The sequence below is a fragment of the Periplaneta americana genome, chromosome 14 (genome assembly GCF_040183065.1).
Source record: "Periplaneta americana isolate PAMFEO1 chromosome 14, P.americana_PAMFEO1_priV1, whole genome shotgun sequence".
NCBI classification, from domain to species: domain Eukaryota; kingdom Metazoa; phylum Arthropoda; class Insecta; order Blattodea; family Blattidae; genus Periplaneta; species Periplaneta americana.
This window is the reverse complement of record NC_091130.1, coordinates 18,334,925-18,623,282: the sequence shown is the minus strand read 5'-3', so window position 1 is coordinate 18,623,282 and position 288,358 is coordinate 18,334,925.

Sequence of the window (288,358 nt, the reverse complement as noted above, 5' to 3'; positions counted from 1 at the left end):
CTTTTCTTTATGACTCTTTATACGTCTTTGTTCTTTTGTTTATTTTCTGTTTTCATAAATCTGCATTTTATTCATAATTATTTCATTTTTAGTTTTCTAATTATTTTAATCGTTTCTTTGTTTCCCTCCCTCCACACACTTTTGTTCTAGTTGTTGCCATCGCTACCGATCGTTACATTTGCATTGCATCGCTATGCTACATGTTTTTGTTTTTAATTAGTACGAACGTTCAGTGGGAGGGACGCGTCGAGACGGGTTGCATTGTTCTTTCTTCCCACTTAGACAAATTAGAGGTTATGGTACCACATGGGGGGGCTCCAAATGTTAGGGACACGGGCCCGGCCCCCACAAATGCAGTTCTTATTGTTTCTCATTTGTCTGTCTTGATGGTGCGTGGGAGAGAAGTCAGCAGGCTCCTGAATGTCGAGTTAAGACCCATCGTGGTTATGAATCACGCAGAAATCATGAATGTTAGTCTGTTTTCCTTCATCAATCTAGAACAGAAGTGACGAGAATGTACTCGCGAGACATTGTGTCTCGCAATGATAGCTATGCATTTCTCTTGCTTCTAACCTCCCCCAACCCCCACCTTGTCACTCACTGGAGTCAAACTCCGTTCCATTTGTATTTGTCTCTGACCTGCGAGTGGCGTATCGTCGCAATGTCTCTCTGCAAACCATGTACCTCTACAAAAATGAAAGTTTCAAGTAGGATGGGAGGACGCATTTTTTTGCTGTCAATATGATGAGAATATTAAATGTATGATTTGTTCACAAGTATTACGAGGAAAACTGTTGTATAACATAAAACTGCATTATACTACATGAAACATTAAAATTTTAAGTGTTGTTATTATTATTATTATTATTATTATTATTATTATTATTATTATTATTATCATCATCATCATCATCATCATCATCATCATCTCTGTACGTCGACCCTTTTTCAGCAGATGTACGAATAATGCGGTTAGCTCTTCAATTTGAACTCACTGATTTACTATGTGATGTCAAATGAAAGCTAGATGTAAGGACTTGACAAATGTTGAACTTTCAAATCTTTGCCAAAAAATAAATATCCGAAGCTTCGTTCTTTCGCTTGCTCTGTTGAAACCATGTTCGCTACAACTTACGTTCGTGAAAAATTATTTTCAATAGTAAAAACCAAATTTAGATCACGACTGACAGACAAATACCTTCGTGATCAACTACGACTGGCAGTAAGTGACATAATTCCTGATTTTGAAACTTTGTCGCAGAGACATTCTGAAGACAGTTAATTTTAGGTTGTGATATTGTTCATTTCTTTCTTCGTTACACGTACTAAACATTAGTTTGTAGCCTTGTACTGTATAAAATTATATTTAAGTGCTTGACGTAAGGAAAATGAAAATCCATTAATAAGTCAGACAGTTGCTTCACTTCCCCTTCGGGTGTCCGCCTCTCTCCATAGGTGCTATGCACGTTGCAGGTTACACAGTGGCTCGGCGCACGATTACATTTTCGCCACGGCTGATCTAGAAGCATCAATTTTTTTTCTTTTACTTTCTTATTGTATGAAATATAGAAAAAAAGTGTTGAAAAGTTACAAAAATATTGATATTAAAATTTTTACGGAAATGTATCACATTTTTAGCAGTCTCAATATTCACAATGTGGTGTTGGACATATCTGTCTGCCAGCGAAAAAAAAATCGATTTCTCCTAAACTATTGGACATATTTTGTTAAGATTCAGTATCTATTGTGCAGTTTTTTATCCTATTAACGCCTGAGTTTCGAAGCGTTTTGAAGCTTCACAAATTTTCACGACTACTTTTTTAAGGTTGAAGGTTCGGGATGATTTTTTCGTCTTTTTTTTCTTTCCGTAGCCTTAGGCTTATTGTGCAAGCACTTTATAATGGGATGATTTTGAAGTCCTTAGGACCGCTTTTCAAGCACGTGTTTCACTGCTTGGTGCCATATTATCGATTCAGTCACAGCAGCCAGTTTTGACAGAAGTCCACACCTCGGTCTCCCTGTGTAGCCTCCTCAGGTCGATATCATACCTGTATTCTATTTGGGCGTGAAAATGAGTGGTCATCATTTTCTTATGAGGTCTGTCAAACATTTTGATAGAGAAGCCAAGAAACATCAGAGTTAAAGAAGACATCTTCAGGATGAAGAGAGTTTATTCTTGTTAGGTAGTGGAAGAACTGAATATGCAATTTCTGAAGGACCAAGCTTCAAGCTATCAAACACTAAAACTGTGAAACAAAACAGATTTGTAATTGAGAGATTTATCGAAATTGTTTGCTTCTTAGGTAAGCAAGAGCATGAAGATGAAAGTTCCGACAACAAAGAAGAGAATTATCTTGAATTATTAATGAAACTCCTCTCCAGATGAGAACACTTTATACATGATTATTTCCAGTGCTTCTCCGGCTTTAAAGATACGTCAAGTGCAAATGAGTGTACAAACGGAAACGCGTTTTGGAAATGTTGAAAAGATAAAATGTGTTTTGTATTGTATTGTATTTATTAACATTCCATGGTATTCATACATGCTTACAGCTAGAATATGGAACAAGTCAAAAACTTAATACTATTATAAAGTCTTAATTTATAGTCACAGTCTAGATGAAATATATACAGACGAGATTTACAATATAGTCTACTAGTACAACACATAGTTTTAGTATCAATTTCATGAAGTGTTATTGAATGTCATGAATTCACCTACAGAATAGAATGCGTGAGAAATTAGGTACTTCTTTAATTTGGGACTAAATAATTTTATGTTTTGAGTTTAATTTTTTATATCGATAGGGGGGCTATTAAAAATTTTTACTGCCATATAACGCACTCCTTTTTGATAGCACGATAGACTTGCCGATGGAGTATGAAAGTCATTTTTTGACGTGTATTTATGCTATGAACTGTTGAATTAGCTACAAAGTTTTCATGATTACATACGAGGAAGACTATTAATGAAAAGATATACTGACAAGCCATGTTGAATCGCTAGATCAAAAAAACTCTGTGGGATGCAACTTAACTCAATTTTATAGTATGAAATTAAGTAACCTTCTGTCTACATATCCATTTCTCAACAATGAACGATTAGAAAATTAATTAAAGACCTCTTGCAGATCTCTTGAAATTTATAATTAGCAATGCAGCCTTTCCAGGAAAACTGGGAATTCCAATACAAAAGTATTTTTTAAAAATATTTATTTATTATTAGTATAAGACATAGATAAGACTCTAAATTAACATTTTCTATTATAGTTATTTCCATAAAATAACAATAGTTCACTTGATTATTTTATTTCTTAATTTTTTTATCTTCTTTACATTTAAGGTCTTTTTTCGTCTTGATAGCTTTTCACAACCTCATCAGTAGAAATAATTAAGAGAAGTTTTTACTCTGGCTGTTTCATTTTGAAAAGTAAAATATTTTACAAGCTTTATGGGCATTGAATCTAAGTGGTTAATAATGAAATAATAGAACAAGTGACAGATTTTGTATATTTAGGAAGTCATATTTCTTTGTATAATTATCAAAAATATATAAATAAAAATATATTGAAATATAATCAATTAAATGGTATCTTGAGAAGGAACTTTGGAAAACAAATGCGAAAAGAGGTCCAAATCCGATTTCACAACATAATATCAAAACCAGCTCTGTTATATGGCAGTGAATGTTGGACATTGCGGCAAAAGGAAATGAATAGAATCGACGCATCACAAATGAGATTTCTACGATCACTGTCAGGAGTTACCTTGCGGGACCGCATTAGGAGCGAAGACATAAGAAATCAGTGGGGAGTTGAGGAGATGACCGCAGACGTCCAACATTATCAACGTGAATGGAGAAACCACCTGCTTAGGATGCCTGAAAATCGTTTACCAAAGAGACTTTTGTATTGCCATCCACGAGGACGAAGAGATTTAGGCAGACCTCACCTACGTTGGACGGACGAACAACCCAAAACTGTGTATTGGCAGAAGAAGAAGAAGAAAAAGAAGAAGAAGAAGAATCTAAGTGGTCTTGGCTGGGTAATAGGTACTTTTTGTTTCCCTAAAGTTTGCAGCACTTACTCATAGAGAGATCAGCTGTTAATGTTTGTTTTTCAAGGAGCTATTGTTGAAGAAATATTTATAGAGCCTGCACTGTTAATTCCAGAGGTCCAGGATCAAGAAACTTTTTACTAGGCCTATATTCTTTCTGTCATTTATTTTCAGTAGTTTGGGTTAATAACAATTAGCAATCTTACAGTTCAAGTCAATATTTTGACTTAGAAGTGTCACAATTGTTTTGAAAATGTAAAAATGGTCATTAACTCATCTGTAACATCCGTGACAAAATGTGTGTAACATCCGTGACATGCAAGAAACAGCTGTAAAATATTTATGGCCGTATTCATAGACATTCTTAGCGCAGGTTTCCGGTGGATGATCAGCAAACTAACGTTTTTCGTATTCATAAACCAGTGTTAGCGATATGATATTTATTTATTTATTTATTTATTTATTTATTTATTTATTTATTTATTTATTTATTTATTTATTTATTTATTTATTTATTTATTTATTTATTTATTTATTTATTTATTTATTTATTTATTTATTTATTTATTTATTTATTTATTTATTTATTTATTTATTTATTTATTTATTATTTTGCTAATAATCGTGACATAAAATATAATATATACAGAAAAACTTTAGCTCGCCCCTGAAAGAGCAGAACTCGTGCAAGGCGGATTCCTGAATTGAAATTAATAATTATACAATACAATTTGTCTTATGTCTACTGTGCAATTATAGTATATAAATTTAAATTTACAATTTTTCAATGTTTATAAAATCCATACATAACTTTTTAAATTTAATACTAGAACAAATCGGCATTTAACACGAAAAATTATTGCAGTGGCCGTAGTAAGCACGCATCTTCCTCCATGTTTTTATCACCAGTAACCGAAGAAGAAATTTATAATATTGTTAAATCCTTAAAAAATAATGTCTCACCGGGAATCGACAAAATTACAAATAACACATTAAAGATTATCATTAAACATATATTAAAACCGCTTGTTTATGTATTCAATCTATGTCTCACCCAAGGAGTTTTCCCAGAATCTCTGAAAAATGCTGTAGTTGTACCGGTCCATAAGTCAGGAGAAAGAAAAAGTCTGAATAACTATAGACCTATATCCTTGCTCTCTAGCTTCTCAAAGATATTAGAAAAATGTTTAAAAAACAGATTAGTAAATTACTTAGAGAAAAATGAAATTCTCTCCAAACATCAGTATGGCTTCAGAAATAAATTATCTACGGATGACACAATTATTGAAGTCACTGGTAAAATTATGCAGGAGTTGGATAACGGTTCTAAATGTTTAGGGATTTTCTTAGATTTAAGGAAAGCTTTTGACACGTGAACCATCGTTTACTTCTGGACAAATTATTTGATATAGGAGTCAGGGGTATTGCGCATAAGTTATTTCAATCATACTTAAACAAAAGAACTCAGGTAACCAAAATTGATGATAATATCAGTGAAAATGTAAATATTGATATAGGTGTCCCTCAGGGAACAATTTTAGGTCCTATTCTATTTTTAATATATATTAATGATTTATTAAACATTGATTTGAAAGTACATAATGGCTCCTGTTATTCTTACGCTGATGATACGGTGGTGATTTTCAGTGGTTTAACTTGGGAGGACACTTATAAACATGCCAATGTAGGTATAAATTTGATCAAAAACTGGCTTGATGCAAATTTGCTATCTCTAAATATAACTAAAACTACTTTGGTGCCATTTTCTTTAACAGTCTCTGGATTGAAATCACTTTCTCATTTAAAATTAATAATCCACAACTCATTTTGTAAACTCTCTACAACCTGTAAATGCCCTTGCCTGAAAGAATCTGTAGATGTGAAATACCTGGGAATTATTGTTGATCAGCACTTGAAATGGGATAGACAAATCACCTTTTTATGTAACAGGATACGTAAAACAATTTACAAATTTGTAAACCTTCGCCATTACTTGCCTACTCATGTATTACGTTCGGTTTATTTGGCTCTAGTTGAATCTGTTATCCAATATGGTATAATTGGATGGGGAGGCATTACAAAAACTGCTCTTTTTCCTCTAATTATGTTGCAAAAACGTATAATCAAAATTTGTTTGAAAAGGCGACTGGATTATCCAACAAATTTGATCCATTCTGAATTGAATGTTTTTAGAATTGACCAAATTTATAAATACTCTTTAATGAAATTCTATCATAAAAATAGAACGAAATTTGTAGCTCAGCCACATGCTCATAATACGAGACGAAATGAAATTCTTAAATTAGTTGAACCTAAATGTTTCACATCTGCTGCTTTACTACGCAGTACAAATTATGGTCCACGGCTATATAATTCGATAATAAAATTTCATCCAGAATTGACTACTTTAAGCAATGAAATTTTCAGATCCAGAATTAAGAAATTTATATGACAGACTTCCCTGTATATATATTATGTACCATGTATTGTAAAACAAGTTTATTTCTATCCTAAGTGTATTTTTCTATTTTATCTTGGTTACTATATCAACATGACCTACACTAATTATACTACTAATAATAATTTAATATTAATCCATCAATCTAAACATCGTCCCTTTTTCACTCAGTTATTATTAGTATTATTATTTACTAATTTTATTACAATCTTTATGTGAGCTTTTTTCTTAAGTATTTTGTCTACAAAGTATGTGTATCTATGTAACGGAACTGTCCCCGAACACGAGCTTTGCTCTTTCGGGGTATTTTAATGTAACGTTTTTATGTATATGTTATTAGTAAATAAATAAATAAAATAAAAAAAAATTAGAATTGACAAGATCAGGATATTTAAATATAAATTTGTTATATATTCTTGGGCCTAAATTACTACTGTGATTAAATACAGTTAACAGTGTTGCATTTTGGTTCAAACAATCTTAAAGAATTCATACCTTTTGTTTCATAACTATGAGAAAACAATTCAAAATTATTTCGATTTTTATGTATGAATTTTATTAATACAACATAATAAATTTGTCTTACGTGATATGATATGATTTTTTTCTTTCAGTAGGTTATTTTACGACGCTTTATCAACATCTTAGGTTATTTAGCATTTGAATGAGATAAAGATGACAATGCCGGTGAAATGAGTCCGGGGTCCAGCACCGATAGTTACCCAGCATTTGCTCATATTGGGTTGAGGGGAAACCCCGGAAAAAACCTCAACCAGGTAACTTGCCGCAACCGGGAATCGAACCCGGGCCATCTGGTTTCGCGGCCAGACGCACTAACCGTTACTCCACAGGTGTGGACGATATATGATATGATATGATATGATATGATATGATATGATATGAATCCTGTACAAGTAACCAGTCGATAGTCGGGGCTAGTTTAGCACGCTCGTAGCGCGGGCTAGCGGAATGTCTATGAATAGCACCGATGTGAACTAATTGGATACCAAGAGATCTGCATAGCTTTCACATGGACACTGTGAGAATGAATCTTTTTTTGCTTGAGGCAGAGATCTGAGTTTTACACTTTTTGTTAATAAGGTGTGATGTGAGTTCACAAATCTTTATTTTCTGCAATAATAATAAACTTTATTCAACGACTTTTTTCTGTAAAATGATACTGATCATCTAAATTGATTCTAATAATAAAAGCTGACAAAAGTCATTTCATTTTAATATATATAGAGTTTGAAAATAGTAAAAATGTAACATCCGTGACAACTGGAATGATTGAATTATTTTCAAACTATCTTTAAAGAGATAACACGACGTATCTAGTTGGTCTTGGCATTCGCCTTTGCTGCAGCTTCCTCCGAAAGAAGTATGAGTACATTGAAAAGAACTAAAACAATCTTCGTAATTCTATGGAAAATGAAAGATTAAGTTCTCCCTGTACAATCGTCATTGAAGAGAAACTTGTTAAAGAACTTGCAATTATTGATCAGAGTTTCTAGGAACGAGTAATTGATATTTTGTAACCAAGAAGAATCTACGCCTGGACCTACTGTATAAAAATATAAGATAAGGATGTTTCTTTTCAGCATACCCACCATTTACACTTCAACTTCGCCACTGCTTGCTACCACCATGAATTGTGCCATTTAGTGACTGGAGTCACTTCCAAAGCTAACCCAGAAGAGTAGGAAAATCTTTCAAGTGACAATGTGATTGCTAATATTCAGTCACGCCAAAGCAGAGATAATTCTCGTGAGAATGGATGGAGGTGGCATTCACTCAACCGTATTTGTGAACATTTGTGACGTCATGCAATCTGAGTATTGTATTGTATTTATTAACATTCCAGGGTATTCGTACATTGCTTCACAGCTAGAATATGGAACAAGTCAAAAAACTTAATACTATTATAAAGTCTTAATTTGTAGTTACAGTCTAGTTGAAATATATACAGAAGAGATTTACAATATAGTATACTAGTACAATACAACATTTTAGTATTAATTTTATGAATCATTGTTCAATGCCATGAATTCGCCTACAGAATAGAAGGCGTGAGAAATTAGGTACTTCTTTAATTTGGCCCTAAATAATTTATGTTTTGAGTTTCATTTTTTATATCGATAGGGAGGCTATTAAAATGTTTACTGCCATATAACGCACTCCTTTTTGATAGCACGATAGACTTGCCGATGGAGTATGAAAGTCATTTTTTGACGGGTATTAATGCTGTGAAGTGTTGAATTAGTTACAAAGTTTTCACGATTACATACGAGGAAGATTATTTGTGGTTTTTTAAAAATAGACCTACACAATTCCCTACATTTGGCACTCACTATTATTCTAATTACTCTTTTTTGTAGTAGGAATATACTATTACTATCTGTAAAATTTCCTCAGAATATTATTAAAAAATTCATTACCGAGTGGAAGCATGCAAAGTGTATTGTTTTTAAGGTACTATCTTTTGCATAGATCTAGTAGCAAAACAAACTGAATTTATTATTACTATTTAATACGAGAAAAATTCGTACCGGCACCGGGAATCGAACCCAGGACCTCTCAGCTCTGCGCGCTGAGCGCTCTTTCCAACTGAGCTATGCCGGGACACGATCTACGGCGCCGGCCGAACCCCTCTCGTAATGCTTTTACGGCCTTACTACCTGCATTTGAGCAGGAGCGCATATTTAAATGACTTTGTGGCCAGAGCTGAGAGTTCCTGGGTTCGATTCCCGGTGCCGGTACGAATTTTTCTCGTATTAAATAGTAATAATACATATTGGCTGCTTTATAATAGTCGTGTAGTATTCAATGAGGTGGGCGAAACCCCGTACAAAATTAATATGTGATGTATAAACTGAATTTAGTTTGGAGGTAATTTCTTTAATATGATTTTTACAGTTCAACACATTATCGATTTTTAAGCCAAGAAATTTAGTTGTTGTTTCTAATAGGGATCTATTGTTAATTATTGCGCTTGAAATTTACGAGGTTGAATTTGGACAGGATTTATATTGAATTATGTTAGTTTTGTTACAATTTAATACTAATTTACTGACTGAGAACCAGTCACATATTTTGAAGATAATTTCCTCTGTTGAAGATTGGAATGTGTTGGAGTTATTGGCTGTAATTACTATAATTGTATCATCTGCAAATAATATGGGATGACATACATCTTTTATTAGATCATTTAGTCCACATCTGTGGAGTAACGGTTAGCGCGTCTAGCCGCGAAGCCAGACCCGGGTTCATTCCCGGTCGGGGCAAGTTATCTGGTTGAGGTTTTTTTCCGGGGTTTTTCCTCAACCCAATATGAGCAAATGCTGGGTAACTTTCGGTGTTGGACCCCGGACTCATTTCATCGGCATTATCACCTTCATCTCATTCAGACGCTAAATAACCTAAGCTGTTGATAAAGCGTCGTAAAATAACCTACTAAAAAATTAGATCATTTATGAACACTACAAAAAGTAGGGGACCTAATATTGATCCTTGAGGAATTCCATTATTAATAGTTCCCCATGTAGAGTTAGATTTCATAGTTGTATTGGTTTCGACTTGTATTCTCTCGAAACTCGTGAGAGAAAAATCTTTGCTATTTTTCAGTCACACATCACCCGTAGTTCTACGTCAGAATATCCAAACTTCATGTTCATGTAGACAACAAACGTAGGAGTTCGAACCCACGACTACTGTAGAGTCTGAACTTCACACGCAGCAACATCAGTTTCACCGCACTTCGCTCTGTGCCACTCTAGCACGCACTACAACATGATGCAATTGACAATTTTCTTGGTCGCTTGGTTACGCCGGCCGCTGTCTTGTACCCTTGATTTCTTCTCTTGTTTTTTAATCTTTAGTCCTTTCATTTGTAGATTTATTTGTTTATTTCTAGTCTTTATTATCAATATAAATGTCGTTAGTGGACGGCCTACACGTGTCCATAGCCTCGACCCCGGGCGTGGTGTCGCCACGCGCTGCCCATCAGGGGCTCCGCACATTTCGCTCGTCAATTGAGCCATTTGATACAGCGCAACCTCCTCTTAAAGCTATTTATTCAGTGTTCGCGTAGGATGAGTATTATGATCACAGCACAGTCTAGTATATACAGTCGCGAAGCTTGGGGTGATTTTTTGCATTTCTCGCGATAGTTGCTAGCCGCTTGGAGCGCTGTGTGTACTAGGAACAATAGACTGTGTCACTGGCATCGTGATCTAATACAGGCCGTAAGGCAGACCATGTGACTCGCTTAACCCGATCACGAAGAGCGGCGTTTCAACCATATAAATTAATTGGAATGCATAAACAGTAACATATATTTCTCTAAAATGTAGTGTAATTGCATTAATAAAATTTAAAACAATGATTAGGAGACACTTCAGATATAATTCCTTGCGAGTCAAGGTGCAATATTATTTTTGATGTGAAAATTACTTTGTTCGTATGTGTAATACCTGCCTTTATTTCGATTAAATATTGCGAAATTCTTGTACATTCATTTATACACGATTCAATAATTTTCAGTTGCACCGCACGAATATTTAGATATGTAGAAATTATAGGTTATGTTTACTGTACCAGTTGCCCCTTTCTGTCTAATTTTAGTGATCTGCAATGCCCTGCCATTCATATGGAAATATTATAAGTTATGTCTACTATACCGTATCTTATATTCCTAAATTCGCAATTATACATTATAATTAAGCATAATGTCATGTATAATACTCCGCACATTCAATTTGTCTGTATTTTAATACTACAATTGAGTATTGAATTATTGTATTTATCTACTACCTAAGAGACGAAGTAACAATCGTACGTACACTAATTTCATAAGAGTGGTATGATAAATTTTCTGTCTTTATCAAGGAAGGTAGATGTGCTATATTAAAATCACAATATAAATTCTTTTTTTTATGAAACCTCAAAATAGCTTCCATTCTAAACTTAAAATGTTGATGCGAAAAGGTTATGTTAACATGTAAAATTCTCTTCTCATTAAAATAACATAGTTTTGTAATTATTTCTGCAACATGTTATGCAACAAAAAGTAAAGGGAACTTATGGACACATTACACTAAATAAAACTTAGCTATGATACGCAATAAAGTTATAATATAATAATTCACTGAGCTCCATACAATGAAATAGAAAACCCGAACATACTGTATATTACGGCCTGGTCTAGATCGAAAAGGCATTGACTGTGCCGTATTTCGCATTGTTGTGAAAAGTTGTGTAAACTGTGAAATGTTCGTTATCGGTTGTAATAACTGTAAATGGCTAAAATACAATAATTTGAGTAATAATATGGGACAAGGAGACGTTTGTTGCACTATAAATTCTAAGAAAAAGAAGTTAGAGTTATCCTTCCGAAAGATCCAGGAAGGTGAGTTTATAAAATATAATATATACTTTATGAAAATAATAAATAAACCTTATGTATTTCGTATTTCAATAGTGGAAGGAAGGTGTTAATTTTTCAAAAGAACATGATATCAAAAGTACATTACATTTTATCGTCTGCTAGGGAGATCCTGGTGGCTAGCAACTATCTATGGATGCATATTTCAACTGTCTATGTTTGCATATTTAGTAAGTATTGAGCTTCGTAACTGTATATACTAAACTGTGACCACAGCTAAGGATAACTATGCTTCCTCTTTCGTGACTTCATTTTCTCCGCGTTTACATGAAGGGTCTCTCTCTCTCTCCTAACAACCTTTACCAGAACGCCCATCGTCAGGGCCCGCATTTTGTTGACCTATAAATGTTAAAAAAATAATCTACAGGGACATCATTTTATTTTTACTTCAATTTTATTGTACCTGAGTTTTTGAATGTACTTCACTCCCACCCCTTGTACTAATGAAGTTCAACCGTCCTCCACACAGATCCAAGACTGCATATACAGTCATAGTAGCCTTACGGTCATAGTAAACAGTACGTTCCAAAAATATGTTCGCGTTTTCCAGTGACGAAAGAGCTTTCAATATTGAATCATTTTCGCACAGGTACTGTCGTCCATTTGCCTACGTCGTATCCCGGTTTCCCCCACCAGCTTTTATTCGCCAGCTAGTGGCTGGGCTGTCTTAGCTCTTTTCTGAGATCATTAATTTCTGTTAGAAATTGGACGTCTATGTAATATTATACAACTGTTTAAATAACTTAAATAAAAGGGCTTCGTTAAGCAATTAACTGTCACGTGATTTCCTCCCTCTCTACGACCCTATGACATAACCACTTGGACGGACAGTAGATAGTATATCTGGGTAATTTTATCTTTTCGGATCGGGCAGAAGTGAAGATTGAATTTACAGTACGTAAGGTACTCTTTTATAGAGTAGGTACAGAATTATTTCAACTTGAGTTACTAGTACGAAGAACGAAACTGGTAATTGGGATTAGGTACAATAGTCTATAGTGAGATAATATGCGCATTAGAACTGAAGCCTGTATCGAAATGAACGGCCACCACTTAAAAAAAATGTGTTTAAATATCCATATTATGATTATTTTTCAATTTAACTTCATTCTCTATATTGTACGCTAATGTGCTGTAGACAGTATAATATACACTGCATAATGAATACGTCCACATGGACAGCTCAGTTCGTGAGTAAAAACACTCATTGTTAATACTGTACTGTATTTTGATTAAACAAAAACCTAATTGAAATGATCAAACTCAAAAGCGCAATATTTCCTAGTTTACGTAAATGGATGAACTACTTTTCTTCCCTCCTATACCTAGTAAAGTGATTTGTTTGTATATTACGCCAGTATCATCGAACTCCAGTCGTGGAAGGGGGTAGCAAACGGTGTGATCCAGAGGTATAGGCAAGTTAATATTAAGAATGTTAGTGAAAATAAAATTATGTCCCGGTATAAAATGACTGGAAAAACCCAATGGCTGGTCTGCAAAAAGTTGAAGTAAATTCCATTGCTAAGGTTTTCGTAATATACAGGGTAGAAGGTAAGGTAATACATTAATTTGTAGGATGTGATTCCTTAAAATATAACTAATAAAAAGTCTAATATCATTTTGCTCGTTTCTGCGAGGTTTTTGAAGAAATAATGCTTTTACGCCGACATTTGGATCGCGAATTTTACGAATACTGTTTAAAGTACGGTTTAATTTCTTGTATAACAACGAAGAGAACGTTTGTTATGTTCACGTTGAAGCAGTATTTTAATTAGAAAATTCACAGATTTCGAATTAATCGATTGAAGAAACATTGGAAACATTGAATGTCGATATAAATGTATAATAAGTTTTAATTGGCCACCTATGCTTATCTTTTGTACAATTGTGGTTCTAATTACATGAATTAGTTTATCGTATTAACGTTTTCGATACCTTATTTTGTATCATCATCAGATGCATATGCATTATAATAATCAAAATTAAAACCTAGCCAGTTGGTGTGTATGTTGTGAACTTCCATGATATGTTTGTGTTCATGTAATACTTGTTCATATTTTCCTATGATGGTATCTTATGTGCTATTAACTATTGACACTAAAACTTTTACATCTAAATCAATATCTAAAATACAATTTAAAACACTTGTTAAAATTCACAGTGGTTATATCACTATAGTTCATTTCTGTGATTTGCCATGTTGCGATGTTGAATGAGACGATGTTTTTAAATTTGTGAATTTTCACTATTCTCACTTAATTGCACTATATATTACTTTCACTTGAAAATTCTTTATCTATTATTTGGATTGTCACACATTAAAATTGAGATTGCTTAACATGAAGTTCGCTGGTGTACAGTTCTAGCGTATATAAACTCAGTCTTCTAACATATGTTACGATGTCGATTCCCGTGTTCTAGTAAAGCCGTTTTTAATTTTAATTATTACAATGCATATGCATCTGATGATGATACAAAATAAGGTGTCGAAAACGTTAATGCGATAAATTAATTCATGTAATTAGAACCACAATTGTACAGGGACATCACTTTATTTTTACTAACATTTTTAACATTAACCTGGCTATACTCGGAAACACTGTTACCCCCTTCCATTACAGGAGTTTGGAGTTGCTAGTGCAATATGTAAACAAATCATTTTACTAGCTATAGGAGGAGAGAAAATTAGCGTATCCATTTATGTTACAGGGAAATATAGTATTACGATTTTCAGTTTGGTCATTACTTTACAGTATTTTATCAAAAAACAGTAGAATAGTAACAATTTTTTTTACAAACTCAAGTCTTCAGGAGGTTATATACATTATATAATGCCTACTTTATTCAGCATATTACTAACCTAATTTATTCCTGAGAATTTTGTGAGCACTTCCGTAAGAAACCCCAATTTCTACAGCTAACTTCTTGACCGACTTATTACGACCTCGCTGCATCCTTTCTCTAGCATTTTCTACAGCATGTTCTGTCACCTTTGTTGGCCATCTTACACTTTTCTTCCTTTCTGTACACTGTGTTGCTTTAAATTTATCTACCAGATTAATGACATTTCTACGAAAATATTCCGTAATGATATTAAAAAAAAACAGTTGTTCACATTCGGTTACATTGTAATTCCAGTTTCCATCATCGTCCTTTATACCTACAAATAGTAAAACAAAACTCTTGTTTAAATAATGTTGTTAAGTGCCGTACCATATTATAGGGTACCGTACTTTCGGTAACTCTAATCTTCACTTGTGCTCAGTCCACACAGATAAATTCAGTTATTATGCTACACACCAAACCTGTGTGAAAATAAACTTCATTAATATAAGCTCTTTCTTCTATAGAAAACGCAACATATTTCTGAAACACACAGTACTTTGTACTGCTAGCAACAGCGGCCGTAAGTTTGTGTGACTGACGTTAGCAAGGACATTAGTGAAAGGGGTGGGAGTCAAGTAGTACATTCAGAAACGCAGGTACAATAAAAATTGAAGTAAAAATAAAATGATGTCCCTGTACAAAAGATAAGCATAGGTGGCCAATTAAAACTTATTATACATTTATATCATAGTAGCTTATCGGTAAATAAAACAAAAATGAAATTGATTGTCGAGTCACGTACAGAAGGTCTAAAAATCTGGCATCGCTGTCCGGACGACAGACAGTTGGCCTAGTACTCGCAACTGATCAGCTGCTGTGATGTTTACATTGCATTAGTGTGCAGTTGGACGTACAGCGTATGTTAGTAGTATTTTATTATACAGCGTAGTGTTCTCGAGTGTTTTCTGAAATGTACGGACGGGTAATAAAACTTTTTCTCGTGTGCAGCCGCTTTGTGAACAGAGCTTAGAGTTTAGCGTGGAGCTTATGTACAGCTCGTGTTCATCTCTCTTCCTGCTCCTGAGTGGAGAACGCTGATGTTTTCTCCATCACATGCTCATATTATCGGAACTCTTAGTCGTCATTTTCAAAATAGATTTCTCAACTTCAGCGTAATTTCAATAAATTGGTCGTAGCGTGTGAGGTTAAGAGAACACAAAACCTGCGCAAGTTGGAAAATTTACGGAAGTTGTCAAACGCAAAATTATAATCAAATGAGTTTGAATTGATATGACAAATGAAATGCGCTCAGCTTCCTTTGATGCTTAATTTAATGGATGGATGGCTGGATGGATAGATACATGGATAGATGGATCCATGGATACATACATGGATGAATGGATGGACGGACAGTTGGGTGGTTGATTGGATAGATGCATGGATACATGGATAGATGGGTGGATACAGGATGAATGAATGGATTGATGGATGGACGAGTGAGTGGTTGGATGGTTAGATACGTAGATAAATGGATGGATGGATCCATGGATACATGGATGGATGGATGGATGGATTGATGGATCTGTGGATGGATGGACTTTTTTTATTTTATTTTAGTAGGTAATTTTACGACACTTTATCAACATCTTTGGTTATTTAGCGTCTGAATGAGATGAAGGTGATAATGCCTGTGAAATGAGTCCGGGGTCCAGCACCGAAAGTTACCCAGCATTTACTCATATTGGGTTGAGAGAAAACTCCGGAAAAAACCCGAACCAAGTAACTTGCCCCGACCGGGAATCGAACCCGAGCCACCTGGTTTCGCGGCAGGACGCGCTAACTGTTACTCCACAGGTGTGGACTGGATGGATGGATGGATGGATGGATGGATGGATGGATGGATGGATGGATGGATAGATGGAAGGATGGATGGGTGGATGGATGGATGACTGGTTGGATGGATACATTGATAAATGGATGGATGGATGGATGGATTGATGGATCCATGGATAGATGGATGGATCCATGGATAGATGGATGTATGGATGTATTCATGGATGGATGGAAGGATGCACGGGTGGATTGATAGGTCCATGGATATATGGATGTATGAATTTATCCATGGATGGATTGAGGCACGGATGGATGGATGGAACTAGAATTAAGGAAGAGACTAGTGAAGTGCTTTGTGTGGAGTGTGACATTGTATGGGGGGAAAAACATGGATATTACGATGAAGTGAAGAGAAGCGACTGGAAGCATTTGAAATGTGGATATGGAAAAGAATGGAGCATGTAAACTGGACAGACAGAATAAGAAATGAAGCTGTGTTGGAAAGAGTGGGTGTAGAAAGAATGATGCTGAAACTTATCAGGAATAGAAAAACGTATTGATTGGGTCACTGGCTGAGAAGAAACTGCCTACTGAAGGATGCACTGGAAGGAATGGTGAACAGGAAAAATGATGACGATAGAAGAAGAGTGAGTGTAGAAAGAATGATACTGAAAATGATCAGGAATAGAAAAAGGCATTGGTTGGGTCACTGGCTGAGAAGAAACTGCCTACTTAAGGTTGCACTGGAAGGTATAGTGAACAGGAAAAATGATGATGGTAGAAGAAGATATCAGATGATAGACGACATTAAGATATAAGCCTATAGATAATATGCGGAGACTAAGAGGGAGACAGAAAATAGGAAAGATTGGAGAATGCTGGGTTTGCAGTGAAAGGTCCGCCAATTGGCAAAACACTATTTATGTATATGTATGTATGTATGTATGTATGTATGTATGTATGTATGTATGTATGTATGTATGTATGTACGTACGTATGTATGTATCGAAAAATATAAGCAACAATCTATCCCTGGAAATGGGGAGTACCAACATCAAACAAGCATAAAATCCTATTTATATAATATGAACCATGACAATAACCGAACAAGAAACACGGGCGCTAGAAAAAAGGCGAATGGTGATAAAAAGAGAAACCCAGAGTCAGGATGTGATAGAGAAGAAAGTAGTGAAAAGATTAAGGGTGCGAGTGTAAGTGGAAATCTAGGATGTGAAAGTGAAAGCGAGGGGGGGGGGAATGAAAGAGGAATAGAAGAAGAAATAAATAGAAAGAAAGACAAAGACAGAAATAAGGCAGAGACGAACAGTAAAGAAAGGTCAGAACCTGCGACAGCTGAGGATATAGCAGAGATATTTGATACGTTTAAAAAAAATGTGGATGTGATCAAAAAGTGCAAGTAAAGTGAAACTGGAAAAGATCGAGAAATATAGGGGAGAGAGAAAGTGTATAAGCAGATGTGTAGAATAAAATATAAGCATTTATAGGAAGTGAGAATAGTGACAATGGATGAGGTGTAAGCAGAATAGTGAGAAAGTGGAAGTGAGCGCAAATAGGAATGAGTGAAAATAGTGAGAAAGGGTTAAGAGAAGTGAACAAGTGACAGCATAAAATTAGTACTAACTTTTGAACGTTGGAACTTTAAATGAATATAAGAGAAAGATAGGAGAAAAGGTCAAAGAACAAATAGGACAAATAATTCAATATGATAATTTATAGAGAAAAAGTGAAATTGAGATTTTAGTGAATAGTAGTTAGAGGAAAAAAGGAGTTTGAAAGGAGTAGGCGTATATAATATTAGATTTATTAGGAATAATGAACAAATAAAGAATAGCAAATGAAATGTAGGAGAAATACTGAAGGGGAGTATAACCAAATAACAAAAAAGGTACATAGTGTAATTGGGAGTATTTGTGTAGACGTGTACTGCAAATAATGTGTTACTGTAATAATATGTTAATGGTGGCACCAGCGAATAGGGATTTTAAAGAATGGACACTGAGCGAATTTTCCTGTGTTTTGTTTCTCTGTGCGCCAGCGGCTAGTTCCACTTTCAAGCGCTAGAGGTAGTGTAATCGAGCATACGCTAAGATAACAATTTAGAATAGAATGAAGGCCATCTCGTAGGCACAGGATCCAAACATCGCCTACCTTATTGCATAATCCAGTAACGCTTTGCTTCAAATAAATTCAAGTTAACAGCTTTTCCTTATTTCTCAGTGACAAACTAGTTGTAATAATAATATTTTATATTTCAGATATCATAAATTATATTATAAAATAATATAATACATTATAAAATTAAGTATCGAATTCGTTTAATATTTGTATATAATATAATATAGATATATGGTTTTACTTATCGTAAGAGTTTTATTTTTCCATTTTCAGCGCTATAAAATCATTACATATTTTAATTGTTGTTGGGGTCAACGTCTGAACTCTCATTATAAAGGAACTCTAGAGTCTAGACATTACAGTTAATGAAGGATTTATTATTTTATGGATTCAATTTATTTTATTTGAGTACATAATGTACCTAGATGTATTAATTATATGTGTTATATTTCCGCTGTGTCGACTGCTAGCTGGTGTGATGTCAGCGCCAACTCTAGGGAGAAAGCAGAATCTGACGCTCTAGCTGGCTTGAAGGTCATTGAAATCGGTCCGGCTACATCAAAGGTACCGACGCGAAGTGTCCATTCTTTATAATCCCTATTCGCTGGTGGCACCGGATACAGAAATGTGAGATACACCATTACATGTAAAGAAGTGCTGTGACGAAATATATCATATATCATATCATATGAACCATGACTTAATAATACCAATGGTTTGATACTTATTCCCATTTGCCTTCTGACGCAAGATTGTCAGTTTAGTCGTAGCGATCTTCGAATAATAACATTATTCAGCGTTGGAAAAGGAAGCTAAAAACTCCTGTTGCAGACTTGACATTAGATACATCATGGTTAAATGGAAGTTTACTGTAGGGCAAGCAAGATGTATCCTACCCTGGGTACAAGTTGCGCTGTTCTTCGGCGCGGATGTATGAAGTGCCGAGCCTCTCGGGCTGCGAAGGGAGGACTTCTTGCCGGATGATGGATGAGGCAGCGCCGGGACACATCCATCACCTCCGCTGGGTTGGAAGACAGATATTGGGGCGCGCAAAAACTGATTAATTTATCTGGAATCAAAGCCCTACTCCACAGCCAAGTTTTTCATGCAGAGACAATAGCGGGACCGTAGCGCGATTCGTTTGTTAAAAAACGCCAGACGGAGCACAGTCAGCTGACGAATTGTCACTGAACAGTCCTGGGTTCAATACTTATCGGACTAGGTGAAGCGGTCCGCAGAAAAGGAGCGGAAAAGGGACGGGAGTTCTTTTCTTGGGAGATAAGAGATTTACGATAAGTTAAAATTTTTGGAATATAATTTTTTTTAACAACTCTAATATCGTGATAAATATAGCTTAATATTCTCCGCCATTTTCCTCATATTCATCATGGAATTTCTTCATATTCAGTACAGAGTTGTTATAAGTAACGAGTCAGTCGAAAAATCAACTATTTTGGATAATTTTTTGAAATTACGTTTTTCCTCAAGATAAAGAACTCTCCCTGGTGCCTAGAGTCGATTTGGAAACAAACACCCCCTCCTCTCGCGGCCAGAGCTATTAGGCCTAAATGAAAGAATGGTTAGTGTCTTAAACCTTTATTAAAATACACAAATGTAAAAACAATTTCAATTGTTGACAAATTATGGTGTACAATTTTCAAAATGTCTTCCGTTCTGCTGAATGCACAAATGTAAGAGACGTATCAACTCTTCATGGACTCTGGTGAGCATGTCAGGCGTAACATTTTTATCATGTGTTCAATTCTTTCCAATAATTCAGGAATGATGCGTGATTTAGTCGCATAGACATGATCCTTGATGAGTCCCCAGAAAAACAAGTACAGAGGAGTCAAATCAGGTGATCGTGGAGGCCAACGGATTGGACCTGTGAGACCGATCCACCTGCCTGGAAACTCTTTGTTTAGTAAGACTCGAACATCAAATCGACTGTACGGCACCGGGAAGGGTTATTTCTCGTGAGGATGAACATCATTTTAAACAATTATCCAAAATAGTTAATTTTTCGATAGACTCGTTACTTATGAAAGACCCTGTATATACTAATCTATTTATGCAGGAATGATATACAAAAGTATAGTAAACAGTAAATAGGCTAGTTTATTTTGTTAAGTTTATTTATACATGTTTTAATATGTTTGGTCAGACCAGCCTCATGGTCTAGTGGTCAGTGTTTCTGGCTATAGTTCATGAGGTTCCGAGTTCGATTACAGCACAGGAATTTTTCCTTAAAGGGGATTATTCCTGTGTTCGTTCATGGTCTGGAATTTAGGTTAAGTTTAGATTTAAGACCTCTCCTGGCACTACATAGTCATAATCATCCTATCATATCATCGGGGTAATGTAACTCCGCCTTCCAGGCGCCCCAACCTCAGAAGTGGGTTACAACTAAGTCAATACCAGGAGAGAAGATCAGAAATGTCGAAAAGACAACCTGGTGGCATTGGTTAAAAAAAATCTTTGGTCATATCGCGTGTTAGAATCTGTGGGTATACCAGTAGGCCGTGGTTACTTTTATTGAGTTCCTGTTTTCTGTTGTGTGTTGTAGATGGCTTCTGTTGATATAACTGATTTCAGATTTAATGTTCCTAATTATGTCGGATGAAGAATGCAATGCGTGCGGTTCTATAATATATTATTAAATGTAAATAAAAGTTCTTGTGTAGTATGGAAATTGTAACTGTCTATTCCAAAAATTAAAGTACAAAAGTTGTATAGTATTAGCACAGTCTAGTTATAGTCACGAAGCTTGAATTGTGAGGGTGCTAGGAACAATAGACTGTGCCGGTACTATTTCTCATTGTCTGTAATGAAGCGATATTAGCGATCCTAGTGGTTACCAAGTATCTTACTTACTTACTTACTTACAAATAGTTTTTAAGGAATCCGAAGGTTCATTGCCGCCTGACATAAGCCCGCCAGCGGTCCCTATCCTGTGCAAGATTAATCCAGTCTCTATCATCATACCCCACCTCCCTCAAACCCATTTTAATATTATCCTCCCATGTACGTCTCAGCCTCCCTAAAGGTCTTTTTCCCTCCGGTCTCCCAACTAACACTCTATATGCATTTCTGGATTCGCCCATACGTGCTACATGCCCTGCCCATCTCAAACGTCTGGATTTTATGTTCCTGATCATGTCAGGTCAAGAATACAATGCGTGCAGTTCTGTGTTGTGTAACTTTCTCCATTCTCCTGTAACTTCATCCCGCTTAGCCCCAAATATTTTCCTAAGCACCTTATTCTCAAACATCCTGAACCTATGTTCCTCTCTCAGAGTGAGAGTGCAAGTTTCACAACCATATAGAAGAACTATCTATGGATGCATATTTACTACGTATTGAGCTTCGTGACTGTATATACTAGACGGTGGTATTAGTAAAAATCTATAAGTGACGTCATAAAAGTATATGGCGGAGTAACAGCTGTTTGCCACACGATGCCATACCTTGAATTATGTTATGTCCACCTCTCAGCTAATAAATTCGCATTTCAGGATGCAATGAACGGATTACTATCATTTCTATATTTTTCTGAATTGTTTTATTAGAAATAATGACAATCTAAATGATTCATCATGTATTTATCAATATTCGTACATAATCTACGACATTGAGATGGCCATCGTAATTTTCCACGTGTCACATTACCAATTCAGTTCGGAGATTGTAAAAATATCGATTATTGCATATGGGCCCGATAATTTGTTTGTATTGTTTTGCAAACAAAGAGAATTCGTGAAAATGGTGTCACAAGAGACGATTTTTTAAGATATAATGACAAGAAAATAGACATTCTGTTTGGTGCATTTAGCGAAAGTCTTAAAAAACTAAAGGGCTGGACTGAAAATGCTTGTTATTTATAACTGCCATCACAGATTGAATATTGATCTACACTCTGAAAACTATCAAATTCCCTGCAGATCTGCTATGTCGTGGTATTGACTATCATTATCCAACCACTGAAGTGTATTTCGTAATTGATGCTAATCTCATAATGAATTAATTCGACTCGTTGGATGCTCTAATCCGTTTACAATGCCAGTGATAAGTCCGTCTACTTCTGTTGCACTTAACATGAAACATCCACTGACTGACTAATAATACTTAGGCCTAATACTTCTATGGAACAGAACAGTTAAAAGTCATCTGCATAGTTGTAACTATGGAGTAGTAAAGTACAAATGTGGAAGAAATATTTATGGAACACAGTTCTAATAATGACTATTAGTTACAAATCAGTACACTTGTAATGTATTAGACCATACTTTTGTGAAATAAGGTCCTGTTCGTCCTTGCTTGTATCGAGAAAATGTCCTGGAATTCTCCACTGCTGCATTCTCCCTCCTTGTAATAGTTAAACTTTGTCACATTAAAATCAGGCGCTGGTACAGTCCGCGTCACCGTTTTTGGCGTGTGAAATAAGTAATGGGAACGTTAAATACGAGTGTTTTACATTTGTCGCAATCAGTCTGACAACTGTGTTTGACAAATGGCTGATGTGACGTGTGTAGGAAGTGGTACCATTATCACCTACACTAGCAACATACTCACAAACTGGATCCAGGACACACGCCAAAAACGCTGGCCCAGCTTTATAGTTCAGTGCTAGAGTATTCGACTACAGTTCGAGAAATCCCCGATTCGAAACCGAGTGTGCCATAATTTGTATAAATACATTTAAATCTTAATATTGTTCCCTACAGTTATCAATAAGATAGCTGTTGAGGCTATTTAATTTTTATGCGTTTCTTAATAAAATAGTCAAATTTTTTTAAGTAGTTCTGCCATTGTTTCAGCCTAGATCGGTTACGATTTCAACCGTGTGATATCTGGTGTGAAACAATTGACAGTCGGCGCAAACAGTTGAAAGTGTTAAAAGTACTTTCGCACTAGTATTAATAGTAATCTACGTTACAAGAGCGGTATGTTGACGTTTTCATGTTCGAGGAAAAGATTGAAAAAGCGAAACGTAGTTGAGCTTTTTTAATTTCCGAGAACATGAAAACAAACATTCCGCTCGTGTATCGTACATTATTTTGTGCGAAGATCGTTTATTACATACCTGAAAGACGAATTTCTAATTAGTTGCAATGAAATCTCCATCTTAGTTTCTGTTTAATGACGGCAACTTTAGAAAACAAAAATGTCTATACTCCAGGAGGCCGTGATATACGTCTGTCTTTTTTTTCCCCCAGTCTATAAATGCGAACTTAAAACAAACGGTAATGTTATGTAATGATTTATTTTTTCATTTTAATATTTTAACAATATTATTTATATAACATATTGCAGTAATAACATCGGCATCTGGAATCTTGTTGATTTTTTCACGGCTTCCTTAATGTTACTTGTATCAGGAATGCAATAAGTTTCGTGGAGTAGTAGACTTTACTTAATTTTTGCAAATATTTAAAAACAAAAATTAACATTGCAATTTAGGTGATATTGCAGTGGTAAGTTTCCAATTTATAATTATTACTATGTTAAACGTCTCTAAAAATAATATGTTAAAAGCCTAAAGCAGTAAAATGAATGTCACGCTTAAGCGGTAAGAAGAGGGAAATTGTTATGTGTGTTAGGTTGGGAATACTGAATGTGGTATTTCACACTTACCGCGTATTGGTTCTGTGCGGAAAAGAAGCAAATACGCACGATCTCGCACAAATGTACTTTCCGCGTACATCTCGCTCCGCTCGCGTCCAAAACTGCACGATTGTCTGAATAGTCATTATATGGGATTTACATACGACTGTTTTTCTATGACCTGTGGTAAGGTTAGACAAACATTAATATATTCATTAAAAATTAAAATTATTTAATGTTTAGATACATACTTCTTTATATTGACAATATGGAAGTGTGAATATAGTTTTAGATAGTGGGGAAAGAAAACAGTGACGTTTCAGACAGTGGGAAACAAAAGAATGCAAGTCATTCTTATATTTTGCAGTTCCTATAGGTACGAAAATAAATAAATGAGATCACAGTTTTTTTTTTGTAAGTTTTAACCTTAATTGAAATATAAAATTATTCAATAATGTCTTATTAAAACAGGAAATGTGTACTTTTGTAGTTGTTTGCATTTTAATTGAGTTTACTACTAAATGAGTCGGAATTTAGTAGCGTTTAAAAGCAAACTTATTAAGCATTTTCTTACTGCGTAGAGTAGGTTTACTTTTTACTTAATTAAGAAACTTTTTTTTCTCTCTTCTTAACTTTTACAATAAACTGTCTAGCTATTATTAATCAGTTAATCTTTTAGGACTTTTATTTTTATTGTATTTCTAAATTTAATATTACTTGTAATTATAATTGTATTCTTAATATTGTAGTTGTAATCCCTTGGTAGAGGGGAAGTGAAGGCCTGATGGCCTTATCTCTACCAGCTTAAATAAATAAATTATACTTTTTCTACTACACTTTTTCAGTTTGATTAAAGCATTTATCATCTCGAAATCAATGGTATTTATTGAAATAAGAAATCTGTATCGAATTGACTTTCATTTCGATACAGATAATCATTGCATAATAACTTCATTTCAGTATGGTCGTAGAAAAAAGTACTTTTCGCAGTAGTGTTAAAAGAACTTTACGTACTAATGTTGAAACATTTTTCGCATTATTGTTGAAATGCTTTTCGCACTAGTGTTGACATTTTTCGCATTAGTGTTGAAATATTTTTCGCATTAGTGTTGAAATATCTTTCGCACTAGTATTAGAACTACTTTTCGCACGCAACTGTATAATAGTATATTTTAACATGGTTGCCTGAAGTGAAAAACCCCTATTTTTAGGTATGGCTGTGTAGAAAAAGAAAGAAACAAATAAACAAACAAAGGAAGAGCGAGAGAGAGAGAGAGAGAGAGAGAGCGAAATTCTGGGTCTTTATTTTAAATAAAAAAACACACAGTGGCGCTACACTTCAAGAATCGTCAGACGATTTCGGTCGATATCTTAGGTTATTTAGCGTCTGAATGAGATGAAAGTGATAATGTCGGTGAAATGAGTCCGAGGTTCAGCACCGGAAGTTACCCAGCATTTGCTCATATTGAGTTCAGGGAAAACCCCGGAAAAAACCTCGATAATTTATATTGTAACGCAAAATACATAAGATCTAACAATAAGTCTGGAATTTGTCTTAAACGAATTTAGCAGAAGACTAAAAAGATTCGGAACTATTGGTGTCTGATCACTAAGGAGCGGATTCCTATGTAATTAAATATTTTTTTGTGTGTGATAAAACACAATTAACAAAGTTAAAAATTCCGAACATGAAGTTTCAAGTTTAAAACCCGTATTTTATTTCACATAAATACACATATTTTCACAAAAAAATTATGTAAATACATATATTCAGGAAATCTATTATAAACACATAAATCTTGGAGTTTTTTTTACTTAAATACTTTTTTTACAAGAACTTTTAAATATTTTAAAATTAAATCAATTATATCACTCAAAGTACTTTATCTTTTTTTAAGAATTCTTGGTTGCTTCGTGTTTCTAAGCGCCGTGTGGTGTATCCGTGATCCATTTTCGTAATAGTATCGCCTCAAGTTCTGAGAACTGCTAGGCAGCATATCAGTGTTATTATTATAGAATAAATTAACATGGACAAGGAGAAGAGATCTTGCAACACATAATTAGGAATGTTTATTGTTGCTGAAGATGATTTCATTCCACGCTTTGATTGTGAAACACGACAGATAAGAGCTGGGTATGAACATTATTTAATTTAAACAAATCTCTCGCCTCTCGCTCATGTCTATCAAATAAGGCAATATATCTTGTTGTGATTCCCTGTTATCGGGCTTCGTTAGTCGATATCCTTCAAGTTACACTGAAAGATGGTTGTTTAAAAAACGATTTGGCTTTCCTATTAGCAAATTTAAGCTTTTTGTGTACACCATAAAAAAACTCGAAACATCCAAAAACCTGTTCTCTGAAACAGGGAGGTGCGTGCCGCGGAAATTAAACTAGACTCGCTACCAGGTTCAGAAGTACAATTACTAAGGAACAAATTCCAGAATGTGTTTGGGAAAAATAGTGGATATAAAAAAATGTGTAAAGTGGCTAAGTATTGGAGGATGTGCCTGTAGGTGAAATTGACGGTGTTTGTGTTTGTGACATTCCTCTCTTTAAATATATACACGTTTGACGTCCTGTAATGTGGAAAGATCGTTTTCACAGTATAAGTCGTTGTTCAGAGATAATCGGCATGCATTTGTGATGAAGAATTTGGAGATGACCTTTGTTGTTCACTGCAATTCTCGGCCAACTACTAGCTCTCAAGTGTGGTTGGTGAGTACTTACTAATATATATTTTTTTTCAAGCTAAGTGAGGTATTTTTGTCATATTAAAAAAATATATATATTTTTTTTTTATTTTTAGCAAATATTTTCGTACTTTTAAGCACATAAAAAGTAAATATATTTAAATTTTTTAGCACATAAAAATCCTAGCCCTACTGATCACCATTGTCTGCGGTATCGATGTCAACAAGACTATGCGACTTCCGCATACAACTGCGTGGGCAGATTTAATGATGCCGGGACGACTTCATGTCGTACATGTCTTTTTGGACTCTGCTCATATTAGTTCTGTCAGCCGTTCGTTTAACAGCGTATCTTGTTAACGCGATTTATAGCGATTTACTTCCTTTAAGAGACATGCAGGCAAAGTATCCAGATGACGCAAGACACTGCTTATAAGATTTAAGCCTAAGCACACGTTTTCAACACTTCTGATTCTAAGAAAAAGTAATTAGTTCGTAAGAATCTTTGTTATTTACTTCACCGCTTTATCTGTCCTTTTTTCATTCTCTCATAGTATATATCATCTTGTAATTTATTAACTTAATACGTTACATCTTTGATTGATTAATTTATTCAGTAATTCATTTTGACCTTTAATGATTCTCATTTCGTTTACTCGTATATTCTATATTTCGTTCAATATTTCATAATTTCTTTACTTACTTCTTTATTTTGATCATTTATTCGTTTATATTTTCTTTCATTCATCCATTACTTTTGTTTTTCTTCAGTCTCTTTTTTTTTTCCTTAAATATCTCCTCCTTTCCCTTACATCTTATTTCTTTCTTCTATTCGTTCATTTGTTATCTCTGTATAAATCCGTCCGCACCTGTGAAGTAATTGTTACTGCATCTAGCCGCGAAACCAGGTGGTCCGGGTTCGATTCCCGGTCGAGGCAAGTTACCTGGTTGAGGTTTTTTCCGGGGGTCCCCCCCCCCGTTGTTGGTAACTCTATAGCATCTATTAGACTCTTTATGGTCTACTTGTTACTTGTCAACAATGTGACTCTGAAACGTGTGTTCAGGTTACTGCCCAGCGACAGTCCTGATGTATTTTTATATTTGTGATGATTGGTTAATTAATATTAACCCGGCACACCCACAATCACACATGTGATGTGGTGCACTCGTAATGAGTGACTAGTTGGCCGGGATCCGACGGAATAATCGCCGTCTTAAAAAAAATGATATATATGATATGCGTAAATCACTTCGTGATTTAAGACGGCGCTTATTCCGTCGGATCCCGGCCAACTAGTCACTCATTACGAGTGCACCTCAGCACATGTGTGGACTTCGGTCCTAGGTTCATAGATATCTATGACGTAGTGCAGAGGGCGGCCACTAGAGGGAACCCAGGAGTTGGAACTTAAAACTAAGACGATTCTTCCGACGCCGGGGTGGAATCCGGTGTGGCTTAGTGGATAAAGCGTCAGCACGTAGAGCTGAAAACCCGGGTTCAAATCCCGGCGCCGGAGAGAATTTTTCTCAGTTCCATTACTCTTTCATCGTATGATGACGCAGAATATCTGCATTGAAATATCATATGTACTTCGGTACATTAAAATAATATATTCCCTTCTCTGTTAGTATTTCTTCTTTTGCTTATTTTCAAGTCCACTCTCTCCCTTCCTGCTTTCTTGGTAGATACTTGGAAATAGAAGCGTGGCAATGGGTCAGAGTTTTTCCAGTGTTTTAAATCAGCCATTCGTGGTAAAGTACCGTGATTTGCGATGGAGCATAAAAGTCACATTTTGTCCTGTGCTTGATGCTACCCACGGATCGAATACAGAAAATTGAAACAACAATAAAATGGCGGGGGAGGTGCTTAATGAGTGAAGATTAATTTACGAGTGGCGAGCTCGTCAATTAGTGTCCGCACTTACTGAGTTAACCCACAGAGTAGATTGTATCAAGTGTGATGTACTGTCGTTACGTCATCATGGCACCCATCAGTGTCCTCAAATTTATCGACGAGCTCTAATGATGTGTGCGGCCGAGCTTTCGGACAGATCGCGTTACATCATCCCCATCAGGCTTTGACCTGCTCCTTCGTCATTAATATGGGAATTATGAGCCGGCGACAGACAACGGACAGACTTATGATCATGTGGTCTGGCTGCATGGCCATTGAATTCAAAATAAATCGATGTCACTGAGATGACACTGTGCTATCTCATACATTCCGCTGGTTTCATAATAATTCAGTTCCTATACAGGGTGGACCGTAAGTAATGCCATTAATTTCAGGGGGTTATTCTCTGGGATATTTCAAACAAAACAGTTTAATAGAATCTTGATCGGTTTTTGCTTCCTTTTCGAGATGAAATTTATTTTATACGAAACATTTCATAGCGCGTTTTGAGAAAGCCATTGATTGAATTTCCAATATGTGTATGTATTTATTTATTGTACGAAATGGAAATATAAAAATTGGAAATTTATCTTTTGAAGAGATGGAGAAGTTCAAATATCTTAGAGGAACAGTAACAAATATAAATGATACTCAGGAGGAAATTAAACGCAGAATAAATATGGGAAATGCCTGTTATTATTCGGTTGAGAACCTTTTATCATCCAGTCTGCTGTCAAAAAATCTGAAAGTTAGAATTTATAAAACAGTTATATTACCGGTTGTTCTTTATGGTTGTGAAACTTGGAATCTCACTTTGAGAGAGGAACATAGGTCAAGGGTGTTTGAGAATAAAGTGCTTAGGAAAATATTTGGGGCTAAGAGGGATGAAATTACAGGAGAATGGAGAAAGTTACACAACACAGAACTGCACGCATTGTATTCTTCACGTGACATAATTAGGAACATTAAATCCAGACGTTTGAGATGGGCAGGGCATGTAGCACGTATGGGCGAATCCAGAAATGCATATAGAGTGTTAGTTGGGAGGCCGGAGGGAAAAAGACCTTTAGGGAGGCCGAGACGTAGATGGGAAACTAATATTAAAATGGATTTGAGGGAGGTGGGATATGATGATAGAGAATGGATTAATCTAGCTCAGGATAGGGACCAATGGCGGGCTTATGTGAGGGCGGCAATGAACCTCCGGATTCCTTAAAAGCCAATAAGTAATACGAGTATGTATTTATTTATTTACACTGCAAATGGGCAAGCTCCCGGTGGCAGTGGTGTACACAATATAAACACAGACTAAAATTACAGTACACAATACAATTATCCTACACAATAAAATAAGAATACACAATACAATTATACACAATAACTACAATTAATAATAATAATACATAAAATAACCTAATTAATAAGTGAACCTAATTTTACAATACAACCTACATATGTATAGGCCCTACATAAATTTCACATTGGTACTGATAATAATCTTTCACTTTACTCTCATCTTACTCACTGTACTGGCACTATGACACATTTCACTGAAACTTTAGGAGATATTTCACTGACACTATAGAACACATTTCACTGACACTATAAATTATCACTGATCGGAACTATTCACTGCACTGTAAAACCATAACTTCACTGATGCAACAGTTTCAATAAGACAAACAATTACATCCTTATTCATACTTATAAACATAACTACATTTAAACTAAGCATTTATAGACTAAGACCCTCTTAAACGCTATTTCCAAATAATTTACAATTCAAACCAAGGTTGTAATTCGTCAGGCTAAATAAATACATGTCACCTTAAAAATAAATATCACCTTAATTTTAATTTACACTTTATACTCACCTTTTTAAGTTATTCTTGAATCTCCTTAAGGAAGGACAGCCCTCAAAGGCCACTGCAAGTAGGTCATTCCAATCATTTATAGTTAGGGGAGAGTCGGGTAGTATCGGACATCGGGTAATATCGGACAGTGAGTTTCTTTCATCTACCACACGATGATAGTACCTGATTGACATGGTTACGTTTCTGTGATTTCGCATAGAGAAACGTAACCGTGTCATTCAGGTACTACCATCTGGTGGTAGATGAAAGAAACGCACTGTCCGATATTACCCGATGTCCGATACTTCCCGACTCTCCCCTATATTTAAAAATGAGAATTTACCTACATCCGTTTTCTGTTTCCTACATTTGATTTTGAAATCATGATCGTTCCTACCATAGTAGTATGCTCAGGTAATTTAAGGGAACAGTAGAGCATATTATGATGACCATTACACTTTTACTACGTCATACTACATTAGTCCAATAAAACGGTATGAAAGGACGTCTTTCAACCAATCATGACTGCTTATAGCACAATTTTTATCGCTTCCCTAGCATTTGTTTAATTTTATCGTTTCCTTATCATTTGTTTGTTTTTATCACTACTCTAGCATAAGTTTCTTTGTTTGCCAACATTTCAAACTCCAAATTCTTTAGGTACTATAAAACATGCTTTGCGATCGTAATTTGTTTGCCGCTTAGATAGTCGATTTAAAATGGCGGCTCCGTTCAAACATTTTGGTGAAGGTAACATTAGTGAAATAGAATTTTAGTTAGTCAATTAATATCTATTTCATTGTATTAGATTACTCCATTTCTTCTAATCTTTATATACTTTCTCCTGTTTTTATCACCTTCCTATCATTTGTTTCTTTGTTTGCCAATATTTCAAACTGAAAATTCTTTACGGTACTTTAAAACATGCTTATCGATCGTCATTTGTTTACAGCATAGACAATTAACTGAAAATGACGGCTCCGATGAAACGTTTTGGTGAAGCTAACATTAGATAAATAGAATTTCAGGAAGTCAATGAATATTTTATTGTATTAGAGTAATTTATTTCTTCCAATCTTTATATACTTTCTTCTAGTTGTCTAATAGTCAATTAAATCCCACTCGAGTTTTGATTTTCTCTAGGTAAATAAAAACCTCTAGCCCGATTACTGTTGATAAATTAGTGAAAGAATTCTAGTTTTGTCCTTTAAATGTGCAGAAATTTGATCCGAACAAATGTAACATTCTAAAATTCCTTTGCAGAACGAAAACTTACATTCATAGCAAAAAATAATGGATTTGCATCTAGAAATATTGGAATCATAACATTTCATATTAGGTTAAACGTACGATTTCAAATATTCTTCGATTTTGGAACACAAAATTGTGAACACACATAATATTTTATCACGAGCCGCCACTGCTTTGACTGCCTAGTGATCTTTAAGGATGTATCTCTGTAGGGATTCTTTTCACTTTCTCGCTTCCTCCTCAGGGATGTACGCACAATGTTTGAACCGTGGTCTTAGTATAAAAGGACCTACATCCGTATACAAACACAACACCGTCTTTGGCCATCACAAACTTCACTTGAAGTCACAGGTAGGTGCTTAAACCCGGGTCTCCGATGTAGGAAGTAATCTAAAAATGCACCGGAAAGTGCATATAAATCTGAATATGAACTTAAAATAGTTTGAGAAAGTTTGTTTGACATATAGGTACACGAGAATGCTAGGAAAAAAAGAAGGTCGAGCTCTCTTGCATCTCGTTTCTATAGCTACACTCACAATACGAGCTGAAATAAACCAAATGGAAACGCAAAAAGCTCTCTCCTCCCATTCTTAAATTTTATTCAGACCTAAATTATATCTCCTGCTACTACAACAGAGGAAGTTTGCTGTGAGGGAGGCAGAGGAAAGTAGTCTGGCAGACTAGATAGAGGAAACCCATTGGGGATAGATGTGGCAACATGACAACGCTGTGAAGATCCGGGCGTTCTAATTGGGCACTTGAGTTGCGTTCAAATCTTAAAGTACGGCAAAGTGATTTTCTAAGTTTTCCCCTCTCATCCCAGTGAGTCCCTCGCGAGGGGAGGTTCCCTACTTATGGAACCGATCCTTCAGATAATCCCCTTGTGACATAATTATTGGCAGCCCGTTCACAATCAGGGACGTCCAAAACCAACAAGAAATATTATATATTTATTGATAAAACTGAAAGAAAAAAAGAAGACAAAATAAAACAAAAATCGACAGCCGCATAGATTTACTTCGCTGTATATCTTGGGTAAAACTGCGTGTGGATGTGAACATCTGTTGACGAAAGGATCTCAAAACAGATAAAAATGCGAATACAGGGAGCATACAAGGAGTAAACGGGAATATAAGGAATACACTGGGAATATAAGGAATACACTGGGAATATGAGTACTTTGGGAATGCAAGGAATATAATGGGAATACAAGGAGTACACTGGAATATAAGGAATACACTGGGAATATAAGGAATACACTGGGAATATGAGTACTATGGGAATGCAAAGAATATAATGGGAATACAAAGACTACACTGGGAATATAAGGAATACACTGGGAATATGAGTACTATGGGAATGCAAAGAATATAATGGGAATACAAAGACTACACTGGGAATATAAGGAATACACTGGGAATATGAGTACTATGGTAATGCAAGGAATATAATGGGAATACAAGGAGTACTGGGAATATAAGGAATACACTGGGAATATGAGTACTATGGGAATGCAAGGAATATAATGGGAATACAAGGAGTACACTGGGAATATAAGGAATACACTGGGAATATGAGTACTATGGTAATGCAAGGAATATAATGGGAATACAAGGAGTACACTGGGAATATAAGGAATACACTGGGAATATGAGTACTATGGGAATGCAAGGAATATAATGGGAATGCAAGGAGTACACTGGGAATATAAGGAATACACTGGGAATATGAGTACTATGGTAATGCAAGGAATATAATGGGAATACAAGGAGTACACTGGGAATATAAGGAATACACTGGGAATATGAGTACTATGGGAATGCAAGGAATATAATGGGAATGCAAGGAGTACACTGGGAATATAAGGAATACACTGGGAATATGAGTACTATGGGAATGCAAAGAATATAATGGGAATACAAAGACTACACTGGGAATATAAGGAATACACTGAGAATATGAGTACTATGGGAATGCAAGGAATATAATGGGAATACAAAGACTACACTGGGAATATAAGGAATACACTGGGAATATGAGTACTATGGGAATGTAAGGAATATAATGGGAATACACAGACTACACTGTGAATATAAGGAATACACTGGGAATATGAGTACTATGGGAATGCAAGGAATATACTGGGAATACAAAGACTACACTGGGAATACAAGGAGTACACTGGGAATACAAGGAATACACTGGGAATATGAGGAATACACTGGGAATGTGAGTACTATGGGAATGTAAGTAATATACTGGGAACACAAAGACTACACTGGGAATACAAGGAGAACGAGGGGAATGCAACGGAAACAATAAGAATGCAAGGAGAACGAGGGGAATGAAAGAAGAATTCAAAGATAACAAGGGATATGGAAGGAGTACAATGGAAGAGGGAGAAATACTATGGGAAAGCAAAGGGAACAATGGGAATGCAAAGAGAACAAGAGGAATGCGAGAAGTACAATAGAAAAGCAAGAAGTGCTATGGGAAAGCAAGGGGAACAATGGGAATGCAAGGGGAACAAGGGGAATGCAAGAAGACATGGGGGAAAACGACGCAGAACAAGGAGAATGCAAGGAGAACAAGGGGAGTGCAAGGTGAACAAGGGAAATACAAGGAGAACAATGGGGGATGTAACGAGAAGAAAGGGCATACAAGGGTGAGAGGGATTGAATAAGGAGAAAAGGGGAAAACATGTAATTCTACGTAAATTACCCATATATAGTATAGTAAAGCTATACACCTGTCGATTTTTTTGGTCCGTTGTTTTTCTTTTATTTCAAGGTGACATTAATTGTCTTGACATCCAACCTGACGTAGTTCGTCAACCGCATGTTTCTTCAGATCGTGCAGGTACTTTACTATAGCCTTCTCTTAACAGGTACCTAATTGGTGTTTCGCAAGAAAAGCGCTCCGGTTTGTGTGGCAGTGGCACTGGTAGGAAAACAAACTGATAACGAATCTCAAGGTACTTCCATAACGGCCTCCCCCAGGGACGGGGTTGTAATTTCGCTAGGACAACATCCCACGAGTTAGGGGTTAATTTCGAACATGGAGGCAGCCCACTTATCACGTGTCTGCCAGGAGTCCACATTTCTTCAGTTAAGAGCCTCATAACGTTATGCAAATACATTTTAATATTCCGGCCAGAAGCTGGTACAGTTCACATTACCGTCCCCATGTCATTTCCCCTTCTAATAAGATAAGGGAAATTAAGCTCGCCCCCTTAATCCCTAAAGGGACGATCGTAGATGTTAGAAGTGGGAACTGAAAGAGAATAGTTCCATCAAACAGTCGAGAGATAGCACTAGTTGTCGAGCAAACCGACATTTGCAAGTGGTATATTTAGAAATGTGTCATGTGTTTATAATTTAATTCATTTTGGCCGTGAAATGACAAGTGTTTGCCATTAAGGTCGAGTTTGCTGTGATAAACTTTATTATTTCTGAGGTTGATTGTGTTTTGTTTTCTCGTAAAAAAGTTTAAATTGAATTGTATGTCATGAATCTTCTTGGAAGACAAAACAAAACAACTGCGGGTTTAGTTCTAGTCGTAACCGACAGGGAGCATGCATTCGCGTGCTGTGCTTTTCGTGTGTAATTTCGACAGTTGTGTGACTCCCCGCTCACAAAGACTGGACTAACGTGACCAGATTAAAATAAGATTTATGCTATAGGATCCCGAATGAAAGAAGCAGACGGCATCCTTTCCATGCTCACGAAAATTCGTTCTTTCTCTTTGTTTCTTAATTTTTAATTTATTTCTTCCTTATTAGCTATCTTCTGTTGTTCATTTTCTCTGTTCATTTTTTTTTTTTGTTTTTTTCTCCCGCACTTAATTTTAGTTTCTTTCTTTTCTTGCGTTCATTTCTTCCTATCTCTCTTAATTCTCTTTCCTTTTCCATATTTCTTTGCTCTTTTCTCGTTTTCTTCATTACTCCTTTTCTTCCTTCATTCCTAAATTTCCTTTCTTCATGCTTTCAGCTCTTTATCTTTCTCTCTTTCTTCGTTTCTCTTAGTCTCTTTTTCCTTTTTGTATTTTCATTTCTCTTCTATACCTTTCACCCTTCGTTTTTCTCTTCACCTTTAATTTATTAATTTCCTTCCTTTTATTCTTTGAGCGCTTTTTATTTCTTTCTTTCTTCGTGCTTCCCTTTCTTTCCTCCTTTCTTACTAAGCTTTCTTCCTTTATTTTCATAATCCTTTCTTGATCCGATTTTTCCTTTCCTTCTTCCTACTTATAACCTTCTTTCTTCCTTACTACCTTTTCCTTATTTAACTTTCTCTTTCTTCTTTTCTTCCCTTGACTTTTAATTCCTTCCTCCCTTTCTTTCTTTCTTTCTTTCTTCCAATCTTTCCCTTCCTTGATTTTCTATTTCTTTCTTTCCTCCTTTCTTCCTTCCTTGATTTCCCTTCCTTTCTTTCTTTCTTTCTTTCTGTTTTTCTTTCTTTCTTTCTTTCTTTCTATCTTTTCCTGCCTTGATTTTCCCTTTCTTTCTTTCTTCCTTTCTATCTTTCCCTTCCTTGATTATCCCTTTCTTTCTTTCTTTCCTCCTTTCTTCCTTCCTATCTTTTCCTTCCTTGATTTTCCCTTTCTTTCTTCCTTCCTTTCTTTCTTTCTTTCTTTCTTTCTTTCAATCTTTTCCTGCCTTGATTTTCCCTTTCTTTTTTTCTTCCTTTCTATCCTTTCCTTCCTTGATTTTCCCTTCCTTTCTTCCTTCCTTTCTTTCTTTCTATCTTTTCCTACCTTGATTTTTCCTTTCTTTCTTTCTTTCTTTCTATCTTTTCCTACCTTGATTTTTCCTTTCTTTCTTTCTATCTTTTCCTGCCTTGATTTTTCCTTTCTTTTTTTCTTCCTTTCTATCCTTTCCTTCCTTGATTTTCCCTTCCTTTCTTCCTTCCTTTCTTTCTTTCTATCTTTTCCTACCTTGATTTTTCCTTTCTTTCTTTCTTTCTTTCTTTCTATCTTTTCCTACCTTGATTTTTCCTTTCTTTCTTTCTATCTTTTCCTGCCTTGATTTTTCCTTTCTTTCTTTCTTTTTTCTTTCTTTCTTTCTTTTTTTCTTTCCTTCTTTCTTTCTTCCTTTCTATCTTTTCCTTCCTTGATTTTCCCTTTCTTTCTTTCTTTCTTTCTTTCTTTCTTTCTTTCTTTCCTTCAATCTTATTTCTTACTTGATTTTCCCTTTCTTTCTTTCTTTATTTCTTTCTTTCTTTCTTCCTTTCTATCTTTTCCTTCCTTGATTTTCCCTTTCTTTCTTTCTTTCTTTCTTTTTTTCAATCTTTTTTCTTCCTTGATTTTCCCTTTCTTTCTTTCTTTCTTTCTTTCTTTCTTTCTTTCTTTTCCTGCCTTGTTTTTCCCTTTCTTTCTTTCTTTCTTTCTTTCTTTCTTTCTTTATTTTCCTTCCTTGATTTTCCCTTTCTTTCTTTCTTTCTTCCTTTCTATCTTTTCCTTTCTTGATTTTCCCTTTCTTTCTTCTTTCTTTCTTTTATTATTTCAATCTTTTCCTTCCTTGATTATCCTTTCTTTCTTTCTTTCTTTCTTTCAGTCTTTTTCTTCCTTGATTTTTCCTTTCTTTCTTTCTTTCTTCCTTTCTATTTTTTCCTTCCTTGATTTTCACTTTCTTTCTTTCTTTCTTTCTTTATTTCAATTTTTCCTTCCTTGATTATCCCTTTCTTTCTTTCTTTCTTTCTTTCTTTCAATTTTTCCTTCCTTGATTATCCCTTTCTTTCTTTCTTTCTTTCTTTCTTTCTTTCAATCTTTTTCTTCCTTAATTTTCCCTTTCTTTTTTCCTTTCTTTCTATCTATCTTCCTTTCTATCTTTTCCGTCCTTGATTTTCCCTTTCTTTCTTTCTTTCAATCTTTTTCCTTCCTTGATTTTCCCTTTCTTTCTTTCTTTCTTTCTTTCTTTCTTTCTTTCTTTCTTTCTTTCAATCTTTTTCCTTCCTTGATTTTCCCTTTCTTCTTTCTTTCTTTCTTTCTTTCAATCTTTTCCTTCCTTGATTATCCCTTTCTTTCTTTCTTTCTTTCTTTCTTTCTATCTATCTTTTCCTGCCTTGATTTTCCCTTTCTTTCTTTCTTTCTTTCTTTCTTTCTTTCTTTCTTTCTTCCTTTCTATCTTTTCCTTCCTTGATTTTCCCTTTCTTCCTTCTTTCTTTCTTTCCTTCTTTCTTTCTTTATTCAATCTTTTCCTTCCTTGATTATCCCTTTCTTTCTTTCTTGCTTCCTTTCTATCTTTCCCTTCCTTGATTTTCCCTTTCTTTCTTTCTTCCTTTCTTTCTTTATTTCAATCTTTTCCTTCCTTGATTATCTCTTTCTTTCTTTATTTCAATCTTTTCCTTCCTTGATTATCCCTTTCTTTCTTTCTTTCTTTCTTTCTTCCTTGATTTTCCCTTTCTTTCTTTCTTTCGATCTTTTTCTTTCTTGATTTACCCTTTCTTTCTTCCTTTCTATTCATATATCCCTTCCTTCGTGTTTTCCTTTTTGTCTATTTTGAGTTTCGTTTTTTTTTTCTTTATTTGCCATTTCGTCTCCTTCCTCTATTCTTCCCTTAGTTTTTCCCATTCTTTCTTTTCACTTCATCTCATTTCCTTTTCATAATCTTCACTTACTTTTTTGTTCTTTCTGTTTTTCTCAATCTCACTTTTATTTTTCTTTCTTCCATTGTCTCTTTCTTATTGTTAAATTCATCCGTACTTTTTGCTTTTACTTTCTTCATTTTCTCTTATTTTACTTCTTATTGTTTCTCATTTTTTCATTATTTATCTTCCTTTCTTTCCTTGTTCTTGTTTTGTTTTCTTTCTTCCTTTATTTTACTCCATTCTCTTTGATTTCCATTCCTTTCATTAAAGCTCTTCTTTCCATTATGCTCTTAATTGTTTCCTATATTTTGTGATTTTTATTATCTTTTATTTTAACTTTTTCTCCCACTCTTATATTTCTTTCTTGTTTCTTTATCCTTATTTTTCTATTCATTTTTCTCTTTTTATCGATTCTATTTATGTATTGAACCATGCTTCAATTTTGTCGTTTTCCCGTCTTATCGAAGTTTCTTCCTGTCTTCTTCTTGTTTGTTACTTATATCTTTATCTGATTTTCTAACCATTTGTTTCTCATTCTTCATGTATTTATCTCTGCTCTTTATTAATGTTTTCTTGTTCCTTTGCTGTTTTTCTTGTCGTACTTCTGTTTTTATTCTCTTTCTCTGTGTCTTCATTGTTTCTTTTTTTCTGTCCATTTCTGTCCTATATTTTCCATTCTTTTTCGTATTTTCTTCGCTTTCTCTTTACGCTTTTTCCCCTCTTACGTTATGACTTCATTGAAGTTTTGAGGAACGCTAGACAATCGGCAGTAGCAAGTTGCTACTAGCAACAGCATTCCCTGACCATTGTTGCAAGGATACCACAAGAAAACAGATGCACACATAGTCACAATGTGCGTTTCTATGGCCTGAATGGAACCTGGACCTTGTACATTGATGATGATGATGATGATGATGATGATGATGATGATGATGATGATGATCGTTCTTCCTCTTGTCATGTTTGAGATAATACACAATAATCACTTCAGAATGATCATGATGTCTTTTGCAGTTCTTTAAATCTACATTTCTTGGAGTAATGGTTAGCGCGTCTGGCCGCGAAACCAGGTGGCCCGTGTTCGAATCCCGGTCGGGGCAAGTTACCTGGTTGAGGTTTTTTGCGGGGTTTTCCCTCAACCTAATACGAGCAAACGCAGGGTAAATTTCGGTGTTGGACCCCGGATTCATTTCACCGGAATTATCACCTTCATCTCATTCAGACGCTAAATAACCAGAGATGTTGATAAAGCGTCGTAAAATAACCTACTAAAATAAAAATCTACATTTCCGTTGGCGAGAGTCGAACTTGTTCACTATAACTCACAAACATTGACATAGAGGTTCTGTCGTTTTCATGTGTTTATCCATTGCTAGGTTTAATTATTGTATTGAGTATTTAGTTACGTCAAAAGGTGTCCCCACAAACGAATGTACCGCTCATTACTGCTTGTTAAAATACAGCATTACAGTTGGCAGCATTGTCTTTGAGGGGATCGTCATCACAACTGACGCTTTTATTATGGAACGTACACAGCGGCTGAAATATAAAAAAAAATGTTTGTTTTTTTATTTTTCCTGGGACGTGTATTGCTCTCCAGTTTTGGGGTATTCCATGCCCCGAGGAAACAGGTGGGAGTCTGTTTGTTTATAAAATCGAACATTCCCTCCGGCCGAAAGTATTGGAGTTGTACGTGTGTGTGCTTTTTATATAAATTCCTACCCTCTACCTCCAACCTTTCTGTTCTGAATTGTACGTCACTACAGAAATTAAATTCTCCGCTCGCAGCTATTCTCCCCATGACGTCACGCAGGGATCTCGTCAGTGGAGTAATTCGGAATTTTACAATAACAAAGATTGTACTTTCTACATGAGAAGCTGCGGTTTGCGTTCCTGCAACTTCATGCTGTTCCGTGGAAATTCTGTTTTCTAGATTAAATAAATTGTAAATGTAAAACAGGATTATTAATCCATCTCCGTGAAATGTTTTGAGCAAAGTAGCAATAATATGGGGAATATCGCATGCTGTCACGCAAAATAAAGCAGTAGTTCAAAGGTCACTGAAGATGGCACTACAATCTTTGGGGAATGAAATAGTATATTACGTATGGAGAATGCAGTTTGGGAAACCAGAAGGCCCGAGATTTCTAAGCATTCCAGATTAGATAAGTCGCTTACGGGCTATTCCATCTCAAATCGACCGAGATATAGAGAAAATTGACCTTGCAATTTTTAAATGCAATGAAACTTTTTCTGTCCGTAGACAACTATGATACAAACGTACCAGAAAGACCCCAGCCCCTTGGATGACGACTGAAATACGTAGCCTGATGTCCGAACGCGACTTAGCTTATAGAAAATACACCCGCAACAAAAACGACGAATATTTTAACTCCTATAAACACCTAAGAAATAGAACGACTCAACTAATAAGAAACGCTAAACTGAAATACTCCTACAAACTTATAGAACCCAACACAACCCCTTCCGAATTATGGAAAAATCTGAAGGTTATTGGACTTGGAAGGGCTAGTGAACAAGCAGACATTCCCATCCCACTTGACCGATTGAACGAACACTTTGTAAAGGACCCGACCTTAAACGACACAACGAAACAAGACACAGTTTTGCCTGACTCAGCTCCCCCAACTCGAGACAAATTCTATTTTACCGACGTCACTCCCATTGACGTAATGAAAGCCATCCGACGCATCAAGACAAAAGCCCAAGGGCCAGACAACATTAGCATATTACTCATACAGAAAATACAAGACATAGTAATACCTACAATTGCACACATATTCAATAGTTCCTTAATCACTTCAACTTTCCCTAAAATATGGAAGCAAGCTTTCGTTCTTCCTCTTCCAAAAGTCAAAGTTCCCACCGACCCGAACGACTATAGACCAATCAGTATCCTGCCAGCCATATCAAAAGCACTGGAAAGAATCGTACACAGACAAATTACTAACTACATGAACGAACACAAACTATTCGACAAGTATCAGTCAGGTTTCAGAGCTGGACACAACACAAGCACTGCTCTACTTAAAGTGACCGAAGACATTCGTGAAGCAATCGACTCTAATAAAGTAACAATACTAACACTTCTTGACCTTAGCAAAGCTTTCAACTCTGTAAATTTCGACCTGCTCACCCATAAATTGAGAAATCTGCATTTGTCAGAGACTGCTGTGAGTTGGTTCGAATCCTACTTACGGGAAAGACAACAATGTGTTGTATCCGGGAATCGAAGCTCTTCCTGGCTTAACATAACATCAGGTATACCACAGGGTTCGGTACTCGGACCATTGTTGTTCACAATATATGTCAGTGATATTACATCTCATGTAAGGCATTGTAACTATCACTTGTATGCTGACGACCTTCAATGCTACATCTCTTCCCGCTTAGATCGAATAAATGACGCTATAGATAAATTGAACAAAGACATTGACTCGATTGTGACATGGACAAAGAAATTCCATCTTAATATCAATCCTGGAAAGACACAAGCAATCATATTAGGACACAAACGGCAAACCGACGCTGTAAAGCACCTCGACATTTCCCCCGTTAAAGTAAGTACAGTGCATATCCCTTTCAGTTCTTCGGTAAAAAATCTTGGCATTCACATGGATAATAATCTCAACTGGGACATGCAAATCACAGAAACCTGCAGAAAAGTATATTCTATTATTCATGTGCTAAAAAGGATAAATGTTCATCTTCCCTCTTGCTTAAAAAAGTCCCTTGTGCAGACCCTTGTATTTCCCTATTTTGACTATGCTGACATTTTACTGACTGACCTTTCCAGCGACAACAAAATGAAACTTCAACGTGCTCATAATTTGTGTGTACGTTTTGTAAGCAATGTTCGTAAATATGATCATATTACCCCATCCCTGGAAGCAATAGGTTGGCTTAAACTAGATAAGAAAAGAAATTTACATTCACTTCTCTTTCTCTTCGAAATCTTGAACTCTTCTATTCCTTCGTACCTGTCGTCTCGCTTCACTTACCTTTCTTCCCACCACAATCTGAACACACGCTCTCGCCATGAAACAATACTAACAATACCATCCCATCGCACCTCTTCATACTCATCCTCTTTCACAATAGCCCTGCCAAGACTCTGGAACTCGCTACCTGCTAGCATCAGGGACTGTCGAAATAAAATTCAATTCAAACGCAAACTTACTAGGCACTTGGTCAGTAATTGAGACTCGTTCAGACATGGTTTCTTGTAAATAGTTCTTTTAATCTACCACAAAATATCTCAATATCCGGTAATTTCATCACTATAGAATTTTGTTATTGTTGGTTTAATTTGTAATTTAGTAAATACAAAAATATTCTTTGTTCTTAACTTCTATGATAAAATGTCTAGCTTTCATTAATCAGGTATTCTTGTCGTACTTTAATTTTTATTGTAATTGTAATTGTAAATTTAATATTAATTGTAATCTTATTGTTCATGTTATAGTTGTAATCCCCTGGTAGAGGGGCAGAGAAGGCCTGACGGCCTTATCTCTACCAGGTTAAATAAATAAATCTAATCTAAATCTAATCTAATACAATGCTTTGTGCAAAGTTTGAGGCATCAGAACTTAATAGTGTTTAAATTTAAAATATTTAAATTTATCGTATTTTCATAAAATTAGCAACTTTAAACTGTTGTGGCTCCGAAACCCTTTCACCCAATGATCAAAATCATGGTTTATTTTGATGCTGAGAAGTTAAAGTTTATATTGACATGTAAACAGTTTTTCTTACTTTTTATGGAAATGGAGAAATTTAGATTTTTCTTCATTAAGACGCCTTCGCCGACGAAAAACTATTTTTTAAATATATGGTTAGATTCCGCATTGAAAGTACAAATAAACACATATGTTTTACTGGTGCACCGTTGATAAGAAAGTATTGAAAAATGAAATAAAGAAAATAAATAGTACGCGCGTTAACAAACCAGCTGACTGTGAGACGGGAGCTAGCCGAGGCAAGCAAGGCCAGGAGACATAAACACGTTATGTTTCGTCTAGTAGCGCATAGCTGGACTAGCTTTATCACAGGTTTTCATAAACACAGGAGTAAAATGACGCCAAACGCTCGCTTATCTTCATCTCTCGGCCAGTGCGTGCGGTATTCCGCCGTTCAAGTCCAGACGTGTGAAAATAATTTATTTAATACCCTCGAAACTTATTGCCGAGCCACTAAGCAAATAATGCCGAATCGCTCTTAATAATGTAAGGTTTTTTCTCAATTTTTTTTTTTTACAGTTTTGCAAATGGGCAAAAAGCCTAAAAGTAAGTAAAATCACATTATCTCTCTCTGTATACAATAAAAATAAGGATTACTTCTTAACATAACCTACCAAATTTCAGCTTCAAAATGAGCTCCTATTCAATGTTCTGCAGTAAACGGTTCCAGAGTTCTGAACGCTGAAAGAGGCTTGCTTTTATAAAAGGCGCTAAATTTGTCGCTCAACAATAAGAAAACCGTTTGACTTTCGATAGTATATTTTTGCAAATGCACTTTCCTCAGCACCTTGTATAAATAGGGAAAAAAATTAGAGTATTAAAAAGTGCGAGGTTTTTTACTCATCGATTTCATGTGGAATAGCCCTCACTGTTTTCGGTTAGTGAATAACTTTTTGCAATAACTTGAAAAAATGTAAAAAGTAATAATAAAGCAAAATTGAATTTGTAACAGAAGATTGATAAATGGGCAACTTAATAGTGTTGTATATATATATATATATATATATATATATATATATATATATATAAGCTCGTGGGCTTACAGCTGTTTCGGTATATACACCATCTTCAGAGCCTACTGGATCATAGCGTCATCTTGATATCGCTGCCTGTTGTAAGGGTGCGTTTGTGTGTTGTAATGTGGAGTCAAATAGTGTGTGTGTTCTGAAATTGATCTGTGTGTTGAGAATTTGATTTGGGTGTGTTTTAGTGTGTCTGTATATTTCATATTGTTCTAGTTTGTTGAGTTTTTGGTTTTTGGGTTGTATGTGTAGGATTTCCATGTCCGCATTTATGTTATTGTATGTATGGTTAGCATTGGTTATGTGTTCGGCATATGTAGATGTATTGTGTCCTCTGGTTATTGCTTTAATGTGTTCTTTGTAGCGTGTTTCGAATGATCTGCCTGTCTGTCTAATGTAGAATTTGTCGCAACTCTTACATGTGAGTTTGTATACGGCTGTGTGGTTGTATTTATATGTTTGTGTGTTGAGATGTCTTTGTAGTGTGTTTTCTGTTCTGTATGCTATGTTGTATTTATGCTTTCTGGATGAGGATGCGATCTTGTCTGTGTTTTTGTTTTCATATGTTAGTATGTTGTATTTCTTGTGTTTGTGTTGTGTTTTTGTGTTTGTTAAGTTTTTGTTTTGTCTTCCTTATGATGTTGTCTCTTATGTTTGGGTTGTAACCATTTTCTCGTGCTATGTATTTGATTGTGTTCACTTCTTCATTGTAGTGTTGTTGGCTCATGGGTATGTTGAGTAATCTGTGTACCATTGTCCTGAATGCAGCATGTTTGTGTTGTGTGGGGTGGTTGGATGTGTTGTGTATGTGTGTGGTGGTTGGTTTTCTGTATATTTTGAAAGTGTATTTGTTGTCAGCTTTTGTTATGGTGATGTCTAGGAAATTTATGGAGTTGTTGTTTTCAAGTTACAGTGTCTATAGAAGTTTTGGGTGTATTTTGTTTATGTTTTGGTGTAGTTTGTGTATTTGTCGTTTGTTTCCTTTGTATAGTATGAGTATGCCTTCTACGTATCTGTGACAGTTTGCTTAAATATATAACACTAGTAAGTTGCCCATTTATCAATCTTCTTTAATAAAGTGTTAAAAGTAGTGTACGCAAGACTCAACATGAATTTGTAAATTTTGCAATAGATTCATTAAGGGGAGGCAGAGGTGAATATTTCAAAATCCACAAAATTTATCTGATTTGTTTGAAATTGATCATGGATACTAAGTATGTTATTAGTAATGGACATACCAAGTTTAAACTTTCTAAGTACAATAGTTCTGTAAATATTAATAATTTTATAAAGCTTTATATCGTTTGATATAAAATGCTCCATGCACCATATTGTAAGAAATTTTCAATATTTCTTTTTATTTATATGTTCAGAGAAGGTATATAATAGTACATTAGCCTATAATGAAGGTAATTAAGAAGCTCGTATGAAAATTATGAAACTCGCTTGCGATCGTTTGATAATTTTCATACGAGCTTCTTAATTACCATTATAGGCGAGTTTCATACGACTTTTTATGCTCGACCATATTTCTAACTTGATATTATTAATTTTTTAGCAATGTCCCGTATGTTGTGAGATGTGCGCAGACGCGAAAGTATTGATTTTTTCCGAGGAACAGATGTCCACATTGACCTTGCTAGGCCATAAGAACCTACAGAGATAACATTGAAATTAAATTAGACATTGAAAAACGAGATGACAAATTGAATTTATTTGAATATTATTTACAATTAACGCTAATTATTAAAGTAACAGAACATAACCTTCTGCGACAGTATTGGATTTCCAGCCTCCGTGACTTTTCGCTAATTGTCTTTCGATTGCATATCCGAGAATAATCGATACTTGCGGTTTTATAACGGTAGAAAGGTGACCTGTCATTGGCCGAACAGTTGTAACCTGAGTCGTCATTGGCTGAAAGACCTGACCTTTAATGAGTAGGTGTACTTTAATGACATGCATTAAAGGTCTGCTACCAGGTGTATAATTACTACATTTCGGCATGGTCGAGCATAAATAATGATAAGTATTAATTTATTATGGGAATAATACAGTAATACAGTTATCTTGGTTTTAATTTCATACTTTTAAGGGCACAAAATCAAAAACTAACATCGGAATATCAAAATAAAGATAATAAAATTGAAAAAAAAAAAAAACAAATTTTCATTTTTTCTTCACTTTTGTTCGAAAATTTCACCTCTGCCTCCCTTTAATTAAAGTAGCACATGACTTGGTTGCTATGTTACTTGTTTATGTATCGGAATTTAATGTGTGAATGGTTATTAGTTATAAAGCAGTAAAATTTGACTCAAATTTATATCTCCAGCAAGCTTATGGTGCGATTCTTCAATGTTACGATCAACTGTCTCTTCAAATTCAATCTGTCCTTAATGTTAACAACATGTTAAATTGCACATTTCACATTACAATCAATAAGTAATCAATGCATTTGTAAATTTTGCTTAAGATCCGTTAATTAAATTTTTTTTCAGATCCGACAGGCGGCTCTCGTGTCGAACTAGGACTCAATGGCGTAGTTTCGAGCCAATCTAGATGTCCCACTGTCAATTCGTACGTACGCGTACGTACGGAAGAGGAATTGGGGTGTATTTAAGCCTAGCCTACCCCTCAGTTATATTAATCCGTGGTATCGCAAGCTTTACATAAATAAGGGTGGGATTACTCTAGAAATCCATTCGTCTTTGCAGCCCGGGGAAAAATAAACAGATCACATCTGAAACACAAACTCGCATAAATTCAAACACGGCTCGGATGGCTCCTGCCGTAACGCTCGAGTCAATATTGTTTTTCATGTCGCTTTGGCGTCTTCATTGCGGTAACTAAATCTGCCTTAAGTTTGTCTTCCACGCTCCTAGGATTTGTTTTCATTGTTGTTTCCAAGGCCTTCTGGATCTAAGGCTGTGCTGTCATCTGCATTATATTTCACAAAATATTCAAGTATGCTTAGGTTAATGGCCATGATATCTGCATAGCCTACTCGTATTTTGATTAAGAATTTATTGCAGAATAATTCAAAACAAATACCAAGACCACGTGGTTTTGTCATGATGTCTTTTTCTTCGTGTCACTTCAGAGCCATCTACATAGAAAGCCGGAGCCTTGGGTAGGCAACACTGTAAATAACTGTCAAACGGAGGCCTACGATACAAAAGCACGAGTTTGTGTTAGTGTCGATTTTCAATATAAACTAGTGGCTTGTGCAGCAAATACTGCTGCAAACTAAGTTCGTTAGACGTTCAAATAAAAATTGTTCAGATTTATTTTCAATGAAGAATACTTGTCTTTTTGATAGTTATTTGCTTCCATAATAATGAAACATACTCCCTCTGAATGGATTTTTTAGGCCAAATGCTTTATCTTGAACCTATCCAACTTCAGTTTTTGAGCTTCAACGCGAAAACGCAAGTAACAATGTCAGGACGATAGCAGTAGCTATTTCGGGTCATTGTGGATTGTAGGCAAAAGTTTAAAAAAGTCAGGTTTGCTAAGCTTTCTAACAATAGCATTTTCGTATAGCTGCTGCATGTAGAACTTGAAATGTAGAGCGTAAAATCATTTTATTCTACTAAGAGATCTTGCTTAAATGACCTGGAGACTACAAAATTTTCTAGGCCTCTTATTTTATCAGTAAGTAATACCTTTTGGTCTTTCCTTAGGAACTGTAATTTTTGCGCTCTCTCGAGCCAATACTGAAGACAATGACACATATCAATATCTACACTACACCGCCATTAAGTATATGAAAAAGACCCAACCCCACTGGGCTAATAAGTATAAAAATATTTGATTTTTAATAACAATATTATTATCTTACTTAAGTTTTGTAGTTATATATAGCAGTCACTCAGTAAATTATAGAAATGAAGATCTAAATTAAGATATTCTCTACATTTACTTACATAACCTCAAAACGTTTCACTTTCATGTCATCAATATAGCATCAATATTATGTACAATTAATGAAAAATAGATGCATCATGATATTAACTATAATAATATTTAATTTCTAATGATAATAATGTCATCAAACCACCTCAAGTTTCGTAGATTTGAATATCCAATACACAGTTGTACTCAGAAAATTATTATACACTGCAGAATCAGTTTTTAATAACAAATTGAATTGAGCTCTAAATATGTCGGCAATCCTGCAGGTCATGGCCTTCGTGTAATAGCCTATTGTTTATTGTAGTTTGTGTTTTATTCTGAAAGTCAATCAAGTCGGCCGTGATTCGATAAAATTACTTCTCAAAACTGACAACAGATGGATTTTGGAAAATAGGAAAATTGTGTAGGAAAATTGACACTTCACTGAAAACTACTACTTTTCCGAAAAACTTTGGGTTCCAAGCTTCAAAATGAGGGGCCATTTATTAAAATCCGTTCAGCCGTTTTCCCGTAATTTCCATTACCAGTTCAAATTATATATATAGATTAATGTTATAAACTAAGAGTGTGTTGCGATCGTACCAAACGTACAGCAATTGTTGTGCTATTTGTCAACATATCCCCCACTGGAATTGAGTCATTTACCATGGGATCAATTTTTGTGTCGTAGAAGTCAGCCGCCTGAGATCGGAACCAGCGTTTGACTGCGTCTGCACCTCTCTCTCTGTCGATTCGAGGATATGAGTAATAATAATAATAATAATAATAATAATAATAATAATAATAATAATAATAATAATTTGTTTTAGCTGGCAGAGTTAAGGCCGTAAGGCCTTCTCTTCCATTCAACCAGTAAAAAGTATACATACATATTTATCAACTTACAAAGAATTCAACAATTTGATTTAGATAAGAAATGTCTCAATTCCGGTGGAAAATATGTTGAAAAATAGCTCAATAATAGCTGTGTCTGTTCCAATAAAGTTTTCCAATGGAATTGTGTTTTTTTCTGTTAACGGCCCCTGGCTAACTTATTTTTTTACGGCCCTCGTCATTGCGGTCGAGTGGCCAAAATTTGTATAGGCACCTCTTTTGACATTATGAATATGGTGAAAGAAAGAAATTTAACTCTTTTGTCTGGCCCCATCAGAACGTTTGCTTGTAAGACTTTCGTGATTCGAATCCTGCCTGGGAAGGAAACTTTTTTTGTTCCTTATTCAAATTTATTCCCAAAACTTCGATTGCTGGTAAAATTCATGTTCTGCAAATAATAAGTTAATTAAGTAGTAAAATATCGCTGCAATTGAAAAGTACTGGGAATAAATTTGAATAAGGAACAAAAAAAGTTTCCTTCCCAGGCAGGATTCGAACCACGAAAGTCTTAGTTACCAGTCTATCGTGCTCTGGAGTGAACAAGGCTCTGAAATCAGCTACGAGGGTCGGTCCGGTTTTTTTTTGCCACTGCTGTACATTGTTTATTCTTTTTATGTATTTCTTTTACCCTTTTTATGTACTGTATATCTTTTATCCTTCTTATGGACCTTTTATCCTTCTTGTGGCCCTCTTTTATCCTTCTTATCGATCTCTTTCTTTCCCTCTTACTGACCTCTTTTTTTACTCAATGAACTTTTTTCTCAGTTATCGACTTCCTTTTTTTCTTGTTATCGATATCCTACTTCCTCACTTTCACCTCTTTTTCCTTATCTTGACTTCTTTTTCCTTCTTCTCAACCTCATTCGCTCTTTTGTCGATTTCTCTTACCCTCTTTATCGATTTTATTCCCTCTTATCGACCTCTTTTCCCCTTATCGATTTATTTTTCATTCCTATCGACCTTTTTCTTCTCCTGTCGATATCTTTTTTTCCCCTCATATGACCTCTTTTTCCCTCCTGTTTATATATATATCTCGCCTTATCTATAGTGAGGGTCACATAAGAACAGTTCTTAAACAGCAAATATTGCCGTCTTGTCAGTGTTGCCAACTGTTACCAGATATCACACGATCCTACGTAATAAATGAGTTCTTTACTTACCGTACTTTATGTTGGAAGGTTATTCTAAATAATTCAGTAATTTGTAACATATTTTCGTACGCAAAATATACGAGAAAGGGATCAACATGTCAAGTATTTTGTCTGGTATTACGAAATTCATTGGTTTGACTAAACAACGGACTCACGAGACCTAACCCAAAAATGTATTTTGTTTGATCACATGAAATTATTAGTAGTAGCTCCGAAAACTTACCTGACTATAGTCTTGTCTTGAATTGTGCAACACATAAAATAACTATTATGTTTTAATATTAATACTGATATTAATTAATTATTAGTAGGTTCAAATTTCACTAGCTTCCAGTAACAGGCTCAGAAATCTAGTACAATTTTAATTTCATGGAACTCCAGTACCGACAAATATTGCCGATATTTGTCTCAGCTGCCAACATACGAGTTACAAAATCACTACCATTTGTAATATTTGTTAGTATCGAAATTCGAAACGAAGTTGGCAAAAGAAAATTCAACCTGCAAACTAGAAAATCATCACAATCCACTAGCATATGTAGTAATGGGGGGAAAAATGGTTAGGTTTGACCCTTAGGGTATGAAGTAAGCTGACTCTGACTATACATCTTTTCCCATTTTCATCCCTTTTTTTTCTTCCCTGTTTTCCTAATTTTATTCTTCTATGTTTCTTCTCCTATATTTTTAAGTCCTCACATGAGAGAATCGGAACTGCAGAAGGCCTAGTTCTAGCAATGAGATGATGATGATCAGTTATGAGCCTCATCTCGCTTATATTGTAGCGTGCTGTCTATGAACTCTTGTCGGTAACATCGACTGCTGTGTACTTGTTTCACACTTCACAGTGACGGGCGTGCTACAGTTCGCATGACAGCAGCCAATGATAGGCTGTGGCGTGGAATGTCAGCCTTCAAACACCAGACCACTAATTTAATATTCGCCATCATTATCCACAGCAGAGAGATCGTTCACGGCGGTCTAGTGGTTACAGTGCAGTGCTTGTCATTAGACAAGAGTTTCGCGGATCAAACTCGACTGATTGCGATGAAAATTTTGCATGGCCATCTCTCAACCACTTAAAATTTAGTGATAGCACAATGGACCTCACGTGAATGCGTGTGGGTTTGTGTGGTTCCACCACCAGAAGTGTATTTTCGGTGTGTATTTTTAGCTGTTTCTGTATTTACTGTAATTGTCTTGCTTCTGAGGGGAAAAGAGTAGGGAATGTAGGGGAAAGCGAAGGGAAAGAGGGGGGAAAAGAAAGAATTTGAGGAGTAAAAAGAAGAGATTTGAGGGGTAAACAAAAGGTAATGTTGTTTATCAGTCGGTGATAAGTTCACCGTCCCATTTTGAAGTGGTATATTCTTAAAAACAAAAGAAGAAATTAATTGAGCGATGATTCTTGGAATTAAGTTTCATTGTGCGTTCTTAATTTTGAAATGGGGACCTATGAATTTTTGTTTAATTTTAGTAGGTTATTTTACGACGATTTATCGACATCTTAGGTTATTTAGCGTCTGAATGAGATGAAGGTGATAATGCCGGTGAAATGAGTCCGGGATCCAGCACCGAAAGTTACTCAGCATTTGCTCATATTGGGTTGAGGGAAAACCCCGGACGAAACCTCAACCAGGTAAGTTTAACTTGCCCCGACCGGAAATCGAACCCGGGCCACCTGGTTTCGCGGCCACAGGTGTGGGTGGACCTATTAATGTTCATCGTTCCTATACAGGGTGATTCACGAGAATTTACCGTCCTTTACGGAGCTTATTTCCGAAGTCATTCTGAGCAAAAAAGTCATATAAACATAAGTCCTATTCTCAGTATTTACAGGTCGGCTACATTTAAACGTGTGCGTCTTGTGATTCGCTGATGAAGACGTTATGCATTTCCTAAGGCTCGATAAATACTTAATATAATCGCCCGCCATTTTGGCTCTTTCGTTGGCGTTCGCAGAAAGCACACGAGGACGTTATTTGCCGCTCAATTATTTGTTGAATTACAGTGCGTTTGATTTATTATCATAGGAGCTACGACATGATAATGTTTAACGGCGTGGCAAATAGATTCCTCGTATGGTAGCTCGGCAACGAAAGAACAAAAATGGCGAACGATACTACCTACCTAGACTTTATAGAGCCTTGACTTCCTAAGACGTAAGCAAAGAGGAGGAGTCACGCCGGGAATAACAGCGTCGCGACTATAGTTACGTAGCGCGAGAGTGCCGTTCACAAGCGAGTTTCGTAATTTTCATACGAGCGTCTTAATTACCATTATAGGCAAGTTTCATACGACTTTTTATGCTCGACCATATTTCTAACTTGAAATTATTCCTAAACATTCATGTTATTCTTATCTGACTGGGGAGCGGAACTGACCTTGTGCAATACCTCGTAAATTGTGAGATGTGCGCAGACGCGAAAGTATTGATTTTTTCCGAGAAACAAATGTCGACATTGACCTTGATATAATCTAGAGAGTAAAATAAACATTGATCTTGTTATAACCTTGAAATTGATTTAGACATTGAAAAACGAGATGACAAATTGAGTTTATTTGAATATTATTTACAATTAACGCTAATTATTATAGTAACAGAGCATAACCTTCTGCGACAGTATTAGATTTCCAGCCTCTGTGACGTTTCGTAAGTTGTCTTTCGATTGCATATCCGAGAATAATCGATAATTGCGCTTTCATATTGCTACAATGGTGTTTTCTGATTGGTGGAACACCTGAACTTTAATGAATAGGTGTACTTTAATGAGGTCCATTAAAGGGCTGCTACCAGGTGTAAAATTACTACATTTCGGCATGGTCGAGCATAAACGTATTTTAGAAACAACTTTAAATTAGTCTAACTCTGAAAATATTGAGAGTAGGAACTATGTCTTCATAAATAAGCTCCGTAAAGGACGGTAAATCCTCGTGAATAAATCCTGTATAAATTGATTATTTAACATCAACAAAATCTGTCCAAGAGTTTGGAGAAATTTGCTGTGCCTGGTCAGACAGACGGCACTTCGAGAATTAATATTTCCGGCGCGTGTTTCACGAAAATATCTGAATATATTTTTTTACAGCACAACATTATAGGCTTAATGAGAAGGTAAAAAAAGTTATAAAATATGCGCCGTCTGTTAAAGATAAATGAAGCACTCACTTTCACCATGGCAACCACAGACACGCTTGGAGTTCATTCATAGTTTTCACGTCTCTTGGAATGCTTTTCAATCAACCTTATCAAGCCCACCATCCTACATATTGCCTCTCAAATTACGGTTCTTCCGGCCACGCGTGATTAATGTTGCCCCATCCTTTCACCGGTAATCATGTGTCCGACATCGCATCAAGCGAATGAAGCAGTATGACCCCTAAAGAAACAGGCGACCGCTAGAATACTTGTTGAATAAGACAAACGTGGACTGTAGCGACCTAAAGCAGGGTTGTTTTATTTTCAGGCTCAGAAGGCCAGAGAAAAACCGCCTCTTTGAGACTCTTCTTCCGTCATCTTTTTCAGCAAACATTCTGATGGGGGCAGATAAAGTTTTTTTTTTCTTCCACCATGTTAATAATGTCAAAACAAGTGCTTGTACAGATTTTGGCCAATCGACCGCAATTACGAGGCCGTCCAGAAAGTGATTTTCCCTGGGGCCGTTTATAGAAAAAAGCACAATTGCTTGGAAAGATTTATTGAAACAGGTACAGAAATTCTTACGCTATTTGCCAGCATATCCTCCGCTGGAATTGAGACATTTGTCATACCATGGGATCAATTTTTGTATCCTTGTGTCTAGAAGTCAGCCGCCTGGGATCGGAACCAGCTTTTGACAGCCGTCTGCACTAGAGATGAATAACGATCGAGAACGCAAGACTAACAGCGCCCACAAAGCCGAAAACCCGCACGACAATGTTCTATACAGTCGTGTCGTTGACGTAAAGACTGCTTGTGAGTGTTTCGAGACGTCGAGATTGATCACTCCCGAAGTCCCGAACGTCAAGCAGCCTTGAATCGTTACAGTTGTTTATACCTGACTGAGCTTTTATCTACTTTGGCAACTGTTATGTATGTACAAACAATCAAGTAGCCTATTTGAAACATCATCTCTGCCTTTCAGTTTACAATAATCCGTCCCCCAGCTTTTATTTAATTACTAGGCCTTTATTTTTCTTTTCATATGTTTGAGATCAAGTGTGCAATCTCAAGTAAAAAGATATTAACGTTATGTTTTATGTTTCTTAGAAATGCAAATTTATTTGAGAATTGTTTTCTTTTTCTATTTATATAACCATAGGTAATATCATATAATAGAACCACAGCATTTTGACAACTAAGATACTGTTCTGTTTTGTCTTTTTGTCTCATTTAAACATTTATAATGTTATTTATTTCAATAATGTATGTTATTCAAAGTTACGAAATCTTTCTAAGCCGACCAAATGCTATTTCGAGAATGACGAGCGAGACTCGAATCGCACGAGAATAACGAGACGAGACTCGAAAGACAAATGCAACGAACATAGCGAGCGAGAGCGGCAGTTCTTTCATCTCGAGTCTCTCTGTCGATCCCATGATATTATGACAAATATCTCAGTTCCATGGGAAATATGTTGAAAAAGAGGTCAACAATTGTTGTGTCTGTTGCAATAAATTTTTGTCCAATGAAATTGTGTTTTCTTCCTGTTAACGGCCCCTGCCGAACTTATTTTTTTACGGCCCTCGTAATTGCTGTCGATTGGCCAAAATTTGCATAAGCACTTCTTTTGACGTTATTAACATGGTGAGAGAAAAAAAATAACCATTTTTTTCTGCCCCCATCAGAATCTTTGCTTGTTAGCCGTAGATCAGTATCAAGAAAGAAGTGGAGAGCTAGATTCTACGGTGCCAACCATGCGATAAATTATCGAGTTATGCGATATTTTTTTTACCTGATGCGATATGCGATAACATTATGCTCTTTATAATACTGATGCATTATAAATAGTCTTTGTCGTTAGTGAAAATCGTGCATATTTTGCCACATTATTGTATCAGAGCTGTAAAATATTACCGTGTCAACTAAAACGTCAAAGTTAACATTATGAAACGATTTGCCATACTATAATATTCAATACATCATTGTTGCCATAGCAACCTCTTTCTTCATAGACCCTGATAACGATAACAAGCTATCCATCACTACAAATCAGATGTTATTTCTTTATTAATGCTGTCGTACAATAATAACGTATGAAACACGTTTACAATGTTAGACCTATACGGTTATTGCGTTAGTTAAAATAGCGAAAGTCTTGTTTCGTAATATACTTTATGCTCGACCATGCCGAAATGTAGTAATTATACACCTGGTAGCAGCCCTTTAATGGATCTCATTAAAGTACACCTCTTCATTAAATTTCAAGTGTTCCACCAATCAGAAAACACCATTGTAGCAATATGAAAGCGCAAGTATCGATTATTCTCGGATATGCAATCGAAAGACAACTAGCGAAACGTCACGGAGGCTAGAAATCCAATACTGTCGCAGAAGGTTATGTTCTGTTACTATAATAATTAGCGTTAATTGTAAATAATATTCAAATAAATTCAATTTGTCATCTCGTTTTTCAATGTCTAAATCAATTTCAAGGTTATATCAAGATTAATGTTAATTTTACTCTCTAGATTATATCAAGGTCAGTGACATTTGTTTCTAGGAAAAAAAATCAATACTTTCGCGTCTGCGCACATCTCACAATTTACGAGATATTGCACAAGGTCAGTTCCACTCCCCAGTCATATAAGAATAACATGAATACTTATGAATAGTTTCAAGTTAGAAATATGGTCGAGCATAGAAAGTCGTATGAAACTTGACTATAATAGTAATTAAGACGCTCGTATGAAAATTATGAAACTCGCTTGCGCTCGTTTCATAAACATACTCGCGTCTTCATTACTACCATTATAGGCTCGTTGCATAATGTATTATTCTTTTACGACCATACTGAAATGACGTTATTATGCAATGGTCATCTGTATCGAAACGACATTCATTTCGATAGACTCGTAGGTTATCATTTCGATACAGATTTCTTATTTCTAAATGCCATTGATTTCGAGATGTTAAATGCTGTAATGAAATGTTTGATTTTGCAGGTAATAAAGTATTGCTCACTTTTACAACTTTCTCCATTATTTCCATTTCATCAAAATTGGTGGTGGTGGTGGTGGTAGTGGTGGTGGTGGTGGTGGTGGTGGTGGTGGTGGTGGTGGTGGTGGTGGTGGTGAATTAACAAATCAATATTGTGCCATTTTGGATTTTGTCGATAACTAATAACGAAAAAGGAAAACGCCCACACATCAGGAAAAGAAAACACGCAGTTTTAAGTTATACGTACTTCCGAGGACTTAAGACGAAAACTTTCCTCCCTCCCAAGGTAACGGAAGTTTCGTCTCAATAGAATCTGATAATAGCATTTCATGGCGATCTTTGGACCCTGTCGCGTCCAGGGACGCAAGGGAACGAAATCCGTAGAGATGGCTCGAAAGTTTGCCCAACAACACAACTCGAAATTGTTTGCGAGTTTTTCGATACAATCACACAGAGTTGGCTGCATCGTTCCGGCCGATAGCACAGAGGGTGGGGGGGGGGGGAGAGCCGCGCTATACCGGGTGTCCCACAAGTGTTATGCTTCGAGGAATTGTAGTTCATTCCGACGGATGTTACCAAAACCTTAATTCTTAGGAATATTTGTCCTTAAAATATACTAGGTTAAGTACGGGGCTTGGGATTTCGCAACGAACTATATTGTAACAATGATCTTGCTTTTGAGTGACGTAAAGGCTACATTATACGGAAAAGCAATTACAGAAAGGAATTTATGGTGTAATGTTATGTTAACCAGCTTCACCTTACAGCCATTATATTTGTTACACGTTAAAGAACTTTCTTTTTCAATTGTGTATTTCTTTCCTTCTCTCTAAAATTTGCATATTTTTCTTTCTTTCCTTCTTTGTTACTAAGATGTGAAGATGTGTATTTCTTTCCTCTTTCTAAAGTGCTCAATTCTTTATTTCTATAGTTGTGTTTCCGTCTCACTTTTTTCTTTCTATATTATGCATTTCTTTCTTACTTTTTTATTTCTGTAATGTGCATTTCTTTCTTACTTCCTTTTTTCTTTCTATAGCATGCGTTTCTTTCTTACTTCTTTCTTTCTATAGTGCGCATTTCTTTCTTACTTATTTTTTTTCTATAGTATGCATTTCTTTCTTTCTTACTTTTTTATTTCTGTAATGTGCATTTCTTTCTTACTTCCTATTTTCTTTCTTACTTACTTCTTTCTTTCTATAGTATACATTTCTTTCTTACTTGATTTCTTCTTTCTATAGTGTGCATTTCTTTCTTACTCATTTCTTTCTATATTGTGCATTTCTTTGTTGCTTATTTTTTCTTTCTATAATATGCATTTTTTTCTTTCTTACTTTTTTCTATAGTGTGCATTTCTTTCTTTCTTACTTATTTCTTTCTATAATGTGCATGTCTTTCTTACTTAGTCTTTCTTTCTATAGTATGCATTTCTTTCTTTCTTACTTTTTTCTATAGTGTGCATTTCTTTCTTACTTACTTATTTCTTTCTATAATGTGCATTTCTTTCTTATTCTTTCTTTCTATAGTATACATTTCTTTCTTTCTTACTTTTTTCTATAATGTGCATTTCTTTCTTACTTGCTTTTTTATTTCTATAGTGTGCATTTCTTTCTTACTTACTTTTTTATTTCTATAGTGTGCATTTCTTCCGTACTTATAATTTCCTTTGTATAGTGTGCATTTCTTTCTTACTTATTTTTTTCATTCTATAGTATGCATTTCTTACTTTTTTCTTTCTATAGTGTACATTCCTTTCTTCCTTACTTTTTACTTTCTGTTGTGTGCATTTCTTCCGTACTCACATTTTTCTTTCTATAATATTCATTTCTTTCTTACTTTCTTTTTTTCTTTCTATAGTGTGCATTCCTTTCTTGCTTACTTTTTTCTTTCTATTGTGTGCATTTCTTTCGTACTCACATTTTTCTTGCTATAGTGTGCATTTATTTGTTATTTTTTTCTTTCTATAGTAAGCATTTCTTTCTTACTTAGTTTTTTCTTTCTATAGTATGCATTTCTTTCTTACTAATTTTTTCTTTCTATAGTAAGCATTTCTTTCTTATTTTTTCTTTCTATAGTGTGCATTTCTTTCTTACTTATTTTTTCTTTCTATAGTATGCATTTCTTTCTTACTTACTTTTTTCTTTCTGTTGTGTGCATTTCTTTCGTACTCACATTTTTCTTGCTATAGTGTGCATTTATTTGTTATTTTTTTCTTTCTATAGTAAGCATTTCTTTCTTACTTAGCTTTTTCTTTCTATAGTGTGCATTTCTTTCTTACTAATTTTTTTCTTTCTATAGTAAGCATTTCTTTCTTACTTTTTCTTTCTATAGTGTGCATTTCTTTCTTACTTATTTTTTCTTTCTATAGTATGCATTTCTTTCTTACTTACTTTTTTCTTTCTATTGTGTGCATTTCTTCCGTACTCACATTTTTCTTTCTATAGTGTTCATTTCTTCCGTACTTACATTTTCTTTCTATAGTGTGCATTTCTTTCTTACTTTTTTTTCTTTCTATAGTATGCATTAATTCTTTCCTCCTTTCTGAAGTGTCTATTTATTTCCTTTTTTCTCGAAAGTGTGTATTTCTGTCTTTTCTTCTTTATTTTTGTATAACGTATACAGAGTTGTCAGAGTGCATCAGGTTTTAAAATCCCTTTGCAGAACTAAATCTTACATTTCTGCATATTTAAAGTACAAAACTAAAATTATTTCAATAATTTATTAGCCTAATACATTGCTCTCTTAAATTGGCTAAGTGCATCGGGATTTAATTCAATAGTCTTCCCAAAAGACGCTATGAAATGTTTCATATAAAATAATTTTTTTCTCTCGAAAAGAAAGTAAAAACGAGCAAACTTATATTAAACTTTTTTGTTTGAAATATCTCAAAGAATAACCGCCTTGAAATTAATGAAATTACTTACGGGTCACCCGGTATTCCGGAAGCTGCAGTACACGTTGTCATAAAAGAATCACGGCCGACATGATGGCTGCGTTGCCTGTGCGTGCAGAGGTCAGAAATTGGGGCTGACGTGCGCTATGGAAACGAGTTCTTGTGTTTGATTGGCACATGTATAATGAGGCAGAACCGGTGGCCGCTACCGCTCACATAAAAACACTAGTGATGAATACACGATTCTGTTGCCATGACGACTCCGATAAAACAAGCTAGCATCGCTCTATGTAAGAAGCCATTATGCTGGTCCTATTTCTGTTTCGTGCAGATGTTTTGTGACACAGAAATGTTTATGATATTGTATTCTCTGCCCATTTGTCATTCGATGAGTCTATGTGGGAGTGAAAGCAATAGCGACATCCTTAGCCAAGCAACCAGTGTTTTTCACGGAAGAGACTCTTGTTTGTGTCCTGTAGAAGCCAATTGAAGAGTAAATGGGTAAAAGGATGATTCTCACGTTGCTATTAAGGGTGATATAATGATCTGATTCAGTATATTACTGCAAAATTTATGTAAAAATTAGGGAAAGAATGAATATTCATGGTGATAATTCTATTTTTTACCAGATTTGCTAAGAACAACACTGAAGTTTGTAGCAATCTCTTGAATTAGGTACTGACATCATCATTAAGAACATTGTCACGCTCTTTTTTTTCCGTGTACTTTTCAAATGTATAATTCAAGTACTATCGTATTGTCACTACCTTCAGTTTACCACTACATATAACTTACTTACTTACTTAGTTACTTACTTACTGGCTTTTGAGGAACCCGGAGGTTCATTGCCGCCCTCACATAAGCCCGCCATTGGTCCCTATCCTGAGCAAGATTAATCCATTCTCTATCATCATATCCCACCTCCCTCAAATCCATTTTAATATTATCTTCCCACCTACGTCTCGGCCTCCCTAAAGGTCTTTTTCCCTCCGGTCTCCCAACTAACACTCTATATGCATTTCTGTATTCGCCCATACGTGCTACATGCCCTGCCCATCTCAAACGTCTGGATTTAATGTTCCTAATTACGTCAGGTGAAGAATACAATGCGTGCAGTTCTATGTTGTGTAACTTTCTCCATTCTCCTGTAACTTAATCCCTCTTAGCCCCAAATATTTTCCTAGCACCTTATTCTCAAACACCCTTAACCTATGTTCCTCTCTCAAAGTGAGAGTCCAAGTTTCACAACCATACAGAACAACCGGTAATATAACTGTTTTATAAATTAATAATACTACAAATAACTTATAATAATACTTACTTACTTACAAATGGCTTTTAAGGAACCCGAAGGTTCATTGCCGCCCTCACATAAGCCCGCCATCGGTAATAATAATAATAATAATAATAATAATAATAATAATAATAATGATATCATCGTCATAATTTTTATTTTATTTTATTGGGTTATTTTACGACGCTTTATCAACATCTATGTTATTTAGCGTCTGAATGAAATGAAGGTGATAATGCCGGTGAAATGAGTCCGGGGTCCAGCACCGAAAGTTACCCAGCATTTGCTCCTATTGTTTTGAGGGAAAACCCCGGAGAAACCTCAACCAGGTAACTTGCCCCGAGCGGGATTCGAACCCGGGCCACCTGGTTTCGCGGCCATACGCGCTGACCGTTACTCCACAGGTGTGGACTCATCGTCATAATCATCATCATCATCATCATAGCCACCATAGCTCAGTCGGCTAAGGTGCTTGCCTGCCGAACTGGAGTTGCTGTCGGGCACGAGTTCGAATCCCGCTTGGGCTGATACGTGGTTTTCCCCGACTGTAAGACAAATGTCAGGTAATCCATGGCGAATTCTCGGCCTCATTTCGGCAAATACTATCGTGTATTATATATTGCTATTTTCCAAAATTGATGTAATTCGTACTTTAAATTCTTGCAAAATTTCGTCATTTAGTTTGAAGTCTGACATATTGTATACTGCTGTTCTTCGCATAAATTTAATATTGGTGGATTTAAATCTGAATATGTCTTTGGTTTTTTTAAATTGTATTGTAATGTATCGTATTGTTTTGTAATTTCTTCTTCTTCTTCCCTTCAAGTATTAGGCCAAATGGCCTGTTGCGATCTCACAGTTGAATTTTCAATCCAGCGCTTCTTTGGTTGACCGAGAGATCTCTTCCCGTTTGGACGATAGTGGAGCATGACTTTTGGGATCTGCATGCGATGCAGATGATTTATCCAGTTGTTCCGATAATGTTTTACGTGATTAATTACAAGCTCTAGTTGTAATTCTTCCATTACATCTTCATTGCGTTTGTGATCCCATTTCGTATATATATCTCATAAATTTCATTACATTAGCCGCTATTCTGCTTTCGTCTTTCTTCCTCAATGTCCATGCCTCACTGCCGTAACAAAGTACAGGTCTCGCTAAGGTCTTGTATAGGCGAATTCTAGTATGCCTTTGTACTAGGGAAGGTTTCATAATGTTGTTAATTATTCCCATTGTTTTGGTGTATTTAGAAATTTTCTGTGAAATGTCTACTTCATCGTAAAAAGATAATGTGTATCCGAGATATGAAAATAATTTACTCTTTCTAATATTTTTTAATCTAAACATATTTTGCTAGGCACACGGTATTTTCCGCAGAAGGCCATAATTTTAGTTTTTTTCTTTATTGATTTTCATATCATATTTATTTCCAATTTTGTTAAAATTAAAAATTGAACGTTGTAATTCATCTTCTGAGGATGCCACCAGAGCTAAATCGTCTGCAAAAAGTAATGAATCTAGTTGTAAATGTCTATTGAGTTGTATACTGTATATCCATGAGGTAATCGTTTCCTTTCTCTAATTATTTGATTATTATAATAATAAACAGCAACGGTGAAAGGCCGCAACCTTGTCTTACTCCTATATGAATTTCTGTCTATTGCGATAATTTATTGTCACACCTTACTGCAATTAGATTTGTTTTATAGATATTATATTATATGTTTGCTATAAGTTGTGGAACATGGTCTGTGGCTAAAACATTTAATAATTTATTTCTGTTCACCCTATCGAATGTTTTTTCCAAATCAATGAAAGCAATATGTGTTTCTACGTTGAATTCTCTGTGTTTTTCCGTCAATAATTTTAATGTAAGATATCCATCGGAACATGATCTTCCCTTCCGGAAACCATTTTGTTCTTCTCCGAAAAGTGTTTCATAATGTTTATACAATTTATTTTATTTTATTTTTTTATTTTTTTATTGCTAGTAAGTTTGAAACGAATACAAATTAACAAATACAATGAAAGATAAACTAGCCCACTCCTGAATGAGTAAGACTCGTGCTCAGGAGGGGATTCCAATACAGACAAAAATAAAATTAAGATTGAAAGTGAATACAGATTAAATAGTGTTTAATATGTTTAAACCCAAACTATAAATCCAATACAATTTTTTTTAATTTTTTTTATTAATTTGGAAAGGATTCGTGGTTGAAATATTATTGGAATAAAATTTGTTTAATAATCTGGGGCCTTGACTCATGCTATGATAAAAGGCTGCATTGGTTTTACATTTTGGTTCAGATAAACACAGAGAATTCATATCTTTATTTCTATATATATGTATGTACCTTTCAAAGTTATTAAAATTTATATGAAAATATTTTAATAAAATAAAATAATACATTTTTTTAATGTTGAAAATTTTGAAATATTTAAACAACAATTCAGTTGCGTAATCTTTCTGCTTTTTTAAACAAATTTTTAATATGAGAAACATACAATATATATAACACAGTTGTATGAACACTTTTTAAAAATAAAATGAATTATTAAAATTGATAAAATTCAGACATGTTTCGAAGATTGCCTCTTCATCTTCAGTGACTCTACCATGTCTGAATTTTATCAATTTTAATAATTCATTTTATTTTTAAAAAGTGTTCATACAACTGTGTTATATATATTGTATGTTTCTCATCTAACCCATGAACACTGTTTAATTGACCTTATATGTGAGATTTGAAATTTTTAATACTTTTTTCTGTAGTAAAATTAACGGATAAAGGTTAGATTTATAAGTTCCACCCCAACCTATAATACCATACATAAATATAGATTGAAATAATGCTAAATAAATTACACGTAAACAGTTAATTGACAAAATATTTCTTAGAATATCAAAGTAACATAATGTTTTACGTAATTTATTACAAATATAATGAATATGATTATTCCATTTTAAATGATTATCAATAATTATACCTAAGTATTTAACCTCATTAACTTCATTAATAACTGAAAAATTGCAATTTATATCGGAACAATAAGAATTATGCATTTTAATTTGTAATATAGATGAAATTGGTTTATTACCTTTATTATTTAAAAATGGGATGGCTATTGTTTTATCTTTATTAATTACAAGTGAATTTAAATCGAACCATTTTTTGTATTAATTTTAAGCCGCAACTTGCATTATAATAAGCATCAGTCCAAGTTTTTCCACTAAAAAGTAAAACAGTATCATCAGCATACGAATATAAATCACCTTCACATTCTTTAAGGTCTATCATTAAAAGGTCATTAATATATATTAAAAATAAAATCGGTCCAAGGACTGTTCCTTGCGGAACACCTATTTTAATTTTAATAAATTCACTTAATACATTATGAATTTTAGTAGCTTGAACTCTATCATTTAAATAAGATTTTAATAAATTAAAAGCATTATTTTTTATTCCAACACAGTTTAATTTCTCTAATAACAAATGATGACTTGCAGTATCAAAAGCTTTTCTTATATCCAAAAATATACCAACACACTTAAAACCTTGATCAAGTACCTTAATAATTTTTGAGTAGTCTATCATTGAAAATAGCATTCTCTCATTGTTATTGATTATGCTGGTAAAAATTTTATATCCTATATTTTCAATAAGTGAATAGCAATGAACAATCGATCTACAGGGTGCGTAAGAAAGAACGGATCGATTTCAAACTATCGATACACAGCGAGGGGAGGGATAGAGTGAGGGGGACCACGACTGTTGGGTCAGCGAGAGAATGCAGTTTCAGTTGAGAACATGGTGTTGGTCTGGTGTACAACGTGCTTTCATCGCAGAGACATGTTTGAAAAATGAAGAGTCTGTGATCGCCACTCAGGACTCATTTCGACATCGGACGTCACGCTAGGATTCCAACTCGGAATACAATTTTTCGGTGGGTGGCTTCATTTCGTACCACATGTTCAACATTAAAGAAGAAATCACCTGGACGAACACAGAGCGCGTGTGGAGACAGACAGTAGGTTGTCCGGCCACCTCAACGATCAGCCCGCAAACATGCTATTGCACTGAGATTGTCCGAGGTTACGGTAAGATCTCGCGCCCTGCGAGTTCTTTCTTTGGGACCATTTGAAGGCGCAAGTAACCACATACACTGGACGAACTGAAGACGGCGATTCGTGAAGAAATCGCGGCAATCCCACCAACTATGACTGTGAAAGTGACGGCGAACTTCAGAAAACGTCTCGATGTCTGTATCGAAAGCCAAGGATATCATATGGATGATGTTGTATACCATAAATAAACTGCATTTGTTGGTGAGTCTGTTGATAACAATAAATTTTTGATTTGACTATTACACTCTTACTACGTCATACTACTTTTGACCAATAAAACGGTACGAAAGGACGTATTTCAACCAATCATGGCTGCTTATCGCACAATTTTATCGCGTCCCTAGCATTTGTTTAATTTTATCGCGTCCCTGGTATTTGTTTCTTTGTTTGCCAACATTTGAAACTGCGCTGGTCTGGACGTCAAAATATATATATATATATATATATATATATATATATATATATATATATATATAAAATTACAAACCACTCCAGTCGATGCACAGCAGTTTCAAATATGACTCGCATTGGCATTCAAGAACAAGAATTAATAAAAATCACTGATCATACCTATGCATCTTCTGAAATCCGATTTACAAATAAATGAAGAGCACCATTCGGAAATCCTGAATAGGTTGAATACACCATGTAGGCCTAAATCAACGAGTTCCACTTCTATTACACACACGTCCAATATAACATCAATTGAACCACCAACCACATTCAAATTTGAAAATTGTACATTTAATAATTATTCCTTTTAAAATTATTCATTCTGAAATCCTGAATAAGTTGAATACACCATGTAGGCCTAAATCAACGAGTTCCACTTCTATTACGCACACGTCCAATATAATATCAATTGAACCACCAACCACATTCAAATTTGAAAATTGTGCATTCAATAATTATTCCTTTTAAAATTATTCATGTTTATTTTTTATGTCGTCGTCGTCGTTAATTAAAACTTTTCTAACACTTGTGTATATTAGTTAGGTTATGTTATAGCTTCTGCTATATGATATTATGGATAGTCACGTATCAGAGATTGTTTAATATTAAGATTTATTGAAAATCATCTGTCAAGTGACTTTGATTACTGGGATTCGGATAATTGAAGTGGAATGCAACTGTCTTAATAGAAATGAAACTGAATCAACAAAGCCTTCTTGACTAGTAACCGTCTACAGAGTTCAATGAAGATTCCATAGTTGGCACAACTGCCATCTAGCGTAATGGTGCAATAATACATTTGAAGACAGGTTTATTTTCGTAAGTCAATTAATATTTTATTGTATTGGAGTACTTTGTTACTTATAATCTTTATATACTTTCTTCTAATCGTGTAATAGTCAATTAAATCCCACTCGAGTTTTGATTTTCTCTAGATAAATCAAAACCTCTAGTGAGATTACTGTTGATAAATCCTTACAATTTTCTTGCCCTGTGAAATTCATCCGTTCTTTCTGACGCACCCTATAGAGTGGTATACTGATATTCGAATTCAGGTACTCTTGTATATCATAAAATGGATTTACAAGCAACTACTCATATAAACAGGCTTGAAAAATTATTACGGTAAACACCAGCCATCTCCTCCTCGCCCCGTCCCGTGATCACTTGATCAAATCTCCGTCCCCCTCGCGTATGTGGTACCTAAGAGGTTACGTCCAATTTCGGCTTCCCCTTCAAAATTTTCTAGAGCTCCTTCAGGGGAGCAGCGTAACCCGGAGTGAGACTAGTGGCCAACAGGCTTGGAGCTCACATATTTAGTTTTGTACAGCCCCCAACCCCTTGCAAGGACGCGTTTTGCGTACCTTTTAAATTTTCCTCCCAATTCTCCTTCGATTTTTCGATATTTTTTTTGTTAATAAGCACAAATTCATGATCTTAATAAAATCAAACATGCGACAATAATAATCTTTGTCTACTTCTTTTTAAAATGTTAACAAAAACGGTATTAAACAAACAGGAAAGGTACCCCATATTAGGCTATTCTTCTGTAATGGTGACGGTAGTGGTAGTTTTTGAAAGAGGCGTCAAATAAAATAATTTCACACTGAGATTCATTCCAACATCCCAGTGCAGAATATATGGTCTTGTTACTCTTCCACCAAAGCAGAATTTGGTGAATAAATAATAGATAACAGGATAGTAACGGTGTGAACTGAGCTTATCTGTTCGCAGTTGCACGTATTTAGCTTGAAATGTGGTCAGCCAGAACAGAACAATGCTGGCATCTAGAAGCCACAACTCTTTTTTTTTTCTGACGTGTGTTTTCTTTTCCTTTCCAGGTAAGTACAGGTCAGCATAATTCAACAGAGGGGCCAGAACTCAGCGCAGAAGCGAGTCAAGTGCAGTAGCGTACGTCACATTTATATATCTAAAAACATAAGTTACTTTAAGTTAAAATTACTTCAGTTATTACACTTTTCTTCTCTACCTTCGTTCTTTCAACGTTCGTTCTGTAATGTTTTGTATAATAAAATTCCATCCATTTGGCTTTAGATTCTGTTAGTAGATCTATTGAATAGAGTAGTAATTGATCAGGTATCCATTTAAAGTAAAACTGCAACATAGATTCACTTTTTCTCAAAGTATGTCGCAACGTGTTCAAAGTCGTTATGTGGATTAAAATACTGGTTTTATACAGTGTGTTTTCTAATACTACCGACGTCCTCTCACGGAGGAGTTTGAAAGGAAATGTCTCAACGTTTCGACACAGTCTAGTATATACAGTCACGAAGCTCAGTACGTAGTAAATATGCATCCACAGATAGTTGCTAACCACTAGGATCGCTACTATCGCCTCATTACAGACAATGCGAAATAGTACCGGCACAGTCTATTGTTCCTAGCACCCTCACAACTCAAGCTTCGTGACTGTACGTATATACTAGACTGTGGTTTCGAGTTAAATCAGTGGTGGCAACAATATTAATTTTAAAAATCTCTTGAAGAGGAAGCATTAATAATGAATGTTACTTGTAAGGCCAGAGGAAAAATGACTTTTGGGGAGGCCGAGACGTAGATGGGATATAAAATATAAAATGGATTTCAGGGAGGTGGGTTATGATGGTAGAGATTGGATTGATCTTGCTAAGGATAGGGACCGATGGCGGGCTTATGTGAGGGCGGCAATGAACCTCCGGGTTCCTTAAAAGCAATTTGTAAGTAAGTAAGTTACTTTCTATAAAAAGTAAGTGACGAAATTGTGTTACGAACATGTTACGGAATTGATCATTCAATGACAAAGAATAACTTGTAGAATATACAATTTATTGTCTAAGTATTCAGTATCGGAAAGACCAACCATAAGTCAGTAAGGGAGACTTAGGGCCATATTCATAGACATTTTTAGCGCGGGCTTCCGGTGGATGATCAGCGTTTTTCGTATTCATAAACCAGTGTTAGCGATAGGATATGATTTGAATTCTGTACAAGTAACCAGTGGGTAGCCGGGGCTAGCTTAGTACGCTCGTAGCGCGTGCTGCGAAATAAATATGAATAGCACCCTAAGAGTATAAGAAATGTTATATTTTATTGTTATACTCTTAACTTTTCACAATTGAGATATGTGGATGGATATAGACTGATTCATTGCAAAACTATTTACAAAGTGGGGCATTTTTGGCGAAATATTTTTAATGTTGTATTACTAATTAACGAAGGTAATGGCAAAAAATGTAGGTTACAACAATAAATGATTCATAACTAATGAAGAGACTAGTGAAGTGCTTTGTGTGGGGTGTGGCATTGTATGGGGAAGAAACATGGGCATTACGAGTAAGTGAAGAGAAACGACTAAAAGCATTTGAAATATGGATATGGAGAAGAATGGAGCGTGTGAAATGAACAGACAGAATAACAAATGAAGCTGTGTTGGAAAGCGTGGGTGAAGAAAGGATAATTCTGAATCTGATCTAGAAGAGAAAAAGAAATTGGTTGGGTCACTGGTTGAGAAGAAACTGTCTATTGAAGGTATGACGAACCGAAGAAAAGTTCGTTGCTGGAAAAGATATCTGATGACAGACGACATTAAGATATATGGATCATATGCGGAGACTAGGAGGCTAGGAGGAAGGCAGATAATAGGAAAGATTGAAGAATTCTGGGTTTGCAGTGAAAGACCTGCCCTTGGTCAGAAAACTTTAAATGAATGAATTAATTAGTTAATGTTTTATTTGTTATTATTATTATTATTATTATTATTATTATTATTATTACTACTACTACTACTACTACTACTACTACTACTACTACTACTACTATTGTAACTACTAATATCATCACTACTACTACTACTACTACTACTACTACTACAATTTATTTATTGATATTTATGTGCTGGACACCAGCCATTGGCTAATAAAAGTTCAGCACAGTGATACAATTAATACATTAAAATGAATAACTATCGTACACATTAAATAACTGAGTTAGCAACAAAATGAAGAACAGAGGATTACAATGATTAATTTCCAAGAATTAATACTATAAAATTTTAGGGAAAGGAGTTGATTATTACAAAAGTATTACCAATTTGTGTATAAGGATTATGCAAATAATATTAGCAAAGACATTGTCATATTCTAATACTTCTATACATTGAATGGATCGAAATCGCCTACATGTAAGTTAGCATGTTTAATACATCTGGAGACCGGCGAGGAGGATTTAGAATTTCTAATATAGAAGAGTTTGTGACGTCTCATGTCCTTCATAGGAATAAGAAGGCTGACACTTTAAGAAAGATTGACAATTAATGTCACCTTTAAGGACCTTACATAAGAATAAGTAATCGAGATCATGACGTCTGGCATACAGGCTTCGACATTTAAAGTGCTCGCATTTTTTATCGTAGTTTTATCCAGAGTTATTAGGCAGAAATCTGTGCGAACATAATGAAATAACGATGATCGTATGATGACGCAGAATATCTGCATGGAAATATCATATGTACTTCGGTACATTGAAATAATATATGATATGCGTAAATCACTTCGTGATTTAAGACGGCGCTTATTCCGTCGGATCCCGGCCAACTAGTCACTTATTACGAGTGCACCTCAACACATGTGTGGACTTCTGTCCTAGGTTCATAGATATCTATGACGTAGTGCAGAGGGCGGCCACTAGAGGGAACCCAAGAGTTGGAACTTAAAACTGAGACGATTCTTCCGACGCCGGGGTGGAATCCGGTGTGGCTTAGTGGATAAAGCGTCAGCACGTAGAGCTGAAAACCCGGGTTCAAATCCCGGCGCCGGAGAGAATTTTTCTCCGTTCCATTACTCTTTCATCGTATGATGACGCAGAATATCTGCATGGAAATATCATATGTATTTCGGTACATTAGAATAATAATTAAATAAATTTCCTTTGAATATTTTCCAGTTTTGCCGAATCAGAACTAGTAATAGAGTTCCAAACTACAGATGCATATTCGAGTTTCGATATCACTAATGTATAGCATAGTATTAAAAGAGAGTCATGTGTTGAAAAAGAATAAGTAATTGACCGAATTATTCCTAACATTATTATTATTATTATTATTATTATTATTGTTATTATTATTATTGTTGTTGTTGTTGTTGTTGTTGTTGTTGTTGTACAAGAAGGAATAAAAATAAGTAGATTCATCTAAAAGTTTACGAACGTGGTAGCGTCAAGAAATTTAATAAAGTCAGGACGAATTTCAACACACTGAGGTGTGCTTGTCTCCCTTTGAGCCGGTTACAGCTCAGAAACAAAAGAATAACAACAAAGAATTAATCAGGTCACGTGTATTCGGAAGCAGAGGCTGATGTTACGCGGGTTGCGGTCCGCGCCCTAATCTATACTCTTGGCGGATGTTAAGTAAAACCTTCTCTGCGAATTAATATTTAACAGAGCATCTGCAGAGCCCACTGGTTTCCATTGTGAATACAGGCAGACTCGCATTTACTTTAATATATTCCCACAAACGGCGCTGGTGTGCTGCACATTAGTGAATGTAGACATGGAAATCAATCGTAAGTATGTAGCCGTCCCGTGACAGTCCCGATTTCTGTAATACATCCTTACAAGAATTGTGTATAATTCGTTATTTAGTTGGTATAGGTTGCTAAGCAACAGTAACGCGTTATTATATACAATTTTTCTTTGTACTATCTTGTAGGTGACTTTGAAAAAAAAAAAGACGACGTTAGAGGAAAGAGATCTGAATACATTTTTTTCTTTTGTTAGTTTTCAAGTACAGGTCTGTAATTTTTCTTCTTCACTTCGAAGATTGTCTCTTCAATTTTTTCTCTTATGAAATTAAACCTTTATATTATTTAGGCCTACTTTTGTCACTTCGAAGAGAAAGTTTGTTTATACTTTCTTCATAATATTCACTTCGAAGGGTTAGTCCACACCTTTGGAGTAACGATCAGCGCGTCTGGCCGCGAAACCAGGTGGCCCCGGTTCGAATCCCGGTCGGGGCAAGTTACCTGGTTGAGGTTTTTTCTGGGGTTTTCCCTCAACACACTACGAGCAAATGCTGGGTAACTTTCGGTGCTGGACCCCGGACTCATTTCACCGGCATTGTCACCTTCATTTCATTCAGACGCTAAATAACCTAGATGTTGATACAGCGTCGTAAAATAACCCAATAAAATTAAAATTAAATCGAAGGGTTAACCTACGTCTGTATTTTTCTTAATTTCTGAAATTTGTTATTTGGTTTATTTGTTTTCGTCATTTTGAAGACAGCATTTTAATGTTTCTTTGTTTCTGAAATTGGATCTTTATTTTATTGGCTTTTGTGACTTCAAAGTAAAAATTCGCAGCCTTCTTTCATATCTAAAATGCTATATTATTTCATCGTTTTCTTTATTTAAAAAATAGTCATTAGCAGTATAAGAGAGTGTAAAATTAGATATTATCCGTGTGTCCGAAGTTTAGCGCCCAAGATGAAGCCTAACTTCGATTCAAAACTTGGATCTGCATTTCCTTCTTTAGTTTTCTATATTTTGTTGCAAAATTTCGATCTGCATTTTCTTTTTAGTTTTGTATATCTTACTTCGTTTCAGATCTTCAACCTGTATTTCCTTCTTTCATTTTCTGTACATTGTTCCAAAACTTTTACCTGCATTTTCTTTATTATTTTTCTGTACCTCGTTCTAAAAGTTGGATGTGCATTTTTTTCTTAAACTTTCCATATGTACTGGATTTCAAAACTTGAATCTGCATGACTCTACATTTCCTTCATCTTTCTCTTCTTTTTTTAAACTTGCTCGTCTTTTTAGAACTTGTATCTGCATTTTATTTTCTTTTTCCTAAGTTCAGATCTGCATTTTTTCTTTTCTGTTTTATCTTTTGAAGCTACTTCTTCTTCCCAACATCCCCATGTATGTGTTGGTCAGATATAACGGCATCATTTTGCATATTTCATTTTCATTTATTGTGTTCCATAAACCTTACATCTGAATTTAAGCTTTAAGATGTCCTTATAATGAAACTTGCACAATGCAGTCCTTGGACGTGATAAGCGTAAACTCGGAATTTAATATCCAAAATTCTTCTGTATATATCTTCCTTTATTTTACAGGCATCTCTGATTTTTTAATGACGTCAATTCTAATTCCTATGGCGACGTTTGTAATTCAATATTTATAATCATTAGAGCTAGGATTTTGATGAAATTGTATCTTTTTTCTAGTAAGCCAGAAACATAGCTGCTTTAGTATTTATATGTTATGTGATAAACTGAGTGTTTTAAGACATATTTGCTAGGACATTTTTTGCATTTTTTTGCCTGTTTCAACTCATAAGAGCATCTTTTGTTTTAGTCGATCATTTTTAGGCATTTTCATTTAATTTTGGCCATAAATCCCCATTATTAATGTAAAATAATGTTTATTTTCTTTGATATTTTCTTTACATATTTTGTCCATTAATACCCATTATTTTGTATGATATTTTAATCGTTGTTCTACATAAATATTGTCATTTTAACGTAGTACACCCCATGTAATGTATCAGTCCCTTCAATATAAACTCCTCTATACCTGCTAATTCCGGATAAGAGTGGCCTTGTGGTAGACTGCATGAAAACTAAAAGTAAAGTAAATCCATGGCGCTACAGCCCATGAAGGGCCAAGACCGACCAGCTGACTGTTGATCTCACGTCTACATGCCAAAGCAGAGGTGAACGATCATACATGGAAACTACATCAGGTAAAATAATTAAAGTGTAGGCCTACTACTTTGAAAAAATGATGTAAAAATTAATTTAATTACTAGTCTAAATATTAAGTAGTAGAAAACCTCTTTCCCTACTAACGGTCTTACTAATAAAAACTCTATATACAGACGTTTAACTGTCTTATACTTATGCAATGAGTACCTCGTTTATAAATCGTGTGTAAATTCCTTACTAATAATCACTACACACGTCGTGTATAACTATTACACAGCTACGTCATAGTTTCGTCATTACTTCATTACGAAAGATAATAGAATATCTGAGGTTCTCTATTGCATCCGGTAGAGCGCTCTAGTGTGCCGTGTTAAGTATCGATAATACAACTGGCTGTGATCGATTACCACACCATATTTTGGTCAAAGAGTACAAGCTACAGCAATAATATTCTACTTATTCTGTGCTCTTTGGTGTGTTCTTCTGTGGTTACAAAGCATCCATCATCATAAAATGACAGTCGATACGAACAGCTGTTAGAGGGGCGGCCATTTTTTTCTCTATATACAACGCTTAAACAAGGGTTTCGTATATATAAAACTACTGCAAAGCAATTCCCAGTGTCTAGTTACAGACTGTTTATACGTCCATAGCTTATTCACGGTTTATTAGTAACGTTTTCTGTCTCAACTCTGCATAAGTCTCGTATAAAAACTATACACGGTTTATTAGGCCAATTATGTAACATCAAGTTTTAGGGCATTTTTAAAGGCACTTTTCAAAGATTTTTAGGTCATAAATGTATTGGTTTTAGGACATTTTTTCATGATTTATAGGTCATCAAAATCCTAGCACTAATAATCACTTTCGTGTGAAGATATGACTGTGTTTTAAAAGATCTCAGATTTCAACTTCTGAAGTATTAGGCCAGACTTTTGTAAAATAGACATCTCGAGTTAGCCAATAGCGTAGCTTAATGGTGGCGAGTGGCGTGGGTTTCAGTCCCTCTTGTGCTGATTGCCTTGTTGAGTTTTTCAGCAGAATTTCGTAACTGTAAGGCGAATGGCAGTTAATTCCATGGCTATCCTCCATTTCAGCCTGCCAAAATGTCATTTCGCTATCACCTATCACGAGTAGCACCGACGCCATCTGGTTTTGGATTAGGAGTTGCTGAAAATGTTTAATTATCTGTGTAGCACATGGCCTATCGTTTAAGGCGACGGAACAGACACTTATGGAACAGGTAGGCCTACTCTATTTCAGTGGTAAGAATATAAATCTGATTCTCCTTACCGAGAATCGAACCCGGACGAACTATTTGGTTTATATCGGAATACGTACCATTTGAATTTATAAGCTGGTACTTGCTATTTGGGAAAAGCATATTGTACCAGAACAATGGAAGGAGTCCATAATCGTACCTATCTTTAAGAAGGGGGACAAGACTGGCTCTAGTAACTTTCGAGAAATATCACTTTTGTTGACGTCGTACAAAATTTTGTCCATTATTCTTTTGAGAAGATTAACTCCATAATGTAGATGAAATTATTGGGGATCATCAGTATGGTTTTAGGAGAAATAGATCAGCTATTGACCAGATATTTTGTATTCAATAGATAATGGAGAAAAAATGGGAGTATAAGGGTACAGTGCATCAGTTATTCATAGATTTCAAAAAGGCATATGAGTCGGTTAAGAGAGAAGTTTTATATGATATTCTTATTGAATTTCGTATTCCCAAGAAACTAGTTAGATTAATTAAAATGTGTCTCAGTGAAACGTACAGCAGAGTTCTTATAGGTCAGTTTCTGCCACATGCGTTTCCAATTCACTGTGGGCTAAAGCAGGGAGATGCACTATCACCTTTACTTTTTAACTTTGCTCTAGAGTATGCCATTAGGAAAGTCCAGGATAACAGAGAGGGTTTGGAATTGAACGGGTTACATCAGCTGCTTGTCTATGCGGATGACGTGAATATGTTAGGAGAAAATCCACAAACGATTAGGAAAACACGAGAATTTTACTGGATGCAAGTAAAGAGATAGGTTTGGAAGTAAATCCCGAAAAGATAAAATATATGATTATTGTACGAAATGGAAATATAAAAATTGGAAATTTATCTTTTGAAGAGGTGGAGAAGTTCAAATATTTTGGAGCAACAGTAACAAATATAAATGATACTCGGGAGGAAATTAAACACAGAATAAATATGGAAAATGCCTGTTATTCGGTTGAGAAGCTTTTATCATCCAGTCTGCTGTCAAAAAATCTGAAAGTTAGATTTTATAAAACATGTATATTACCGGTTGTTCTTTATGGTTGTGAAACTTGGACTCTCACTTCGAGAGAGGAACATAGGTTAAGGGTGTTTGAGAATAAGGTGCTTAGGAAAATATTTGGGGCTAAGAGGGATGTAGTTACAGGAGAATGGAGAAAGTTACAAAACACAGAACTGCACGCATTGTATTCTTCACCTGACATAATTAGGAGCATTAAATACAGACGGTTGAGATGGGCAGGGCATGTAGCACGTATGGGCGAATCCAGAAATGCATATAGAGTGTTAGTTGGGAGGCCGGAGGGAAAAAGACCTTTGGGGAGACCAAGACGTAGATGGGAGGATAATATTAAAATGGATTTGAGGGAGGTGGGATATGATGATAGAGAATGGATTAATCTTGCTCAGGATAGGGACCAATGGCGGGCTTATGTGAGGGCGGCAATGAACCTCCGGGTTTCTTAAAAGCCAGTAAGTTAGTTTTAGTTTTTACGTACCATTTGAGACGCAATGGAATACAGCATATAGATGTAATACTGTAAAGTTCATTGGTTTTCGTCGAAAGTGGAATAGAAAGAGATTTTACACTTGGTTTGGATAGAGACCTTGATGCGGGATATTTTGCTTTTTTGGAGAGGGAAAAATTGTCATTGCGAATGCTGTTTAATAATGCATGTTTCTCCGACGGAGCGTTCAGCAAGTATGATGGCAGTAGAGTCGTGTCGATAATGCTTCCAAAGCCTTTCCGTTGGTATGGAAACAAAAAATGACAACTCTGTGCAAAACCGACGCACGTTCAAACGACCACCCACCCATAATTGTTAATGGAAACTGACATATGTCGCAACACCATAAAAAGTTGTCTGCTATTCCATCTGGATTGTATGTCAGCATCATTAATAATGCATCCCATAACGAAGTTAAAAAAAATTCGAATATAACTTCAGTAATAATAGTTACCTTTAATTGTGCTTTCGATCGGGACAGGGAAATTTCCCTGGGTTAAAAATGGCCGCCGGCGTCCCCCCTTTCATATTCATACTTCTCGCTTGCACTTTCATTAACTTTACACCTTTCCGCGCTAGCTGTGTTATATTGTCATTATTAATTCCATTAAACCAGCCGCGCTGTAGTCGCCAGCCTCCGGTTTTGTACATTTAGCCTAAACATTAATGACGTGTAGTGTTAAAAGTTGTCGGCAGAGTTCGCTGAGTGCCTCGGACCAGTGGCGCCACCGCGATGCTGCGTATGAAAGCTCTTCTTCGTGATTTCCAGGAGGCTTTGGAATATGCGTGGTACTGTCCTCCCATAACCCTCAAAGGTATAGGGGAAAGGTCGTGTTTAAAGTTTAAATACCGGCAGTGTTATGAATCGAGAAAAGTTTCATAACGCAAAAATACAATAAAAACTTCATCAGCGAAAACGACTGTACCGTGGTGTAAACAAATGAAGTGTAGGGACCTGTGGGAAATATGAAGATTTATTTTATTTTAGTAGGTTATTTTACGACGCTTTATCAACAGCTTAGGTTATTTAGCGTCTGAATGAGATGAAGGTGATAATGCCGGTGAAATGAATCCGGGGTCCAACACCGAAAGTTACCCAGCATTTGCTCATATTGGGTTGAGGGAAAACCCCGGAAAAAACCTCAACCAGGTAACTTGCCCCGACCGGGAATCGAACCCGGGCCACCTGGTTTCGCGGCCAGACGCGCTGATCGTTACTCCACAGGTGTGGGAAATATGAAGATAAAGGTGTGTGTAGTTCAGGCGTTTTCCTACACGCTAATTCAATGGCACACTCACAGAGGGAATTAATTCCCAGATTTGAATTTTACATTTTGTCAGATATTTATTTATTTATTTATTTATTTATTTATTTATTTATTTATTTATTTATTTATTTATTTATTTATTTATTCATTTATTTATTCATTCATTCATTTATTCATTTATTTATTCATTCATTCATTCATTTATTTATTTATTCATTCATTCATTTATTCATTTATTTATTCATTCATTTATTCATTTATTTATTTATTCATTCATTCATTTATTCATTTATTTATTCATTCATTCATTTATTCATTTATTTATTCATTCATTTATTCATTCATTCATTTATTCATTCATTCATTCATTTATTCATTTATTCATTCATTCATTTATTCATTTATTTGTTCATTCATTCATTTATTCATTTATTTATTCATTTATTTATTTATTTATTCATTTATTTATTCATTCATTTATTTATTCATTTATTTATTCATTCATTTATTTATTCATTCATTTATTTATTCATTCATTCATTTATTCATTTATTTATTCATTCATTTACTCATTTATTTATTCATTCATTTATTCATTTATTTATTCATTCATTCATTTATTCATTTATTTATTCATTCATTCATTTATTCATTCATTTATTCATTTATTTATTCATTCATTCATTTATTCATTTATTTATTCATTCATTCATTTATTCATTTATTTATTCATTCATTCATTTATTCATTTATTTATTCATTCATTCATTTATTCATTTATTTATTCATTCATTTATTTATTTCATCAATCTTAGTTCACGTCATAGCGGATTAGATGAATTTTGTCAGATATAAACAACTGGAATGGTATGGCCACCCAAGAAAAATGGCAGAGGATATGTCACTAAGAACAGTCGAAACCGTTTATAGCGACATCGCTTTTAGCGACGTATTGACTATAACAACGAAATCTAACGGTCCCGTCTAATTGCAATAACTCCTATATGCAAAATATGAAATTTTTCAGTAGGAAGAAATAACACATTTATTCTTCTACGACAGTAGTGCATAGGAGATTGTGAATTCTTACATTTTCGAAAGAAAGAAATATAATTACGTATAGGAGATTTTGTTATTTGCTGTATCACTAGGGCAGAGGATGGTATTTTTTTTAAGTTTTTCCTATTTGGTGTAAAATATTAATTTTTTGTATGTAGAGAGCTCATAGCTGTGGCAACTCAACCAAATAAAAATATTTCGAAAAAAAAATTGGGGGCCCAAATTTGAAAAAAAAAAATATACCCAATGCAGGACTGTACTAAAACCGATATATCTAAACCGTTTTTAAAGATAGATTCAAACAGTTTTTTGCAATGTATTTGCAAAAATATGTTCTACAAACTGTCTGTAACAGAATTTTGATATTAGTCCCTATGTTTGTAAAATAAACAATTAAAATTTAATAACAATTTTCTGATTTCCTTTCTTGCAAACAAACGGACGTATTTTTAAAATGAAATCAATTAACAAAATTCTGTTACAGAGGAAAGTTTCCTAATAGTCTAAACAATGTGTGTTCTAAATTTCATGCGTGTATCTTTAATAGTTCAGAAATTATATCCATTTTTGTCTGGCAATGTAGTAAAAAAATGAAGTTACTGGAAACCGATAAAAGCGGTCGTGTGATTTAAAAATCCATAGCGCAGGAAGTTTAAAAATGACGTCTCAACATCTAATAAGGGCACAAATACCCATAAAATGTTATGCAATGCATTCCACACATATCAAAGGGTATTTTAAAGAAAACATTTTTTTTAATTTAATTTACCGGAAACAACAAAAAAAAAGTGGGCGAGTGATTTAAAAATCCATAACACAGGAAGTTTAAAAATGGCGACTCAACATCCGATAAGGGCACAAATACCCACAAAATGTTATGCTATGCATTCCACACATATCACAGAGTTTTTGTTTTTTTTTTTTTTTTAATTTACTCACTTTTCACCAAAAAATACCATCCTCTCCCCTTTAGAGCAAAAATCTGAAAACCGATAAATATGTCACATAGGAGTTATTGCCGGCACAAGAACGATGTAAACGCTGTAGTTAAAAAAAATCACTTAGTGCGACATCGTTTATTACAACTTATGGTATAAAACGACGTATGCTGTCAAAAAATCTGAACGTTAGAATTTATAAAACAGTTATATTACCGGTTGTTCTGTATGGTTCTGAAACTCGGACTCTCACTTTGAGAGAGGAACATAGGTTAAGGGTGTTTGAGAATAAGGTTCTTAGGAAAATATTTGGGCTCAGAGGGATGAAGTTACAGGAGAATTAAAGAAAGTTACACAACGCAGAACTGCACGCATTGTATTCTTCACCTGACATAATTAGGAACATTAAATTGAGACTTTTGAGATGGACAGGGCATGTAGCACGTATGGACAAATCCAGAAATGCATATAGTGTGTTAGTTGGGAGGCCGGAGGGAAAAAGACCTTTGGGGAGGCCGAAACGTAGATGGGAGGATAATACTAAAATGGATTTGAGGGAGGTGGTATATGATAGTAGGGAGTAGATTAATCTTGCTCGAGATAGGGACCGATGGCGGGCTTATGTGAGGGCGGAAATGAACTTCCGGGTTCCTTAAAAGCCATAAATAAGTAATAAGTTACAGTCTTAAGTCTTTTTGTATGTGATTGTTGAGCAGGGAGGCATGCCTTCACTTGTTCAGGCAACACGAATGTAATACATTTTGATGTGGAGGTTCATTTGCCATACATTTATACTCTTAAGTATATTTTTTTTAGTAATTGTTGAGTACGTTGGCATTCTTTCTCGGGTTCAGGTTGCGGTTCAGGCCGAACGGATGGATACGTTTGCTGTTTAAAAGGCTGCTGTCTGATTTTCCCCACCAGCGCTCTCTTTATCCGACACCAGCGCTGCGAATCGACAGCTCCTGAAATGCGGGCCGACGCCCGACACGCGGTGTGATTTTAGCGAACTATTTTGGCGCCTGTCTTTTGTCCCGCGTCTCCAGGGCGCTGGCCGTTTGCAGTGTTGTGTTACCGCGCGGGGAATAGCGGCGAACATGATACGTGCGAACGAGTCCAATTGTCAGGCCTGCAGAGACCGGCTTGGCGCTGTTAAGCCGTACGTCCCATCTGCTTTATGAATAAAAAGCCTTTTTTGATCAGTCATCGCCATCAACATGGAACGTTCATAATTGATGGTTATTGCAGCATTATCATAGGCTTGTTTTTAGTATATTTCCTTTGTTTGTTTCCTGACTTACTTTACTCCACATTTTTTTAATGTTTTTTTTAATTCATATTTGGTCGTTCTTAATTGTCATTACTTTTTACTTCCTTTCTTTAACTTAATATTACCTTTCTTTCTCCATTATCTCCTTTATTTATTACATTCTTTACTTCCATTCCATTTTTTGTTCTCCTTCCTTTCTCTGTCGCAAGCTTTCTCTCTTCTTCCTTTTATCTCTCATCCATTCTTTCTATATCACACCTTTTCTCTCTCTCTCCTTCCCTTCTTTCTCTCCGCTCTTTCTTTTCACCCTTTCTCCTTTCCTTTCTTACTCTTTTCCTTTCTCGCTCTTCTTTCCTTTCTCTGTTTTTCTCATTACCTTTACTTTCTTTGCCTTTCTCTCCTCTCTTTTCCTCTCTCTCTCCTTACCTTTCCTTTCATTTCCCTCCTTTTCTTTTCTTTCTCTCTCTGCTTTCCTTTCTCTCACTCTCATTTCCTTCCTCTCTCTTTTCTTTTCTCGCTATCCTTTCCTTTCCTTTCCTTTATCTCCCCTTTCCTTTCCTTTTCTTTCCTTTCCTTCATCTCTCCTTTCCTTTCCTTTATCTCTCCTTTTCTTTCCTTTCTCCCTCTCCTTTCCTTTATCTCTCCTTTCCTTTCCTTTATCTCTCCTTTCCTTTCCTTTTCTTTCTTTTCCTTTATCTCTACTTTCGTTTCCTTTATCTCTCCTTTCCTTTTCTTTCCTTTATCTCTAATTTCCTTTCCTTTATCTCTCCTTTATTTTCTCTCACTTCTTTCCTTTCTCTCTTTTCTTTCCTTTCTTTCATTTCCTTTCTCTCTCCTTTTCTTTCTCTCCTTCCTTTCCTTTCTCGCTCTGCTTTCCTTTCTCTCCTTTCCTTTCTTTCTCCTATTTCCTTTCCAACTCTCCTTTCCTTTCCTTTATCTCTCTCCTTTCCTTTCTCTCGCTCCTTTCCTTTCTCTCTCTCTCTCCTTTCTTTTCTCTCCTTTCCTTTCTCGCTTTCCTTTCTTTTCCTTTCTCTCTTCTTTCTTTTTCTCCCACCCTCCCTCTCTTTCTCTGTGCTTTCTCACTCTTTCCTATCTTTCTCTTGTTCTTTTCTTCCTTTTTACTCTAGTTTCTTTCTTTCATTTACTCTCGTTCCTTTTTTATTCTCAGGCTCCTTTCTTTCTCCCCCTTCTTTCCTTTCTCTCTTTTCTTTCCTTTCTTTCATTTCCTTTCTCTCTCCTTTTCTTTCTCTCCTTCCTTTACATTCTCGCTTTGCTTTCCTTTCTCTCCTTTCCTTTCTTTCTCCTATTTCCTTTCCAACTCTCCTTTCCTTTCCTTTATCTCTCTCCTTTCCTTTCTCTCTGTCTCTCCTTTCCTTTCTCTCGCTCCTTTCCTTTCTCTCTCTCTCTCCTTTCTTTTCTCTCCTTTCCTTTCTCGCTTTCCTTTCTTTTCCTTTCTCTCTTCTTTCTTTTTCTCCCACCCTCCCTCTCTTTCTCTGTGCTTTCTCACTCTTTCCTATCTTTCTCTTGTTCTTTTCTTCCTTTTTACTCTAGTTTCTTTCTTTCATTTACTCTCGTTCCTTTTTTATTCTCAGGCTCCTTTCTTTCTCCCCCTTCTTTCCTTTCTCTCTTTTCTTTCCTTTCTTTCATTTCCTTTCTCTCTCCTTTTCTTTCTCTCCTTCCTTTACATTCTCGCTTTGCTTTCCTTTCTCTCCTTTCCTTTCTTTCTCCTATTTCCTTTCCAACTCTCCTTTCCTTTCCTTTATCTCTCTCCTTTCCTTTCTCTCTGTCTCTCCTTTCCTTTCCCTCGCTCCTTTCCTTTCTCTCTCTCTCTCTCCTTTCTTTTCTCTCCTTTCCTTTCTCGCTTTCCTTTCTTTTCCTTTCTCTCTTCTTTCTTTTTCTCCCACCCTCCCTCTCTTTCTCTGTGCTTTCTCACTCTTTCCTATCTTTCTCTTGTTCTTTTGTTCCTTTTTACTCTAGTTTCTTTCTTTCATTTACTCTCGTTCCTTTTTTATTCTCAGGCTCCTTTCTTTCTCCCCCTGCTTTCCATTCTCTCTCTGCTTTCCTTCCTTTCTTCCTTCCCTTTCCTTTCTTTCTCCGCTTTCCTTTCTCACTCTCCTTTCTTTTCTCTTATTTCTTTCCTCACTTTCCTTTCTTTACTTTCTCTTTTTTCCTTTCCTCTCTCCCTTCTTCCTTTTTCTCCCACTCTCCATCCTCTCTCTGTGCTTTCTCTCTTTCTCTTTCACTCTCTCCCTTTCCTTTTTTTCTCTTGTTCTTTTCTTCCCTTTTACTCTAGTTTCTTTTTTTTTCTTTTACTCTCTTTCCTTTTTTATTCTCAGTCTCCTTCCTTTCTTTCTCTCTCTTTCTCTCCTTCCTCTCTTTATCTTTCTTTCGATAACTTTCTTTTTGCGTTTTCCTTTTTGACATTGTCTTCATTTCCTTCTTCGCCGTTTCCTTTTCTTTCTCTCCAACTTAGCTCTTTACTTACGACATACGAGTAATTAATAATAATTATTTAATAACTGTTCATTAGTATATCAAATGTTAATTATAAGAAGTAACTGTGGGGAAGTATTTTCATGGAATTGTTTTGTGTAAATTCATATTTTTAGTTGATAATTCGATAAATAAACCTCCATTGGTAACAGGTGAATGAAGTAAATCACCACACTGCCACACTTTGTGACTTCTATCAGCTATCTCTCCATCCCCACCCCTCAAACGTAGACTGAAGTATTGCGGGCTGCATTCAGAAGTGATTCGGCGCTGCACATTGTTTTGGACACGCCTGCCCTAGTTTGTCCTTCATTGAGGGAATTTCGAATGTAAGGTGTCTGAAATTCAACTTCAGCGCGTCCTGTCGGCGCGGCACCGAGTCCAGCTTGAGGCTAATGAAATAGTTGAAACAAGAGACGCGCAACCTCTCTTTTTCCACACTGACTTCTTTGTATTACGACCGCGAGAAAAACGCTTGTGCACTTTATCTACGGGAGTCGCATACTCAGTGGCGGATGTTGCAGATGTTCCAAACTTTCTGCCAGTAAAGATATGTATTGTTTCAGTCATAATTATCGATAGTATCGATAGTACTATCGACTATCGCCCATCACTACTGCTTTGTCCATCACAAATTCCATGAAAACACTTGAGCTACCTTGCAGTACTTGTATTTTATAATTTAAACTTACTTACTTGCTGGCTTTTAAGGAACCCGGAGGTTCATTGCCGCCCTCACATAAGCCCGCCATTGGTCCCTATCCTGAGCAAGATGAATCCAGTCTTTACCATTATATCCCACCTCCCTCAAATCCATTTTAATATTATCTTCCCATCTACGTCTCGGCCTCCCCAAAGGTCTTTTCTCCTCTGGCCTCCCAACTAACACTCTATATGCATTTCTGGATTTGCCCATACGTGCTACATGCCCTACCCATCTCAAACGTCTGGATTTAATGTTCCTAATTATGTCAGGTGAAGGATATAATGCGTGCAGCTCTGCGTTGTGTAACTTTCTCCATTCTCCTGTAACTTCATCCCTCTTAGCCCCAAATATTTTCCTAATAACCTTATTCTAAAAACCCGTCAATCTCTGTTCCTCTCTCAAAGTGAGAGTCCAAGTTTCACAGCCATAAAGAACAACCGATAGTATAACTGTTTTATAAATTCTAACTTTCAGATTTTTGGACAGCAGACTGGATTATAAGAGCTTCTCAACCGAATAATAACACGCATTTCCCATATTTATTCTGTTTAATTTCCTCCCGAGTGTCATTTATGTTTGTTACTGTTACTCCAAGATATTTGAATTTTTCCACCTCTTCGAAGGATAAATCTCCTACTTTTATAGTTCCATTTCGTACAATATTCTGGTCACGAGACATAATCATATACTTAGTCTTTTCGGGATTTACTTCCAAACCTGTATCTTTACTTGCTTCAAGTAAAATTTCCGTGTTTTCCCTAATAGTTTGTGGATTTTCCCCTAACATATTCACGTCATCCGCATAGACAAGAAGCTGATGTAACCCGTTCAATTCCAAACCCTCTCTGTTATCCTGAACTTTCCTAATGGCATATTCTAGAGCGAAGTTAAAAAGTAAAGGTGATAGTGCATCTCCCTGTTTTAGTCCGCAGTGAATTGGAAAAGCATCAGATAGAAAGTGGCCTATACGGAATCTGCTGTAAAATGAAAAATTACAATTCATCAAAGGTATATAACATCATGACAATACATACTGGTTGTTTGTTTCAGAAACTCCACCAGATGGTAGAGTATAACTCATAAAAATACGAGCGTTCAGTTTTTATCAGGTCACAAATGAGCTATATGTTAGTGTATACCCATTTCATACGTGTTTATTGGTATTGAAATGGAGCGATACGTTGACAAGGTTTCATGTTGAAGCCATGATTTGATGGCATAGCCATACGTATAACTCTGTTTTACCTGTTTATTTACTTTTTGCTCTGCGATAGCTATTTCATAAGTCAGACCTAATATATCTGTGACATTCTCAAATTATTTATGACTTCAAATAATTTGATTTGTTTTGTTGTGAGCATCACAAAACAGTTTTGTCACGTCTGTTTTTGGACTTACATCAGATTTCATTTTTTCAAAATATTAAGTTCGTTATTTATTTGTGATATTCACAAATAAAGAACATGAAATTTATTTCTCTGTTAAAGTTGAAAATCAATTAAAAATGTTGCCTTCCTCACACAATTTTGCAATCTAATTTCGCCTTTGCTTACCTTATTTTATTTCTCTCCTAATTCTGTCTTATCTTACCTTATTTTATCTCTTCTAGTCCCGCCTTATCTTACCTTATTTTATCTCTCCTAATCCCGGCTTATCTTACCTTGTTTTATCTCTTCTAGTCCCGCCTTACCTTACCTTATTTTATCTCTCCTAATCCCGCCTTATCTTACCTTATTTTATCTCTTCTAGTCCCGCTTTACCTTACCTTAGTTTATCTCTCCTAATCCCGCCTTATCTTACCTTATTTTCTCTTCTAGTCCCGCCATACCTTACCTTATTTTATCTCTCCTAATCCCGCCTTATCTTACCTTATTTTATCTTTCTAGTCCCGCCTTACCTTACCTTAGTTTATCTCTCCTAATCCCGCCTTATCTTAACCTTATTTTCTCTTCTAGTCCCGCCTTACCATACCTTATTTTATTTCTCTTCTAGTCCCGCCTTACCTTACCTTAGTTTATCTCTCCTAATCCCGCCATATCTTACCTTATTTTCTCTTCTAGTCCCGCCTTACCATACCTTATTTTATTTCTCTCCTAATCCCGCCTTATCTTACCTTATTTTATCTCTGCTAATACCGCCTTATCTTACCTTATGTAATCTCTCCTAATCCCGCCTTATCTTACCTTATTTTATCTCTCCTAATCCCACCATATCATTCTTTATTTTATCTCTTCTAGCCCCGCCTTACCTTACCTTATTTTATTTCTCTCCTAATCTCGTCTTATCTTACCTTATTTTATCTCTTCTAATACCGCCTTATCTTACCTTATTTAATCTCTCCTAATCCCGCCTTATCTTACCTTATTTTATCTCGCCTAATCCCATCATATCATTCTTTATTTTATCTCTTCTAGTCCCGCCTTACCTTACCTTATTTCATCTCTCCTAATCCCGCCTTATCTTACCTTTATTTTATCTCTCCTAATCCCGCCTTATCTTACCTTATTTTATCTCTCCTAATCCCACCATATCATTCTTTATTTTATCTCTTCTAGTTCCGCCTTACCTTACTTTATTTTAGCTCTCGTAACCCTGCCTTTCCTTATCTTATTTTATCTATCATAATCCCACATCATATCCAACTCATTTCGCTTTATCTTACTTAATTTTTTCTCACGTCTTCCGTCCTTACCTTATCTTACCACGATTTCCTGCATAGAGCTGCGATTCATAATCTGTTACTTAAAGACAGCATATCAGCTGCTAGATTATGATGCACAAGGTTGGAACGTCTGTTCTTGCACTATGTTAAAGACATGCGAGAGCTGACCCAAGCTCGTAATTCCGTAAGTTGTTAAACACGTCATCTTGTGCAACAGACAACGGTGTCGCCTTCCCCTCTCCGTGTAGTCGCTCTGGCAATATTTCACACTTGACCAAACTATGTGGGCCTTGTTTCCGATAACGCAAGTTAAAACATTGCAGCAGGTGCAAATTAGACGTAGCATTTCGTGCCTTATCTACTTGGAAAGTCACTTTACATGTTTGAATTTTTTTTCGGTGTATGTAATTTATTGTAAGCCAGATCGTGGAGAAAAATATGTGCAACCCGGACCGGACCGCTCTGAAAACGCGTACTAAATATCAGAAAGAATATTTGATGGCTCGTTCGTTTTTGTTATCTGTATTCCAACGAAACATTCAGTTTTTTTTTTGTAGATTGCAGTCATATTTAAAATACGTTTTATTGCATGTATGGCATCCACTACGAATTTATAAAGCACAACCTAATTAAATAGTATTGTTTTTGTTGGAATTGTTTTGAGTAGAAGTGACTAAATGATTCGTCTTTGTATGTGGAGTTATTTTTCAATATTCTTTGGCCAGGTAAATACATCTGTGTATTGTTAATTCCATAATTTGAATAGCGAAAACAAAAATTCTTTCTAATCCATCATTTAATGAAGCTGTAACAAGTTCACTATATTTTAAGATGATGTAATTTTATAGCGAAATCAGCGTATAGGGAGTTACAAGTATAGACTCTAGCGTGTGCTCGATTACACTAACCTCTAGCGCTTGAAAGTGGAACTAAACGCCAACGGAGCTTATGCGCACAAAGAAAACAGAACAGGAAAATTCGCTCAGTGTTCATTCTATATAATCCCTATTCGCTTGCTAGCCCGGAGTACAGGAAGTTCTAAATATGAACACTGGGCGTCGGAGCCTTTGATGTAGCAGTAACTGATTTCAGTGACCTTCAAACCAGCTGAACCTCCTTGAGCGTCAGATTCTGCTTTTTCTCTAGAGTTGGCGCTGACATCCCACCAGCTAGCTGTCGACACAACGGAAATTATTTATTTATTTATTTATTTATTTATTTATTTATTTATTTATTTATTTATTTATTTATTTATTTATTTATTTATTTATTTATTTACTTATTTAAATCCGCCACCAACAGAAGCAGGCTTCCAATTACAGGTGGCTTACATAGATATATACCCAAAATACATAATAAGAGAAAAAAAAAACAACAAAACAAACAACACAAACGAAAGAAAGAAAATACATAATGGTAATAGATGCTAGAATATAATATTACAGTTATATATAGTGTCAAATGTCAATATAATGATACAAAATTATTTAAAAACTAGAGTAAAAACATTATAATACACTTCTTCATCATTTAAATATCTAAGGAAATACAATTATTTTTAATATTGTATCAAATTTTTCAATTGTTAAACTGAAATCCAATTGAGAATCATAGTGTAAAGACAGAGAGTTGTAAGTATTGCACATAACAAACAAAACAAACATACAATTAATACATCTAATGTACCTCAAATAAAATAAATTGCACAGATGAAATACTAAATCCACCATTATCCATAATGTCTAGACTCTAGAGTTCCTTTATAATGAGAGCTGTTACGTTGACCCCATCAACAATTAAAATATGTGATAATTTTATACCACTGAAAATTGAAAAACAATGAGAAGTAAAACCATACGCTTATACGTGTAACTTTAATAGTGGCAACACTGTTGTAAAAGCGAAACGAGACGCAGTTAATTATTGTCACTTCTATCACAGGTTTGTCTATGTCTGCCCCCCCCCCCCAAAAGGACTCTTCCGTCCGACTCACAGCGCATGCGCTGTGGAAAGTTGAAGTTAGTCTCCTGTTAGTTTTAGCTCTAAGAGCTTGTGTTTCGCCATGTTTACAAAGCAGGAACAGCGCAAAGACAGAATGTAAATGCACAGTATTCCCGTCATTTTTGGAGCACAATCTGAGACCAGCGTTGCAAAGAAAGCGCACACATGTTTTGCAGAACCCTTCCATCATTTTGCAGGATAACGCAAAGGCGCACACGGCACACTCTGTAGCTGATTTGTACCGTCGCTGGAGGTGGGAAGTGCTTTTCATTCATTCATTTATTTTATTCCATAGATCTTACATGAGCAATGAAGCTTTAAGATGTGGAACATGTCAACATTTTACAATATTACAATTACAATTTTTACAAATTTTTATAGTTTTACAATTTAGTAATTTTCTACAATTTTTACAATTTTGTACAATTTTTTTACATTTTTTTTTACATTTTTTTACATTTTGGCGAGATGTAGTGAGATGAGATGAGGTCCGAGGATTCGCCAAAATATTACCCGGCATTTGCCTTTTCGGTGGGGGAAACCTCGGAAAAACCCAACCAGGTAATCAAATCAAAGGGGTTGATGCCAAGGTCTCGCCATAGACCATCCGGTTTCAGTCCCACGGCTGGGGAAAACCTCCGAAGAAACCAAAGTCCAAAGGGGGATCCAACCCAAGCCCGAACGCAGCTCCGGATCAGCAGCCCAGCGAGTCTGTCGACTGAGCTACATCGATGGCTCTACTAAAAGTATACAATACATAGCCAATCAGATTATTAAATTTACAAACGCGAACGATCATTCACAAGTTGAGCTATATTATAATACAAAACAATTTCATTAAATTTAAGGCATAAACAATTCAACCAGTTGTGATATACAGAAATTGATAATACATATCATGCAAACTACTTCAAATTACAAACACAAACAATTTATCGGTAGAGCTATATAGATTACTATTCAATTTAAAGCATATACAATTCATTGGCCAAAACTATACAAATATATACAATACAAAGTAGCATACTTTCATTAAGCTATACAAATTTGTGCAATTAATATCAAGTAGATTAATTCAATTTATAATCATAAACAATTCATCAGTTGAGCTATACATATTACCATTCAATTTACAGGAGGTCTATATACAATTCATCAGTAGAGCTACACAGACTAGTAATCATTTTAAGAACATATACAATTCATCAGCCAAACTATACAAACATATACAATCAAATTAGTTCAATTTACAAACTTATTTTCGTTAAGCTATACAATTCATATGAAGTAGATTAATTCAATTTATAAGCTTAAACAATTCATCAGTTGACCTATACAGTATACTATTCAATTTACAGTACATACAATTCATCAGTTATGCTAAACAAAAAAATACAATACATAGTAAACAGATTAAGTCAATATAAAAACATATTTTAGTTGAGCTATATAAAATTGTACATGTCATTTAAGTAGAATAATTCAATTCACAAGCATAAACAATTCATCAATTGTGTAGATGGTATGAGTATGTAGAAATTTGGTTAATTCTTTTCTGAACCTTTTCTCGTTGTTCTTCAAATCTTTAAGATAATTAGGCAGTGCATTGAAGACTGTTATACATGAATAGCGAACTCCTTTTTTAAAACAGCTTAGACTAACAGAGGGTAGATGAAGATCTGACTTATGTCTTGTATTAAAATGATGAATGTCTTGATTAGTACTGAATTTATCTTGGTTCTTAATATACAGCATCATTAGGGAAAGAATGTATTCACAAGGTAAAGTCAAGATTTCTAAGTTTCGGAAAATATTTTTACATGAGGTCCTTTTATGCACACCGGCCATTATTCTTATAGCTTTCTTTTGTAAAACAAAAACGTGTTTAGCTTCAGACGAGTTACCCCAGAATATTAATCCATATTTCATTACAGAGTGAAAATATGCAAAGTATGACATTTTAAGTAAGTTTATATCACCAATAGTAGATAAGGATCTTAATGCATAACAGGCAGAGCTCAATTTACGAGTAAATCACATTCACCGGACTTAAGCCCCTGTGATTATGACTTAATCTCAAAGATGAAGGAACCACTTCGTGACGTTCGATTCCGGAAAGTTCCCGATATTCTGCAGGCAGTAGGGCGGTCCATCAGAACCATCAACAGAACAGGAGCTGCTACAGGGATACTACGACTTCCACATCGCTGGCAACGAGTTGTAGACAATGCTAGTTACTACATTGAATTTTTTTTTATATTTAATTTTATTAGGTTATTTTACGACGCTGTATCAACATCTAGGTTATTTAGCGTCTGAATGAAATGAAGGTGATAATGGCGGTGAAATGAGTCCGGTGTCCAACACCGAAAGTTACCCAGCATTTCCTCGTATTAGGTTGAGGGAAAACCCCAGAAAAAACCTCAACCAGGCAACGTCCCCCGACCGGGATTGGAACCCGGGCCACCTGGTTTCGCGGCCAGACGCGCTGACCGTTACTCCACAGGTGTGGACACTACATTGAAGGACTGTAGAAGTTTCACTTGTATATTCGTAATAAATAAATAGTTGTCATTATTAAAGTTACAACCTGTGTATGTTGTATACAAATACCAGTATTAAATTAATTTGATTTATAATTTTGTAAAGTATTTTAGTTTTTTATAATATAATTTATTAGATATACACCATAAAAATTATTATTATAGCTAGTTTATCACTGAGAAATAAGGAAAAGCTGTTAACTTAAATTTATTGGAAGCAAAACCGTTATTGGATTATGTAACAAGGTAGGCGATGTTTGGATCCTGTGTCTCAACTCTTATATTCAATTATTATCGAGGAATTCTAGCGTGTACTATACTAGCCTACACTAACTTCTAGCGCTTGAAAGTGAAACCACAGTCTAGTATATACAGTCACGAAGCTCAATACGTAGGGAATATGCATCCATAGATTAGTTGCTAACCACTAGGATCGCTACTACCGTCTCATCACAGACAATCCGAAATACTCGTACCATGATGAGTTCACGGTTGCTATGGTTACGGCTCCATGATTGGTTGATTGTGACTTGTTCTTTTCTGATTGACCATATGTAGTGGACTAAATTTTTTTTTAATAATCTTTACAATAAAAATTTAATGTAATAAAATTTATTTTGATCAATTTTAATGTGAACACATTGTAGGAAATACCAACTTAATGAAAAAAGTATCCTGAACTAAAATTTTTTGTGACTAAATTTGTTTTGAATAATTTCGAGGGAAAAATTGTTCCGGGGCCGGGTATCGAACCCGGGACCTTTGGTTAAACGTACCAACGCTCTCCCACTGAGCTACCCGGGAACTCTACCCGACACCGATCCAATTTTTCCCTCTATATCCACAGACCTCAAAGTGGGCTGACAACCGTCAAGCAACCAACATTTGAGTGCACACTAACTCTGTGTGACTTTAAATTGTGGTTTTTCTGTTACGTACAGTGACGTGTATTATACAAATTAAGTTTTCAGGAATAACTCCCTCCAAAGTTAATTTGAATAATTTCGAGGGAAATTGGTACGTTTAACCAAAGGTCCCGGGTTCGATACCCGGCCCCGGAACAATTTTTCCCTCGAAATTATTCAAATTAACTTTACAGGGAGTTATTCCTGAAAGCTTAATTTGTAAATTTGTTTTGTTCGTCATCTCCTCATATGTTCATCTTCATCATCTTTTACAGTATCCACCTCGGGTCAATGGAATTCCTTGTCACAAAGTATTAGGGGCTGCAAGACAATAGACACCTTTAAAAACAGCTTAAAAGATAACCTTATTAGCATTTCACTCCAATCATACTGATTTAAACTCTCACTGACTACATTGTTACTTCTTTCTTTAGACATTATCCTGATAGTGCTGTATTTTCAAAATTGTCTCATAACAATCTCTTTCTATTATCTAACATGTCTTGAAATATACTAACATTCTATGCATTTTAGCTTAATTCTGCTACACAGTTTATTTCAGTGTTTAATTAATAGTTCATAGTATTTTGTTGTTTAATTCGTAAATAACTCTTGTATACATGTAACTCTCATCTAAATCAAATTGTTGAATTCTTTGTAAGTTCATGCATATGTATATATACTTTTTGCTGGTTGAGTGGAAGAGAAGATCTTACGGCCTTAACTCTGCCAGCTAAAATAAATCATTATTATTATTATTATTATTATTATTATTATTATTATTATTATTATTATTATTATATGTAATGTTTTATGATGCTACATTACAAAAAATGTGCAAATCCAAACCTTCTCTAATATTTTACTTATATTCTCACTTATTTAAACGACTCTACTTTTAATATACCCTACTTCTTCAAGTAAAAAATTGTAAAGAATGTATTTCGAGATTTGAGGAACTAAACTTCCTTTTTTCTCTCTCCCTAAAAGCGGGCGCTCATACGTTGAAAGGGGTGGCTTCCCCCTGTTTCTGTTCCCTGAGGCAACCGAGAAGGGTAATATGTCCTATTTATTTTTAATCTCGATGCAAAGATGTTGCCCATATTATGATATTCGAGCTGGCAGATGCATTTTAATATGGGCCGGCGTTATTAAATTTCATGTAGTCCCCTTAAGCCAGGACCGAGATATTCATACGTCGAGACACGACAGCAGAACAGGGAGGGGGGGGGGGAAACCAGCAGCTTTGCGGTGATCAAACGCACCAACTTTTTCGTCTGCGTACAACCGTTCATTTGATAATTCAGAATGAAACTAATTGAGATGACATGTGAACTGCCGCGTTTTGCTTCAGGGAAAGGATATAGTGAGTCAAGTGTTAGCTACAGGTGAAAAACTGGGAGGAAGATAAACGTCATAAATGGGAAAATGGGAGAAAATGGAAAGAAAAAGGAGACACCGCAAGAGATGCACGAAGAAAAATTGAAATGAAAGAAGAACGAAAAAAAAAGAAATGAAAGAATTTTGCAGAAGAAAAAGAAAAAGAGAAATAAAAACGAATATATTTCTTTCTTTTATTCATTCATTCATTCATTCATTCATTCATTCATTCATTCATTCATTCATTCATTCATTCATTCATTCATTCATTCATTCATTTATTATATTCCATAGATCTTACATGAGCAATGAACCTTTAAGACATAGACGGGCATCGTGCCTCACTTGAGAAATAATGCCTCACTGACCTTCACAGAGCTTATCGCTCTGAGTGACATCATCTTCACAGTCCCCGTTTCTCCCTCACGCAGCTCCTAGGCGTGGGCAGGTTCTATATCAGTTTCATAAGCAATATCAGTGGTGGCATAATGATATTATCAAAGCAGTGTGTACGCGTTAGAAAACGATTATTTCATGAGAAATGGGAGGAAGAGTTTTTTTGCTGTTTAGAAGGGGAGAACATACGATGTATGTTATGATCGAAAATCCTATTAGGCATTAATAAATTTAATGTACAACGACATTACTCCTTTATGTCATAAAGAACATGCTCAATTAGAAGGTAAGACAAATTAAATGTCATTTTTCGTACTATTCCGAAGAAAATTTATGATCTTAACATTTGCATAATATACTAAATACGACATTATACCTTAAACACGGTGCATTAAAAGGTACGAGAATTAAATGTTGCTTGTACGTATTATTTCCAAAAGAAATTAAAAAAAAATTAAATGTGCGTAGGAAACGAAACATGATTTTCTGAAATTATTTTAGGTCCAGAACGTGCAAATCTATTAAGTAATCTTGATAAACGCCAGAATATTCAAGAAAATAAACTTAGACAACGTGATGGAATATTATTGGCTAGTTACGGAATTTCTCGCCTGTGATTTAAATCGATTCAATGATGGAGAAATAGTAAAGAGGTTTATGATTAAAACTGCCGAATTAATTTGCCAAACTGAATAAAAGTTTTCGAGTCTCTCACTTTAACCAAGCGCTTTCCTAATAATTCGCCACTGACCGCCTTAGCGATTACGATAAGGTGACGCAGGTCACAGCAGTTTATATTTCCCATCCTACTCTGCAGTCTTCTCTCCTAGTAAACAAACTATTTCAAATCGAGTGCCTCACGTAACCGAAAATTGTGCCCATGTATGCTTTAAGATGTGGAACAAGTCAAAATTGTACAATATTACAATTACAATTTTTACAAATTTTTACAATATTTTACTATTTTTACAGTTTTACAATTTAGTAATTTTCTACAATGATGAGGTGAGGTCCGAGGATTCGCCAAAAGATTACCCGGAATTTGCCTTTTGGTTGGGGAAAACCTCGGAAAAACCCAACCAGGTAATCAAATCAAAGGGGTGAAATGAAGTGATGCCGAGGACTCGCCATAGACCATCCGGCTTCAGTCCCACGGCTGGGGAAAACCTCGAAAGAAACCATTCAATGAGACCAAAGGGGGATCCAACCCAAGCCCGAACGCAGCTCCGGATCAGCAGCCCAGCGAATCTGCCGACTGAGCTACATCGATGGCTCTACTAAAAGTATACAATACGAACAAAGAGTCAAAGTCAGGATAGGAGAAGAAATGTCGGAAGAAAGCGAAATAGGAAGAGGATTATGTGAAGGATGTCCTTTATCACTACCCTGTTCAACATCTACTTGGAATATTTAATGAAGAACTGTTTTGAGAACATGGGAGGAGTGATAGTAGGAGGAAGAAGAATAAAGTGCATAAGATTTGCTGATGACATAGCGTTATTATCTTCATAAAGATAAATAATTATAGAAAAGTTTTAAATAAGGACGATGAAATAAACATGAATAATTTTAAACGATACACAATGTTGGTAAACAAAGAAGCAAATGCTAGGGAGGTGATAAAAACAAACAAATGCTAGGCGATAAAAACAAGTGCTAGGAAGGTGATAAAAATTGAAGAGTCCACTGCAAGAATGATGGATGTCACTTTCTTGTCGAAAATGAACCAAGACTGTCAATGCATAGCTTAAGACATATAGAATGTACATATAGAGTTAGCCTATATGGCATTAACACGGATTGTCCAGTAATGATCGGAAAATCACAGTTAAGCTTTGAGCGCTAAGCATTTCAAACTTTCAATTGCTTCTCCTGCAAAATGTATTCCAAATGACATCCATCATTCTTGCAGTGGACTCTTCAATTGTAGGATGAGCAGCCATGATTGGTTGAAACACGTCGTTCCGTACCGTTTTAATGGTCAAAAGTAGTATGATGTAGTAAAAGTATAGGCCTAATAGTCATTAAAATATTTATTTTATATTTTATTATTTTTCCAAAATAATTTTCACTTCTTGGTAAAATGTTCTTCATATTGTGCTGGTCTATACAAAGTATATAGCTGTAATTAAATCCTTTTATTTACTCTTTCATTTTCATATACATTTTATTACTCTGATTTTCAAGATTCGTACGCATTTGCGAGACCTACTAGCGTTTCGTTTGCATAGTTTTGTAGGCTCAGAGATACACATTATTCAGCATCAAAACAAAAATGTACACGGGCTGCAGAAGAAATGCCGATACGAAATTATTTCGTTTTCCGAGAACTTTAACAAACATATTCAGGTGAAACGCTATTTTTATGAGATTAGTTTTTTAAAAACGTGTAAATACGACTTTTATAACATGTTCACATTATTCTTTAATATAAATTGACTTTAAATTATTCATATTCTTTTATTTTACAACATCAATAAGAATACTACACGAAAATAGTGAAACTGCAGTTTATATTGTATTCCAAAGCCTTCTTTATTATCTATGGATGCTGTCATTGTTACAATCGATATATAGCTACGGCCAGTTCACAGTATAAGAAGAATTTTATACTGTGGCCAGTTACACTAGTGACAGACTACAGTCGCTAATCGCGATTACCATTATCGCTATTATCTCCGATCACGATTACCGAAAATGTGTGGACATCCAAGGTCACGCTTGGCCCCGTCTGGTCAACAGCTGAATTACCATAGAGGAACCAATTTTCTCTATGTACATACTTAGGCTATATATGATTGTTTACCTTCTGGATACATATGAAGTTCATACCACAGTCTACTATATACAGTCGCGAAGCTTGAGGTGATTTTTTGAAAATCTCGTGATAAAGCGCTCCAAGCGGTTAGCAATTAGAAACAATAGACTGTCTACAGTCAACTTTGGACTGTGTCGTATTTCCATCGAGTGCTAGCTCGTTGCGTATTTCACATTGATGCTTATGAAATGTTCGTTATTGGTTGTAATGAAAATGTTAATGGCTAAAATACAATAATTGGAATAGTAATATTTTACTAGAGACGTAGAAAAATTAAGTTTGTTTTAACGAAATTTATTGATCACGTTTTATTTTCAATTCTGGTGGGATTATTATTGCTTAGGCCTACTTTTTTTTTCAAAGGGTATGTTTTTAATTATAGCTGTTAATTTTGTTGTTATTTTTATTTGTTACTTTACTAGAGACGTAGAAAAAGTCTGTTACAATAAAATTTATTGATCACGTTTTATTTCCAATTCTGCTGTGATTATTATTGCTTAACCTCATCCCACTTTGTTAACTACGTAAGCCTACACTACAAGTACAGGTACACGTAAGTTACTCCATTAATTCATATTTCCATTATTATTGTTGTTCTAAAGGGAAATGCAAATTAATATTTATTGGTTTCATAGTTAATTATCGCTATAATCTTGAATGAGTGAAGCGATTATAGTAAATTTCAGTTCGTTTTGCACAAACAAAAATAATATTAACCTATTTCTTGCAGGTATCTTCGAGTTTATGGTGGAATTTAATATACTTCATTAAAATAATAAATTAACTTTATGCATTTAATATTTCAATAATGGAAGGAAGGTGTTAATTTTTCCAAAAGAACACAACGAAAGTGTAACATATTTTGTCGTCTACTAGGAGAGAGAGATCTGCGATGATGAGGCGATAGTAGCGATCGTAGTGGTGGGCAACTACCCATGTTTGCATTTTTACTACATATTGAGCTTCGCGACGGTATATAGTAGACTGTGTTCATACCTTCTTTTGATGTTTGTTCATTGTTTTTCCTTTTTTGTTGTTGTTTCTTGCAGCTTGATATGGGAATTTATTTGTTAAAATTTTTACATGTTTTATAATATAAACTGATGCAATTTATACCAGTACTATTTATATTATTTTGGAAAAAGATTTTGTAACCTATATAATTTATCATTAAGCCTAAAATTTATATTATTTTGTAATAAAACATTTTTTTAAATGAACCTTAACCTTAACGATATGGAGACTGAAATTAAAAATCTCAAAAAAAAAAATCAGTTCCAGTTTGTAATTCATTATTTATTGAAATGAATCATATTTCAGCAGACTTCTATTGCTACCCATATATAAATAATTCGTCTACCATTTATTAATATGTTTCTTGTTATTTTTCTCACATCTGCATTAAATTTCTCCAATACCAACCTTGGCCAAATGTCATTTCCTAGACATTCATTTTCGTTTCTCTTCATATAATACAATGGAAGGGGTAACAAATTTCACAGCAGAAGCTATCACGACTTCCTAAATAATATAATTCAAGGTGATTCTAAACCAAAGATTACTGAAATGTTACTATCGTCCAATGGGCCGTGTCTCAGCGCGATTATCTAGTTCTGGAAACAGGATTTAGCTCCTGGTCGCGATCGGGACGGTGACACACTACAATCTCGATCGCGATTAGATCGATAATCGCAATTAGTGACTGTAGTCTGTCACTAGTATTACGTTTCATATGTATTAACAAAAAATGTATCAATAAAATGTTATTACAAATATTAATATAAATGTAAAATTGTATTATAGATATAGATGCAGAACTGAAAATTGAATGCAATGCCTTCTGTCAGAGCCATCTTCAGTTACAAGCCGGAGCATGGGTAGGTTTGGCAACGCAGAGTGGAGACGGACGGAGGCGAAATAAAGGCATGACGTTTGACGTTTTAGTGCTTTGATTTCGTTGTCACATGTACATTTTCGACATTAATTGATACAAAACTAAGCACATATGATCAAGATTCAGTGTATTGATGTACGTAATTTATTACGGAATCCGAAATGATATTTTATTTGAGTTTCAGAATACCGCGTAAGCACTTGCATACAGCCACTTATAACTTTTAAAAAATTAAAAGCATACGTGTTTTTTATTGATGGTATAAGGGAAAATAAATAAATACTTAAAGAAATGTTACTTATACCAAAAATAAATAAAATAACGACGTACTTTCTCAGTACCATATTCCAATCAATTAACCATTATGTGGGTAGTAAATTAACAAAGTTTTGCCGCTTTATGTTGTTTCACCTCTGACGTGAAATCATATACATTTTAATTTCATGTGATTATCTGTCGTGCTTTTTTGTAAATATTTCAGATGCCCAGGAAGCCAGTTTTAGTTTGAACCTCGCCAGTCACCATAACAATACTGTTATCCTAACTTATTTGTTACAAATTTTCTGAAATATAATTTTAAATAGACCAAGGTCAAGTATGAAGATCTATGAAAAAATTAAGAAAAATACCTTCAACATAATACGTAACAAAACACGTCATTATCTATTAAGTTTGTGCCAATTAGCGTAAACTCGGTAAACTTTAAATCCTGTAAATACGAAGTGAAAAGAAACATGTTTATAACTAATTTATTACAAAAGAAATAATATTAATAAATAAACCTTGAAAACCAACAGTGAGTGTATGCATCCACAAATATAGACAGTTCTGACGTATAGCAGGCATTCCGAATCTTCAACAAAACTGCAACATTTATGGAATCACAAAACAGCTGTTTACAATGAACTTTAAAATCAACGGCGTAACTTTATTGATATAGCAGGCGAGACGCAACAATTTGGCTAGAATTCTGATACATCACAAACCACAAGTAAGACTGTAAAAATGTAGTTTATACAATATTTAATATTTAGAAGAATTGTCAATCATTTTGTCATTAATAATAACCGTAAAAATTTCCAAAGACTGCAGCCATATTTTTATTCATTGTCTTGTTTTTATCGCCAAAACGCACTTAGTTTATAATACCGGTACATCAACAATTAACGTTTGGTACGACCGCGAACATAATTCCATCGACACACACTTATACTGGGTGTTCATTTCAAAGTGTGTCATGACGTAACTGTTGTTGAGTCAGCGATTTGAAGCGAGTTTCAGCTTTTATGTCAGAGAAGTTGCCTATTAATCAAGGCGTTCAATCTGAACTTGAGAACGTGTACGGTATAACTTAAATGTCGTAGCAACAGATGGCGGTCTGTACGGTCTGTGTGCTATCATAACCTCTTTCGAACTGTGTTTTGCGCGGCCAAGTCGTACGCAGGGTATTTGTTATCATCGGTTGCGTACCACAACATTCCACAACACAAATCAAATGCTCCGTGTCCATGTTGACCGTCGAAGTTAATGTCAACAAATACTTAAGAGATCGTCTTAACCCTCTCCCCATATCCTGACAGTAAGAAAAAAACCCACCTCAGTACGTGTTTCCAAACAGTTCACATTCCTGCCACTACCGGCGTACCGTACATATCAATAAGTACTCTTCAGAATGAACGCCGTACTTGCTATGCAGCTTCTCTGACACTAAGGTAATACACTTCTGCGGAAGTGTAGGAAGATTGAATTATCTAGGCTCATCGACTAGCCATATGACGGCATACAGCGAGCCATGACACACTTTGAACTGAACATCCAGTATTGTAACATTAATTTACATTGAAAATCGGCATTAGCACAAACACGTGTTCTGGATAGTAGGCCTCCGGTTGACAGTTAATTACAGTGTTGCCGACGTATGGCTCCGGCTTGTAACTGAAGAAGGCTCTGCTTCTGTGTATCTCTATTTCTATTGTTTTCTAAACGAAGTCCTCGTAACACGATAATATTTCAAATCGATAGCGACTTTGACTCGGGATTTCTTTTGCAGTCCAGTGTACGGGTTGGTTAAAATTTGATACGAGAGAGGACAGTGGAGATGAAGAAGATTTTGAGAGAAGTAGAGGGGCTGAGAGGGATATGAGAGAAATGAAGGTTGCGAGCAGAAGAGGAGCGGAAAAGGAAAAAAAGAAGAATCAAAGGTTGTTATCTCGATATCTCACTAGCAATTGAAGGCCCCTTGAGACTTAGTAGAGATGGACGGTTTCATAAAATATAATCTACTAATGATATAGAGTCATAGAGAACATGGGAGCAACGTCAGAAAAGGAAGTTAGAGAACGGAGAAATTACATAATTTGAGCTACAGCAGAGCCTTCTGGTGGCGGAGATAGGGGGCCTTGGAATTCTATTACTGTCCAGTCGCTAATTCGGGTGTCCAGTGGCCGGGCCTGTAATCACGCCGGCCTCTAACTACCAGTATGGAATAAACCTCTTGTGTTCCATAAAGCAATTTAAAACTTTAGGGAGTAGAGTAGTGAAACGCGTAATACAAATCGGGCACGTTTCATATCCCCTTTGTGAAGGGGGGAGGGAAGGACTCAGGTCAAATGCGTTCGTACAAAAGCAATGAATAAAATGAATGGACGTCGTAAAGGTGGGATAAAGCGAATCAAAACCCCTGGAGGTAAATATAGCGAAGACAAAATACTGCCTTCATTTGTAACGCGGTAATTGTGCTTCTCAGAAACGCCGCTTTGTGGCGCTCTGCATGTTTACAAACACACGACTGTGATCGTTTGAGAGCGAATCAGTGTTTTACTGCATTAGTTCGTTTATGTACTCGTATTTGAAATTAATGTTCGTTTTTGATCCGCATATTAATTCCAGAGTTTCTGTATATCTAATTTATGTTGTGTATATCTTTTCTTCCGTAACTTCAGTACTTGAATTCGATTTCACTGTGGGCACACAAATTTGGATTAAGGTTAAATCCAGAGAAATCGCAAGCAATCATAATGGGACATAATCGTCTACGAAGCACTCTTGATAGTAGTACTATACCACATATAATATTGAATGGGATTGTTGTTAAACACAGTGGAACAGTTAAAAAATCTTGGCATTTTTATGGAACACTCAAGTAACACACATTTGCAAAAATATATTTTCTCAACTTCACTCCTTGTTTCATATGAAAGAATTTCTACCACTTAGTCTAAAAAAGAATCTTATTCAGACGCTTGTAATGCTCCATTTTGATTATTGCGATTCCTTGCTAACTAATGTAAGTTCACTCTTAGCTGAGAGACTACAACGTGTTCATAATGTGTGCATACAATTCATCTGCAATACTCGTAAATTTGACCATATAACACCTTCCCTCCAGTTACTTTCATGGGTGCGTCTGAAGGAACGAAGAACAATACATTCACTGTCTCTTCTGTTTAGAATCATGCATGCTTCTACTCCGAATTATCTGTTATCGCGCTTTCAATTTCTTACAACTCTTCGAAACCGACATCAAGCACTTCTTTCTATCCCTTATCATAGAACGTATTTATACTCGTCTTCCTATACTGTAAAAATACCTCGCCTCTGGAATTCGTTACCTAATGACGTCAGGGACTGCCGGACTTTATCACAATTCAAAATTAAATTGGAAAATTTTGTCTTAGTTAAGGTTTCTTAGGTATTGCTAGAAGTATTGATTTTTTTTCTTTTTTCTTTTTCTTTTTTAATCTAGATTAAAATTGCAAGCTTCTTGTTTATGTTAGTTAATTAGTTAGGATACAATTAATTATGATACTTAATCACTCATTTAAAGTTTGTGTGACTGCAACCTGTGTATATTTTTGTGTAGCTTTATTTTGTTTATAGTGTTTTTTCTCTCTCTCTTTATTTCTTGTGTAGCTTTACTTTGTAAGTGTATTTTTTTTTTTTTGTTTATTTGTATTATTGAATTTGTATTCCTGGTGTTGTGGAAGAGAAGGCCTGATGGCCTTAACTACGTCAGAATAAATAAATAAATAAATAAGTACATAAATAAATAAATAAATACTAATTCATTATGATCTATTGAGTTTCTCTTTACACAACGTAAAGGAAAAAGTACAGTGATACGTAAAATTTGACAGGAGATTTAAAGGGAGTAGAATGGTTAAATTTGAATTTTTTCCCTAATTCAAGCACAATTTTCATTTTCTATATGTAGAAATGTCATTGCTGCAACAACCTAAATTCGAAATTAAAAAAAATACTAGAACACATTAACTCAAAATCTAAGCCATTTTTAAAGATAATTTCAAAATTTATATGACATTTTACTCCTAAAGCCACGTTCTTTAATATTCTGTGGCACAATTTTGCTAAGTAATTCAAATGAAGGGTACACGGGAAAAATGAACAATGTCACAATTCTGTTAAGGGTGATGTCGTTATCTAACTCACTGTATTACTACAAACTTTAGTGTTATTTTTACCAAAGGTGGTAAAGGAGAATTAAACCCACGGATACACTCATCATTTCCTTCATTTCAAGTAGAAACACCAATAAATTTTGCAGTAATATACTGAAATAGATCACTATCTCACCTTTAATGGAAATGTGACATTGTTCGTTTTTCCCGTGTACCCTGTAAAATGAAAAAAATATATTTTAGGAATGAATTTTGTAGGCACTTTTATAGAAACGTTAAGGCATATTTTTCAAATGTAACAATGATTATGCCTCGTGACCAGAACATAATACGAAATCAAATTGTAAAAATTGGAAATTTACCCTTTCAAAAGATATAAAAATTCAAATAATCTGGAGCATCAGTAACAAATATAAATCAAACTCGGGAGGAACTTAAACTCGGAATAAATACGAGAAATGCTTGTTATTATTCGGTTGAGAAGCTTTTGTCATCAATAAAGCTGCAAGTTAGAATTTATAAAACAGTTATATTACTGGTTGTTCTGTATGGTTGTGAATGTTGGACTCTCACTTTGTGAGAGGAACAGAGGTTAAGGGTGTTGAAGAATAAGGCGATTAGGAAAATATTTGGGGCTAAGAGGCATGAAGTTACAGGAGAATGGAGAAAATTACACAACGCAGAACTGCACGCATTGTAGTCTTCATCTAACATAATTAGGTACATTAAATCCAGATGTTTGAGATGGGCAGGGCATGTAGCACGTGTGGGTACATCCAGAAATGCATATAGAGTGTTAGTTGGGAGGCCGGAGGGAAAAATACCTTTGGGGAGGTCGAGACGTAGATGGGAGGGTAATATTAAAGTGGATTTAAGGGAGATGGGATATGATGCTAGGGACTGGATTAATTTTGCTCAGGATAGGGACGGATAGTGGACCCATGTGAGGGCGAGAATGAAATTTCGAGTTCTCTAAAAGCCATTTGTAAGTAAGTCACTAACAAAACAAGAAATCTATATTACAGATAGAAATTCCTAATAGAGTGAAGAATATGTGTTCCAAATATCATGCCTGTAACAGTAACAGATCTAAAGATATGTAACTTTATGGAAAGAAGCAAAAAATTATAGTAACGGGAAAATTGCAACCAAACATTTAGAGTCGTGTAAATTTCCTGTGCACCAGAATTTTAAAATGGTGTCAGAGCAGTGGAGAAGACCATAAATGCGCGTAAAATTTTATGTAATATATTTTTCACACATCAAAGAGTATTTAAAGGAAAACAAGTTAAAAAAAAAAAAGTTACGGAAAATTGCTATCAGTGTTTTGTATAGTTTAAAAAAACAATGCGCCAGAGTTTTAGAATGACGTCACACCCCTCGACAACGCCATAGTTACACGTTAAATTTTATGTAATGTATTTTTCACATATCAAAGAGTGTTTGTAAAACTTTTCTTGCTTGACAATTTATTGATTTTTCGCTGTATTTAACCTTTCCTCTCCTCTTAAAGAAATCCCAGTGACTGCATGGAACGTCTATTTTTGCATTTAAAGTAATAAAATACGGTACCGGTATGTCTTTCTTTAACAGCAACGTTTGTTAATCATTTTCTTTAAATAGAGAAAAAAGTGAGAAGCGCATAGATGTTAGGCAATCTTCGAAATTATGCACACGAGCAAAAGCACAAAGATCTGTGGTGTAAATGCCCGTGAACGCCCATCCCTGCTCTATGTTATAAATAGACATCGGATATTGAGGCTAGAATAGAATGAATGAATGAATGAATTTTTCACTGCCCACGTTATACCAACACCAGCACTTTTACAAACAGTGATTGCTATTTACACTATTTAACTGACACTTGTCCACACCTGTGGAGTAACGGTCAGCGCGTCTGGCCGCGAAACCAGGTGGCCCGGGTTCGAATCCCGGTCGGGGCAAGTTACCTGGTTGAGGTTTTTTCCGGGGTTTTCCCTCAACCCAATATGAGCAAATGCTAGGTAACTTTCGGTGCTGGACCCCGGACTCATTTCACCGGCATTATCACCTACATTTCATTCAGACGCTAAATAACCCAGATGTTGATAAAGCGTCGTAAAATAACCTAATAAAATAAAAATAAATAAACTGACACTTCCTCAACACTGACTTTACTTTTTACAAAACTTATCTCATCCTTTCACTAATACTGACTTTACTATTTACAATATCTTAACACTGATTACGTTATCTCTTTACAATGACCTTCCCTAGTTCTTTCCACAAAAATCTGTTCTTTGCTGTCCTCGACCATTCTTTCCCCACCTCTTTGGTAAACATGTCAGACCATATCTAAGACATGGCCTTCCCTGTCCTCTCTTTCCGACGTAGGGGTCCCACATCGTGACTGCATGGACCCATCTTGTCTGGTGTAGTCTCGCCACATCGAATAGAATAGGTTGCAATAATTCTGTGTAAAAATCCCTAACTGTATGTTACACGAGAAACTTTCGAGAGATGATATTGCCTAAAACTGAGTGCATTAAAGAACGTATGTTTCAGTGTATACTAAAGGTGCCTGAAATGCCAAAGTATAGTTATAAATTAATATTTTTCATAAAGAAATCAATGTTCTGTACCTGGTAAATCTTGCTAGATAGACCTACGTGTTTTATTGAACTCTTTTTCCACTGTCTATGTACTGTATGTCAATTTGCAGTTCTTATCCAGCTTCAGAATTCTAAAAATAATTAATAAATGGTTACCATGTAGATGAAAAGAATTCTAATGTTTGAAAACTGTTGGTACAGTTAAAAATACAGAATATCGCTGTATAGATGTTTGCTTTCCTTCAGGAAACGGAGCGATGAAAATTTAAGAAAAAAAATAATAAAAATTAACCCGCCATTGCTTTGCTTCTCTTCCAGCAGTTTTCGTTTAATGAGGGTGGTTTTTGCGTTAATTTTCACTAAAAATTCTCGGAACAGACGCTTTCCGATAAAAGCAAGTAAGTTTCAAGTTTCATTCTGGGTTTTTACCGTGTTTCTATATTGGTGTGAAACTTGGTCTCTCCATCGTTTTCCCCTATCCTCCCCCCACCCTACACCACCCCCAAGGGAAGTGCACGGATTGTGAAGGGGATGAGGGGGTGAAAACAAAGTGTTGAAGGGAATATTTGGACCTAAGGGAGCTGGAGGAACTGAAGAATGGAGAAAATTGCACATCGAGTAACTTGGTAGTTCATATTCCTGCTCTTACTGAAGGGGTTGTTCCAGAGAGATGCTGCGGTGTTGTCAGATATACGTGACGTGCGTGGCAACGCTCAGTACACACCAAGTTCTGATATAACGCTAGCATCCATCCTCATACAACGTAGTGGATTTATTGCTTGTTTACTTCCTAGCGGAAAAGAAATATACGACCATAGTGTACGCAACTGTTAGTCTAAATCATTTGCAATGTTGACCTCCCTTCTACGTCTCTTGAACATTGAGGTCCTTCAAGGATTATTGCGTTCAATATTTTCTAATATGCTTCCTGATTTTTTTATTCAGCAGAGACTTGATGCGATCTCACGAGACGTTATACTGCAGAGACGTGGGTAACTATTAATAACGGATTTCCACAAGGATCAATATTAGGTTCCTTAATTTTTCTAGTGTTCATAAATGATTTCATTTATTCATTTATTTAATCTAACAGGATTAAGACCATAAGGCCTTCACTTCCATCCCACCAGATAGCACATATAAATACAAAAAAGAAATACAGACGCTAGTGAAAATAATACAAATTAAATTAAAGCCCTATAGAAGGTCAATAGGTTCAAAAGAACACTATAGAGCTCTCATCGAGCTAATACAAGAAAAAAAACAGAGATAGCAATGATGATAGTGATAACTGATGACAATAATAATAATAATAATAATAATAATAATAATAATAATTACATTACATATTAATTGTCAATTTTACAACAGCATAGTTACAATATTTACTATATGTCATGGGTTAAGCCGAAGTTGCGCAACCTGACAGGTGTTCAACAACCAATTCAATGAACTAGAATGTGATTTTTTAATTTAAATTTGAATGTTTATATTGTCCGACAGTCTCTGACATGGTCAGGGAGAGAGTTCCAGAGGCGTGGAATATATATCCTGAAAGATGATGAGTAGAAGGATGTTCTGTGCAGAGGAATAGAGAGAAGATACATGTTCCGGGTTCGAGGTAGTGAAAGGTAAACAAAATGAGATGCTAGGTAAGAGGGTGTGGAGCTATGGATGATTTTAAATAGTAATAAGAGGGAGTTGAAGAATCTTCTTTCTTTAAGTGGACTCCAAGACAACAATTCCAGTGACGGTGTTACATGATCGAATTTTCTAATGTTACAAACGAAACGAACGCAGATATTGTGAACACGCTGTACTCTATTGGCAAGATCAGTATTTAGATTCGTGAATAGAGAATCGCAATAATCGAAGTGGGGCATCACTAAAGTTTGGATCAGGTTCTTTTTAAGACTGAGAGGTAAAACGTTGGTTAAGTGTCTGAGGGAATGAATTATGGAAAATGTTTTCTTACATATGTAGGTCACTTGACTTTGAAAATTTAAATTTGAATCTAAATATACCCCTAATTTTTTTGCTGTCTTACTATATGTAATTGTGGTATTATTTATTTTTGTATTTGATACAGCGGCTAGATATATTTTGTTTAATGCTCGTTGGTGACTCATTATTACACCTTGTGATTTGTCTGGATTTAGTCTGAGTCCAAATTTTTGCGCCCATTGAGCTACAGATGCTAGATCTTCATTAATTCTGATCATAGACTCATCGATCTTGGACCTCTAATAAAAGATGCATATTATTTACAGGTGACACAAGTATAGTAATTACAGCCAATACTCCAACACATTCCAATTTTCAACATAGGCAATTCTCCTCAAAATATATGATTGGTTCTCAGCCAATAAATTATTTTAAAATTCTGACGAAACTAACATTCCCTAGCAACGAAGTATTTATTGTATACAATAATTTGACATATTGTGAATTCAGTGTTGTGTTGATTTCTGCAATTATGGTTCTCACAACAGAGAAGAAGGTGTTTATCGTGGAGCATTATTTCCGGTCATACGTACTACTGAAATTACAAACATACTCTGAGAATCAAGATGTCATTATTAGGGACCGGATTCTTATGGAATTACATATTATATTCCTTTCAACCTAACCGTACATAAATAATAAATCTTTGTGAATCTTGTAATTACCATTAATATATTAAAATTTGATACTACATATTTTTACATATTTACCCCCACATTACATATTATGGCTTGGTATTACATAAATCTACATATTTAGAGGTTTTATTCATTTTTACTTCTCTAAAAGGGGGAAAAAAACTTCTGCTGGGAAAGTTTACAATTTGAAATACACAGATTTAAAAAGCCTTTTTACCTACCCAGGAAAGGATATATTTCGGGATGAAACATAACGTCCTAAGTTCCAGAAAGTAGTACAGGCACTCACCCCATACCACCCACTGTAAATATGAGTGAACAAAAGGCAACCTTCCTCATACAACTACATTGTATTGTAAAAATCACTCAGAAAGTAGCGTTGCTTTCATGCGGTGGAGTGGGAAGAGGATGACATGATTTGCCTCGTACTATAATTGTTCTGCACACGTCTTAACAAGCCTTACCCACCCTCTTCCTAATCCTTCCAGGAAAAACCCGTGTCAAGTCTGACATGACCCGCAATAAAGTAGCCGACTTTTGAAAAGAAGCTGGAGTGAAGGAACAAACTGGAAAGATGTTGAAAGAATAAAATAAATAGCTTTTCAGATTATTGCTTGACCTCTTTACTTTAAGTAAAATTATGGATTGCGATGGACGAAGCTTTCACTACAGATGGAAAAATAGTAATGTGTCAAGTGTGCGGTAAAAAAGTCGGGTGCTCTATGAAATCACAACTGGAGAGTCTTACCTATCCTATACCTGCCAGATATTGATATTAAATATTTTCATGATTTTATATATTTTGGTACATATTCACCTTGTTTTTCTTACGCAAATATGTACATATTTCACACCTTGATATTACATAAAAATCCGGTCCCTAGTCATTATAACATACAAGGCGACATAAGACTGATCCCGTACGACGGAAATTCTCGACGACATCTAACATTGTTGTGTTATTTGGTGCCGCATTGGTAAATAGCTCCTAGTACTGCTTTTTAACGTGGCGCAAGCTGGGCCCATTCTGACGCCTCACTCCGTATGGCCGGAAATAATATTCCACGATAAACACTTTCTCCTCTGTTGTGAGAACCATAATTGCAGCCCTAATCCCAACACTGAGTATACAATATGTTAAACTATCATATCGTCGTTGTTCCTGCAATAACTCCTATGTGCAAAATATAAAAATTTTCAGTAGGAAGAAAAAAACACATTTATTCGTTCTATGGCAGCGGTGCATAGGAGACTAAAATCTTACATTTTCGAATGAAAGAAATATAATTACATATAGGACATTTTATTATTTGCTGATACAGGAGTTATTGCACCAACTTATATATTATTTATAGATTACGAGAAAGCCTTTGATAGATCATCACAAAGCAAACTCTGGGAAATAATGCATAGAAGAGGCTATCCAGAACATTTGACAAGAGCAATCCAGAGTCTATACTACGCTACAAATGTATCAATCAATGATAGTAATAAAATAATTAAAACAAATCAAGGTGTCAAACAAGGCTGCCCAATTTCCCCAGTATTGTTTAGTATATACTCGTATATTGACGATGTCGTTAAACAATGGTAGAAACAATTAAGTAATAATTTTAAAATAAATGACAAAGCCTTAAACACTATACTCTTTGCGGACGACCAAGTAATATAAAGCAACATGGAAGATGATTTACAAATTGCTATATTTAAATTAAATCAAATAGCTAACGAGTATGATATGAGAATTTCAGAACAAAAAACAAAAGGTATGGCTTTTGAAGGGACAAACCACTTGAGATGCAAAATAGTGATTAACGGAAAAATAATAGAACTAGTAAATAACTTTAACTATTTGGGATGCAATGTATCCTACTGCCAAAAGAATGATATCAATATAAAAATAAATAGATTCTATAATATGTGTGGAACAATAAGAAGATCATTAAAAAATAAAACATTAAGAACCACTCAATCAACTAAAATTCTACAAAACAATGGCAGTACCAATGTTAACGTACGCCTGTGAGAACTGGACACTTAACAGATCAGACAGCAGAAAAATAGAGACAGCTGAAATGAAGTTCTTGCGTTCCGTAGCGGGTTATACACTTTTAGACAAAAAACATAATGAAGACATAAGAACACAATTAAATATATACGACGTAAATGACAGAATAAACCAAATAAGAACTAACTCCTTAGAACATATTGAAAGGATGCCACATAATACTGGGTGTTCAGTTGAAAATGTGTCATGGCTCTCTGTATGCCGTCATGTGGCTAGCCGATGAGCCTAGAGAATTCAATCTTCCTACATTTCTGCAGAGGTGTATAACCTAAGAGGCAGAGAAGTTCCCTAGCAAGTACGGCGTTCATTCTGAAGAGTACGTACCGATACGTACGGTAACGCCGGTAGTGGCAGGAATGTGAACTGTTTGGAAATACGTACTGTCGGGATATGGGGAGAGGGTTAAGACGATTACTTACGTATTTGTTGACATTAACTTCGACGGTCAACATGGACACGGAGCATTTGATTTGTGTTGTGGAATGTTGCCGTACGCAACCGATGATAACAAATACCCTGCGTACGACTTGCCGGCGCAAAACACAGTTCGAAAGAGGTTATGGTAGCACACAGACCGTACAGACCGCCATCTGTTGCTACGACGTTCAAGTTATACCGTACACGTTCTCAAGTTCAGATTGAAGAACGCCTTAAATAATAGGCAACTTCTCTAACATATAAGCTGAAACTCGCTTCAAATCGGTGACCCAACAACAGTGACGTCATGACACACTTTGAAATGAACACCCAGTATATTTCCACAGCTGACACTTCAATATCAACCTAAAGGCAAAAGGAAAGTAGGACGTCCAATTACAAGATGGAAAGATACAGTCTCTTGATGTGAAAACAGGTCAAAGGCCTAATTCCATGAGGAAGAAGAAGAAGAAGAAGTTATTGTAGGAACAACGACGATATAAAATAAATAAATATTTGGTTGCTAGGGAAACATGGACAGCTGATGAGCGATAATTTCGGTATTGTTTGTTTCGGCGCATACTATAATTATCATGACAAGGAACATTCCTACCAGCACTTGAGGTATAACTGCTAATACTCTCTTGTATAAACAGCACGAGTTGCTTTTGTCTTAATCGCGTTGCTATGGTGACCCACATTACAGCGAGGTGTTCGCAGTTGAAAGGAGCCGTGAGGCAGGTAGTCTCCACACAGGAGAGACTTTCCTCCTGATCTCTCTCGCAGAAGATCAAGCAGGACTTGCTGCCGCCCTGAATGACAATTGGCTGGTCGGGGAAGACTCCATGCCAAGGGATTAGTGTGCGTTATTACCGCCCGGGGGCTCTGAAAGTTCAGTTTGCAAGTGATTTATTAATGGGGTGGTGTTCGAACCGACTGCAGCTGGCAGTGTGTCAACCTGTCTTCTTAACGCAAATTAAACGTCTACCAACGTGATGTAACTCCTCATGGTTGCTTCGCGACTTCTGCAGTTGAGAGCGTCATTTAATAAAACTACTACCTGTTCAATAGTGACATATCGAAATGATGATATATCGTATCTACAGGGACCTCATTTTATTTTTACTTCAATTTTTATTGTACCTGAGTTTTTGAATGTACTTCACTCCTTCTACTAACGAAGTTCAACCGTCCTCCACACAGATCCAAGACCGCATATACAGTCATAGTAGCCTTACGGTCATAGTAAACAGTACGTTCCAAAATTATGTTCGCGTTTTCCAGTGACGAAAGAGCTTTCAATATTGCATCATTTTCCATTTGCCTACGTCGCATCCCGGTTTCCTCCACCTGCTACTATTCGCCTCTCTGTAAAAGCTAGTGGCTGGGCTGTCTTAGGTCTTTTCTGAGAACATTAATTTCTGTTAGGAATTGGACGTCTACGTAATATTATACCCGTACAATTGTTTAAAATAGCTTAAATAAAAGGGCCTCGTTAAGTAATTAACTGTCACGTGATTTCCCACCTTTCTACGAACCTGCGATAATACCACATGGATGGACAATAGATAGCATGTCTGAGTAATTTTATCTTTTCGGATCGGGCAGAAGTGAAGATTGAATTTACAGTACGTAAGGTCTCTTTTATAGAGTAGGTACAGAATTATTTCAACATGATTTACTGATACGAAGTACGAACCTGGTATTTGGAATTACGTACAATAGTCTATAGTGCGATAATATGCGCATTAGAACTGAAGCTTGCATCGAACTGAACGGCCACCATTTTCAAAAATATGTTTAAATATCCATATTCTGATTATTTTTCAATTTAACTTCATTCTCTATAGCGTAGCTAATGTGCTGTAGACAGTATAATATACACTGCATAATGAATACGTCCGCATGGAAAGTTCAGTTCGTGAGTAAAAACATTCATTGTTAATATGTACTGTATTTTGATTAAACTAAATCCTAATAAAAATTATCAAATTCAAAATCGCGATATTTCCTAGTTTACGTAAATGCATGAACTACTTTTCTTCCCTCCTATACATAGTAAAGTGATTTGTTTGTATATTACGCCAGTATCATCGAACTCCAGTCATGGAAGGGGGTAACAAACGGTGCTTCCGGTTCTTAATCGTTGATTCAAAGGTATAGCCAGGTTAATATTAGAAATGTCAGTAAAAATAAAATGCTGTCCCTGTACAAAAATCGCCATTAAGTTTACATGATTACTTACAAGGGAACTGTCCCAGGTCATGTAGTTTGAATTCAATGAAAATGCATATTTCAGCTAATTTTCGTTTGTTAAGAAACGTGTTGATAGTCCCTCGTTTACGAAATATACTGATTTGAAAACCGTTGCTACTTATGCCGCTTCTTGCGCGCACTCGGACCCTCTTAGCTCCGCAACACCGTAACACAGCTCTAGCATTAATGCTCCAGTCAATTTGTTTTCACTTAACTTACATTAATAAAGTAGTAGAACTATGAGGATCCGAGTGCGCGCAAGAAGCGGCATAAATTGTACGATTTTCGAGTCATTATATTTCCTAAACGAAGAAAAAGCGAAACGAACGACTATCACCACGTTTCTTAACGAACGAAATTTAGTTTTAATACGCGATTTCATTGAGTTCAAGCTACTACTACTACTACTACTACTACTGCTACTACTACTACTACTACTACTGCTACTACTGCTACTACTACTACTACTGCTACTACTACTACTACTACTGCTACTACTACTACTGCTGCTACTACTACTACTGCTACTACTACTACTGCTACTACTACTGCTACTACTACTACTGCTACTACTACTGCTACTACTACTACTGCTACTACTACTACTGCTACTACTACTACTACTACTGCTACTGCTACTACTACTGCTGCTACTACTACTACTGCTACTACTACTACTGCTGCTACTACTACTACTACTGCTGCTACTACTACTACTACTGCTGCTATACTACTACTGATACTACTGCTACTACTACTACTACTACTACTACTACTGCTACTACTACTACTGCTACTACTACTACTACTGCTACTACTACTACTGCTACTGCTGCTGCTACTACTACTGTTACTACTACTACTACTGCTACTACTACTACTACTGCTACTTCTGCTGCTGCTACTACTACTATTGTTGCTACTACTACTACTGCTGCTGCTACTACTACTATTGTTGCTACTACTACTACTACTGTTGCTGCTGCTACTACTGTTGCTACTACTACTGCTGCTGCTGCTACTACTACTACTGTTGCTACTACTACTACTACTACTGCTACTACTACTGCTACTACTACTACTACTACTGTTGCTACTACTACTACCGTTGCTGCTACTGCTACTGCTACGGATACTACTACTGCTACTATTTCTTCTACTACTGATACTGTTGCTACTACTACTACTACTACTAATACTACTACTACTAGTAATAATAATAATAATAATTATTATTATATACTACGTACGTCTAATAATAATAATAATAATAATAATAATAATAATAATAATATTTTTATCATCCGCTATATTTTCTGTCGTAAATTGTTTATAATTTATATAATGACAGATTTTATCGTAGTTTTCTGCCATTTTTGTATTCAAGAGCGAAGAACATCAAATCCATTACGAGTATATCTTCCTAGCCGTCACAAAGGGAGGAGCACTTGGTTGATTCATTAACTGGTAATAACATTTTTATGTGAAGCACTTTCATTTTCGACGTGGAGCAATATGGACGTCCGTTTATGTCAGATTTATATCCCGTCCAACTTCGTTAGTTACACTACCTGGCAATATGTCAAGCACTGTATCCAGGGCAACATTAAAACAAATAAAACATGAAGCAACTCCATATTCTGCCACTTGTTTCATAACAGACCCTGTTTCTTTCTCTCGTGTTTTTGGACCAAGGGCACCTCACATTTAAGATCTATGGGATCCCATCTACTCCTAATCTGAAATGTTCAGGTAAATTTGGTCGATAGTTCATGAAGTAATCGAATTTACGTTATGTCATTTTGGTCTACTTGAAGACAGTGGGAAGTGCATGGATAAACACCAATATTGAATGGGTTAATAGAAAAGTGATTAAGAAAAAAGACAAGTGAATAAGGAAAAAGATAAATGTATGATTAGTTTACTTATTTATTGGGTTATTTTTCGACGCTGTCTTAACATCTAGGTTATTTAGCGTCTGAATGAAATGAAGGTGATAATGCCGGTGAAATGAGTCCTGGGTCCAGCACCGAAAGTTACCCAGCATTTGCTCGTATTGGGTTGAGGGAAAACCCCTGAAAAAAACCTCAACCAGGTAACTTGCCCCGACCGGGACTCGAACCCGGGCCACCTGGTTTCGCGGCCAGACCGTTACTCCACAGGTGTGGACTGTATGATTAGTAAAAAGACAATTGAGTAAATAGACAAGTGAGAATTAGTAAATAGACAAGTGAGAAAAGCAATAAATGTGCATGCAATATCTTTAATTAATTAAATTAGACTCTCACTTTCAGAGATGAACAGAGGTTAAGAGCTTTCGAGAATAAGATGCTTAGGAAAATATTTGGGGCTAAGAGGGATGAAGTTACAGGAGAATGGAGAAAGTAACACAACGCAGATCTGCACGCATTGTATTCTCCACCTGGCATAATTAGGAATATTAAATCCAGACGTTTGAGATGGGCAGTAATGTAGCACATACATGGGAATGCATATAGAGTGTTAGTTGGAAGACCTGAGGGGAGAAGAACTTTGGGGAGACCGAGGCGTAGATGGGAGGATAATATTAAAATGGATTTGAGGAAGGTGAGATATGATGGTAGGGATCATCTTGCTCAGAGAATCTTGCTCAGAATAGGGACCGATGGCGGGCTTATGTGAGGGCCGCAATGAACCTCCGGGTTCTCTGAAAGCCATTATTTTGTAAGTAAGTAATGGGCGGATAATGGAGTAGGCTATATTAAATTAGCCTATATACAAATGGCTAATCTCCGAGTTTTAATAATAATAATAATAATAATAATAATAATAATAATAATAATAATATTGTAACAAAGTAACACCACAAATTATTAATAGCATTGTGTTGTAATGCAGTTTGCTGGTTGTATTTTGTTCCCCTACTATTAGCTGCCAGCCTGTATTTTAGCAATTAGCACATTCCTCAGGCATGGTTTTACGACCCAACTGCACCTTTGCTCAATTAGCGTACCTGCGGGCTGGGCGTCGACTCCGAACACGCTCGCGAAACGAGTCTGGGGATTAGTTTGTATAGGCATGCAATCCAATACACATAATGACATATTATAACTGAGCATTTATGTATTTGTATTTATCGAGTGGAAGTATGCAAAGTATATTGTTTTTAAGATATAAATATTTACTATCTCTTGCATAGATCTAATAGGAAAACATGCTGAAATTTGTTTGGGAGTAACTTTTTTAATATGGTTTTTCCAATTTAACATATTATCGATTTGTAAACCAAGAAATTTGGTTGTTGTTTATATTAGGGACCTGTTGTTAATTGTTGGACTTGAAATTTGTGAGGTTGAAGTTGGCAAGGACTTAAATTGCATTATGTTACTTTTGTTTTAATTTAATACTAATTTATTGGCTGAGAACCAGTCACATATTTTGAGGAGAATTGCCTGTGTTGAAGTCGTTGGAGTTATTGGCTGTATTTAGTATACTTTTGTCATCTGCAAACAATATGGGATAATGTACATATTTTATTGGCGGACAAGATCATTTATGAACACTAAAAAAATTAGGGCCCTAATATTGAACCTTGTGGTATTCCATTATCAATAGTTCCCATGTTGAGGCCGATTTCATAGTGCTATACATTGTATAGATTTATACTTTCTGTTTCCTATCTATGAGATATGCAAACCTAAGTGCAAGGATCCTCTTCTCTAAAAGCCAAGAGAAGCTAAGCCAACAACAAAAGAGGTTTGTTCAATAAACAGGTAGAACCTTCGACATTGGAAGGAGTAATTAAAATGAAATATCGACACTTCTTACTTACAACTTTAAAACTTTCAATAAAATTATTCTGTTGCTTAGTAGACTTCCCACTCACAACACATTAACCGTTTTATATCTTTGTAACTACTCGTTTCATTTCATTAAAGCGTTTATACTGCCACTCACTAGGTTTTTACGGAAGAGTTGACGCAATACTTTTTGATCCGCTTCCTTGGTTATAAATGACAGAATGCCATTAAAGTAGTGGACTTCGTGTGTGCAATGTGGCAACAGCGCATTTTATATCTCCATATTTTATTACTCTATGCTAGCCGCCATCTAATATGATGAAGGTTGTAGGAAAGTATTTTATTATTATTATTATTATTATTATTATTATTATTATTATTATTATTATTATTTTATGGATATTATTAGATAAATTATTATTATTATTCGGCATTATTAGTATAATTATTACCATTATTATTAGTGATTATTATTATTATTATTACTATTATTATTACTTTATGGATATTATTAGATAAATTATTATTACTATTCCGCATTATTAGTATAATTATCACCATTAATATTAGTGCTTATTAGTATTACTATTATTATTATTATTATTATTATTATTACTTTATGGATATTATTAGATAAATTACTATTACTATTCGGCATTATTAGTATAATTATTACCATTATTGTTAGTGTGTTTATTATTATTATTATTATTATTATTATTATTATTATTATTATTATTATGTTATGGATATTATTAGATGAATTACTATTACTATTCGGCATTATTAGTATAATTATTACCATTATTATTATTAGTGTTTATTATTATTATTATTATTAGGCTATTATTATTATTATTATTATTATTATTATTACTATTATTATTACTTTATGGATATTATTAGATAAATTATTATTACTATTCCGCATTATTAGTATAATTATCACCATTATTATTAGTGCTTATTAGTATTACTATTATTATTATTATTATTATTATTATTACTTTATGGATATTATTAGATAAATTACTATTACTATTCGGCATTATTAGTATAATTATTACCATTATTATTAGTGTGTTTATTATTATTATTATTATTATTATTATTATTATTATTATTATTATTATGTTATGGATATTATTAGATAAATTACTATTACTATTCGGCATTATTAGTATAATTATTACCATTATTATTATTATTATTATTATTATTATTATTATTATTATTAGTGTTTATTATTATTATTATTAGGCTATTATTATTATTACTATTATTATTATTATTATTATTATTATTATTATTATTATTAATACTTGTCGAATCCTGTATGCCAGACGTCATGATATCGATTACTTATTCTTATGTAAGGTCCTTAAAGGTGACATTAATTGTCAATCTTTCTTAAACAGTGTCAGCCTTCGTATTCCTATGAAGGACATGAGACATCACAAACTCTTCTATATTAGAAATTCTAAATCTTCCTCGCCGGTCTCCAGATGTATTAAACATGCTAACTTACATGTAGGCGATTTCGATCCATTCAATGTATAGAAGTATTAGAACATATTAATATCTTTTCTAATATTATATATATTTTTTATTTTAGTAGGTTATTTTATGACGCTTTATCAACATCTTAGGTTATTTAGCGTCTGAATGAGATGAAGGTGGTAATGCCGGTGAAATGAGTCCGGGGTCCAACACCGAAAGTTACCCAGCATTCGCTCATATTGGTTGAGGGAAAACCCCGGAAAAACCTCAACCAGGTAACTTGGCCTACCGGGAATCAAACCCGGTGCACCTGGTTTCGCGGCCAGACGCGCTAACCGTTACTCCACAGGTGTGGACGCTAATATTATATGCATAATCTTTCTACACATATTGGTAATACTTTTGTAAGAATCAATTCTTTTCCATAAAATTTTATAGTATTAATTCTTGTAAATTAATCATTGTAACCTATGTTCTTCATTTTGTTTTTATCTCAATTATTTAATTTGTGCCATAGTTTTTCATTTTATTGCATTAATTGTATCACTGTGCTGGACTTTTATTGGCCAATGGCTGTTGTCCAGCACACAAATATCAATAAATAAATAAGTAAATAAATAAATGAATGGACGAATGGACGAATGAACGAACGAATGAACGAACGAATGAACGAACGAATGAACGAACGAATGAACGAAGGAATGAACGAATGAATGAATGAATGAATGAATGAATGAATGAATGAATGAATGAATGAATGAATGAATGAATGAATGAATGAACGAACGAACGAACGAATGAACGAACGAACGAATGAATGAATGAATGATTGAACGAATGAACAAATGAATGAATGAATGAATGAATAAAATATTGCTGCTACTGCACACACAAATATATATATATATATATATATATATATATATATATATATATATATATATATATATATATATAATTTGAACTGGTAATGGAAATTACGGGAAAACGACTGAACGGATTTTAATAAATGGCCCCTCATTTTGAAGCTTGGAACCCAAAGTTTTTCGGAAAAGTAGTAGTTTTCAGTGAAATGTCAATTTTCCTACATAATTTTCCTATTTTCCAAAATCCATCTGTTGTCAGTTTTGAGAACTAATTTTATCGAATCACAGCCGACTTGATTGAATTTCAGAACAAAACACGAACTACAATAAACAATAGGCTATTACACGAAGGCCATGACCTGCAGGATTGCCGACATCTTTAGAGCTCAATTCAATTTGTTATTAAAAACTGATTCTGCAGTGTATAACAATTTTCTGATTACAGCTGTGTACTGGATATTCAAATCTACGAAACTTGAGGTGGTTTGATGACATTATTATCATTAGAAATTAAATATTATTATAGTTAATATCATGATGCATCTATTTTTCATTACTTGTACAAAATATTGATGCTATATTGATGACATGAAAGTGAAACGTTTTGAGGTTATGTAAGTAAATGTAGAGAATATCTTAATTTAGTTCATTTCTATAATTTACTGAGTGGCTCCTATATATAACTACAAAACTTAAGTAAGATAATAATATTGTTATTAAAAATCAAATATTTTTATACTTATTAGCCCAGTGGGGTTGGGTCTTTTTCATATACTTAATGGCGGTGTAGTGTAGATATTGATATGTGTCATTGTCTTCAGTATTGGCTCGAGAGAGCGCAAAAATTACAGTCCCTAAGGAAAGATCAAAAGGTATTACTTACTGATAAAATAAGAGGCCTAGAAAATTTTGTAGTCTCCAGATCATTTCAGCAAGATCTCTTAGTAGGATAAAATGATTTTACGCTCTACATTTCAAGTTCTACATGCAGCAGCTATACGAAAATGCTATTGTTCGAAAGCTTAGCAAACCTGACATTTTTTTAACTTTCGCCTACAATCCACAATGACCTGAAATAGCTACTGCTATCGTCCTGACATTGATACTTGCGTTTTCGCGTTGAAACTCAAAAACTGAAGTTGGATAGGTTCAAGAGAAAGTATTTGGCCTAAAAAAATCCATTCAGAGGGAGTATGTTTCATTATTATGGAAGCAAATAACTATTAAAAAGACAAGTATTCTTCACTGAAAATAAATCTGAAAAATTTTTATTTGAACGTCTAACGAACTTAGTTTGCAGCATTTGCTGCACAAGCCACTAGTATGTTTCTAAAGTGTAGCTATAACTTCGTGCAACATTCTGTAGAATTGATTGCGAAGAATATCAAGTTTAACATCAAAACCTGATGCATGGAGTTAAAACTGAAATTTTATTGACTCCGCCACTTGGTCACTGAATTGATTCAACAGTTTTATGAATATACCGCTCCGTTAATGTGATGAAGAGGGCGATATAATCCCATATTCCTTGTGCGCTTCGAACAGCGTCCCCCGCAAGTCCTTATGAAGGATGATCGGAGAAGTGCACCTGCATGTTAGACAACCAGTCTGACACGGATCAGCCTTGTCTTGTAGCTCGGAGATTATCCTCCTTGTATGAATACGGACGGACATTGGGGATCGGCATGTACAAATACACGTGGGAGGATCTCGAATTAGGGGTGTACAATGCTAAGGTTGAAGACTGAATTTATATTGGATTAACGTTAAGTGATGAAACGAACTGGAGACCCACTCTTTAAAAACACGTCAGATTCTACATGTTGCAAGTGGACGCAAGCAGTAGGAACTCTTGGCTAGTAATTTTATGTTTTATTTACTTAATTTTCCTCTAGATGTAAAAATGTATCTTTCTAATACGAAATATGTGTCCATCTTCGTTTCACGAATTTATCTTTCCAATGATCTGTGTTCCAGGAACTTACCTTCCCAGTAAAAAAATAATTATTTTAAGCTGAGTGGAACAGTCCTGGCCTACTGTGCCCGAAGTTGTGGGTTCGATCCTGGTCTAGGTCGCTGGCATTTAAATATGCTTAAATGCAACAGTCTCATGTCAGTAGATTTATTAGCATGTAAAAGAACTCCTGCGAGACAAAATTCCGGCACACTGGCGACGCTTATATAACCTCGGCGGTTTGAAGCGTCGTTAAATAAAACATAATTGTAAATTAACCATTTTATGAATTTCGCTTTTCAGGTTGAGCAATTTACCTCCCAATGAAAATTTCCTTTCTCGTAGCCGTGTCAGGAATTTCCCTTTCTAATGAAACGTTTATTTCTCATAACAGTTTTACTGATTCCTCTTTCCAATAAAAAAGTTTCTCTCCGTCCCAGATTTAGGAATTTATCTTTCCAGTAAAAAAAATCTTTCTCATAGCTATTTCACGAATTTTCTTTTCCAGTGATCAATTTCTCTTAATTCTAGGCTCAGGAATTTGCATTTTCAATGAAAAATTTATTTCTCATAATCGTTTCACGAACTTTCCTTTCCAACGAAAAAATCTCTGCATCTCAGGTTAAGGAATTTAACTTACAATGAAAACTTTCTTTTCAATACCCGTTTCATGAATTCCCCTTTTCATTGAAAATGTCTTTCGTAGTTGTTTCATGAATTTCCATTTTCAATGAAAAATTTTCTGTGTTTCCGGTTCAGGAATTTATCTTTCTTATGAAAAATATCTTCTCCGATTCTATTTCACAAATTCATTTTTGAAGCTAAATTTCAGTCCATTTCGTCTCGTTTAACGAAATTACATTGCAGTGCTGCATTTCTCTCCGAAACCGTTTAAAGAATTTCCTTACTACAAAATTCTCTTCCTCTCGTCTCATTTAATTAATTTACCTACCCCAGTGCACATCTCTATTTCACAAATTTACCTTTACAGTGCAAAATTCCTCACCGTTCCGTGTCGTTCGACGAATTTCCCTTTCCCTCTACCTTTTTAGTCTCTCTATCACGAATTTAACTTTTGATGTGAAATTTATTCCAATCTGCATAAAATTTATCTCCATTTCGTTCATTTGACAAATTTACTTTTACAATGTAACACCTCTATTCATCTTTACATCACGAATTTATTTATAAATTAATTTTTTCATCTGTTTCGTGTCATTTAATGAATTTTCCCTTAAGGGGAGGCAGAGGTGAATATTTCAAAATCCACAAAATTTATCCGATTTGTTTGAAATTGATCATGGATACTAAGTATGTTATTAGTAATGGACATACCAAGTTTCAACTTTCTAAGTACAACAGTTCTGTAAATTTTAATAATTTTATAAAACTTTATATCGTTTGATATAAAATGCTCCATGCACTATATTGTAAGACATTTTCAATATTTCTTTTTATTTATATGTTCAGAGAAGGTATATAAATAATGATAAGTATTAGTTTATTATGGGAGTAATATAGTAATACAGCTATCTTGGTTAATTTCATACTTTTAAGGGCACAAAATAAAAAACTAACATCGGAATATGAAAATAAAGATAATAAAAATGGAAAAAACCAAATTTTCATTTTTTCTTCAGTTTTGTTCGAAAATTTCACCTCTGCCTCCCCTTAAACGAACTTACCTATTCAGTGTAAGGTTTCTGGCTATCTTACCTTTATTTATTTATTTATTTATTTATTTATTTATTTATTTATTTATTTATTTATTTATTTATTTATTTATCTATTTATTTATTTATTTATTATTTCACTATTTCATTCATTTATTCATTCATACATTCAGTCATTCTTTCATTCATTCATTCATTCATTCATTCATTCATTCATTCATTCATTCATTCATTCATTTAATAAAAATTCTGTCTCAGATTTAGGAACTTAATTTTTCGTCTCCATTTCATAAATTTACCTTCCCAATGCAAAATTTATCCCAGTCTCCTATTTTCGATTCACTCTTTTGCTAAAATTGTTCACTCCCATCTCCATTTTTCATATTTACCCTTTGATTAAAAATTTCTCTCAAAATAAAAGTATTGTGATGATCGATTTAGAGATAATCATTATTGTATGTTTCTGATATTGAAATGAGAATTATTAATTTTTACCAAGGTAATGCATAATTTTAGGATGAGTTAAAAATCGAAATCAGGCGTTCCTGTAATGAGAAAGTAAAAATTAAATAAAAATAAGAAATGAGGAAATGAAAGTAATGATAAGATTTAAGACCTCATGCATGCTAATCCATGATACTATAGCTTAGGTATGTTGGAATCTAATGTTAAAGCTGTAAGCCTTGTCTACATATCGAATTTCCTCTGTCATTCTCTTAAAATTATGGCCCCTAATGTTAACTGAGATCCACCACTACTGCCCCAACTACCTCATGCATTACTCGTTGGTAGATTGCCCCCGTTTTCAGTGCTGCTGGAGTAATTTTTTCCTCCCTCTTTGTGAAAGTTATTTGGAAATGATTCATCAAAGTTGTACTGACACGAAGGAAATTGAGTGCCGCGGCGTTATCTGCAGAGCGAGCAACGCTCAACCGCCCTAATGATTTATAAAGATGCATAGTCTCACGCCCTGACGCATGGAGGAGCCCGTATGTGTTCCTGCTACACCGCAAATACCAACCTTCATGTGGACCGTGCTAAATTTCCACCGCGTTGGAACACAACCCCGGTTATAATGTTTTCAATATACACGTAATCCTCTGTATAAAAACTTCAGCTACGTGTGTAACAATTTCCAATACCCAGTTCGTTTGTTTTCAATCGCAAAAGCTTTAGTCTTTTGTTTCTCGTACAAAATCTGGTGTAAGGGATTTAATTTCCAGTATCTCCTTATGTCTTCAGTATTAGCTAGATTTCGTATCCTAGCAACCATACATATTCAATATAGATTTTTGTAACGTGGCATAAGAATACTGGCTCTACGAGTGAATTCAGATTAATAACGCACATAAAATGAACTAAACAGCGATTTTCTTATGTTAGTTTTAGTATTAGTACGGCTTCGTATCCTAGCAACTAAATATGTATACCTAATTATTAACAAAGATTGTTAATAAGACTGTTTGATTGAGTATTAATTAACTGTGTATATAATACTGTAGTTATTATTTATGAAATAAGTTCGTAATAGTACATTATGCAACGAGCCTATAATGATAGTAATTAAGATGCGAGTATGTTTGTTTATGAAACGAGCGCAAGCGAGTTTCATAATTTTCATACGAGCGTCTTAATTACCATTATAGGCAAGTTCCATACGACTTTTTATGCTCGACCATATTTCTAACTTTAAATTATTCAGAAGTATTCATTTTATTCGTATCTGACTGAAGGTCGGAAGTGACCTTGTGCATAGCTCGTAAATTGTGAGATGTGCGCAGACGGGAAAGTATTGATTTTTTCCGAGGAACAATAACGTCATTGACCTTGATGTAATGTAGAGAATAACATGAACTAATTTTGATATAACCTGGAAATTGATTTAGAATTGAAAAACGAAATGACAAATTGAATTTATTTGAATATTATTTACAATTAACTCTAATTATTATAGTAACGGAACATAACCTTCTGCGACAGTATTGGATTTCCAGCCACTGTGACGTTTCCCCTCGTTGTCTTTCAATTGCATATCCGAGAATAATCGAAAACCTGAACTTTAATGAATAGGTGTACTTTAATGACATACATTAAAGGATCGCTACCAGGTGTAAAATTACTACATTTCGGATTGGTCGAGCAAAAAATTTCTTTTCTTGACACGAGTGTAAAGTTTTTTAAACAAGGCAAAGCAGAGTTTCAGAAAAAAAAAAAGAGTACCAAAAATATAACTTTACGAATGTGTGTCATACATTGTTTTTTCTTCGACAGAACAAATTTACATTAAATAAATATTTTTAGTTGAAAAATTTATAAGATCACAATGTCATGGCCGTCTATACTCAAAACCATCAAGAAGTAAGTATCCATGGAATGGCAGCCTGTTTTATTAATGTTCACAATTTCATGGTCGTTCTAAACCGGTCATATAATCCACAAAACGGTTAGAAACAGTTGAATGATAAATCTTGTTACAATGAGTACTACAAGTATATTAAAAATAGTAATGGCTAAAATGTAGATATGACTATTAAATGTGTTACTTACTTATTTGTGTTACGTGCAATATTTAAGTTATTACATTTCGAAGAAATGCATTAATTTTTTACTGAATGGAGTTTGTACAGATCCAGTCATTGTATTCTTCACCTGACATAATTAGGAACATTGAATCCAGACTTTGAGATGGGCAGGGCATGTAGCACGTTCAGGCGAATCCAGAAATGCATATAGAGTGTTAGTTGGGAGACCGGAGGGAAAAAGGTCTTTGGGGATGCCAAGACGTAGATGGGAGGATAATATCTATACCTATATATATATATAATTTGAACTGGTAATGGAAATTACGGGAAAACGGCTGAACGGATTTTAATAAATGACCCCTCATTTTGAAGCTTGGAACGCAAAGTTTAAAAAAAATATATTACTTTTCAGTGAAATGTCAATTTTTCAACACAATTTTCCTATATTCCAAAATCCATCTGTCGTCAGTTTTGAGAACTAGCTAAACTAGCTAATTGCATTTCAGAATAAAACAAAACACACACTACAGCAAACAATATTACACGAAGGCCATGATCTGCAAGAATGCTGACATATTTAGAGCTCAAATTAAATTGGTTATTAAAAACTTAACTTACTAAAAATAATTTTCAGGTTCGATTCTGTGGTGTGTAATTTTCTGGGTACAGCTGTGTATTGGATATTAAAAACTACAAAACTTGAGGTGGTTTGATGACATTATTACCATTAGAAATAAAATATTATTGTAGTTAATGCCATGATGTGACTATTTTCATTAATTATACATATTAATGCTATATTGATGATATGAAAGTGAAACGTTTTGGGGTTATATAAGTAGATGTAGAGAATAACTTAAATTAGATTTTGATTTCTATATTTTACTGAGTGGCGGCTATATAGTATATATAGTATATGTTACTGAAAGCTATAAAACTTACGTAAGATAATAATATTATTAAAAATCAAGTATTTTTATAGTTATTAATCAAGTGGGGTTCGGTCTTTTTCATATATTTAATGGCGGTGTGGTGTAGATATTTATGTGCGTGGTTCTCTTCAGTATTGGCTCGAGAAAGAGTATGGAAGCAAATAACTTTCAGAATGTCTGGTATTCTTCAATGAAAATAAATCTGAAAAATGTTTATTTGAACGTCTAATGAACTTAGTTTGCAGCATTTGCTGCACAAGCCACTAGTTAGAATGGATTTCAGGGAGGTGAGATATGATGGTAGAGACTGGATTAATCTTGCTCAGGATGGGGACCGATGGCGAACTTAACTGAGGGCGATAATGAACCTCCGGGTTCTCTAAAAGCCATATGTAAGTAAGTGGTTACATGGAAATGTCATACTATATTCTATATTTTGATGTAATAAAAGTTAATTTAATACAATATTTAAAGTTTAATTTCACTATTTAAAAATCTCCTATTTTTTTGCCCACCTCGTACAAAATTAAGTGAAATGTACTTAGGGATGTATTTTCCATTTAATTACAAATGGTTACTATAAAGTAGAATTTCACTTCACAATCATATCAATTTTATCGTTCTCAGGCGCGTAGGAGACGATCTTCCCACATGAAGTGTGTCTGGAGATCAGTAGACATTACTTGAAACGTGACCTTTTATAATGCATTAGCTAGCGACGGCAATCGTCGTGGAATTGCTTCGGAATCAACCAACTGTTATCATTACCGAAAGTGGCGTTCTGCGGCAGCTTTCGACATTATAAATAAAGCAGTCTCGTTAGTTGTAATTGATGGGAGCCATGGCAACCATCACTGGCCATGTCTGTCCAGCGATTAGCGCCGTGAACAGTGACACCAGGTTGAGCGCACAGTCCAAATATTCCACACACATATACGATATTAATTAAGTTAATTTCCACAGACCCGCATTATTCTATCAAACTTGATTTACAACATGATTTTAAAATGTTACTAAATTTTGTGCAGAATTTCAAATTTACTGAACTTCATTTAGGCCCGGTATTATGAATACGGTTAATCTAAAGATTAAATTAAACGAAAATTAAACATAACCGAGAGTTTAACCCCAGACCACATATATAAGTAAGGAGCGGATTCCTATGTAATTAAATATTATTTTTGCGTGTGATAAAACACAATAAACAAAGTAAAAAATTCCGTACATGAAGTTTCAAGTTTAAAACCCGAATTTTATTGCACATAAAAACACATATTTTCACAAAAAAAAAAATATGTAAATACATATTTCAGGAAATCTATTATACACACATAAATCTTGGAGTTTTTTTACTTGAGTAATTTTTTACAAGAACTTTTAAACATTTTAAAACTAAAGCAATTATGTCACTCAGAAGTACGTTAACTTTTTAAGAATTCTTGGTTGCTTCTTGTTTCTAAGTGCTGTGTGGTGTATCCGTTTTCCATTTTCGTAATATGTAGTATCGCCTCAAGTTCTGAAAACTGCTAGGCAGCATATCAGTGTTGTTATAAGAGAATAAATTAACATGGACAAGGAGGAGAGATCTTGCAACACATAATTAGAAATGTTTATTGTTGCTGAAGATGATTTCATTCCACGCTTTGTTTGTGAAACACAACAGATAAGAGCTCGGGTATGAACATTATTAAATTTAAACAAATCTCTCGCCTCTCGCTAATATCCATCAAGTGAGGCAATATATCTTGTGATTCCCAGTTACCGGGCTTCTTCAATCGATATCCTTCAAGATATACTCAAAAATGGTTGTTTAAAAAACGATTTGCCTTTCCTATTAGCAAATCTAAGCTTTTTGTGAGACACCATAAAAAACTCGAAACATCCAAAAACCTGTTGTCTGAAACAGGGAGTGCGTGCCGTGGAAATTAAACTAGACTCACTACCAGGTTCAGAAGTACAAGTACTGAGGTACGAATTCCATAATGTGTTTGGGAAAAACAGTGGATATAAAAAAATGTGTAAAGTTGCTCAAGTATTCGAGGATGTGTCTGTAGGTGAAATTGACGGCGTTTATGTTTGTGACATTCCTCTCTTTAAATATGGACGTCTGATGTCCTGTGATATGGAAAGATCGTTTTCACAGTATAAGTCGTTGTTCAGAGATAATCGGCATGCATTTGTGATGGAGAATTTGGAGATGACCTTTGTTGTTCACTGCAATTCTCAGCCAACTACTAGCACTCAAGTGTGGTGGGTGAGTACCTAGTAACATTTTTTTTTTCCAGGCTAAGTAAGGTATTTTTGTCATATTAAAAAGAAGTATTTTTTATTTTTAGCAAATATTTTCATATTTTTAGCACATAAAAAATAAATATATTTAAATTTTTTTGCACATAAAAATCCCCTCCCTAATATAACATCCCTATGTTGAAGAGAACAACCGCCAAGATCGCCACCCGTTAGCCGTAAACGAACACGAGATGGCAGTACAGTCGCTAATGCAATTCAAATGGGAGTTATGACGTGACTTCTTATGTAACAACTAGATGGCAGCATAGTAAACCTGATAAAAGTTTGCAATTCATTTTGAATGATTTATCAGCTAAGTCTATGATATACAATACAATGATTTGATCTTTTCAGTCAATGACTTAACTTCATATGTATGTAAAGTATAAGCCCTTATATTACATGATTTATTTTAGTATAAACGTTTTCATCGTTCCAGACGACATCATCAGATACATATTTATGTTACAATATAACAATCTCTTAGTTCTAAATGCATGTGTCCTTATTACCAACAATTAAAACCCTGATACGATGAGCATAGATGAGCATAAAATATATTAAAATCAACATAATTTAGGAATTGAATTTGGGAATATCAATGATCTCTTATTTTGTGTGCATATGCCCTTATTGTCGACTGGTTAAAACCTTATTATATAATTACAAATGTGTATATATATATATATATATATATATATGTATATATATATATATATATATACGGTCTTACTAATAAAAACTCTATATACAGACGTTTAACTCTCTTATACTTATACAATGAATAGCTCGTTTATAAGTCGTGTGTAAATTCGTTACTAATAATCACTACATACGTTATGTATAACAGTATAACTGTTACATAGCTACGTCATAGTTTCGTCATTACTTCGTTACGAAAGATAATAGAATATCTGAGGTTCTCTATTGCATCCGGTAGAGCGCTCTAGTGTGGCGTGTTAATTATCGATAGTACAACTGGCTCTAATCGATTACCACACTATATTTTGGTCAAAGAGTACAACCTGCAGCAATATTATTCTAATTTTTCTGTGCTCTTTGATTTGTTCTTCTGAGGTTACAAAGCCACCATAATCATAAAATGACAGTCGATACGAACAGCTGTTAGAGAGGCGGCCATTTTTCCTCTAAATATAACGCTTAAACAAGGGGTTTCCTGTATATAACTACTGCAAAGCAATTCCCATTGTATGGTTACAGCCTGTTTATACGTCCATCGCTTATGCACGGTTTATTAGTAACGTTTTCTGTCTCAACTCTGCATAAGTCTCGTATAAAAACTATACACTGTTAATTAGTAAGACTGATAAAATATAAAATTTGCAAATCTTCACATTTTAAGTATCTTTTTGGTAAAAATAGTTATTCGTTCTGCAAAGAAATTTTTCACTGTTATATTTGTTCAGATATAAATTCTGCGTATTTAAGGGATAAAACTAAAATTCTTTCAATCATTTATTATAATAATACATTTCTCTCTTAAATTGACTGAGGAGTATACTGGGAATAAAATGAATGGCTTTCCCAAAACACACTATGAAATATTTCATACAAAACCAATTTTATCTCGAAAAAGAAGTAAAAATGAGCAAAATTGTATTAAACATTTTTACACATCTTGATTACACAACTTTTAGCACTGTATCACTTTCGAATATGTATGATAAGAACTTTCTTGTGTTAAATATTAACGTACCTTATATTATTTCAATGTACCGAAGTACATATGATATTTCCATGCAGATATTCTGCGTCATCATACGATGAAAGAGTAATGGAACGGAGAAAAATTCTCTCCGGCGCCGGGACTTGAACCCGGGTTTTCAGCTCTACGTGCTGATGCTTTATCCACTAAGCCACACCGGATACAACCCCGGCGTCGAACAGAATCGTCTCTGATTGAGTTCCAACTCTTGGGTTCCCCCTAGTGGCCGCCCTCTGCACTACGTCATAGATTCCGTCGGATCCCGGATCCCGGCCAACTAGTCACTCACAACGAGTGCACCTCAGCATATGTGTGGACTTCAGTCCTAAGTTCATAGACATCTATGACGTAGTGCAGAGGGCGGCCACTAGGGGGAACCCAAGAGTTGGAACTCAATCAGAGACGATTCTGTTCGACGCCGGGGTTGTATCCGGTGTGGCTTAGTGGATAAAGCATCAGCACGTAGAGCTGAAAACCCGGGTTCAAGTACCGGCGCCGGAGAGAATTTTTCTCCGTTCCATTACTCTTTCATCGTTAACGTACCTTGTTAACATGTTTCGACCTATTTTCTCTCATCTTATACATAGCACAAGTAAACGGATACAACCCCAACATAATAGACAACATAATACGTAAGACAAAACAAAGCCACAAAAAACAGAAGAATACAACACAAACACAAGAACACAAAAAATACATCACACTAACATACGAAAACAAAAAACACATAAAATTGCAACCTCATTCAAGAAATTAAATTACAACAACGCATACAGAATAAATAACACTCTACAAAAACATCTCAACACACAAACAAACAAATACAACCACACAGGCGTATATAAACTCATATGGAACACCTGTAACAACTTCTACATAGGACAGACAGGCAGATCATTTCAAACACGTTACAAAGAACACATCACAGCCATAACAAAATTACAAAACACCTCCACATATGCAGAACACATCACAAATGCCAACCACACCTACAGAGACATCAACACAGACTTGGAAATACTAGACATCCAACCAAAAAGCCAGAAACTCAACACATTAGAACAATATGAAATATACAGACACACGAAAACACACCCCAACGATATTCTCAACACACAACTCAATTTCAAAACACATACACTCTTTGACTCTACACTACAAACGCACCCACACAGGAAACAAGAGGCGCCAAGACCAACAACGACTAGTTCCGAAGATGACCGAAAATAGGTCGAAACATGTTAACAAGGTACGTTAATATTTAACACAAGAAAGTTCTTATTAAACATTTTTGTTTGAAATATCTTAAACGATAACCTCCTGATATTACTTACGGATCACCCTGTATATAAGTCCTGTAATATTGTGAAGTAGGTAACCTACTCATTAACCTCTTGAGTGGCGAACACTGTTTTCAGTATTTTTCTTACACAACTTTAAACTTAACGCTCACTGGCGACAGAGGCCCTAGGGATCATGAAAGAAAATGCATTTCATTATCTTAGTATTCAGTAAGTTTACTACAGCGAGATTATGAGGCACATGGGGCAGGAAGGGGCGTGGTGCGAGTCTTGGTGAAACCCCCCCTGGACGGTGTGCACAGAACACTCCAGGTCCGGGAGCCCAGCACAACTGCTCCATTATCCGGATGAAACACGATCTGATGGCACGTGTATGGCTGCTTGGCTGATTCAGTACACACAGAGAAACAACTGGGGACCGATCGTCGTTCAGCACTTGATTCGCAGATGAGAGAACAAGTACTCGATTGGGAGAAGGTCCTGTATTATTATTAATGTTATTATTATTATTATTATTATTATTATTATTATTATTATTATTATTATTATTATTATTATTATTATTATTATTGGCGACATGGGATAACAGCAGCGATGACAACAAGGAATTTGGAAGATGATCTATGGCTCGATAGAGAAAAATGAAGATGGATAGACATTGAAACCTCGATAATTATTTATTTATTTATTCATGCATTTATTTATTTATTTATTTATTCATGTATTTATTTATTCATGTATTTATTTATTCATGTATTTATTTATTCATGTATTTATTTATTCATGTATTTATTTATTCATATATTTATGTATTATTTATTCATTCAATTATTCATTTATTTATTCATTCATTCATTTTTTCATATATTTGTTTATTCCTTTATTTGTTTATTTATGCATTTATTTATTTATTCATGTATTTATGTAAGGCCACCGGCGTGGCTCAGTCGGTTAAGGCGCTTGCCTGCCGATCTGAAGTTGCGTTCGGGCGCAGGTTCGATCCCCGCTTGGGCTGATTACCTGGTTGGGTTTTTTCCGAGGTTTTCCCCAACCGTAATGTGAATACAAGGTAATCTATGGCGAATTCTCGGCCTCATCTCGCCAAATATCATCTCGCTATCACCAATCTCACCGACGCTAAATAACCTAGTAGTTGATACAGCGTCGTTAAATAACCAACTAAAATTAAAAAAAAAATTATGTATGTATTTATTTGTTTATGTATTTATTTTTTATTTATTTATGTATTTATTTTTATATTTATTTATGTATATATATATTTATGTATTTATTTATTCATATATTTATATATTTATTCATTCAATTATTAATTTATTTATTCATTCAATTATTCATTTATTTATTCATTCAATTATTCATTTATTTATTCATTCATTTATTTGTTTATTTATGTATTTATTTATTCTTTCATGTACTTATGTATGTATTTACTTATTTATTTTTATATTTAATTATATATATATATATTTATGTATTTATATATATTTATTTATTTATTCATTCATTCATTCAGTTCATTTAATATTTTAGGTTTGGAACAAAGTGAACTATTCTGTTGTTATTGTATTATTTACATAATGTTAATATTATGCATGATTACAAAAAAGTAAATTCATCTGTTATTAAATAATTATGCAAACAGGAGTGTATAACACGTCTATTTTTTTTTTCAGGATTATTCTTTGACGTCTCGTGTTGCTATGCATTCGGTTGCGTTACAGTCCAAGTTCAACATCGGAATTACGATACGAACTTCCTAGCTGTCATTACAATAAATATGAAAAATTTTTTTGAAAAAAAATATGTGCTACATACGAGATATGCTATTACATTCACAAAGTAGTTGTTCTCCTGTTGGTAATAAGATATAGGCTACTATATCATATTTCAGATTTGTTGGAGTATCGTCTTGTGAAGTAGAACGAATATTTTCAGAGTAAAAATATTGCTTTTTGTTTTCTGAACGTAAAAGGAGTATTTCTTTTGATAAAATGAAAATGTAGATTGTTATTTTGTTATAATGAGGCTAGAATCATAATTGTATACTTTGTGTGTTATTTTGATACGTATAGATAAATTATTTTACATTACGAGTTTTACAGAGTTTATAATTACAAATTATTATTTTTTATATTATTCGTTTATTATTTTCTTGTTCTAAGGCCGTGGACGACTGGAGCACAAGTTTGGTTACAACCCTGCTGTACATATTTGTCGTTCTGGTTCACTGACATTGAGAGCTGCGCTACTACTTTTCATTCGGTAGAGATATAGTCCAAGCTCACACAACTTAACAGTTTCGGTACCACCTTCCTAGCTCTGGACGTATGAATCATTAAGAATTGCAAGGAACATTTAATTTTATTTATTTAACTAGCTAGCTAGCACAAATTAAAATTATAAAACAAAAATGTTTCTAGCCACTACCGTAAGAGCTCGTGTACGGTGTAGTCTTAGTCAATAATGTAACATAAAATTTACAAGGACAGACTACTAAATAGCCTACAGTAGGTAACTTAATTCAAACCAATAAATAACATACAAGAGCAAGAATAAAGAAGAGAGGGAAAAAGAGAAAAGCACACATTTAATATAAATTGACAATTATACAGAAGCCAGAAATATTCAATAAAAATATGAATATAGTCGACAGAAATAAAAGGTAAAAAAATACACACATTTGTTAATATTATATATCATGAATAATTTTATAAATTTCTTTTTTAAAAGCTTCAATTATAAAATATTTCAAATTTGCAAAATGGTTTGTAATTTTATTATAAAGTCTTGGGCCGAAACTAGCACCATAGACTTCATCTGTTTGTTCCCTTACCCGTGCGCGGTGACGATTATCAGTCTGTCACGCATACAGTCCGCGTTAGAGTCCTGGTCAGGTCTGGAATTTCTTTCCTAAAAAAAATAGTAGCACTTGTGCCGAACAAGTTCACAGTTAGGCTACTGCCACACCGAAAAAGGCTTGCATTTGCAGGTCTCGAGGTGAGAACCAAAGGGTTCTATCTACTCTTTTTGAGTTTTCCGTATAAATGTGTTTAGTAAAATATTCTTTTTCACATTTAATTGAGATTGAATCGTTATGATGAACTGTTTCTTTGGATACCATAGGGTAATTTAGTTCTACCTACAAAATTTGACTGTTGAACGTGCCTCAAATGTTACACAGCAGTCATGTATGTGTTGCTTGTTCCATAAATCAGTTTAACCAGTCCCGGCCTGAAGATTAACTGTGTCTAAAGAACCGGAGCTACCTGCATCGGCTGCTGCGTTCCTTCGTGCTCCGGGATGGCATCTGTGTAATCGACACGTATGTAACACGTGTTGAGCCGGTGCGCGTCGCTCGTGTCAGATGTTTATTTTCATTTCATTGTCTCTCGCCTCGCCCGACACCCCGGCTGCCTTGTCGAGGGTGTGGCGTGACCTCCTCCAGGGGTGTCGGCGGAAGAGCGTTGTCATGAATACCGCTTAAAAATACAAACACCTTCCACCTTTCGGAACACACAATGTTGCAACCACAAGTTTTTCCATATGTCAGCTTTAATGTTATCACTAGGCTTGTAGTGTTGCGGACCGATTACGAATGTTGACTGCAGCATGGTACATAGGCGGGGGCGTGAGCTAGTACGAGGACATTGACTTGATTCTGCGATCGATTATGGGAATATATTATATTATATTATACTAGTGGCTTGTGCAGCAAATACTGCTGCAAACTAAGTTCGTTAGACGTTAAAATAAAAATTTTTCAGATTTATTTTCAATGAAGAATACTTGTCTTTTTCATAGTTATTTGCTTCCATAATAATGAAACATACTCCCTCTGAATGGATTTTTTTAGGCCAAATACTTTTTCTTGAACCTATCCAACTTCAGTTTTTGAGTTTCAACGCGAAAACGCAAATATCAATGTCAGGACGATAGCAGTAGCTATTTCAGGTCATTGTGGATTGTAGGCGAAAGTTAAAAGGATGCCAGGTTTGCTAAGCTTTCGAACAATAGCATTTTCGTATAGCTGCTGCATGTAGAACTTGAAATGTAGAGCGTAAAATCATTTTATCCTACTAAGAGATTTTGCTGAAATGATCTGGAGAATACAAAATTTTCTAGGCCTCTTATTTTATCAGTAAGTAATACCTTTTGAGCTTTTCTTAGGAACTGTAATTTTTGCGCTCTCTCGAGTCAATACTGAAGACAATGACGCATATCAATATCTACACTACACCGCCATTAAGTATATGAAAAAGACCCAACCCCACTGGGTTAATAAGTATAAAAATATTTGATTTTTAATAACAATATTATTATCTTACTTAAGTTTTGTAGTTATATATAGCAGCCACTCAGTAAATTATAGAAATGAAGATCTAAATTAAGATATTCTCTACATTTACTTACATAACCACAAAACGTTTCACTTTCATGTCATCAATATAGCATCAATATTATGTACAATTAATGAAAAATAGATGCATCATGATATTAACTATAATAATATTTAATTTCTAATGGTAATAATATCATCAAACCACCTCAAGTTTCGTAGATTTGAATATCCAATACACAGCTGTAGGCCTACTCAGAAAATTATACATTGCAGAATCAGTTTTTAATAACAAATTGAATTGAGCTCTAAATATGTCGGCAATCCTGCAGGTCATGGCCTTCGTGTAATAGCCTATTGTTTATTGTAGTCTGTGTTTTGATCTGAAATTCAATCAAGTCGGCAGTGATTCGATAAAATTAGTTCTCAAAACTGACAACAGATGGATTTTGGAAAATAGGAAAATTGACATTTCACTGAAAACTACTACATTTCCGAAAAACTTTGGATGCCAGGCATGAAAATGAGGGGTCACTCATTAAAATCCGTTCAGCCGTTTTCCCGTAATTTACATTACCAGTTCAAATTAAATATAGATTATATTATATTATATTTGTTATGATATATGGTATGATTTTTTAAATTTTAGTTGGGTATTTAACGACGCTGTATCAACTATTAGGTTTTTCAGCGTCGATGAGATTGGTGATATCGAGATGGTATTTGGTGAGATGAGGCCGAGGATTCGCCATAGATTACCTAGCATTCACATTGCGATTAGGGAAAACCTCGGAAAAAACCCATCGAGGTAATCAGCCAAGCGGGGATCGAACCCGCGCCCAAACGCTACATCAGGCCGGCAGGCAAGCACCTTAACCCTTTGAAGCACAAATTAAATTGTTATGTTTTTCATATCATGGATCATAACAAAGCTTCGATCAATTTTTTTCAATATTTTAACTCTGCACACAATTTCAAAACATAGATGGCACCTCTATGTATACTCAAGAGGTGGTTCCTTGGTGGAATATCTGTGCCATAAAATTTAGAATGAAAGAAAACGGTGGTTCTTCTGAACAACCACTATGTTGCAAAGGGTTAACCGACTGAGGTACGCCTGTGGCTGATATGATATGATATGATATGATATGATATGATATGATATGATATGATATGATATGATATGATATGATATGATATGATATGATATATTTGGTATTCTATGATATATAAATTATATATTATATTATATTTCATTATGTTATATTATACGGTACGGTACGATACGGTACGGTACTGTACGCTACGGTACGATACGATACGGTACGGTTCCATACGGTACTGTACGCTACGGTACGATACGATACGGTACGGTTCCATACGGTACGATACGATACGGTACTGTACGCTACGGTACGATACGATACGGTGCGGTTCCATACGGTACGGTACCATACGGTACGGTACGATACGGTACTGTACGCTACGGTACGATACGATATGTTACGGTTCCATACGGTACTGTACGCTACGGTACGATACAATACGGTGCGGTTCCATACGGTACTGTACGCTACGGTACGATACGGTACTGTACGCTACGGTACGATACGGTACTGTACGCTACGGTACGATACGATACGGTACGGTTCCATACGGTACTGTACGCTACGGTACGATACGGTACGATACGATACGGTACGGTTCCATACGGTACTGTACGCTACGGTACGATACGATACGGTACGGTTCCATACGGTACGGTACCATACGGTACGATACGGTACTGTACGCTACGGTACGATACGGTACTGTACGCTACGGTACGATACGATACGGTACGGTTCCATACGGTACTGTACGCTACGGTACGATACGGTACTGTACGCTACGGTACGATACGATACGGTACGGTTCCATACGGTACTGTACGCTACGGTACGATACAATACGGTGCGGTTCCATACGGTACTGTACGCTACGGTACGATACGGTACTGTACGCTACGGTACGATACGGTACTGTACGCTACGGTACGATACGATACGGTACGGTTCCATACGGTGTTGTACGCTACGGTACGATACGGTACTGTACGCTACGGTACGATACGATACGGTACGATACGATACGGTACGGTTCCATACGGTACTGTACGCTACGGTACGATACAATACGGTGCGGTTCCATACGGTACGGTACGCTACGGTACGTTACGGTACTGTACGGTTCCATACGGTACTGTACGCTACGGTACGTTACGGTACTGTACGGTTCCATACGGTACTGTACGCTATGGTACGATACGATACTGTACGGTACGCTACGGTACGATACGATACGATATATGATATTATGTACGAGGTGTGTTCCATTATGAAAGCTATTTCATGGGATAAAATTCCAATTTTCATATTTCCATTTCGTACTATGTCCTTCATGAGACATGATCATATAGGCCCTACTTTGTTTTTTCTGGAATTATTTTCAAACCTATCTCCTTTCTTGCTTGAAGTAAAAGCTGTGCTAGAAAGATGGGTGAAGAAAGAAAGCTGCAGAAACTGATCAGGAAGAGGAAAAGGAATTGGTTGGATTACTGGCTGAGAAGAAACTGCCTTCTATAGGACGCACTGGAAGGAATGGTGAACGGGAGAAGAGTTCGGAGCAGAAGAAGATATCAGATTATAGAAGACATTAAGTTATATGGATCATATGAGGAAACAAAGAGGAAGGTAGAAAATAGTAAAGATTGGAGAAAGCTGCGTTTGCAGTGAAATACGTGCCCTTGGGCAGAGCACTCAATGTATGAATGAATGAATGAATGAATGAATGAATGAATGAAACTGTACCTACGCCTTAAACAGTATTTAATGATGTTGAGTATACTCTTTTAGTGAGTTTTTTCAAGATCTCCTATGTAACTTAATATGATTTTGTGCGAGATCGTGCGTATTTGCTTGTTTTCCGCACAGAACCAATACGCGGTAAGTGTGAAATACCACATTCAGTATTCCCAACGTAACACACATAACATTTCCCTCTTCTTACCGCTTAAGCGCGACATTCATTTTACTGCTTTAGGCTTTTAACATATTATTTTTAGAGACGTTTAACATAGTAGTAATTATAAATTGAAAACTTACCGCTGCAATTTCACCTAAATTGCACTGTTAATTATTGTTTTTAAATATTTGCAAAACTTAAGTAAAGTCTACTACTCCTCGAAACTTATTGCATTCCTGATACAAGTAACATTAAGGAAGCCGTGAGAAAATCAACAAGATTCCAGATGCTGATGTTATTACTGCAATATGTTATATAAATAATATTGTTAAAATATTAAAATGAAAAATAAATCATTACATAACCTTACCGTTTGTTTTAAGTTCGCATTTATAGACTGGGGGAAAAAAAAGACAGACGTATATCACGGCCTGCTGGAGTATAGTAAACACAGAAAACATTTTATAGCAACAATGTTGAAGATAGATATTTTGGTTTTCCGAAGTTGCCGTCATTAAACAGAAACCAACATGGAGATTTCATTGCAACTAATTAGAAATTCGTCTTTCAGGTATGTAATAAACGATCTTCGCACAAAATAATGTACGATACACGATCGGTATGTTTGTTTTTATGTTCTCGGAAATTAAAAAACCTGAACTACGTTTCGCTTTTTCAATCTTTTCCTCGATCATGAAAACGCCAACATACCGCTCTTGTAACGTATATTACTATTGTATCCTAGTGACCATATAATAAGAAGATTGACTAATTATTGTTCTGAGGTTCAGAAAACAAATAAACAGCGATCATAAAACGAACTAAATGGCAATTTTATGTCAGTTTTAGCATTAATAAGATTTTATATCCATTAACTTAATGGCATATTAAGAAGATTGACTTTAAAAGATTCAGTTGTAATGTTAACAACACATTGAAAATGAACTTGACAGGGATTTCGAAACAATAATCAAACCGCATTTGAAAATCATGAAACGAACTTTATGTTAGTTGCTACCTCATAGCAGTTAAAAGAATTTCAAACACTCTGTCTCTCTCAAGATTTCATCTCTTCACACTTTCAGACAGTAGCCTAAAAAGCAGCGCTTGTTGATCTTCACTTGTCACCTCGCCTGACGTCTGATGGGCGTGGAGGATCCCCGCAGGGTTAGACAGCACCGCCATGCCACGAACAGTGTTTGAAATTATAAATATTCCGCTGCTTAAAGTTTAAACCTGCTGCTCTATCCATTTCGATATGCTGAGCAGTAAAAACTCTTGGTTTGATATATAAGCTTGTAAATAGGGAGCGCATGTATGTATACAGCTACTTCTCACATAAAAACTGCTCTTTGAGTAGCTACAGCTCATAAGAGACCGCGCGTAAGTTCCGCCCAAATTCATATGCCATACGAGACGTAATGTTCATCTATAACTCCAACATCAAATGCGGGGAAATTTCTAGTTTTTATTCGGCTGAAAAACTTCTATCATGTTGTCTGCTTATTAGAATACTGAACTGTGAGAGAGTACAGGATGTTCAAACTAAGATGATACCATTTTAGGCAAAATATATTACCCATTCATTCATTCATTCATTCATTCATTTATTGTATTCCATAGATCTTACATGAGCAATGAAGCTTTAAGATGTGGAACATGTCAACATTTTACAATATTACAATTACAATTTTTACAAATTTTTATAGTTTTACAATTTAGTAATTTTCTACAATTTTTACAATGTTGTACAATTTTTTTACATTTTGGCGAGATGTAGTGAGATGAAATGAGGTCCGAGGATTCGCCAAAATATTACCCGGCATTTGCCTTTTCGGTGGGGGAAACCTCGGAAAAACCCAACCAGGTAATCAAATCAAAGCGGGTAATCAAATCAAAGGTGTTGATGCCAAGGACTCGCCATAGACCATCCGGCTTCAGACCCACGGCTGTGGAAAACCTCGGAAGAAACCAAAGTCCAAAGGGGGATCCAACCCAAGCCCGAACGCAGCTCCGGATCAGCAGCCCAGCGAGTCTGCCGACTGAGCTACATCGATGGCTCTACTAAAATTATACAATACATAGCCAATCAGATTATTAAATTTACAAACGCAAACGATCATTCATAAGTTAAGCTATATTATAATACAAAACAATTTAATTAAATTTAAGTCATAAACAATTCAACCAGTTGTGATATACAGAAATTGATAATACATATCATGCAAACTACTTCAAATTACAAACACAAACAATTTATCAGTAGAGCTATATAGATTACTATTCAATTTAAAGCATATACAATTCATCGGCCAAAACTATACAAATATATACAATACAAAGTAGCATACTTTCATTAAGCTATACAAATTTGTGCAATTAATATCAAGTAGATTAATTCAATTTATAATCATAAACAATTCATCAGTTGAGCTATACATATTACCATTCAATTTACAGTAGGTCTATATACAATTCATCAGTAGAGCTACACAGACTAGTAATCATTTTAAGAACATATAGAATTCATCAGCCAAACTATACAAACATATACAATCAAATTAGTTCAATTTACAAACTTATTTTCGTTAAGCTATACAATTCATATGAAGTAGATTAATTCAATTTATAAGCGTAAACAATTCATCAGTTGACCTATACAGTATACTATTCAATTTACAGTACATACAATTCATCAGTTATGCTAAACAAAAAATACAATACATAGTAAACAGATTAAGTCAATATAAAAACATATTTTAGTTGAGCTATATAACATTGTACATGTCATTTAAGTAGAATAATTCAATTCACAAGCATAAACAATTCATCAATTGTGTAGAAGGTATGAGTATGTAGAAATTTGGTTAATTCTTTTCTGAACCTTTTCTCGTTGTTCTTCAAATCTTTAAGATAATTAGGCAGTGCATTGAAGACTGTTATACATGAATAGCGAACTCCTTTTTTAAAACAGCTTAGACTAACAGAGGGTAGAGTACAATTTAAGCTACAGAATATCATTATTATTATTATGATTATTATTATTATTATTATTATTATTATTATTATTATTATACAATATATTTCGGTTTCAGTAAAGCTTTTGATGTAGTTCCGCACTATATCCTTCTTCATAAGTTAGGAAATATTGGCCTTTCTGTAAGCTACGTAAAGGCCCATTCACAATGAAAATAAAACATAAACATAACGTAAGCATAAAACCTTGTGTCCATGTTATTTAATGAAAGCATTCACAATGAATTATATAAGCATAAACTTAATCTTAATCATAAGACATTAACATGAAAGTTTGCAAACTCCAAACTTCCATGCTTATGTTTATGCGATTTGGAAACAGTACACAAGCGGAGAGCGTGTTTTCACTTTTTGTTTAACATCTCATGGGCTTTGCCTACAGGCAATATTTTGATCTATTGGCCGTGATGATAGCTAGGCGCGCAACATGGAATCATAGGACGAAAAGTTGATTATTTTAAATCTCCGTTTCTTTGATTTCAAGTGTTGAAAGCCATATACTGATGCCATTGTAGTTATTAGAAACATAGATTGAATAGCTACATCGTCAGTCATTGTGCAATTCTCCATTTTTATGTAATATATTCTGTAGTTTTGTTGATTCGGTATGTTTCTTTCCACTCACGTGTTATGTTTACGTTATGTTTAATTTTCATTGTGAATGGGCCTTGGCTACTTAAGTTTGTGGCATATGTTTATGTGCTTATGTTAATGTTTACGTTATGTTTAATTTTCATTGTGAATGAGCCTTAAACTGGTTCGAAAATTATTTAAGTAATAGAGTTTCATGTGTAAGACTGTTTAATATACACTCTTATTCTTATAATATAAATTATGGAGTCCCGCAGGGATCTACTTTAGGACCTCTCCTATTTATTATATTCATAGATGATATATGTAAAAGAATAACTTCTGACTGTTTATTATTTGCAGACGATTTAAAAATTTTTCGTACAATCAAAAGTAGTACTGACTGTCAATCACTTGAACGTGACATTAATTCAGTCGCTAAATGGTCGGAAGACAATGGTATGAAAATTAACGTATCCAAAACTAATGTAATAACCTTTTCTAGAAAAACTTCTTCACTGAAATTTAATTATTATCTAAATAATGTTCTATTTAACAGAACGGATTGCATAAAAGATTTGGGAATATTCTTTGACAGTAAATTGTATTTTCATAGTCACGTTGATTACATTTACAATCACGCAATCAGAATGTTAGGAATAATACGGTCAATAACTTATTCTTTTTCCACACCCGATTCTCTTTTAATGGTTTACTATACATTGGTGCGATCGAAATTCGAATATGCATCTGTAGCTTGGAACTCGATTACAACTACAGACTCGGCTAAATTAGAAAATATACAAAGAAAATTTATATCTTTATATTCATTCAGATTTCTGCCCATTAATTCCGGGTACAGTTATGAGTAGACTTCGTGGAATTGCCACGAGAATCGTAAGGTTTACTACGCTCGCGGTATAGACTGTATGAGAAGCGGACGTGCAACGGATCGAGTATGCCTCTGATTTAAACACTAAGCAGTATACTGCGGTTACAATAAAACCTGTATCCTGCATTCAAGAAATATAATGAATGATCATTGAAGTAGCAAATGTCTAAACATGTAAATACACAATTATTTTCTAGTGAGAAATATTAACTCTTAAAATTTAATGTAATATACTCACATCATCCTTGAATATGTGCATTGCAGTGAAGAGTTACGTACAATTTGAGCGACTGCAAAGTAACCTCCTCCGATGGTCACTTAAACAGTTTTTATTTTGGGAAAATGTACGTGCAACATCACACGATGTAATAGGTGCATATTTGAAGAACGGGAAGTCACTACTTTTTAGCACACCAACTTCACACGTCTTGTCGTGACGTGATAGTACATCATTTATAGTACGAAGTTGTGAATAGGCAGATTTTTTAACAATAATGTTTCTCAACTTATATTTCACTTTTTCTGAAATTAGTGATGTTTTGGATAACGATTTGTGTTACTTTATCCACTATATTAAGGGCTTTTGAGAGTTGTAGTTTAGACGATTCTAACAGGGTGATGCTTTTGGACACGATTTTAAAATTAGAATCAATGAACAGAATATCTTCCAATAGCTGTTCAGAAGGCAATGATTTTACAGCTGCAACAGCGGAACTGTCTGTGCTATCCAATGCATCAATTACCTCCATTATTTTGCTTAATGTTCTGCATAATTAACAGCATCCAACCACGTTCCCCAACGGGTCAAGACTGGCTGCGGGGGTAAGGGTATTCCAAGGGCAATTATTTGGAACAGCAACACTCTCATTGTAGTATGTTTGATTGAATTCTTGTCTGCACTGAACAGATGTTAAGCTTTGACTATTCCGACCACAGTAATGCAAAAACAAGTTCTTACATAGGTATACATTAGGTGTAGCTGCTCTATTTATTTGGACCGGTCACATCTCTTAACATGAACTGCTTATACTACGAGACCAGGCGGTCGCTCACCTCCTCTATACTACCGTACATCGGCAACCTGATTGCACGCTGCGTGTGGCAATTCAACGAAGTCTAGTTATGAGAGAAAATGTGAATATTTTAATTGTCAAAATCTATATACTAGACGCCATGAGCTAGATTATCTGTTCTTTTGTAAAGTCATCAAAGGTGATATATCCTGTGACTCTTTCTTAAACAATATTACCTTACGTAGTCCAACGAAAGATATGAGAGCCCACAAACTTTTCTATAATAGAAGTTCGAAATTTCTTTCACCAGTCTCCAGATGCATTAAAAATGCCAACATGCCTGGCTGCGAATTCGCTCCCTTCAATGTATATACTTAGTTTGCTCTTGGCAACGATTTATCATTTATGTATTCTTTTAGGCATTATACTCAATTATCATTGTCTCATAATATTCTTAGTTATGTATTTTAAAGTCATCCATTATTTATCTATTCATCGTCATTATTGTAATTAAATTTAATTGCATTTATGTGCAATAATTATTTTTGTATTATGTTTTTGTTATATTTGTGCTGAACTGTAATTGGCCACTGGCTGTTGTACAGCACATTAAATATAAATAAATAAATAAAAATAAATTAATAACAATGATAATTATTATTATTATTATTATTATTATCATCCCTATCGCATTTACTTTTTAACTTCGCTCTAGAATATACCATTAGGAAAGTTCAGGATAACAGAGAGGGTTTGGAATTGAACGGGTTACATCAGCTTCTTGTTTATGCGGATGACGTGAATATTGTAAATTTTATTGGTAACAACAATGTAATTTATTCGTCACAACAATAATTCCTTTCTACAATTCACCTTAAACGCTCTCGTCAACAATTGGATCTTCACTCAACACAGTATTCGTTATAGCACTCCACCGACGACAATGACAATTTACTTGGACTATTACGCACAACAATGAACTGTGTTAATCTTAACTAATATTTACAAAGCACTATTTACAAATCAGAACTACCAGTTCTCAGTTCACAGTTCTTCTATCTCAGTCACTCGAGTTCACAGTATCTCGAACCACAGACCTCCAGAGACAGTTCACTGTACTCGAACTCGGGTCCCTCCAACTGCGGTCCACTGCACTCGAACTCAGGTCCCTCCAACTGCGGTCCACTGCACTCGAACTCAGGCCTTCGGATGCTGACGCAGATGCGGACGCACACTCGAGTCGAACTCCGGTACACAAGACTGGCTTCCTTGCTCTGGCTTTCTCACTGACTGAATAACTGAAAACTCAGAAAACTGAAACTGCTGTCGTTCCTTCGCGACCGTAATTTATAACTACAGCGACGTAGCCTCGAAAGTTCGACCCGTCTCTAGAGATGGCATTCCAGAGAAATCCAGGGCCCTCTCCTCTCTACCAGCACCAGATGCGCGCGCAAACTCGTCGCGTGACGTAATACACCCTCTCTCTTCTCTCCACCGCGCGACGTCACTCAACGTTCCGTGCAGCCTGTGCGATCAGCTTTCATGCGGGACGCTGGTCGTGAGTTCGAATCTCACGTTGCTGTCACAATATGTTAGGAGAAAATCCACAAACGATTACGGAAAAACGGAAATTTTACTTGAATCAAGTAAAGCGATAGGTTTGGAAGTAAATCCCGAAAAGACAATCTACCGTAAAACTACGCAGCTATGGTCCACATTTATGACATTTTAACTTACAGTTTATCTAATTGAAATAGGATATTTTTAACAGCCTTTTGTTTGTGTGTCTAGGTAGTGCAGGTTGTTTTTTTAAGGCTATTAGTCATAAAAAGTGTAAGGTAAGAATTTGTTAATATATTATTTCTTAAACATTGGACCATTGTTGTATATGATGTTGACAACTTTGGTCCATGTGGAAAATTCCATACTAAATCAATACTGGACTACAGTTGAGAGGCTCTATTGGAAGAACATGACGTCCTCATATGTCATAGTAAAAAAGACACAGTTTAATGCAAACAAATTGTAAATTTTCTTGAAAAATAATGCAATTTAGAAACTTATGAAACATAGTAGAACATTAAAAGAAAAACATTGCTCAAGATTAAAGAAACCATAGATAAGAAATCATAAATACTGTGAAACAATTAAATAAACGTTTTTACTTATATTTTCTCTTCAATGGTTTTTCTATCTTCTAGTTCTGGCACACGATATAAAACACACATTTTTAGGGATAGTGGGTAATCTCTGCCCTTCAGGAGATGTTTTCCACTGATCTAGAATTTGACGCCATTAAAATTTTAGTGGCCTAAAATAGGCCACGTCTAAAGGTTGCAACAAATGGGTGCTATTTGGAGGGAGAGCCACAAATGCAATGTTATGTAATCACATTGTTTTTTTATATCAGCTAGACATAGTTCCATTTGACGATCACTATACATCTTGTAAGCACGCCCACCTACCTTCCTTCTGGACACTTTATCACGCTACTTGATGAATTCCTGGGACAAAATAACATGGCCTTCAAGAATGGTCCAAAGAATTGTTTGGACTATAGTTGAAATCAAAGTACGAAATTTTTAAATTTTTTGCCATTAACTTCAAAATTTACATAAATGTAAACTTTACTATATCTAAAATACGAACAGTAACATTACGTTTTGAAATATAACGGCATCAAAACTAAAGCTTACCTTGAAGTAATATATCTGAATAAAAGTTATCAGACGATGCAGCAGGTACAATCTTGTTAGTATGAAATCAGTGAATACACAACCGCAACAGGGTAGCGATCTTTTGGCAAACTATTGGAACAAACAGCATCATATAATAACTGATTAAAAAGCAAATGACATCCACTAGATGTCACCAGCAGCTGCGTTAGATGTATTTTGGTTTGAAGGTGCATTTGGGCCATAGTTGCGCTCTAGGACCATAGTTGCGTAGTTTTACGGTATATGATTATGTCTCGTGACCAGAATATTGTACGAAATGGAAACATAAAAATTGGACAATTAATATTTGAGAAGAAACATTCGCTCCGGGGCCGGGGATCGAACCCGGGTCCTTGGTTCTACGTACCAAGCGCTCTGACCACTGAGCTACGCCGAATTCAATCCACAGTACCGGACCGAACCCTCCTCCTTCAATGTTTCCTTTTGTGGCCTGACTACAAGTTAGGTATATATGTTGACGTGTATGTCCAATGTAAACTGCCATTATCTGTACATATTACTGTGCACGTAACTGCGGAATCCCGGCCAAACAAGTCACTCAGCTGAGTGCGCTCCTAGTATAATGGCAGTTGACATTGGACATATACGTCAACATATATGCCTAACTTGGAGTTAGGCCACAAAGGGAAACATTGAAGGAGGAAGGTTCGGTCCGGTGCTGTGGATTGAATTCGGCGTAGCTCAGTGGTCAGAGCGCTTGGTACGTAGAACCAAGGACCCGGGTTCGATCCCCGGCGCCGGAGCGAATTTTTCTCCTCAAATGTTAATTATTGTCAGTATTAGAGATATTATTCTGTAGTACAAATTAATAAATCTATAATATATAAAAATTGGAGATTTATCCTTCGGAGAGGTGGAAAAATTCAAATATTTTGGAGCAACAGTAACAAATATAAATGACACTAGGGAGGAAATTAAACGCAAAATAAATATGGGAAATGCCTGTTATTATTCGGTTGAGAAGCTTTTGTCATCTAGTCTGCTGTCAAAAAATCTGAAAGTTATAACTATAAAACAGTTATATTACCGGTTGTTCTGTACCATGACAATCGGAATGGTTGAAAAATATATATTTTTTAAATCTACTGTAGTCTATGTGGTTGCTAGGATGTCAGACTGTTCTGTTGCTGAAGCTGACATAACAGTATAGCATACCTTTACCGTAGATTGTTATTTGTTTCATATTTTTCTGCTGTAACATCCAGTCCGTCATTTCGGCGTAGAATAACTCATGATGTATTTCAAATTTTTCCAGTGCAGTTCGAGTGTGATTAATCACGTTAATAGTACATTTCAGAGTCACATTTTTAAGCAGAAGCGTTTGTGGACTCGCTTGTACCGCAATTCCCAATTGAATGTGCGAACTAGGGTAGAAATCGGAGCATTGTCTGTGGTGGCATTAATAACTTGGAAGCTGCAGCTGTTATTCTGGCTGTAAATTCCAAGAACACATCTTGCGTTGTAGAGCAGTACATCACTACATTTTGTAATGAATGAATTTTACAGTCTAGGCTATGTTAGTAATAGTAGAGAGAATTATATATACCTAATACAATTTTAACATATGTATGGACTGATATATATGGTGACCCAAAATTCGCGTATAATAATAATAATAATAATAATAATAATAATCATAATAATAATAATTTATTTTAGCTGGCAGAGTTAAGGCCGTAAGGCCTTCTCTTCCACTCAACCAGCAAAAAGTGTATATACATATGCATGAACTTACAAAGAATTCAACAATTTGATTTAGATGAGAGTTACATGTATACAAGAGTTATTTACGAATTAAACAACAAAATACTATGAACTATACATTAAACACTGAAATAAACTGTGTAGCAGAATTAAGCTAAAATACATAGAATGTTAATATATTTCAAATAATATTAGATAATAGAAAGAGATTATTATGAGACAATTTTGAAAATACAGCACTATCAGGATGATGTCTAAAGAAAGAAGTAACAATGTAGTCAGTGATAGTTTAAGTCAGTATGATTGGAGTGAAATGCTAATAAGGTTATCTTTTAAGCTATTTTTAAAGGTGTTTATTGTCTTGCAGCCCCTAATATTTTGTGGCAAGGAATTCCATTGACTCGAGGTAGATATTGTAAAAGATGATGAATAACAAGATGTTCTATGAAGAGGTATACTTAACGCGCCACAGGATACGGAGTAGGCCTACGTCTAGACTCGTCAGTTGGCCTATCGGAACATGTTGCATGCCTGTTCGTGCAAGGTCCTTTTTGGCCGAGTGTGCTTATCTAACGCAGGACTGTAATTTCCTTTGTCATAACAAATCCCTGTAAAATCGAAAACAAAAATGGTATATATTTAATTAATTATTTGTTTAACTAATTATTTTAACTAATTATTTATTTAATTAATTATTTGTTTAATTATTCATTTGTTTGTTTATTTATTTATTTAATGTTTATTTATTTAATTATTTATTTATTCATTTATTTAATTAAGTATTTATGTATTTACTTATTTAATTATTTATTTAATTAATTATTTGTATAATTAATTATTTGTTTATGTATTTATTTATTTATGTATTTATTTATTTAATTATTTGTTTCGTTAATTATTTATTTAATTATTTATTTATTTATGTATTTATTTGTATATATATTTATTTATGTATTTATTATTTATTTAATTATTTATTTATTTAATTATTTATTTATTTATGTATTTATTTAATTATTTGTTTCGTTAATTATTTATTTAATTATTTATGTATTTATTTATTTGTATATATATATATATTTATTTATCTATTTATTTGTTTGTTTGTTTGTTTGTTTGTTTGTTTGTTTGTTTGTTTGTTTGTTTGCTTGTTTAGCAAGGCAAAGCCCCAATTACAATAGACAGTATTTACTTACTTACTACTTACTTACTGGCATTTAAGGAACCCGCAGGTTCATTGCCGCCATACATAAGCCCGCCATTGGTCCCTATCCTGAGCAAAATTAATCCATACTCTATCATCATATCCCACCTTCCTCAAATCTATTTTAATATTATCTTCCCATCTACGTCTCGGCCTCCCTAAAGGTCTTTTTCCCTCCGGCCTCCCAACTAACACTCTATATGCATTTCTGAATTCGCCCTTACGTGCTACGTGCCCTGCCCATCTCAAACGTCTGGATTTAATGTTCCTAATTATGTCAGGTGAAGATTACAATGCGACAGTTCTGCGTTGTGTAACTTTCTCCATTTTCCTGTAACTTCATCCCCCTTAGCCCCAGATATTTTCCTAAGAACCTTATTCTCAAACACCCTTAATCTCTGTTCCTCTCTAAAAGTCAGAGTCCAAGTTCCACAACCATACAGAACAACCGGTAATATAATTGTTTTATAAATTCTATCTTTGAGATTTTTCGACAGCAGACTGGATGATAAAATTTTCTCAACCGAATAATGACAAGCATTTCCCATATTTATTCTGTGTTTAATTTCCTCCCGAGTATCATTTATATTTGTTACTGTTGCTCCCAGATATTTGAACTTCTCCACCTCTTCAAAAGATAAATTTCCAATTTTTATATTTCCATTTCGTACAATATTCTGGTCACGAGACATAATCATATACTTTGTCTTTTCGGGATTTACTTCCAAACCTATCTCTTTACTTGCTTCCAGTAAAACTCCCGTGTTTTTCCTAATCGTTTGTGGATTTTCTCTTAAGATATTCACGTCATCCGCATAGATAAATATTTACTTAGAACATAAAATTGGAGGTAACATGAAAAACATGGTACCAGATACAACTGTAAGGTACAAGTGTAAGTACAAATGAAAAAAAAAAACAACGGGTGAAGTAAATCCTAAATATTAATATAGTAAAGAAGTTAGAAATTTAATCAATGATATAAGTGTTAAAAGTGTATATCGTATAGAAAAATGAGAAACATTTTAATTTAATTTAATGTAAACATTGTTTATGTCTCTAAATGCAACATAAATATAACTTATGTTAATTTTTTTTTTTTTTTTTTTTTTTTTTTTTTTTGTAAATCATCTCGCGACCCCACCCTCAGCTCTTCACAAGACCTCTCAAGGGGTCGCGACCCCCGCTTTGGGAATCACGGACCTAGACTGAAGATTAATATTAAGGGTATACGGAAAGAACATGCTAAGTAAAGTTTCTTAAATTTTACAGCGTAACATTTCTTAACTTTAATACATGATAAGACATCATCAGTTTACATCTCATTTAATTTAAGTTACCATGTTACAAGTTAAAATAAGTTATGGTTTATTTAACGACGCTCGCAACATCAGAGGTTATATCAGCGTTGCCGGTGTCCCGGAATTTTGTCCCGCAGGAGTTCTTTCACATGCCAGTAAATCTACTGACATGAGCCTGTCGCATTTACACACACTTAAATGTCATCGACCTGGGCCGGGATCGAACCCGCAACCTCGAGCATAGAAGGCCAGCGCTATACCAACTACGCTACCGAGATCGACACCATGTTACAATGCAGGCTTTTTGGAATTCTGATTTACTAGAAAGATAGTTCACTTTATGAGCTACGAGATAGGACAAGAAACCAAAAATAAATAAAAAGTAACTTAGCTTGTTCTTTGCGTTGACCCTTTGATGTTTCATCTACCGTAATTAGTTACTTATGAATAGGGACCGGATTTTTATGTATTTACATATTATATTCCTTTCAACCTAACCGTACATAAATAACAAATCTTTCCGAATCTTTTAATTACCATTAATATATTCAAATTTGATACTACATATTTTTACATATTTACCCCACATTACATATTATGGCTTGGTTTTATATAAATCTACATATTTACTCATTTTTTACTTTTCTAAAAGGAAAAAAAAAAAACTTCTGGTGGGGAAGTTTACCCAAGGAAAGATATATTTCGGGACGAAATATAACGTCCTTATTTCCAGGAAGTAATAGAGGCACTCACCCCATACCGTCCATTGTAAATATGAGTGAACAAAAGACAACCTTCTCATACAACTATCTTGTGTTGTAAAAATCACTCAGAAAGTAGCGTTGCCTTCATGCATGACATGATTTTTCTCTAACTATAATTGTTCTGCACACGTCTTAACAAGCCGTTCCCATGCAGTTTGCAACTTTACTCACCGTCTTCCTAATCCTTCCATGGAAAACCTGTATCAAGTTTGACATGAGCCGCAATAAAGTAGCCGACTTTTGAAATGAAGCTGGAGTAAAGGAACAAACTGGAAATATGTTGAAAGATTAAAATAAATAGCTTTTCAGGTTATTGCTTGATCTCTTTACTTTAAATTTAGTATACCTATACGGAAATGGGATTTTCTGAGGAATTAGAAAGTATGGTTCTCGGCTGGAATAATCCTACCCTTCTGAATAAGACAGGAATGTCACTTATCAAACAACAGTTCGCAAATTCCTATAGTTTGAGGTTTTAGTACGTACTTTGTTTCTTACAGGGAGTAGCTAAAATGCATGTGTCCCACATCTCCTCTTAGTTTCTCCTAATGCAGTAAAGCGAAACAGTGCTTGCAGTACTGTTGTGTCATTCATTCCACTCAGTTCTCTAGTTTTAGTACTTACAGTATAAAGTGCAAGTGAGTTTACCTACTGCTTTTAACTAACTAAAATGGCCCCTGTATCTTCAACCCTAACGACAAAAATAAAATCATGGATTGTAATGGACGAAGCTTTCACTACAGATGGAAAAATAGTAATGTGTCAAGTGTGCGGTAAAAAATTCGGGTGCTCTATGAAATCACAACTGGAGGGTCTTCCCTATCCTATACCTGCCAGATATTGATATTAAATATTTTCATGATTTTACATATTTTGGTACATATTTAGCTTATTTTTCTTACACAAATATGTACATATTTCACACCTTGATATTACATAAAAATCCGGTCCTTACTTATGAACTCCCTTACACTCAAAATTTTAAGATCGCTCTGGATTAATCTCACGGAGGTAACATCAGATGACCCAGAGATTAGTCGTAAACGTGCCAAACTAGCACCACACTCTGTAAGCATGACTAGCAACGACCGAACTTGGATACACCGTGACCACAATCGACCAACTTCGGTTGTTTCCGATGATTCTGACGGGCAGACACCCTTTACGAACAGTATGTGGATCATGTGTTGAAAATGACGTAATATTCACAATATAAAATATATAAATAATTTTGTGAAACTGATGTGAATAGGTTTATTTTTGTTTGCTCCTCTTCTAGCTGCAGTGTTTGTCTTCATTTTTAAAATACACACATTGTAAAACTTGTAGTTTATTTTGAGGATCGTGTAAAAACAGTAAACTTTGCCGTCGGTGAGGTTGTTGAGGCACGTAGTAGAAACACAGAAACTCGCTGGTCCTAAAATAAAAACGAAGGGTTGTAAAGAGCATTAAGCTCTGGTAAACTAAAGAGGGATTTCAGAGGTTAAACATTGACCATTTTTATCACAATAAAAGCAGTGGACAATTTTTTTTTGTAACTGTATTCATGTACGTACGAGGGACAGAGACTGATAAAGTTTTACCTTGCAGTAGTACCCTGCAGTGGCTGACTGGTCACACCTCCGGCCTGTCACGCAGCCGACCCTGGTTCGAGTCCCGGTCAGATCTGGGATTTTTCAACAGTAATCTCACTAGAGGTTTTGATTTATCTAGGAAAATCAAAACTCGAGTGGGATTTAATTGACTATTACATGTTTAGAAGAAAGTATATAAATATTAGAAGAAATAAAGTACTCTAATACAATAATAGTACATTATGCAACGAGCCTATAATGGTAGTAATTAAGACGCGAGTTTCATAATTTTCATACGAGCGTCTTAATTACCATTATAGGCAAGTTTCATAAGACTTTTTATGCTCGATCATATTTCTAACTTGAAATTATTGTTATTATCCATGACCATAACGAAAAACATGCCTTTACTAAATACTTTTGCGTTTATAAAGTAGGCTTTTATTCAACATTACTTTATTTCACTAGTGAGATAAAGACTTTACCTCACAGTTTGAACTTTATCTCAAAGTTCATTAGTATTTTCCTAGTACCCGGGCACACACGTATACTTTTCCATTGAACTATTACTCAAGAAGTTAATATATTAGTTACTAGATATCACTACCTCTACTTCTTTATTACCATTTCTTAAATATACATACACTCAATCTCCTTCTCTTTTCTCTATCTGCTACGTCGTAATGTGTGCATTACATCCATATCTAATATGCATCTTTTTAAAATTTTGTAATAATTTACCTTTTGGGATGCGAGGAGACTTGAACCTGCGAAGTTGGGTTTATAGGATTATATTATTAGAGTACTTTATTTCTTGTAATCTTTATATACTTTGTACTGTTTTTATCACCTCTCTACCATTTGTTTCTTTGTTTGCCAACATTTCAAACTGCAAATTCTTTACTGCTTTGCGATCGTAATTTGTTTCCCGCATAGATAGTCGATTGAAAATGGCGGCTCCGTTCAAACATTTTGGTGAAGCTAACATTAGTGAAATAGAATTTCAGGAAGTTAATTAATATTTTATGCTCGACCATGCCGAAATGTAGTAATTATACACCTGGTAGCAGACCTTTAATGGACCTCATTAAAGTACACCTATTCATTAAAGTTCAAGTGTTCCACCAAACAGAAAACACCATTGTAGCAATATGAAACCGCAAGTATCGATTATTCTCGGATATTCAATCGAAAGACAATTAGCGAAACGTCACGGAGGCTGGAAATCCTATACTGTCGCAGAAGGTTATGTTCTGTTACTATAATAATTAGCATTAAATGTAAATAATATTCAAATAAATTCAATTTGTCATCTCGTTTTTCAATGTCTACTTCAATTTCAAGGTTATATCAAAATTAATGGTTATTTTACTCCCTAGAATATATCAAGGTCAATGTCGACTTTTGTTTCTCGGAAAAAATCAATACTTTCGCGTCTGCGCACATCTCACAATTTACGAGGTATTGCACAAGGTCATTTCCGCTCCTCAGTCAGATAAGAATAACATGAATACTTATGAATAATTTCAAGTTAGAAATATGGTCGAGCATAAAAAGTCGTATGAAACTTGACTATAATGGTAATTAAAACGCTCGTATGAAAATTATGAAACTCGCTTGCGCTCGTTTCATAAACATATTCGCGTCTTAATTACTACCATTATAGGCTCGTTGCACAATGTACTATTAATACACAAACACAGCTAATACAAGAAATGCTCAATAAGTTTTTGTAGCTTTATTCTCTTCAGCTCTGATCAACAATAACAACAATCCAGGTTGCCAGGGGACGATAGAAAACAAAAGATGCGAAAACAAGTGAATGCTGTTTCATATTTAAGTATAACAATATAGTGGTGCAGTTTGAAATTTTAAAGTAGGGGTGGCTGGGAGGTGGAGGCGTGGAAACTAAAATGCAATTGAACCTGGTTTCAGACTTCCCCTTCGATATCTAAATTGACGTGTTTTTTGTTTAAATTGAATTCACTTTAAATAATTAGTTATTTAGACTGGGATTTTTTAAATGAAAGCCCTGTATATTTTATTCGTAACGGTTTATAATCAGATTAAGCCAAAATGCTTGATTGAGCGGCACTTGAGATTGTTAAAAACTGAACGGAGAATGATAATCAAAGCTAGAAGAACAATCAGCGTCTTGAGTGCTTGTGAGAGTATTTTGGAGCAGGACTGCCAGGTGGGGGGCTAATCCGACAATGGAGGAGCGTTACCTAGCGACGCCCGAGGCGCGTAGCTGCTTGGAAGTAATTCAGCTCCACTGCCACTGCTTATAAAAGCAGAAATAAGACCGCAAATTTAATCATAAGACTCGAGCAAACTCCGACAAGCTGATCAAAAGTTTCTCTTGGCGTCAAGGAATTTCCCACCAGATCGCAATAATTTCCCTTAATTAGAACTGAGCCCGGTTGCAAGGTTAATTCCGTCTGTATACACCCACGCAGAGCCGTTCCTGTGGGATGCACCTTGCTAGGAATGCTTGTCGTTAGAGTTGATGATGTCTTACTTGCGGGACCCAAGGTTTGAGCCTCGAGCTAAGCTTCAACACGGTCCAGTGCAGCCAACATTCTCATACACTGCTTGTACAATCATTACTCTCTATCGCTATTCCCTTTCATTCCGTCTATTTCTTTTAACCCTTGTTATCTTGGTTTTTCTACTTCTCTTTCTGCTCTTTTTAACTTATTCCTCTTCATCTCTTCTATGTAATTTTTCCTTCTTCGACTTACAGTTTCTCTTACTTCTATTCAGCTTTATTTCTTATGGCCTTCCCCAGTTCTTAATCAGTTTCTCTTCATTTCTTTTCAACTTTTAATTTTTACTGACCTTTCAATGTTCCCTCATTTTTCTTCATCTTTTCCTTTTTCCTCTTCATCTTTCCCTTCTCTCTTTTATACTGTCCATTACTTCTCTTCGATATTTTCTTGTTTGTATTCAGCTTTCCCTTCTCTCTCTTATACTTTCCTTTCTAATCCCTTTATTCTTCATATTCAACTTTTCCTCTTCTCTCTGTCCAACCTTCCTTTGTTTATATTCAACTTTCCCTTCTTCATCTTCATCTTCCCTTCTTCCACTTAACATTCCCTTTTTCCTCTTATTTTCTTTTATATCTCTCTAACATTCAAAATTTTCTTCTTCCTTTTTAACTTACCCATCCTCCTCTTCACATTTCCTTCCTTCCTCTTCGTATTTCTTTCCTCCCTTTTCATATTTATTTATTTACTTATTTATTTATTTGTTTATTTATTTATTCATTCATTAATATATGTATTTATTTATTTATCTATTTATTTATTTACTTATTTATTTATTTGTTTATTTATTTATTCATTCATTTATATATGTATTTATTTATTTATCTATTTATTTATTTATTTACTTATTTATTTATTTATTTATTCATCCATCCATTTACTTATTTATTTATACATTTATTAATTGATTGATTGATTGATGGATTTATTTATTTATTAATTTACTTATTTATTTACTTATTTATTTATTTGTTTATTTATTTATTCATTCATTTATATATTTATTTATCTATTTATTTATTTATTCATTTATTCATCCATTTACTTATTTATTTATACATTCATTAATTGATTGATTGATTGATGGATTTATTTATTTATATATATATATATTTATTTATACATTTATTCATTCATCCGTTTATTTATTTATTTATTTACTTATTTATTTATTTGTTTATTTATTTATTCATTCATTTATATATGTATTTATTTATTTATCTATTTATTTATTTACTTATTTATTTATTTATTTATTCATCCATCCATTTACTTATTTATTTATACATTTATTAATTGATTGATTGATTGATTGATGGATGGATTGATTGATTGATGGATTTATTTATTTATTAATTTACTTATTTATTTACTTATTTATTTGTTTATTTATTCATTCATTCATTTATATATTTATTTATTTATCTATTTATTTATTTATTTATTTATTCATCCATTTACTTATTTATTTATACATTTATTAATTGATTGATTGATTGATTGATTGATGGATTTATTTATTTATTTATTTATTTATTTATTTATTTATACATTTATTCATTCATCCGTTTATTTATTTATTTATTTATTTATTTATATATATATTTATTTATACATTTATTCATTCATCCGTTTATTTATTTATTTATTTATTTAATCTCCGAATAGCAAAGTTCTTATTTATTTCTTTATTATACATATTAACACCAGTTATCTTTGGAAAAGCGAAAATTACCAGAAAAATTCCGCTTACAGATTTACTATTAGTAGTCGACCTGGTTGGCGAGTTGGTATAGCGCTGGCCTTCTATGCCCAAGGTTGCAGGTTCGATGCCGGGCCAGGTGGATGGCATTTAAGTGTGCTTAAATGCGACAGGGTCAAGTCAGTAGATTTAGTGGCATGTAAAAGAACTCCTGCGGGACAAAATTCCGGCACATCCGGCGACGCTGATATAACCTTTGCAGTTGCGAGCGTCGTTAAATAAAACAACATTTTTTTTTATTAGTAGTATAGATTACAGACTTTAGTTCATCGTCTGACGTCGAGATTATGTGCTCTGTAGTCTGTCTTTTTATTTTCTACAAAATTAATGCACTCGTACGCTATTCCTAATAACAAATAGGCATATTTATCTTATCCAGTAAAACTTCTGTTCCTGACTTCTTTCTGGTTCATATTAGTGTATATTTATTGGAAATTTTGACAACAATAAAAGCAATTCCTTACATCAGTCTAGCAGCCGATGTTCACTTTTTATTCTTTCACGTACTATTGCTTCACTTGTGAAATCCAAAGATGTTTGGTTTAACGATCCAATAACTAGTGGACCGTTAATTTCCTCTTCTGCAACCCGACAATCCACTAACTTTAAAGGTCCACTAACTAATGGAGGAAAGGTCAGTTTTCTTGCAACTCAGCATGAACCTTCGAAACATAGTAATATTCTTATTCCTCGAACAAGCAATGAATTATGTCCATCTCGGACATGTTCTGAATATTCAATCGAAGTCTTCGAACTCCTAAATAATCTCAGTCTTCAAAAATCAACTGTGATGGAAGTCAGGAATGTCATTTATTTCGTGTTTATTGATTTATAGTAAAGAAATGTGCACATTTAGACTTCTAACGTTTCCTGGAAGTCTGCGATACAACGCTACGTGTCCATGGTAACCCGCCAGATAAATGACGACGAATTTCGCTTTCGGAAATAATTATACCATGAAGTGAAATATTTGTACGGACAAATGACCAAAATGAGGTCTAAAACGCGATACAAGAATCTCCATGACAACACACCAGTTGAGCGGTGTTGTATTTTCTGGGAAAGGACTGCACGTTGAAGTGATAGTTCTGTACGAAAAAAATGAACACATCTCTGGAGCATCCTATACCGGCCAGAAAGGATTCATATCCCACACAGTGGAGTATTAATTGCATCCACAATGCGCTAACGAGGTGTGATTGATGGGGCAGCCTTTCCCCGCTTTTCACTTTTGTTTTATCGTGTCCCAGGGATGTTACAGGTAGGACTGGTGTTCGATTCCAGCTTTTGATGCCGTAAGTCGCAGTAGATGTAATATTTCAGGTGGTGGTGATTAGTAGGGAGCGGATTTTTATGTGCTAAAAAATGTAAATATATTTATTTTTTATGTGCTAAAAAGTACGAAAATATTTCCTGAAAATAAAACAAATATATATATTTTTTTAAATATGACAAAAATACCTTACTTAGCTTGAAAAAAAAATGTTACCAGATACTCACCAACCACACTTGAGTGCTTGTAGTTGGCCGAGAATTGCAGTGAACAACAAAGGTCATCTCCAAATTCTCCATCACAAATGCATGTCGATTATCTCTGAACAACGCCATATTGTGAAAACGATCTTTCCACATCACAGGACGTCAGACGTGCATATTTAAAGAGAGGAATGTCGCAAACACATACGCCGTCAATTTCACCTACAGGCACACCCTCCAGTACTTGAGCAACTTTACACATTTTTTTATATATACATTGTTTTTCCCAAACACATTCTGGAATTCGTACCTCAGTACTTGTACTTCTGAACCTGGTAGCGAGAGTACTTTAATTTTCACGGCACGCACCTCCCTGTTTCAGACAACAGGTTTTTGGATGTTTCGAGTTTTTTATGGTGTCACACAAAAAGCTTAGATTTGCTAATAGGAAAGCCAAATCGTTTTTTAAACAACCATCTTTCACTATATCTCGAAGGATATCGATTGACGAAGCCCGATAAGAGGGAATCACAACAAGACATATTGCCTTACTTGATGGACATGAGCGAGAGATTTGTTTAAATTAAATAATGTTCATACCCGAGCTCTTATCTGTTGTGTTGCACAAACAAAGCGTGGAATGAAATCATCTTCAGCAACAATAAACATTCCTAATTATGTGTTGCAAAATCTCTCCTTCTTGTCCATGTTAATTTATTCTCTAATAATAACACTGATATGCTGCCTAGCAGTTCTCAGAACTTGAGGCGATACTATTACAAAAATGGATCACGGATACACCACACAGCGCTTAGAAACACGAAGCAACCAAGAATTCTTAAAAAGATAACGTACTTCTGAGTGACATAATTGATCTAGTTTTAAAATGTTTAAAAGTTCTTGTAAAAAAATTACTCAAGTAAAAAAAACTCCAAGATTTATGTGTGTATAATAGATTTCCTGAAAATATGTATTTACATAATTTTTTGTGAAAATATGTGTTTTTATGTGAAATAAAATTCGGGTTTTAAACTTGAAACTTCATGTTCGGAATTTTTAACTTAGTTAATTGTGTTTTATCACACGCAAAAATAATATTTAATTACATAGGAATCCGCTCCTTACTGATTGGGTTTATGGTTGGGCTATACTGGAGAATTAATGTGGAGGTGTTGAACCGTGCCGTTACCATGGTAACCAAGAACATAATGTCACCAACATGATGAAACATTATTCGTGCCCTTATAATAATTTTATGTCCCAAATCGTCAAAGCAGTAAATATGTCAGGAAAGTCCAGGATAACAGAGAGGGTTTGGAATTCAATGGGATACATCAGCTGCTTGTCTATGCGGATGACGTGAATATGTTAGGAGAAAATCCACAAACGATTAGGGAAAATACGAGAATTTTACTTGAAGCAAGTAAATTGATTTGGAAGTAAATCCCGAAAAGACAAAGTATATGATTATGTCTCGTGACGAAATGGAAATATAAAATTTGGAAGTTTATCCTTTGAAAAGGTGGAAAACTTCAAATATCTTGGAGCAACAGTAACAAATATAAATTAAATGCAGAATAAATATGGGAGACGCCTGTTATTATTCGGTTGAGAAGTTTTTGTCGTCTAGTCTGCTTTCAAAACAGATGAAAGTTAGAATTTATAAAATAGTTATATTACCGGTTGCTCTGTATGGTTGTGAAACTTGGACTCTGACTTTCAGAGAGGAAAGGAGGCTAAGGGTGTTTGAGAATAAGAAAATATTTGGAGCTAAGCGGGATGAAGTTACAGGAAAATGGAGAAAGTTAAAGAACGTAGAACTACACGCATTGTATTCTTCACCTGACATAATTAGGAACATTAAATCCAGACGTTTGAGATGGGCAGGGCATGTAGCACGTATGGGCGAGTCCAGAAATGCATATAGAGTGTTAGTTGGGAGACCGGAGGGAAAAGGACCTTTGGGGAGGCCGAGATGTAGATGGGAAGATAATATAAAAATGGATTTGAGGGAGGTGGGATATGATGATAGAGACTGGATTAATCTTGCTCAGGATAGGGACCGATGGCGGGCTTATGTGAGGTCGGCATTAAAAGCCATTTGTAAGTAACCAATTTTCTTTTCGTAAATTTCGAGTTAGGTATTTTCCCTAAACCAAAAATAGAAGGCCAAGCAGCCATAATACCGCTTTGGCAAAGATTTCCCCAAATTTGCTTTCGTCGATTTCAACAAGATTACCTAGACCCATCATTATATTTCTTATTCATATCGCTCTGACAATGTAGGACTATTATATCTTCCAAAATGTGTATTTTCTTCTAGTAGGTCTATATTAACAACTCCACTAGTATGCTCACTAAACCTTATGTTTGGTTACTGTATTCCATTTTTTAAAAACATAGTCACGAATATTACTAGCAACATATGTCTTCACTTTTTTTTTGGCATAGCTCGTTACTCCCGGTCACTAGTAGCTAGCTTTGCCGACGCTTCTGTACAACATGCATTCTCCAGTTGGACCAAAATCTCAGGATGTACCGGTATTCTCAAACATTTCGAATGCCGAATGTGTGGAAAATGATTTGCAATAAATATTCGAACTTTAATTTTCATTTATCTACAAACTGATTTTTATGACTAATCTTCCTTTACCAAAACACCATCGAATTTATTATAAGCGAGTGGAATTCTATTAAAAAATGCTGCGACTGAAGATCATACAAATGGGCTTATTATTTTTTTAGACCTATACGTACAGTAGTGCAACTCATTATTTGCGTAAAAATAAAACGTTCCCCTATTAAGCAACCAAAAAAAAAAAAAACATCTAGCCACCGTGGTGGGTCAGTTGGCTAAGGTGTTTGCCTGCCGATTCACAGTTGCGCTCGGACATGGATTCGATTCCCGCTTGGGCTGATGACGTGGTTGGATTTTTTCTGAGGTTTCCCCAACAGTAAAGCGAATGTCAGGTAATCTATGACGAATCCTAAATCTCATCTCGCTAACACCAATCTAATCGATGTTAAATAACCTAGTAACGTACCTGAAGGTAATATGGCCACCTGAATTTGAATTAATTTCTTTATGACTCTGGTTTCCCTAAATAAAAAGTTCGTGTGTTTGCATGAACTTTGATTCTTTATGCATACATAGAAAAATAATCCAAGACTTTTCTTTAAACCAGGGTGCTTCGTTTTTTTACATTTTGAAAAATCTTACATTGTGCAGGTAATATGTCCGTATGAAGGTAATGTGGAGACACCACAAATCAATATTTTATATTAAACTACCTAAGTAAATAATTATATTCAAAATGCAGCAATAGAAGAAAGAAAATTCATTATTTTGGAAAGAAAAACATTTATTGGTGATCAATGAAATTTTGATTGAAAATAATGATCCTTGACTTCAAAAAATATATTTCCACAATTGTGACTAGTCTGTAAAACATTGCAATTTGAAAAAAAAAATACTGACAAAGTTATCAAACAAAGAAATAAAAAATATATATATAACAATGGATATGTGTGTGACAAATAAGTCTTTTGTGACATTCATCAGGCATGTACGTACAGACCACAAATTGTACATAATCGGATATCCATGTGACAATATTATCTGCATCCAACACCTCTCCAAAAATCAGCTATTTTTCAGTTCAATATGAATGCATTTTAAATAAGCAATGGATGTCTGTGACGAGCATTGAACAAGTTATAAAATGTTTTATAGAAATATAATTACCAATTGCTTGAAAGGAAATACAAGGCAAACTTACCAGCAGCAATATTATAACACCGTCTTAATCCGTTGCCACAAATCAAAACAAGGAAGGCCTGTGGAAGCAGTTTTGCTGTTATCTCTATGGAGGAAGCAGAGAAGGTAGACTGGGTTTAATCTGGTCCCGTCTAGGAGCCTGGAGGGCACTTAAAATCGTCAACGAAGAGGGGGCGAGAATATGTCCTCTTTGCGGTAGAGGCGAGACATCACACCACATTTTGTCGGAGTGTGAAGCCACAGAAGCTCTGAGGAAACGATTCCTGCCAGAGTCCTTCATTACATCTAGCAGGGGGCACTTGGCGACATACGCTGTATTAAATAACGTTAAATCCTATGACAGTGTGGGAAAATTTTTGGCAAAAGTTCGACAGTTGAGGGTGGAATTGGCCGAGGGGGAGGGAGCCGAGGGATAAGGGAAAGATTTATTAGTGTTGCAATGAGTAATATTAACATTGAGCAAATGATAGAATTAGGGGATAATGTATTTTTTTTTTACTGTGTCTTTTGTATTTTATTGCGTGTGTGTGTTTTTATTTATATACTGTATTACCTTTATATTTATTATTTGGATTATTTGGTGCAGCTTCAACAAGAAACTGAATAGTTTATGGTGTGTGTGTGTGTGTGTGTGTGTGGGTGTGTGTGTGTGTGTGTGTGTGTGTGTGTGTGTGTGTGTGTGTGTGTGTGTGTGTGTGTGTGTGTGTGTGTGTGTGTGTGTGTGTGTGTGTGTGTGTGTGTGTGTGTGTGTGTGTGTGTGTGTGTGTGTGTGTGTGTGTGTGTGTGTGTGTGTGTGTGTGTGTGTGTGTGTGTGTGTGTGTGTGTGTGTGTGTGTGTGTGTGTGTGTGTGTGTGTGTGTGTGTGTGTGTGTGTGTGTGTGTGTGTGTGTGTGTGTGTGTGTGTGTGTGTGTGTGTGTGTGTGTGTGTGTGTGTGTGTGTGTGTGTGTGTGTGTGTGTGTGTGTGTGTGTGTGTGTGTGTGTGTGTGTGTGTGTGTGTGTGTGTGTGTGTGTGTGTGTGTGTGTGTGTGTGTGTGTGTGTGTGTGTGTGTGTGTGTGTGTGTGTGTGTGTGTGTGTGTGTGTGTGTGTGTGTGTGTGTGTGTGTGTGTGTGTGTGTGTGTGTGTGTGTGTGTGTGTGTGTGTGTGTGTGTGTGTGTGTGTGTGTGTGTGTGTGTGTGTGTGTGTGTGTGTGTGTGTGTGTGTGTGTGTGTGTGTGTGTGTGTGTGTGTGTGTGTGTGTGTGTGTGTGTGTGTGTGTGTGTGTGTGTGTGTGTGTGTGTGTGTGTGTGTGTGTGTGTGTGTGTGTGTGTGTGTGTGTGTGTGTGTGTGTGTGTGTGTGTGTGTGTGTGTGTGTGTGTGTGTGTGTGTGTGTGTGTGTGTGTGTGTGTGTGTGTGTGTGTGTGTGTGTGTGTGTGTGTGTGTGTGTGTGTGTGTGTGTGTGTGTGTGTGTGTGTGTGTGTGTGTGTGTGTGTGTGTGTGTGTGTGTGTGTGTGTGTGTGTGTGTGTGTGTGTGTGTGTGTGTGTGTGTGTGTGTGTGTGTGTGTGTGTGTGTGTGTGTGTGTGTGTGTGTGTGTGTGTGTGTGTGTGTGTGTGTGTGTGTGTGTGTGTGTGTGTGTGTGTGTGTGTGTGTGTGTGTGTGTGTGTGTGTGTGTGTGTGTGTGTGTGTGTGTGTGTGTGTGTGTGTGTGTGTGTGTGTGTGTGTGTGTGTGTGTGTGTGTGTGTGTGTGTGTGTGTGTGTGTGTGTGTGTGTGTTTTTTTTTTTTCATATCTCCCTTTTATTTTATTTGTATTATTTTTGTGAAATTTGGTATAAAGTTAGATTAGTTATAATAGTGGTAATCAATGATAACGGTAGTAATAATAATAACTATTGTTTCACTATTTTATTATTAGTAGGTATTATTTTCGTTTTGAAGATTCAAACTGTGCATAGCTACAGCACGAATGGCCGTATGAGCTCGTGCAAAGGATCTTGTGTACATGAGTTTGTATAATTTATTATGCATCAATAAATGCACTTATCTATCTATCTATCTGTTATCCACACAGTCACCGATTATGTGCAATTCCTAACACATGGTTCGACATATTGGCATCAGTTAGCTGTAGAACAGTAATGTGGCCATATTTGCATCACATACCTTAGCTGATATAGCGTAGTTAAAAACAAAAAAATAAATCAATAAAAAGACCAACTTTACATGGAACTATCAATGATCGTTTAATACAGGTTTCACTGCACTAGCATAAGAGGTCAGAGAAGGTTGCTAGGCAAAATTTAAGCGCCATATCAAGCCCACGACCAAATTTTAAATTTATCGCATATAAGTTAATGTGGACTGTACCACCACAAACTAGCAATGCCATGGCATCCATCCGTATTTGGTTGAACATCCAACTGATTTTGCGGCACGGTGTGTGTAATATATGGATCAGATGAGTAGCTGCGGGTGACGGAAGCTCCTACGTCACAGGTGAGCCAACAATGCGGAGATTTATTGCCCGTCGCTAGTTGGGATGGCTCAGTACCTCTTCCTCAGCTCGTTTTAGCCCTAATGTCTGGCACTTGTCACTGTCAATAGATAGAGGTTCTCTTTTGAAACACGAGATCAACTATTTGTGAGCTCTTCCCCTCGCCTCTAAGTTGCCTTGGAGACGCAACGACGTTCTCTAGTGACTGAAACAAAAGCATTCATTATAAGCTGTTTGAATATGTGTTGAGTGAATGCGTATAAGACAATGCGGGTTATAGGCGGAACACTTCGCATACTTTACCGAGAGCTTCTCAAAAGCGACCACACACGTAGATTTAATCTATCGATACTGAAAATAAACGCGCAATTTCGTAAACACTTGGCGAAAATGCCACTCAATAACGTTTTTACTTTTTAAGGGGAGGCAGAGGTGAATATTTCAAAATCCACAAAATTTATCCGATTTGTTTGAAATTGATCATGGATACTAAGTATGTTATTAGTAATGGACATACCAAGTTTCAACTACAATAGTTCTGTAAATATTAATAATATAAAACTTTATATCGTTTGATATAAAATGCTCCATGCACCATATTGTAAGACATTTTCAATATTTCTTTTTATTTATATTTTTAGAGAAGGTATATAAATAATGATAAGTATTAGTTTATTATGGGAATAATATAGTAATACAGTTATCTTGGTTTTAATTTCATACTTTTAAACGGCACAAAATCGAAAACTAACATCGGAATATGAAAATAAAGATAATAAAAATGGAAAAAACCAAATTTTCATTTTTTCTTCAGGTTTGTTCGAAAATTTCACCTCTGCCTCCCCTTAAGTCACCTTTCATAATGGATCTTATTTTTTAATGTTATTTAAGGATAGGATACTACATCTTTTAGGAGGTTATCTAATGTCATTGGAATTGGTATTGGCGAGATGCAATTTCCATGGATTTGTACTTGGGAGGGGAAAACCTCACTATCAACTAAATTATTTTCAATTATTCCCATACTGTATTCAGAAACCTCACCATTTCCGACATCCTTCCCTATAGGGTAAAGCTGCCTAATTCCGTGATACCCCTAATCCCGTGATAAAATTCCTATTGACTGCCATGGAGTTGTGGTCTCTGACTTTTAAGTTTTTGAAATACCTAACAGATGCCAGGAGATGTCTTCTTTTCAATTCTATTGACTACCCGCCTTTTGAATAGAAGCAGTCGACTGCAGAAGCTTTTGTTCAGTGAAAGGTGGTTGACCAGTAAGTTTTTCTTTCTCTTGTGACCGCTCCTGAAGAAACATTCTATATTTGAGGTAAGAATTAATATAGCATTATAAAAATGATATATTAGTATTATAGCCAGCTGAATCAATGTCTATGATTATTTAAACATTATGAGACAATAACAATGCTACAGGAGCTTTCCCATTTTCGGATTTATTTTCATATTTCTCCTGCCTGGCTCACTCGATCAATGATGCCAACGCTAAATTGTGAAAATTAATGTCTATGAAAGAAAATAGTTCGTGGAAATAATAATAGAAATAAGTTATAGAAAACATCAATTAGAGGCTAATTATAATAAAATAATAGGGCATATATTTAACTTAATTACTGATGTTGTTAGAATATAAATAATGAGAAATAATTGTGTTATAATTCAATTTATTCAAATTTAATTTTGTATTCAATTTAACTTTCAGTTTTTTTTTGTTTATAATATAATAATATGTAATATGTATTCCTGTGTTTACACAAGTATTTTCTATGAAATTTGTCACTTAGGCCCTTTTTCTATGTTGTAATTTCTTGCTTAATCCATGTTAAAACAATATACCATGACTTTAAAGCGTTTTTCTGAACAGTTAATGAGGATTATTTTAGTATCACGGAATTAGGAAACCACTATCACGGAATTTGGATCCCTGTCACGGATTTAGTAACCTCTGTATAACAATGAAGAATCATATATTATATACCAAACTTGTGAAACTGTTGACACTGATTGTTGTACAAGCTGTAGCTAAAGGTCCAAATAACGTCATTTAGGTGTTATTTGAAAATTTTTAATACAAGTTTGGCATAACTATAGACTATATTAAATATGTCACGGAATGAGGCAACCTTATCCTACAGCCTGTTCTAAGACATACCAGTATTCAAAATTTAAATGCAACAACTTCATCATTGGCTTATTCCCCTGAGTCAGACGTTCCAGAAAATAGTCCCCAAAGTTTATTGAATATAGCGAATAATTACATAGAGTTACGAAATTAAGTTTTGGTTCAAGTTTTTTAATATCGAAGGTTGATTTTGATTAATTGTTGGCTTCTGTTGAAGGATCTGAAGTCAGATTTTGCCTATCACGTATGAAAAAATTTGTATGATATGAAGAATTGACACATTTATAGCTCCATTCATGCAATTTTAACACATTTAAATACATAAATCAAGTAATCTGTGAAAATGCCTATACAGTAAACAAAATCAAACAGCACTATCTTGTTGATATTCACAATTTAGGTTCAACTCATTCCAAGTCTCATATAGACACTTCATTTTTCAATACCGCTTCCTCTTCATCTGGAAGTTCTGTCTTCTATGTTGCAGCTCCACATTGTCTCTTTTCATAGACCAACAGTAGTCAGCCTTGATAACTCTTTTCTATTTCTTTCATGTCTTGATGAACCCTTTCTCCGTGTTCTTCACTGTAATCTCCAAGACAACCAGGGAAGAAGTCAAGATGGCTATGAAGGAAATGGATTTTAATGCTCATATTGAATCCTAAATTGTTCATAGCTACCAACATATTTTCAACAACGTTTTTGAAATCTGGGTGTTTCCTATTCCCCAAGAAATTGTCAACCATATTCTTAAATCCTGTCCAAGCCAGTCGTTCTTCATAGGTCATTATATTTTCAAAGTATTTATGTTTCATTATACTTCTTATGTTGGGTCCCACAAATATTCCTTCTTTAAGTTTAGCCTCAGAGAGAAAGAAAAATGTATTTAAAACAATCACCATCTTCATGCAATGCTTTCACAAAGTAATGAAGTCGCCATCATTAGATCGATTTGAAATAACCTGATAACGTCTACACATATAAATTTCACTTCAAAATTATTGTCATATGATTATAATGCGTCTGTATACTTCTAGACAACTCGAGAAGTATCGATTGTTTCACAGTCAATCGTGTCCAATCACTTTGCGATAGATTATATCGATTGCAGTATAAAATTACGCGCGAAATTTAAATATAGCGAACTTAAGGAATTACATAAAAATTGTTGATGTTTGACGAAAACAGATTTCATTTTTGCAGAGAACGTGAAAAAGTTATTCAAAATAACCCTTCGTCATGTAAAGCGCCAAAACATGGCAACCCTGTGTTATTTTAACTGCAGTACTCGGTTATTCAAGTCTTCTGAGTTTTAAATAAATCAAATTATAGTCGCGACGCTGTTATTCCCGGCGTGACTCCTCTTTGCTTACGTCACAGGAAGTGAAGGCTCTATAAAGTCTAGGTAGGTAGTATCGTTCGCCATTTTTGTTCTTTCGTTGCCGAGCTACCATACGAAGAATCTATTTGCCACACCGTTAAACATTATCATGTCGTAGCTCCTATGATAATAAATCAAACGCACTGTAATTCAGCAAATAATTGAGCGGCAAATAACGTCCTCGTGTGCTTTCTGCGAACGCCAACGAAAGAGCCAAAATGGCGGGCGATTATATTAAGTATTTATCGAGCCTTAAGGAATGAATATCGTCTTCATCAGCGAATCACAAGACGCACACGTTTAAATGTAGCCGACCTGCAACGCGATTGGCTGCCGGAAATTAGAGCGACGGGACTATAATACCCTTTGAATAACTTCAAGGAAAAATTGTTCTGGGGCCGGGTATCGATCCCGGGACCCTTCGCTTAGCTCGCGAACGCTTTACCGACTGAGCTACCCCAGGATCTATACACGACACAATCACGATTTTTCCTTTATATCCACACGACTCAAATGAGCTGACAAGACGCCAGAACTCAACTATGAGTGCACACAAATGCTGTGTGACTTAAATTGTGGCTTTCTGTTAACGTACCTCCAGTAACGAATGTATTATACAGGGACATCATTTTATTTTTATTAACATTTTTAATATTAACCTGTCTATACCTTTAGAGAACCGGAAACACCGCTTGCTCCCCCCTCCAAGACTGGAGTTCGATGATACTGGCGTAAAACACAAATCACTCTACTAGGTATAGGAAGGAAGAAAAGTAGTTCATCCATTTACGTAAACTAGGAAATATCGCGATTTTGAGTTTGATAATTTTCATTAGGATTTTCTTTAATGAAAGTACAGTACTGTATCAAGAATTAGTGTTTTTACTCACGAAGTGAGTTATCCATGCGAACGTATTCATAATGCGGTGTATATTATACTGTCTACAGCACATTAGCGTACAATATAGAGAATGAAGTTAAATTGAAAAATAATCATAATATGAATATTTAAACACAATTTTGAAAATGGTAGCCGTTCATTTCGATACAGGCTTCAGTTCTTTTGTGCATATTATCGCACTATAGACTATTGCATCTAATTCCAATTGCCAGTTTCGTCCTTCGTACTAGTAACGCATGTTGAAATAATTCTATACCTACTCTACGTACTGTTAATTCAATCTTCACTTCTGCCCGACCCGAAAATATAAAATTACTCAGACATGCTATCTACTGTCCGTCCAAGTGGTTATGCCGCAGGATTGTAGAAAGGGAGGAAATCACGTGACAGTTAATTACTTAACGAGGCCCTTTTATTTAAGTTAAATTAAACAGCTGTATAATATTACGTAAACGCCTAATTCCTAAGAGAAATTAATGTTTTCATAAAAGAGCTAAGACAGCCCAGCTTTTACAGAGGGGCGAGCAGAAGCAGGTGGGGGAAATCGGGATGCGACGTAGGCAAACGGACAGTACCTGTGCGAAAATATGATTCAATATTGAAAGCTCTTTCGTCACTGGAAAACGCGAGCATATTTCTGGAACGTACTATACTCAGTAACTCAGTACTGCTTACTATCTGCGGTCTTGGCTCTGTGTGGAGTTGGAACTTCATTAGTAGAAGGGGTGGGAGTGAAGTACATTCAAAAACTCAGGTACAATAAAAACTGAAGTAAAAATAAAGTGATGTCCCTGTACAAATCTGGCTTTCAGGTAGTAGCTCCCTGTAAAGCAGGTTTGTATAATACCCTTGCTTGTGCGAAAATAAAATTCCATAAATACTGTTTTGTTGATTGTTGGCGGTAAGCAATAACAAAGACAGACCGCTCACTTTTGACAAGGCGAGTGTTAACATAATGAATGGGAAGATACTTGTAACACGACGTAAGAAGGCTGTTTGTTAATATTGTAGTTAATAATGCTCATTAAATGAACAGCGATATGCCATTGTTAATAATTTACCGTAGCCTATATCAAATTTTAGTACTCCTGTAAGCTCACCTCACCTTATATTTGGAATGGATATTTGTACACCCCTGTGATGTGATTTACGGCACGGGCTGCAGCACAGCGGGCTGAAACATTAACACGACGGAAGGGAGAGATAATCAGAAAAAATGGTTATTAGCCTCCATAACGACGGAGGAGAGGTTGTTTGTCACAGAGACGGGCCATCTCAGGTAGCGCGCACGGGTTGGCTTTCAATCGTGACTCGGTTATTGAAAGGGTAGTGGCGTAGTCCTTGAACACCTAATTAATACGCGGGGTGTTCCGTACGGAACAGACCTTTTGTGGGGAAGCTCGTTATTTTTGTCACGGGATGAATAAACATTTCCGTTACAGACATCGGGATTAGAGACGAGTCTGGTTTTTTGGGATTAGTGGGGTGGAAAGATGTTGAAACACAGACAGGCGAGGAAAAAATTCCGAGTGTATAGTCTGTCAGTTAACGAATAATAATAATAATAATAATAATAATAATAATAATAATAATAATAATAAAACACGGGAATTTTATTGGAAGCAAATAAAGAGATAGGTTTGGAAGTAAATCCCGAAAAGACAGAGTAGGCCTATATGATTGTACGAAATGGAAATATAAAAATTGGAAATTTATCTTTTGAAGAGATGGAGAAGTTTAAATATTTGGGAGCAACAGTAACAAATATAAATGATACTCGGGAGGAAATTAAACACAGAATAAATATGGGAAATGCCTGTTATTATTCGGTTGAGAAGCTTTTATCATCCAGTCTGCTGTCGAAAAATCTGAAAGTTAGATAAAACAGTTATATTACCGGTTGTTCTGTATGGTTCTGAAACTTGGACTCTCACTTTGAGAGAGGAACATAGGTTAAGGGTGTTTGAGAATAAGGTTCTTAGGAAAATATTTGGGGCTAAGAGGGATGAAGTTACAGGAGAATGGAGAAAGTTACACAACGCAGAACTGTCGCATTGTAATCTTCAGCTGACATAATTAGGAACATTAAATCCAGACGTTTGAGATGGGCAGGGCATGTAGCACGTATGGGCGAATCCAGAAATGCATGTAGAATGTTAGTTGGGAGGCCGCGTGTTTAGGGAAATCCATTGATTTATTTCCTAATATAAGCAGTCAATTTAAGAGACAGTGTATTATGATCATAAATGATTGAAAAAATTTTAGTTTTGTCCTTTAAATGTGTCGAAATTTGATCCGAACAATTGTCACATTGTAAAATTCCTTTGCAGAACGAAAAGTTACATTTGTTCGGATCAGATTTCTTCACATTTAAAGGACAAAAAGAAATTCCTTTTATCATTTATTATCATAATACACGGCCTTTTAAATTGATTGACAATATTGGGGTATTAAACAATGGCTTTGCCAAAACACGCCATGAAATATGTTATATCAAAATATTTATTTGGAAAAGGAAGCAAAGAAGAGTAAAATTGTAATATACTTTTTTTGTATTGTATTATATTATATTATATTATATTATATTGTACTGTATTGTATTTAGATTTCATGGTAGTCGTACATCGCTTCACACATTTAATATGAAACATGTCTAACAAATCTTAATGGTACTACAAAGTCTTAATTCATAGTCACAGTCTATTTGAAATATACAGAGTGTTTCAGAAATACTTTGAGAAACCTTATAGGCATGTTCCTCACATCAAAACAAGAAAAAAAGTTCATATAAATATATGTCCGAAAATGCTTAGTTTATTAGTTATTAATGAAAGAACATAAAGAAACATCTGTTAGATATTGTCAGCTTGGTAGCAAGTGTTGCAACTTCAACCACTTCCCTGATTAACCCGAGTTAACTCGGATTGCTAACTTGTGTCAAAATTTATTAACCCGAGTTAACTCGTTTGAGTGCCATTTTCGCTGCTAAGGATTATATCCCGAATATATACGTTTCCATTCTTTCATTAACCTTTTCCTCACTAGATGCCTACAGAAGTTATGATATTGCTATATTTGGTGGTGTTGTTTGTACTTCTTCCTTGCGAGTGGAATTCTATGCTCATACAGCATTCACACACAGTAGTGAGTAGATGCTAGTTAGTTTTGGTGGTTTGTGTTTGTGTTTAGTGTTTTTTGTGCTGTTTTGTGTAAAGATGGATCAAGTTAGTGATTCCGAAACTTTTGATCAGGAATATATTCCATTAGAAGATTAGGAAATGAAACATCGGTATCAGAAGACGAAGTTATAGACCAACAAACAAATTCAGATCAGTTGATTATGCGTCTTTTCGACTGTGGTTTGAATAGAAGACATCTGGCACCATTTCTTCTGCACCTCCGAGGTCCCCATTCCCTGAAATTTTAACATTGTTTCTGATAACGATAATTCTCAATTTTTTTTAAATTATTCTTTAATAATAACTTCATCAACATTATATTCGAGGAGACGATTCGGCATGCTAATAAGTGTTCACAGAATGCTGAAAATAATTCGTGGCGGCCTACTACAGACTCTGAAATACGTGTACTTTTGGAATAGTGATACTGCAGAACATTATTCACAAACCTGAAGAACAGATGTACCGGTACAAATATTCAATGACTCTACACCATTCTTCCCAAAACGCTCTCATATAGGAGAGCAGATACTACTGTCCGGAATGCAATGTGCCACTGTGCGTAATACCCTGCTTTCGAGTCTATCACACGACAAGCAACATTTAACGCCTTGATAACAGCACTGGTATTGTACCTCATAAATTAATCCATAAAAAAACATAAGTTGGTAAATAGTTCTGGAGAAAATCAAAGTGGGACAACTACCAGAGCTGGAATCAAGGTGCACGAGATAACTCGGAATAATAATTCAGGTATGAATGTATGTCTATTTCATAGTGATTTTTAGGTATGTAAGAAAAATAGTGATGTACAGTGATTCTGCAATATTGAATGACCTCTGTACGAAAATAAAAATAATGACACTTTTTTCACAAAACTGGTAAAATATATAGTATGGGAAGAGATTAATCAATTCAGAAACTCATAACAAATGTTCAAAATGTTCTCATGTTACTTCCACTTTCATTGCTATGAGTTTTTGAGTCGATTAAATTTGTAACAAGGTTTGTCGAAGTATTTTTGAAACACTCTGTATACAGAAGGTATTTACAATATACTAGTACAACACAAGAGGTTAGTAGCGATACTTAATACAAGACAGAAATATTCATGCAGTGTTGTTGAATGTCATAAATTCACTTAGAGAATAAAAGATGTGAGTAATTAGGTATTTCTTTCATTTGCCCCTAAACAATCGTAAGTTTTGAGTTTCATTTTTTATATCCATGGGGAGGCTTTTAAAAATATTACTGCCATATAAAGCACTTCGGAACAAGCAAGGACCTCACTAGAACTGATGATGGCTGACACAAAGCTGAAACTATTCAACTAGGTAATTTACAACTTAGTTTTTTTTTATCAATAAAAAATATACTCGTATATTATAGTAGACTTATCGGAAAATACCAGAATATTGAATTTTAAGACTTCGTTTTTTAAAATTGTTTATTATAACTATATTCATGAACAAAACCAATTGAGATTTATTATTATTATTATTATTATTATTATTATTATTATTATTATTATTATTATTATTACTCGCTGTTTTGGTTATTTAAGTCCTTTTTCTGGGTAGATCGTAGCTGAGTGACCAAGCGTTCACGCACTTTTTTGTGCCTATGCTATGTTTTATTACAGCGTTAAAAACATTTATTTATACTTTCGGTATATTCACTTATTCTACTCCATATATCTGTTGTTTTAATTTACGTAACCTTTTTTTTGGTTCATGTATCATACTTCGAACCCTATACGTTTTTACTTTGTCATTGAGAATATATTGTATTGGTAGAAAAATTGATATATAGATTTTTACGGAAAAAAGGCATTCTGTGGTTTTGAGCATGATATTTGTATATTTGTACAGGGACATCATTTTATTTTTAGTAACATTTCTAATATTAACCCGGCTATACCTTTGGATTAACTTACCCCCTTCCACAACTGGAGTTCGATGATACTGGCGTAAAATACAAACAAATCACTTTACTAGATATAGGAGGGAAGAAAAGTAATTCATGCATTTACGTAAACTAGGAAATATCGCGATTTATTGTTTGATAAATTTAATTAAGTTTTGTTTAATCAAAATACAGTACATTATTAACAATAAGTGTTTTTACTCACGAATTGAGCTATCCATTCGGACGTATTCATTATCCAGTATAGCCTACATTATACTGTTTACAGCACATTAGCGTACAATATAGAGAATGAAGTTAAATTGAAAAATAATCATGATATGGATATTTAAACACACTTTTGAAAGTGGTGGCCGTTCATTTCGATACAGGCTTTTTTTTTTTTTTTTTTTTTTTTGCATATTATCGCACTATAGACTACAGTACTGTACCTAATTCCAAATACCAGTTTCGTCCTTCGTACCAGTAATCCTGTTGAAATAATTCTGTACTTATTCTATAAAAAAAAAGTACGTACCTTACGTACTGTAATTCAATCTTCACTTCTGCCCGATCCGAAAAGATAAAATTACTCAGACATGCTATCTACTGTCCGTCCAAGAGGTTATGTCGCAGGGTCGTAGAAAGGGGAAAATCACGTTAGAGTTAATTACTTAAGTTATATTATATTACTTTAAGTTATATTAAACATTTGTATAATATTAAGTAGACGTCCAATTCCTAACAAAAATTAATGTTTTCAGAAAAGAGCTAAGACAACCCAGCTACTAGCCTTTACAGAGGGGCGAGCAGAAGCGGGTCGGGGAAACAGGGATGCGACATAAGCAAATGGACGACAGTATCTGTGCGAAAATATGATTCAATATTGAAAGCTCTTTCGTCACTGGAAAACGCGAACATATTTCTGGAATGTACTGTACTCAGTAACTCATTTCCGGCCTTGGTTCTGTGTGGAGAATGGTTGTAAGTTTACTAGTTGAGGGGGTGATAGTGAAGTAGATTAAAAAACTCAGGTACAATAAAAATTAAAGTAAAAATAAATTGATGTCCCTGTATATACGCTCGTCTGTATACAACGACCAGTTCTGAGGATGACCCATAAAAGTCGACACATGTAAACAAGGTACGTTAGAATTTAACACAAGAAAGTCTTACCACACATATTCCGAACTAATTTTTAGTAAAATCGAATGAGGCCTTATTTGAAATAGGAGACACACAATGGTCCTTATATTCCACTTCTTCTCTTTGTATTCTCCTTATTCTTCTTGTATTCCTCTTGTTATCCTTATATTTTCCTTCTCCTTTTATTCCACTTGTTCTCCTTCCATTCCCCTTGTTCTTTTTGCTTTTCCCTCGTTCTCTTTCCCTTCTTGTATGCCCCTTCTTCTCCTTGTATTTTCCTTCTATAGTACTCCACGTATTCCTCCTGGACTCCTTGATATGCAGCATAGTAAAGCTGTTTACCTGTCGACAGGTGATCGCATCCACACGTAGTTCTACGTAAAGATATGCAGTATAATAAAGCTATGTCGATTTTTTGTTCCCGAGGTTATCTCAGACTGTAAGGCGAATGTCAAGAAATCCCATGGAGAATCCTAGGCCTCGTTTCATCCTATCCTGTATCATCTTGCTATCACTAATTCCATCAACTATAGTCTAGTACGATGAAAGAGTAATGGAACGGAGAAAAATTCGTGCACTCGTTATCCCGGCGCCGGAGAGAATTTTTCTCCGTTCCATTACTCTTTCATCGTATGATGACGCAGAATATCTGCATGGAAATATCATATGTACTTCGGTACATTAAAATAATATATATGATATGCGTAAATCACTTCGTGATTTAATTCGGCGCTTATTCCGTCGGATCCCGGCCAACTAGTCACTCATAACGACTGCACCTCAGCACATGTGTGGACTTCGGTCCTACGTTCATAGACATCTATGACGTAGTGCAGACGGCGGCCACTAGAGGGAACCCAAGAGTTGGAACTTAATCTGAGACGATTCTGTCCGACGCCGGGGTGGGTATCCGGTGTGGCTTAGTGGATAAAGCATCAGCACGTAGAGCTGAAAACCCGGGTTCAAATCCCGGCGCCGGAGAAAATTTTTCTCCGTTCCATTACTCTTTCATCGTATGATGACGCAGAATATCTGCATGGAAATATCATATGTACTTCGGTACATTAAAATAATATATAAGCCTAGTAGTCTATGCGGATGACGTGAATATGTTAGGAGAAAATACACAAACGATTAGGGAAAACACGGAAATTTTACTTGAAGCAAGTAAGCGATCGGTTTGGAAGTAAATCCCGAAAACACAAAGTATATGATTATGTCTCGTGACCAGAATATTTTACGAAATGGAAATATAAAAATTGGAGATTTATCCTTCGAAGAGGTGGAAAATTCAAATATCTTGGAGCAACAGTAACAAATATAAATGACACTCGGGAGGAAATTAAACGAAGAATAAATATGGGAAATGCGTGTTATTATTCGGTTGAGAAGCTCTTATCATCCAGTCTGCTGTCCAAAAATTGAAAGTTAGAATATATAAAACAGTTATATTACCGGTTCTTCTGTATGGTTGTGAAACTTTGACTCTCACTCTAAGAGAGGAACATAGGTTAAGGGTGTTTGAGAATAAGGTGCTTAGGAAAATATTTGGGGCTAAGCGGGATGAAGTTACAGGAGAATGGAGAAAGTTACACAACACAGAACTGCACGCATTGTATTCTTCACCTAACATAATTAGGAACTTAAAATCCAGACGTTTGAGATGGGCAGGGCATGTAGCACGTATGGGCGAATCCAGAAATGCATATAGAGTGTTAGTTTGGAGACCGTAGGGAAAAAGACCTTTGGGGAGGCCGAGACGTAGATGGGAGGATAATATTAAAATGGATTTGAGGGAGGTGGGGTGTGATGATAGAGACTGGATTAATCTTGCACAGGATAGGGACCGATGGCGGGCTTATGTGAGGGCGGCAATTAACCTTCGGGTTCCTTAAAAGCCATTTGTAAGTAAGTAAGTAGTTGATACTGCGTCGTTGAAAAACCAACTGACAAGCAGTTACTACTATGTGTATCTATTTAGACGAACTCTAATAAACCCATTAAATGAAAGCAGATATTGTCTACTACAAAGCTCTAAATATCACAAAGACACGAGAGTCCATAGCTCCCTGGACAGGAACCCAAGGCTGTTAGCCTAGTCTTGTTTCAATTACAGTGACGAGGGTTGTACAAGTGCCAAGACGGGGCAGATGAATGCTATGGTCAGGATTTTAGGTTCTGACACAACCCCGATACGTGTGGGGGGGGATGGAAACACAAAGTTTCGCTACAGAGGAAGATGCCTGGTTCTAACATTTGTAGCTCCCGCAGTGACAATGATATCCGGGATCTGGCCATTCTATGAAAATTGTGCCCGTCTAGAGATCCTAGCAAAGTGTTATTGTACATTTCCTGCATAATATCACTATTGTTTACTCGGTATGGTGACTTCCACAAAGGTTTACTACAGTGTATACCGTATAAACAATTTCATTGTTTTGTGCTGCAAGGTTCTAGATCTACATCTTTTAATAGATACAGGTCTAGCAGAGAGAAAATGTGCTCCTGATTTTGAGGATACTGTTCCTGATGAGCTAGACTCGTGTTCTAAGACTGCGATCGAGCATGGGTTCAAATCCCCTTCGATAGCTAGACTGCGAAAGTTTGTGCAGAAAAAAATGCCTTCATTTATGCACTTAAAATCTCTTAGTGTGCTATTCATAGACATTTCGCAGCACGCGCTACGAGCGTGCTAAACTAGCCCCGGCTATCCACTGGTTACTTGTACAGAATTCAGATCATATCATAATATAGACGGTAATTATACACAGTATTTAAAGGATGTAAATGATATGTTGTTACTGAAGTGTTGTATCAGTGAAGAATTATGTTGTGTCAGTGAAGTGTGTTGTATCAGTGAAGAAGTATGTCGTGTCAGTGAAGTGTGCTGTGTAAGTGAAACGTGTTCCTGTCAGTGAAGCTTTATAGTTTATAGTGGCAGTGCATAGTATTTGAACAGTGAAATGTTTTTGAAGTGTTAGTGAAATCAGGATAGAATCAGTGAAATGTGTCGTAGTTCCATTGCAGTGAGTGAGTTGACAGCGATATGAGTGTAATTTGAAAGGTACTTGTGCAGATATGAACATATCATAATCGTGGATTTTAGTTCGATCTTAGTTTTAAGATATAAATTAGATTTATTTCAAATGTTATTTTAAGTGATCGTTTCATTTAACTTAGTATATTCCCTGTTGTTGTTGTTGTTGTTATTATTATTATTAATATTATTATTAATTATTGTTAGTATTAATTATTAGTATTATTATTAATTGTATTTTTAATTAATAAGTTTATTATTGTCATAATTGAGTGTAATTAGTTATCACTGCCACCGGCTATATACCCACTGCAGTGTGAATAAATAAATACATACATACATACATACATACAGATGACGGCGTCTTGCCATTCTAACGGCAAACACCAGCCAACTCCTCCTCGCCCCGTTCCGTGATCAATTGATCAATGTCAGCCCCCCTCGCGTATGTGGTACCTAAGAGGTTACGTCCAATTTCGGCTTCCCCTTCAAAATTTTCTAGAGCTCCTTCAGAGGAGCAGCGTAACCCGGAGTGAGACTAGTGGCCAACAGGCTTGGAGCTCACATATTTAGTTTTGTACAGCCCCCAACCCACTTGCAAGGACGCGTTTTGCGTACCTTTTAAATTTTCCTCCCAATTCTCCTTCGATTTTTCGATTTTTTTTTCGATACATACATACATATATGCATGCATGCATACATACATACATACATACATACATACATACATACATACATACATACATACATACATACATACATACATACATACATACATACATACATACATACATACATACATACATACATATAGCTCTTACTGGTTTATGAATACGAAAAACGCTGATCATCCACTGGAAGCCCGCGCTAAGAATGTCTATGAATATAGCCCTTAAATACGCAGAAAATAAGTTATGTACAGGATGGTCCAAAAGTCCCGGACCATAGTGTAGATCAGTTTCCCAACCTTTTTTGACTGACGACACACTTTATTGAACGCCGACGATATCGCGACACACTTATTTGTTTTTATTAATAACATAATAACAACCAGTGCTTTTCTTCTATAGAAACTCTGTGTAGAATATATTATTGCGGACGGAGAGATGATTACTGTCGTTTTTAACCTCCTTTCCGTCCAACTAAGACTTTCAAGGTCTAAGCGGAATTTAAAGAAAAATTACGATATATTAAAAACATAGTTATTCCCACATAATTCGGTTTCATGATGAAAAATACAAGAAAAACGTACCGGGATGTCATTCAAGCGCGTTTAGCCAGAAAAGAAGCACTGCTAACTTCTTTGTAGTGTCGGACATCCAGTGTTGTAGATAGGTCGATATTAACATGCAATCGAATATACTAAAAAAAACAATTAGAAACTTGAGTCGCATTACAAAAAAACAAAGGTATGTGTCAGAAATCTCAACCTATCTATGCTGGATATCCGATAAAAGTTTTTATTATCGTTTTTGAAAACTCGCCTATTTAAATTAATATGAAGTCTGCGCTTGGTGGGCTGCACAGTGTTTCTCTATACGTGGCCTTATGGTTGACAGGCCAACACGTAAATCATCTTCAAGATGTAGCAATCTGTTCTCTTGTTTAGAGTTCACTATTTTCATGGTAGACAATGTTGATTCACACAATTATGACGTTGAAAACGGTAGTTACAAATATTTTTTAGTTTATTCGGCACCATCTATTGTTTTGATAAAACATTTCCGCATATAAAACACTCGGGATTTTGTTTACATTCATCGCCACGCCACGTAAAACCATATTGCAAGTATTCATCACCATATTTACGAAACGGAGTACGTTTTTGTGAACCCTGAAGGAAATTTTCGCTCACATTATTTGAATTAGCACTGCTGTCATCTAACCCAGAACTTGATTCAAATTGTCTTTTTCGAATTAAACATTTGTTCATGATAAAATCTGAATAAAACACTTTTGATAAAATAGTGGCACTATCACCTGCTCACACGTTTGTACTGAAACTCACCAATATGTTGTGACGATTCTAAACTCTGTTTACTACTAAGTGGGAAGAGTAAACGAATTACTACTGTTCTCCAACCAGGAGATCAACCTTGAAAGGAATGTGCTTACTATTGCGTCATCTATTGGAGCGAAGTAGATAGATGATATTATCGTTATAACGTCAGTTTAAAGACCATGCGCTCTCCTGCATATGTATGGAGAGATTAAAAGACCAGGAGATTAACAGTGATCTAATTTTGTAACTAGGATAGTATAAACATGTGTGTGTGTCAATGTTATTGTTTGTGCTGTGAGAGCTAGCCAATAGAGAAACGAGTACCCACGTGTGTGACCTTATGCCATCTTATGATATCAACATTCATTCACAGCATTACCCCCCGGAAAGACTTTCTCGTGGTTGGAGCACAGTAAGCATTGTTGCAGGTGTTCACTTTTCATTGGTAAAGTCTGTCTCAAAATAAAATATACCATGTCAAAGACTTCGATGTAAATAAACAACTGCATTGTAAAGAGACTTTCTGGATGGCATAAAATTTATGTTTCTATTTCAAAATTTCGCGACACACTCCATGGGGCTGCGTTACACACCTGTTGTAAACCCGTGGTCTAGATTACAATAATTATTCGATATGATGACTACCATTGTCGGAACACAACTGCGGTCTCCCATGTCTCGTAGGATGCGGGTCACCAATCTGATGGAAAAGCACTCCACTCAGAAGCCATTCGCACATTGTTCCTGATTTTCACAGTACACTTTTGCTTTTAGGTAGCCCCACAATGCAAAATGCTTTGAATTGAAATCACTATAGTCTCAGGACTCAAGAGGTTATGAGAATATTCAAATATCAACATTATATAAGAGAAAAATATACAATGGAAAAACAGAATTCCAAATTTACTGAATAAAGACTTACAGTATACTGTTTACCTATGATTGAGGTTCTGGCTGATACGTAAATCTATTATCAGGCAGTAGGGTAAACATTGGTAATTTCGTGATAATTTCATGAAAACTAATTTAAAATGCAAATGTGTAAATATATCCTTATTCCGATTTTTTCATCTAAAAGACGATAACTTGCTGTACAAATCTGGAGACATAAAAGATTGGATACGTTCTTGAATATGTGCTAAAAACCACTTTTACAACTTAAGCTGAAAGGTTGGTTATTTCGTGATAACCTTGGTAATTTCGTGATATTGCATTGCTAATTTCGTGAGAGGTAGAAGAATTGTGGAAAAAGTCATTAAAGTCAAATGAAAATCTCATTTATTGTTACAAGACTTCAAACATAGTAACTCGGTCTAATATTCATAGCAAGAAAACATAGAAATACATATCAACACATAATAACAATGAAATCAAAGTAAAAATTGAAATTGAAAAGGGATCTTCTTTGCCCTGAAAGGGTGAACACTTTTATTACGGACTTTACTATAGCCTATATTACTAGGGTAACTCCAAAAGTAATGCATAACGTTTGTTTAAAAATTATATTTTTATCCTACAGCTTTGCTATTTTCACAGAATGTAGATGCATCCTTAAGGAACAAAATGCCACTTTTCCACATAATCCCTGTCCCTTTCAACTGCCTTACGTAACCTAGGAACGAGGGCCTGTAGACCAGCACGGTAAAAGTCTGGACCAACACGTCTGAGCTACTCTTTAGCAGCGTGCACAAAGGAGTCATCTTCTAACCTCGTTCCGCGAAGGGATCCTTCAGTTTACCAAAGAGATGGTAATCGCACGGTGCCAGTTCAGGACTGTAAGGCGGGTGTTTCAGTGTTGTCTATCCGAATTTTCTGATCTGGTCTGTGGTCTTGTGACTGACATATGGCTGTGCATTGTCGTGCAATAGCAGAACATCCTGCTTCTCCATATGTCGTCGAACACGACTCAGTCGAACTTGAAGTTTCTTGAGAGTTGCAATACACCCGTCAGAATTAATGGTGGTTCCGTGTGGCATGATGTCCACAAGCAAGAGTCCTTCTGAATCGAAAAACACAGTAGCATAACTTTTTCTGCCGAAGGCGTACTTTTGAATTTCTATTTATTTGGTGAATTTGTATGATGCCACTCCATTGTCTGCCTCTGTCTCCAGTCCAAAATGGTGGAGCCATGTTTCATCTTCTGTCACAATTCTTGCAAGTAAGTCATCCAGCACTTATCATTGACACTTAGCATGATAACAAATCAAACAGAAGCTACACTGAACCCATTGCGTCTCCGTTTTCTTTTTTGTTATCACATCTTGTCTTCAGATTTCTAAAATTCCTGTTGTAATACAATTTTTAAAACAGTATAAAATGTAACACTTAATGCTCAACAAAGTTTCGCCTTGAACAGCTAAGATTTCTATTAGTAAAGCTAAGCCTATATGGTGACTACAGATGTATCTAAAATTCCAAAAACATTTCCTAAAATTTCATGAAGATACAATAAGTCTTTGTACCAAATATCATATGCTTACCTTTAGTAATAAGCCTGTAATGTAATTACAAATATCCACAAAATTTGTATGCCTGAGAAGTCGACGCAAACTTGCTCTCTCCAAACATAAAAGCTCACTGAAGCAACTACAATAGTCACACAAACCTTAGCTGTATGTTTCTGGAAATTGGACAACATATGCAATCCCTTGGAGGAAATTTGGATCTCGTAACACCATTGGTTAGTTCACAAAAGAGCAAAGAAAAAGTATCACGAAATAACCACTGCCACGAAATTACCAATGTTTACCCTACATCTCATTTGACGATATGCATCAGAGGAAAAACAATATTGTTTGTATGCATCTGGATCCGTTCCACGGATGACGAGTTGTTTTATTTCTGTGGACACACAGACACACACACGCCGACAGACGTGCTGTTGTTAGTAGGTAGTTTTATGCAGTTTATTATTGCGCACGCGCCTAAAATGAAATTAAAACACAATTCAAAGAAAATAACATGGGTATAGTAATATGTACCCCACTTAGCTTACAGTGTGTACATTTCAGGTCAGCATATGCGGAGGGTTATAAATTAGCAGGCTTTGACAATTATTTAGTAAAACAAGAAAACAACAATTATGGTTACTAAGTCAAAGCCTGATGTTCTTTTGTTTTGCAAATTATTAAGCCAGCTAATTTCATACATAGTCCACTGATTAAGTTATTTCTTCTTTGTTTATATATATATATATATATATATATATATATATATATATATATATATATATATATATATGTATGTATATATATTGATGGTGTTGGGGAGTAATCTCATATTTCAAAATATTTTATTTTATATTACAGAAGAGCGAAAAAAACATCTTAATTGTATTGTATTTATTAACATTCCATGATATTCGTACATTGCTTCACAGATAGAATTGGGAACAAGTCAAAATCTTAATACAACTATAAAGTCTTAATTTATAGTCACAGTCTAGTTTAAATATATACAGAAGATGTTTACAATATAGTCTACTAGTACAACACAAAGTTTTAGTATCAATTTCATGAACCGTTGTTAAATGTCATGAATTCACCTACAGAATAGAAGGCGTGAGACATTAGGTACTTCTTTAATTTGGCCCTAAATAATCTTATGTTTTGAGTTTCATTTTTTATATCGATACGGAGGCTATTAAAATTTTTACTGCCATATAACGCACTCCGACGTGAATATGTTAGGAGAAAATTCACAAACCATTAACGAAAACACGGGAATTTTACTATGTTAGGAGAAAATTCACAAATGATTAAGGAAAACACGGGAATTTTACTTGAAGCAAGTAGAGCGATAGGTTTAAAAGTAAATCCCGAAAAGTCAAAGTATAGGCCTATGATTATGTCTCGTGAACAGAATACTGTACGAAATGGAAACATAAAAATTGGAGATTTATCCTTCGAAGAGGTGGAAAAATTCAAATATCTTGGAGCAACATTAACAAATATAAATGACACTCGGGACGAAATTAAACGCAAGATAAATATGGGAAATGCCTGTTATTCGATTGAGTAGCTTTTGTCACCTAGTCTGCTGTCAAAAAATCTGAAAGTTAGAATTTATAAAACAGTTATATTACCGGTTGTTCTGTATGGTTGTGAAACTTGGACTCTCACTTTGAGAGAGGAACAGAGATTAAAGGTGTTTGAGAATAAGGTTCTTAGGAAAATATTTGGAGCTAAGAGGGATGGACTTATAAGGAGAATGGAGAAAATTACACAACGGAGAACTGCAGGCATTGTATTCGTCATTTAACATAATTAGGAATATTAAATCCAGACGTTTGAGATGGGCAGGGCATGTAGAACGTATGGGTGAATCCAGAAATGCATATAGAGTGTTAGTTGGTAGGACGGAGGAAAAAAGACCTTTAGGGAGGCCGAGACGTAGATGGGAGGATAATATTAAAATGGATTTGAGGGAGGTGGGATATGATGATAGAGACTGGATTAATCTTGCATAGGATAGGAACCGATGGCGGGCTTATATGAGGGCGGCAATGAACCTCCGGGATCCTTAAAAGTTATTTGTAAGTAAGTAAGATAACGGACAAATACCTGACATAGGGTATTTAAATATCTTTATGCTCGACCATGCCGAAATGTAGTAATTATACACCTGGTGGCAGCCCTTTAATGGACCTCATTAAAGTACACCTATTCATTAAAGTTCAGGTGTTCCACCAATCAGAAAATACCATTGTAGCAATATGAAAGCGCAAGTATCGATTATTCTCGAATATGCAATCGAAAGACAACAATAAATCAATAAATCACTTATATTTGAAATAAAGTCAGTTCTGTTACTATAATAATTAGCATTAATTGTAAATAATAATCAAATAAATTCAATTTGTCATCTCGTTTTTCAATGTCAAGGTCAATATCGACATCTGTTTCTCGGAAAAAATCAATACTTTCGCGTCTACGCACATCTCACAATTTACGAGGTAAGGTCAGTTCCGCTCCTCAGTCAGATAAGAATAACATGAATACTTATGAATAATTTCAAGTTTAGAAATATGGTCGAACATAAAAAGTCGTATGAAACTTGACTATAATTCATTCATTCATTCATTCATTTATTTTATTCCATAGATCTTACATGAGCAATGAAGCTTTAAGATGTGGAACATGTCAACATTTTACAATATTACAATTACAATTTTTACAAATTTTTATAGTTTTACAATTTAGTAATTTTCTACAATTTTTACAATGTTATACAATTTTTTGTTACATTTTGGCGAGATGTAGTGAGATGAAATGAGGTCCGAGGATTCGCCAAAATATTACCCGGCATTTGCCTTTTCGGTGGGGGAAACCTCGGAAAAACCCAACCAGGTAATCAAATCAAAGGGGGCAATCAAATCAAAGGTGTTGATGCCAAGGACTCGCCATAGACCATCCGGCTTCAGTCCCACGGCTGTGGAAAACCTCGGAAGAAACCAAAGTCGCTTGCGCTCGTTTCATAAACATACTCGCGTCTTAATTACTACCATTATAGGCTCGTTGCATAATGTACTACTTTGTAATGTTTGTATCCATGGCTGGACACGAGATGTATTTGCAGAAGATTCGGAAAGACTTTTTTGATTGGGATAAAGTTAAAATCTCATTTCGTTACTTTTTCTTTTACATGCCAGATTGCTTCGCAACACCATCTATGTTTGTTATTGCATGTTAAATCATTATGCTCTATACCAAGAAAAACGCATGGTGTGTAATGTACATGTCATATTTATATTAACATCAATCTGTTCCTCCATTCACTGTTTGAGTCGCTTGAGAAACTTCTTGCCCCATCAACTAAAACTTACCCTAGTACAAACCCTAGTAATGCCGCACTTCGATTATTGTGACGTTTTGTTAAGTGACCTAAGTTCTGAACTGTCAGTCAAGTTACAGCGAGCTCAGAATATGTGCGTCAGATACGTGTGCAACATCCGACGATATGATCACATATCACCGTCCTTCGCAAGTCTCTCGTGGCTCCGACTTAAAGAACGCAGAACTTTACACTCTTTGTCTTTACTCTTTCGAATTCTGCACACCTCAACACCAAATTACCTTTCGTCTCGTTTCTCTTATCTATATTCTAACCACGACGTAAATACCAGATCACTTATCTGTGGCACTCTAAGTATACCTCTTCATAGAACATCTTGTTATTCATCATCTTTTACAGTATCCACCTCGCGTCAATGCAATTCCCTGTCACAAAGTATTAGGGCTGCAAGACAATAAACACCTTTAAGAACAGCTTAAAAGATAACCTTCTTAGCATTTCACTCCAATCATACTGATTTAAACTATCACTGACTACATTGTTACTTCTTTCTTTTAGACATCATCCTGATTGTGCTGTATTTTCAAAATTGCCTCATAATAATCTCTTTTTATTATCTAATATTATTTGAAATATATTAACATTCTATGTATTTTAGCTTAATTCTGCTACACAGTTTATTTCAGTGTTTAATTAATAGTTCATAGTATTTTGTTGTTTAATTCGTAAGTAACTCTTGTATACATATAACTCTCATCTAAATCAAATTTTTGAATTCTTTGTAAGTTCATGCATATGTATATACTCTTTTTGCTGGTTGAGTGGAAGAGAAGGCCTTACGGCCTTAACTCTGCCAGCTAAAATAAATCATTATTATTATTATCAATGAAATCTTTCAAAACAGTCGTATTGTCTCCACATGAAAAATTTTATCACACATAGCGGCTGGTATTATTGTCGCACATTACAGTGAGGAACGAAACCCAATATTTTCTACAGTCAATACGGCTTCTTTTTCCTTTATCCGGGACTTGAAACCGGATCTCCGCCTTGCCCCTAGCCGTTCGTCTAAAGGTGCATCCACGCGGAAGTAAAAGTTAATGTTTTTCTTGCAAGGAGTAATCAAGTGAACGCTGAAGTAACGACTATTACCTGCCGTGTAGAAGATGAGTCTTTTCTCATTAAAAGCTCGCTCAAGTCCATAGAAAGTTGCACTTCCAGACGTGAGCATGTAGGAAGGAACAACAAACTACGTGAAAGTCCCTGTAATAAAAGGAAGAATGATGTGAAGCTTGTTTCCAAGGAAACCGAGTCTTGAAGTAGCCCCTGCAAGTTGCTATGCGGCACGTCTGCCTCGAGGAACATCTGAATGTCTGAACTGGCTCCGAGATTCAACACATGTAATAAATTATTGTCAGTGGTGTATCTTCATGGTTGCTCTCTCATATAAAGAAATAGTATTGACATTTTCAAAAATATACATTTCTAGACTTTCACGTAAATATACATTTCAACATCCTCGATATCGAAAAACTTATTTTAGACCTGTCTTTCTGTGAACAGCGATTTCTTCTGCAAACTACAGGATGATCAGTTTGAGTGTGGATAAAATAAAAAAACCGTAAAACATTTACTACTAAATTTGTTCAAACTTTGTTCATACAACACTGAAAGATGAGAGATTCCTCAGAGCTCAACATGACCCTCCCCCAATGCGCACCCTGTACAGCTCATAACGGTGATGAAATTCAACCCATGCCCGTTGTAACATAAGAGGGGTGGTTTTTTGAAAAGCTTCAGTAGTTTTTACACTCAGATCATCAATGTTCCTGGGTTTCTGTGAATAGACAATGTCTTTAATAAAACTCCACACTTACTTACTTACTTACTTACTTACTTATGGCTTTTAAGGAACCCGCAGGTTCATTGCCGCCCTCACGTAAGCCCGCCATCGGTCCCTATCCTGAGCAAGATTAATCCAGTCCCTTTCAGCATATCCCACCTCCCTCAAATCCATTTTAATATTATCCTCCCATCTACGTTTCGGCTCCGCAAAGGTCTTTTACCCTCCGACCTCCCAACTAACACTCTATATGCGTATATGAATTCGCCCATACGTGCTACATGCCCTGCCCATCTGAAACGTCTGGATTTAATGTTCCTAATTATGTCAGGTGAAGAATACAATGCGTGGAGTTCTGCGATGTGTAACTTTCTCCATTTTTCTGTAACTTCATCTCTCTTTGCCTCAAATATTTTTCTAACAACCTTATTCTCAAACACCTTTAATATATGTTCCTCTCTCAAAGTAAGACTCCAAGTTTCACAACCATACAGAACAACCGGTAATATAACTGTTTTATAAATTATAACTTTCAGATTTTTTGACAGCAGACTAGGTGACAAAAGCTTCTCAACCGAAGAATAACAAGCATTTCCCATATTTATTCTGCATTTAATATCCTCCCGAGTTTCATTTATATTTGTTACTGTTACTCCAAGATATTTGAATTTTTCCACCTCTTCGAAGAATAAATCTCCAATTTTTATATTTCCATTTCTTACGACAAGTTAAATTTAAATGCGGGGATTGTAAGAGCAGAAATTAAAGGGAATACTAAAATTGTATTTCAAATTCTAAACATCATTACAACATCAACTATGCTCACGATAACAATCATGAACAGCATGAAAGCAAAGTCTAGTATATACAGTCACGAAGCTTGAGTTGTTAGGGTGCTAGGAACAATAGACTGGGCCAGTACTATTTCGCATTGTCTGTAATGAGGCGATATTAGCGATCCTAGTGGTTAGCAACTATCTATGGATGCATATTTAGTATGTATTGAGCTTCGTGACTGGACGTTTCACGCAGTTACAGAGTTTTGATCAATCCCGTGTCACTTTTTTTAACTCTGCTAGTATAATAGAATGTGAGTCACAGGAGAAACAGAAGTGCTCTGTGAAAAGTCTTTCATGGCTTCTATTACCACAAATCTCGAAGAATCTGTCTAGACTCGAACTACAACGTCTTCGTAAGAATTCCTTAGCTTACTGACTGAATTATGGCAGATTATAATATTGTAATTGTAGTTAAAAATGTCACATAATATCAAGTTTTAAACTAAATTAATATTTAACATGTAATCCATTAAAGTTTCACTTCAGAGCTCTTTCGTTCTAAGTTGAAAGTTTGTTCGAAATTTAAACTCAAAATCCTTGCAGATCCTTCTACTCCGGCTAATCCCTCTCTGTCACTTAATGAAGAAACTAACAATAATCCAAGCTAAGAGATTAAATAGTCTACATTGCTCTAAGACAGTGGTATTCAACCTATGGTACGCGTACCCCCAAGGGTACGCAGGGTTGTCTCAACAGGTACTCATTCCACTGACCCACTGACTGCGTATGTAAAAATGCAAATGTTATTATACAGGCTGGGTCAAAAGTCGCTTTCCCCAAACACGTCCCCACTAATGATTTTTCATTATTATTATTTTCATTTTTTTATATTCCGTTTTTAATTTCCACGTATCTGTCAGTTATATATGTCTAACATTTTCAAACATGAGTAACACAAATAATTCTTAGGAGAGCCTTTCTCCGAGATGTTCATTGTAACATAGGTGGTGTTCCAATATTTGAATTGAAAAAAAAATAAAATCTAAAATTTATATACTTAGATTTATATTTTATTTATTTTTAGAATATTTAACAATTTTATAAGGATTTTATTTTATTACAAACAAATATTTTAGGCTAAAAGTTTTATAATTTATTTCGTAGTAATGTGACTCATTACTTGAAATTTGTTTTCCACCTTGTCAAACCTATATGGCATTGAGGAATTTGCTTTGAAATGAAAGGGGTGCAAATTTAACTTTACAGATATGTTTTGTCATAATATCATCAGTAACGTATTTTGAAGTTCATTAATTCTGATACACGCTTTCAACAAAATGGAACGGGACTTTTGGATCATGCTGTATTTTTAGAAAGAGGAAAATTATTTTAAATGTTTACTTTTCTGAACTTCATATTCAATATAATATTTCAGTGTTTAAGAAAGATTGGTATATGATTTTGATTGGGGTAATTGTATACCCCTCTTGGTAGCAATAAGTTATAAAAAACGTTCGTATCAGGAGGCTTAAAAAAGGTTCCTCTAAACACCACGTTTCTCTGACTAGGTTGCCAGGACAGATTCACGTAGATAACACTGAACAACAAAGTTTTACTCTTTGTCTTGCTCCGAAATAAAAATATATGAATATTACTCATATGTATACCCTAAATCTGAATTTAAAATCCAAATTACCCCATTACGTACCATTTTCCGGGGAAAGTGAATTCAATTTTTTTATGAAACACTTTTTTTTTTATTTTTCACTGATACTGTTGAAATTACAACATACTAAGGATTCAGAATATCTCATAATACTTGAAAAATGTGTACTGGATACAAAAATAATGTTCCATACTTTAAAACAAAAAACACAACAATAAAAATATTTCATGCGTATAATGAGAAAAATCTCGGAATTTCAACTTAACATTAAAAGGATTTTCTGAATGACTTCCGTTTATAACTTGACCCGGAACTGTCTTTTATAAAGAACCAACAATAGTCTGCAAGCATGCTGGATGATGATCTTCCTTTATATCGCCTTTTCATTCCAGATATTTCTTGATGAAATCTTTCCCCATGCTCGTCGCTTACCGCTCCAAGGTTAGAAGGAAAGAAATCCAAATAAGAATGTAAAAAGTGTATTTTGAGAGACATATTACACCCCATTTTCTCGTATGCACTTAACATAGTTTCCACAAGTTCGACGTAGTTGTCTGCCCTAGAATTTCCAAGGAAATTTGAGTAAACGTCTTTGAAACCGCGCAATGTCATTTTTTCTGTAGCGGAAAGTTTTTCCTCAAACAAAGAGTCAGTCATAACTTTGTGAACTTGTGGTTGAAAATGCCCTCTTTTAATTTGCCTTCACTCAAGCTGGTAAACTTTTCTTCTAAATACTGAAAACCACACCGTTGTTTGTTCATTATATAGACCTCACTTTGAACTGTTATGAAATTTACTGAATAGAAGGGATCAATATCTGTTTATTTATTAGAAGTACAAAAGAACATGCCAAAAATCATTAGAAACCGGAAATCGGTCGTAAACTCAAAATGCACTAGCCTTTGTTTTGGTTTACAACCCCTAACCCGCGCCTGAAGTTTCCTGGGGGAGAGATTATCGAAAAATGAAATCATATATATCTTAAAAACCTTACGTGAAACGAAGAAAGGAGATGCATTTTCGGATTCAGCGTACATCAAATCTTAAGGGACACATTGTTTTAAGTCAGAAAAAAATTCTTGTTGTTCAGTGTTATTATAAAATATTATACGGCATTATAACCTACATGACGTTATTACCTTCACTTACCCTACTTATAAATGTTATAAAATGAATCTATATCAAGAGAAATAAATGTTTGAGAGCGTGGCATTCTCAGTGCTCGTAACAGAACGTGATTCCAGCAGGATAGTATAGCCATTCTGTCATAAGATTAACGGAACATCTCACCTGACGGACGATTTCAGCAAAATTAATAGCTAAATGTGTCTTCAGTAGGATAGGAACTATTAGAACTAGGTGTTCAGTTCAAAGTGTGTCATGGCTCGCTGTATGCCGTCATGTGGCTAGTCGATGAGCCTAGAGAATTCAATCTTCCTACACTTCCGCAGAGGTGTATTACCTATGTGTCAGAGAAGTTGCCTAGCAAGTACGGCGTTCATTCTGAAGAGTACTTACCGATACGCACGGTAACGCCGATAGTGGCAGGAATGTGAACTGTTTCGAAACATGTACTGAGGTGGGTTTTTTCTTACTGTCGGGATATGGGGAGAGGGTTAAGACGATTACTTACGTATTTGTTGACATTAACTTGACGGTGAACATGGACACGGAGCATTTGATTTGTATTGTGGAATGTTGCCGTATGCAACCAATTATAACAAATACTCTGCGACGACTTGCCCGAGCAAAACACAGTTCGAAAGAGGTTATGGTAGCATACAGACCGTACAGACCGCCATCTGTTGCTACGACGTTCAAGTTATACCGTACACGTTCTCAAGTTCAGATTGAACGCCTTGATTAATAGGCAACTTCTCTGACATAAAAGCTTAAACTCGCTTCAAATCGCTGACTCACAACAGTGACGTCATGACACACTTTGAAATGACCACCCAGTATTTGTTACGAGGCTGTATGTGAATTTTAAGAAAAGAATATTCCTCCTTTCACCACACAAAAAATAATAACTTTCCTGTTAACCAAGTTACTCAATTTCTTTGGTTGAGAAATTCCCTGTGTAACAACACAGACAACGGTCTAAGCCCATTACAACAGAAGACAGTCCTGTGCGACGTTCTTACATTTCAGTGGCACGATAGTGTTTTGTTTGCATGCCATCAAAAGAAAGGAGAGCCAAAAAGAAATGCAGATCGATATGGGTGGAGGGGGTAAGAGAAGAACAGAATACCCCTAGACACAGAAATTAAATGAATTCTAAAAGGAAGCAGAATGGAGTAGCTATGTAGAGAAGAGAGACTTCAAAGACAGATCGAGCGGGCGTTATTACATCAGCTATCGGAGTGCTGCAGCGAGGTACCAGCTAGGCTCCAAGTTTCAGGACACAAAAGCTGCAGCAATTTAAGCAGGGAAGATAAACAGGCTGGCTCCAGCCCCAGGTAATCACATAAATATACCGAATATGAGGACGATCGCGTATCCCTGTCGGCTGTAGCTCACCGGGAGAGCTGAGAGCGTCAGAGAGCATTATCAGTAAGTTTTAATGTGGAACATTTTCTGCGTACCACTCGAGAAAAATTGTAACAAAAACTAGAACATTACCCCTTATGAGAGTTGCGTCGATACCACCCGCAACGTATTCTTTGGTTTAAAAACTTCATTTGTTTTTTCATGACTAGATTATGCTTGTACATGGGCTACAAAATAAATGCCAAGTCGAAGTCGTTATCGATTTCAAATATCGTTTTACGAGGACTTGTATTGTATTTATTCATACTGCAAATGTATGTATGTATGTATGTATGTATGTATGTATGTATGTATGTATGTATGTATGTATGTATGTATGTTTGTATGTATGTATGTATGTATGTATTAACACTACAATTGGGTATATACCCGGTGGCAGTGATATATAATATACAATAATACTATTATAATTCTACAATAATTATAGCAGTAAAAGAGAAATAAAAAAAATAAAATAAAATAAACCTAAATTTATTTCTAACTATAAATAAAAAGATGCAATAAACCTAGGACTATAAATAAAAACTATTCTATAATAACGCCTACAATAAGCAAAAGTAAAACTAACTTAAGTACTTCTATTTCACCCAACTATTACCAATTTAAGTAATTACATATAACCTTAATTAGTTACAAATCAACTTAATTAAATATAATCTTAATTAATTACATATCACCTTAATTTATTTACATATCAAGTTAATTACATATCATCTTAATTAATTACATATCAACTTAATTAATTACATGACACAACTTAGATATTTACACTGCACCTAGAATTACATTTCCAGTCTAATCTTCTCAACCTTTTCTTAAATGTATTGATTTTGAGAGGACCACCCTGAAAGATTGCCGCAGGTAAGCTGTTCCAGTCTACTATATGGGTATATACCCGGTGGCAGTGGTAACTAATTACACTCAATAATGACAATTAATAATAAACACCATTAATAAAAAATACAATCAATAATAATAATAATAATAATAATAATAATAATAATAATAATAATAATAACAGGGAGCATTCTATATTAAATCAAGCACGATCATTTAAAAATAACATTTAAAGTAAATCTAATTTTTATCTTAACTCTAAGTTCGAACTAAAACCCACGAGTATGATATGTTCATACATGCACAAGTACCTTTCAGCACTACACTCATTTCGCTGTCAACTCACTCACTGCACTGGAACTACGACACATTTCACTGATTCTATTCTGATTTCACTAACACTTCAAAAACATTTCACTGTTCAAATACTTTCCACTACCACTATAAACTATAAAACTTCACTGACAGAAACTCACTTTACTTACACAACACACTTCACACTTCACTGATACAACACTTCAAATAACAAAATATCAATTACACCCTTTAAGTAGTGTGTATAATATACTACCGTCTATTAGTAAAGTCCTTAAGCCTATTTTTAAATACATTTTTGGTTATTGGTAAAGCCTTTAGTAAGTCTGCAGGTAAAGCATTCCAATCCCTGATAGTACGATTGAGAAAAGAAAACTTTCCAGTGTCCGTCTTTCTCTCCATTCCCTCAATTTACGTGAGGAAACAATAGATATATAGATATACAGAAAGCAGTGCATTGAATTTTCAATTCTCTATATCTGTATTTATAATAACGTTTTATATTTATTTTGATATTTATAATAAAATTTATAATTTTTATGTTAATACAATATTTTTGTATTTATTTTGCTAATAATTCTAATAATTCTAATTATTATTATTATTATTATTATTATTATTATTATTATTATTATTATTATTATTATTATTATTATTATTATTATTATTATTAGCATCACCAATGTTTTTCTGCCCCGAACTCTTCTCCCGTTTACCATTCCTTCCAGTGCATCCTTCAGTAGGTAGTTTCTTCTCAACCAATTCCTTTTCCTCTTCCTGATAAGATTCAATATCATTCTTTCTTTTTTTTATTATCCAATTTAATAAACCCTATTTCACCCTGAGGTATATTAGGGTTATAGTTGGCATCAAAATACATATTTTATAACCAATAAACAGTAGTATAAAATTGTGGTCACAGTTACAATTCACATGAATTATGTAGAAGAATTCACCTTAATGAAAGAATAGATCCTGTTAAAGATTAATGAGATGTTTGAGGAATAATCAATGCAAAAGATATACAAGAATGTCTAACCGTTTCAGAGTAAATACATGACCTTAAAAAGATAATATATACGAAAGATATACATTAATATAAGAAAGTTTGACTTTCACTTTCAAATTAATACTTAATTCATGAACAATGGAACAGTTAAGAGTAATAAAAGGATATTACAAGCAATGATTTACGGTTACAAGTTACATACGTGATTCAGGAACAAGTACAATAATTAAAATAATAACACAAGTAATGACTTACATCTAACGAATAACGAAATTCTTGAAGGGCAATATATAATAGTAGGGGCAATACAAAAGATTTAAAAACAAATGTAAACAGTAAAGGAATAGTAGAAAAATTGACTTAAAATTACAAGTTAAACACATTCTTTTTAAAGCTATAGGTAACAACAAAGAGATACTAATATCAATACACTGACTGTAGTCACAGATTAAACACGTTATTTTAAAAACAAACACGCAAAGGATCAATAGCTATTTTCAGGCATTATATACATCATTCTTTCTTCACCCACTCTTTCCAGCACAGTTTCTTTCTTCTTCTGTGTCATTTATCTCCAATAATAATAATAATAATAATAATAATAATAATAATAATAATAATAATAATAATAATACCTCATATCTTTGGTCAATCGCAGCACCTAACCAGAGTATCGACTCCTTTATCTCGCTGGCACGACTACACGCAAAGCGGATGTGTCCGATGAGTTGCAGCCACATCACGGCGAACACCTACTAACTCGTTATGCAAGATCAGCCCTGGAACGCATTAGCAAGTTAATGTTGTTGCTGCTGCTGATTAGAGGCTGTGAAACGATTTAAGATTTCAATCTCTAGCGATGCATCTTGAAGGCGCTTGAAATTTTAATTGCTAAGGACTGCTAGTGCAACTATCTGTCTGAATCCCACTACCTGGTGTCGAGTTACATTTACATATTTTGTTGATTTACCGGAGATTTTCATCTGACATCGCTCTTAGGCGAATGGCTAGAGCGTGCGTTTCATGCTGCTGATGGGACTGGAGTTGAAATACGCGAGAGACCAAGCGAAATTTGTAGCTCACAAGCTGAGTTGGACATTTCGATCATCGTGCACGTTTACCTGGTATCACCACTGATGAGGACAACGTTATTTTTGTCACCATCATCTCCTTTATCTCCAGTAATCCTACAAAGCTAAATTTATCACCATCATTACAATCATACCTCATGTGTTAGAGCAGGAAAATGAAACAAGACAGCTTAAGTTCACATAATATTAATAATAATAATAATAATAATAATAATAATAATAATAATAATAATAATAATAATAATGTGTATGTATTTATTCACACTGCAAATGGGTATATACCTGGTGGCAGTGGTAACTAATTACACTCAATAATGACAATTAATGATAAACAAAATTAATACAAAATGCAATTAATAATAAATTAATAATAATAATAATTAATACTAATAATAATTTATTTATTTATTAATGTATTTATTTATAATATTAACGTGCAAAAGAACAGCACAATAATAATCATAATAATAATAATAATAATAATAATAATAATAATAATAATAATAATAATAATAATAATGTGTATGTATTTATTCACACTGCAAATGGGTATTTACCCGGTGGCAGTGTTAATTAATTACACTCAATAATGGCAATTAATAATAAACACAATTAATAAAAAATGCAACTAATAATAAATTAATAATAATAATAATAATAAAAATGAATACTAATAATAATAATAATAATAATAATAATAATAATAATAGGGAGCATCCTAAATTAAATGAAGCACGATCACTTACAACAACATTTAAAGTAAATCTAATTTGTATCTTAACCCTAAGTTCGAACTAAAACCCACGAGTATGATATATTCATACCTGCACAAGTACATTTCAGCTCTACACTTATTTCGCTGTCAACTCACTCACTGCACTGGAACTACGACATATTTTACTGATTCTATCCTGATTTCACCAACACTTCAAAACATTTCACTGTTCAAATACTTTGCTCTGGCACTATAAACTATAAAACTTCACTGACAGAAACTCACTTCACTTACAGAACACACTTCACTGACACTTCACACTTCACTGACACAACACTTCAATAACAAAGTATCAATTACATCCTTTAAATAGTGTGAATAATATACTACCGTCTATTAGTAAAGTCCTTAAGCCTATTTTTAAATATATTCTTGGTTACTGGCAAAGCCTTTAGTAAGTCTGCAGGTAAAGCATTCCAGTCCCTGATAGTACGATTGAGAAAAGAAAACTTTCCAGTGTCCGTCCTCTGTCTTCTTTCCCTCAATTTATATGAGTGGTCGTTCCTTGAAGTGTAATTTGGCAGCTGCAGTCTATTTTTTATTTCTCTTCAGGCAGAATCACCTCTGTATTATAATAATAATAATAATAATAATAATAATAATAATAATAATAATAATAATAATAATGACAGTAATAGTAATAAACATAAAGACTAGTATGATATTCTTTTCATTTTTATGAATTTCATAGTATGTCTTACTAGTGTTTAATGAGCATAAATGTTCCTGTATTTATGAAATAGAACTATTTTAATTAAATTTCAAATATCACGATTATCTCGAGAGCTTTAAGCAATGGAAACATTGCGAAAACAAATTTGAAATCACCGCAATGATTTTTGAGAATCCGGAGTTCTAACAGACAAAAGTTTAGCCACTCTGCTTACGGAAGTCCGCCAGGCGAAAATACTCCTGTGTTTAACTCGCCGTAATATGGAAACTAGTAAAGATTTTGAATAGCAACCATTTTAAAAATAATTTTCATTCTTTCTAAACATTTCTCTCGCTTTGACCCCTATCTAAAGTAAAAAATAAAAAAGTTTTCCGCTTACCAACTTTTGAGGGTGTTAATGTTTATTTTGAACAGGTCATTCGAAGTTAGTATTTTTTTCTGACTTTTGAAAAAATATTTTGATTTCGAATTTTTTTCTAAGCTTTCCTTAGACAGTTATCTAAAAATCCTAAAAATTACAGCGCGATTGATTGACTATCATAGGAACTACGACATGATAATGTTTAACTGTTCGGCAAATAGCATCCTCGTCTACAGCTACTGACTATTCTCCAGTGACCGCCCGCACTAGCTACGACTGTTTTCTCCTTCTACCTTCTGCACCACGGTGCATATTCCGATACACTCCTTACTCAGTAGCCATTTCAGCGAGCGCTGACGACCATTGCACTAAGAGAATGTTTGGGTAGCATGTGTAGTGACCCGTAGATACAGTTAAGTGATTTAAGTTTACAGTTGTTTCTAGTATCATCGTGTAAAACCAGTCTTAATGTCATTACGTGTATTGAGAAAGCGTTGAGTGGCTGAAACGCATTAAAGTCACCAGTCAGAATTCACGTAGGCCTGCAGTATATTAAAAAGGATTGGTGTGACGCTGGAACCACGCATTTCCTGAACAATAGAAAGGAAAAGATCGAACACACGAACTGCGGGTGATTGTATGCGTGAGATATGAGGGCCGTAGTCGCGTTTTGCTCAGGGATTGATAAAACGCCGCATAAAAGTCCACACGCCGCCTGTTCAGTGCTTGTTTATGCAGCCAGCACAAATTGCACGCACCGTGAAAGCGATGCCATTTCCGGACCGGCAGTGATTTAAAGCACCAGTTTTCGGCTATCCAATTGCGACTGTATTACAGTGGCGGCTCGTGACATACGAATTACGAATCACCAAAAGACAGCCTGTGTATTTCCCGTAGTTTATTTAGTCCATTCCTTTCTCTGTCTAGTGTTCTGTCCTTTATCTATTTGTGTATTATATACATATTTAATACTAGCGTCTGTATGCTTTATTTTTTACACCGTGTTCGGGTTGGAGATATCAATAAGTAATTGTTCACCATTTATTAACAGAAGGATGTTTTATTACTAGGGTAAACATTGGTAATTTCGTGATAATTTCATGAAAACTAATTTAAAATGCAAATGTGTAAATATATCCTTATTCCGATTTTTTCATCTAAAAGACGATAATTTGCTGTACAAATCTGGAGTCATAAAAGATTGGACACGTTCTTGAACAAGTGCCAAAAACTACTTTTACAACTTAAGTTAAAAGGTTGGTTATTTCGTGATAACCTTGGTAATTTCGTGATATTGCATTGATAATTTCGTGAGAGGTAGAAGAATTGTGGAAAAATTAATTAAAGTCAAATGAAATTCTCGTTTATTGTTACAAGATTTCAAACATAGTAATTCCGTCTAATATCCATAGCAAGAAAACATAGAAATACATATCAACACATAATAAGAATGAAATCAAAGTAAAAATTGAAATTGAAAAGGGATCTTCTTTGCCCTGAAAGGGTGAACACTTTTATTACGGACTTTACTATAGCCTATATTACTAGGGTAATTCCAAAAGTAATGCATAACGTTTGTTTAAAAATTATATTTTTATCCTACAGCTTTGCTATTTTCACAGAATGTAGATGCATCCTTAAGGAACAAAATGCCACTTTTCCACATAATCCCCGTCCCTTTCAACTGCCTTACGTAACCTAGGAACGAGGGCCTGTAGACCAGCACGGTAAAAGTCTGGACCAACACGTCTGAGCCATCTTTAGCAGCGTGCACAAGGGAGTCATCTTCTAACCTCGTTGCGCGAAGGGATCCTACAGTTTACCAAAGAGATGGTAATCGCACGGTGCCAATTCAGGACTGTAAGGTGGGTGTTTCAGTGTTGTCTATCCGAATTTTCTGATCTGGTCTGTGGTCTTGTGACTGACATATGGCTGTGCGTTGTCGTGCAATAGCAGAACATCCTGCTTATCCCGATATCGTAGAACACGACTCAGTCGAGCTTGAAGTTTCTTGAGAGTTGCCACTTACGCGTCAGAATTAATGGTGGTTCCGTGTGGCATGATGTCCACAAGCAAGAGTCCTTCTGAATCGAAAAACACAGTAGCCATAACTTTTCCTGCCGAAGGTGCACTTTTGAATTTCTATTTCTTTGGTGAATTTGCATGATGCCACTCCATTGTCTGCTTCTGTCTCCGGTCCAAAATGGTGGAGCCATGTTTCATCTTCTGTCACAATTTTTGCAAGTAAGTCATCTAGCACTTATCATTGACACTTAGCATGATAACAAATCAAACAGAAGCTACACTGAATCCATTGCGTCCCCCTTTTCTTTTTTGTTATCACATCTTATCTTCACATTTCTAAAATTCGTATTGTAATACAATTTTTAAAATAGTATTCAATGTAACGCTTAATGCTCAACAAAATTTCGCTTCAAACAGCTAAGATTTCTATCAGTAAAGCTAAGTCTATATGGCGACTACAGCTGTATCTAAAATTCCAAAAACATTTCCTAAAATTTCATTAAGATATAATAAATCATTGTACCAAATATCATATGCTTACCTATAGTAATAGGTCTGTAATGTAATTACAAACATTCACAAAATTTATACGCCTGACAAATCGACGCTAACTTGCTCACTGAAGTAGCTACAATAGTCACACAAAAATCGTAGCTGTATGTTTCTGGAAACTGGACACCATAAACAATCCCTTGGCGGAAATTTGAATCTCATAACACCATTGGTTAGTTCACGAAATAGCAAAGAAAAAGTATCACGAAATAACCACTGCCACGAAATTACCAATGTTTACCCTATATGTTTGGCACAATGCAGAAATTCTCCAAGATTTTATTTTTATAACAACAATGCTGGAAATCCTGGAAAGACACGAACAATTATATTAGGACACAAATGGAAAACCGACGCTGTAAAACACCACGATATTTCCCCTGTTAAAGTAAGTACAGTGCATATCCCTTTCAGTTCTTCAGTAAAAAAGCTTGGCATTCACATGGATAATAATCTCAACTGGGACATGCAAATCACAGAAACCTGCAGAAAAGTATATTCTATTATCCATGTTCTAAAAAGGATAAATGTTCATCTTCCCCTCTTGCTTAAAAAAGTCCCTTGTGCAGACGCTTGTATTTCCCTATTTTGACTATGCTGACATTTTACTGACTGACCTCTCCAGCGACAACAAAACGAAACTTCAACGTGCTCATAATTTGTGTGTACGTTTTGTAAGCAATGTTCGTAAATATGATCACATTACCCCATCCCTGGAAACAATAGGTTGGCTTAAACTAGATAAGAAAAGAAATTTACATTCACTTCTCCTTCTCTTCGAAATCTTGAACTCTTCTATTCCTTCGTACCTGTCGTCTCGCTTCACTTACCTTTCTTCCCACCACAATCTGAACACACGCTCTCGCCATGAAACAGTACTAACAATAACATCTCATATCAACTCCTCATACTCATCCTCTTTCACAATAGCCCTGCCAAGATTCTGGAATTCGCTACCTGCTAGCATCAGGGACTGTCGAAATAAAATTGAATTCAAACGCAAACTCACTAGGCACTTGGTCAGCAATTGAGACTCGTTCAAACATGGCTTTTTGTAAATGGTTCTCTTATTCTAGCACAAAATATCTCAATATATGGTAATTTCATCACTATAGAATTTTGTTATTCTAGGTTTAATTTGTAATTCAGTAAATACGAAAAATATTCTTTGTTCTTAACTTCTATGATAAATTGTCTAGCTTTCATTAATCAGGTAATGTTTTCGTACTTTGATCTTTATTGATTATTGTAATTGTAAATTTAATACTAATTGTAATTTTATTCTCCATATTGTAGTTATAATCCCCTGGTAGAGGAGCAGAGAAGGTCTGAGGCCTTATCTCTACCAGTTTAAATAAATAAAATATTAAATAAAATACTACTAATACTAATGCTAGAAATACAACAACAACAAAGCAAGAAATTTGAAAACAAAAAAAATAATACGATTTATCATTGTGATTTATGTCACGAATTGCGAACAGTCAACATTAATCATTCTGATTGAACGTAAAATGTGGACACCACAGCAAAAAGTGAAGTGCATGCTTTGGCTTGCTGAATTTAAATCTGTTACCAGAGTTCGACGTCGACGCAGTGGGATAATAGTACATTATGCAACGAGCCTATAATGGTAGTAATTAAGAAGCGAGTATGGATGTTTATGAAACGAGCGCAAGCGAGTTTCATAATATTCATACGAGCTGACAAGATCGTTAGTGACCTTGTTCTAGGTCATGAATTGTGAGATGTGCGCAGACGCGAAAGTATTGATTTTTTTCGAGAAATAATAATGTCATTGACCTTGATGTAATCCTGTTAAACTTGATATAACCTTGATTATTGAATTCGACATTGAAAAACGAGATGACAAATTGAATTTATTTGGATATTATTTACAATTAACGTAATTATTATAGTAACAGAACATAACCTTCTGCGACAGTATTGGATTTCCAGCCTCCGTGACATTTTGCTAATTCTCTTTCTATTGCATATCCGAGAATAATCGATACTTGCGGTTTTATAACGGTGCAAAGCTGACTTGTCATTGGCTGAACACATGTAAGCTGAGTTGTCATTGGCTGAACACCTGTACTTTAATGAGTAGGTGTACTTTAATTACATGCATTAAAGGACTGCTACCAGGTGTATAATTAGTACATTTCGGCATGGTCGAGCATAAACTCTCAAAAGAAACAAGATCCTTGATTTCACAAACAGGCAAACATCCTTGGACTTCAGTTGAATGCAGTTTGTATACGATCGACCGTACTTTCGGTTATTTTTTTCTTTGGGATGTTAGCAGGGAAGAAGCTAATTGGCAAACTGAATTCTCCTTGCGTCGTTTCTTCGCTATCTCATTATGATTTCATGCACTGAAAATATCCTCTTAGTTTTAAAATAATCATTAAAAGAAGTTTTATGCAAATAAGTTACCTGGATTCATTTCTTTGTGAGATTAGGCAGTGTGATAGTCTCATCTCTTGTGGGCCTCCTCCCAGTCTCGTCCGGTCGTACATCTTGTCACCGACACTTTCATCCAGACCTCTTGTTGTTCTTCTTCTTGTTCCACCCTCCTGTGTCATTCACGCCTCGAATGTGGCGCCCTGCCGCGCCCTAATTACCCCGTGCCAGCGCCCAGCGAACTGATGTCACTTCTAAACAACGTACAAGTACGTGCTTCAGCCAACTACCAAATGTGATGTGTCTGGTTGTTCAGATTAGTTACAGATAGCAGGCACAACATTGACTAATGTATTTCATTATAGATGGTAGCGTGAGAATAAAAACCAGAAGCTCTGTGTACATTCACTTAGAGAATAGACAGTGAAGGCAGGACAGTGGAACTCCACGCATGTCTTAGCTTTGATAGTAGCCTATGTACGCGTATTGTTTTGGAAATAAATTGTTTTTGAATTTTAAATTTATGAAATAAAATAGAGATGGAAGTGCTTTACTTTTTCCATGATAACTAAAAAACAGGTGATTAGAAAAGGAAATGTTTTTATTTTTCTCATGAAACTAAATAACAACTAAATTATTTTAAATGCATTAGATAAATTGTTAGATGTGGGAATGCTTTTCTTTTTCGTGTGACACTAAATAACAATTGAAACATTCCAGATTCATTAGGTAAAATATTAGATGTGGGAATTTTTTCTTTCCCATGAAACTAAATAACATTTCAAATTCGTTAGATAAAATATTAGATGTGGGAATGTTTTTTCTGTCCATGAAACTAAATAACGAATGAAACATTTCATAATCATTAGATAAAATATTAGATATGGGAATGCTTTCCCCCATGAAACTAAATAACAATTAAAACATTTTCATTAGATAAAATATTAGATGTGGGAATGTTTCTTTTTTTGTCTATGAAACCAAATAACAAATAAAATATTTCATATTCATTAGATAAAATATTAGATTTGGGAATGCTATTTTGTCCATGAAACTAAATAACAAATTAAACATTTCATATTCATTAGATAAAATATTAGCTGTGGGAATGCGTTTCTCCCTCCATGGAACTAAATAACAAATGAAACATTTCATATTCATTAGATAAAATATTAGATGTGGCAATGCTTTTTTTGTCCATGGAACTAAATAGCAAATTAAATATTTCATATTCACTAGATAAAATATTAGATGTGGCAATGCTTTTTTTTGTCCATGACAATAAATAACAAATAAAACATTTCATATTCACTAGATAAAATATTAGATGTGGAAATGCTTTTTTTGTCCATGAAACTAAATAACAAAAAAAATATATTCATTGGATAAAATATTAGATGTGGAAATGCTTTTTTGTGCATGAAACTAAATAACACATAAAATATATTCATTAGATAAAATATTAGATGTGGAAATGCTGTTTTTGTCCATGAAACTAAATAACAAATAAAACATTTCATATTCATTAGATAAAATGTTAGATGTGGAAATGCTTTTTTTTTCCATGAAACTAAATGACAAATAAAACATTTGATATTCGTTAGATAAAATATTAGATGTGGAAATGCTTTTTTTTTGTCCATGAACCTAGATAACAATTAAAACATTTCAAATTCATTAAATAAAATATTAGATGTGGTAATGCTTTTTTTCCTCCCATGAAACTAAATAACAATTAAAACATTACCGATTCATTAGATAAAATATTAGATGTGGGATTGCTTATTTGTGCATATAACTAAATAACAAAAGATTTCAAATTCATTAGATAAAATATTATATGTGGGAATGCTTTTTTGTCCATGAAACTGAACGACAAACAAAACATTTCATATTCATTAGAGAAAATATTAGATGTGGGAATGCTGTACTGAAAGGTCTCCTTTAAAAATCTGTTAACCCAATAAAAAAATATTTAACACGAGTATAATAAGTGAATGTTGATGCTCGACATCATTAAAAGTTAGACCCTCCCGTTATTCAGATGTCTTGTTGCTTTCCTGGAACCTGTAATTTGTTCGTCTCTAATAGCAACCTTCCCTCCAGCTGCCAAAGCCCCTCATCACAATCGCCCTTCACGACCCTCTTGATCTAATTCCTGCTAACAATTTAAAAGAAGACCATAAATCATAGGCTAGATCATTTTGTCCTTCCCCCATAATTTTACAGGCTGACATTCACGATTCGTGCACTGAATAACATGAATTTTGTTAATTTGATCATACACAGAATTAGCTGGCGTACATGCTACAGCCAGATTACCAGGAATTTGCTGCCAATGTTTATTAGCATATACAACTTGAACTGATAATTGTTACAGGCCTTCGGTGCTGTAATGTGTAGTATATCCCTTATCTGTGATTTAGTAGGTCATGGATATAATGTGGGGCCATACTATATGGCTTTTAAAAGCAAGGCCACCTGGTGGAAAAGCTCTTTGTTTGGAAAATAAACTGTAAAAAATATTATAAAATGCGTTTGTTTTTCAAATTACAAACTAGAATAAGGAAAGAGATATAACAAATTAAAGACGTAGCGGAAGAAGGAACAACTTGAAACAAAGGGACAAAAGAAAGTAAGGACAAAGAAACATAAAAATACAGAAAGTGAAATAAAGGGACAAAAAGAAAATGGAGATATGAGGCCAGTTGAAGATTTTTGCTGCAATCTTATTTATTTACTAGCCGTACCCGTGCGCTCCGCTGCACCTGTTAGAAATAAATATAAATTAATTACATAATTAAAATAGGACGTTTGATCCAGGGAACAACTTTTACAACAGCGCAAGATAATCTGCTTCGCTCATTACCCAATTTTTTTTGCATTGCATTTATTGTATATATATTTTATGTATTTTAACACGATTCAATTGAGCATAGTTAAAATTTGAATTATAAAATAATGGATTGCTAAGCTAACGTACTATTACTGCATACTAAATCGATACACTCTCGTTGTTCGTTAATTCTCTGAGATTAAAATGAGTGTACATAAATATTATTTTAAGAAATATAGAAAACGAATGTACAAAATAGCCTATCAAATTTTCTGTGCATAAGAAGCTATTTTAATTTCACCTGTCCTCGATTTACTCAGACGTTACTGTAATGACATTATAGCATTATGTCCATCTAGAGAAACTACACTTTCCAATGGTGAAATAATAATTAATTATACAAATCGGTTAATTTAGCTTCTGATATTACTTCATAGAAACACAGAAACGTTCTCTGTAGGCTATGTTTAATACATTTCCATTGTTGCTGTCCAAGGCCCCTTATAGACGAAGTCATTTGTTTTTTAATTCATTACACGGCCTTAGATGGCAGTTATTTTAATTTTAAAACTAATTTATCTCATTAAATATCAGTCCTATCAAAATTTATCAAGGAATAAAACTTATCGCAAATTATTTTTAAAGAAACGTTTGTTATGTAACATTTTTCACAAAAATCAATAATAAGCGACATATTTCGATTTATTTAATTCAGGCCCCCTCATAACCTCCCTTTCAAATAATGTATTTTGAATGCCATATATCCTAAAATCTAAGTTACAACGACCTTAATTTATATTCCAATTTTCATCGAAATCCATTCAGCCATTATCGCGTGAAAAGGTAAAAACATCCAGACAGACAGACAGACAGACAGATATAGAAACATAAATTTCAAAAAAGCGATTTTCGGTTTCAGGGTGGTTAATTATATATGTTAGGACCAATTATTTTTGGAAAATCGAAAATTACCTGAAAAATTTCGGCTACAGATTTTTTATTAGTATAGATTTATTTATTTATTTATTTATTTATTTATTTATTTATTTATTTATTTATTTATTTATTTATTTATTTATTTAGTTACTTGTTCATTCATTCATTCATTCATTCAATTCTACTCTACTCTACTCTATTTTATTTATTTATTTATTTATTTATTTATTTATTTATTTATTTTATTCTAATAAATTTAATTTTATTTTATTTTATGTATATTTATTTTATTTCATTTATTTTATTTTATTTGATTTGTTTTAATTTATTTTATTTTATTTTATTTTATTTACTTTATTCTATTTATTTATTTATTTATTTATTTTATTCTAATAAATTTAATTTAATTTTATTTTATTTTATGTATTTTTATTTTATTTATTTTATTTCATTTATTTTATTTTATTCATTTTATTTTATTCAATTTATTTTATTTTATTTCATTTATTTTGTATTTAATTTATAATATTTTATTTGTTTTATTTTATTTATTTTATTTATTCTTATTTTTTTATTTATTTTATTTTATTTTTTATTTGTTTTTTATTTTATTTATTTTATTATATTTATTTCATTTAATTTTATTTGTTTTAATTTATATTATTCTATTTTATTTTATTTACTTTATTCTATTTTATTTATTTATTTATTTATTTATTTATTTATTTATTTATTTATTTATTTATTTAGTCTCTGCTGTGTAACTTACTCCATTCTCCTATAACTTCATCCCTCTTAGCCCCAAATATTTTCCTATGCAGCTTATTCTCAAACACCCTTAACCTATGTTCCTCTCTCAAAGTGAGAGTCCAAGTTTCAAAACCAGTTCATACAACGATAGAGAACAAACATGCAAATGCATGAACTTCCTTTCCCCACTAATAATAATGTCTTAAAATTTAATTTTTGTAGTTCCTGAAAAAATCTTTATGTGGGATAAGCCCTTTTACCTAAACATCATCGATATAATGTTAAAATATTTCGGCAATTCGTTAACAGGTAAAGTTGTACAGCATTCGATCATTTTATCATTAACAAAGGACAGATAGACATCTCAAGAGGACCTACTAGAAACCGAATCTCTGTACCTTTGGTTAGAAACACTGATGCGACAAATTTACTGTTGGTTCCTTAGAAGAACGAAAAGATGTGATAATGTACTGGAGGGACCGTACCGGTGACGTAAAGTAATGGGAAAACGCGAAAGAATGAGGAACAGGCGTGAAGAAAGTTAATTAGAAAAGACAAAAAATATCGTAAAAGGTTAAAAAAAAGATGTTATAAAAGGGAAAACAAAGCAACTGAGGAGGTAAGAAAGAAAGTGGATGGTAGTGTGGGAAGGTGAAACAGGGAAGCATCATGTTATGATAAAATATGCGTAGTGCTCGTTGTAGTTTTCTTTGAGGTACGGCCCCCGCGAAATGAAACGCTTTGGCGCATGCGCCTTCGGAAATTGCATGCGGAACTCGATGATGTATGGCGACGCGGTTTTATATCTGAGCGCATCAGAAGACAAAGACGCCGGAATTCCATCGCGGCCCAGGAAATACGGTTTTATGGGAGCTGTCTGCCCCCCCTTCCCCTACCCGGGCGCCCACGCTCTCTCTTCCCCCATTTTTTTCGTGAAATTATGTTCCAGATAATCCTCATCCTGGTCGATTATTAAACTTCTCCAACTCGGGGAAAGGTGAACATTAATTCTACCGAAGCGGTTAGCCTGACATCTCGCGGTGTACAAAGCAACCAGCTCATCTCATCAGTAATTCCCGGGGAGTCCCATTGTTAGGTCGCATTCGGCTGCCCCTTTTATGGTCTGTACCATTTCGTCCTTCTCAAAAATCTCGGTCTCGACTTCTTTACGGCGATCCCTTTGTAATCCGATAGCTCCATTCGTCACGAGGACATTAAAATGAAACCTGCGATCGGCACTTGTTTCTCCTGTCTTACAACCTACAAGTACGGTAGGGTTCAGGATCTTATAGCTAGGGGTTTTCAAACCATGTGAAGGGGAGACCAGCGAATAGGGATTATAAAGAATGGACACTTCGCGTCGGTACCTTTGATGTAGCCGGACTGATTTCAATGACCTTCAAGCCAACTAGAGCGTCAGATTCTGCTTTCTCCCTAGAGTTGGAGCTGACATCACACCAGCTAGCAGTCGACACAGCGGAAATCCTGTCCAAATTCAACCTCGCAAATTTCTAGCCCAATAATTAACAATAGATCCCTATTAGAAACAAAAACAACCAAATTTCTTGGCTTAAAAATCGATAATGTGTTAAATTGGAAAAATCATATTAAAGAAATTACCCCCAAACTAAAATCAACTTGTTTTGCTATTAGATCTATGCAAAAGATAGTAAATATCAATATCTTAAAAACAATATACTTTGCATACTTCCACTCGGTAATGAGTTTTGGAATAATATTCTGGGGAAATTCCACAGATAGTAACAATATATTTCTATTACAAAAAAGAGTAATTAGAATAATAGTAGGTGCGAAATCTAGGGAGTCGTGTAGGACTATTTTCAAAAAACTACAAATAATGCCCATGGCTTGTCAGTATATCTTTTCATTAATAGTCTTCCTCGTATGTAATCGTGAAAACTTTGTAACTAATTCAACAGTTCATAGCATAAATACACGTCAAAAAAAACGACTTTCATACTCCATCGGCAAGACTATCGTGCTATCAAAAAGGAGTGCGTTATATGGCAGTAAAAATTTTTAATAGCCTCCCTATCGATATAAAAAATGAAACTCAAAACATAAAATTATTTAGGGCCAAATTAAAGAAGTACCTAATTTTTCACGCCTTCTATTCTGTAGGTGAATTCATGACATTCAATAACACTTCATGAAATTGATACTAAAACTTTGTGTTGTACTAGTAGACTATATTGTAAATCTCGTCTGTATATATTTAATATAGACTGTGACTATAAATTAAGATTTTATAATAGTATTAAGTTTTTTGACTTGTTCCATATTCTAGCTGTAAGCATGTATTAATACCATGGAATGTTAATAAATACAATACAATACAATACATATAATTAATACATCTAGGTACATTATGTACTCAAATAAAATAAATTGGATCCATAAAATAATAAATACTTCATTAACTGTAATGTCTAGACTCTAGAGTTCCTTTATAATGAGAGTTCAGACGTTGACCCCAACAACAATTAAAATATGTAATGATTTGATAGGAGTGAAAATGGAAAAACAAAACTCTTACGAGAAGTAAAACCATATACCTATATTATATTATATACAAATATTAAACGAATTCGATACTTAATTTTATAATGCATTGTATTATTTTATAATATAATTTATGATATCTGAAATATAAAATATTATTATTACAACTAGTTTGTCACTGAGAAATAAGGAAAGGCTGTTAACTTGAATTTATTTGAAGCAAAGCGTTACTGGATTATGCAATAAGGTAGGCGATGTTTGGATCATGTGCCTTAATTCTATCACAGTCTACTATATAGTACACTGTGATTCTATTCTCAATTATTATCTTAGCGTATGCTCGATTACACTACCTCTAGCGCTTGAAAGTGGAACTAGCTGCTGGCGCACAGAGAAACAAAACACAGGAAAATTCGCTCAGTGTCCATTCTTTATAATCCCTATTCGCTGGGGGGACCATGTAAGGACCTTAACGGAAACGCATTTTATCTTATTGTTCTTGGACTCTAACCGATTGAAGTTGTTTGTGTACATCATTCTGAGGAACGTTATGGATTTTGGCTTCTTCCCCTTCTTTCCCTCATTTTGGTATCAGTTTTTCCTCTATTTATATTCCTTCTCCACTTTACGTCTGTTAATGTCCTTACTTACTTACAAATGGCTTTTAAGGAACCCGGAGGTTCATTGCCGCCCTCACATAAGCCCGCCATCGATCCCTATCCTGAGCAAGATTAATCCAGTCTCTATCATTATATCCCACCTCCCTCAAATCCATTTTAATATTATCCTCCCATCTACGTCTCGGCATCCCCAAAGGTATTTTCCCCTCCGGTCTCCCAACTAACACTCTATAGCATTTCTGGATTCGCCCATAAGTGCTACATGCCCTGCCCATATCAAACGTCTGGATTTAATGTTCCTAATTATGTTAGGTGAAGAATACAATTCGTTCAGTTCTGCGTTGTGTAACTTTCTCCATTCTCCTGTAACTTCATCCCTCTTAGCTCCAAATATATTCCTAAGAACCTTATTCTCAAACACCCTCAATCTCTGTTCCTCTTTCAAAGTGAGAGTCCAAGTTTCACAACCATACAGAACAACCGGTAATATAACTGTTTTATAAATTCTAACTTTCAGTTTTTTTGACAGCAGACTAGATGACATAAGCTCTCAACCGAATAATAACAGGCATTTCCCATATTAATTCTGCGTTTAATTTCCTCCCGAGTGGCATTTATAATTGTTACTGTTACTCCAAGATATTTGAATTTTTCCACCTCTTCGAAGGATAAGTCGACCTGGTTGGCGAGTTGGTATAGCGCTGGCCTTCTATGCCCAAGGTTGCTGGTTCGATCCCGGTCCAGGTCGATGACATTTAAGTGTGCTTAAATGCGACAGGCTCGTGTCAGTAGATTTACTGGCATGTAAAAGAACTCCTGCGGGACAAAATTCCGGCACATCCGGCGACGCTGATATAACCTCTGCAGTTGCGAGCGTCGTTAAATAAAACATAACATTAGAATGATAAATCCAAAATTTTTATGTTTCCATTTCGTACAATATTCTGGTCACGAGGCATAATCATATACTTTGTCTTTTTGGAATTTACTTCCAAACCTATCGCTTTACTTGTTTCAAGTAAAATTTCCGTGTTTTTCCTAATGGTTTGTGAATTTTCTCCCAACATATTCACGTCATCCGCATAGACAAGAAGCTGATATAACTGATTGCTGGTAAAATTCATGTTCTGGGAATAATAAATTAATTAAGTAGTAAAATATGCTGCAATCGAAAAGTATTGGGAATAAATTTGAATAAGGAACAAAAAAAAGTTTCCTTCTCAGACAGGATTCGAACACATAAGCGATATTGTAAAGAAATATCGTTAAATGAGGAGACTTCTTTGTGCAAGGTGGTTGCCACGTGATGCCACTAAGGTTCAGAGAAGGAAACGAATCGACTCTTCCTTCGTGCGATGTACAAAGTCAAATTAATTCACATTTTATTAACAGCATCATCTCACAGTGGTCCAACTCGCGTGGTTTGAGATGTTATGTCTTGTACTAGCGATATGGGATTGACTCTGATTCGAATGTATTTACAGGAAAAATGGATCAGAAGATCTTTAAGGAGGGGGACAAGACTAAATATAGTAACTTTCGAGGAATATCACTTCTGTTGACGTAGTACAAAATTTTGTCCAATATTCTTTTGAGAAGATTAACTCCATATTTAGATGAAATTATTGGGGATCATCAGTGTGGTTTTAGGCGTAATAGATCAACTATTGACCAGATATATTGTATTCGACAGATAATGGAGAAAAAATGGGAGTATAAGGGTACAGTGCATCAGTTATTCATAGATTTCAAAAAGGCATATGACTCGGTTAAGAGAGAAGTTTTATATGATATTCTTATTGAATTTGGTATTCCCAAGAAACTAGTTAGATTAATTAAAATGTGTCTCAGTGAAACGTACAGCAGAGTTCGTATAGGTCAGTTTCTGTCAGATGCGTTTCCAATTCACGATGGGCTAAAGTAAGGAGATGCACTATCACCTTTACTTTTTAACTTTGCTCTAGAGTATTCCATAAGGAAAGTCCAGGATAACAGAGAGGTCTTGGAATTGAACGGGTTACATCAGCTGCTTGTCTATGCGGATGACGTGAATATGTTAGGAGCAAATCCACAAACGATTAGGGAAAACATGGGAATTTTACTGGAAGCAAGTAAAGAGATAGGTTTGGAAGTAAATCCCGAAAAGACTAAGTATATGATTATGTCTCGTGACGAGAATATTGTACGAAATGGAAATATAAAAATTGGAAATTTATCTTTTGAAGAGGTGGAGAAGTTCAAATATCTTAGAGCAACAGTAACAAATAGAAATGACACTCGGGAGGAAATTAAACGCAGAATAAATATGGAAAATGCCTGTTATTATTCGGTTGAGAAGCTTTTATCATCCAGTCTGCTATCAAAAAATTTGAAAGTTAGAATTTATAAAACAGTTATATTACCGGTTGTTCTTTATGGTTGTGAAACTTGGACTCTCACTTTGAGAGAGGAACATAGGTTAAGGGTGTTTGATAATAAGGTTCTTAGGAAAATGTTTGGGGCTAAGACGGATGAAGTTACAGGAGAATGGAGAAAGTTACACAACACAGAACTGCACGCATTGTATTCTTTCCCTGACATAATTAGGAACATTAAATCCAGACGTTTGAGATGGGCAGGGCATGTAGCACGTATGGGCGAATCCAGAAATGCATATAGAGTGTTAGTAGGGAGACCGGAGGGAAAAAGACCTTTGGGGATGCCGAGACGTAGATGGGAAGATAATATTAAAATGGATTTGAGGGAGGTGGGATATGATGATAGAGACTGGATTAATCTTGCTCAGGATAGGGACCAAAGGCGGGCTTATGTGAGGGCGGCAATGAACCTCCGGGTTCCTTAAAAGCCAGTAAGTAAGTATGGATCAGAGTAACTTCGACTATGGAGTGAAACCAGAGCACACCCACCATTGTGATCGGTAAATGGGGAGCTATCAACGGCTGAAGGGATCAATGTGCTAACCAAACTTTACCTCCGTACTGGTCGGGTGGTCTTTCACTTCTGCTGCGACTTTATTGGGGCTTCTATGTTACGAATTATCACTTGTGATAAGAGCTGGATGACACACTTTGATCCTGGAACGAGGTAGTGATTTCCTCCGTCTAAAATTATATAATGTAAATTCTCTTTTTGTTTTAGAGCCAGACTAGTTCTTATACTTGACAACAGAAAGGTTTTTCTGAGGTACTGACTGTCCCTGAGACAAAATATCAATGAAAAGCTGTACGCTTTTCTTCTTAGGAGAGATTTGAAGAACGCCAATTTCTTTTCAAGGAAAAATAACACAAGGCTGCGGTAGACTGAAGTGGCAGTAAAAGTGCTCGCTAAAATCGATTGCGCGTCTTTAAAATATCCACCAGATCTCGCGCCTTGCGAGTTTTTTTAGCATTCCCAACTGTGAAAGAAGAATCGCGAGGCAAGAGGTTTCAAAGTGATTAAGAGTTGAAAACCGTCTGTTCCACTGCTCTGCTGAAACTGGAGACACGTTGTGAACAGCATGTCTTTCAGAAGTGTACACTGCTTTTTATTAAATGTATGGTTCTCCAAAGAGTCTCCTTCGAAAAAGTAGAGATCATGCCTTTAGATATCTCTGATTCTGAAGAATGATTAAAAATATGTGCTTTTAAAACATCTATAATACGTATTTTTGTCTAATTTTATATTTATTTCTAAGCGGTGTTCCTTGCTTGAAACTTCAAGTTTCATGTACCATAAACTAGGAAAAATTGGCCGCAAAAAATAAAGATTTAAATAATATCAGCCCTAATTGTGACTCTGAATGTTTAAAAAATACTTCAGAAATGGAGAAAAATAATGAACTTTAATAGTATGTTGGGGGGAAAGGAACTGGCCACCTTACCCCATTATCCCCTGATCTATTTGTCTCATAGTGGTGATTTCATGGTATCACTTGGGGGGTTCAAACCTGTCTTCGTACAGTTGACTAAACAACAAACAAATACAGTATATATTACGATACAAGATTGGGAAGTGATTTTTTACAAGATGAAGGAAAAGTTTCAAAAACGAACAGGGTGAGTTTTTCATTTCTGAAAATTTGTAATTTACTTCACAAATGTGTATTTTTCAACATTTTCTGCACGTTCATATTTTAAAAATTGCAAATACAATATATTTTGCATTGAAAGTTTAGAGCAATATTATTCCAAAGTCTTCGCAAAACTGTTCGTTGAGTTTTTCAATTTCGGAAAATTTGTAATGCAGTTCACAAACGTGTTTATTTATTTATTTATTTATTTATTTATTTATTTATTTATATATTTATTTATTTATTTATTTATTTATTTATTTATTTATTTATTTATTTATTTATTTATTTATTTATTTATTTATTTATTTATTTATTTATTTATTTATTTATTTATTTATTTATTTATTTATTTATTTATTTATTTATTTATTTATTTATTTATTTACTTACTTCTTACTTAACGCTAACCACATATGTCACACCCGCTAGCATTCAATTTTTTATCACAATGATTTTTTTTTTTTTTTTTCCCACCATTTTATAACAGTTCCTATATTTGTAGGTCTACATCTATACAAATTCGTTGAAATAACTCATCAAATTTTAAAGAAAATCGTTTCACATTATCTCCTGCTGAGAATTATACGTTCTGTTTGATTTCGTCTAGAATATTTATGGAAATACTTCAAAAGATGCAACAATATAACAAAAGAATAACGCTAAGCGTAGCCTTTGTGCCTTGTAACAATACATTTTATCGCTTTTTGGCGCCATTTTATGAACGTTCTTATGTCTGTGTCTCTTTATGAATTAATTCGATGAATCGACTCGTCATCTGAACGAGCGAATCAATAATGCAATTATCTCAGTCATTGAATGTACAAGGATTCATTCGCCAGTCAATTCAGCTTCGCATTGTGTGCTTTATCAGTTAATTGGGCGATTGTTTTCAGTCCCGATTCAGAGTGCGTTCAGGTTGCTACAATATGTGACAGAGTGGCTACAAGGGCTAACTGGAATGATATTAAATACTTTCAGAAATCTCTTTTATTCAGTATTCAGTTGCGAAAAGCTCTGTGAAAGGCATAGACTTCTATAGTCGCGACGCTGTTATTCCCGGCGTGACTCCTCCGCTTTCCTTACGTCTTAGGAAGTGAAGGCTCTGTAAAGTCCAGGTCGGTAGTATCGTTCGCCATTTTTGTTCTTTCGTTGCCGAGCTACCATACGAGGGATCTATTTGCCACACCGTTAAACATTATCCTGTCGTAGCTCCTATGATAATAAATCAAACGCACTGTAATTCAGCAAATAATTGAGCGGCAAATAACGTCTTCGTTTGCTTTCTGCGAACGCCAACGAAAGAGCCAAAATGGCGGGCGATTATATTAAGTATTTATCGAGCATTAAGAAATGAATAACGTCTTCATCAGCGAATCACAAGACGCACACGTTTAAATGTAGCCTACCTGCAACACGATTGGCTGCCGGAAATTAGAGCGACGGGACTATACTGTCTTCCTCCGACGAGTTTAGCGCTGGACCTGAGGTATTCTTGCCATCGGTGCGGGGGGGTTGCAGGTAGATTCTTTTGTTGCTACAGCCAAGCCGAGCCGAGCGGAGTGGGAAGTATTAATCGTCCAAAAATATGCAGCTTCAGTTTGTAGTAGTGTGACTGTGTGCACGTGTTAGGTACTCTATATACGAGTGACATGTTTTCAGTATGATTGTACTTCCTTCCAGACTGCCGCTGTCACTGTTCCCTCCCACTCCAGTACCGCGCTACGCTAGTCGGAACCGCATTCCTCTCAACACTAAACTCCTCAGAGGATGACAGTAGTTCGAAATTCCCTTACAGTATACAGTTGATATTTAAACTTGTGAAATTTATAGTCAGGTAGCTGAAAAGATATATGCATGGATAGACGAATAGATTGGGGTATTGATCTATTGTTGTGTACATACATAGGCGGAGAGAGAACGGTTTCGTTGGGGGGGGGGGCAAAGCAAAACCATAGAATCCCCATATAACGGGCTTATGGGGGACATCTTTTACTCCCCCACCTCCGTTATAGTTTGACTCTGGTGCAGTATATCGGAATATGATTATTTAATAAATGTATTTTCGAGGGCATGTTTCTTACAGTGTTACATCCAGATCAGCGATGTTTCGGACCAAACTGTAGGTCTACTTCAAATTATAATAGGGCATAACTTAAAACAATCTCCTTCTTTTTCCCTCTCGTACAGAAACACATGCATACATCAATAAAACTACGTAACAGTGCTAACAGAAACTTTTTAATATGAAGTTTACCTTCCTGAATATATAATATGAAATGTAAACTCTGGTTATTTTATTTAATCCCGTCTTTAACTTTACACATTATACCGGGATCAGTTTTCTTTTTTCTGCACTGTGCAAAAGCTGAACAAACCAAACCTAACCTGTCACTGATCCTCAACCTTAAGAAAATTCGCGGCTTATAACCTTCACACAAAGCAGACCACTTAGACAGCCACTTGTCTGTTCACCTTTAAATTTCAGTGTCTTATCTGGGGTCATTGTAAAACAAGCCAGTGTCATCTGCGTTGTGTATATCATGTGTTCGAAAAGAGACTGTATTTTCTCTCTGTCCTTCCAAATTGTAGAAATCGTTGGGTGTGATACACCCAATTTCTTAGCGATGCTGACGTTGTTTCCCAATTTTCTAATCACCATATTATGTGTGAATTTTCATTAACCATGTAAGTGTGGAGCCTAAAATTTACAGATATGAAATTTTTAGCAAAAAAAAAAAAAACAACAAAAAACCACTTTGTGCGACTATCGGCTATAACGACCATATACTGGCCGGTATGGCATAGTTGCGCCCCGCGGTCAATTGGGAGGCCTAGGCATGGCATAATTGCGCCCCGAACAAATCAGGTACCAGATGGGACATGACATAGTTGCGCCCCGAAGAAATTAGGTAGCAGGATGGGCATGGCATAGTTGCGCCCCGAAGAAATCAGGTAGCAGGATGGACATGGCATAGTTGCGCCCCGAAGAAATCAGGTAGCAGGATGGACATGGCATAGTTGCGCCCCGAAGAAATCAGGTAGCAGGATGGACATGGCATAGTTGCGCCCCGAAGAAATCAGGTAGCAGGATGGACATGGCATAGTTGCGCCCCGAAGAAATCAGGTAGCAGGATGGACATGGCATAGTTGCGCTCCGAAGAAATCAGGTAGCAGGATGGACATGGCATAGTTGCGCCCCGAAGAAATCAGGTAGCAGAATGGACATGGCATAGTTGCGCCCCGAAGAAATCAGGTAGCAGGATGGACATGGCATAGTTGCGCCCCGAAGAAATCAGGTAGCAGGATGGACATGGCATAGTTACGCCCCGATGAGCATAGTACACACGAAAGTGATTGTCATAAAATAAATAAATTACTTAAAAATATAATAGCTGCATTGAAATCAGGTAGGCCTAGCGTATGATCAATTTTGCTATTTAAAATAACACGTTTTATTGATCACACACAATAAATGAACTGCATTTTTTGTTTGTACATCGCTATCTTAACCCTACGGTACAGAGTTTCGAAAATTGAAACTTAGGACCATTATCAATTATTAACTCTTCACCCTTTTCACTAAACTTAACATTCATTTTAAATTAACCTCACTATACGTCACAGACGGTGTGAAAATCACTAATAAAATATCAAGACTGCTAAGGCGCCATATTCCAACGGCTCACTCATTTGAACATGTCAGTTAATAAAGTAATGCCAACTTCATGGTGTTCATTTTAACGGTAGGCTATTGATAATCACTGCATAAACAGTAGAAAAACAGTTAATAAAGTACTGCCAACTTCATGGTGTTCATTTTAACGGTAGGCTATCAATAAACACTGCATAATCAGTAGAAAAACAGTTAATAAAATACTGCCAACTTCATGGTGTTCATTTCAACGGTTCGATAATGAATATTAAATCGAATAAGAAATCGATAAGGTTGGTTGATTACGAGGCTCGAGTTCCCATAATGCCTTTTTCTCTGCCTATTTCATCGGGGCGCAACTATGCCATGACCTTTTCTGTACCTTGTGGGAACGGGGCGCAACTATGCCATGCCTTTTTCTCTACCTGATGGGAACGGGGCGCAACTATGCCCACAAAACAGGGACCCTTTTTTATATGCTGCATTTTATCTGACCGTGTGGCGCAACTATGCCCTGCCCCTACTGGCGGTCCCTTCCAAGTCGTTATAACCGGTTTCGACTGTATATCTGGATTTGTATATTGTTGTATGTATGCGTAAATAGATTAATGTTACAAAATAATTCAGTTAATTGAATGCAGAGTCATCTTCGTCAGACAAGAACTGAAACAAAGTTTTTCGTACTTACTGCCTTCCTCTTTAATAGCTAACAAAATCATTTGGACAGGCTCTTCTTCGAAGAGCTGCCTGGACAGACTGTCGAGCTTGACTGACAACGAGAGAGACTGTTATACCACAGTCTAGTATATACAGTCACGAAGCTCAATACGTAATAAATATGCATCCATAGATAGTTGCTAACCACTAGGATCGCTACTATCGCCTCATTACAGACAATGCGAAATAGTACCGGCACAGTCTATTGTTCCTAGCACCCTCACAACTCAAGCTTCGTGACTGTATATACTATACTGTGGTTATACTGTGAAGATGACAAGCTCGTGGATGGTTTCCGAATATGGCGCTGATGTTAAAGAAAATATCACGTAGATGGTAGTACGTCTTCGTTTCCTTTTTGTACGTGAACTACTTTTCGCTCCACTCCGCGCGCCGGCCAGCGGGGCTTCTTGGAAATGTATCAAAGTGCAGGCAATTCGATAGCAGTGAGTGGCCCGTGGAGATGGCGAGGCTCGACTCACTCTCATCAACTGCATTTTAAATAAAGTATGAGACACGAGGCCCTCTGATTGGCGTGGATGCTCATTTTCTAATCCAAATCATACTCTTCTTCCTTTCCAATTTCCAGTTACTTTTTCCCCAATATTTCAACTCCTCTCCTTTCCTATTTTTTTTCCCCCCGTTGTTTTTTCTGCGTTTTCTCTTTAATCCTATATTTAGAGAGACCATTTTGGACAAGGTGGAGCATCCACCCGCCAATGTAACGAAATCCCCCCGTCAATGTAACGAATATTGCACACATATATCATTGCCAATGTGGCGCCATAAAGAAATTTTCAACACTTTTATCACAGCCAAAACACATTTCAGTTCTTTTTGCATTATATGTATGGAATTATCACTACATTAACTTATTTAATATATCACAAAACATACACTGAATGAACTAAATATAATTATGAAAGTCTCCATATTTTGCTTCCGTCATCACGATCCACTTCCACTCGATGGCACCCCACACGGGGCGTAGCAGGATGGCAAGACATGCAAACAAAATTATACTAAACGTGAGGAATGTTACTACAGGTGTATAGTATTATGTGACAGGTTAGGTTAGATTAGGTGTGTATTATGTGACAGGTTAGTTTTGATTTTGATTGAGTTTTGATTTTCTCTAGATAAATCAAAATCTCTAGTGAGATTACTGTTGATAAATACGTAAGAAAAATGTAATTTTGTAGTTAATAATTGAAAAAAAGGAAATCTGTGTGAAGTAACTATGGAATTCACAACACATTTTTAGCTTCAGAATACCAGCTAATTCAATAAATTATACTTCTAAATAGTTCTTTCTCTATTTGTAATATCATTTTACCTTTAATACAAAATAAAAGAAATTAACAACTTCAAATTATGATGAAAGAGAGATGGAACGGAGAAAAATTCTCTCCGGCGCCGGGATTTGAACCCGGGTTTTCAGCTCTACGTGCTGACGCTTTATCCACTAAGCCACGCCGGATACAATCCCGACGCCGTTTAGAATCGTCTCAGATTAAGCTCCATCTCTTGGGTTCCCTCTAGTGGCCGCCCTCTGCACTACGTCATAGATGTCTATGAACGCAGGACCGAAGTCCATACATGTGTTGAGGTGCACTCAGATGAGTGACTGTTTGGCCGGGATCCGACGGTATGGGCGCCGTCTTTAAATCACAAAGTGATTTATTACGCATATCATATATATTTTGATGTACCGAAGTACATATGTTATTTCCACGCAGATATTCTGCGTCATCACATGATGAAAGAGAGATGGAACGGAGAAAAATTCTCTCCGGCGCCGGGATTTGAACCCGGGTTTTCAGCTCTACGTGCTGACGCTTTATCCACTAAGCCACGCCGGATACAATCCCGACGCCGTTTAGAATCGTCTCAGATTAAGCTCCATCTCTTGGGTTCCCTCTAGTGGCATCTACGTCATAGATGTCTATGAACGCAGGACCGAAGTCCATACATGTGTTGAGGTGCACTCAGATGAGTGACTGTTTGGCCGGGATCCGACGGTATGGGCGCCGTCTTTAAATCACAAAGTGATTTATTACGCATATCATATATATTTTGATGTACCGAAGTACATATGATATTTCCACGCAGATATTCTGCGTCATCACATGATGAAAGAGAGATGGAACGGAGAAAAATTCTCTCCGGCGCCGGGATTTGAACCCGGGTTTTCAGCTCTACGTGCTGACGCTTTATCCACTAAGCCACGCCGGATACAATCCCGACGCCGTTTAGAATCGTCTCAGATTAAGCTCCATCTCTTGGGTTCCCTCTAGTGGCCGCCCTCTGCACTACGTCATAGATGTCTATGAACGCAGGACCGAAGTCCATACATGTGTTGAGGTGCACTCAGATGAGTGACTGTTTGGCCGGGATCCGACGGTATGGGCGCCGTCTTTAAATCACAAAGTGATTTATTACGCATATCATATATATAAAACTTCAAATTAGTTTAACTCTGAAAATACTGAAAGTGGGACCCATTTTTATATAAAATCTTTTGCTCAAAACGTCTTCGAAAATATGCTCCGTGGATGGCGGTAACTCAGGTTGTAATGAAAAATTTGGTTTACTTATTAATTAAGCTATTTTAACTTATTGTTATTAATTTTAATTATTTTTGCGTAATTGGGTTACCACTGCCATCGGGTATTTGCCCATTTGGAATGTAAATGAAGATATACATATCATACTAAAGATTGTAATATAAAAAAAAAAACATTTTTTGGACTCAAATACGTGTGTATAATAGAAGATTCCCTGTTTTATCAGTTACGTAACGATGCTGTACCAATTGCAAAATTAACTAGCGCCTGTAGAATTAATGGTAGCAAGATGTTATTTTGAAAATTTTGTTTACTAATGTTGACGGGTTTAAAGCAGTTGTAGAGGGCAGTAATGCAGAGAGCGGTACTGTGTCAACTGATGCAGCAGAAACTTCTATGGCATCGTCCTTGTCCAACAGAAATTCCTTTTGAACTTAACGCGATTCTAACCCGTGTTTGCGACATGGAAAACCGATGCTGTAGCCGTTTGCCGTAAATTTTATTCTCCCCCCCCTCCACCTTATTTCTGCCTCGTTCTCTCTCTCTCTCTCTCTCAGTTATTCCCGCGATAACATTTCCAGTATAAAATTTTCCGCAGCACTGTTCAAATCAATCAAAATTGAAAAATATTTACTATTAATTAATTTTTTCTCCTCACCAAATTTCCATGCTCATGTAAATAGGAAAACATAACCAGAATAACCGTCAGAACGACTGAAAACGTGAGTGTATGCCATGCCTTTTACTCCGGGTGTTTGCCCACTTGCAGTGTAAATAAATGCATATGCATATATATCTTACGTATTGTTATTATGAAAAATGACTTCTATATGAAATCTAGAAATAAAAAAAAATAGTAATAATATCAACGAAAATTTTCAAATGCAGAGTTTATTCAACGCCGAAATTCAACGTGTGGAAATCAGAGGTCTGCATCGGACGTTTTCGCTCGAGCGCCAAGTAGTTCATAGCATAATTCGATAGGTAGCGCACATGCATGATGGGTAAAATTGTCACGAGCGATAAATCCTAGAACGGTATAAGCCGAGCGTTAGACATTCGTTCTTGTTACAGTAATGAACTGTGTAGTAACATCATAGATGTTTATCATTTCAAAAACTTTGCAGTGTTTAACTAACCTCTCCATAGTACAACTACAAAACTTGCTTTAAAATGCAATATAAATGTTGTAGGTAAATGTCCCCCCCCCCCACACACACACAGGAGTGATTTTGTTTTTGCCACATCTGATAGATGTTATTGGATGTAAATATAATCATTATAAACGAAGAGCACAGTCACGATAATGCAAGAACTGTATCAAGTTTTCTAGTAATAATAATAATAATAATAATAATAATAATAATAATAATAATAATAATAATAATAATAATCTCTATAGTGTATCAATCTTTGCGTCTGTAACAGTTGTGCCGCATGATTGTTTTATTATATTTTCTGTGACGTTATCTCTGTACTAATATAGTTATTAATCTACTGCTATATCAATAATATTTTGTAAAACGTTTCTACATTGTCGCAGTATATAGGCGGAACACTATGTATGGACCTATCATATTATATATGTGGTAAATCAAATATTGAATAATTATTAATTAGCAATAATAACTGTATATCGAAGTTTTCCATACTATTTTATTTATAACTTCATGTTCCTGTTTTGGTACGTTCCATTGACTGTTCCATTAAACATTTGTCATAAACGCAGAAAATAAAGCCTTATTTTTACGGTGTGAGCAAAACATATGTGTATCTTATCTGTCGCCTTCCATACAAGATAAGACAAGTCGGTGAGATGACCTTGTACTGTGCTTCTATTTATTACGAGCGTATCACGACCGATCGTATCTCACTCGAGGGTGCGACACTCGACTGAGTTCAAGCGAGCGATTTAACTCCAATGCAGCACTCTGAGTGGAAATGATGACACACATTTTGTATACAGACCTCTGTTACGAACAGAGTGCTTTAGCATAAGTTACTGTAAATCTAGGACACTGCTCCCACAGTTTTACTTCTCTTACAAAGGAAGCCACGAAAAGTATTTATGAAACTTTAAAATCCACAGCCCTATGCCAGATTTGAACCCACGATCTTCGGATCCGTAGGTTAGCTGGGCCAAAAATTTATTTTCATATTTGGATTTACATTAAATGATTTAATTTATAGCTATGTATTTTTCTTCATCATCACTGGCACGACTGCAATTTGTAGACATTAGTCTTCTTCAAAAACATCCCTCATTCTTCTCCATTCACTGCCACACTCCCCCAGTTCCGTCCTCGAGAACCCTCGCTTCATACACATCATCTTTCAAACTTGATCTTGGTGTTCCAACTCCTCGCTTGCCATCTTGTCTAGTCTCGGAGATTAAATATACTGTATGTTTCTTTTATGGCAACTATAAAACACAGTACACTCCCTCATTTCTGCATTTCCTTTCCTAATCTATCTCATTTCTTGCACAGCAGTTACATTCAGCGTGCAATTGACTCCCTAGGTCTGACGTCATTTGCTGCCGTTGCCATGGTGATAGCAATCTTGTTTTCTAAACAACTCATTTCTAAATCGTGCATTGTGTTGCTATAAGTTGATAGCAAGTTTATGGTATTAAAGTAACGTATAAAAATAGTGTAAGTAGCTGAAGGGGTTAGGTACAGCTAAAAGGAGTAAAATTTTGAGAAATATTGAACATTTTTTCCCCCTCCATTGCTGTATCTTGTACAATAATGAAAATTAGTATGTGTAAAACACTGTCCTTCTGCTATATGAGGGGCTCACAACTAGAGTGGACCAAGTTCACCTGTGATCAGTTTGTGGATTAATACAATTTCGGATGAAGAAAACTTAGCTTTATTGATTACCATAACAAACAAAGTCCATATCTCATTTTTTACTCCACAGAGGGCAGCATTTCCTATGGAAGGTGAAGGCTGCTAAGCGTGAGCCAGGAACTTTAAGACTCAATATCTCAGAACTATTCCAGATGGACTTGGTCCACTCTGGTTGTGAACCCCTCATATGATAAACATATTTTTACGATCAAAATAAAGAATTATTTATATATATTTTTTAATTCAAAATTCAATGTGCAGTGATGAAGCTTTTCCCTCATAACTCAAAAAGTATCCAACATTATGTAATGACATTTTTTGTGTGTATTTATGCATGTCATATCTACAATATGATGCAAAATCATTTCTCTACCTTTGATAGATTGTCTGATTAAAATTAAATTCATTTTAAAAAATGGTCAAATATCTAACACAAAATTTAAAAAATATATATTATTTATTGAGGAATGTAGTTGAAAGAGCATGATATTGTAAACATGAGTTTCAGCAATAAAATAAAAGAGAGAAAACATGAAAAAGTTAACAAGTTTATGAGGGAGCAAGCTCAAAATATGGGGAAAACGGAGATGATGATGAAAGAGGAAAGTGAAATTATGATGACAAAATGAGTCCGAGGTCCGACGCCGAAAGTTACCCAGAAATTCTCCTGAGCGTATGCAAATTCCGGACAAAAACACATTTCTTATCTTTGGCCTCGTCATGGGCTAGGGAAAGGTACATGTAAATTCCGGAATGAATATACCGGTGAAGTTACGAAGGGAAAGGAGTGGGGTAAACAAATGAAGAGCGCAGAGACGTTCACTAATCAGCTGTTTATAATAGTTGAACAGTTCATTCCTACTTGGGTTATTCCGTATACATCCGTCTAGTGTGAATACAACTATCGTAACTCAAAGTAACCGAAATCACAGCCATGAAATTTTCGTTAATATAACATGACGTGAACTAAGTCAGTGATATAGTTAAATAATAGTAAAGCAAATTTAACCACACCAGGTTTTCTATTAAATCTGCCAGTCCTAAATCTGGGAAGGAACTTGTTAACCTAGTTTCAGTGCCTCCTACCATTTTCATAGCTTCTTTTCCCTTCTCCTCAATTTACGTGCACCCATTCTCTCCCCTACTCCGCGATTTACCTGCACCCATTCTCTCCCATACTCCGCAATTTACGTGCACCCATTCTCTCTCCTACTCCGCAATTTACGTGCACCCATTCTCTCCCCTACTCCGCAATTTACGTGCACCCATTCTCTCTCCTACTCCGCAATTTACGTGCACCCATTCTCTCCCCTACTCCGCAATTTACGTGCTCCCATTCTCTGCCCTACTCCGCAATTTACGTGCACCCATTCTCTCCCCTACTCCGCAATTTACGTGCACCCATTCTCTCCCCTACTCCGCAATTTACGTGCACCCATTCTCTCCCCTACTCCGCAATTTACATGCACCCATTCTCTCCCCTACTCCGCAATTTACGTGCACCCATTCTCTCCCCTACTCCGCAATTTACGTGCACCCATTCTCTCCCCTACTCCGCAATTTACGTGCACCCATTCTCTCCCCTACTCCGCAATTTACGTGCACCCATTCTCTCCCCTACTCCGCAATTTACGTGCACCCATTCTCTCCCCTACTCCGCAATTTACGTGCACCCATTCTCTCCCCTACCCCGCAATTTACGTGCACCCATTCTCTCCCCTACCCCGCAATTTACGTGCACACATTCTCTCCCCTACTCCGCAATTTACGTGCAGTCATCATTTTGCTCCGCAATTTACACAGAGAATTAACGACCGATCTAATTTTATTCCAGAATCTGCAAACTTCGATTCTGCATCAGTTGGTTGAGGGAATACCTCGGAAACAACCTCAACTTGTCCTAACCAGGATTTTAATTAGGGACAGCTCCGTTTCACTATCAGATATGCTAATCGTTATTCCACAACGGTGGCCCGTCAGGTAATCAGATGCCATAGTTTGTTTCTGCTGATCACCATCCACAATGCGACGATTAGCGCAGCCTAATTCGATTTCGCTGGTCGACGTGGTTTCACGGACCTCTGAGTGCGCTTCCCTCTGAATTGATGCCTGGCATTGTGGTCAAGAGGCCCGCCATAACTCATGTTATTTGTGATCCAGGCTGCGATATATTATTTCATGTCTGCGTTTTATTGGATCCGGAGAATTGAAGTCGGCAGACACGGAAGCGGGCGGTCTGCCCCCCCCCCCAACCCCCAGTGCCCTCGCTGGCTCTCCTGGGGGTCAGAGCTTGGCAGCCAATAGTAATTACTTAATCGAGATGATGTGTAATTATATAAAACAACTGCCTCCTTATCTTGCCTTCATCACAGCTGCTTTCTTTTCACGCATTTTGCTGTAAACCGTATCTCAGCAAACTACACAGACATTTCAAAGACGGTGACATGAATGGATGGCGATAAGGGAGCAATGGTGGAATGATATAGCACTATACGTCGAAGTCCGGTTTAATTTTTATGATAAACTGATTAGGGAATAAGTTCTGAAACAATCTGACACACATAATTTCCTGAGAACTTTACTGACCTAATCTTAATTGTGATTTATTTATTTAATAATAATAATAATAATAATAATAATAATAATAATAATAATAATAATAATAATAATAATAACAAATCAAACATAAAGAGCAAAGCTCGTGTTCGGGGACAGTTCCGTTTTGATAAAATTACACTAGTGTTACAGAAATAATACATAACTCACTAAAATAGTTATGATGTTTCTAAAACAAAATTTAAAATTTCAATACCAGAGTGTTACATAAATTATACATAATTAAAAATATCTCTGTTGCTTCTCCATGTATTGTGGGTCCCTATCACCACGGCATGGCGCGTCCTCAGGTTGCGGATCGAGGAGATGGCCTCCAGATATGGAGGGTAGCTGCGAATATATTGAACATTAAATCCAGACGTTTGAGATGGGCAGGGCATGTAGCACGTATGGGCGAATCCAGAAATGCATATAGAGTGGTAGTTGGGAGGCCGGCGGGAAAAAGACCTTTAGGGAGACCGAGACGTAGGTGGGAGGATAATATTAAAATAGATTTGAGGGTGGTGGGATATGATGATAGAGAATGGATTAATCTTGCTCATTATAGGGACCAATGGCGAGCTTATGTGAGGGCGACAATGAACCTCTGGGTTCCTTAAAAGCCAGTAAGTAAGTAAATATCTCTGTTGTTTCTGGAATAAATTTAAAGATCTAATACGAGAGTATTATACAAATTATACATAACTTAATTAAAAGTATTTATTTTGTTCCTAGAATAAAAATTAAAAATCTAATACCAGAGTATTAAACAAATTATACATATTTAAAAATATCTCTGTTGTTTCTAGAATAAAAGCGTGAAAAGCTAATGGTCTAAGCCAGTGATGTCAAAGCAAGCGCATTTTTCTGACCTTGACGTCTTGCCCGGGCATTAAGCGCTAGGTATGCTAGGAGGAATAAGCAGCCTGTTGGATTAAGAAAGCAGTGGTGCACAAACTTCGAACGGAACGTGAAATTTTATGTCGTTATTTTTATATGGCTTCTTTCTGTTTGTTATTTTCTATATTGTCAGTAAAACAAAAGTACTAACACTTATTTCTTAGCCTAATATTGTAGTTGTGTTTTAAACGTTAATAACATAATAAAGAGTAAAGAAAGAATATTCACACAAATTCCATAATAACTACAACTATACTGTACTAAGTGAATTAAATACGTCATTAATAAAGAGTTATCCCAAAGGAAGACACTGAATATGACATGTTAAGTTGAATTTGATATTGATGGTATCTTCAGCCTTATAAAAGTAATCAAAACAATATTAGAGTACAAAGCAAAGTTGTCTAGGTATATGTTTTAACTGTAACTAATATTACATAATAAAACTCTTATCGCATTAAGCTTTTAGGTGATATTGGTGCGCAACTATCTGTTATCAGAATATTAAATTATCTCGAAATCTGCTGAAGCTACAGTATTTGCTTCGTTAATTCAATTCCTTACAAACATTTTCCATGCGAATATTTTCAAAAATGTTAATACGCTATCTTCAGTACTACGTATTTAAGATATATTAGAATTACGAAAACATTATTTTAGTACCTGTCAGGCTACTAAACAAACATATCTGAAAATTTAACTTTTCTGTAAAAAAAGTTGATAAAATATCCCTTTTGAACAAAAAAGCAAACTTGTGAAAAATGAACATTAAAATTAAAACTTACATTCTTATAATGCACTTATACTTCTCAGACAAATCTAAAAATTAACATAGATACTGTTTTAATAAGTTATCTTCCCTTTATCTATTGAATCAGTGCTGGCCATCCCTGTATATAGCTCGACCAAGCGGCATATACTACCTCTTTCGTCTGTCTCTTTCCTTTCCGCTGTACAGCTCTCCTGGGCTCTAAAGCGCGCGCTTGCTCCTATGGGCATCAGTTGACATCACTGGTCTAAGCATTCATCTACCGCAGGGAACACATGTTTCAGTTATCTATGCTCCTGAAGATGGCTCTAGTAGACAGTTCTAAATCGTTGGAACTCTACTCATCTGAAAGCTAAAACGCCTAGGAGCCATATCTCATTCCACAGGCTTGCTTTTGCTATTTGTAAACGAAGTTTATAATATGTTGAGATATTAGAAGCACAAACTTTTGCTTGGAGGATTATCCTTCCGGATGTGTAATTATAAACATTTAAGTTAAGAGAAGGTCTTAATTAACTTCCGTTTCACAAAGTTTCAGTTGACGCATGCGTAAAATGTGAAGAAGAGCCATAATCATGTAGCCACCATTACGTATTTCCTGTCTTTTTAACATATAACATTACGCATTTCGGTGTTCTTTTGTTCTCTGTTAACGCTACACTCTCTGGTAAAATATTCTCGCAATCTCTCAAGACGCTCTTTTCTTTGAATAGAACCTGAATTCTTTACACCAGTAAACACAAAAGCTTTCCCTAGAATTTTGATAGTCTATTCTTGACAGGAACTAGCAGTGTCTTCTTTTCCAAGACCTACAATTAGGTAAATTTTCATATTTTTGGTTGCGCGCGCGTTCACGACATTGTTGTATCGGACGCGTCGCCAGAGCCCTCTGTCTTGCGAGTCTGACAGCAGAACGCAGACGGCTTTGTCTCGGCTTTGTTGGGAATATACTGCAGGATTTGTATACGGCCTCCTTAGACGGAGCAGACAATTCTGCTTGTCAGGGTTCACAATACCCGCACATACAGAACCTCTGCTGCTGCAACTTGATGGATGAACGCATCTCAGTATCCCGCACCATTGGTAAATTTTAATAAAGCTGTGGTGCGGCACTGCTGTACCAGGAGGCTTTGGAATCGCAAGTTCTGTCTCCCCCATCTTCCTTCAAGAGGAAAGACTCAAATTGTTTATCTTGCTAGTGATCCACTGTTCCCTAAACAAGTATTGATTTTAAAGCGAATAAAGCTCTCCGGTTATACCGCGAGGTTCCGAGGCGTCGGTTTGTCAGTCATCTGCATTATACCGCGTTGAAACAGATGCTTATAAATAGGGCTCCGATTTTTAGATGCTAAAAATTGGGAAAATATTTATTTTTATGTGATATCCGTAAATCAGAAAAATGTGACAAAAAAGGAAAAAAATATTTAATAATGTTTCAATTATTTTATGTGAATATAAACAATATGCAGGACTCGCCAGTATAAATTATTAAAGATTTTATTAATTTGTCCTACAGAATAATATCTGTCATATTGACAATTATGCTACTGCTACTACTGCTACTGCCACTGCTAGTTTAATTAATTTTGTGCGAGATCGTGCCTATTTGCTTGGTTTCCGCACAAAACCAATCCGCGAAAAGTCTAAAATTCCACATTCAGTATTCCCAACCTAACACACATAATAATTTCACTTTTCTTACCGCTTAAGTGACATATTGATTTTACTGCTTTAGGCTTTTAACATATTATTTTTAGAGACGTTCAATATAGTAATAATTATAAATTGGAAACTTACCACTGCAATTTCACCTAAATTGCACTGTTAATTAATTTTTTTAATATTTGCAAAAATTAAGTAAACTCTACAACTCCACTAAAGTTACTGCATTTGTGAAACATTTTAAAGCAACAATATTGAAGATAGATATTTTTGTTTTGCAAATTTGCCGTCATTGAACAGAAACCAAGGTGGAGATTTCATTGCACGTAATTAGAAATTCCTCTTTCAGGTATGTAATAAACGATCTTCGCACAAAATATGTACGATACACGAGCGGTATGTTTTCTTTCAATTCTGGGAAATTAAAAAAGCTCAACTACGTTTCGCTTTTTCTAACTTTTCCTCGAACATGAAAACTTCAACATACCGCTCTTGTAACGCATATTACTATTGTGCAAGAGATTTAAAAATTAGTGAAAACTGAAAATTGCTATAAAAACCTAAATCATATTATAAAAATGGCTAGGAATGTCACTAGTAGCTTTTTTCGCAAACTAATAGCTAACTATTAATATTTGAGGAGAAAAATTCGCTCCGGCGCCGGGGATCGAACCCGGGTCCTTGGTTCTACGTACCAAGCGCTCTGACCACTGAGCTACGCCGAATTCAATCCACAGCACTCGATCGAATCTTCCTCCTTCAGTGTTTCCCTTTGTGGCCTGACTCCAGGTTAAGGCTGGTTCACAATAAACCGGGAACGAGAACCAGAATGAAAACGAGAAGCAGAGGACGTGAATATGAAAATTTTTGATTCACAATAAACTGAGAACGTAGACGACTATGCATATCGATATGCATGTCAATAACGATATGTAAAGTCGATATTACGCATTCTGATGTTATTTGTGTATAATTGACCAATGGCGTTCTCTCATGAGTACAAGGCAGCCAACATAAACACAAGTTAACCAACTTCGAAATTTCAACTGAAACATTTCATTAGGTACGGTACTATAAATATGCCCATGCATCTTTATTATCACAACCTATTTTAAGTCTACCATAACGTAAAATAATTAAGAAAAAAACATTTGTAATAGAACAAAAATGAACACAACAGTAGTAGTTTTGAATTGAAGCATGAATATGTAGTGTAATACAACCAATACAGTAATAAAATATGATTCACTTACGATCGGTGTTCAAAGATGCAACTATTAAAAGCCACGTATTCTCCTTCAAACACTCAATATTAGAATCTCATCAAATAAAACTTGCTCCATGATGCACAGCACAGAAAAAAATGATGCATAAGTTGTGTCACGGTCTTCTTGCTGCAAAATATACGACGACAAAATAGCTTTTAGATGGCAATAAAATGAATCTAGTGGGCTGTGATCGGAAACGTGAACGCCAAAGTTGAAACTTGGCCAACTCTCCGTTCCCGATCCTGGGCTCCGGCAAGCTTTCCGTTAATTGTGAATGCTCACATTTAAATGTACACATTTTAACAGTTTTACCGTTTTCGTTTTCGTTCCGATTCTCGTTTCCGGTTTATTGTGAACCAGCATTTAGGCATATATGTTGACGTATATGTCTATTGTCAACTGCCATTATACTAGGAGCGCACTCAGTTGAGTGACTTATTTGGCCGGGATTCCGCAGTTATGATGCACTGCTAGCTATGAGAATATTATGGATTTATTAATTTATCCTACAGAATAATCTCGGTAATGTTGACAATTAATATTTGAGGAGAATAAGTCACTCAACTGAGTGCTCTCCTAGTATAATGGCAGTTGACACTAGACACATACGTCAACATATATGCTTAATTTGGAGTCAGGCCACAAAGGGAAACATTGAAGGAGGAGGATTCGATCCGGTGCTGTGGATTGAATTCGGTGTAGCTCAGTGGTTAGAGCGCTTGGTACGTAGAACCATTGACCCGGATTCGATCCCCGGCGCCGGAGCGAATTTTTCTCCTCAAATATTAATTGTCAACGTTACAGACATTATTCTGTAGGACAAATTAATAAATCCATGATATTCTAATAGCTAACTGCCAATTAAAAAAGGCTAAATCTAGCCATAAAATGGCTAAGTTGGCATCACTGGTAAGGAAGCTTTTTGTTAAACGTACGCACTCCTTACAGAAGGTGTTGCCACTCGCCTTGTGTACACTGCTGACATCTTGTGATAAAGTTTACGTTGACCAAGAGCAGTTCGTCTTCAGAGACTAACGAAATTTCGTGCGAATGTTTTCTTTTAATTTTTCCGCGGTAGCTCATACGGAACTTGAATCTAAGGCTACTGCATCTGAAGTTTTTCAAGATAGAGTAATTACACATAACGTATGACCAGCTATCTCCTTCTAGCTCAATCATCGTGACTTATGTGTGAGGAAAGTTAAACTATAAAATGTGTAAGTCAAACCCACACATCGAGGGAGAATTAAAAGAAAACATTCTCCAGGAAAATTCATCAGTTTCTGAACACGATCTGCACCAAGTCTACGGGAACTTTATTAAGATATCAACAGTTTACACAAGTCGAAGACCGACAATTCCAACACCTTATGTAAGAAGCTTGACCGCCGCTTAGTTGTCCGATAAACAGGGGCGGCTTTAGGGGTAGTGCCCTCGTGCCATGGCACTGCCTAAATAAAATATAATTAAATCTTATTTCAACTTACATTCAGAGCGCTATAAGATCACAAATATTATAAAAAATCTGGTTTTATCATGGACTGACTCCAGTAGAACATGGATTTGAACTACAGCACCATTCCGTGTCAGAACAACAATGCCGTTCGCCCGCTCATGCGCTGATGTATGGCTGTACACCAGGCATGCCAGAAATCAGACGCTAAGGGTGCTATTCATAGACATTTCGCTAGCCCGCGCTACGAATGTGCTAAACAGGATTCATATCATATCATATCGCTAACACTGGTTTATGAATACGAAAAACGTTAGTTCGCTGATCATCCACCGAAAGCCCGCGCTAAGAATGTCTATGAATACGGTCCTAAATGTGCAGTTTTGTGCGCGGATCGCCGGTCTGTGCAGATTGCATCATTCAAGCGTTGCTCTTACCCGTTCTTAGCTGGAGGGGTGTACAATAATCTATTCTGCGCTTCTAGGTTTGGATTAAATAGACATTTGTACATTAAAAAACACTTAGCAGAAAGAAAAAAAACACGCTTATTATCAGTGTCTATATTTGACAATTGTAATGCAAGAAACTTTAGGCTTACTCAGTTATACTTCACAAAGTAGTGGTTTGTAAAGCATAATTTATTAATATGATTTTTATACAGTATTTGAAGAGAAAAAAATATTGCAGTAATTTCGAAACAACGAAAAACGAACAAGTATTTCATTTTACATAGTAGGTATTAATTATTTTAAAGTAATAGACCCTACTCTTTCATTGTTCGTCAAGCATTATTATTTATTGGGACCTTGGTACATAAATGTTCAAGAAAATACTGGGTGTTCATTTCAAAGTGTGTCATGACGTCAATGTTGTTGAGTCACCGATTTGAAGCGAGTTTCAGCTTATATGTTAGAGAAGTTGCCTATTGTTTAAGACGTTCTTCAATCTGAACTTGAGAACGTGTACGGTATAACTTGAACGTCGTAGCAACAGATGGCGGTCTGTACGGTCTGTGTGCTACCATAACCTCTTTCGAACTGTGTTTTGCGCCGGCAAGTCGTACGCAGGGTATTTGTTATCATCGGTTGCGTACGGTAACATTCCACAACACAAATCAAATGCTCCGTGTCCATGTTGACCGTCGAAGTTAATGTCAACAAATACGTAAGTAATCGTCTTGACCCTCTCCCCATATCCCGACAGTACGTATTTCCAAACAGTTCACATTCCTGCCACTACCGGCGTTACCGTACGTATCGGTACGTACTCTTCAGAATGAACGCCGTACTTGCCAGGCAACTTCTCTGCCTCTTAGGTTATACACCTCTGCGGAAGTGTAGGAAGATTGAATTATCTAGGGTCATAGGCTAGCCACATGACGGCATACAGCGAGCCATGACACATTTTGAACTGAACACCCAGTATTATACTTCCAATTAATTACATGCAGTTGGACATTGTGAAGTTTTTACACTGAAATCATTTCCTTGCTGTATGTCGATATAAATTAACATTAATATTAATAAATAATATAAATTAAGCTTAGAATTTAAATTCACATATAGTTTATTTGGAAAACGTTGAGAGCAAATATCGACAAGATGGAAGCGTTACTGAAAGAAATTAAAAGTGTAGTTCACAAGCTGTGAAGCGACGATATTCTATTTATGTCAGGTTGAAAGGTTTATTAATGTAAGTATATCAGCATAATATAGTGACGTGAGACGGAAAATTTTCTATTATATATTTTTCCAGAAAATTTTTCCGCCTTGCAAACAGTTGTTTTCTTCGCTCCTTACAACTTCAAGAGCCTCACATGTATTCCTCACTATATTCTCATCACTTACCAGCTTATGAAATGAAAGTCGTAAGTCGTCTAATCTTTGATGGCTGTGTTAGTACAGACTCCAAAACAACGCCATTGTCAAGTTCGTTTTGCCATGAGAGTACAGATTAAGAAATAAGCGCTCGCAATATCATATTTTGAGAACTTTACTAATCTCATCTAAACTGTCACAAGACTATTACCTCGACAAGGGCTGATGAAAGCCTTTCATTTTAAAATAATTATTATTGTTGACTGAGGAAAACATTATAACAATTATGTTATATGATTTGTAATTTCTCTTCTCCGTTATCTGTGAACTCCTCACTTTATTTATCATAACTCATTCACAGACACAGCCAAATCAGCACCCTTACTGAAATTGCGTTACTGAATGAAAAGCTGATATGCTGTTGCAGGTCTGTATAGCCCTATCGCGTTCCCCTCCAAGGCAATTCACTCCCTCCAGGTAGGGGAATAGAGTTTGCACATCGCAGAGAGACTACTCCACAATAGAGTTGGGTCGATTCATGAACGAATCGTTCATTCGAACGAATAATAATAAAGAATCGTAAGAATCGATTCGTGGTATCAACGAATCGTCGTTCAAAAGAATCGTATCGAATCGTCGTTCAAAAGAATAGTAAGGAATCGGCATGGTATCGTAACCCACGATTCTATTAGTTGTTTGTCAACGGACATTTCCGAACCGTGTCGAATGCTCCCGAGCGAGAGTGAAATCAAAATATGTACTGCATTTTGTTAAGTATGGAAAATAATGAACACGAACCTGAAATTTGCAAAGTTAAATAGAGATGTAATGCAAAAAATTTACTTCATAATAAGGTTCAGTTGATAAATTATAATTTAGAGACATTATTTTGGGTAATTTCTTAGACTAATGGAGGTCATACTGAATGGTTCCAGCCAATGAGAAAGAGACAATCCAATGTCTCGCCTCTTATGCCATCTATGCGAGAGATGTAGAACGTTTTTGTTCTACGCGTGGTTTGCAAAGGAAAGTGTCTTGCGACGATTCAAAAGAATAGTTGAAATCGCAGACTGGGAAGAATCGTGAACTCGTTGACGATTCAAAAGAATAGTTGGAATCGCAGACTGGGAAGAATCGTGAACTCGTTGACGATTCAAAAGAATAGTTGGAATCGCAGACTGGGAAGAATCGTGAACTCGTTGACGATTCAAAAGAATAGTTGGAATCGCAGACTGGGAAGAATCGTGAACTCGTTGACGATTCAAAAGAATAGTTGGAATCGCAGACTGGGAAGAATCGTGAACTCGTTGACGATTCAAAAGAATAGTTGGAATCGCAGACTGGGAAGAATCGTGAACTCGTTGACGATTCAAAAGAATAGTTGGAATCGCAGACTCGTGAACTCGTTGACGATTCAAAAGAATAGTTGGAATCGCAGTCTGGGAAGAATCGTGAGCGAATCGTTAGAATCGATTCGTAATGTGTGATTGAATCGTTGGAACCAACTTCTGAAAAAGAATCGTGTTGCCCAACTCTACTGCACAATGTGCAGGATTTTGGCATGCCTGCTGTATACTGTGCATATCTTTGTCATTCGAGCCATTGCCAACTACCTCTGTATGGGCATGCGCAGAAGAGTTTTGTAATTCATTCGATGGATCTTCACGGTGGTGCAAAGGACAAGGGGTAAGGTCTCATCCGTGCCATTCAGTTGACAACTCAATTGGAGGTGGCAGCACTAAATAACGAATATTTGTTCCATACCAGGGCTGACTTTCATCCCGGCAAATACGTCATTGAAAAGAGCCGAGCGTATTTAAAACAGTGCGGCATCTGGCGTCTTATAATTATACATGTAGGCCTAATAGTGTTGTGTTGATTAGAAACAATAAATTATAGTAAAGTGTGCGTCAGAAAGAACGGATGGATTTCAAACTATCGATACGCAACGAGGAGAGAGATATAGTGAGGGGGACCACGACTGTTGGGTCAGCCATAGAATGCAGTTTCAGTTGAGAACATGGTGTTGGTCTGGTGTACAACGTGCTTTCATCGTAGAGACATTTTTGAAAAATGAAGAGTCTGTGATCGCCACTCAGGACTCATTTCGACATCGGATGTCACGCTAGGATTCCAACTCGGAATACAATTTTGCGGTGGGTGGCTTCATTTCGTATCACAGGTTCAACATTAAAGAAGGAATCACCTGGACGAAATTCTATTGCACTGAGATTGTCCGAGGCTACGGTAAGATCTCGCGCCCTGCGACTTCTTTCTTTGGGACCATTTGAAGGCGTAAGTTTGTAAACATCGATCACATACACTGGACGAACTGAAGACAGCGATTCGTGAAGAAATCGTGGCAATTGCACCAGCTATGTCTGTGAAAGTGATGGCGAACATCAGAAAACGCCTCGATGCCTGTATTGAAAGCCAAGGACTTCATATGGATAATGTTGTTTTCCATAAATAAACTGCATGTATTGGTGAATATGTTGATAACAATAAATTTTTGATTTGATGAATCTTTACAATTTTCTTGCCATGTGAAACGCACTCTGTATATCTCATTTTTATACTATTCTGTTCAACTAATACTCTTTCTTTCTTTTACAGGTAAGTACCAGACTTCGAGGTCAAAGTCTTGGAGCTCTGTTTGAGATGAACTCCAGAACACATTAAAGGTTTGTCACTTCGACTATCTTCTCATCTTCTGCCACGTTTATGAGCACTACATATTTGATTTTCGCAATCATAAGAAATGAATATAGTTTATTATTAAACCTAAAACCACATTTCTCTCTTAATAGCAACCTAATTTAGTAGAGCAATACATTGAGAGTATCTGGTATTATATAGGTCTATTTTGAACCTATACACTTCAACTTTTCTTTATCTGAAACAACCTTACAAACGCCTGCTTCTTGTTCCATAATATTATTGCAATTATTCTATTTTTAATTGTTAACATTTATCACATATAAGTGTATAGTACATCAGTTATTCATATACTTCAAAAAAGCATATGACTCGGTTAAGAGGGAAATTATGATATTCTTATTGAATTTGGTATTCCCAAGAAACTAGTTCGATTAATTAAAATGTGTCTCAGTGAAACATACAGCAGAGTCCGTATAGGTCAGTTTCTATCTGATGCTTTTCCAATTCACTGCGGGCTAAAGCAGGGAGATGCACTATCACCTTTACTTTTTAACTTCGCTTTAGAATATGCCATTAGGAAAGTTCAGGATAACAGGCAGGGTTTGGAATTGAACGGGTTACATCAGCTTCTTGTCTATGCGGATGACGTGAATATGTTAGGAGAAAATACACAAACGATTAGGGAAAAGACGGAAATTTTACTTGAAGCAAGTAAAGCAATCGGTTTGGAAGTAAATCCCGAAAAGACAAAGTATATGATTATGTCTCGTGACCAGAATATTGTACGAAATGGAAATATAAAAATTGGAGATTTATCCTTCGAAGAGGTGGAAAAATTCAAATATCTTGGAGCAACAGTAACAAATATAAATGACACTCGGGAGGAAATTAAACGCAGAATAAATATGGGAAATGCGTGTTATTATTCGGTTGAGAAGCTCTTATCATCCAGTCTGCTGTCCAAAAATCTGAAAGTTAGAATTTATAAAACAGTTATATTACCGGTTCTTCTGTATGGTTGTGAAACTTGGACTCTCACTCTGAGGAACATAGGTTAAGGGTGTTTGAGAATAAGGTGCTTAGGAAAATATTTGGGGCTAAGCGGGATGAAGTTACAGGAGAATGGAGAAAGTTACACAACGCAGAACTGTACGCATTGTATCCTTCACCTGACATAATTAGGAACATTAAATCCAGACGTTTGAGATGGGCAGGGCATGTAGCACGTATGGGCGAATCCAGAAATGCATATAGAGTGTTAGTTGGGAGACCGGAGGGAAAAAGACCTTTAGGGAGGCCGAGACGTAGATGGGAGGATAATATTAAAATGGATTTGGGGGAGGTGGGATATGATGATAGAGACTGGATTAATCTTGCACAGGATAGGGACCTATGGCGGGCTTATGTGAGGGCGGCAATGAACCTTCGGGTTCCTTAAAAGCCATTTGTGAAAGTAAGTAAGTAAACGTTTATCACAAACGGTAACGAACATTTCACAGTGTACACAACTTGTCTTTACAAGCAACAATGCGAAATGGTATCGGCACAGACTATTGTCGCTAGTACTCCTAGTAGCTAGCCGGTTGGAGCGCTGTAATCTCAAGAAATGCAAAAAATCACCTAAAGCTTCGTGAATGTCTGTACTACAATGTGGCAATACTATAATATTGAATAAAATATTGTGAAGTAATTAAGTTACCAATCATTTATTTGAAATAAATTGTTTGCTTGCTGCCTTAATTTTCAGCTATAGTTCGTAAGGTATAATTTGATTTTGTAGTGTTGGTATGTTACTGGTTGAACAGTTGAATCGTGAATTCAAACCAATTTCATTGGAAAGCAAATAATAATAAATATTCACCAAGAATCGAACAGAAAACATCTGTTACTAAGAAAAGGAAAAAGAATATAAAATATTATATCTGTAGGAAGCCACTTTGCACATATGTTTCAATGATTTGAAACATGGCGAGAATTTCTTCCGTTTTTTGTAACATGATTAGCTCACGGCCAGTTGGATCGCAATAAATTTCCCTCTCGTTCGCCGAGTCTCTGTTTCCGAGAGGTTAAAACGCTGTAAATTCCGTTTCAAATCGCATTTCCCTATGGAACACTGATAATAATAATAATTTTCGGTTACGCAAAACGCGTCCGCTTTAATATAATGGCGCTGGGGGCAGCAATTCAGAATTATTCGAGGAGGGCTCTGGATTATGTCACTAAATTTTGTTTCGCTTCAGCAATTCGGTTTACAATATGGGCGTAATCCCGCGGTATATTTAATGTTATGTTGGCTGCTCTGCTAGCTCTGGGTAGGGGCAGATTTACGAGTTGCAGAAACGTCTGGAATCTCGCACAGTACCAAGAACACAGCACTCTAATTTATGCACCAAGTTTGTGTTAAATCGGGCTCCCCTATACATAACTATTCGCTTCACAAGAGTTTCGCCAGCAAGAGGGTACAGAATTACGACATTGCCTGTATTTAATGCGCATGGATTCTGGTTTAATCACCATGAGATATAGGATTAGCCCAACAGCTGGGGGACATCAGTTTCCACACTGAAGACTCGGGTTCAATTCTCGGCGAATTCGGTTGGAAGTTGTACGGAACTGTAACAATACTGGAGGGAGATTATTATTGGATATTTGAAACTTACTGACGAATTCCAAGACATAAAAGCTGTGTCTGTCCGTGCCTCACTTCCTGAACTGTTTCTTTGCGGGGCGAGAGGCAGAGGGGGTGAGTGGGCGGTCCTGGGTACCGAATGTGCCTACTACCCTACGTTCAACACATCGGCCTTTTCAGGATTCCTTTCGTCAGCTATGGAGAAAGATCAGCCATGGACAAGCTAATGTACTGCCCGTGTCTCACTTCCTGAGCTGTTTCTTTGCGGGGCGAGACGCAGAGGGGGTGAGTGGGTGGTCCTGGGTACCGCATGTGCCTACTACCCTACGTTCAACACATCGGACTTTTCAGGATTCCTTTCGTCAGCTATGGAGCAAGATCAGCCATGGACAAGCGAATGTATAGGCTGTCCCCTCACAAAACAAATTATGTCCTACTTATCAATTCCTGTAACTAAACACTAATACCAGTGGTAGACTAGTCTCTACTGGAGATTATCGACCTAATGGCGATTACGGTTGTCACGTGTACACATCCGTAAACTCTATCCTCTATGGCAGTGTTCCTCAAACGTTTTTTCACCGCGAAACCCCTTTTAATCTAAAGTGTAACTGCGGAATCCTTGTAATATTTTATTAGTATTTAATAGTTAACAGACAAGTGAAAGCTAGTATCTCAATAATTCTGTTCAGTGGGACGAATGTATTTGCTTTTTAAGCCTGAAATCTGCTTTTATGGCGGAAAGTTGTAGTCTCATTTATGCTATACTTCTGCATTTTGTCTTTTCGGCATTTTGTTTTAGTCGACACATACGCAGAGAATCCAGTGATGAAAGTGATAAGTATTACGGGTATTTTCCGTTTTAGACGTTTATTAGGCCTAAACATATTGTTAGTACGCGTATTATTGGAATATTAACTTATTATTACTCATATTCTTCGAATATAATAATAATAATAATAATAATAATTATTATTATTATTATTATTATTATTATTATTATTATTATTATCATCGGTGGTTTCTTGTTATTATTGATTCATATTTTCGTAACATTTATATATTTTTATAGTATCCACTAAGTATAAAATAGCCACCGGAGCAGCCCTGTCGGCTAAGGCGCTTGCCTATCGATCCAGAGTTGCAATCGGGCGCGGGTTCGATTGCCTCTTGGGCTGATTACCTGGTTCGATTTTTTCCCGAGGTTTTCTACAACCGTAAGGCGAATGTCATATAATCTTTGGCGAATCCCTGACCTCGTCTCGCCAAATACCGTTTCGCTATCATCAATCCCACTGATGCAAAATAACCTAGTAGTTGATACAATGTCGTTAAATAACCAAGTAAAAAAGTATAAAATAAAATTTAAAATCATATAGGACTCACGGAACCCTGGAACATAATTTGAGAAATGCTGCTCTATGGCAATTCAGCAGTTGTCCAGACTGAACGAAGAGTGGCCTAGTGTGTACTTACATCGCCATCGCCATCAGAGATAATAGCGATAGTGGTAACCACGATTACAGTATCCAGTATTATAAACAGTAAAGACCCCTGCAGTGCCATAGGATAATGTTTTCAGAACATGTAATATGCTGCCGTGCCGCACGCTGCAGCCGCCGTGCCGGTCCGAGCAGACCTAAGAGGCGTGGTTATAAGCAGTAGGGAACTCTCGGTTCAGGACGTGAGACACGGGCAGTAATGCTCAGCTGGTTATGATTACAAGAGGATTTTTATCCTTATGGATAAAGACGTACCCTAGCGCTGCATCCATCTAAAGGTACGTTTTCCTCGGTGCGACTATCACGATGATCGTTCAACGATGATCGTGCAACGATAATCGTTGAGCACTATTTCTTTGTATTTCATATGGAGCTGTTTTCCTTCGAGCGACTGCCGCTAAAGTCGTTAACGACGATCGTACGTCTTGAGTAGTCGTTCAGGAAAAGGTTGAATATAGTCGCTAACGTTTATTGTGAGAAAGACGTGTATCATGGCTCCTTCGTTTTCTGACGCGGATGATGAAATTCTTCTCGAGGAAGTGGCGAATCATCCCTCACTGTGGCAGCTGTCACATGCGTCCTACAAGGATCAAAGAGTCAAGGACAATATATGAGCTGAGTTTGTCAATAAAGTTGGAAAATTAAGTTATTTAAATTTTTGATACAGTCTCTCTTCATTATTGAGCTCAAGCAGACGGTGTTTTTTTTTTGGCTCTTTTCATCCCATACGTATGGAGAAGTATTTCGTCGTCTTCCATCTCCTCAATCAAAGGCATTTAAGTAATCTTTTACGTCTACTCATTAAACTCATTCTGTTAAACACAATCTTCATCTAGAACAGCCGTGGCGAAAATGAGACTCACGATCACATTGTGGCTCGCAATGATAGCTATGCATTTCTCTTGCTTCCTACCTTCTCCAACCCCCAACCTCTCACTCACTGGAGTGAACGACTAGTGAAAATCAACAAATCGTAGACGCTCCGAGCAAAATGGTATATTTTATAACCAACGATTGTCGTTCAACGTTTCGCAATAGTCGCACCGAGGAAAACGTACCTTTAAAGAATTTTTACGCTCATTCCCAGCTAGGTGGATTCCCATGGATGGGCAACTTTTGCTCACAAAGTGCTAAAAAAAACTTTGAAAGAGAGAAAAACAGACGGAGCCAGCCGCAGCAGGTACAAGTTGTTTGTAGTTTTGCTACAGAAGCAGTTCACTGCCACGGTGCGCTCTGGCGGCTCATGCAGGTGGTCGCGATATCTACTCGATGATTTGAATTTCAGAATGATGCATAGTACAATAATTATAGTAATTTTAGACAGACTGTACCTAAACACACACAACAAAATTATATTATTTCCTAGCTTTGTAAATTAGTTTAGTACTGGAAATACAAACTGAATACACCTTTTCAAGATACAACAAATATAGCTGCAACACTTATTTATTATTACACTATTTGTTAATATTTCTTGTTATATGTCTTATTTGAAACATAGAACGCGAGAATTTACAAGTCTTTATACATAAAGAGTATTCCTCTGTTCTCAGAAAGATGTTGGCAAACAATCACAAATTCAAGGAAGTATTTTTTACATGTCACGGCAGATGAAATAAACTTACTTCTGAGCTCTTTCTGTACATTGAGAGCTTTTACACTTCTTTCTTGTAATAAACTCTGACTCAAGCATATATAGTATATATGGAAGCAAAGAGTATATTTGGAAATTCGGACTTAGGTAGCATTACGAACATTTCAATTCCTGATTTCGCTGGAATCTGAGTGGCGTGCTGTTCTGTAGATTTATCAATTCAAGCTACAGACTTTCAGGATCTTCTATCGGCTGTAAGCCAAAAGGATTTTAGAAAAATATCGATTCCTTGTCAATTGTCACTGTTTCTCCAAAATTACCAGTGAATTTTGCTGTAGGTCTTGAAACAGAGTCTTGTATTTGATAAGAAGGTTTTCTTATCACTCTTCAAGATAGTTTATAGTCAAAGGAAGTGAAGTTGTCTATGATAGTACCACATTTCAAATTTATCCATAAATGCCCTTAGCTAGTCGATCATATGTCGTGCAATTCTGTAACTCGCACGCACAACGTGCTACCGATATTTGATATCAGTCTCACCTTGTTGATATCCCATTTTTACCTTTAGCTGTTCTAAAGCAGATCTAGACAGTATTTCTTTACTAAAACCTTCACTGTCTTTATTTGTAACATAGAATGTCATGCTTAAGGAAGTGTAATAGAACATAATACAAGCTTTATTTCCCTTCTTATTAAAAAAAAAAACTTTTTCTTTCGACTCAAAACTAAAGGGAAATGGTCTGGGGATTATATTGTTTTTCACTTAAAACGAGCCGCCACTTACTGCAGACACGAGCAAACTTGCGTCTTGCAAAAACCGCATACAGACGCTACACCTAGTACAGAGTCCGTTCTACCTACACTGAGGTTGTGTTGACACTTTGAGAGCACGAGTTGCCCACCCATGCTTATAACTTTTGAACAAAGAAACATAGAAGAATGGGAAGCATACCACCATGTAGACAAAGGAGTCCCCTAACGGTAAACATCCGAAAGAAACCTGTCCGCCACTCAAGGCCTGCGGGACAGGTGGGGCAAAACATGTCTCGAAAACTGTCTTCTGGAGACCATTTCATGCGTACAATTCCGATAGATCTGAATCGATCCGGACATTGATCGAGCACGACGAGATCGACTAAATAACGATTGGGGTAAATTGGACCCCAAATTTAAAAAAAAGTAGCCGCCACGGTGGCTAGAGCGCTGGACTTGTAATCCAGCTATAACGGCTGGGGGGCATCATCGTGCTAACCACACGAACTTCCATTTTGGTTGGATGATCGTTCACCTCTTCTTCGGCATGTGGACGTGAGCCAGCAACTGGCTGGTCGGTCATGATCCTTCATGGGCTGCCGTGCCTCGGGTTATTATTATTATTATTATTATTATTATTATTATTATTATTATTATTATCTTAATACACTACTCTCTTAAACTGATTCAGCATATTGGGAATTAAATCAACGACTTTCCCAAAACATGCCTGAAGAAGATGGCAGAGCTAGCCTTCGAAAGCTTGGAAGCTAATCTCCAACTCACCTGGCTGAGAACCCGAGAAGAGTTATTCTATATCAAACGCCGGGAAAGCCTTAAGTCATACATGCTAAGGAATGTTTAATATAAAACTATTAGTGGCTTGTGCAGCAATTGCTGCAAACTAAGTTCATTAGACTTTCAAATAAAACATTTTCATATTTATTTTCAATGGAAAACACCAGACATTTTGAAAGTTATTTGCTTCCATAATAATGAAAAATACTCCCTCTGAATGTTTTTTATGCCAAATACTTTTTCTTGGACCTACCCATCTTCAGTTTTCGAGTTTCAACGCGAAAACGCAAGTAATAATGTCAGGACGATCAGAGGGTTTTTCATGTGGAAGTAAAGCAATAGCTATTTCAGGTCATTGTGGATTGTAGCTGAAAGTTAAAAAAAAAGTCAGGTTTGCTATGCTTTCAAACAGTAGGCATAGCATCTTGGTATAGCTGCTGCATGTAGAGCTTGAAATGTAGAGGATAAAATCATTTTATCCTGCTAAGAGATCTTGCTGAAATAATCGGGTGACTACAAAATTTTGTAGGCCTCTTATTTGATCAGTAAGTAATACCGTCTTTCCTCAGGAACTGTAGTTTTTGCGCTTTCTCGAGCCAATACTGAAGAGAATGACGCATATAAATATCTACACTACACCGCCATTAATTATATGAAAAAGACCCAACCCCACTGGGTTAATAACTATAAACATATTTGATTTTTAATAACAGTATTATTATCTTACGCAAGTTTTGTAGTTACGGTATATTAACATCATGGCATTAACTATAATAATATTTCATTTCTAATGGTAATAATGTCATCAAACCACATCAGGTTTTGTAGATTTTAATATTCAATACACAGCTGTATTCACAAAATTACACATCGCAGAATCAGACCTGTAAATTATTTTTAGAAAGTCTTGAAGTTTTTAATAACCAATTGAATTTGAACTCTAAATATGTCAGCAATCCTGCAGGTTATGGCCTTCTTGTAATAGCCTATTGTTTATTGTAGTGTGTGTTTTGTTTTATTTTGAAATGTAATTAGTTCTCAAAACTGGCGAAAAATGGATTTTGGAAAATAGGAAAATTATGTAGGAAAATTAATGCTTCACTGAAAGTTACTATTTTTCTGAAAATCCTTGGATGCCAAGCTTCAAAATGACGAGTCATTCATTAAAATCCGTTCAGCCGTTTTCCCGTAATTTCCATTACCGGTTCAAATTATATATATATATATATATATATAATTTGAACTGGTAATGGAAATTACGGGAAAACGGCTGAACGGATTTTAAAGAGTGGCCCCTCATTTTCATGCCTGGCATCCAAAGTTTTTCGGAAAAGTAGTAGTTTTCAGTGAAATGTCAATTTTCCTACATAATTTCCTATTTTCCAAAATCCATCTGTTGTCAGTTTTGAGAACTATTTTATTGAATCACGGCCGACTTGATTGAATTTCAGAACAAAACACACACTACAATCAACAATAGGCTATTACACGAAGGCCATGACCTGCAGGATTGCCGACATATTTAGAGCTCAATTCAATTTGTTATTAAAAACTGATTCTGCAGTGTATAATTTTCTAAGTACAGCTGTGTATTGGATATTCAAATCTACGAAACTTGAGGTGGTTTGATGACATTATTACCATTAGAAATTAAATATTATTATAATTAATATCATGATGCATCTATTTTTCATTATTTGTACATAATATTGATGCTATATTGATGACATGAAAGTGAAACGTTTTGTGGTTATGTAAGTAAATGTAGAGAATATCTTAATTTAGGTCTTCATTTCTATAATTTACTGAATGGCTGCTATATATAACTACAAAACTTAAGTAAGATAATAATATTGTTATTAAAAATCAAATATTTTTATACTTATTAACCCAGTGGGGTTCCAGGGTCTTTTTCATATACTTAATGGCGTTGTAGTGTAGATATTGATATGTGTCATTGTCTTCAGTATTGGCTCGAGAGAGCGCAAAAATTACAGTTCCTAAGGAAAGATAAAAAGGTATTACTTACTGATAAAATAAGAGGCCTAGAAAATTTTGTAGTCTCCAGATCATTTCAGCAAGATCTCTTAGTAGGATAAAATGATTTTACGCTCTACATTTCAAGTTCTACATGCAGCAGCTATACGAAAATGCTATTGTTCGAAAGCTTAGCAAACCTGACACTTTTTTTTTTAAATATGCCTACAATCCACAATGACCTGAAATAGCTACTGCTATCGTCCTGACATTGATACTTGCGTTTTCGCGTTGAAACTCAAAAACTGATGTTGGCTAGGTTCAAGAAAAATTATTTGGCCTAAAAAAATCTATTCAGAGGGAGTATGGTTCATTATTGTGGAAGCAAATAACTATCAAAAAGACAAGTATTCTTCATTGAAAATAAATCTGAAAAATTTTTATTTGAACGTCTAACGAACTTAGTTTGCAGCAGCATTTGCTGCACATGCCATTAGTATATATAGATTTTTATCTCTAAGGAGAAACAGGAACGAGCAGAATTAAATAAAACAATCATATGCTCGAATTTAGTTGTATAGGTCGTCACTGTAGAGGTCGGTATTGAAGTTGATCAGCTATTCTTCGCCGCTCAGAGCTCTGGATGCCAATGTTCTTAAAAGAGACTACGATTACTCTAAGGGATGACGTCACAGAGCATTGATTCTGCCGATCACTGGTATAGCCATTCGTATTTCTTTTATATAAATTATGATTTTTTTATCAGATAGCTCCGCGGTAACGCTATTTTAAAGATAGAGAGAGATGTTTAATGGAATAAACCCGTTATTTAATAATGTCGAAGACTTTAATGGCTTGCTGGGTAATATATGGCCCATAAAGAACTGGATTTAAATCGTATTAAAAGCAGGGAATGTACGAATGCGGGCACAAAACACAAAATGTATGCGAATGTGTCGTAAAGGGAATGCCGTATACTATACTTTTAAAATTAATGACGTAGAAAATGGGTATATTTATACAAAAACTCGACACCATTTGGTTTCACGTTCCCATTTTATATTCTAATTAGCAACGAACAGTTGAATCTCTATTAAGGGGATAGCTTCCTATTGTACGGATGCTGTCTTACTTAGTAACGAACTATGTTCAACAAAATTCTGATATAGTAATATTGCGATACAAGCGTGGTAAATGCATTAGAACAGAATCTAGGAAAAGTTAGAGAAGACGAAACTCTTCTCTATTTCCGAGATTCTGTTATGCACTTAACACATATTTTGCATATTATTTTATTGCCGATCTTAATAAAAGATAAATTATTATTAATCACTTTTAATTTAAATAAATAGTTCGTTTTCGGATGCTAACATTTTCATGTGTGATCGTCGTTTGTTATTTGTCGATAGGCGTCATTCATTTGTTTTTATTCGTATTTGTTGGTAGATGTTATTCATTTGTTATTATTCGGCGGCGATTGTGTAAATGTTGTAATAAAATAAATGACAGAAAGTTTAGTTTTGTCTTCAAAGAAGTAGGTAGGTGACACATTAATTATACATCAATATAAAAAAACTAGTGGCTTGTGCAGCAAATGCTGCTGCAAACGAAGTTCGTTAGACGTTCAAATAAAAATTTTTCAGATTCATTTTCAATCAAGAATACTTGTCTTTTTGATAGTTATTTGCTTCCATAATAATGAAACATAATCCCTCCGAATGCATTTTTTAGGCCAAATACTTTTTCTTGAACCTATCCAACTTCAGTTTTTCAGATTCAACGCGAAAACACAAGTATCAATGTCAGGACGATAGCAGTAGCTATGTCATGTCATTGTGGATTGTAGGTGAAAGTTAAAAAAATGTCAGGTTTGCTAAGCTTTCGAACAATAGCATTTTCGTATAGCTGCTGCATGTAGAACTTGAAATGTAGAGCGTAAAATCATTTTATCCTACTAAGAGATCTTGCTGAAATGATCTGAGACTACAAAATTTTCTAGGCCTCTTATTTTATCAGTAAGTAATACCTTTTTATCTTTCCTTAGGAACTGTAATTTTTGCGCTCTCTCGAGCCAATACTGAAGACAATGACACATATCAATATCTACACTACACCGCCATTAAGTATATGAAAAAGACCCAACCCCACTGGTTTAATAAGTATAAAAATATTTGATTTTTAATAACAATATTATTATCTTAAGTTTTGTAGTTATATATAGCAGTCACTCAGTAAATTATAGAAATGAAGATCTAAATTAAGATATTCTCTACATTTACTTACATAACCTTTCATATCATCAATATAGCATCAATATTATGTACAATTAATGTAACATAGACGCATCATGATATTAACTATAATAATATTTAATTTCTAATGGTAATAATGTCATCAAACCACCTCAGGTTTCGTAGATTTGAATATCCAATACACAGCTGTACTCACAAAATTATACACTGCAGAATCAGTTTTTAATAACAAATTGAATTGAGCTCTAAATATGTTGGCAATCCTGCAGCACATGGCCTTCGTGTAATAGCCATTGTTTATTGTAGTGTGTGTTTTGTTCTGAAATTCAATCAAGTCGGCCGTGATTCATTAAAATTAGTTCTCAAAAATGACAACAGATGGATTTTGGAAAATAGGAAAATTACGTAGAAAATTGACATTTCACTGAAAACTACTACTTTTCCGAAAAACTTTGGGTTCCAAGCTTCAAAATGAGGGGCCATTTATTAAAATCCGTTCAGCCGTTTTCCCGTAATTTCCATTACCAGTTCAAATTATATATATAGATATCATATAGAAAATATTTGTAGATGACATATTAATATACATCAGTGTAAAGAAGTTGCATACCGGTGTAGGTTAATGCCTCAATACGTATTTTACTCCGTGTGTGTTTTCGCGTTCTGCCCCCACCCCATGAGTGGCGCTCAGAGCAACAACCGGAAGCCGTTAGAAATGATTTTCACGCTTACGTCTTATCTACATTAATTCCTGTTTTCTTACAAATCTCCACTTGAATAAATTAATTTAGAAAGATTACAGGTATAATAAGACATTTAGTTATTTATTCATAGCACATAGTGGTGCGCGACACTGATAGTTCGTTACTTTTATGCAAACAAATAAAATTTGATTTGATTGATTTACTTACCGCACATGTGTTGTAAGTTTAACTTACAAGGCCTACCAACAACATCAGTAAGATTGTTAAAAAACACGATCTGCCAAAAAACAATTTAATAAATCTATACTAATAATAAATCTGTAGCTGAAATTTTTCTGGTAATTTTCGATTTTCCAAAAATAATTGGTCCTAACATATATAATTAACCACCCTGAAACCAAAAATCGCTTTTTTGAAATTTTTGTTTCTATGTCTGTCTGTCTGTCTGTCTGTATGTTTGTTACCTTTTCACGCGATAATGGCTGAACAGATTTCGATGAAAATTGGAATATAAATTAAGTTCGTTGTAACTTAGATTTTAGGCTATATGGCATTCAAAATACACCATTTAAAAGGGGGGTTATAAGGGGGCCTGAATTAAATAAATCGAAATATCTCGCTTATTATTGATTTTTGTGAAAAATGTTACATAACAAAGTATCTTTAAAAATAATTTGCGATACGTTTTATTCCTTGAGAAATTTTGATAGGACTGATATTTAATGAGATAAATGAGTTTTAAAATTAAAATAACTGCCATCAAAGGCCGTATAATGGAATAAAAAACAAATGACTCCGTATATAAGGGGCCTTGGACAGCAACAATCGAAAGCTATGAAAGATAGCCTACAGAGAATGTTTCTGTGTTTGTATGAAGTAATATCGGAAGCTAAATTAACCGATTTGTATAATTAATTATTATTTCACCATTGGAAAGTGTAGTTTCTCTAGATGGACATAATGCTATAATGTTATTACAGTAACTTCTGATATAATATAATATAATATAATATAATATAATATAATATAATATAATATGTAATATTATATAATATAATTTAAGTTATTTGAAGGGTTCAGATCCATAGTGGGCCAAATGCCATTTACTGAATACGTAGAAAAGAAGGGTTAAAATTAAGTTATTTCCATATAGCAAGTAAAATAAGGTATAGATATGAAATCAATATGATGTCAATGTTCATTAAACTATGGTTGTATGGAATAACAATTAAGAAACATGTTAAAGGAAATGTCATTGCATCAAATGAGTGCTCTCTGGACCGAAATGATAACATTTTAATTATTTAAACACAATTTAAATTAAGTAACATATTAAAAGATTTATCCTTCTATCAAACACGAATGTTCCCTGGATCAAATGTCCTATTTTAATTATGTAATTACTTTATATTTATATCTAACGGGTGCTGCGGAGCGCACGGGTACGGCTAGTCTATACTAATAATAAATCTGTAGCCGAAATTTTTCTGGTAATTTTCGATTTTCCAAAAATAATTGGTCCTAACATATATAATTAACCACCCTGAAACCGAAAATCGCTTTTTTGACATTTTTGTTTGTATGTCTGTCTGTCTGTCTGTCTGTCTGTCTGTCTGTCTGTCTGTCTGTCTGTCTGTATGTATGTATGTTTGTTACCTTTTCACGCGATAATGGATGAACGGATTTCGATGAAAATTGGAATATAAATTATGTTCGTTGTAACTTAGATTTTAGGCTATATGGCATTCAAAATACATTATTTAAAGGGGGGGGTTATAAGGGGGCCTGAATTAAATAAATCGAAATATCTCGCTTATTATTGATTTTTGTGAAAATTGTTGCATGACAAAAGTTTCTTTAAAAATAATGTTCGATAAGTTTTATTACTTGAAAAATTTTGATAGGACTGATATTTAATGAGATAAATTAGTTTTAAAATTAAAATAACTGCCATCTAAGGCCGTATAATGGAATAAAAAACAAATGACTTCGTCTATAAGGGGCCTTGGACAGCAACAATCGAAAGCTATGAAAGATAGCCTACAGAGAATGTTTCTGCGTTTCTATGAAGTAATATCAGAAGCTAAATCAACCGATTTGTATAATTAATTATTATTTCACCATTGGAAAGTGTAGTTTCTCTAGATGGACATAATGCTATAATGTTATTACAGTAACTTCTGATATAATGTAATATAATATAATATAATATAATATAATATAATATAATATAATATATGTAATGTAATATTATATAATATAATTTAAGTTATTTGAAGGGTTCAGAACCATAGTGGGCCAAACGCCATTTACTGAATGCGTAGAAAACAATGGTTAAAATTAAGTTATTACCATAATTCAATGGAAACCTAAAACAAGTAAAATAAAGTATACACATTAAATGTAAATGATGTCAATGTTCATTCTACTATGGTTGCATGTAATAAAAATTAGAAACATGTTAAAGGAATTGTCATTGCACCAATGAGTGGTCTCTGGACCAAAATGATAGCATTTTAATTATTTGGATGCAATTTAAATTAAGTAACATATTAAACGATTTATCCTTCTATGAAACACGAATGTTCCCTGGATCAAATGTCCTATTTTAATTATGTAATTACTTTATATTTATTTCTAACGAGTGCAGCGGAGCGCACGGGTACGGCTAGTATTACAATAAATTCTTATTGTAGAGCATTAGCTTCTAGTTGTTAGATTCCTTCGTCATTGATGTCTAAATATCAGGCTAATAATCAGACGAACGTGCTTTCGAGTCCCTTAAAATAAATATACATTTGTCTCCTTTCTAGAATGCATTACTGTGTGTTGATTTGTCTTTTGATTACCCTGTGCTGTATTAATATTTGTTTCAGCATTATGCTGACAACAAATTAAAGGATCCCGCTGGTTGTGAGTTTTGTTTTGAATCACAGTTCTGTATGAGGATCGGACAGGCTTAAAGTCCAATTCTTGAAAGTATATTAATAAATTAATAATACGGTATCAAATCAAGCGAACTAATTCAGTCGCTCATAAGGAAGAAAGTTATACAGGGTGATTCACGAATACCGTACAGTAGTCTAGGAAGTGATTTCTGATAAAGTTGTGGTGAAAAAAGTTAATATAAACGTATGTCAATTTTGAAATTCCCTAAATTACAGCCTCCTGAAAGTTGAACATTAACGTGAAAGTTATTAAAGTATGTCGTATGTTCAGTAGGGTGAATCGAAAATGGACTACTTTTTTAATTCAAAGTTGGGTAGGAAAATAGTTATACAGTAGAACTTGGTTATAGCGACCTCATTTTGTGCGACACCTCGCCTATAACGTCAGATATTCTGTGGTCCCAACTAATTCCCCATAAGACTTATACTTTCCTACCTTGCTTAATACGACAAACGCATGTGCGTCTACCTCGCATATAATGTCATTTTCAACCTCAGTTTGGAATAAGATTTTCTAAGAACCGAAGTATTTTAAGAAATATTTTGTTGAAATCTGACCCTGACAAATTCTTTACAGTCTCCTTCTGTCATAGACCTCTAGAATGCAGGCGGATTCCCCACCCCATTGTAACCTGCCCGAATTCATGCGGTATTAGATCAGTTTCGACAGGAAGTTTTCACTAAGTGCACGCATTTTAACGCAGTATGGCCACTAAAAAGTGAGTGACGCTTCAGAAGCCATTAGAATTATGAACATGTTCTATGAAGCTAGGTAAGGGAGCAGTGAAATTGCAACTGAAATTACGAACATAGAAATTAATTTAGCCCAAGAAAATGTGTATTGGGCAAGTAGAAGACAACAGAGTAAAATGACTGATTACTTCACTTCTAAGTAAAGTAGTTTGGTGAGTACTGAACAAACTATTTTAATACAGAATACTGTATTTATAATTGTAGGCCTACATGTATTTTATTATGTTCATTGTAGGCTTAAAAGTCAATACATAAATCTAAAATAAGTTTAATTAAATTTGTTATTTTTCATTTTCCACCTCACTAGATTGATAATGTGAACCTCGGTTACTATGACACTCGTTTATAACAACATAATTTTTAAGGTCCCTTGGATGTCGTTATAACCAAGTTCTACTGTATTATGTCCCAGTACTTAAGCACAAAAAATTTCAGTTTTCTAAAAACATTTTTAGTCGAAGCGCAATGGCCTTGAATGTTTAGTTTTCGTAAAATTATTTCCATTTACTAAACAATTATTTAGCAGCCCTCCATTTGACATAGACTGTAACCTAAAATTATTATGCCTAATTTAATACTGTAAGAATATGTAATTGTCATTTTCTATTATTATCTTTCATTATCTAGTGTTGCATGTATGCAACGTGAAATTGAAGTCAGTATTTTTATATTATGTTTTGGGTAGGGTGGCTAGTTCTTTTCCCCCTCCATTCCATACATTGCTGACAAGTAGCATACTTCACTAATCAGAATTGAAACATTTAAATACGTAGGAGAATGGTTCTAGTGTACGAGTATTAGAAATATATTAAAGTACATTCGCATTATTAATAATAATCCGTGGCGCTACAGCCCGTGAAGGGCCTAGACCGACCAGCCGGCTGCTGGCCTCACGCCCACATGCCGAAGCAGAGGTGGACGATCATCCAACCAGAATGGAGGTATCGTGTGGTTAGCACGATGATCCCCCCAGCCGTTATAGCTGGTATTCGCAACCGGATTTCGCTACCTATCGTAGCTCCCCAAGTGCATCACGATGCTGGGTGGGCACCGGTCCCATACACTGGCCGAAATTTCATGAGAAAATTTCTTCCCCCATGAGGACTCGAACCAGCGCGCATTCCGTAACGCGAGTCGTAGGCAGGATGCCTTAGACCGCGACGCCACGGCGCGGGACACATTCGCATTATTACTCTCTAGAAAAATTTGTAGGAAAATATTTGGGGCTAAGAGGGATGAAGTTACAGGAGAATGGAGAAAGTTACACAACAGAGAACTGCACGCATTGTATTCTTCACCTGACATAATTAGGAACATTAAATCCAGACGTTTGGGATGGGCAGGGCATGTAGCACGTATGGGCGAATCCAGAAATGCATGTAGAGTGTTAGGTGGGAGGCCGGAGGGAAAAAGACGTTTGGGAAGGCCGAGACGTAGATGGGAGGATAATATTAAAATGGATTTGAGGGAGGTGGGATATGATGATTGAGACTGGATTAATCTTGCTCAAGATAGGGAGCAATGGCGGGCTTATGTGAGGGCGGCAATGAACCTCCGGGTTCCTTAAAAGCCAGTAAGTATGTAAGTAAGAAAAATTTGTAGTAAATCTGGATTTCACTCTCCGAGGGTGAACTGCGCCCGTCAATGCAGTACTTACACTAGTAATAAATCAAACAACAATATTAACAAAGCATCCATTTCGCAATTCATTGTGAATATTTATGGAATACTCTGTCCATTGTTTCACGCAGTGTCAATTATTTAGAATAGAGTATATTGTAATTCTGATGGAGCGAAGTTCACAAGAATCTGGATAACGGAAGCAATAATCTCCAGAATTGATTTCCCGGATCAGGTGGATCCGTTAACAAGGTCTGTTCTCCAGGTCTTTTTTCCCAGGATCATTGGATTCGTAACAACTTTTCCCAGATCTGTTATATCCGTTAACAAGAGCTATTCTCCAGACATTTTTCCGGATCTTTTCAATTCGTTAACAAGAGCTATTCTGCAGCACTTTTTTCCCGGATCTTTCAATCCGTAACAAGGGCTTTTCCCAACGGCTTTTTGCCGGATCTGTTTGGTCCGTTAACAAGGGCTATTCTCCATAATTTTTTCCGGATCTTTTGAATTCGTTAACAAGAGCTATTCACCAGGGCTTTTTTCCTAGGTTAACAAGGGCTATTCTCAGACCTATTTGCCCCGGTTACAAAGGCTATTTTCCAGGACTTTTTCCCGGATCAGTTGGATTCGTTAACAGTTCTTCAAGCCTTTTTCCCGGATTTGTTGATTCCGGTAAAAAGGCCTATTATCCAGGAATGTTCGTCGGATCTGTTGAATTCATTAACAAGCATTAACAAGGGCTATTTTCCAGGACTTTTTTTCCTGTATCATTTGGATCCGTTAACAAGGGCTTTTCTCCAGCACTTTTTCCCCGAATCAGATGGATCTGTTAACAAGAACTGTTCTTCAGGTCTTTTTCCCCGGATCATTGGATCCATAACGAGAACTATTCTCCAGAATTTTTTCCCAGATCTGTGGTATTCGTTAACAAGAGTTTTTCTTCAGGGCTTTTTTCCCCGGATCTGTTGGGTCCGTTAACAGGAGGTATTCTCCAGACTTTTTTCTCGGATCAGTTGGGTCCGTTAGTATGGGCTATTCTCTAGGATTTTTTTCCGGATCTTTTGAATTCGTTAACAAGAGCTATTCTCCAGTACTTTTTCCCAGATCTGTTGGATCCGTTAACAAGGGTTTTTCTCCAGGACTTTTTTCCCAGAATCTGTTGGGACCGTTAACAATGGATATTCTCCGGACATTTTTTCCGAAAGTTGAATTCCTTAACCCTTAAATTGGCAAAACTTCATTTCTCACACTAGTTTATTAAACCGTGTCGGACCGTAAAGAAAACAACTATCGCAATGTCCATATTTTATATGTTGTACAATATTAGTCTATAATATTGTGAAATTTTTGTTAAATTTAATTTTCCTGCCAATTTTTTTTTGTTGTTGCATTAAAATTATAGCATATAGCCTATTAACCTATTGTATCCTATAGGATACATTGTGACTTTAAGGGTTAACAAGAGCTATTCACGACGACTTTTTTTCTGGATTAGTTGGATCCGTTAACGAGATCTATTCTCCTGGACTGATTTTCTGGATGTATTAATGATATTCGATGATTTTAATTGTCAGTTTTTACTATCTACCAAGTAACTCACAAATTATTGTGATATATTAAGACAGCTTTATAAAATTAAACCAAATATTGAAATAGATTACATAAAGTACTGAAAATTCCTCGCGCTCTGGTTCCAGTTCTCATGCGGGAAGAAATTTTCTCATAAAATCTCTGCCAGTGTATGGGACTGGTGCCCACCCAGAACCGTAATACACTTGGAGAGCTACAATAGGTAAAGAAATCCGGTTATTAAATCTAGCTATAACGACGGGAGGGGGGTATCATCGTGCTAACCACATGATATCTCTATTCTGGTTGGATGATCGTCCACCTTGTCCACTGCCGAGGATATCAACGTTGTCGTTGTTCCGGAATTTGTCCCACAGGAGTTCTTTTACTTGCCAATAGATTTACTGATATGGCACACTTAAATGCCACCGACTTGGGCCAGGATCGAACCCGCAACCTCGAGCACAGAAGGCAAGTGCTATACAGATTATTATTATTATTATTATTATTATTATTATTATTATTATTATTATTATTATTATTATTATTACTGTAAATTCATCATCATCATCATCATCATCGTCAAGGTTTAAGCCTCTAAAGGCTTGTTCCGGTCTCATGCATTAAACATTTGTTGAGTCCATCTTTTCTTTGGTCTGCCAATGTTTCTTTTGCCTGTTGGTCTGTAATCTAATAGCAGTTTTGGAATGCGGTATTCTTCCATTCTCTCCACATGTTCCCTCCACTTAGTTCTATATTGGTGCATCTTCTCTGTTAGTTTAAAGATGCCCAATCCCTTTCTTATGTCATCATTCCTCCTTTTGTCTAACAAAGTGTAGCCAGCTGTACTCCTTAGGAATCGCATTTCGGCGGCCTCTATTTTTCTCTCTTCACTTTTTCTCAATGTCCAACATTCGGAGCCATATAGGAACATGGGCACTGCCATTACTTTATAAAATTTTAATTTAGTTTCTTTCCTAGTTTGTTTGAGGTTTCTTTTTATTGTTCCACATATATAGTTAAATTTATTAATCTTTTTTATTACATCATCATTTTTAACGTATGATCCACTGCAGCCTAAATAATTAAAATTGTTTACTTGTTCTATTATTTTTCCTTCTAAAATGATTTTAGCCCTGATTGTATTGGGCCCCTGAAATGCTAGTACTTTTGTTTTGGCTGTGGAGATGTTTAATGCATACTTTTTACTTACATTATTTAATTGGTATATGGCTTTTTGTAAATTATCCTCTGAGCTACAGATTAGAACTTGGTCATCTGCAAATAAAATTGTGTCTAAAAACCTATTCTTAATTTTAAAATGTGTCTTTAAATGTATCTGCCATTCTTCTATGACATTGTCAATATATATATATATATATATATATATATATATATATATATATATATATATATATATTTATATTAAAAAGCAGTGGTGAGAGAGGACAACCTTGTCTCACTCCTTTGTTAATTGTTGCTATTTTATCCTCGTTCTTTGTTCTTGTTTCTATCATTATTTTGTTGTCTACATACAAACTTCTTATTATTGTTATTAAATGTTTCGGTATACCTTTTTGTTCTAAAATACTCCATAATTTATTTCTATTAACCTTATCAAAGGCTTTTTCGTAATCTATGAATGCCATATATGTTGGTATGTTATATTCACTATGTTTTTCTATTATTTGGTTTATACTAAATATGCCGTCTACACAAGCTCTTCCTTCACGAAACCCATTTTGAGCTTCCGAGATAATATTCTCCATTATTATCTTCAATCGGTTCTTTAATATTGTTGCATATAGTTTATAACACGTATTTAGTATACTTATTCCCCTATAGTTATCACAGTTGTTCCTTTCACCTTTTACTGTAAATTCCTCCTCTGTAAATTGCAGTTTCAAAGAATGCACACCTTCAAGAGCTTAGATCGTATTTCTACTGCCAAGCTCTTTTTAATTCGATGCTAGCGCATGTGTCTTCAATCTATTAACTCCTGGGTCATATCTGTTACAACGGCTTGAAACTTGCGCATGCGTTGTTAGAATTAGTTTAGAATAACAATAATTATGAAGGTTAATCCCGACTCTGCGTCGCCATGGCAACGCGGCTGTATGATTTGTGCGGGTGCGCTGCACACAAGGATGACCAGTTTGGCACTGCGCTCATTTGTCCCAAGTAGCTGCTGATGCCGCTGCTGCTGCCTTGATCGATGTTCTGCTGTCCCCATTGAAGGGTTCTGGGAGCCCAGCTGCACCTCTCCCTCCCTCCCACCCTCCGATTGTGCATACGTTTGTCAATAATACTGCATCTATCAGTTGTCTTCCATCCTACTTCACAATTTCCTTCTGTTTTTCTTTCTACTTTCTTTCAAATTATATTTATCTTTCTTCCTCTTTTCTTTTTTTTATTTCCTCTTTGTGTACCATTCTTCTATAGTGCCCTCTATCCTTCTTGCTACTTTTCTTCTCTTTTTATGTTCTTTTCGCTTTTTAAAATTTATATTTCTCTTTAGCTTTACTCTTTTTCTAATTCTCTTTCCCTTTCGTATTTCTCTTTACCTTTTTACCCCTCTTTTCCTTTTTCTATTTTTCTTCCCCTATTTCTATTTCTCTTCACCTTTTCTGTTTCCCTTTCCTTTTTTCTGTCTTTTTCCCGTTTCTATCTCTTTCTCTTTTCTTTTTCTCTGTTTCTCTCTTTTATTTTTCTTGTCTTTCTTTCTATTCTTCTCTTCCATTTTCTGTTTTTCTTTCCTATTTTCTATTTTCCTTTCTTCTTTTTCTCTTTCCTTTTTTCAATGTCTTTCCCATTTTCTATTCCACTTTCCTTTTTCTCTATTTCTCTTTTTATTTATCTTTCCTTTTTCTATTTCTATCTATCTTTTTCCCTTTCCTATTATCTATTTCCCTTCCATTTTTATATTTCTCTTTCCCTTTCGTATTTCTCTTTACCTTTTTATCTCTCTTTTCCTTTTTCCAGTTTTCGTCCCCTATTTCTATTTCTCTTTACCTTTTTCTGTTTCCCTTTCCTTTTTTCTGTCTTTTTCCCGTTTCTATCTCTTTCTCTTTTCTTTTTCTCTGTTTCTCTTTTTTATTTTTCTTGTCTTTCTTTCTGTTCCTCTCTTCCATTTTCTGTTTTACTCTCCTATTTTCTATTTTCCTTTCTTCTTTTTCTCTTTCCTTTTTTCTATCTCTTCCCCTTTTCTATTTCACTTTTCTTTTTCTCTATTTCTCTCTTTATTTATCTTTCCTTTTTCTAGTTCTATCTATCTTTTTCCCTTTCCTATTATATATTTCCCTTCCATTTTTATATTTCTCTTTCCCTTTCGTATTTCTCTTTACCTTTTTATCTCTCTTTTCCTTTTTCCAGTTTTCTTCCCCTATTTCTATTACTCTTTACCTGTTTCCGTTTCCCTTTCCTTTTTCCTGTCTTTTCCCGTTTCTATCTCTTTCTCTTTTCTTTTTCTCTGTTTCTCTTTTTTATTTTTCTTGTCTTTCTGTTCTTCTCTTCCATTTTCTGTTTTCTCTCCTATTTTCTATTTTCCTTTCTTCTTTTTCTCTTTCCTTTTTTCAATGTCTTTCCCTTTTCTATTCCACTTTCCTTTTCCTCTATTTCTCTTTTTATTTATCTTTCCTTTTTCTATTTCTATCTATCTTTTTCCCTTTGCTATTTTCTATTTCCCTTCCCTTCCCTTTTTCTACTTCTCTTTCCTTTTACTCTATTCTCTTTCCTTTTTTCTATTTCTCTGTCCTCTTTTCTATTTCTCCTCTTTACAATTTCTCTTCTTTTTCTCTGTTTCTCTTTTTTATTTTTCTTGTCTTTCTTTCTATTCCTCTCTTCCATTTTCTGTTTTTCTCTCCTATTTTCTATTTTCCTTTCTTCTTTTTCTCTTTCCTTTTTTCTATCTCTTTCCCTCTTCTATTCCACTTTTCTTTTTCTCTATTTCTCTTTTTATTTATCTTTCCTTTTTCTATCTCTATCTATCTTTTTCCCTTTCCTATTTTCCATTTCCCTTCCCTTCCCTTTTTATATTTCTTTTTCCTTTTTCTCTATTCTCTTTCCTTTTTTCTATTCTGTTCCTTTTTTCTATTTCTATATCCTCTTTTCTATTTCTCCTCTTTACAATTTCTCTTTCCCTCTTCCTATGTGTCTTTCTCTTTTTTATTTATCTTTACGTTTTACTATTTCTCTTTCCCGTTTTTATTTACCTTCCCTTTTCCTGTTTCTTTTTCCCCTTTTCTATTTTTTTTCTATTCCATTTTCTATTTCTTTTTCCCTTGTTCTTTTTCGTTCCCTTTTTGTTGCTCTTTCCTTTCACTATTTTTCTTTCCCTGTTTTATGCCTGTTTGTCTTCTTCTAACTCTTTTTCTCTTTTCCTATCTCTCTTTTACTTCTTCTGTCTCCCTTTCCATTTTTCTATCTTAGTTTCTCTTTTTCTTTATTCTCATTCCTTTTTTCTAACGCCCTTAATCTTTTTGTATCCCTTTTCCCATTTTTATATCTCTTTCCCTGTTTTTCTCTCTCCCTCTCTCTCCGTTTTATGTATATTTCCCTTTTTCTGTCTCTCTTTCCCTTTATATCTCCTTTTAATTTTATCTTTTTCCATTTATTTTCCCTCGTTTTAATCGTTGTAAATTTTCTATTACTATTACTTTTTGTATTTCTCATTGAGGGGAGAGTCGGGTAGTATCGGACATCGGGTAATATCGGACAGTGATAGTACCTGATTGACATGGTTACGTTTCTGTGATGTCGAATAGAGAAACTTAACCATGTCATTCAAGTACTACCATATGGTGGTAGATGAAAAAAACGCACTGTCCGATACTACCCGATGTCCGATACTACCCGACTCTCCCCTATTCATTCTGTGTGTTTCGCTTTTACGAAGTGACGTTTTTACATTCGTTCTATCGCGTTTTCCATACTTTTCTTCGCGAGTTCGCTTGCATGTCTTGACCTCATGGGGAACAGAGAATGGGAGCAAAAGACTGGATTGTTCCTCTTGAAGGCGAGAAAGATTAGAACTTCAGCTGTTGAAGTTTGCTACGCCAACTGAGGAAGGGATAATAGTATCTACCCAGCTGTATACTTTTATGTCTTTTAGGCTTGGATATATTATATAATGTGTTTTATTGTGCCATTTTCATTTTAATATGTGTGTTCTTTTAAAGAGTAGTTGGATGTAATCATAGGTGGGGGGGGGGGGACCTACAAAGGAGGATTTGTTTTGGGTACAAAACACGTACGGTCAGAAGACCCGTGCATTGGATTTTAGAGAAAATGATGATAATATAAAATCTGTATGTATAATATTACTCAACAAATCCATCTATCTATCTACTTTTCTTCGAGGGGAAGTTCTTTATTTTAACTGTTACCTTTTCTGTGTTTCTTTCTTCCTTTTGGTTTCCCTTCCGTTATCATTTCTCAGCATTTTCGTTTCTTGCTACTCTATTACTTTTTCCTATGAAACCTTTTCTTCTAATTCATTATTTAATTTTTCTCATTTTTCTTCGTTTCTTTATTATTCTTATATTATTCTTATTATAAATCACTAGTACGTCCAGTAAATGAATATGATGCTGCATGTTGGGATCCTTACAGATTAGAACATATTAAGACACTGGAAAAGGTTCAAAAACGGGCTCTTAAGTGTTGTCGGAAAAATTCACCATTAAAATAGGACACACTCACGGACAGGAGAACGCGAATTCGATTATGCGCACTGTTCAAAACATACCCCTACAGAGGTGAGCCTGTCTGGAGAGAAATAAAAAATAGGTTGCAGCCGCCAAATTACTCTTCAAGGAACGACCACTCATACAAACTGAGGGAAAGAAGGCAGAGGACGGACACTGGAAAGTTTTCTTTTCTCAATCGTACTATCAGGGACTGGAATGCTTTACCTGCAGACTTACTAAAGGCTTTACCAACAACCAAAAATGCATTTAAAAATAGGCTTAAGGACCTTACTAATAGACGGTAATTATACACAGTATTTAAAGGGTGTAAACGATATGTTGTTATTGAAGTGTTGTATCAGTGAAGAATTATGTTGTGTCAGTGAAGTGTGTTGTATCAGTGAAGAAGTATGTCGTGTCAGTGAAGTGTGCTGTGTAAGTGAAACGTGTTCCTGTCAGTGAAGCTTTATAGTTTATAGTGGCAGTGCAAAGAATTTGAACACTGAAATGTTTTTGAAGTGTTAGTGAAATCAGGATAGGACCAGTGAAATGTGTCGTAATTCCAGTGCAGTGAGTGAGTTGACAGCGAAATGAGTGTAATGTTGAAAGGTACTTGTGCAGATATGAACATATACTCGTGGGTTTTGGTTCGATCTTAGTTTTAAGATACAAATTAGAATATTTCAAATGTTATTTTAAGTGATCGTTTCATTTAATTTAGTATATTCCCTGTTGTTATTATTATTATTATTATTATTATTATTATTATTATTATTAGTATTATTATTAATTGTATTTTTAATTGATAAGTTTATTGTCATTATTGAGAGTAATTATTTACCACTGCCACCGGGTATATACCCATTGCAGTGTGAATAAATACATACATCTTTAATGACTTCTAATGTTTTACCATTAATTTTCTCCATGGCTTTCTTCTCTTCTGTATTTCTTCTCTGCCTTCTAGTAACTAACTTTGTCCTGTGACGGTATATAGTAGCCGGCCTATCTTTCACATCGCCCTTCTCAGAGATGTCCTGAATTTCGAGATGGAGCCGCTTTGTGTCCCACCTGCTCGTTGTGGGGTGGCTGCCTGCATTAAATTCTTGCAATTATTTGCAAAGTTATTAACGACGGAGAGACGCCGCCGCGTCAAAGCCGTAAATCTGAGCGAGGCGGAGCAGTTCATAAATTGCACCGTAATCCAGGCTGGCCAACCGCCCGCCCGCTTCTCTTTGTGCAGGTCTGAAAGTACGTCCCTCAGGACTCGAGACAAATCCTGCTGGACACAGATGCTTTTCCCGAGAGCGGTCGATAGTCTGTCGCACGACAGTGAGAACAAATATTACAATCACTTATTTATTTATTTAATTCTACTCTACTTATTTTATTTATTTATTTTATAATTTAATTTAATTTAATTTAATTTTGTTTTATTTGATTTTATATTTTATTTTATTTATTTCATTTTATTTTATTCTATTAATTTAATTTATTTTATTTTATTTATTTTTGTTTTATTTATTTAATATAATGTAATTTTATTTATTTTGTTTATTTTATTTCATTTAATTTATTTTATTTTATTTATTTCATTTTATTTATTTTGTTTATTTTATTTCATTTAATTTATTTTATTTTATTTATTTGATTTTATTTATTTTATTTTATGTATTTTATTTTATTTTATTTTATTTTATCTATTTTATTTTATTTTATTTATCTTATTTTTTTATATTATTTACTTTATTTTATTTTATTTATTTCATTTTATTTATTTTACTTATTTAATTTATTATATTTTATTTTATTTTATTTATTTTATTCAATTTATTTATTTTATTTTATTTCATTCATTATATTTTATTTGTTTTATTTTAATTTAATTTAATTTATATTAATTTATTTCATTTTATTTATCTTATTTTAATTTTATTTATTTTTATTTAATTGTATTTTTATTTTATTTTTTAAATTTTATTTATTTATTTGTTTATTTAATTCTACTCTACTCTACTCTACTTTACTCTATCCTACTCTACTCTACTTATTTTATTTATTTTATAATTTAATTTTGTTTTATTTTATTTTATTAAACTTAACTTAATTTAATTTTATTTTATTTTATGTATTTTTATTTTATTTTTTATTTTATTTTATTTATTTCATTATATTAATTTAATTTATTTTATTTTATTCATTTTATTTATTTTGTTTTATTTATTTAATTTAATTTATTTTGTTTCATTTTAGTTATTTTATTTTATTTATTTTATTTATTTTATTTTATTCATTTTATTTTATGTATTTTATTTTATTTTATTTATTTTATTTTATCTATTTAATTTTATTTTATTTCTTTCAATGAATTTATTTTACTTATTTAATTTGTTATATTATATTATATTTTATTTTATTTTATTCATTTTATTTATTTTATTTTATTTTATTAATTTTATTTTATTTGTTTTATTTGAATTTAATTTATTTCATTTTATTTATTTTGTTTAATTTATTTCTTTTATTTTAATTTATTTCATTTTATTTATCTTATTTTACTTTATTTATTTTATTTTATTTTATTTCTTTTATTTTATTTATTTATGTATTTAATTTTATTTATTCACTCACTCACTCAGTTATTTATTTATTTATTTATTTATTTATTTATTTATTTATTTATTTATTTATTTATTTATTTATTTATATACTCACCAGAGATAAGAAATTCTTACCAAAACTGTTAAGTTGTGTGAGTTCGGACTTTACATCTACCGAATGAACTGTGGTAACGCAGCCCTCAACGCCATCAAGTCAACAAAACAAACATGTACAGTCGGCTGGTAGCCAAATTTATCTTTGTGCCAATGATCCATGGCCTTAGAATAAGAAACGAAATGAACAATTAACATTGTGTAAAAGAACAATAATTGGCAGTTACATTCTTCGTAATTTTCAATATATAATAATGCACCCATACATATAATAATAACAAACAAAATACGTAATAATAGTATATATCTAGCCTTGTTAAAGTTTATAATAATTTACATTTTCATTTTATCAAAAATATGCTTTTCTATGTTCAGAAAAATAATATTTGTATCCTGAAAATGTTCTACGTCACAAGACATAACTCGAGCAACTTTGAAATATGATACGGTATTCCTTACTGTATCACCGACTGAACAACAGCTTTGCAAATATAATAGTTCATTTCATATATGGCACCGCTCACTAAACTACACAACTCCGCTGCAAACGTTAGCACGTAATGAAACTGCTTTTCTACTGTGTATATTGGTGTAATGTAGTTACGGAAGTCATCCATCCGCATTTGTGGATATACAGTGAGTTGGTTATGAGAATAGAGTTTAGTATGCACAGCACACGTGGCTTTGTGGATAGAGCATCAGCACGTAGAGCTGAAAACCCGGGTTCAAATCTCGGTGCCAGAGAAAATTTTTCTCCGTTCCACTCATCTTTCATCAGATAAGTACCATTATAATGAGAAGGCCCACGATAAGAATCACGATAAACGACCACGACAAAGGCAACAGGATCATCAAAAGTTCATTTTTTGATACGAAAAGCTTAACACAGGATTGTATAGACAAAGATAGAAGGGGTACTCATTTTCAATATTGTATAAAAGTTATCGAAGAATACAACAATTTTATTATATGTAGAGAAATAGAATGTGGTCGGATTGTGAGCGTATCACAAAAATTATAAAAAATGTGAGTAGTATTATTTATTCTTCAATTTAAAAACAGCTGTACTGTGAGCAATTAACCCTTAAATTCGCAAAGTATCCTATAGGATACAAGATGTTAATAGGTTATATGCTATAATTTTGATAGAACAATAGAAAAAAAATTGGTAGTAAAATTAAAATTTCACAAGAGAGAAAATCATCAAAATGATAACCGTCCAAATCTTGGATTTAAAATATCGGTATCCTAATCAATTCAAATGAACAAAAAAGAAAATGTAAATTAATGTTAAAAAATACATAATTAGATTTTAAAAAAGAATATTCTGCGACAAGATGTGGTGGCTGTCAAAACGATAAAAATGTATTGAAAATAAATAATATACATTGAATATTATAAAGATGAATGTTGTACGACATGTAAAATATGGACATTGCGATAGTTGTTTTCTTTACAGTCCGACACGGTTTAATAAACTAGTGTGAGAAATGAAGGTTTGCCCAGCGAATAGGGATTATAAAGAATGGACACTTCACGTCAGTACCTTTGATGTAGCCGGACTGATTTCAATGACCTTCAAGCCAGCTAGAGCGTGAGATTCTGCTTTCTCCCTAGAGTTGGCGCTGACATCACACCAGCTAGCAGTCGACACAGCGGAAATATAACACATATAATTGATACATCTAGGTACATTATGTACTCAAATAAAATAAATTGAATCCAAAAAATAATAAATCCGTCATTAACTGTAATGTCTAGACTCTAGAGTTTCTTTATAATGAGAGTTGAGACGACCCCAACAACAATTAAAATATGTAATGATTTGATAGCGCTGAAAATGGAAAAACAAAACTCTTATGAGAAGTAAAACCATATACCTATATTATATTATATTATATACAAATATTAAACGAATTTGATACATAATTTTATAATGTATTATATTATTTTATAATATAATTTATTATATCTGAAATATAAAAAAAAATATTATTACAACTAGTTCGTCACTGAGAAATAAGGAAAAGCTGTTAACTTGAATTTATTTGAAGCAAAGCGTTGCTGGATTATGCAATAAGGTAGGCGATGTTTGAATCCTGTGTCTCAACTCTATTCTAAATTATTATGTTAGCCTATGCTCGATTACACTAACCTCTAGCGCTTGAAAGTAGAACTAAACGCTGGCGCACAGAGAAACAAAACACAGGAAAATTCGCTCAGTGTCCATTCTTTATAATCACTATTCGCTGGTTTGCCAAGTTAAAGATTAAATAAAAATCTGTGCCCACATTTTTAGGGTCGTATTCATAAACGAGACTTTGGATGAAGACTTCCCAAAGTCGACTTTCGTAGTAAAGTTTAACTTTGTTAAAAGTCTTATTCATAGACAATACTTCTGAGACTTTGACTTTGACTTCGTTGAGTCGAGATTTGACGATCTTGTTCTAATGTTGGCAGTCACAATCACTGCCTTCTAAACGAATTAATAGATAGTTGAAATAGAGTAGGCACTGCCACAATCAAAGCCACCTTTTAAGACACAAATCAATTAAACAGTTGAACATCGGTACATGTTAAGCAATTGTTAATCGTTCTTGCAGCTTTACATAAGAATAATATTATTCGAGAACTTATTGTGGAACTAACGTAAGTACAAAAATTGACATTTTTAGGTCTTTACACCAATCGATAATAATTTGTTCTTCTACCTGGCCACAAAAAATCGTAACTAAGTTCAAACTCTCTTGTATATAACACAATTCATAACAACAAAACATGGTGATATAGTTTATCTGAAATAGTATTGCCTGTTAAGAATTTTGTTCTGAATAAAACGTCTATTGTAGTTACGTTACTTTCACATTAAGCCATGAAATTATTTCATTGCAAAATAATTTTGTTGTGAAGATATGGAAGATAAGATGCCACCAATGACAGACTATGAAAGAGACATATTATCCAGCTGACAGTTGGCAGAGTTATTCCCTGCATGTCTACAGCAACTACTTAAAAATTATCTGAAATCAATATGCAGAAAACATTATTATGACGACCGCAGGATTATAAATTAACTGCATTAAGCTATTAATACTTACATAAGACATAGCGTAAAATCGTGATGAAATAAGTTGTATTATTTATGGTGGAATAGATAATCCTCTTTGATTATTCATCATTGAAAGTTGAAACATGACGAGGATATTTAATAATGTCTGTTTATCAAATCTGTACCTTGATTTGAATTTATAATCTAAAATAACACGCTAAGGACCATAAGCAACTTTAATAATCTCGTAGATATCTTCAATATTCTCGGAAAATTCAACAATTTCCCAAATATTAGTCATTTTCCTTATGTTCACGAACGAAAGTCAAAGTCAAAGTCTAGATTTTCGGCGACTTCGAAGTAAAGTCACGATTGAAGTTTACTTTCCTCAAAGTGTCGACTGTGAATAGGAAAATGGTGACTTTGTACTTTCCAAAGTCTCGTCTATGAATACGACCCTTAGTTGGGCTACCTTTTCTGTAAACTGACTATACTTATCAGCTTGAACATGTTTTATGTAGTATCCACAATTTTCAGGCTTCCTTTGAAGCTTTTGCGCACTGCAGGGGGTACGTGGACCCAGGTTTGAGGATCCCTTACCTTTAACGAATATAAGTGGATAGAAAAGAAATTTGATACGCGTAACCGTAAGATTCTTATAGTCGGAGGCTGCATGGAGCTAGTTCATTGCACGGAAAGGAAAACACATCATCTGAAATATTCATTTTATTGCCCAGTCTCGCCCTCTCTCTGGTTGGCTGGTACAGTCGGGGCGCCTCGCAACAGAGAGTTTCCTCGCCTTGAAAGCCATTTAGCTATCTTCCAGCAGGAATCTCTGAACTCGACTCGCATAAAGTAATGCTTCCCAACCCCCTCGAATTTATGACGTCGTCCAAGCTCCGTTTAGAGACTTGGTTATGGTATTGTTTGTCAACTTGTGATCCGCTTTGGAGCAATGACCCACAAAAAGGGGTCAGATCTGAAGTCGGAACCTGGCTTCACGCCATCAACCCTTGCAGACATTTGTTTTCTTCCTTATTACCGTGTTACATCCCTCCCTGTTAAATTTTCAAGGGTCAGTTCACAGTAGTATGCGTCAGGGGTCGACAGAGGTCTCGCTTGTATATTCACACGAGTAATATCATCAGCAATATATTGGAAAGGAATAACATAGGATTTTAGTGAGCTAAAATCTGCCAAAAATGTAAGTTACGCAAATTCATTTATGACTTCAAAATATACAGTGTGTCCACATGAAACCTTTACAACAGTGATGTCAAAGCAAGCGCATTTTTCTGACCTTGACGTCGTGCGCGGGCAGCAAGCGCTAAGTATGGAAAGAGGAAGGGTTGTGTATATGAATAAGCAGCCTGTTGGATTAAGAAAATAGAGGTGCACAAACTTCAAACGGAATGTGAAATTTTATGTCGTTATTTTTATATGGCTTCTTTCTGTTTAATATTATCTATATTGTCTGTAAAACAAAAGTACTAACACTGATTTCTTAATATTGCACTTTTGTTTTAAATCTTAATAACATAATAGAGAGTTAAGAAGGAATATTCACTTAAATTCCATAGTAGTATAATATTATACTGTATTAAGTGGATGAAACACATCAATCATAAAGAAAGTGATATCCCAAAAAAAGAGATTGAGTGTGACATGATAAGTTGGAATTTATATTGATGGTATCTTTAGCCTTACAAAAGTAATCAATAAAGTAATCAAAACAATATTACAGTACAAAGCAAAGTTACCTAGGTACTGTATCAGTTTTAAGTGTAACTAATATTACATAACAAAACTCTTATCGCATTATGCCTTTAAAGTGATATTTGTGAGCAACTTCCTATCATCAGAATATTAAATTATTTTCTCGAAATGTGCTGAAGCTATAGAGCTGACATTTTTACAACACATGGGTACGTATCTTTTGCTTATGATGTAACAGTAGTTGCTTTGTTAATTCATTTCCTTGCAAACAATTTCTATGCGAATATTTTCAAAAATTTCAATACCGGTACACTATCTTCAGTAATACGTATATACGGTATATTAGATTTACGAAAACAAAAAGGCACTAAATAAATAAGCCTATACCTGAAAATTTCACTTTTATATACGAAAAGTTGAGACAATATTTCTTTTGAATAAAAAAATCAAACTTGTGAAAAATGAATATTAAAATTAAAACTTACATTCTTATAATGCACTTATACTTCTCAGGCAAATCTAAAAATTTACATGGATACAGTTTTAATAAGTTCTCTTCCCTTTATCCATTGAATCAGTGCTGGCCATCCCTGAATATAGCTCGACCAAGCGGCATATACCACCTCTTTCGTCTGTCTCTTTCCTTTCCGCTGTAAAGCGCTCAGGCTCTCCTGGACTCTAAAGCGCGCGCTTGCTCCTGTGGGCATCAATTGACAAGCCTGCTTTACAACTTCAGATGTAAATAACAAATTACTGATACACGATACGTGGATGCGATTTTCTTAATATTAATCAGAAACTGTCAAACGTTTTATGGAAATAATATCATCAGCAATATATTGAAGGGGATAACATAGGATTTTAGTGACCTAAAATCTGCCAAAAATGTAAGATACGCAAATACATTTATGACTTCAAAATATACAGGGTGTCCACATACAACCTTTACAACTTGAGATGTAAATAACAAATTATTGAGACACGATACCTGGATGCGGTTTTCTGAATTTTAATCAGAAACTGTCAAACGTTTTATTTTTATTATTTTTATTTTATTGGGTTATTTTACGACGTTGTATCAACATCTAGGTTATTTAGTGTCTGAATGAAATGAAGGTGATAATGCCGGTGAAATGAATCCGGGGTCCAGCACCGAAAGTTACCCAGCATTTGCTCGTATTGGGTTGAGGGAAAACCCCGGAAAAAACCTCAACCAGGTAACTTACCCCGACCGGGATTCGAACCCGGGCCACCTGGTTTCCGCGGCCAGACGCGCTGACCGTTACTCCACAGGTGTGGGCTCAAACGTTTTATGGAAGTAATATCATCAGCAATATATTGGAAGGGAATAACATAGGATTTTAGTGGCCGAAAATGTAAGATACGCAAATCCATTTAAGACTTCAAAATATACAGGGTGTCCACATGCAACCTTTACAACTTCAGATGTAAATAACAAATAATTGAGACACGATACCTGGATGCGGTTTCCTGAATTGTAATCAGAAACCGTCAAACTTTTTATGGGAATTGTGTTGGATTTGTTGAAATGAGTTTTTTGGTTGAAGGTGTGATTTTTGGTGAAATCTGACAGAGAAGGAAATGTGGACACCTTAGTAGATGGCACAATGCGTATCCTGGTTTATCGAGAAACGATCAGATACATAGGTGCAACGTCACGTTCGGACCCAATATGGAAGAGAACCGTCATTACGGCCAACAAACCGGGAGTGGCACCGAAATGTTATTGACAGTGGGAGTGTGCTGCGATAAAAGGACAGTGGGTAGCAAAGCACAGGTGTGCAAGGTGTATTAGTGTCGTGTAATGTTCGAACATGAGAGGGGATATCAAGATACTACAAACTTCGCCCTACTCCATAGGCATCCAGCAGTACGTGGAAGTGAAACATGTAAACTAAAATAACCGAGTCCATTGAAAACCAGTAAGAGGCCTTATGTTCGGTTCATGTTTTCCGAGTCTTTGTAGAACTGAAGCTTCCTTTGCCTTTGTTCAATCTTTCCCCTTCCTTACATATGACGGGTACCCTTCTTCTTAATTCCTCCTCTCCCTGCGCCTTTACACTTTAGCTGCATAAGGGATCAGGCACATATCTTGCGAAGTTACGCATAGTAATGATTATAGGCAGTTTTTCCTTTATTAATATCATTAAACATTCACAAAATTATGCATATAAATAAATCAAACAAAATATATTTAGAAAACGCATATGCTCAATGTGCCGACTAGTATGTGCAAGCTGGCCTTCTATGCCCAAGGTTGCGGGTTCGATCCCGGGCCAGGTCGATGGCATTTAAGTGTGCTTAAATGCGACAGGCTCATGTCAGTAGATTTATTGGCATGTAAAAGACTACTGCGGGACAAAATTCCGGCACATCCGGCAACGCTGATATAACCTCTGCAGTTGCGAGCGTCGTTAAATAAAACATAACATTAGTATGTGCAAAGTTCCAACAAGAGAGAGGAAACCAAAACATTATAAACTTCGTCTTATTTTATACGAAAAATTAATCTTAAAGCCTATGTTAAAACATGAAGGGGTGGGAGTAGAGGACAGCTAATATTTTTATAACAAAATGGAAAAAACCACGACAGGCCTTCATCTGCAGAGCGAACATCGACGAAGGGACGGAGCCATTGACGAAGTAGGCCGAGCCAGAGACAAAGGGGACGTGACCATTGACGAAAGTGGGTATGGTCATTGGCAAAGTGGGCGGGGCCATTGACAAAGGGGGCGTGGCCATTGACAAAACTGGTGGGGCCATTGGCAAAGGGATGGGCCACAGACAAGTGGGTAGGGGCCATCAACTAAGTGGGCGGGGCCATTGACAAAGGGGACGGGCTATTGACAAAGGGGACGGGGCTATTGACAAAGGGGGCGGGGCTATTGACAAAAGTGGATGGAGCCATTGACAAAGGGGCGGGGCTATAGACAAAAGTGGATGGGGCCATTGACAAAGGGGACGGGGCAATTGACAAAAGTGGGTGGCGCCATTGACGAAGGGGGCGGGGCTATTGACAAAAGTGGATGGGGCCATTGACAAAGGGGACGGGGCTATTGACAAAAGTGGATGGGGCCATTGACAAAGGGGACGGGGCTATTGGCAAAAGTGGGTAGGGCCATTGGAAAAGTGGGCGGGGCTATTGACAAAAGTGGATGGGGCCAATAACAAAGGGGACGGGGCCACATGCAAGAGGGCGGGGCCATTGACAAAGGGGGCGGGCTATTGACAAAAGTGGGTGGGGCCATTGACAAAGGGTACGGAGCCCCATGCAATGGGGCGGGGCCATTAACAAAGGAGGCGGGGCTGTTGACAAAAGTGGGTGGGGCCATTGACAAATGGGGCGGGGCTGTTTACAAAAGTGGATGGAACCATTGACAAAGGGGACGGGGCCACATGCAAGGGGGCGGGGCCATTCACAAAGGGGGCGGGCCTATTGACAAAAGTGGGTGGGGCCATTGACAAAGGGTACGGGGCCCCATGCAATGGGGCTGGGCTATTGACAAAGGGTACGGGGCCACATACAAGGTGCCGGGGCCATTGACAAAGGGGACGGGGCTATTGACAAAAGTGGGTAGGGCCATTGACAAGGGGGCGGGGCTATTGACAAAAGTGGATGGGGCCATTGGCAAAGGGGCGGGGCGATTGACAAAAGTGGATGGGGCCATTGTCAAAGGGGACGGGGCCACATACAAGGGGGCGGGGCCATTGACATAGGTGACGTGGCTATTGACAAAAGTGGATGGGGCCATTGGCAAAGGCGACGGGGCCACATACAAGGGGGCGGGGCCATTGAGAAAGGGGACGGGGCTATTGACAAAAGTGGATGGGGCCATTGACAAAGGGGACGGGGCCACATACAAGGGGGCGGGACCATTGATAAAGGGGACGGGGCTATTGAGAAAAGTGGATGGGGCCATTGACAAAGGGGACGGGGCTATTGACAAAAGTGGATGGGGCCATTGACAAAGTGGACGGGGCCACATACAATGGGGCGGGGTCATTGACGAAGAGGGGCGGGGATATTGAATAAGGGGCGATGTCATTAACGAAGATGGGCGGGGCCATTGGAAAAGGGGCGGTGCCAATGACAAAGGGGGCCAGTCCACTGACAAAGCAAATTTGGCGGTGGGTACATTGAGGGAGGGGTGGAGCCATTGACGGAGAATCTGAGTCATTGACGGAGAGGTGGAGTCAGTGACTACTTTAACTAACCTAACTTCAAACTTCCGTGTTTTGTGTTATTGTAATTATGAATGGCCATTAAGCCTAACATAATGTCGTTCTCGTGTCTTCTTTAGTTCGCATGTTATAAATGCTACAGCACTTCTAAGTTTGAATTTACTTGAATAACGATAGGGGAAACGTTTTCAGTAGTGCAAATCTATTTTCTTTACGGATTGTACACCTTCAGTTTTTCTCCCACAATCCCTAAGATATGAGTGCGAACCTCCTTGATGACAGCTTGAAGTCAATACGACCGACCTGTCACCTATCGGACATATATTGAACGTGAGTGATTGTCATCTGAATGGTCGAGATGTGTTGTGGGAAGCAATTCAGTCGAAGTGGCGCCATACGGCTCCGCGGATGAAGACGGAACTGCAGAATGAGTTGCATGCAAATTCTGAGAGAGGAACTCTCCGCCGAGTCGGATAGACAGATATTACAGATATGACATAAACTGATTGTCTGCCTTCATCTCCGCTTATACGGCTTTCGAAACATTCAACTTCAGTAACATAACCTCCACAGCTTCCCTTTCTTCCGGACTGTACAGAACGCAGCTGGTTTCTAGACTGCTGTAGATGATGAAGACTAAGCTGGAGAAGATAAATTCGAAATAAATAGACCCCGAGTTGAGGTAGTATTATAGGGATTATATTTTTCTTCAAGGTATTGAATACTGCGAAGTTGCAGACATACAACTTTTAAGAAGATAGAGTTTCCATGGCAAACTGTAAACAGTGATGGCCTTTCTTTTTATCTCATAAGCCAGTTACAACTTTGCAACAAAAGAATGTACACTACTCGTATTTGAGCCTGAAAGTATATAGACCTACGACACAAGAGAGCATTGGAGGGAAGTCAAACTTAAGAGTCCCTCAATAATAATTAAATGTAAGAGTTGAGACAATGACATATATATGGTTTGTAAACGAGTGTTTTACTTTATCTAATTTAGGGGTGCTGAATATATTCTTTTGAGAAGATTAACTTCGTATGTAGATGAAATTATTGGGGATCATCAGTGTGGTTTTAGGCGTAATAGATCGACTATTGATCAGATTTTTTGTATTCGACAGATATTGGAGAAAAATGGGAATATAAGAGTACAGTACATCAGTTATATTCCCATTTTTTCTCCAATATCTGCTTCTCTAACGCGGAGTAGCTCACCACGTGAGACAAATAGAGCTCTCCCTCTATAGGAGGAGGCCTTTGCCCTTAACTGGACATTTTTAGGCTAATCATTTCATTTCATTTCACATCAGTTATTCGCAGATTTGAAAAAGGCATATGACTCGGTTAAGAGAGAAGTTTTATATAACTCTCTTATTGAATTTGGTATTCCCAAGAAACTAGTTCGATTAATTAAAATATGTCTCAGTGAAACCTACAGCAGAGTCCGTATAGGCCAGCTTCTGCCTGATGCTTTTCCAATTCACTGCGGGCTAAAACCAGGAGATGCACTATCACCTTTACTTTTTAACTTTGCTCTAGAATATGCCATTAGGAAATTTCAGGATAACTGAGAGGGTTTGGAATTGAACGGGTTACATCAGCTTCTTGTCTATACGGATGACGTGAATATGTTAAGAGAAAATCCACAACCCATGATGAAAAACACGGGAATTTTACTTGAAGCAAGTAAAGCGATAGGTTTGGAAGTAAATTCCGAAAAGACGAAGTATATGATTATGTCTCGTGACCAGAATATTCTACAAAATGCAAATATAAAAATTGGTGTTTTATCTTTCGAAGAGTTGGAAAAATTCAAATATCTTGGAACAACAATAACAAATATAAATGACACTCGGGAGTGAGAAATGCCCGTTATTATTCGATTGAGAAGCTTTTGTCATCTAGTCTGCCGTAAAAAAAGTATGAAAGTTAGAATTTATAAAATTTATGTTACCAGTTGTTCTGTATCTTTGTGAAACTTGGACTCTTACTTTGAGAGAGGAACATAGGTTGAGGGTGTTTGAGAATAAGGTTCTTAGGAAAATATTTGGAGATAATAGGGATGAAATTACAGGAGAATGGAGAAAGTTACACGACACAGAACTGCATGAATTTTATTCTTCACCTGACATAATTAGGACCATTAAATCCAGGCCTTTGAGATGGGTACGGCATGTAGCATGTATGGGCGAATCCATAAATGTATATAGAGGGTTAGTTGGGAGTCCGGAGGGAAAAAGACCTTTGGGGGACCGAGACGTAGATGGGAGGACATCACACACCAGAGAATAAAACGGCTGTCAACCAGTGTAATTAATAAATCTAGACACATATAATTTGTAGGCTTACTAAAAAAAATAAATTGGATTGTTGAAATATTAAATCACTCATTATCTGTAATATCTAAACTCTAGACTCCCTTTATAATGGGAGTTGAGACTTTAATCCCATCAACAATTGAAATATCATAATTTGCAATAATTTTATAGCACTGAAAATCGAAAAAGAAATCTCTTATGAGAAGTGAAACCATAAGCCTATATATTTTTACAGACATTGAACAAATTTGATTAACTTATATTATATAATATATTATTATTTTATGATATAATTTATTATATATAATACATAAAATTATTACAGCTAGTTTATCACTGAGGAATAAGAAAAATGTGTTATCTTGTGTTTGCTAGAACTAAAGCCGTTGCAAGTGCTCACTGGATTATGAAACAAGGTAGGTAATGTTTGGATCCTGTGTCTCAACTCTTATATTCAGTTATTATTATTGAAGAACTCTAGTAAAACCATAGACATGAAAGTTATATGAGTAGTTTAATATCAAAGACAGACATCTGTCGTCTCCATAGTTTTGATCTAGAGGCAATTTTTTAATTCACAGTGTTCTTTGTATTATTTAACACAATTTATTTTATAAATGTAGTGTTAGAGTTTGCATATGGTTTCACTATAACTGGAAAGAGCATGAAAAATTGTATTAAAAAAACCACAGCTATCTAAATTTCGATTAAGATCGGATGTCCGTCTTTGATTTTAAGCTACTCATATGTCTATGAGTGAATATGAGATAAAAGTTTCTGATAGCATGACTCGGCAGTCAATTGTTTTGTTGCCTGGCCACCAGTAGCGCTAAACGTTTCATTGGAATTTTTTGATTGGATGATGGCGGGAAAGCCCAGATATATGACGTAGACAATGCAAAGCCACACAGAACAACAAAATGGCCACCATATTTGTTTTGAGATGAGAGTCTGATGATTTTATGAGTCTTTTGTGTGATTATTTAATTAACAACATGAGTGAACGTTTCATCAGAACAATGAATGTTTTATTTATACTTGTTCTGATTAAAATTTTTACTTATCTTAATTAAATAAGATAAACACACAAAACTAATAACATTCATATTTAATAATCTTTATAATTTGATAAACAAAATCACCTATTTCGCATTCAAATGTTCATATGTTAAGCTTCATAGTCAGGCCACCAGGAGCGCACCTCTCCTCTTCTTTCTCTGTCGTATTATGCGCCGTGCAGTTCTATCATTTTGTTGTTCTATGGAGCATAGCCAGCCAGGAAAATATTTGATAGCGACATAACGGATATGACGTCAGAAAACACATCCATGATACTCCATGCTATTTCAGATATATTCAGTTATGTTACACGGCGATTTTGTTGAAATATTCATGTGTGTTTTAATAGGTAATGATAGTACCAGCTCATATAATCGAATTATTGATTTATATGGAAATATTAACTATATCCCCTTTGAACCATGCTTCATAATTAAATTATGTACTCGAACTAATTCGTAGAAGCTCTAGTAACTTAATTGAAAATTAATAACTATGAATTATTATTACTACCAACGTATTACCAAACTAATAAGACTGCCATTACCGCTTTCAGTAATGCTGCTACTGCTACAGCTGCTGTTAGTTTACTGGGTTGCAAATGAAATGCAGTGTCGAAGTCGCTATCGATTTGAAATATTATCGTGTTACGAGGACTTTGCTTAGGAAACAATAGAAATAGAAATACACAGAAGGCATTGCATTCAGTTTTCAGTTCTGTATCTGTATTATGTAATAAAATTTATAAATTGTTCATTAATACAATATGAAACAAAACTGGCCTATATGTAGAGTGTTCCAAATTGATGTATACACATTTTGAAACACTATTTCACAGCAACGAGATGAGACAGAAATACGATTTTTGCGGTTTTGTATTCCTTAAGTCCGTACATGTTCAAAACGGCCACCTTCCGCTACAGTACACACCCAACAACGACGTACAACAGAGCGACATACCAACTGGAATAATCAATACAGCATGTTCAATCTGTACTCTCAGTTCCTCCAGTGTTTGTGGTTTTGTGGCGTACACTGTGTCTTTTAGAGCTCCCCATAGGTAGAAATCTGGAGGAGTTAAATCCGGAGATCGGGGCGGGAACTCCGCAGCACTTCCTCTTCGTCCTATCCATCTCTGATTGAGTGTGCGATCGAGAAAATTCCTCACTTTGACATGAAAGTGAGCTGGAGCCCCGTCTTGTTGAAAGTGAAATCCATTTTCATTCTCAAAGGGGTCATTAAGACGTGGAATTTTCGTTTCCAACATTTGTAGGTATTTCTCGCCAGTGACAGTTCCTTCGAAGAAGTACGGCCCAGTTATTCCTCTGGAAGACAGACCACACCATACAGTTACTCCTGGAAGATTGACGGCTGTTTAACATATTATTTAACGGAGAAAAATGGTTTACATGCAGAATTTAACGGTTATTTAACTTCTCACAGTGCAAAGAAACATTTATTTACATTGACAACATAAGAATTCAGGGGAAATTCATTCTTGTCCAGCGGTTTTCCCTGAACGTATTGGCAACATTGTTAATTGTCGTCATCATTTCGTAATTTATCCGATACACTATACATCTAAAATCCGACAATAACTAGCGGAAAAGCCACTTAAATTGGCAGTATTGGGACTGGCGGGTGTGTCGTACTAGCACAGTCTAGTATATACAGTCACGAAGCTTGAGTTTATGGGGGTACTAGAAACAATAGACTGTGCAAGTACTATTTCGCATTGTCTGTAGTGAGGCGATAGCAGCGATCCTAGTGGTTAGAAAGTATCTATGGATGCATATTTACTACGTATTGAGCTTCGTGACTGTATATACTAGACTGTGGTACTAGTTTACAGCATCAACGGTGTATTCCACGTTGAAAATTCAAGCATATTAGATTGAAGACCACACATTTCCAACAAATTTCCCGTCTTTACATTTTTCGCTATCTTCTCTAATAACGGAGTTTGTCTATGTCGCCACACTTTTGCATCACCCTATATAATACACCTACATTTGTACCCTAACTGTAACCTGTAAAACTTTTTCGGCATTTCCTTTCATTTCAGTGACTTCTTTGAAGTGTAGAATTCAAATAACGAAAATTGACAATTATTCAAGTGAACTTTCAATTACTTATTAATATAGGTGTTCCCCAAAACACAATTCTTGGCCCAATTATATTTTTAATATATATTAATGACTTATTAAAAATTGACTTACAACAATACAATGGTGTTCATTATTCTTATGCAGATGACACAGTTGTTAGGAGAAAATACACAAACGATTAGGGAAAACACGGAAATTTTACTTGAAGCAAGTAGAGCGATCGGTTTGGAAGTAAATCCCGAAAAGACAAAGTATATGATTATGTCTCGTGACCAGAATATTGTACGAAATGGAAATATAAAAATTGGAGATTTATCCTTCGAAGAGGTGGAATAATTCAAATATCTTGGAGCAACAGTAACAAATATAAATGACACTCGGGAGGAAATTAAACGCAGAATAAATATGGGAAATGCGTGTTATTATTCGGTTGAGAAGCTCTTATCATCCAGTCTGCTGTCCAAAAATCTGAAAGTTAGAATTTATAAAACAGTTATATTACCTGTTCTTCTGTATGGTTGTGAAACTTGGACTCTCACTCTGAGAGAGGAACATAGGTTCAGAGTGTTTGAGAATAAGGTGCTAAGGAAAATATTTGGGGCTAAGCGGGATGAAGTTACAGGAGAATGGAGAAAGTTACACAACACAGAACTGCACGCATTGTATTCTTCACCTGACATAATTAGGAACATAAAATCGAGACGTTTGAGATGGGCAGGGCATGTAGCACGTATGGGCGAATCCAGAAATGCATATAGAGTGTTAGTTGGGAGACCGGAGGGAAAAAGACCTTTAGGGAGGCCGAGACGTAGATGGGAGGATAATATTAAAATGGATTTGAGGGAGGTGGGGTATGATGATAGAGACTGGATTAATCTTGCACAGGATAGGGACCAATGGCGGGCTTATGTGAGGGCGGCAATGAACCTTCGGGTTCCTTAAAAGCCATTTGTAAGTAAGTAAGTAAGTAAGATGACACAGTTTTACTTTTTGGTGGAAAAACCTGGTATGATGCATATAATAATTGAAATAATGGACTTAAATTAATAAAAAATGGTTTGACATAAATTATTTATCTTTCTATCAACGAAAATAAAACCATAATTATTCCATTCTCATTATCTGAAAAATGTAACAAACCTCCTTCATCTATATTAAGTATTAAATTACATAACTCTGATTGTTGCCTTATACAGTGTAAATGTCCGGTTATTAAGAAGTCCTCTGAAGTTAAATATTTAGATATAATTACAGCCATTTAAAATGGAACCAACACATTAATTACCTTTGTAATAAATTACGTAAATTAATGTATTATTTTGTTTTATTGAGGAATTACTTGTCAATAAGTTTATTACACACAATATACTTAACTTTATTTCAGTCGGTAATTATGTATGAAATTATAGGATGGGGTAGCTTATTTAAAAGAAATTTTAATCCACTTTATTTATTACAAAAGAAAATGTCTTCATAAACCTATTGATTTTCCATTTCAAAAATTGTTTTTAGACTTTAATGTTCTTAAAATAAGACAAACTTATTATATTGTATTAATAAAATTCATACATAAAAATCGAAATAATTTTGAATTATATTCATACAGTAGTTATGAAACAAAAGGTATGAATTCTTTAAGATTGTTTGAACCAAAATGCAACACTGCTACAGTATTTCATCATAGTAGTAATTTAGACTCAAGAATATATAATAAGTTTATATTTAAATAACCTAATCTTGTCAATTCTAATAGTTCTATTATTAAATTTAAAAAGTTGTGTATGTATTTTATAAATAATGAAAAATTATAAATTTAGATTTCTTATATATACTTATTGTGTAGTAGACATAAGACAAATTGTATTACATACTTCTTAATTTCAATTCAGGAATCCGCCCCTGAGCACGAGTTCTACTCTTTCAGGGGTTAGCTAAAGTTTGATCTGTTTATAATATATTTTATGTTACAATTATTAGCAAAATAAATAAATAAATATTGAACTTTGAAAATAAAACCAAAAAAATGTCTCAGGACTTAGGAAGCTATTCAAGAAAAATTCGAACACCCTGTAGCATATAGTAGAAGTAATTGAGATGTTTGTCCTGGAAATGTGACCGCACTTCATGTAGGAACCGGGCGGGAGTCGAACCCATGAGCAATGTGGCGGCCTCCCCGGGGAGCCATTTCTGTTTATGGCGAGCATAAAGCACTGTAATGGGGTCCGACCCTCTCAAGAATAACGCGCCCACATTAATCTGCGACGTGCCTGGCGAACAATGGAATACCAGGCCGTGCGTGTTTCGCAGCTTTTGGTATAAAACAAGTGCATCTTAATGTATGCCTCTGTAGGCTTCCTGCTTTCATTAATTCATTCAGTAATTAATTTGCTTCTCATTATTTCATTTAGTCTCTCACTTAATCCTTAATCAGTCATTTAATCCATTTCCTCTATCATTAATTGAGTACCCCACTCGGAATAAGGGTAATATGAAGGGTTCAGAGCCATAGTGGGCCAAGCGCCATTTATTAAAAACGGAGAAAGCAAGGTTTAAAGTCAACTGAATACCATAGTTTAATGAAGATTGATTGACATATCATTTAGTTTTAATGTGCATACTTTATATTACTTGCTATATGTTTCATTAAATTACGATAATCACTTAATTTTAGCCCTTGTTTTCTTCGTTTTTAATATATGGCGCTTGGCCCACTATGGCTCTAAACCCTTCAATTATGGTTTAATTCAATTATGTTAGCATATGTACTTAGACCCTTATTCCTTGGGTATACAATTGATCTAATCATTAATTTAGTAATTAATGTATTCATTCACATCTCAATCTTTAATTCGTTTAAATTTTAGCTTATTCTTTCGCTAATTCTCATTAATTCATTTAGTCTGTCACTTAATCCGTAATAAATCATTTAATCATTCATTTTCTCTATCATTAATTGAGTACTCCACCCAGAATAAGGTTAATATGAAGGGTTCAGAGCCATAGTGGGCCAAGCGCCATTTATTAAAAACGGATAAAGCAAGGTTTAAGGTCAACTGAATACCATAGTTTAATGAAGATTAATTGACATATTTAGTTTTAATGTGCATACTTTATCTTACTTGCTATATGTTTCATTAAATTGTGGTAATCACTTAATTTTAGCCCTTGTTTTCTTCGTTTTTAATATATGGCGCTTGGCCCAGTATAGCTCTGAATCCTTCAAATATGGTTAATTGTTTCTATATGCACTTAGCCCTTATTCCGAGGGTTTCCAATTGATCTAATCATTAATTTAATAATTAATGTATTTATTCACTTGTCATTCTTTAATTCGTTTAACTTTTAGTTTATTCTTTTGCTAATTCTTTCATTCATTCAATTATTTATTCGTCCGTTCGTTAATTCTTTTGTTATATTATTCATTTTCATCTATCTATTTATTAAATTCTTTATATATTAATTAAATGTCTAATTCACATTTAGGTCAGACTCGGCTAATTTCGTGATACTAAGGTTTTAGTGGTGTTTGAGAATAAGGTGCTTCGGAAAATATTTGGGGCTAAGAGGGATGAAGTTACAGGAAAATGGAGAAAGTTACACAACGCAGAACTGCACGCATTCTATTCTTCACCTGACATAATTAGGAATAGACCTACTAAATCCAGACGTTTGAGATGGGCAGGGCATGTAGCACGTATGGGCGAATCCAGAAATGCGTATGGAGTGTTAGTTGGGAGACCGGAGGGAAAAAGACCTTTGGGGAGGCCGATACGTAGATGGGAGGATAATATTAAAATGGATTTGAGGGAGGTGGGATATGATTATAGAGACTGAATTAATCTTGCACAGGATAGGGACTGATGGCGGGCTTATGTTAGGGCGGCAATGAACCTGCGGGTTCCTTAAAAGCATTTGTAAGTAAGTAAGTGAGTAAAAATGGCCTCATGGAATGAGAAAAATGCTAAGAAAATAATTTCCTAAGATAAGGTTGTGTTACATAATCAATGCATTGATAAGTTTATATTTTTCACCAAGAGGTATACAGTGTTATATTATGATAATAAATTTATTGAAAGTGTTTTAGTTTTGTCCTTTTAAATGTGCAGAAATTTTTCGGAACAAGTGTAACATTGTAAAATTTCCTTTCAAGAATGTAAAGTTATATTTGTTCCGATCAAATTTCTGCACATTTATATAAAAAACGAAATTTCTTTCAATCATTTGTTATCATGATACACTGCTCTGTTAAATCGACCGAGTATATTGGTAATTTAATCACAAAATCACAAACCACGATATGAAATGTTTAATATAAAACACTTTTTATCTCCAAAAAGAAACAAAAACGAGCAAAATTGCATATCTCAAAGAATAACACCCTGAAATTAATGACAATATTTACGGTTCATCCTGTAAGTATACTACACGCCCACATGCCAAGACATCCGTATTGAGGAATGAATACGATGCTCGACCTCTAGAGTGCAACTTGATTTACAATCGCCAGCTTGTACGGTTTTTATTACCGTTGCTATGACCACCATCACGGCCACCACTACTCTATTCTCATGTACAATAACACGTGGATGTCGGCAAACCCTCTTCCGACGCAAGCTCCTCTTGTCCAGTCAATACGCTTTACGCCGGAAGGGTTAGACCACCCATAGTACGTAGAATTCCATTGATCGACTGTCCGTCCTTCCTGTCTCGTAAAAGCAAGTCTCCTTCCTACAGTAGGAAAACCTCCAGTCAGGTGGGCGTCGTAGGGACGATCTCCTTTCAAACTTTATTGCACCGACTGCTCAAGCAAATAGAAACATTATAGCCTAGGTGTACGATCTCTTCTAGCCTACTGTCCAGAAACATTATCGCCCAGCTATCCGCTCTTCTAACCTACTGTCCAGAAACATTATCAACTCAGCTATCCGCTCTTCTAACCTACTGTTCCGAAACATTATCGCCCAGCTATCCGCTCTTCTAACCTACTGTCCAGAAACATTATCAACTCAGCTATCCGCTCTTCTAACCTACTGTCCAGAAACATTATCAACTCAGCTATCCGCTCTTCTAACCTACTGTCCAGAAACATTATCAACTCAGCTATCCGCTCTTCTAACCTACTGTTCCGAAACATTATCGTCCAGCTATACGCGCTCTTCTAGCCTACTGTCCAGAAACATTATCGCCCAGCTATCCGCTCTTCTAACCTACTGTCCAGAAACATTATCAACTCAGCTATCCGCTCTACTAACCTACTGTTCCGAAACATTATCGTCCAGCTATACGCGCTCTTCTAGCCTACTGTCCAGAAACATTATCGCCCAGCTATCCGCTCTTCTAACCTACTGTCCAGAAACATTATCAACTCAGCTATCCGCTCTTCTAGCCTACTGTCCAGAAACATTATCGCCCAGCTATCCGCTCTTCTAACCTACTGTCCAGAAACATTATCAACTCAGCTATCCGCTCTTCTAACCTACTGTTCCGAAACATTATCGCCCAGCTATCCGCTCTTCTAACCTACTGTCCAGAAACATTATCAACTCAGCTATCCGCTCTTCTAACCTACTGTCCAGAAACATTATCAACTCAGCTATCCGCTCTTCTAACCTACTGTCCAGAAACATTATCAACTCAGCTATCCGCTCTTCTAACCTACTGTTCCGAAACATTATCGTCCAGCTATACGCGCTCTTCTAGCCTACTGTCCAGAAACATTATCGCCCAGCTATCCGCTCTTCTAACCTACTGTCCAGAAACATTATCAACTCAGCTATCCGCTCTACTAACCTACTGTTCCGAAACATTATCGTCCAGCTATACGCGCTCTTCTAGCCTACTGTCCAGAAACATTATCGCCCAGCTATCCGCTCTTCTAACCTACTGTCCAGAAACATTATCAACTCAGCTATCCGCTCTACTAACCTACTGTCCAGAAATATTATCAACTCAGCTATCCGCTCTTCTAACCTACTGTCCAGAAACATTATCAACTCAGCTATCCGCTCTTCTAACCTACTGTCCAGAAACATTATCAACTCAGCTATCCGCTCTACTAACCTACTGTCCAGAAATATTATCAACTCAGCTATCCGCTCTTCTAACCTACTGTTCCGAAACATTATCGTCCAGCTATACGCGCACTTCTAGCCTACTGTCCAGAAACATTATCGCCCAGCTATCCGCTCTTCTAACTTACTGTCCAGAAACATTATCAACTCAGCTATCCGCTCTTCTAACCTACTGTTCCGAAACATTATCGTCCAGCTATACGCTCTCTTCTAGCCTACTGTCCAGAAACATTATAGCCCAGCTATACGGTCTCTACTACTACTACTACTACTACTACTACTACTACTACTACTACTACTACTACTACTACTACCACCACCACCACCACCACCACCACCACCACTCTGCTGCTGTAAATGAAGAAAAGTAAAGAAAGTAAACTTGCGAATTCTAAATGAGGCAGTAGAGCAAGTGGACAGCTTCAACTACTTGGGGTGTACTATAAGCAGTAACATGAAGTGCTGCCAGGAAGTCAAAAGAAGGATAGCAATGGCAAAGGAAGCTTTTAATAGAAAAAGGTGCATCTTCTGCGATCTCTGGAGAAAGAACTAAGAAAGAGACTAGTGAAGTGCTTTGTGTGGAGTGTGGTTTTGTATGAGGCAGAAACATGGACATTACGACAAAGTGACTATAAGCAATTGAAATGTGGATATGGAGAAGAATGAAGCATATGAAATGGACAGACAGACAATAAGAAACGAAGCTCTGTTGAAAAGAGCGGATGAAGAAAGAATGATGCTGAATCTGAACAGGAATGAAAAAAGGAATTAGTTTGGTCACTGGCTGAGAAGAAACTGCCTACTGAAGGATGCACTGTAAGGAATGGTGAACGGGAGAAGAGTTCGGGGCAGAAGAAGATATCAGATGATAGACGACATTAAGATATGTGGATCATATGAGGAGACTAAGAGGAAGACAGAAAATAGAAAAGATTGGATAAAGCTGGGTTTGCAGTGAAAAACCTGTCCTTGGACAGAACACTGTGAATGAATGAATTATTATTATTGTTATTATTATTGTTATTATTATTATTATTATTATTAGGCCTACTATTATTAGGTCTATTATTATTATTACTTTATTATTATTATTATTATTATTATTATTATTATTATTATTATTATTTGGCCTATTATTATTAGGTCTATTATTATTATTATTATTATTATTATTATTATTATTATTATTATTTTTACTCTATTATTATTATTATTATTACTACTACTAAGAAAACATAATATTTATTTTTCTATAATCATACTTTTGAACAAAATTATGAGTTTTCAAATCTTTCGTGACTTTTCAATAAACCTGCGTATTGGTTTTACATGTCTCGCGTCGTGGCGTCGTGGTTTAAGGCATCCTGCCTAGGACTTGCGTTACGGAATGCGCGCTGGTTCGAGTCCTCATGGGGGAAGAAATTTTCTCATGAAATTTCGGCCAGTGTATGGGACCGGTGCCCACCCAGCATCGTGATGCACTTGGGGAGCTACGATAGGTAGGGAAATCCGGTTGCGAAAGCCAGCTATAACCGCTGGGAGGATCATCGTGCTAACCACACGATACCTCCATTCTGGTTGGATGATCGTCCACCTCTGCTTCGGCATGTGGGCGTGAGGCCAGCAGCCGGCTGGTCGGTCTAGGCCCTTCACGGGCTGTAGCGCCACGGATTATTATTATTATTATTATTATTATTATTATTGTTATTATTATTATTATTATTATTATTATTATTATTATTATTATTATTATTATTATTATTATTATTATTATTATTGGTTTTACATCTTATTTAAACTGAAGCGTTAAAATCTTTCCTCATAAATAGGTGCTATAAAATATTTCCAAAGATAAACAATTGAACGTCTAATCGTGGTTGAGGTGACTACAGATTTCTTGAAAAACAGACGAGTTATGATAAACATCTGCCACACGATGATTGAGAATATTTAGTCCACATTTACTATACGTACATGCAATATGTGTCAGATAAGTAGTCTACCACTAAGGCGCCGTGTAGAAACATTGTTAAAACCTGCTGAGAACAGAGTGGAGTGTGTGGTCGTTTGTAGCACCCCTTGTATGTGGGGAGGAGCGGCCACACGAATGAGAAATGTTGTAAAGCTGTGTTTATGTG